Below are 243,793 nucleotides of genomic sequence, written 5' to 3'. Positions count from 1 at the left end.
AAACATATGGTAGGGTGAATGTTCCAGATTAAAGAAGTTGGAGAACCGAAAAATCATTAAAAAGATTGGCAAAAGTCCTGTTCTAAATGGTGTGTGCGTGTGTATATGTGCAAGGGGCCTAGTAGGCTCTTGTGAAAAATTCTTAGTTTGGAGATTCTGCTTCACGTGGTCCCTCGGATGGAATTTTCTCTTGAGAACAAGGAGGAGCCCGAGGCACCAGGACCCAGGATTGTGCAAATACACTCTTTACAAGGAATGCCACCGATTCAGTTTCTGCACATGATTTTAGAGCCTATGAAACATGCTGCTTTTCCCTAGTGTGGTGTCTTCACCTCATATAAAAAATAAATAACAAGGGCCAGAGAGGAGCCAAGAGCTGGCAGTAGGAGTGGGTACAAGTCACTCTACTTAATGATCTGCGGACAGTCGCTCCAGGCCTTGGCTTTCCTTTTGGCCAAAGCCAGCCAGGCTGGTTCTGTTGACACAGGGGCAGCATCCGGGGTTGAGAACCTCTTTGTGACTTCTTTCACCAGCGGCGCGGGGGGCGCTGCATCCGAGATCTCCACTGGGTCGCGTTTTGAAGGAAAAGGATAAGCGTAAGTCAGAGCCACGTTCGGAGGTGTTAGAAGTACAAGATTCAGAAAGGAAACCCCGTGAGACACTGGGCATCTTTAGTGAGAAGGACTAGGGAGAGAAAGCGATGTGACCAGAACCACTGCTTACAGAATTACAGTGCAGCTGCTTTTAATCTCCGAGTTTCTGGAAGCCTAATTTTTATGCACAGAAGCTATGCCTCCATGATAGGAAATAAAAGGTAAATGCTGTGATTCTAGTCATCTAGCCGGTCACTTCCGTGAAGAAAAATATCCAAGCAGCAGCCTGAATTTATCTAACTGGTGAGGTCAAAAGTTACCCTCTCCACCGAGCAGGCCTGGGCTGTCCCCCATCCCCGGTCCCCAAGGCCCCTGCTCCTGCCGGCTCTGATCACTTCCAGGCTTGTCTCCCAGTCCTTTCTTCACCTGACCTTAAAGGCTTCTTAAGGTGAGGGATCTGGGCTTATCTCTGAGTCCTATTTAGTGCCCGGGGCAATGGCCTACCCACGAACAGAACTCGGGAAATACTGATGGAAAAGACAAGTATGTCAGAACAAACGTTTGCTTCATTGAGCGGAGCCACTCTGAACCGCATTAACTCTCTGGCACCTCCACAGAAGTCACACAGAGTAAGGTGTGATCCCGGACTTTGGAATTTTATTTTGAAAGAATGATCCCTGTGACAACCCATGTGTAACCCTGTTACACCCTCAGGTCTTGGGTGTAACATCAAATGAAATTAGGTCCATGAAGTTTCTGAGAAATTACACAGTGCTCCAAAGTGCTTTTTAAATACAGCCGTGTTTTTCTCCTCACCAAAATAATACATAGAGCTTTAAGGGCAGGACCTCTTTACATCTCCAAACCTGAGCTAGCAGGTAACAGAGGCATAAAACAGCCCGGGTCTGCGGGTGGTTGCCCCGAAGGGAAAACAGGTGCTCTGCTAACCGCTGGGAGGAAGCCCATTCCAACTCCTGTCCATCCTTCAAGTGATTTGTGACAAGGAAATAGTTGGAAACATTACAGGATCACTTTAACAGAATAAGGATTTTTTTTTAAAATGTCTTTTAATGTGTCCTGACTATATTAACAGCGGTGTTTCATAAACAACTCAGCTGGAAAACCTTGCCCTCTAAAGTCATGCTGGGCAGAAACTTGCTTTTTGAAATCCCCTCAGTGAGTGGAGACCATCCAGCTTTTGCTTGGAAACAGGACCTGGGTCCGCTTTTCAGCTCAGGTTTGAAATCAGCCCCTTTATAGACAACTCTTGCTCTGTTCTGAACCCGTCAAAACCCCACTCCACTGAATTGTACCTAAACTTCACCCTTTCCCCCAAATCCTGTTATAACCTTGCCTCTTCCTTTCTTGAGACGATCTTATGGTCTCCAGGCTTCCCGGCAGGAGCAGGTTAGCGCAGCTCACGCCGCGGGGACTAAAGGCGGCGGGGCGCTGCGAGGGCCCGGTCACATTCAGGAATTCGGGGGACCAGCTGATACCACACTGGGAGCTAGAAACTGGCCGCAGTGGGAGGGTTTACCCCGTGAAAACTGTCAAATGCTACAAATCCGAGGCCTCCCCACTGCCCAAAGGGTGAGGGAACCGGTCACCGGCACACGCCCATGGTGGCGGCCCTGGTGGGATTTAGCAGACGAGCTCCTCCAAGAGGACTCGGGGGTGGGAGGCAGCCTGCGTCCTGCGGGGCCTCGCGGGCTGCGCTTGCGCTCGCTCTCACGGACACCGAGCAGCTCTGAGACGGCAAGCCTGTCATCACGGCGACACGGGCAGGGACCTGCTCTCCCTACCTGTCACAGATGTAGGAAGCGTGTTGGCCTTTTTCAGCTGCTCCCTGCGCTCAAGCCTGGACGCGGCCGTCTCGGGCTGCTTCTCCTCCGGTGGGGCGCGGGCCTTGTGCGGGGACCCGGCCCTGCCGCCGCCACCGCCTCCGGGCTGCAGGCCGACGCCGACCTGGGGGAGAGTCGGGCACGTGGGTTGTCAGCCTGGGACATGGGAAGACTGACCGTGCAAGGCCACGGGGCCTTCTGCCCGCCAGCCCGCAACCTCTGCCCGTCGCGGGGCAGCTGCACCGCACCTGGGAGCAGTGCGGGGCCGTGAAGCCCATCCGCTGAGCAGCTCAGCTCAAACGGAAGCCACTTTGCAGAGGCCCATCGAACAGCCCAGCAAATCAGGGTTGCAGACAAGACTCCTGATGTTCCTCCCAAGTCCCTGCTCAAACTCGATCCCGCTCCTAGTTCTCGTGGGACTGCGGCGCCTGGGTCCCTGCTCCACCCGGATCCTACCGAGTCCAGGTAACGTAAGAGCACAAGGAAACCACAGTCAACCCCGGAGCGCACCTCCCCGGTTGAACCGGGCTCGTTTCCTGCTCTGGCCACTGTCAGCCCGTTTGTTTCTGCTCTGGCTTTCCTCTTTCCCGTAAGCCCGGCAACCTGAAAGAGAGCCAGACTCAGGGAAGGCAAAGTTAAAGCTGAGGACGGACACTCACGTTCTCTCTGGAGAGCTTTTCTGCCTGTTTGGCCTCCCTGGCTTGCTTCTTCTCCTCTCGCGTTGCCTGCTGCTCCCGAAAGCCCTTCTGCTTCTGCAGCGCCAACGTTATCCACAGCGGCTGCGCGGTGTCCGCCTTCTCCGCGACTTTGGAGCCGTCCAAAGAGTGTCTGCTCTGAAGAACCGGCTTTTCTGCGGAAAAAGAGACAGATATTGTGATTTACTTTTTTAAAGATTTATTCACTTGAGAGCGAGCGAGAGAGCACGAGCAAGGCGAGAGACAGAAGCCAACTCCCTGCTGAGCCTGATGCGGGGCTTGACTCCAGGACCCTGAGATCATGACCTGAGCCCAAGGCAGACGCTTCACTGACCGAGCTACCCAGGTGCCCCAATACTGTGATTTAGAATATATACTTGGGGGCACCTGGCTGGCTCAGTTGGTACAGCATGTGGCTCTTAATCTCTGAATCATGAGTTCGAGCCCCACACTGGGTGTAGAGATTAAATAAACTTTAAAAAAATTTTTTTAAAAAAGAATATGTATTTGGCCTTTGTGCCCATTTCTAGAGCTCAGAGCTCCTAAAACCCTTGGAATTTCCTAAGCAATGAGAGCATAAGGTGTCTCTTATTCCATTAAAGAGAGGACTCTGGGACCAACACTAAGGATGGGGCTGGTTGCCAGAAGAGCCAACCACATGACTAGAGAGGCTGGATCTTTTGTTCCCCCCACCCACCCGATCTGCGGGCGGGGGAGAGGGACTAGAGACAGTTCAGTTGCCAATGGCTGATGATTTAATCAGTCATGCCCATGTAATGAAGGCTCCATAAAATTCCAATCTAGAAAGCAAAATGTTTCTCTGAGTTCTGTGAGCTACTCGAGAAAATTAACTGAACCCAAAGAGGGGGTCATGAGAATCTCTGATTTCAAAGTGAGTCGGAAGACCAGGTGATGGCCTGGCCTTGGGAATGGCACCTAAAGTGGGGACAGTCCTGTGGGACTGAGCCCTTAACCAGTGGGGCCTGATGCTATCTCTAGGTAGACAGTGTCGGACCTGAGCTGAAACGTGTCTGAGGATCGTCTGGTGGTTCGGAGACCTGCCCTCCCAGCACACCGCCCCCACCCCCCGGCCCCTACCACCCACCGAACTGTGATCAGAACCGGTTAAAGCGGAAAGCAGGTCTGCGGTGAGACTGCTCACTTATCTTGATCCCGCACCCCCTACAGCTTATGACATGAAATACTCAACGGCCTTTCCTGAAATGAACTCTGTGCTGATGCCTCAGAGACTTCTCTGCATGGGGAGGTAACATCTTTGATCAACAGAAACACAGTAGCATTTTCCTTCCCTCAAAATGGAAGTAAAAATAAGATCTCCAGTGTCAGGAAATCTCAGGCCTACAGGGGACCCAGGCTGTTATTTGATTTATTGTTCTTATTTATTGCTTTTCAACCCCTCTCCAAACATCCTATGTGGAACCTCAAAGGATGGGAGAGATACAAGGGAGGCTCTTCTACCTGGTGCGGCTGCTGGAGGAAACTGTGATTTTGGTCCGTGCTCTCCCCTGACAGACGGGAGTGTGAGCGTCCACAGCAAGCCAGGGTCATGCTCGAGGTTACCCCGATGTTAGCGCCCAGGCTGAAGTTTGAGCCTAGGACTTCTGATTTCCAGTCTGAGCTTTTCTTGTGGCTGACGGCCTCCCCCATGTGACCCGGGCAAACGCACTCCGCAGGAGATGGGCAGCAGAGGTTCAGTAATTAGACTTTTAAACTGAGCAGCCCTGGGTCTGACCTCATGTCAAACTAAAGTTACTTGAACTTCCCTAAGGTCTTCTAATCCCTAAGTAGAGATGATAATGGCGCACGCCTCCTCAGGCTGGCCAGAAGGTGAAGAGATCGTGGGCGTCCGAACATTCATAACAGGGCTTGGCATAGAGTAACCACTTTACAAGTGACCTGTTTGGTTTTTGAGAATCATCCCCTTCTTTTCCCTCAAGTAAAAATTATGCCTTTCTAGAGATAATCATTCTGTCACTGAATCCTTCACTATCTCAAAGGAAAAGGGCTCACTATAGTCCTGTTCTTTTGAATTTGACTAGAAGTTCATAGTTTGATGATCTAGAACCTTACCAAACAGGGCTCTCAGTCAACTCGACTTTATATTGAGAAGAACCAAAGAAAATCAAATTAAGAATTCAAGCACCAAAAAGGGGCAGATTCTGCTTTTCTATACCTTTTAGGTCTATAACACTGTACAAAGAGAATTCCTATTACAATGACTCTTGGTGGTTACACTATCCCTAATCATCAAATAAAGATTCAGGTATTATCTAACACAGTGAAGAAAACTGGCATACTCTGGAAGTATTTAAAAAACAAAATCTCTGAGGGGTGCCTAGGTGGCTCAGTGGGTTAGCCTCTGCTTTCGGCTCAGGTCATGATCCCAGGGTCCTGGGATCGAGCCCCACATGGGGTTCTTTGCTCAGCGGGGAGCCTGTTTCCCTTCCTCTGTCTCTGCCTGCTTCTCTGCCTACTTGTGATCTCTGTCAAATAAATAAATAAAATCTTAAAAAAAATAAAATAAAAAATAAAAATAAAAAACAATCTCTTAAATGTATTTTTAATTAATCTTTAGTTAACCAAAAAAATTAAATACAGTTGACCTTTGAACAACAGGGTTTGACCTGTGCAAGTCTACTACTACATGGATTTTTTATTTTTTATTTATTTTTTTTAAAGATTTTATTTATTTATTTGACAGACAGATCACAAGTAGGCAGAGAGGCAGGCAGAGAGAGAAGGTGGGGAAGCAGGCTCCCTGCTGAGCAGAGAGCCCAATGTGGGGCTCGATCCCAGGACGCCGGGATCATGACCTGAGCCGAAGGCAGCGGCTTTAACCCACTGAGCCACCCAGGCGCCCCCTACATGGATTTTTTAAATAAACACAGCACAGTACTGTAAATGTATTATCTTTCTTATGTTTTTCTTTTTTTTTTTAAAAGATTTTATTTATTTATTTAACAGACAGAGATCACGAGGAGGCAGAGGAGGCAGAGAGAGAGGAGGAAGCAGGCTCCCTGCTGAGCAGAGAGCCCGATGTGGGGCTTGATCCCAGGACCCTGAGATCGTGACCTGAGCCGAAGGCAGAGGCTTTAACCCACTGAGCCACCCAAGTGCCCCTATGTTTTTCTTAATAACATTTTCTTTTCTCCATCTTACTTTACTGTACAAGTACAGTATTTAATGTACAAAATATGAGTTAATGGACTGATTACATTATTAGCAAAGCTTCCAGTCAGCTATAGGCTATTAATAGTTAAGTTTTGGGGGAGTCAATGGTTATACACGATTTCGACTGTGCAGGAAGTTGGTGCCCCCTAACCCCCATGATGTTCAAGGGTCAAGTGCATCCACCACTTTAAGCATTATGCTTAACTGAGAAGCTCTAGATACATGGGGGCTAATTTAATAAATTTTGTTTTTTTTACTCAAGGGCTGTGTAACACCTGTTTGTAAAATGTCTGAAAACCAAACTGCCAAGATCCAAATGGTTTCTATTTAAAGCTATTATGTAAAGGGATTCCTACACTAAACATTCCATCTGAAGGTCATTAAAATCACTGGCCGGTTTCCTGACAACAGTTTTGACAGGTGTTTTATCACAAGGGTCAAAATACCTTTAAAGTATAATTGCCTTTTTTTTTTTTTTATTTGAAAAGGTAAATCACTAGCCAGATTTTTATTTCCTGAGAACTGTGGCTTGAATAGCACGTTCTGGAGTTATGACTGGACTTTAAAAAGGCTGTAATACAGTATGAGAAAGGGCCTAACAGGTCTGGATTATAGCTGGAGATCAATAAACAGAAAACATCTGAGGAAGTTAAAATGGGGCTGCTGTCTGAATTTCAGCCCGGGCTGCCCAAAGGCCTTCAAAAAAACAATGGCATCGACTCTCATATCCTGAAGTAAAGTTCTAGATCACCAACTTCGGACTTGTCTAGACAGCTACCACAAGGTCATGGAAAAATCAGAGTTGGGGGTATAAGAAGCCAGGGTAAAACATTTGTTTAAACCTATTCTTTCTCATTCTGAACTCAGTGGACGAGGGGAGCCACAGGCCATTCAGATTCCCTCCTTCGGGTTCTGGGGACACAAGCAAGTCCATCCTGGCCTTACAGGGTTGGAACGACAGCTCCCGAAGGCAGTAAGTTCTTGGAGAAAGAGCTACTTATTATCTGTTCCGCACACCATAAGGAGGTGGAAATTTCAGAATGAGATGACTCTAGAGGACAAAGGGGGGGGGGGAATTACCTTTGTTATTTTCATTCCCAAGGGGCAGATTCAGAGCCAGCCCTCCCAGTGACTCAGCCTATGGACTGGTTCTCACTGGCCTCAGCCTTGGGGATGGAAATCTCTTTTACACCAGTGGCCTACAAAATAAAGGGTGTGTGTGCTCTAGGGAATGTGTCAGGCCATTCACTGGGGCTAAGTTAGGAAGAAAAGGTTAGAATTTCTGAGTATTTTTAAATTAAAAAGAAAAATAAAATTAAGCTTTTCTAATATTTAATACTTAGACTAGCACAGACATCCTCACTCAGGCCATATACCAGAAGGCCACCTAGAACAAACAGTGTATTTACAGACCCCCCAGGGAAAGTAGAAGCACCAAGTGCAGGGAGGGGAGAGAATTAGTAATGTTGTCTGTTGTCGGCTCTCCTCACTCCTTTGCTTTTAGTATACTGTGAGGTTACTATTAATACAAACACAAGAACCTAGCAGAGCTGACAAGCTCTTTGCCTGCTGCTTTATGACGAAGCCAGAGCTGTCAAGCAGCTGGCCAAAGAAAATAAAAGGAAGCACCATGATTTGCAACAGATTTATGTCTGCGTTGTTTCAGTGAACTTCACCCTAAATGCACGCGGGCGCTCCAGGGGTTTTAGCTAATGACAGCACTACAGGCACACAATTAACAAAGGAAATTGGAGATCCAGGCTTTAACATTTTTATTCTGATGAGGGCGTTCAGTCCAACACACCCCTCAGCCTGGCCTAGTGTGGGGCAGGAAAACCCCAGTGGTCTTTAGATGGCACCCGCAGGGCACGAGGACCTTGCTTCTTTTCTAGCAAATAAAGAAAAATTCAGTTAGCAGAGCCTGACAGCCCAGAATCTGGCTCCTGGGAAAGAAAACAGGGGCAGCAATGGTTTTTGGTAGAAAATTATAATAAAGGGACTTCTCTATGAGAAAGAAGCACAACTGTTATTTCTCTGGGGAGAAGCTAAGGAGAGTGATAGAGTCCCCCAGTGAGAGGGACTTTGACTTTGAGAGGGAGATCGTAAGAGCTGACCACAAAAGCTAATGTCAAAACTGAAAATGGGGCTCCAGTTCAAGACGGCAACATAGAAGGATCCCGAACTCCTCTCCTCGCATGGACAAACCCAATATACAGCTACATATGCAACAATTTCCTTTAAAAGAAATCCAAAAACTCCTACACATTGGGTGAATGAGAAAAACCGCATGTGGAAGGAGGCTGGAGAAGCCGAGACACAACCTCACCATGAACCCACGACTGGGAGGGAACTCACAACTCCTAGCTTCTCCTTGGGGAGCAAAGGGTTTGGACTCCACATCTGGTACCCCAACTTTCCAGACTTCTACCTAAGAGCCAGGGCCCCCAAAACACCTAGCTCTGAAGGCCAAGGTGGGGGCTGCCAGCGCGAGTCCCGCGAGGCTATGAGGAACTAAGGGACAGCTCTTACCCGCTTGTGGGACTCACCATGGTGATCCCCTAGGGCCCAGCAGAGGGAAAAACAGAAACACAAAGAAAAAACTGAAAATGGGCTTCTCATCAGCAGGACAAACAGAAATTAGGGAGAAATGGTCTGGAGACTGCTGGGTCTACCTGCCGTCTAAGACTTGGTTAAAAAGGACAGTGAGACCAGACCTTCCTCCGTAAGGCAAGTCACCACACCAATACTGCTGGGCAAACAGCTCTTTTCTCTGCAAAAATCACCCTCCACCTAAACAGTCCAGCAAAAGAGAAGGCCTGCGGGTTTCCTAATAAACCTCGGGGGAGAATTTCTCTGAGAAATAGAACTTCTGGACTATTTTTCTGAACGTTACCTCCAACCGTACAAAACAGAAAAGAAAGTATTCCACGAAGTTCTCAGGGGCCCAAGGCCCCTCCGAGCGGCCCCGGCTACTCTGGAGAAACAGGAGGGAGGGCAGCTGCTCTGCAGGTTCTAGCAGGAGGCCTCAAGAGCCAGGCTGCGGGGCGGAGGGGGTCCCGCGGCAGCGCGTTTGGCCCAGACTGCCCGGGAGCGGCCCGTGCACCCAGAAGCGCCTCCCGCGACGCTGCGGCCGCAAGTCCGTCCCCTCCCGCCGCAGCCCGCCGCTGCCCAGAGAACACAGCCTCCTCCGGGGAACCTGTGGGGACCGCACGGGCCCCGCGGAGGGTTAAGGGCACGCGCTAATCAGGCGGGCTTCTCGTGTCCACGGCCGACCCCCAGCGTGTCGGTCCGGGCGGCAGCAGCGGCCCGCCCGTCGGTCACGTCGCCGGCCCTGGGCAGCGGAGGAAGCGACGCGCCGGGTCGGGACCGTGCGAGCGGCCGCCGGGGCTCCGGCTGGGCCCCACGCGTGGCGCCGGAGCGAGGCCGAGATGCCCCCGACCGCCACCTACCTCTCCTCCCGGCCTCGGGGGTCGGGCAGGGCTTCTCGGGCCGCGCGGCCGGCGGAGCCGGGGAAGCGGGTTTGCGCTCGGGCTCCACCGCCTCCTCCTCGTCCCTCGGCGGCGCCTTCCTCGGCTCTGGGGGCGGCGGAGGCGACGGCGATGGCGGCCGGGGCTCCCTGCTCTGCTGGGGCTCCCTGGCCGGCTCGCCGGGCTCCGGGTCCGGCCTCCCCGCCCGGCGGGCCAGCAGCTCCACCAGGTAGGGCCTGCTCAGCTTGGAGAGCGGCGACGGGGGCGGCGTCTGACCCGCAGGCTTGGGGGCCAGCGCGGGCTTCGGCGCCAGCGGCGTTTTGTGGGCCGCGCGGTCGTGCTCCGCGGCCGGTGGGGGCCCCGGAGCGGCGGCGGGAGAAGCGGGGGCCCTTTCGGCCGAGTCCTTCCAGGCGGACAGGCCGGGCTTCCTCTCGGGGGGCAGGGACGGGCCGGGCTTGGCGGGCGCGGCTTCCGGCTCCTTCTCTCCTCTGGTGCCCCCGGGGGCCGGGGGGCCGCCGTCCGCGCTGTCCCCCGTGCTGCTGTGCCTCTTCTTCTTCTTCTGTTCCGTCTGCTGGTCGCAGTGGAAGCGCAAGGAGTAGTTGGTCCTTCTCAGTTTTATTCCAAACGGTGAGGCTTTTTCCTCCTGGCCGGGCATCGAGGGGTCTGGCTTCCCTCTCCCGCTGCTGGTCTCAGTGTCCGAAGTGGCCCCGGGCTCCGCATGGGCCACTGCTTTCTGTGGCGGGTAAGCAGGGCTGGGGACAAGGAAAGACGGGAGGTCTTTGGCAAATTTGCACCCCTCCGTGGTGTCTGCTGGCTCCGGTTTCTCTGCACCCTTGGGGAGCTCGTTAGTAGCCAGGGGCTGGGGCACCCCGGGTCCCATTGAGGGCCTTTTTCTCATGCTCTCTGCTTCTGTGTTCTGTTTGGAGGTCTCGGTGCCACCGTCAGAGAATTTCTGCCAAGCGGGCATAATAGAGAACTTGGCATTTACTGGGGGGGTCCTCCGGAGGTTCCCGCGGGAATCACTGCGGGCTCGGGGAGGCTGCTCGTCACCGGGCCGAGGCTGCTCGCCCTCCGCGTTCTTCAGGATCCTGGACCGAATGGACGCCCATTCGGCTAGGGCGGCCGCACTGCTCGGAGACTCCTGGGCGGCCCTGACCTTGCTGCTGCCTGCCCGGGGGTCGACAGGCGCTCGGGGCGGGTTCTCCAGGGCAGGGACGTCAACGTGCTTCTTTTCTTCCGACAAGCCCAGGAGGGACTTGCATGCCGTGTCCTTGATCTGGCTCAGGTTGACCGCCGGGCCGCAGAGCTGCGCTCCCGTGACCAGAATGGCTGTGTGGGGGACACTCAGGGAGGAGGGCAGGGCGTGGGAGGCCGCGCCGGCTCGCGGGGTCTTCGGCGCGTGGGGAGCAGAGGCAAGTCCCGCATCTCTCACGGGTGTCACCGGGCTCAGATTGACTTTGGGGAAGAGAATCTGTTTCCCTCCCGATGACACCTGGAAAGTGTAGGGCCTTGGCATGCTCTGCCTCTCATCCACTTCTTGCCACCGGAGTTCCTCCCCCTTTCTGTCTTTTTCTGGGGCAGCGGCTTCCTTCTCCCCGGGAGTCTCTTCCACTTGCGCCTCTTGTTTCTGGGGAGGCTGCGCGCTAGTTTCTGGCCTCTCTTCCCAACGCGCACGACGGTCAGGCTCCGGACCGTCCCCGCGCTGTCCCTGCTGCTCTCTGGCTGGCGCGGCCTCCTGACTCTGCTTCTCGCCAATCTTAGATTCCTCGGAGCTTTCGCTTTGCTTCTCGGGCTGCAGGTGCTCTCGTTTCCCAGGTTTCTCTGCAAAGTCCATCTTTGGACTCCTCAAGCCCCTTTTTTCGTCCAGCTGCTGCCACTTCTCCTCGTGCACTCTCGGGGCTTCCCGACGCTCCCGTTCCGGCCTCCTCAGGGCCTCCACTTGCTCCCGCTTTCCCAGCTCTGCCCTCCTCCTGGCAGCTGCCTCTGCCTCCAGCCACCGCTTCTCCTCCCATTCTTGCTCCTCCTCCCGCCGCCGCTGTTCCTCTTCCAGCTGCCGCTGCTCCTCCTCCCGCCGCCGCTGTTCCTCTTCCAGCTGCCGCTGCTCCTCCTCCTGCCACCGCTGCTCCTCTTCCAAACGCAGCTGCTCCTCCTCCCGCCGCCGCTGCTCCTCTTCCAAACGCAGCTGCTCCTCCTCCCGCCGCCGCTGCTCCTCTTCCAAACGCAGCTGCTCCTCCTCCCGCCGCCGCTGCTCCTCTTCCAGCCGCCGCCGCTCCTCTTCCAGTCGCCGCTGCTCCTCCTCCCGCCGCCGCTGCTCCTCTTCCCGCAGCTGCTGCTCCTCCTCCCAACGCCGCTGCTCCTCCCTTTCCCGCTGCTCCTCCTCCCGTCGTCGCTGCTTCTCGGCTTCCAGCCTCTGCTGCTCCTCCAGCTCCTCCTGCCTCCTGAGCTCCATCAGCTGCGTCTCCTCCTGCAGCTGCCGCCGCGTCTCAGCCTCCCGGCCGCTCCACACCGCCTGCTCTTCCTGCTGAGCGCGGCGCTGGAGGCGCAGCTGCTCTGGGGCCTCCAGGTGCCTTCCGTCCACCTGCTCCCTCCGCCCTTGGCCTTGGCCACCTTGCGCTTCCAGTCTCTGCCTCTCCTCTTCGCGCTGCCTCTCTTCTGCCTCTAGCTGTAGCTCTGCCTCCTCTCCCTCGTCTTCTCCTTTCTCCTCCAAGAGTTCCTGCCTTCTGTTCTCCTCCCAAAGCCTCCTCTCCAGCGCCTGGAGTCTCTGCGCTTCCAGACGTCTCCTCTCTGCTGCCTCCGCCTTCTGCCGTTTGCACTTGGCCTCAAGTTCCAGCCAGTATTCCTCTTGGCCTCTCTTCTCTTCTTCAGAGTCCAGCAGCTCTGGTTCCTCTTCGTGCCAGACTGGCTTGTCTTCTCCCGAGTGTCCGTTCTGGCCCGGCGAGAGCTGATGCAGAAGGCCACCATGTTCATTTGGTCCATCCTAACATTGGTAAGGAAAGAAAGAATTAGCCTTTTCCTTTCAAACAGGCAACCATTACCCACCCTATTCGCAATGCCTGTGGCCCTCTTAGTCTCAGAAGAAGGGGCAGTTGTTCCTAAGCATAGAGCTCGGTAAACCCAGGCCAGCACGCTGGAAGTAAATTGCGGGGGTGGAGGAAAACACATCCCTTCATGTTGACTTCTGGCCCCTTTGTTGGTCATTCTCAAGTTCCTTTTGCTGAATACAAATGAATCACAGGAGAACCAATAGTCCAGCATGAGGAAGATGAGAAAAAATGAGCTTCGCACGTCGTGTGCCCTGAAACCTGTGACCTCAAAGGCCACCCTAGTCAAACCAAAGACCCTCTGGCTGAGCCATGGCGGGGGAGCTGGGTCACGTGGCCGGGGCAAAGCCAACACAGAGGGTCCGGGGGCCCTCTAATGACAGCTTCTCGTTCTGGGGCCCACCAGCCCCCAGGCAGCATGTTAGAAAGGGCGATGGAAAGTAAGCGGGCCTGCTTTGCCCTGGTTCACTGCAACTCACCAGGTCCCTGATGAGAGAGACCTAGTTCCTTCTACTGGCCCCTCATGGCACCGCCCTACTGGGTAGAATCAGCGGCCAGCAAGCACTGGCAGCTGCCTGGTCAGCTGGGATGGGCCCCTCATACCCTGGCAAGTCGCCGGTGCTTCTTGGACACCCTCTGGTTTTTTGGCTTTACGGACAGTTTGTGCTTGGCGGCACTGTTGTCCAGGCGAGCGATGGCTAGGGGGATGGCGTCTAGGTTGACACTTTCGATGGTTCCAGCAGAAGACAAGTGCCTTTTTGGCCGAGATGGTTTAACTGGAGCCACCTGTATAGAGATGAAACCACATGGTCCCCATCAGAGCCACAGCCCTTGCTGGAGCCTGCACCTGGCCCAGCCCGGCCCCAGGGATGGCTTCAAGCAGGTAGGGCTCACTGGGACAGTGAGGGGAGCATGGCTTTGGGAATTAAAAGAGGAAACTGATGATTTGTTCTGCCAGTGTTATTTGCATTAACTCATAAAGGTCATATAACCTTTCGCAGACTAATTTTCCTACTTTGAATAATATGGGGAGGGGGGAGGTTAGAGTAGATGGGGGGTAACAAAACATAGCCAGGGGACCCAATCCTGCCCATAGCTTAATTTGGCAAATAAAGTTTTGCGGGCACACAGCCACGCCCACTGCCCATTGTCTTCGGCCGTGTTTGGGCTGCAAAGGAAGAGCACAACAAGGCGGAGTGTCCTGGTTGGACCTCACGGCCACGGAGCCTGAAATAAGTCATAGTTTGCTGAGCCCTGGACCAGCTCAACTCTGTGCTAAGGATTCTGTCATTTAAGACATGACCTCAGACACCTGCAAATGTCCCTCAGCTTCTACCTTAGTCCCTCTCAGGCAGGGAATGTGTCTTTTTCCTCTTTTCAGTCCCCTTTATGACCACATCGCATATCTCATTTGGCAAGTGCTCAATAAATATTTTTAGGAGGAATAAAGGAACCACAACAAACTAGATTGTCCATGCTTAGGGCATGAAATTGGTACCCACAAAAATGTTCTAGCACAATCACTCCAAGGCCACAGAGCACTGAGTTGAGTGCACCAAGCCCATGGGAGGGCGAGGCCCTGGTGGAAAAAGGAAGGGCAGAAATGTACCACCTGGGGGTGAGGGCAGCCCCTCAGAGGGTGACCAGCAGCACCGGAGCACAGATGCGAGCACTCAGAAACCACCACCCAGACAAACTGTACGCATCTAGACAGATCAGAGAGACCCAGCTCGGCCTGCACTCGGAGGCCACACTGAATGGGAAAAGCCACACCTGCAACTCCTGAGAAAGTACAGGCCATACAGGCCGGCGGCAAGGGAGGGCTCCCGGCTGCACGGCGCCAGCGCGCAGCAGAGGGCGCTCTCGGCCCTCCCTGAGGGGCCGGCCGCTCCCAGGCACAGGCGGGGCAGCAGAGGCCAGGGCCGGTGGGCCGGCATTTCATGCTAGCAATGCAGAGCCCATGGGGCTTAGAGCACAGCTTCTCTTTTTGCGATTATCTTCCATATTTGTGCACAAAAGATAAAGGACCAAGCCAGCTCCAAAAGCAAAATGGATGCTCAGTAAATAATAACTTATGATAAGAAACACAGAAGTAAGGAAAAATAATTCCAGCCTTTGGGCTCCTAGCTATTCTTTCTTTATGGTTATCTTTAGAATAGGTATCACATTCTGAACTCTTGTTGAAGAGATGAATCAAACATTATTTCTATCCCCTAAGAGATGGATGAATAAAAAAAATTCCAGCCAAATGGGACAGACTGAAGGCACAGAGAAGCACCTGCAGCTGAGATTTAAATGCAAGGTTGCATTTCTAGATCATTCCAGCTGGGCTGCTTCATTGTCTGGGCGGTGGCAGTCTGCAGCCATCTCCCTTCAGAAGACTCGGACACACTCTGCTCACTGTACCGGCCCTGGGAGGAGGCCTGGAGCCTGTGCAGACGACTGCTCGGGCTAGTGGACTGGCCTCTAAGGGTCCCCGAGACTCCTGCGGGCTCGGTCCCAGGTTTCAACTGAACACAGAAAAGTTAAAAAACAAAAATACATACAAGTAGAGAAAAGCTGAGGTTTTTTGTTTTGTTTTTGCATCTCTAAATAGAAACTCTCTTCCTTACAGACCTACGTGCCTTCAGGTATTCTGGAATGCCTTTTCCAATGGCTTCACAGGGTCTTGAAGGACCTGGTACATTTAGGAAGCTGTGGAAACGGACGCTCTAACATCTACCACTGGTAACGTTCTGAAGGAACTGAAGGTAATGGGTGTAGGCGGCATTTATGAGTGGAAAAATGATACGGTGGATCGGAAAAAGGGTCCAAAATGGAAGCTGAAGTAAAGAAACTAAAAACTGAAGTTCAAATCATACTACCTTGTCTTCCATCTCACTTCTGGCTCCAGGCAGATTCAGAGGACTCTGAGAACTTGGAGGGTCACTGGGCTGGAACAGTAAAGAGAGCGCTCAAGTCAGACGCCGGAACAGGAAGTTCTGGGCAGATAACCAGACTCGGCTGTGCGGGGAAAAAGGCTGCAGCTGCCCGCAGAGAGCCGGCGGGAGTCGCAGTGGGGACTTCGCTAATGTTCAGACTCCGGCACAGAGTGTACACTTGCTTCTTTTCCTGAGTCCAGCATATCTCTATCTGGGCAGTCTCCAACCTCAGTCTCTGCTGTGGCTGAGAGAGACCAGGCGCCACCCTCAGCCACCCCACCTGGGAGGCAGGGCTGTGTCACACACCCGGCCTCCGACCTCAGAGCTTCTGGCTGTGCTCGCTGCCTTCACCCCCTTTACCCACTGGCCCTCTCCCCTCTATGCCAGACCTCTTCTCGGTGAGAAGGAAAGGCCCTACCAATGCTGCGTGGAAGGAGCTGGGCTGAGGAGATGGATGAGCAGAAGAGGCAAAAACCCTTAGGATGGAAGGAAGAAGAAAAAGGCTGAAGACCCCCAGCCCAGTTGCCTCCTCTGCCCTGGGAACACCCACACCACGTGGCCTGCACCTTTCTGATGGCCCTGCTGTACCTTCTGCCTTACGTGGCCCATAGTTAAAAACAGGTGTTATCGGTTATCGTCCGCTCCAGAGCAATAATGTCAGCACCACACTTAGAAGCATCTTTAGAAAATACAGATCGAGTGCATGGGTGGCTCTGTCGGTTGGATGTCTAACTCTTGGTTTCGGCTCAGGTCATGATCTCACAGTCCTGGGATCGAACCCTGCCTCAGACTCTGCTGAGCTGACCATGGAGCCTGCTTGGGATTCTCTCCTTCTCCTCCCTCTGCCTCTCCCCAACTGCTCATGCTCTCTTGTTCTCCCTCAAATAAAAATAAAATTTAAAGAAAAAAAAGAAGAAAACACAAATCAGATACTACTCCCAGAATGAGAAGCACCCTTTTCCTGTGGTTTGTACAATCTGGCCTCTATACCTTGCTCTACCCTCCCTTTGCCCCACTCCAGGGTCTGGCGAGCCACACGGACCTGCTTTCTTTTGGGACACCCCCAGCCCCATCTCTGGGCCTCTGTGCTTGTTCTCCCCTCTGCGGAGAACGTGGCCCCAGCCCCAGGTCTGCTCTGGTTGCTCTGACCTCCTTGTCTAGAGAGCAGCCCCTCACCCACCATGTTACTCACTTTTCCATCACTCTGGTTTACCTTCTGTGCAGTATTTTTTCTTGATCCAGAGTTATTACATTTATTACATAACTCACTGACTATATACATATCTGTTGACTTGCCATGTGACTCTCCTGTCATCAGAACGTAAGCTAATGGAGGCAGCCCCTGCAGAAGGACAGAGCCTTGTCCTTCCTCAGGCCACAGTCCCTGGCACTTAGATCCTCAGTAACAGTGAGGACATTTGCTTCAGTCCTTGGAAAAATCCCTGCATCAAGGCTGATGGCCATCGCTGCCACCTAGCACTGGACAGGTTGGACCTGGTCGGGGCGCTGCGCCCCGCCTACTTATCCACCGCAGCCCCCGCTGCCCACCTGTCTGGGAACCAGGAGTCAGGAGGGCCAGAGGCAGAAGTGGGCAACAGCGGGGGAATGGCCTGTTCTTTCCTTCCTTAAAACTTTGCCCTGCAAATCACTTCTCTTTCTTCCTGCCCTGAGATGTATTAGCTGATAAAAGGCATGACTGCGGGGGGACGTCCATTTTAATAAACAGCTGCGTAATTTCAGGCGCCTTGGTAGGCACAGAAAATGCTTTCTGTTGAAACTGGATGACTGGGTGGCTCAGCTCGAGAGCTCCCTGCTCCAGATGCTGGGCGCCTTCCCTCCTTCCCCACTGGAGGCCCGAGGATGTCCCTTCCGCTGCTGGAAGGACTCTGATTCTGGGTCACGGTGTTTCTTTCCAAGTGTCAAAAGACCAGATTCAGATCAGACAATATCAGACCAATATGACTTTCCTCCCTCGTTAAGTAGACGTCAAGATGGCCTGTTTGATACGTTCTGCCTCTTTAAGGACCTACTTCTTTCTTTTCTCATCTCCCCTTGAATCAGTCCAGTCTGACGAGTAATCACTCGGTGCTACTACGTAAGGACTAGCTGAGTCCTGGGGCGACAGAGATGTGGAGATTCCAGTCTGTCCTCGAGGAACTCCACATTTAGAGATGGAGAGAGCACAATTACACGGACACGGATGAGTACGGACATGTGAGAAGCACGAAGGACGCCCAGCAAAGCCACGGGGGAGACAGCACCGAGCGGGGGTAAGGCCGGCTAAAGCTTCTTGGAAAAGGTGGGCCCCGCGGAGTCTTAAAGAGTAAGTGGAAGATGCTGTGAGGAGCGCCCGCGAGGGGCACGTCTCCCCTTCGCCACCCCCAGCAGCCCCCACAAGTGCGCCTCGCTGCAGACCACGGCCTGCCCACGGGGTGCCCTCCAGCCCCGGGCCGCTCAGCAGAAAGGCTTCTCTCACACATTTCCTGCTCCGCAGAGCCCAGAGTCTCTGGATGCCCCTGGCCACTGCCCAGCGTCCTCCCCTCGCTTACCAGCAACCAGGTCACTCCCTGGAGGAGCCTTACTTTGTTCTCGGTGTCTGAGAGAGGGACGTCCTCGTGAGTCACAATCTCCATGGGACTGGTCAGGAGCAGATCCTCGTCTAAGCTGGCCTCACCACCGTCTGCCTTCTTCATGGGAATGGCACTGGGTGGTGGCCGCCCGAACTTGATGTTTTTGCTCAACTGTCGCTGGAGAAACACCAAAGAAAGACACTCTGAAGCAGGGAAGCGGGTCACGAGGAGTGCGAGCAGATGCCCCGGCATAGCTAGGGGGCCCTGGGGCGCATTCTGCGCACGTTTCTAGACTAAATACCATGCCAGTCAGCCACGATGCAGTTCTGGGATAAGGGGATTCGTTTTCCAGTTTCTTTTCCCTTCCCACCTTCCAGCCATGAGCTTTCTCACCCAGCCACCTCTTTCCCAGAGATGCCGACATTATCCAGCGGGCGGAGAGGCCGTATTTTCAAACCCAAAGTGGGAATACATGTTATGACAAAGAGTTTTTGGTTAGCCCTATAAAATATTTATTAAAAAGTCTCATTAAAATGGTATAGAAAATAGTTACATGAAATGCAGGAACCACTGGGGAGAATCTAGACCCTCGTGGTTGCTGTAACAGGGGAGCCCTCCAGCTTCTCTTGGGCACGTTCTCCCTGAATATTTGTTTTAACCACCTTCCTCACCAGCCCTCACTCGAACACCATGTTCTGCTCACATGGGCACCGAGGTGAAGGGGGCCCCAATGCTGGCAAGTCTTTCCATGATCAGTGCAGACATCATGGAAGACACAGAACGATCCTGTCCTGCCGCTAGGACTTCTTTTTGCCCTGCTGCAGTTGGACAGTGTGAACTGTGGGGCAGAAGGACCCCAGTGGGGAAGGGACAGAGAAGGAGGCAGAAGGAAAGGGCCAAAGAGGGATGCAGGATCCGTGGCAGGTAGCTAGAAGGGTGTGGGGGTGGGGAAGCGGGATAGAAATTAGGAAGATCAACAGTGTTTAGAACTAGAGAAAAGCCAGATCAGAAAAAGAAATATATTCTCTGAAGAAAAAAATATATAAATATAATATTGAGGGGGAAGTTTTTAATGGGTTGTGGCAGAGAAAATGAACAACATTCAGGAAGAAGGGTACACCGCGGCCGCCTGAAGGACTACTGAATTAAATATGCTGTGCAAACCCGTGCCGTCGTCTACAGCAGGTTCTCAAGCTCAGCACTCCGGACACATCCCATCACATGGCTCTCTGCTATAGGGACTGTCCTGTGCGCTGTAAGAGCTCAGCAGCTGCACCTGGGCCCCTGGGCACCAGATGCCAGCAGCAATTCCTTCCCTGTCCAGACAGTCAGCAGTGTCCCCGGCAGTTGCCAGATGTCCGCTGGGGGGATAAGAGTGCTGTGCCTGAGAGCTACTGCTCTTGACCTAGGGACTCCGGCTTCGTAGTCCTTTTGTGCCTCAAAAAAAAAAAAAAAAAAAAGAAAGAAAGAAAGAAGAGAAAAAGAATGGGAATGCATTATCTGATATTTACCTTTAATCTGGTTAATACTTAATCCCACAGAGCCACAGGGGGCTTTAGCAATCACATAGTCCAACCCCCTCATTTTATAAAAAATGTCAGAGGTCCAGTGGGGAGAGGTGACTGGCCAAGCTTATGGAAAGAATGGCCGCGAAGGGATTTGAATCCAGGTCTCCTAAAACCACAGTGTTATTTGCTCTGCATTCCACAGGTTCTCACGAATTTGACATTGCGCCACTTTCTTCCTCTAGGGGCAGACATAGAGAGATGCTGCTGCATTCATAACTCTGTGCCCAATTTCCTTGGCAGGAGACTCCCTTGAGGGAGATGCCCCTTCTGAACTCACGGGTACTCCATCCACCCAGCTCCCCCTCGGCCTTGCATGGTAGACAGTGAGACTGCAGAGACACGGAAGAGATGAGCCCAAGACTCCCCTCCCCGCACCCAGGGCACCCCAGCATGCCAAGTCAGGAGCACAGAAAGACAGAGGACTTGTATTTGATCTGCTGCTATTTCAGCCTGAGCCTGCCTCCCCTGGGAAGGAGCACACATCAAAAGCCCCGAGATCAGCCAGTGAAGTACAGCTTGAGCAGCCTGAAAGGGATTTGGGGAGGGGAAGGCTGAGAAAGGGTGCCTTCTCAAAACCATTTAGCAGGAAGCGGCAGTTAGTATCTACCCTAAGCAGATCAAGAAGCAGGCACGGTTAGAGCAGCCGATGGAGTTAGACAAGAGGACACGGTGTAACAAAGTCACGGGCCCGTCCAACTCTGCTGACCTGGGGGAGGGGGTCACACGGTTCCTGTGTCCTAGTGAAAGCCCTAGCCGGAATTCCCTCGGGGACTCCCAGCCCAGCCTTCGGTTTACCAGTTATCCCTGCTCTAGGAGTGTTGGCCGAACCCTGGAAAGTGTGCTAAACCCCCTCAGACTTAGACGTCCTGTTGTCAGGGTCTGCCATGTCTCCATGCTCCGGAACAACTAAGATGAGGGGATTTCCTCTAGTTACAATAGAAAGAATAGTTCTTTAACGAGCTTCCCAGGAGAACTTGGCCTAACAGTCAGTGCCATTCCGTTAGGGGGTTTTGCCACCATCACAAAAAGAGAATGAAAATGCTGAAATTCTTCTTCGTGAGGGCACCTTTTAAAATACTTATGTTGGTCCACCCTGATGCTTAAGACACAAACAAGCGTATGACACAATGTAATCGCAGTCTAGATGGACATAAGCTCCAAAGATGGGATGGCTGTCGTGGCGAGCAATGGAAGAGCTACGCGAGAATGGAAAGAGGAAGTCGATGGGATAAGAACAGGAGGAATAAGACACACGGGGCGAAGCTGGAAGTGGAGACGGTGGTTCTAAGAACTGAAATGGAGAATGAAATCAAAGAGGTGAGCTAAGAGGAGGGTGCAGGGGTTTGGGGTGTGGGGTGTGGGCCTGGCAGCAAGTACCTAGCTGGGGGTGGGGAGACAGGGGGCGGGGGAGGAAGAGGTGGGCGGGAATGAGAACGTGAATCGAAGGGATGACTGATGTCACAGAGACGTGCATCCTGACAAAAGCAACACAATGCTGTTGCCTTTGAGAATAACAACGTGCATTTCTGTGAAGCCACTGATTTAAAATCCCTCTAGAAAAAATAAATTCAGGCTGGTGGATGTGAGCTTAGGGGGATGGGGGAGGGGAGGCTCCCCGGTCATCAAAGAAATGCTGGCCGCTTTCAGGGATCGGGCTGCCGCCTCTCTGTCCAGACAAAGGACTGTCTTCCCAGACGCACACCTGCAGTTGTCAGGGAGGAGACCTCAGAACCAGGCCAGGGTGGGACTGAGGGTTCAGGGCCATCATGACTGACCCTCAGGTTCGCAAGGCAAGGCTCCTGCACCTGCACGTTTTCCCTCCCCCGGGGTTCCTGCTCCAAATGCTTCCTGCAGCCGACTCAAAGCAAATAGGGCTGTTGAGACACTGTGTGACTTACTGACAATTAGAATGTGGCTGCTGAAACCTATTTGGGAATCTCGGGTGTCATGTGACTTGAATGTAGGGCTCAGTGGGACTTTTTTGTGACTTTAGTTCTGTCCACTACTCAGGCATTGTCACGAGAGGAACTCTGATAGAAGCAGCCCCTGACAACCAGACTGTCGGGATGGAGCCTGCCCTGGTAAACTACGACCACTCCGTCCACCTTCTCTCCTACCCAGGGGCCCTTCATGTACACTGCAAGGACAGCCGGAGGTGGGGGAGGGCACTGCGCCTACACCGACAGGCCATGCGGCTGTGAATGGGGTTACTGTGAGGACTGGAATGTGAGCTAAAAGGGACTATATTTTATTCATTCAAACTGGGCCATTTTGTTGTAACATGGAATGCCAGAGAGTGATGTTATAGGAATGCACATGCATATTTATGAGGCTTTCTCCTATGGTGTGGGAATTCCAAGTACATGGTATTCGGCAGCTCTCGCACAGCCAGGATTTAGATTCCCCCAGACTGCTCGCGGCCATCCTTTACACTGTGTCTGCGAGAACAAAGCAGAAGAAAAATAAAGTTTCTGTCTTCTTGAGTGAACTACAGATGCACCCGTAGTGAAAATGAATTCTTAAAGAGAGGCAAAAGAAAAAGCATATAGATTTAAAGACATCTGCTCTACGCAGAAGTGGCTAAGAGTGGGTATCTATTCTTTGTGTCCATGACAGCTGCATGAAGTGTCAAAAACCTCCAACATATGACACTTGGGCATTTTTAAGTAAAATCCAGCTCCGCGGGAGTCAGTAGCTACTGAAGACGGAGGCTCTTCCTCCTGGGCTAAGTAGTCCGTGGTCTAATAGAGCTAGCATCTTCTGACAAAGGTGTGGTATAATTCTACAAATCACCTGCAGGCTTAGACTCCAATGTTCCTGCCTGAGTTTTATCGTCACTTGTTACCCACTTCATAGCCTGGGTCTGATCTGATCTAAGCAGGTACCTCCCTGGTCTGTGATCTGGGCAGGTGTAAGGAACATCAAGGTCACTGCAGTCCAGATGCAACCAAGTGCAAAGCTTCCCCAAACGCTCTGTGCTACAGCAGGTGAGCAGTGGTTCCGTACGGAGGGCAGACTTTGAGAACTAGAGGGCCCAGATCATCCATCATATTTACCCCCTTATTTTTCAGATGGGGACAGTGAGGATCAGAGAGGTTCAATGACTTCCCTGGAAGCCGCACAGCCAGGTGGTGGGGGAGGCCTGGCACAGAATTTTTATTTCACCCACTGGCCATGGAACAGCTGACTGTTATGTGTAGGATCTTCAAAAAGGTTATCACTACTGGTCTGACCCCTGTAACTGTCCTATATATTAGAATTTGTTCTCCCTACAAACATGTATTTTTATACTCGGGGAAAAAAAAGAGTCATTTTTCTTGTAAAGTTTCAATCATTTGTGACAGAAATTTTGGCAGGTGATAGATTCACTTGATTCAGAAAATGCAGGCTTACTGACGACGCTGCATTCAGTCATTCTGCCCTCAGAGCGGTTACAGACCACCCCAGCGCCCCGGCCAGCCAGCCGAGCTGGGATGACCACGTGTGGACACTAGAGGGCGACCTTTGCCAACACAGTCAGTACGTGCACCTTTCTGGGGGGTTCCAAGGACTGGGAAGTTTCTCAGGCCAGAGAAAAATGGCTCCCCACCCGCAGCCCCACCCCCAATGGTATTATGATAGAAATCTCATTTCAAAAGAATGTCTTAATAGTGACTAATCAGCCTGCCAGGACATCTACTGTCAAATAGGTATCCGTTACTTTTCTGTTTTTAATAAACATACGTACATACACAAACACGATTTCGGACATAAAAAACATACATGCCTCTGACATAACTAACACCCTCATTCCATGCTGGAGTCTACGAGGGGGCGGTCTTTTATGCTGCTTACTGAGCATCAATACCAGCATAACGTTGTCATGGAAAAATGCAAAGCATTCATGCAAGTATTAATAAAGTTAACTACTGTTTCTATGACTTACCAGGAACATACTGCTTAGTCGACTGAAAAATAAAGCACAGTCTTTTGGGGGTGATACAGTCATATCTTAATGTCACTCCAAAAATCACATTTTCTCTGATAATGGTCCCCATTTCCCTCCTCAAAGAGCAAAGCCTCTTTATTTTTAAAAAAGTAGAACTAGAGAGCGGTAAAGAAGCTTGTGAATCCATACTACAGCAGAAGCAAAGTCAGGCAGACCTCGGGTGAGTAGGTATTGCCCAAAGGAGGGCACTTTCCTCACATTTTCCTTTCTGTTGTTAATAGAACTGCTGCTTCAGGGAAGTTGGTTGTTTTACATTTTATTTATTTATTTATTAAAAAAAATTTTTTTTGGTTGTTTTACATTTTAACTGTAAGATCTGATCCTTTAAACTTGGGCCCCGCAGCGTGAACTGGAACAGGCACTCACGCATTCTTACTGAGTTTCAACAGTGCAGAGTTATATGTTTTTCCCAAGTCCAAATCCACTTCCTGGAGGGGCAGTGGCATGCGGTGTGACGTTAGCACAGACATCGTTTAAGACAACACACTATTATCTAATTTTTAAAGAACTCCTTGAAAGCCCTTATGAAATACAGCAGTTTCACAGACTTAACTCTGGAAGTCACTCCTCTTGGAAAGGGCATATTGTGAGCCCGGAGTTCAGAACTTAATAGTAATGGCCCAGGACCCAAAATACTGCACGAAGGAAAGGTGATGTGGGGAGGGGGTCCAGCATTTTCTTTGGCAGTCACCACCCTTCCTCTTCTCCAGCCTAGGAGAAGTGACAGCTTGCTTATTCTTCTGAGTCTGTACACATGTAGCAGCACAGCCAGCAAGAACTGAGAGCAGAACCTGGTCAGGACATGCTGGAACCTGACGGAAGGGCCTGCGTCGGCACTGAGGGCAGGACGGTGGCCCTGGGCCATGGCTGGCGGCAGGTATAAAGATCCAGGCAAGCTCAGGTGTGGTTCCGGGTGTTAGCTATTTCCCCTCCTGCCATATGCTATATTCAGCTGAGTGTGCGGACATGTAGCCAAACACAGACCCCAAAATGCATAGCTAATGTTCAGTAGAAACAAGAACATTTCAAGAAAATAGAAAATTTCCTTTGAGTATCGGCAGCTACTCAAGCCAGCTGTTCCCCCCGCCCTTTATTCATTTATACATTCGTTATTGTAGACTTACAGACAGATGGGAATCAGCAAACCAGAGTCCCCCGTTCATAATTTGGATCGCCTCCAAGCCTCCCCATCTCAGAGAAGTGCTTGCTTGGGCACTTCTGTCGGGTGAGTGAATCCTACCAGGCTATCGAGCAAACCTATGTGGTCGGATCCCAGGTGTCTCTGCTCCTCTTGCTTTCCCTGGATTTCCCATGATCTCAATCACATTTAGTGAATAATTATTTTATTAAATTTTCATTATGAAGGAGTTACCACCTGCGTCAGTTTTATAGAGGAAAACTGCCCAACTCTGCAGCATGAGCAGGAGGGAGGTTTAAGAGCTTCCTGGCATTCCTCCAAGATAGGGCGGCTCAGGGGAAGCCAGATTTACAAATACAGCAAATAATAAAGAGTCTCCCCCGTCACTGTCCAAGTAGGGGACGTGCTGTGCATGCCCCTCAGCTCACAGTCAATCCTGTGCTCAGGGATTATGGGCGACATTCAATGGTTACTTTTCCAACCCCCGCTCCCCGCCCCGCCAAGTCCTGAAGCTTCTCTTGGGTACCTGTCCTCATGACATGCAGTTAAAAATGAAGGAACAGCTCAACAGAACAGGAGTGGGGTTGTTAGGTAAGTAGGTACAATGGTGACGGTGTACCTCTCACAGGGCACAGAAGGCTTCCAGAGAACAGAGTCAGGGTTGAGAGAGCAGAAATTCTCACCAGGAGCTCCCCTGGCTCTCCCGATCCCTTACTCGAGGCCACTCTCAGGATTTTCCCACTTCCCACCATTGCCGGGCCCCCTTCTATGGATCTGACTTTCCAATCTCAAGCTGTCTTACCTGAAGAGTTTTGACTTTGCCCAGGATGTTGTCCTGTGACATTGCTTGAACTGTCTGCTCACTTTCTGCTCCCCCATCAGGGATAAAAATACTGTCATGGGAAAATGCCCGGGTTCCCATAGAATAGTTGAAGGACCTGGAATGCAAATCATGTGCTTCATTTTATTAGGATGATAATATTTCTTTTGGCAATTCAGTTTCCTGTTCCTCCTGATTTAGGGGACTCCCCCCACAACCCCTGTCTCCCTCAGAAAGCACTTCCAGCATTGTGTCCTTTTCTGCGAGGGGTCAGCCAAGTCGCTCGTAGGAGAAAGGGTCTCTCAGAAATACGGGAGCTTGTCCCCAACACAGGGTTTTAGAGCCGCTCCAGGACAGAACTCAAAGACAGCTTTTGACTTGTAGAGGATCCGGTACCCAAGGCCTGGCAGGAATTGTAAACGGAGGAGCCCACGTCCTGACAAGCCTTTCGAGCTGCCGCTATCCGTTTTCCCCCAGGAAGCCTGTCAACCAGCACTTTCGAAATCACATGCAGATCTACAGGTTAGACGCGAGAGATTTTCTCCTTCAGATGACAATCAGATTGTTAAAAAGATCCACGTATCAAAGACAGAGACTTGACAAGGCCGAGAATTGCTGAGAGGGCCTACAGGTATAGTCTCTGGGGCTGGACTCTTTAAGAGAAACACGTGTTGGAGCAATCCGGGTGGGCTTCGTGCACAGCGAGCAGCTCGGAAGTGGTAGGTACCCAACAGTAAACACGTTTCAGCTGAGCGGGTGCACTTCGTGGAGTCCAGGCTTCCACCTGGGGTGAGCGGCAGAAGCCACTGTTCCTCGCCCAGTCTCGGACATAACTGCACTCTGAGAAGGCTGCTCCCAGGCGTGGGCAGAACCACACACTCTCTGGAAGGCAGGGCAGGTGCATTTCCATGACGCTGGGCGCGGGGGCAGACTCCCGGGGTGAGAAGGGGCTTCCCCTGCTTCCCTCCTTAGAAGCGGGTCCCACCTGGGGCTTTTATCAGTGACCCAGTGTCAGCCCTCGGGGACGGGCGCCTGCAGCTGGGGCTTCTAAACTGAATTTCACACATGCAGCAGGCGGGGTCTAGACGGGGTTGGGAGGGCTGAGTACCAAATCCTGCCTTCGAGTCAGCCAAATTCGAGGCAGCAAGGTGACAAAGCCTATGAGGTTGGGAAACCAAAGGCTTGGATGCGAGCCTCCGGGCTGTGCGACCTTTGTCAATGACAGTAAGAGCCGCCACCAACCCCACCCTGATGAAAAGCTGTGCTGGAGTGTTACTTTTGTCATTTCAACCCCAACCCCTTGTTGCAGATGAAACTCGGGGAGTAAATACCCGTATCTAAAGTCATCTGAATAGAAGCAGTAGAGTGAGAAAATGAACTCAGAGCTGTGGACTACGATCCCTCTCCCAGCCAGCTGAAGTGTTTTAAAGCAGCAGAATAGGTTAGTCTTCCCTCGAGTGAGGGGAGGGGGACGCCAGTGGGAGAGGAAGGTGGGACGCAAATGCCACGTGGGCTGGACCTGGATTAGAGATACTGAACGGCTAGAACACCAGACCCTCTAGAGCAGCGACCCACTTTATGAAACAGGAGGCACCGTCTAGGGTATGAATATGAAAAGAATCAAAGATCTCACTATCTCGCTGTCTTCAGAGACTCTGGCCAGCCACATCGCCCTGGTGCTAGGCTAAATCCCATTCCAGTTTCTTAGGCAACCTTGACTGAACCATGAACTTTATCTCCCTGATCCCATTCTTCTTCCAGGTAGACTAAGAATCGACACCCTCCTATCCTACTCCTTCTCCTACTCTTTCTGTGTCGCCCCGAATGTTCCTTGCTGCCAACTGAATGTCCCATTCCCCACTTCCAGATAATCACATTGAAAAAACAAAAAATGAACGGTAACGATAGTGGTAGTGATAATTACAGTAATAGTGGCAGTCACAATGGCAATATTAGTACGGGCTAGATTTTATCAGACATGTGCTGTGTCCCTGTCATTTGTGTTAACCTCTTTAGTATAATATCTGAATCCTTCTGATATATAATATTTAAACTGTATGTGGTAGGCACTAGTATGAAGCCTACTTACAGAAGAGGAGACTAAGGCTTGAAGACAGTGGGTGACTCGCAATGAATGAAGTGATGTGAATCTGTTTCTGGCCTCGTTTTCATTGGTCTACTTGTCTATTTTTACAGCAATAATCCCACACTGTCTCAATTACTACAGCCTTTTTTTTTTTTTTAAGATTTTATTTATTTGACAGAGAGACACAGCGAGAGAGGGAACACAAGTAACGAGAGTAGGAGAGGGAGAAGCAGGCTTCCCACGAACACGGAACCCGATGCCAGCCTCGATCCCAGGACCCTGAGATCATGACCAGTGTCATGATCCCATGACCCTGAGCTGAAGGGAGACACTTAACAACTGAGACACCCAGGCGCCCCATCACTACAACTTTTTAATGTGCCTTTGTATCTAGTAGTTTAACTTCTCCAGCTTTGATTTTTTTTTTGTTTTGTCAAGATGGCTATTCTTATCTATGCATTTCTGCATAAACTCACGTACATACCCACACTTGAACACACTCCTAGAGTTACGTTTTTTTTTTTTTTTTAAGATTTTATTTATTTATTTGACAGAGAGAGAGATCACAAGTAGGCAGAGAGGCAGGCAGAGAGAGAGGAGGAAGCAGGCTCTCTTCGGAGCAGAGAGCACGATGTGGGGCTCAATTCCAGGACCCTGAGATCATGACCTGAGCCGAAAGCAGAGGCTTAACCCGCTGAGCCACCCAGGTGCCCCAAGAATTGCTTTTGTGATGGCATTAGATCTACAGATAAATTTTGGGATAACTAACATTGTCACAATTCTTTTTTTTTTTATTTATTTATTTATTTATTTATTTATTTATTTATTTATTTATTTGTCAGAGAGAGAGAGGAGCGAGAGTGAGCACAAGTAGACAGAGTGGCAGGCAGAGGCAGAGGGAGAAGCAGGCTCCCCGCCGAGCAAGGAGCCCGATGTGGGACTCGATCCCAGGACGCTGGGATCATGACCTGAGCCGAAGGCAGCTGCCCAACCAACTGAGCCACCCAGGCGTCCCAACATTGTCACAATTCTTGATTTAGTCCATGAGCATCAGATATCCTCATTTGTTCAGCTCCCACTTACTTTCTCTCAATGTTTTGTAGTGTTGTGCGTAGAGGCTTTGTACATATTTTGATAGACTTACTCCTACTTATTTGAGGTTTCTGAACTCATTGCAAATGGTATAGCCTAAAGTTTTTATTTCCTAATTATTAATTGGTGGAATATTAAATTATAATTGATCTTTGCATATTGTTCTTAAAACTAGGCTTAGCTAAATTTATTAACTATAATAATATGACTTGATTCTTTTGGACTCCCAATGTATACAAACAGGTTGCCTGTGACCAAAGGCAGTTTTGTTTATTTTAAATCCATCCTTCCTTCCTTCCTTTCTTCCCTCCCTTTCTCTCTTTTCTTTGTCATACTGCATTATCTAGGAACTTCACAAAGTTGAACAGAAGTCATGATGGTAGATTTGTTATGTTCTGGAACTAAGCAAAAATGCATTCAATATTTTACCATTAAGTTATGCTGTAACCTATAGATTTTTTTGTAGGTTATCTCATTGCTTCTTCAAAAAGACAGGCAATCTATCATCTTTTATTTATAGCTGATATTAAGATTTTTCTCTTTGCCTTGGTTTACAGCAGTTTTACTCTCTCATGGTCATTGTGAATTTCCTCTAATTTATCTATTTATAATACATACATAATACTTCCTAAACCTGTTACTTGTGGCTTTCATCAATTCTGGAAAATCCTCAGCCTTCAAATATTGCTTCTATCCCCTTTTTCCTTTATTCCCCCTCTGATTCTCCAATGTTTGAATGCCTTACGCTGTTTCCCATACCTGTCAATTCTTTTCACTCAATATGATTTAATATGGATTTTTTCTTTTTTTTTTTTAAGGTTTTATTTATTTCTTTGTCAGAGAGTGAGCGAGCAAGAGTGCACAACAGGAGGAATGGCAGGCAAAGGGAGAAGCAGGCTCCCCACTGAGCAAGGAGCCAGATGTGGGACTGGACCCTATGATCAGGACCTGAGCTGAAGGGAGATGCTTACTGACTGAGCCATCCAGGTGTCCCTTAGTATAGATTTTTCTACTGACCTAGATTTCAGCTCATTAATTCTCTCTTTAGTTATATCTAGTCTACTGTTAAAACTATCTATTGAGGGGTGCCTGGGTGGCTCAGTCAGTTAAGTGTCTGCCTTTGGCTCAGGTCATGATCCCAGGGTCCTGGGATTGAGTCCCAATTGGGCTCTCTGCTCAGCAGGAAGCCTGCTTATCCCTGTTGCCCTGCTTGTAGTCCCCCTCTTGCCATCTGTCAAATAAATAATTAAAATTAAAAAACTAAACTAAAAACAAACAACTATCCATTGAGCACTTAATTTCAGTACTGTTTTTCATATCTAGAATTTCCATTTGATTCTTTTTAATAGATTCCAGTTCTCTGGTGAAATTCTCTATCTTGTCAACTATTTTATTGAATGTATTAATCACAATTATTGAAATACTAAAACTCCAATATCTTTATATCATCTTTGGGTCTACTTCTATTTTTCTGTTTTTCTCATAGTTTGTTTCTCAACTGCCTGGTAATTTTTTGATTTAAGTCTAAGTATCAAGAATGAAACACGGTAGAGGCTGGGTTGTCTCCTTCCAGTGAGGACTCACCCAATCCTTCAGCCATCAGTGGCAGAGAGGATCACCTCAATTCAATTAGGGACTGAACTGACCATGGCTGGTTAGCAATCTTAGTAAGGCTCAGACTAGCTCTGCTTTGTCCTCATACCTAGGCTAAGGCCTCCTGTTGTCTCAACTGACAGCCTGGGTTGCTTCCTAAGGTCCCCCTCCTTGGTAGGCCCCAGACCCCAATTTTCATCTTTCTAACATCGCACACTGTCAAAAACTGTGTTGCCTGGGGCACCTGGGTGGCTCAGTGGGTTAAGCCTCTGCCTTCAGCTTGGGTTGTGATCCCAGGGTGCTGGGATCGAGCCCCACATGGGGATCTCGGCTCGGTGGGGAGCCTGCTTTTCTCTCTCTTTCTCTCTGCCTGCCTCTCTGCCTACTTGTGATCTCTGTCTGTCAAATGAATAAATAAACTCTTAAAAAAAAAAAAAAACCAAAAAAACGAAAACTGTCACCTAGATTTAGATTCATTCTTCTGAGTTTCTCTTCTCTTGGGGATTTCAGTCCTTCAAGTCCTGGCTACCTCGGCAGCCACAAACTCCAGTTTTTGTATTCCAGACTCCAGGAGATTGCCTCCAGTTCTGCTGCCTTCTCCTCCTCTTGGCAGCCACTCTCAGGCTTTTTGGTCTCTTGCTCTCCACGAGTCACTTAATGCCCACAGAGGAGAAACAGTGTGCAGAAAGTCACTTAATGCCCACAGAGGAGAAACAGTGTGCAGAAAGTTGGGCTCAACTCAGGGGGCTTCCGTTCTCTCCAGTATCTCATTGTTCAAGTCTGGTGCATGAGCAGCAATCAGACGCCTTCAAACAGATGTCTTTGTTTAAATATTCTCTCTGCATTTCTACTTGTTTGTAGTGGAAGCACTGATTTGCTTCAAGCTACTTCATCACAGCCGGAAGTAGAAGTGATTAAATAACTTTTTGATACTTATGAGGTTTCTACAATTGTCAGAACCTACTTATGTATAAGGCTATTACTCTTAAGAGGATTACTTTTCAAACCAAAAACATTTCTATCTTTTTCTTCTTAGATCTAGTTTTTGTCCTGTTTTAAAGCTCTGAGAAGGAACAATGGAGGAGAATGGTAACTGGTTTATTGGTTATATGAATGAACACTCTCTTCTAAATATTTCAGTTTACATCATGTAAGTTAACACTAAATCCTTGGCAATTTGAATAATCTTGAATATTTGGTGATCGTGGCTACCAGCTCCGGTTCCAAACAACTCTACAACGTAGATTATTTCCTTTTCTCTGAAGGGGAAGCCTTGACAAAGAGTAGGTGAAAACACTGCCCAGAGTTCCGGAATTTGAGACAGGGCTGGAATTCAACTGAATAGGCAGCGTGTGGAGATCTCAGCTTGAAATTCAGTTCTTAGGAACAACGAGTTTGGTGGAATCATTGTCCTTAACAGCTGGGAACTAGGAATTACATGATGGGAGGTGGAGGGGCCACCTAACACAAACTGTACCTTAGCAGAGTTCATCTGGACTTCTTTATTCTTGACATTTAAAGATTTTTCACAATTGATTGCGAATCAGGCCAATCCTCCCCCTTCCTTTTATTATGCGTGAATTTAGAGGCAAGGCCTCTGAGCCTCAAAGAGGCAACTTTCCCTCAGGCTTTATGTTCTCAAAAGGAAAAAAAAAAAAGCCACTTAGCTGTGTGGGAACCTTCTCTTCCCATGCCAAGAACACAGAGCAGCCTCTTGATCATGAGAAGAGATGTATAAGGACCTCTAAAATCCCCCAGATTTTGAACTTCTAAATGAAGCATTCTTAATACATTTAACAGTCCTTTAAATTTAAACATCATCATCTAAAGTCAAATGCAAAGCACCTGTAGTAAAAACAAACTCCAGAAGGAAAGAAAAAGAGGCCCACTTGGGAAATTTGTAACAACACTGGTCTCTGAGGAAAAGTCTTCATTAGTTTAGGGAAGAATCATAGCCATGCCTTGCAGAGGTCAGAAAAATGGTCCCTTTGGCCATGGAGGTCCAGGCAGCAGAAGCTCCTGGGGCCCTAGGGGCAGAAAGCATGGCTGAGATGTCATAACTCTCATTTCCCTATCTCTGTCCTGGCTTTGTTGCTGATGTTGCTGGTTATTGGTAGAGAGGCTCAGATTTCAAACACCTAATCAGAGGCCTCCAATCCTCCCACAGACCCCTGATTTGGTCTTTCCTTTCACTCTTCCCTGACTCCTACCATTATCTTTTCAAAGGTAAAGATGGTGATTAGGAGCCTGAGGCTCCTCCTCCGGTTTCAAGGATCGCCTTTTACAACGTCTGTGTGGCTCCAGTACTCTCCTCTCCTCTCCCCACACGTCCAGCTGCACAGTGGACCCTGCTACTTGGCTGTCCCACTGTCTGCGAACTCAACATCAATGAAATCAAGGTCATCAGTGTCTCCCACAAAACTCCCATTTTTTCCTGTTTCTTTGTTACTATCACCCCTCAGGCTCTGTGCAGTTATCATTTTATGTGAGGTCCGGTCCAGGTCAGGAGGAAGCCGTAGTGCGCTAGACCTTAATGAGTAACATCATCTGTCCTTTCCCATTCAGAAATCCTTCGAAAACAGTGCAGAAATCAACGGGTAGGACGAAAAATCCCGCGCTCCCAGACCGACTTCGGCCTGCACTCCATGCTGCCAGCCAAGGCTCCTCCACCCCGCTGCGTGGAGGTGGGGGCTGCCGCTCTGCGAGGCTCCAGTGGGTCTGTCTCTGCACGGAAACCAGCAGCTGGTGGGGGAGCCGCTAATCCAGGGCACCGTCCGCAATAACAGATGGCAGGCCTTGCCCAGCCCACGGTCACTGCTCACGGGGCCTTCTGTGACTACAGAGTCCACGACCTGCCGACAGTCACTGCTCACGGGGCGTTCTGTGACTACAGAGTCCACGACCGGATTCCTTTTGGACAACAGAAGCTAAGGTCCCAGGAGGTGAGCGAGAGACCTGACCAAGCCAGAACTGAAACCAGAACTCAGGCTCCTGAGTCACAGCTGACGGAGCTTTCTAGTTTGACTCAGTGTTTGTCATTAGAAATCCGATAGTTTGGATGTCTTTGGGAACAAAGATGCTATGTGAACAACAGCTGCTAGACTATGACAAGAAAGTAAGATTCCCAGTTCATCCAGGACTGCAAAGCTTTATTCAAAAGAAGGTGAACCGATTTTATTGCTTAAATACCAAAGCTGTGAACCAAATGAGATTCCAGCACCTGTGAATTTTTTTTTTCAAGAGTTTTTATTTAGGGCACCTGGGTGGCTCAGTGTCTGTCTTCGGCTCAGGTCCTGATCCCAGGGTCCTGGGATCAAGCCCCACATCAGGCTCCCTGCTCTGCGGGAAGCCTGCTTCTCTGTCTCCCACTCCTCTTGCTTGTGTTCCCTTTCTCCCTGTTATCTCTCTCTGTCAAATGAATAAATAAAATCTTTTAAAAAAAGGATTTTTTATTTATTCATTTGACACAGAGAGCACAAACAGGAGAGGATGGCAGATGGGGAGGGAGAAGCCAACTCCCTGTTGAGCAGGGAGCCCCTTACAGGCCTTGATTGCAGGACCCCAGGATCACGACCTAAGCAAAAAGCAGATGCTTAACTGACAGCCACCCGGGCACACCATCCGCGAATTTTTGTATATTTGTGTAATATCGACTGAGACTATTTTGTTATAATATATACTTAAAATGTTATTTTAGCCATTTTTAAATGTACAGTTCGGTGGCATTAAGTACATTCACAATTGTCACTGCATCTGTCTCTAGAACTTTTCATCATCCCAAACTGAAACTATCCCCATTCAACAATAACTATCCATCTCCCCTTCCCCTCGCCCCTGGTAACCACTAACTTCCTTCCTTTCTTTCTTTTCTTTGCCTTTTTTTTTCCTTTTCTTTCTTTCATTTTTAAAAAAGATTTATTTATTTATCTGAGAGGGAGAGAGAAAGAGAGAGAGGCGGGGGTGGGGACAGAGGGAGAGAGAGAATCCAAGCAGACTCCACGTCCAACATGCAGCCCAATGTGGGCTCGATCTCATGACCCCGAGATCATGACCTGAGTTGAAATCAAGAGCCGGACACTTAACCAACTGAGCCACCCTGGTGCCCCATCATTCTCCTTTCTATGTCTATGAATTTGACTATTCCAGGCACCTCATGCAAGTGGAATCATACATTTTGTCCTTTTTGTATCTGGTTTATTTCACTTAGCATAGGGTTCTCAAGGTTCACCCATGTAGCACGTGTCAGGATTTCATCTTTTAAGGCTGAATAATGTTCTCCAAGATGTATACCGTCCTGTTTTGTCTGCCCATTCATCTGTGGTTGAACATTTGTTCCTACCTTTTGGCCAGTGTGAATAAATGCGCTTAGACACTGGTATTAATCAAGATTTTTCAAAATGTAAAAATATAGCGTCATGACTTCTAACTATGTGTAGACATGACTGAAAGGTAAGTAGGTGTGCCCTGTATCTTCATTTCACACCAAAGATTTGACATCACTTTCATATCCTCTACTCAAATTAAACAGTCACTCTCTGTAAAGATGAGTGGAGACAAAAGATGAAAAAAAAAAAAAGAGGAGAAGGAGAAGAGGGAGAAAGAAGAGAGAATTTCTTGACATTTGCCTATAATCATGGGAAATCTGGAGGTGCAATGCTTCAGATGCTGATCATGCTGAGTCACAGAGCAGCAGCCCCTAGGGTTCCATCCTGACCCCAGACAGCCCAGGAGGCTTAAACACCATGAACAGGACTATTAGCTAGAGACCAGAGGCTTCTAATAGGTTGAGTCTATTCTAACAGAATTGACTATTGATTATTAGCACTTAAAACAGACTTTGAGTGGCTTAGGGGGTCCTGTTTTACCTACACCTTCTTACATTTAAGCCCTCTGATCTAAGTCATTATGGGTTTGGAAGGAGAGGAAGAAAGACTCATTGCTGTTCCTCCCCAACTCTACCTCCTTCCCTTTTATTTACCCAGAGTCAGCCGGACTGCCTTCATAATTCTACCCAGAAGCTCTAATAGGCTATTTCAGGATAAGTACTATAGTACTCTTGGGCGTGCTTTGGCAGCACACAGACCAATACCGGGCTGTTTTGAAGGGCCCATTTCTGGGCTTCAAGTTGTCAAAGATTTCAGAAAACTCAGCTGAGGCCTGAGTGGGTGGTCCCACCGTGCTGTAACACACAGAACTGGATGATTATGTTAGCAACCACGCCAAAAACAGTATCAAGTTCACACGTTTAATCTTCGCTCAGGAGAAGTTCTTATTTTTATTATTTTAAATTCTAAAATGACTTCAGAATTCTACAGTTGCTGCAAGTATGATATGAAGAGCTTTTGCTTTCCTGGGCCACTGGAGGAAAGCTGCTGGCATGGTGCTCCCCCACCCTGACCCCAAGGTGGACAGCGGCCGCTTGAGGATCCGTTCTTGAACACAGACAAGGACGTGTATGGGAGAGCTCCGAGGCAGGTGAAGATCCCTGAGGCACCTGAAGAGCCAATGAGCATGTGAATGTCACTGTGACCTGGTTTTACCTCCAGCCTGTGGGAATATGATTGGCATCTCCAAAGGATCTCCAACTGATGTCCTATCTAATCCCACTTTTTCTTTTTTAAGATTTTATATATTTATTTGTCAGAGCAGAAGCATGGAGAGCTGCAGGCCGAACCGGCAGAGCAGGCCGAGAGAGAAGCAGGCTCCCTGCTGAACAAGGAGCCCGATGTGGGACTCGATCCCAGGACCCTGGGATCATGACCTGAGCTGAAGGCAGACGCTTAACCAACTGAGCCACCCAGGTGTCCCTCCAATCCCACTTTCTCTCAAACTCCGCATCAGCCGTAGAGCCATTAATTTGCCAGCGTAGAAACTTCCAGCAGTTCCCTTTTGTTAAAATCTTCCCAGATGAAGCTGCAATGGCTGGTGGCACTTAAAGTCTGCATGGCAGGGTCCCCAACCACTCTGGATCCGTGTGCCTACTGCTTAAACCTCGTTCTCCCACTAATCTGCTGTGTGGCCCTGGGCAAGTCACTACATCTCTACATGTCTCAGTTTCCCCATCTGTAAGTAGAGGAGCTATTAAGGGCCTACCTCACGAATCTTCTGTCAGGATTAAACGAGTTAGGATATGTAAAGCACTGAGAATATTGCTAGTATGCACGTAAGCGTTACCCTACTTCAGGCAGCCTGAAAGACACACCACTCCACTCCCCAAATACCCTCTCTGGGCTCTTCCTCTCCATAGATTGCCCAGTGCCAACCTCTCAGTTCAGGCCCTACTCATCCTTCCAAGTCCAGCTCAAATCTTATCGCCCCCACCGGCCCCTCCTGCTTCCTGAAAGAAAGGAGTCTTGTCTTCCTCTGAAAGGCCGATGCACGTGTCTCCTGCTGTTTTATGGTATGGTTGCTATAATCACGCCTTAAATGAGATAGAAAACAAAAGGGCTGTGCATGTTGTAAAGTGCCACACAGACGCTGATTCCAACAATAATGGCGTCCTCTTATCTCCACCACAGTCCGGGAGCTGCATGAGCTCAGGGATCACATTTGTTACCTTTGTTTCTGCCATAGTGCTTCACACAGTAAGATAGTGAGTGAACTTTTTCAGTGCAGGAGTAAATGATTAATACCGTAGAAGAGTCAGTGTCCCAGATGGGTAGGTCACTGAGGGAATGGGAAGCTTGAGACAAACACCCTGAGGGGAGGAAGAGGAGTATTTTCAGACCATGGGTATTTTTCAGGTACAGTGGTCGTATGCATTGTGGTGGGCCTATGCCAGTGCGTGGGCAAGTGTGGAGGACAGTCAGCATCTTAAAAGGCTTCTTCTGGGCCTCCGTTTCGATTCAGATCAGGGAAGTGCTCCAGGCTCTGCTTCCTTCTTTCTGGGTCAAACTCTCTCTCTCCCACCTAGCTTTCCTGCTCTGTCAGTTTCACGCTCTGTCAGTTACAGTTCTTAGTTGCAAGCAAAAGAAACTAACTTTGTCCCACTCGACCAAAAGAAAATTTACTGACAGTCTGGTGGGTCTTGAAGAACCAAGAAAGCTAGAGTCAAAGATCGAAAAAGATAGGAGTAGAACTGCAGAGGTGCGGTTTGTGGGGACCTCAGCAGCCGCTGCACCACAGGAAAAGCCTTGTTACAGGCACAGCCGCAGCCGTGTTCCTCACATCCTTGAGCACCGACCACATCAAAGTCCAGGAGAGAAAGACCAGCTAGCCAGGTGGGTCCCATGTCATGCCACGCTGCACCGGGGGCGGGGGGGCGGGGGAGTAGAGGATCTGGCCCTTTGGCTTGTCAAGGGAAGCAAGCACCATGTCTTATAAGAGGTACACACAGAGAGGCAAACTTGATTACCTGGGGGGGGGGGGGGAAACTGGGGAAAAGAACTGTTGGGAAAGGAAATTGGATGCTGACTGCTAATTACCAAAAACTGCCACCATGCCATGCTTCTGAGGCTGTGTCTTGATTCTCCCTTCCAATTTTGCCCACCCAGATGGACAATGGCCCTGAAAAGCACTCTGATGTTTTGATTCTGCTTCTCTCGCGAGAGACTGACTTTCTTGGTGGCATGTGCCGCTGCCTGCGGTTCCCCATGCTACTGGGATGCCCAAGCCCAGGTCCTCCAGACTTTCAGGCATGGCAGATAATCTATTTCTTTACTGTTGAAGATACTCGTTGTGTTTTCTGCTGCTGCTGAAATCATCCTACCTGATACAGCCTTCCAGCCACTACTCTACACATGAGGCACACTCTGAGATGCCACTGCCATCATCCAACCTCGGAACGTGAGCCCAGAGGGAAACTCTCCCCACCCAAAAAAGGAGAAGGCTTTCTGCAGCTGCATGGTTCACACATGTCTCAGGCCAGCCCCCCTACTCCTTATCCTTTGTCTTTTTTGGATAAGCATCATGTAATTTGGGACCACAGATATTGAGTAATTACCACAGCAATGATTAGGGATTCACTTCAGGAATAAGGAAATATAATTATAGTCCCCTGGCAGCTTGTTTCCATGACAACAGGGGCAATTGCAATTGATCAGCAGTTTTCTAGTTCTAAACAGATCCGTGAGTCTCATTCAAATGAAATGCTAAAGAGCAATTAAGTGCCAGCGGCAGACAAACCGGAGTCGCTGGAAGGGACTGGAGTCCAATCCTGCTCCATGCCGCATCCTGGAGGCACACCCGGACTTTGGCATCCTGTGAAAATCTACAACGCTCCACAGCTCTGGAGCACCAATCCCCTACTAAGCACAAGAGAAACGGACAGGGCAAAAGAATTCCAGGAAGAGGAGGGAATTTTGGAATCTTGAAACACACTGTCTTGGAAGTCAAAGGATCATTTTCTCCAGCGCGTGAACTCGGTCCTGGGTCTCCCTCGCAGAGGACAGCTGTCTAACCTGCCATCAAGTTCTGTAAGGACTCCACCTGCGGTCTGTTCCATGCCTCAGCGGCTCCACCCAAAGAAAGACCTTTTCAGAAACCATTTCGGAATCAATTTAGTCTTGCTCTGGGCTCTGGAAATAGAAAACTAGTAGCTACTACCCCCTCCTTATCTCGGTCATAATATTACCCAGCATTTGTTAAGTGCTATTTAATAGCAGATAGTGGAATGTCACGTGTGGTTTTTGTGGTCCTCGTAATAAGCCGGGAAGAGAGCATATCCATTTCACAGCTGAAGGAGCCGGTTTGGTCAAGATCACACAGCGCAGGAATGAAAGCAACGTGTGCGCAAGAGACCCTGACTCCTGCCCTGCTGCTCTCCCACACGCTGTGTCTCCACGACTAGAGATCCATCACCTTCCATCCCCTCTAGACTTGCTCCGCCCAGCTCCATTTGTTCTCCAGCTTAGCCCCTAGATGTCATTCACGGAGTGGTCTTGTCCCTCTTTTCTAGTCCCTGTTCAATCAGCACATCCCAGGTTCCTAAAGGTACAGTATAACTGCTCAAGTCACTAAGTCTTTTATTTTTTTTTATTAACATATAATGTATTATTTGTTTCAGGGGTACAGGTCTGTGAATCCTCAGTCTTACACAATTCACAGTGCTCACCATAGCACATACCCTCCCCAATGTCCATCATCCAGCCACCCTATCCCTCCCACCTCCCTCCCCTCCAGCAACCCTCAGTTTGTTTCCTGAGATTAAGAGTCTCTTATGGTTTGTCTCCCTCTCAGGTTTCATCTTGTTTCATTTCCCCCCCTTCCCCTATGATCTTCTATCTTGCTTCTCAAATTCCTCATATCAGTGAGATCATATGATAATTGTCTTTCTCTGACTTATTTCACTTAGCATAATACCCTCTAGTTACATCCACGTCATTGCAAATGGCAAGATTTCGTTTTTTGATGGGTACATAATATTCCATTGTGTATATATACCACATCTTCTTTATCCATTCATCTGTTGATGGATCTAGGTTCTTTCCATAGTTTGGCTATTGTGGACATTGCTGCTATAAACATTGGGGTGCACATGCCCCTTCAGATCACCACATTTGTATCTTTAGGGTAAATACCCCGTAGTGCAATTGCGGGGTCATAGGGTAGCTCTATTTTCAACTCTCTGAGGACCCTCCGCACTGTTCTTCAGAGTGGCTGCACCAGCTTGCATTCCCACCAACAATGTAAGAGGGTTCCCCTTTGTCTGCCTCCTCACCAACACCTGTCATTTCCTGACTTGTTAATGTCAGCCATTCTGTCTCGGTGTGAGGTGGTGTCTCACTGATGTTTGGTTTATATTTCCCTGATGCCGAGTGACGTTGAGCAGTTTTTCATGTGTCTCTTGGCCATCTGGATGTCTTCTTTGCAGAATTGTCTGTTCATGTCTTCTGCCCATTTCTTGATTAGATTATTTGTTCTTTGGGTGTTGAGTTTGTTAAGTTCTTTATAGATTTTGGATATTAGCCCTTTATCTGATATATCATTTGCAAATATCTTCTCCCATTCTGTCTGTTGTCTTTTGGTTTTATTAATTGTTTCCTTTGCAAAAGCTTTTTATCTTGATGAAGTTTCAATAGTTCTTTTTTGCCCTTGCTTCCCTTGCCTTTGGTGATATTTCTAGGAAGAAGGTGTTGTGGCTGAGGTCGAAGAGGTTGCTGCCTCACTAAATCTTTTCTGACTTCACCTTCTGAAAAGCAGCAAGGCTGAATGATCTAAGGTACCACACGGGGACTGGAGAGCCTGAGCTCCATGGCAATCTCACTGACAACACGCTGTCTTACTACACTGTGTAATTCTCCTTTCCCAGTGGGCCAGGGAACAGTGAAACTCTACCATGGTGGGAAACTGAAGGATGAGGTAGATGAACACTGAACATACAGTGGGAGGAGTCAACATGGCACAAAAGAGCAGTATTTGTACATTCGGTTCATGAATAATGTGAATGGCTGCTATGTGCCAGGCACAGCTGCAGAGGCCGGAAATACAGTGAACAGCCATGTAGGCCTGCCCTTATGGAAAGGTAAACCACGAGAACAATGGCAAGGAGGCCTGATCCAGGCTGAGGGGGCCAGAGTAAGCTACTCACTGAGGAAGGCACATTTGTGCAGAAAAATAAGGATAGAGGTAATGAGCTGGGATCAAATGGAGATAGGGGATGGGGTTGTTCCCAACAAAAGGGCAGCCACACACACAATCAGCTGACTTGGATTCTCGTCACACTTCTAAGACTAACAGCACCCCCACTGTGATCTCTTCCATTGTCTGTGTCCCCATTTGTAAAGTGAAGGTATTGGATCAGGACTAAAAATTACCTTAGACTTTTAATGTGTGTGTGTGTGTGTGTGTGTGTGTGTGTGTGTGTGTGTGTGACTACTGAATAAGGGTATCAGTAGAGAGTAAGATTTATATTTCCGTGTGTGTGTGTGTGTGTGTGTGTGTGTGCGCGCGCGCGCGCACGCAGAGGGGCTGCATGGGGTCAATCACAGGCAATTTTTCTTTTTACAGTCCCAATGTCTTTTTTTTAAAGCATCTATACTGCCATGAATTCAAAGAAATGGATTTCAACAACTCAGGCCTCTTTCCATTTGGTCTAAAAAAGTGTGCTTTCCTAGATGGCGCAGGCTGGCACTTGAACCCAAGGAACTTTCTCTTTTGCTTCCTTCTTTTCCTGATCATTTTCCCTCACACGTTTCAGGAAGCTATCTTGGCTGTTAGAAGGCTTAACGTGCACACTATGTATACATGAATTCTCCTGGCAAGGATCTTGTCCAACAAGACCTACAGCATTCTGGGCAATGTTGTAGACTCTAACACTTTTGTCAGGGTAACGTGTGCGGCAGTCCTTTTTGACAGATCCCATACCCTTGATGTCTCTAATATCACCTGCCTATAGATTCACACATGTGTGGCCAAAGGAACAACTCTATGTTTCCTAAAAGGCACAGACAACCATTTCCAATAGGCAGTCTTAAGCATGACCCGTAGCTCCTCCCCGTCCTCTGTCCCTTCAAGACAACTGCTTCCCTTAATGGCGGGCCCTCAAGCAAACAGGCACCACTGCTCCTCCCAACCAGCCTGCCCTACTGGGCAATGATGTCCTGACACAAAATTATCATTTTCTGGTCTGCCCCACATTTCTACCTCCTATTTTGGGGATTTAGGAGAAGAGAATAAGCCCTGAATCTCCCCTGCCAATATGACCTTATCACTTCAGCCAGGTAGGACCTCATCAATGCCACATTCATTACTTTAAAACAAAGTCTTTTTTGAGATATAATTCCCATGTCATAAAAATTCAACCTTTTAAAGGATACATTTCAATGATTTTTAGTCTATTCAAAGAACTGGGCAATTACCACCACCCCCTAAGTTTAGTTTTTATCATCCCCCAAAGAAACTCCATACCCATTAAGAGTCACCCCCCGACCCACCCCATGCCTGGCAACCACTAATGTTTCTGTCTGCATGTATCTGCCTATTTGAGTCATTAATATAAATGGACTCATATATTAGGTGGTGTTTTCTAACTTCCTTCTTTCACATAGTGTGTTTTCAAAGTTTATCCATGTCATACCATGTATCAGTATTTCATTCTTTTTTATTCCCACATAATATTCCATTGTATGGATATACAACTCATTGTATTTATCCATTCATCTTTTTTTTTTTTTTTTAAGTTGGCATGGATGCCATCGTGGGGCTGGAATTCAAGACCCCAAGATCAAAAGTCACATGCTCTACCCATTGAGCCAGCCAGGCACCTCAATCCATTCATCTTTTGACGGACTTTTGGATTGTTTCAACACTTTGGCTATTATGAATAATGTTGCTATGAACATTCGTGTACAAGTTTTTGTGTAAACACGTGTTTTCATTTCTCTTGGGTGTATATGTAGGACTGGAATTGCTGCATCATATGGTAATTCTATGTTTAACATTCTGAGGAACCGTCAAACAATGGCTGTACCATTTTACATTACCATCAACAATGTATGGGGGTTCCAATTTCTCTACATTCTCAACAACACATGTTACTCCTGTCTTTATTATAGCCTTCCTAACGGCTGTGAAGTGATATCTCATTGTGGATTTGATTTGCATCTTCCAGATAACTAATGATGTTGAACACGTATATTTTCATATGTTAATGGACCTTTTAATATCTTCTTTGGAGACATGTGTATTCAAATAGTTTATCCATTTAAAATTGTTTTGGTCATCTTATTATTGAGTTACAAGAGTTCTTTACCTATTCTGAACATGTCTTTTATCAGATGTATGATTTGCAGAGCACCTAGGTGGCTCAGTCGGTTAAGTGTCTGCCTTTGGCTCAGGTCATGATCCCAGGGTCCTGGGATCAAGCCTGCATCAGGCTCCCTGCTCAGCAGGGGGCCTGCTTCTCCCTCTTCCCCTGCCTGCTGCTCCTCCTGCTTGTGTTCTCTCTCCAATAAATAAATAAAACTTTTTTTTAAAAAAAGATGTATGATTTGCAAGTGGTTCCTTCCATTCTGCGGATGGTCTTTTCATTTTCTTGATGGCATTATTTGCAGCACTAAAGTTAGTTTTAATGAAGTCCAATTTACCAATTTTTTTCTTTTGTCACCTGTGGTTTTGGAACCTAAGGAATCATTATCTAATCATGATGACTGACTCCTTTGTTTTTGTTTAAGAATTTTATAGTTTTAGCTTTTACATTTAGGTCTGTAATCGATTTTGGGTTCACTTTTGTGAATGGTTTAAGAAAGGAGTCCAACTTCATTCTGTGGCATGTGGCTATTCAACTGTCCTAGCACCATTTGTTGAAAAAGACTATTCTTTACCCATTGAATCACTTGGCACACGTGGTGACAATCCGTTGACCACAAATGTGAGCGTTTACATTTGTACTCTCATTTAAATTCCATTGATCTACATAACCTTATGCCGGTCCCACACTATATAGGCTACTATAGCTTTGTAGTAAGTTTTAAACTTAAGAAGTGTGAGCCCTCCAAGATTGTTTTGGTTATTCTGGGTCCCTTGTATTCCTATATGAATTTTAGAACTGCTAGCTAGTTTTTGTAAAAAAGGCAGTTGCAGGGGTGCCTGGGTGCCTCAGTGGTTTAAAGCCTCTGCTTTCAGCTCAGGTCATGATCCCGGGGTCCTGGGATCAAGCCCCGCATCGGGCTCTCTGTTCAGCAGGAGGCCTGCTTCTCTTCCTCTCTCTCTCTGCCTGCCTCTCTGCCTACTTGAGATCTCTGTCTGTCAAATAAATAAATAAAATCTTTAAAAAAAAAAAAAAAGTCAGTTGCAACTGTGATAAGAATTGCACTGAATCTGTACCTCAATGCGGGGTACTGCCATCTCAACAATATTAAGTTTTCCAGTCCATGAATGGGAATGTCTTTCCATCTACTTAGATCTTTTTAAATTCTCTCAATGGTATTTTGTCGTTTTCAGTGTACAAATCTTGTGTTTTATTTTTTTAAGTTTATTTATTTTCTTTTTAGTACTCTGTCACCCAACATGGGGCTCGAGCTAACAACCCTGAAATCAAGACTTGCATGCTCTTCTGACTGAGCCAGCCAGGTACCCCTTGTGTTTCTTTTATTTAATTTATTACTAAGTATTTTATTCCTTTTGATGCTATTGTAAATGGAACTGTTTTCCTAAGTTCATTTTCAGATTGTTCATTGCTAGTGTACTGAAATACAAGTGATACACAAAAAAACTCCAATCTTGTATTCTGCAACCTTGTTCAACCTTGTTTTTTAGCCTAGAAGGTTTCTTGTGGATTCCTTAGGATTTTCTATGTATAAGACCACAGTATCTGCAAATAGTTTAACAACTTCTTTTCTATTCTTTTTCTTTTTAAGATTTTCTCTTTATTTTGAGAGATAGTGTGTGTGTGAACAGGGGAAGGGGCTGAGGAAGAGAGAGAGTCTCAAGCAGACTCCACAATGAGCACAGAGCCTAATGAGGGACTTGAGCCCATGACACTGAGATCATGACCTGAGCTGAAATTATGAGCTGAACACTTAACCAACTGAGCAACCAAGGTGTTCCTGCTGTCTTTTATTTCCTTTTCTAGCCTAATTATCTTAGCTATAATCTACAGTACAATACTGAATGGACATCCTTTTCTTGTTCCTGATCTTAAGGGAACACATCCTTCTTTTACCATTGAGTATGATACCAGCTGTGAATTTTTTGTAGCTGTCCTTTCTTAAGTTAAAGAGGTTCCATGTTAGTCCGAGTTTTGAGAGTTTGATCATTTGTCAAATGCTTTTTCTGCATCTATTGAGATGATAATGTGGTCTATGCCCTTTATTTTATTAATATGGTCTATTACATTGAATTTGTATGTTAAACTAACCTTGCTCTCTGGGGGTAAATCCTGCTTGATCATGGTATAGAACCTTTTTGTGTGTTGCTGGATTCAGTTTGATAGGATTTTGTTGAGGATTTTTATGTCTATATTCATAAGGGATACTAGTCTGTAGTTTTCTTTTTCATGATCTTTTTACCTGGTTGTGGTATTAGGGTAACACTGGCCACATAGAGTGACTTGTAAAGTTACCTTCTTTTCTATTTGCCACATTCATCCTTACATGTAAAGTCTGCTCATGCCATTCCAGATCTGAAGTATTTATATCTTGCCCATCAGCCATTCCAAGTCCTGTCCATCACCTGGAGCCAGTCCAAGGCCTCTTCATTCCTGAACCCTTTCTTGACTGCTCCAGTCCCAGAGTGAACTTACCCTCCCCGAAGCCCCTTCAGTTCTGAATGTGCTTACAGGTGGCATTTACTATAAGAAGCTATAGCTGAAATGATGTAGTAAATACCGGGTGTGGGAAAGAAACCGTGGAGTCCTAGTGGAGTCCTAGTGAGTAGCAGAGCCTCGGGAAGGCAGCTAAGGCAGGAAGACACCTGAGTCTGGTGACCCCAGACCTGTAGAACAACTCAGGGCCATGTGACTAGCTTTCCAGTAAGGCCACAGCCCCTTGAGAGGCAGAATAGTGGGTGGTTAAGAATGAACTCTTTACTGCTTAAATACTTGCTCCAGCAGCTTACCAGCAAGTCACTCTCTAGTCTTAGTTTTCTTACCTTTGAAATGGCAACAGTGTCAGAAACAAGACAAGAATGCCCACTCTTATCACTTTTATTCAGCATGGTACTCAAAGTCTCAGCCACAGCAATTAGGCAGGAAAAAGAAATAAAAGGCATTCAAATTGGAAAGGAAGAAGTAAAACTATTTGTGGACATAATTTTACATATGGAAAACCCTAAAGATACCACCAAAAAAAACTGTTAGAACTAATAAATGAATTCAGTAAAGTTTCAAGATACAAAATCAATATATAAAAATCTGTTGCATAGGGGCGCCTGGGTAGCTCAGTGAGTTAAGCCTCTGCCTTCAGCTCAGGTCAAGATCTCAGGGTCCTGGGATCAAGCCCCGCATCAGGGGGCTCAGCGGGGAGCCTGCTTCCCCCCTCTCTCTGCCTACTTTTGATCTCTCTCTCTCTGTCAAATAAATAAATAAAGTCTTTAAAAAAATCTGTTGCCTTTTTATACACTAACAATGAACTATTGGAAAGAGAATTAAGAGAACAATTCCATTTACAATTACATAAAAAAAAGACACCCAGGAATACATTTTTTAAAAAGATTTATTTATCCATTTGAGATAGTCAGAGCACACAGAGGGAGAGGAAGAGGGAAAAGCAGACTCCCCATTGAGCAGAGAGCCTGATACAGGGCTTGATCCCAGGACCCCGAGATCATGACCTGAGCAGAAGGCAGATGCCCAATGACTGAGCCACCCATGCACGCACCTTCCCCCCAGGAATAAATTTAACCAAGGAGGTGAAAGATCTGTACACTGAAAACAATAAGGCATTGATAAAAGAAATTGAAGAGGACACAAACATAATGATATTCTGTGCTCATGGACTGGAAGAATTGTTAAAATGTCCATACTACCCAAACCTACAGATTCAATGCAGTCCCTATCAAAATTCCAATGGCATTTTTCAACGTAATAGAACAAACATTCCTAAATGTTAAATGGAACCACAAAAGATCCCAAATAGCCCAAACAATCTTGAGAAACAAGAACAAAGTTGGAGGTATCACCATCCCTGATTTCAAATTAGATTATAAAACTACAGTAATCAAAACAGTATGGCATCAGCATAAAAACAGAAATATGGATCAATGGTACAGCGCAGAAAGCCCAGAAATAAACACCTACATAAATGGTCAATTAATTTACAACAAAGGAGGCAAGAATATCAATGGGAGAAGGATGGTCTCTTCAATAAATGGTGTAGGGAAAACTGGACAGCCACCTCTGAAAGAATGAAATTAGACTACTCTCTTATACCATGTACAAAATAACTCAGAATGGTTTAAAGACTTTAATGTAAGACCTGAAACCATAAAACTAGAAGAAAACACAGGCACTAAGCTCACTGACAGCAGTCTTGGTGGTGATTTTTTAGTTCTGACTCCAAAGGTAAGCACAACAAAAGCAAAAAAACAAGACGTGGGACTATATCAAACTAAAAAGCTCCTGCACAGCAAAGGTAACCATCAACAGTATGAAAAAGCAGCCTACTAGCTGAGAGAAGATATTTATAAATCATATATCTGAAAAGGGGTTAACATCCAAAATATATAAAGAGCTCATACAACTCAATAACAAAAAAAAAAAAAACAGTCTGATTAAAAAATGGGCAGAGGATCTGAACATTTTTCTGAAGACGACATACAGGCATATAGGTGGCCATCAGGCACAGAAAAAGATGCTCACCAACACTAATCAGGGAAATGCAAATCAATACTACAATGAAGCATGAATGTTAGAATGGCCATCACCAAAAAGATAAGAAATAACAAGTGTTGGCAAGGATGTGGAGAAAGGGGAAACCCTCATGCACTGTTGGTCAAATACAAATTGGTGTAGCTACCACGGAAAACAGTATGGAGATTCCTCAAAAATTTAAAAATAGAACTAACATGTGGTCCAGCAATTCCACTACTGGCATTTATTTTTTTTTTTAATTTCTAAAAAAGATTTTATTTATTTGAGAGAGAGAGAGAAAGAGAAAGTGAGCATGAGTGGGGGGCAGAGGCAGAGGAAGAGGGGGAAGCAGACTCCCCACTGAGCGGAGAGCCCAATGTGGGGCTCCATCCCAGGACCCTAGGATCATGACCTGAGCCAAAGGCAGACAGATGCTTAACCAGTTGAACCACCCAGGCACCCCCACTACTGGTATTTAACTGAAGAAAACAAAAACACTAATTTGAAAACATATATGCACCCTTGTTCACTGCAGTGAAGTTCACAGCCAAGATACAGAAAAAACCTAAATGTTCATCAATGAATGAATGAATAAAGATGATGTTACACACACACACACACTAACACTATTCAGCCATAAGAATGAAATCTTGCCATTTGTGATAATGGACAGACCTTGAGGGTATTACGCTAAGTCAGAGAGAGACAAATACCATATGATCTCACTTACATGTGGCATCTAAAAACTACAAGAAACAAACACAAAAAACAAAACTAATAAATATGGAAACAGACTGATGGTTGCCAGAGGGGAGGGGCTGAAGGGTGGGTGAACTGGGTGAAGGGATACAAATTTCCAGCCATAAAATAGTCATGGGGATGTGACATACAGCATGGTGACTATAGTTAATAATACTATTATTTGTATTGTACTGGATATATCATTCTATGTATTGTACATATTATTTGTATTATAAAATTGAAAGATGCTAAGAGGATAAATCTTAAAATTTCTCATCACAAGACCTATTGTGGTGATTATCTTACAGTAGATATATACAATAGATACATCTTACAGTAGATATAAATACTGAATCATTACATTGTACACCTGAAACTAATAATGGCATATGTCCATTATATCTCAATTTTCTTAATCTCAATTTTTGAGAGAAATGGGGATGATAATGTCAATCTCAGGGCATGTGAACATTACGAGTCACCTATGCAAAACACATTGCATTAAGTTAAGTAATTGGTAGCTTTAATATGTGCCAATGGATATTCCCTGTGAAAAAAAGGTTTGTGGTTAAAGGAGTCTTGGAAATGTTCCGTACTACATCCCCCTTCTCAAGAGATTCCCAGGACACATCAGCATAGTAAAAGGAATGAAAAGTCCGATGTAAAAGACCCTATTTGTTTTGGCTAAGAATTTCCCAAACCTATTTGCCAAGCTGACCCTCTCCCTCCTTTTAAATTTAGCACATTTTGGGAAACACAATTTTCATTGTATTTAATAAATAAAGGAAGTCACATTAAATTGTTAAAAACTGAACATGTTTTACTATTTTGCTTTCCCCTCAGGGAGGTATAATTTAAAAGCAGCAGCCTAGGAGAAATCAAGACTTCTAACCTAGAGAAAGAACACTATGCTTTAAGAGCCTGAAGGAAATGAGAAATTTCAGGCAGAAGGAGCAGATCAATAATGAGCTATTTTTGGCCATGGAGACATTTCTAGAATTACAGATTCTTGGAGTTTGACAGCATGTTAAAGTTCAGCTCCTTTAAATTTTCACCCAGTGCAGAATTTCCCCTTCATCAGTCCAAACCCCTGCTGGCACATACCCAGCCTCCCCAGTTTTAGACAGTTCCAGAATTTAGGAAATTCTCCCTCACCCTGGGCTGAAATTTGCCTCCTTGGAACCTCCACCCAAGACCATGCTAGCAGAATTTCGAGTTTTGTGTTTTAGTGAGAGCTGTCCATTTTGGAGATAGCAAACAAAATGCACAGAAACTTTGTGAATCATTACACAATCTAAAATAACATGATTATTAATTGAGCTGTAAACTGAAAATAAAAATTGTTGAAAACATTTTAATTATACTTCAGTTAAAAAAAAGAAGTATTGGAAATAACATCTTTCATTTTCTCCATCTGTGAAGGGGACAAATAATCAGAAATTCAGCTATATGGTAAGCAAGATAAGCAATGATATAGTATTTACTTTGCAGGTGGAGTTATTTTGCAATTGTCAATTTCTGAGAAAAAAGGGGGAATGTATATTTAAATGACTCCTGTTTTCTTGTCTTTTTAATTAAAAAAATATTTAAAGAGACATTTTAAAAAACTCTTCACCCAAAGCTTATCCTTCCAGCTTCCTTTATTATAAAAAACAACTGTTAAATAGTTAAAATATAGTGTATGTCTCATAAACATAAGTTTATCAACAAAAGCCAGTAATAAGAATAGGGGACTTGACCTCTGTTTGAACCAATATGGAATTCCAAGGCTTTGTACAACTTAAAACCTAAGGAAAACTCCAAGGGGGTAGATGGAATAGAACTTAAATGGGAGGAGAACCCCCCAGGATCCAGGCTCTTCCAAAAAGTCCCAAATCACTCAGTAAGAAATCAGGGACTTGGCAAAACCATAAAAAGGGCAGGCTGTGTTTTCACAGAATAGTCCTTCTAAAGGAGAACTTTCTAGACTCAACCTCATTTTGCATTAAACTACTAGTTGGTTACACGTTAGCACTTACACCTCATTCTGACACTGTGAGGCAAAAAAGGTTCACATTCCTGTTTTACAGTTGAAGGAATGGAACTAAAATCAAAACATTCATACTAACAATACTCAAGCATATATCAGCACATGCTGGCTTTGTGACAAATGGATGAGTTCAGTGCTAGCTGTGTTCTCCTTTCAGTGAAATAATTTCCTTCAGTTAAATGTGATCGTGTTCCTACTAAAGAGAATAGAAAACAAATACAGGCCTGTCGAGGAAAAGAGTCAGTATTAGTTGGGACCTACAAATGCTGTCACTGAGCATTGCCCTGTTTGCCTAGGACTTTTCTAAGTTGTGCTCCACCGTAGTGTCTATCAGAATTTACTCACTGACATACAACCCAGAGGATGTTTTCGTTCTTGTCTGTCTTTGAGTCACAGTAGAAATATCACAGCCCACATCGTCCATTCCTTCCACATGTATTAGGGCAACTGGTGTGGAGTTCACTCACGGGAAACATTTTTTGAGCACCTAATGAGAGGCTGAATAAAACCTGGTCCCTGACTTCATAGAACGGGCAGTCAAATGAGAGAGACGGACAGGCAAATCAATAATTTCCATAGAAAGTGACAAGTCCTTTGCTGGAGCCAGGCATGTGATGCTCGGGGACTGCCAGCAAGGGTAAACGAAACAGACGAGGGAGTGGGAAAAGGCTTCTCAGAGGAGCTGACATCTAAGCTGCCCGGAGCAGAGTTTAACCATCTCTCACTCCGACTTCAATTCCCAGCACCCAGGTGAGAAAGGACCTGCTGACCCTGCTTTTCTAAGTTCCTGACGCTGTCACGGCCAGATTTCTGTGCCTGGGCCCTATGGAGGGAAGAGAGGGGGCAAGGGGAAGCTGAAGAAGGGAGGGAGGGAGAGAGGGAAAGAGAAACGGGAGGGGTGAGGAAGAAGGTGGGGGAGAGATGGAGAAACAGAGAAATCAAAGAGCAGGCGCGCCTGGGTGGCTCAGTTCACGAAGCATCCAGCTCTTGGTTTCGGCTCAGGGGGTGATTCCGGGGTCGGTCGTGGGACAGAGCCCCCAGTGGGTTTCACACACAGCTGGACGCTGCTTGCCATTCTGTGTCTCCCTCTCCCTCTGCCCCTCCCCCTGCTTGCGCCCCCATGCTCATGCTCTCTCTCTCTCTCAAATAAATCAATCTTTAAAGAAAAGAAAAAGAAAACAAAGAGCAGAAGTTAAAACTTCATGACAGGTTCCAGAAGTTGCTCGAGACTGCCAGAGGTACGAAGGGCGACCGCCCCGTGCCTGAGCAGTCTGCGTGCTCCACGTGCACGCACAGTCGAATCCCCGACCACCCTCTCGCTTTCCCGAGCAACAGGCCGCGGGGACGCAGTCTCCTTCTACCCATGTGAACTTCTGAGCCAAACCAGTGGGGTGCTGCCTCTCGCACGACTGAGGGCAGCAAAACAAAGGCGCAGATCCCTGTGCTCTCCCGGAAAACGAGGCCAGACTCGCGGCCATTCCCCCACGGGGGCCCCCTCCACAGAGAACGCGCGAAGAACCCCAAGTCTACCACCTGCCCAAAGACGTGGCACACCTGGGATTCCGCCCTTGTCTCCTCTGGATCCCGATTCCCGACCTGGGACTATGCCAAAGATCTGGGGCGGGGAGCGGGGGACGTATCCATTGTTACCTTAGGTTGTCTTCTAGGGTCTCCTCATCTGAAGAGAAGGTCCCATTGCTGACTCTCCGGGGAGAGTGACTCTTATCCCCTGCCCATGCCTCTTGGGACAACGAAGGGTCTTTCTTTTTCCTTCGGCCAAACAACTTCTTAAAAGGCTGGAATTTGCCTCCTTTCTTCTTGTCTGTGGATTACAAGACAAACACACGCTGCAGTTTGCCAGGGCTGTACCTCTGGGCCTGAGAGCAAATTACCACGGAGCCGCCTCCAGCCAAGGGAGCTGGGGCAAAGGGCGGCCATCGGAGTGAATGAGCGACCAAGCCCTGTGCCAGGAATGTCAGGGCCAGCCCCTGGCTGGGCACAGTCAGGCACAGACACACCAAGGGCACAGTAAGTCTCCTGCCACCGTGCTCCCGAGAAGCACCTGGGGGGGGGTGGACACACGATGGGGTCCCGAGGTTCACGGTGGCCGCACAGCAGCCCCCGCACGTGCTGCACAAGGGTGGCGTCTGCTTTAACAAAGCAGATGACCAGCGCCTTTCTCCACAGAAGCTGAGAAAATACGTAAGTCAGACAGGCACTTAAAAAAAATTTATATACCTTTATATATGTAACTTTCTATTTGTGTGTGTGTGTGTGTGTGTGTGTGTGTGTGTGTGTGTGTGTATTGTCCTGAGGATCACCCTGTTTTCGCTTCTGTAAGATTCAGAAGATAACTGCTGACTCTTGGCATAAGCTTTGCCCTCAGTTCCCTCCATCCCTATATATTTCCAGTTTCTTTCTCCTGCCTCCTTTCAAAATCTACTACGAAGAGCCCCCAGAGAGCTGCTATGAACGTCTTTCCGTATATTTCTTCACTCGTCGGGACCCAGGCTCAGGGCCAGCAATTCTGGCGGATATCTTAGGTTATACCGCTCGCTTCCGCTTCTTCAGTCACAGATGCATCCACATCACTCCGCTCCTACCTCAGGGAAGAAAGCGGGTATCATCCTGTACCGGAAGAAGCATCTTTTCAGATCCTCCCTTTTCTTTAAGAAGTCATTTACCCAGTGGTCAATCTTTCTTAATTAATTATAGATTTATTTATTCACTTATTTATTTGAGAGAGAGAGAGAGAGAGCACGCGCACGAGAGCATGAATGAGGAAGCAGGCTTCCCACGAACAGGGAGCCCGATGTAGGGCTCCATCCCAGGACCCTGGGATCATGACCTGAGCCCACGGCAGATGTTTAACCTGAGCCACTCGGGCACCAGCCCCACCTCCACTTTTTAAAAATCACTTAACCCTTACTATGCACCACTGCTTTAAAAACTTTCCAATTATTAATTCAGTTAATCCTCACAATGACCCTATGAGGTCGACATATTACCATTCCCGTATCACAGATGAGGAGCCTGAGGCACAGAGAGATGGACTGTCTTGTCTATGTTACGGAAAATGTATCTCTGAAGCTGGGGACAGAAGCTCTGAGGGAAAAGAAGAGAAGAAAGTTTGCGAAGTATATGGAAAAGTACCTGCACAAAACACACACGTATGGGTCCCCATCTGAGAATCAGAACTCCTGGACCTCTGCTGGCCAGAGTCTACAGAAAATTCTGGGTATAAAAATGCTGTTAAAGATGTGCAAGGTAACCATCTCATTCTTTATGGTGATCTTCAGTTCTGGCCTTTCTGAGTCAGAGTCTGAAGTGCAGAAGAAGTAGTTTAAACTACTTGGCCCTGGGCTGTGATGTAAGACACAAAGAAAGCAGAAAGAACAGCGACCAGTCACAAAAAGACAACAGCCTGCTGTGGGATCCTCACTCGCGATGCAAAGAGGCCTTCAAACTTCAGTGGTCCCTAAAACAACAATGGGCTCTATCACACTTCAGAGGCAAGGGCACTTGGTATATCAGATGCCTCCCATCCATAAGGCTTTGTGCTAAGGCATGCAGTCCTCAAACCAGACTTAAATTCTCTTCGCTGTGTTTATTTTTTAACAGACAGTACCATGCTGTCTTGAGGATCACAGCTTTGTAATATACCTTGAACTCAGGCATTGTGATGCCCCCAGCTTGGCTTTCTTTTACAACATTCCTCTGGTGATTCGGAGTCATTTCTGGTTCCATCCAAATTTGATTACTTGTTCCAGCTCTGTGAAAAACGTCGATGGTATTTTGGTAGGGATTGCACTGAATGTATAGACTGTTCTGGGTAGCACAGATATTTTAACAATATTTATTCTTCCAATCCACGAGCATGGGATGTTTTTCCATCCCTTTGGTGTCTTTCTCCATTTCTTTCATAAGTGTTCTGAAGTTTTCAGAGTATAGATCCTTCACCTCTTTGGTTAGGCTTATTCCTGGGTATCTTACAGTTTTTGGTGCAATTGTAAATGGGATTGATTCTTTGATTTCTTTCCTCAGTCACATTGCTAGTGTATAGAAATGCAACTGATTTCTGTGCATTGATTTTATATCCTGTCATGTTAGCCAAACTGTGGAAGGAACTGAGATGTCCTTCAACAGATGAATGGATAAAGAAGATGCAGTTGCTCTATACAATGCAATATTACTCAGCCATCAGAAAGGGTGAATACCTACCATTACATCGATGTGGACGGAACTGGAGGGGATTATGCTAATGAAAAAGGTCAATCAGAGAAAGACAATTATCATATGGTTTCACTCATATGAGGAAATAAGAAATAGTGCAGAGGATCATAGGGGAAGGGAGAGAAAACTGAATGGGAAGAAATCAGAGAGGGAGACAAACCATGAGAGACTCTTGACTCTGGGAAACAAGCTCAGGATTGTTGGAAGGGTGGTGGGTGGGCGGTGGGACAGCTGTGTGATGGGCATTAAGGAGGGCACGTGATGTGATGAGACTAGCTGTTACATGCAACTGACGAACTACTGAACACTACATCTGAAACTAATGATGTCCTATATGTTGGCAAATTGAATTTAAATAAAAAAATAAAAGATAGGAAGTGTGTGCAATACAACTGAAATCATAATACTTAAAAATGGTGAAAACAAACGAAACAAATTGGAGGGTTTGATTTCAGAATGCTTGTATGTTTCAGTAGTTACTTATTTGGGAATATAAGCCAGAGATTTTCATGACACCTATTTCTGGTTCCCATCAATGGATAACTTTAAAAAATTATAATCCGTAGTCTTTGAAGACCATCAAAGAACATCAGGGCAGTGTTAAAAGAGCTGACCTTGTAAAAAGGAATCAATTAAAAATTTTAAATTAAAAAAATTCTCTAAGATAGTACAGGTGTATCATTATATAACTGGTCTTTGGCACTAATGAAATAAATGAATATTTTCTCTATGACTGTCCAAAACTCAAAATATGTAACTGATACCTGATTTCTAGATTTGGCAGCATTATTATAAATGGTGAAACAGTAATTTGTGCTACATTTCACTTATTTAGGAGGTGAAACTCTTCCTTTTTCCTTTTATATTGATTGCCTTTTTCCCACTGCAGAAATATCTAATCCCTAATTCTCTAATCAGAGATATTCTAAAAGGCCATAGCAAAATTCTAGAAGTATCAGTTATGACATCATTATCCCCCGTCTGGGCCCACACATCTAGCTTTTAAGCTACGCAGAGAATTTTAGATTACATCAGAATTTATGGATAGGGAAAAAAATCATCACTTGCTCTGAAGTCAAGGGGATTTGGTGGTATTCAGTTGAGCTGGAACCAAGGGAGTTAACTCTGATTAAAGATAAATTATGGGGTGCTTGAGTGGCTCAGGCAGTTAAGCATCTGCCTTCGGCTCAGGTCATGATCCCAGGGTCCTGGGATCAAGCCTTCATCCACCTCCCTGCTCCTCAGGGAGCCTGCTTCTCCCTCTGCCGCTCCCCCTGCGTGTGCTCTCTCTCTCAAATAAGTAAAATCTTTTTTTAAAAAAATTTAAAAAATAAAGATAAATTACAGTTTTTTACACTAGCGATAAGTTACGTGTGTATTTAACTAATGGGTGGTCTGTATGGTCAGGAGGCTGATACGGTTCTTTGTATTGCTTCAGTGTCCAGAATGGTGGCAGCCACCATATAACATTGGTCTGCACTGGTCATATTGTTGCGGAAGACAGAAAGTGAATAGAACTTGGAAGGAGCTGAATATGAAGTTAAGGAAGGGATAAAGACAGCCTTGGGAGGACCCCAGGATATGGAAGACTTAGCTGAGAACTTGATAGGTTTTACACAAGCCCACAATGGCCTCCCTCGGGATCCATCCGTAGAGCTGGCCCCATTCCAGGGCTGCTAGTGAACCAGGCACTCTGGCACTCTGTCCCACACGCTTGGTGTGGAGGCAATCACTTGGCACGAGTACACATACATTATCTGGGAAGACATGTCAAAGTCCAAATGTCAACGTACTTTTCAAGAATTACTTGGAGGCCATTTCAGCAATGCCTTAGTTATTATGGGAAAGGTAGAAGAACAGTAAAACCTACCTGAACTATCCTCCAAAAAAACCAAACCTTCTTACCACGAGAAAAAGAGATTCTAGGTCGAAGAACACCAATTTCTCTTTGGAAGAGAAGTCAGAACGCAGAAGCTTACAGGTACACTCCAAAGTCTTAGTATTTGGTCATACCAGAGTTATAAAAAATAATTTTCCCCTCCTCATTTCCAAAATACATTTCCTGTCAGAAATATCTTTACATCTGAAATAAAATTTTAAAAGTTTGTTTTTATTATTATTTTATTATTGATTGGGACAATTAATTAATTTTCCAGGGTTAATCTTATGAAAAGGCTCAGTAATTACATTCAGGCCCACCTTACATTCCGACAGCAAACCATAAGGAAACGACATTAATAGGAAATGAAATTTTATAAATCAGAAAGGGAGTCAGATTTACTTGGTTCCACAGTTTTACTACTCTCAAAGTTTGGTATAAGATCTCTCACATCAAAAAAGCAAGTAGCTAAATTTTGTGAAACATTTCCAATTCTATGGCACAACTATCATATGAAAACCTGAGCATGAGTCTACAAATATCCATTAGATAAACTATTTTATGATCAGTTTTTGACTGGGGGGGGGTGCTCTGTCTCCACAGAATCAACTGGATTGAGTGCATGGTCATCACTGGCAGCTATCTTCTTCATAGGTGACACCAACCCTTACAGTGAATATTTCTGTATGGATGGGGCCTAAAAGACCAAAGCAGTTTTAACAACATGGTAAAGCAGAACACTTCTGCAATGCCAATGTGAACCATTCCAAGATACAACTGCCATACATTAGAAGTATATATAGTTTAGCAAAGTCTTCTCCAACATTAGTGTATTTAAGATGGCATTTTAGAGTTTTATAACACAAATCTACTTTTATTGGGTGGTTGGAACTTTGGGGCTGAAGGCAAGGGAGAAAGAAGAAAGGTTATTCCTACTGAATTTGTTTTTACTGGCTGCAGGTCTAGTTAGGGGTTAAGTGTGTGGGGCCCAGAGGTAGATTACTTGGTCTGAATCCAGATCCCATCTCTTACTAGCCATGAGACATCTGCCTACCAGCCTCTCTGGAAATTTACCATCTTAAGTTGCTGAAGCAGAACAGGCAGTGGGTGCTACATCTTCTTAATATTTCAGCAATTTTCTGTTGCAGTTTTTCACATGAAAGAAACCATATATGCACATAGACTGCTTCAGAGGTCCCGGTGATTTTCATTCTTTAAGTACTGAATTGAATTAATTTATTTTCATCATCTGATAATCACTTTAGGGATTTTTTTTCATTTAAAAGAGTGCACATTATCCATTATTTCATGGATATAATTACATGCCATTTGATGGCTGCATCATCATAATTGCTAGTTTATACAGAAGATCCCAAAAATTAGAAATCACTGCTTAAGTCAAGCAAATCTGATTCATTTTCCATTTGTCATAAGAATGCAATTCTTACATTTTCATTTCATTTCTAAACCTAACATAATAAACATGTACAATTTATCTGCATTGGATTCATATGGTGTGTTTCCAAATGAGAAACAGAATTTCCCTATCATAGTTCATTTTAAGCATCACAAATGTCTTGGGTCTGGGGTTTCTCAGAACGTGCTCTATGGTTGGTACCAAGTTCTTATTCAAAGGCCAGTACATTTGAGATTCCAGGTAAAATAAAGTTCAGTATGTTTCTTTACTATGAGACCTTTCAGAGTCTCAATATGCTGGTATCATTATCGCTTTCCAAAAGAGCGGAGAATATGCGGTGCTTCCCGGGGCTGACTTTCTGGTATCTGTCATGACTAGTATTCCTCTGAACAGACCCTGGGAATCTCTGGTCTTCATTACTTCTTTCAAAAATCTTTTTTAAATTTAATTTTATTTTTAAGTCACCCCCACACCCAACATGGCACTCGAACTTCCAATCTGAGATCAAGAGTTGCCTGCTCTACTGACGGAGCCAGCCAGGCACCCCTCTTTCAGAAATCTTTTATTTTCTTTAGGTACCATATATTTCGTATACACACCTCCCCTACAATCCAGAGCACAGTGCTCAGTAAACTCGAGTGAGTTGACTGAAGCATTTTGGTTAAATAAACCTAATGTTTACATCAAGCTCTGATTTCAAGCATGTATGTGAATAGCATTTATTAGGACACGGTATACAGCAACTGTCTGAATCATGTAATTAAATTTCAAGGTAATTTCACAACATTTTTCTTAGGTCTGGAACATCAGAACACTTTTGAGAAGAAACTGTTCGGTTTAAAAAGATTACTAGAGGGGCACCTGGGCGGTTCACTCAGTAAAGCATCTGATCCTTGATTTTGGCTCGGGTCACAATCTTAGGGTTGTGAGATTGTGCCCTGCATTGGGCTCCCGTGCAGGGCGTGGAGACTGCTTAAGATTCTCTGTCTCTTCCACCCTTAGAGAAAAAAAAAAAATTACTAGAAGTATGGTGATCCACAGGCACTTGGTGGCTATCACATTTTTTGTTATTTTTATTATATTATAATATATATATTATATATATTATATATTATATATTTTTATCATTTTATTGTTTATTATTTTTATTTATTTATTATTTATTATATATAAATATATATTATATATAAATATATTATTATTTATTTATTATTATTTTATTATTATTATTATTATTATTATTTTAAAAGGTTTATTTTTTTAATTATTTTTAAAAGGTTTTATTTATTTATTTGACAAGGAGAGAGAGAGATCACAAGTAGGCAGAGAGGCAGGTGGAGAGAGATGGGGAGGCAGGCTCCCTGCTGAGCAGAGAGCCCGATGCGGGGCTCGATCCCAGGACCCTGAGATCATGACCTGAGCTGAAGACAGAGGCTTAACCCACTGAGCCACCCAGGCGCTCCGGCTATCACATTTTTACTGCATCCAGTAATCCCAATACATTTTACCGAAGGAGTTGGCATCGTGTCAGGGAGGCCGCACGTCCTGTGCCATGTCATAGAAAGACTAAAGACTGAGATTCCGCTTCCAGAGAGGCGGGAAGGGGTATTACAGTGGCTGTCAAGTTATGTGAGGGAGGAAGGAAGTGTTGTCTCCTTTTCTGGGGAAGCACAGAGGGAGGTAGCTATTTGCCTTTTGTTGATTCAGAAAATGAAGAGACAGGATCAATAATACTCTTTTAGAAGAGGGCTGGGGTCCCTGGAACAAATGGTAAGAGGCCCAGGGCTGGTGGTGACTGGCGTTCACAAGTCAGGGGCAGGGAGTGCAGTGACCAACCCAAACCAGGGAACACCAGGCCCGGCACACACTCATGTGGATGGGCTAGGGCATATGTTTGATACCTCTGAGGCAGGCCTAAAGTTTGGATTTGCTGTTTCCTCAGACAGAAATATCATCTTCTTCCTTCTCAACCTGATGAACTTCTATTCATTCTTTAAGACCTATGTCCTTGAAGATTTTCCCAAGTCACCAAGCCCAACAATACAATAACTGACCACACCTGCCTCTGGCTTCCGTGTGCTTTGCTCACACTTCTGTGCCACACCATCTGTTATGAACTGAACTGCTGAACTGTGTCCACTCAAAATTCATATGTTAAATAAAGTCCTAACCCCCAGGTACCTCAGAATATGACTGTATTTGGAGACAGTCTTTAAAGAGGTAATTGAGGTACAATGAGGTCATTACATGGGCCGTGTTCCAATATGACGGGTGTCCTAATAAAAAGAGATTCGGACAGACACACATAAAAACAGGACCATGGGAGGACACAAGGAGAAGATGGCTATTTACAAGCCAAGGAAAGAAAGCTCAACACCAACAAAACCTTGATCTTAGGCTGCTAGCCCCCAGAATCATGAGCCAATAAAGCATGTAGTTTAAGTCCCCCATTCTGTAGTGCTTTGTTGTGTAGTCTCAGCAAACTAAGAGACCACATTACAGTGTGATAGTAAAGCGGTCACTTTGGATCTTCTGTGTCTCTGTGGTTTCACACCTTTACTCATGTACTCCTACCTGGAATACCTTTCTGCATTTACCCAGAGAACTCCTAACTGTTCCCCCTAAATACATTCCAGGTGTCAAGATCCCTGGAAAGATGTCCTTAAACACTCTGGCCTGAGAGAATGACTCCATCCTCTGTTCATCTGTGTAGACGTCTACTCCAATACCACAGAGCACGCTACGGCTCCCAGACTGTAAGGTCCCTGGGTACAGGCGCTGCGCCTTCTTCCTCCTACCTCTATGGAACCCGCCATGATGTCTGCACTCAGTAATACACATCCACTGGTCCCTATCCCTTCAGGGCAGGTGTGTCTTAGAGATCAGAACTTTTCAGATTATACATATAAAGGTGTATTTAAACCCCAGTGGGGTCTGTGACAGCATTTTATCATCAAATGCAGGATTTCTGAAAAAACATCTATATTCACCTTAAGTTTTGCTAATAAATAAACTTGTGCCAAGCTTCCAAAAGTTTTTGAGATTTTGAAAATACAGATAAACAATGGTGATCTCTTTACGTAGTACAGTCGCTCCTGTAATCACACTTGTTTTGACAATGCAAGCGTGTCCCAGTGTGATGGATCTACACTATCTCATCCATGAGAAACACGAGGCGAATGCAGAATAGTGTACCCAGTCGAAGTGAGGTTATGTAGCAAACTGCACACAGGCACATACCTCAAATATCTACTAGTTACCCCAGACCGCCACCTGTGTTCAAAGATACACTCGCTCATTAACACAGGTGGTACTGCAGCCTTCTGTCCAATTTCGGATAACCTGCCATCCCCTACCTCCCGAGAACTCACAAGTCGCAGCCCTTCCAATGGACCAGTCCGCAAGCAAACTTCAGGTCTTTTTCAAGGCTTTGTCATATTTACTGTAGTACTTATGTATTTCATTACCACTTAATAGGTGGAAACCTGCTACTATTTTTTATTAAGGTCCTATTCTTTTAAAATATGTCATTGATCATTTTCTCGTGTGTTAATACGCCATTTTTCCCATTAGACTTGGTTTTTGTCTTATGATTTTGTACAGCATGTTGATTTGGGGCAATGTATAGGTCACATTAAAGCAGCCCTGAATGTAAATACCTACATGAAACCTACTGAGTTATGTCTGTACTTAACCCAGGACTAAGCAGGGACCTATCGATTAAAATCACAATGACTTGGCAGGTTTCTTGGGCCTGCTATTTTCTCAAAACCACATCAGTTTTTCAATTTTCTGTTTTTCCCATTGATTCATCTCAGAACCTCCTTTGACATGTTTTACAACAATTCACAAGCAACACCAAATAATATTTAGAAATAGTAACAGAGGCAGACATGATTGCTTATGTGAAGCCTCAGTGTCTGGCCACATTTCTCCCACATGCTAGAAGATGTGTGGGTGCTGGTTCTTTTGACTGCCAGATTATGCCACTTGAGTTTCAGAGCGTGCTGTGAGTAAAAAAATCAGGCTGACTTTGAGTGGGAAATATTGGCAGGGAGAGCCGCCTGCTACCTTACCCTGCAGATTTAGTGCAGTAGGACAAAAGCTTTAGGGACATCAGAGGCTGTATCGATCAGGATTTAATTAGAGAAACAGAATCAGTAGGAGATAGAGGCAGAAATGTGTGTGTGTGTGTGTGTAAGATATAGTAAAGGATTTACTGTAAGGAATTGGCCTACACCAAGCAGTGGCTGGCTAAGTAAGTCTGAAATGCACAGAGCAAGTCCTCAGGAAGGGCAGGCGAGAATTCATGAGCACGGATTGAAGGTGCTGTTCACAGATGGAATTTCTTCTCTCAGGGAAGCCTTAGTCCATTTTTAAGGGGCCTGTCTTTCTGTTTGTCTATCTATCTGTTGAGAGGGATAGAGAGAATCCCAAGCAGACTCCACGTCCAGTGCAGAGCCCAATGCGGGGTTCAATTTCACAACCTAAGATCACAACCTGAGCCAAAATCAAGAGTCAGACACGTAACTGACTGAGCCACCCAGGTACCCCAAGTCCTTTTAATTTATTGATTCAAGCCCACTCAGATTATCTTGAATAATCTCCCCTACTTAAAGTCAATGAATTATGGGCTTTTATTACATCTACAAAGTACCTTCACAGCAACAGTTCAATTAAGCAGTATTTTTGTTTGATTAAATAGCTAGGGATTATAGCCTAGCCAAGCCGACACATCAAAATGATCATCACACCCCTGGCCACTTGGGTGGCTCAGCTGGTTAAGTGTCTGACTCTTGATTTCAGCTCAGGTCATGATCTCAGCGTCGTGAGATGGACCCCGCATCAGGCTCCGCACTCTGAGGGAGTCTGCTTAAGATTTTCTCTTCCTCTCCCTCTGCCACTCCCCCTGCTCATGTATGTACTCTCTAAACAAACAAATAAAATTTTAAAAAAAATTATCATCACACTCCACCCTATGTCAACCTGGCACCCATATACATCTCCTTTAACCACATTTAATCTCCAAATAAAGTCAGTAACAAAGTCATCCTTCCACTAACGTGATACAGATAGCCCACAAACATTTGAAAACACACACACCCGCTCCCCAGAAAAGGATGCAAAGTCCTTGAGTAATAGTTACACTTCTCCTATAACTTGCGTACTGAGGTCTAATGCTATTATTAATACATCTTCCATTAAAGGATAAGGAGAGGAGAGGGAAGAAAACAAAAATATTTGGTTGGCATATATACAACCATATTCATAACAAAACAAGAAAGAAATACCCATAACTATGAGTCCTTGTTTTAGCAACTGGCCATGTGGTCATAGCTTTCGTTATATGTAGATGTATATTTACACGAACTCGTGCATGTAATCTTCCTATGTAATCTTTGTAGCCATCTTGTGCCACTACCCATTCCACATCCTTTTGTCCTTGGCAAGGAACTCAGTTGGCTACGGTTCTTTGCCTGGGAAGGTGACACAAACCTACATTCCCTCAAACCTGGGCCATTAGCTGTCCTGAACTGGGTTGCTGAAGTTTTCAATTACTTCACAGGACCCAGAGGTACTAGGAAATGCCATGAAAGACCTCCTATCTTCCAGACGTAATCTTCCTTACCTCTATTGTACGGTAGCAGCCCAATTTTCCCTTGGTAGTCAGGATCAATCACTCTGGCCAGTACAGTTACCCTCTTCTTCATCAAGTCACAGAGAGGCATGAGGGAGTTCTAGAGGCTGGGTGACAGTCTCAGTTACTGGTTCAATGGAATCACTGTTGTGTTCCCCTGTGGAAGCACTCCTCCTCCCACTGCAACTAAGAACTCGAGAAAAGCAGAACCTAAGGTCAAGGGGATGGCAAGTGAAAATTCTCCTAGGGGGTTACTAGGAGTAATAGTGCACCATTTCTATTTCTAGCCCTTTACTCCTAGACCCATGGAGCCAGGCTGTGAGAGAAACAGTCCCGGCCCTAGTGCTGCCCCTAGCTGACACCGCAGCTGAGACTTCTAAAGGCCATCCCACCATTCCATCAAGCCAGCCGCTTCAGAATGATGGGAACATGGTGAGACCAGTGAATTCCATGAACATAGGCCTATAAAGTTCCTTCCTCAGAAGGGATGTTTGGGTCAAGCAGATAAGTCCACAGATGACAGTTTTGGCAGAAGCACTGTGTGCAAAAAAGGAAAATCTGTGTCCAGAGTTAAGTGTCTGTTCTAGTAAGAACAAAGCGCTGCTCCTTCCATGATAGAAGTGGTCCAATGTAATGAATCTGTAGGTAGGTAACTGTTCATCCCAGGGCATGGTGCCGTACTGGGGGCTCAGTGTAGGTCTCTGTTGGCCTTGGCTGGTGGAAGTCAGTGTTGCTGGGCTCACGTATAACTTCCATCCCTGCCACTATTGCATTCACAGGCTCAGTGCAAGTAGATGGGGAAAGGGGTTGACAGGTACCCATAAAATGTGTCATCCTATGCACTTGGTTATCAAAATCCTCCTGAAGTCATCCTTTAGTTAGCATTTACATGGGACATGACTATCCTGCAATCCTTTGCCCATTCAGAGAGGTCTACCCACCTCTTTGTCACCGATTTTCCAATCAAAACCCTTCCAAGTCTCTGACCATCTAAACCACTGGCTACTTATTACCTACGGACTTTAATAGACTTGTACCTCTGGCCATTCTTCCTTATAAGCAAAACAAACAATCACAAGTGCTGATTGAAGTTCTGTCCACTGGGAGGAGTCCCCTTCACCACTGTCCTTTGGGGCTGTCTCGGAATGGGGCTGCAGTAGGACAGCTTTTGAGTGGTGCCTTAATATCATGCAAAACTATCCATAATCCAGAACTAAGTTTTCTCTTCCTCAGTTAGCTAGTCGTAGGGATCGCCCCATGAGGCTGTAGGAAAGGGATGGGAGAGAGAAGGCAGTTTAGCAGGAATGGGGACCATGGGTAATCAGGCCACTTCTTCCTATAACTTTGTGCTTTATGGGCCTGCTTGAACCTGATCTTGCATATACTACTTCCTTTTGATAATGGAATATTGTGCACACCCAGCCTTATGGCTTGGTGGGTCAGACAACACCCAGTTCATGAGAGGCAGCTCAGGTCACATGGTAACTTGGTGGTGGATGGTGAAGTGTTCAGCGGCTACTAAGCCAAACACTGCCTAGCCTTAGCAAGCCAAAAGCTGTTTCTCAAAAGACACGGAGTCATCTGCAGAGGATAGTAGGGTTTTGCCCCAGATCCTGAGTGTTTGCTGTGATTCCTAGAGAGCCTGCCAAAGGCTCTACACAGTCTCCCTCTCTGTCGACGACACTCAGGCACCACCGGACCTGCTGGACCAAATGACCAAATGGCAGAGCAGCTGGCATGGCAGCCCAGGCCCGTTACAGAACCTTCTCTTGTTCTGGGCATTACTCAGAATTAGCAGAGTTTTGGTCACTCAGTAAATGGCCACACACAGAAAAGGAACACACTGCCTCTCAAAACCAGAGACCTCCTAGGTGTTGTACCTCTTGCTGGTGGCAGGACGGGCCAGATGCAATGACTTACCTTTCACCTTAGGAGAGATATCACAACATGCTCCAGACCACTAGACCTCAAGAAACTTTGCTCGTGTGAAAGGCCCCCGAACTTCAGTGCAATTTATTTCCCATTCTCCGGCATGAAAGTGGCTTACCACTATGCCTAGAGTAACCAGACTATTCTAGTACTCTAGGAGCTCCCTCCTGCTCACCAGATCCCAGCACCATGCTTACACGTCTTCAGCCTCTCTGACATTCTTACGTGTCCAGTGATTTCTTTGAAAAACAAGCTGATTTTTAAAAGATTCAGTATCTTGGTTTGGTACTTTTGTACTAGTAACGATTTCAAAGTCTGTGTGTCTTTACATCAATACCTTCATTAAACTGAGAGCTGGGTGGTGCTGATAAACCAGAAATAAGCCCTAAAGAATGTAATGTTTATTGAGGACTATTGAGTAGAGGACATTTAGGAACTTGGGTGGTTGTGACTGGCTTAACCGTGAATGAGTTCAGTGGTTAGATAGCTGGAAATCGTGACAAAAACTATAGTAATTACTGATACAACACAGACTCAATAAAGGTTAGTGAAATAATTATTTAGTTACAGATGACAGAATGATTTGATTCACTAATATTTTTTTTTTTAAACCTAGGGGCAGGTACAATCTCAGTTCCTGCTGGATAGAGTTTGGGGTTGAAATCTCAAACCATGCCTGAATATGTAAAAGTTCTTAGAAATAAAGGACAGAAGTCACTAGTTCTACTATGTGAGCAACAGTTCTTAATAACTTAGCCAAAATTCCTGAGGTGGCACCAGCGGCAAGTGGACCAAGGTCAAAGTGACACTAACCTGTCGTAGACCCACCAGGCAAAGTGCTTATTGCTTGCGTGGATGACCTATGAAAAACAGACCTCAGGGACAGCAGAATGAAACCATGAGTGTTCAGATGGTCTAAGAAACGAATAAGAACCCACCTGGTCCTCTGTGCCTATTTGTAGATAGAGCTCCCTTGTTATCATTTCTGAAAACAGAAAAAAAAATTGTTGTAAAAGAAAAAAAAAATCTAGTCATCTCAGTGTTCCAGTCTGTGTCAGCAGTCCTGTCGGGCTATTCTTCCTTGATCTGAAACCCATTCTCTTCTGCTAATATTAAGTTTATTTTGCTCCTTGTTCTGTTCTTATTGGCAGCACGAGGCAGGGACAACACGGTTCTTTGAGAATCACTGTCCTCCCCCCAGATTTCTCATTCTTAGACTAACTCTTGGACAACAACTCAGACAGGTAACAGACTCACTCTGGCATTGCCCTATTCTAGGGAGGGAGGAAAACAACAACAACAACAACAAAACCCACTACGAGTTTTGTAGAACCTTTCCATTAATTCATATGCCAGACATTGGTGAAATAAATAGTGATCTAATTTTGAGATGGCAAGGGTCCATGATTTAAATTTTCACTCTTGGATGTGATGTCTCTGACTAGTAACCACTGGGTCTGTGTGATGTGGGAGTAGGGGAGAAAACCAAAGCTGTCCTTTGTCCTTTCCTGGTTGGGAATCACTTTTGTGAGGTAATCTACATTCTGTAGTGACGGTGTCTTAGAAATGCTAATGTTTGCCATACAACTCACTGCGCGAAATGAGATGCTTCAAGGAGTCACAGGAGCTCCACAACTAACATCAGGAAACCTTGCAGATGTTGCTCCCAAACCACAAAGGTTGTGGCCTGAATTTTGTTATCTAAATGCGGCCCCTCTGGGCAAATATTGCTGCTTGTTTGCCCATTTTAGCATCACCAAGTCCGACTAGTGGCTAACACTATGACATTTTTGTTCACTGTTTCTTACCAGAGGACAAACGTTCTTCACTTCAAGAGGTTGTGTGAATATGGCGAAGCGAGCCTCAGAGTCTTGAAGATGTGGCCTTATTTAGTCACCTCTGCTATATACTAGCTTCCTGAAACCGCAGCGTCCACATCTATAAAATGAGGTGACTAAACCATATGCTATCTCAGGTCCCCTCCCCCACCCACAACCATTCTAAAATTCTATGAACTCTTTCCTTAAAAAGCAAGGCAAGCTCATAAAATTCGTAACTCTTTTCATAAGCTACCTATTAATTATGTTTTCTCTAATTCTGGTTTGTCCCTAAATGATGCTAGTTTTGTTAACACCATGTCTATTTAGCAAAATTAAGGATGTCTAGGGCTTGGGAGAGGCAATAACGTATTTTGCAAGTTGGTAAAAGAGGACCAAATCATTCCTTCTGTTTGTGTCAGGATCCAGGTCCCTATTGCTAGGAATGACAATGGTGATGCAGAAGAAACCAAGAACTTGAATTTCCAACCTCCATCATGCCATTGCCATCCTGAGGTCTGACTCAGTCACGTTTTCTAAGAAAAGTGACCCATGTGTGAGCCTCAGATCGGAGCAGAATGCCTGTCTGATTTTCTTGGTGTCTTATATATTCAGGAATGTATGCCCTCCCTGGACTCTTACCTCACCTAATAACCCTACAACTTTATATGCTGTCTATTCAACTCCGCCCATCTATGGAGAAGCCGTACTATCGTGTCCATCACAAGTCAGTGCTGTCTCTGTGAGGGTCCGTTTCCACTGTGTTCAGTGCAGAGCCCAGACCATGACTGATGAGCAAATAGTTGCCGTAGTCCTCCTGTGTACAGAGCACTGAACCAGCCCTGGCACAGCACAGGAACTCTTGGGTTCCTGACACCTGCTAGTACTCAAAATTTAGGAGAGTAAGTTGCTTTTCAAAATTCACAAAGTTTTCAAGATTCTGGCTCCTATGAGAAAAAGCTGGAGTCTGACTAGGAGAAACCCCCCAGGGAGCAGCTAATGAGGCTCTCTCTACCCGAAAGTCAAAAGGGTCTAGTCGTAGTGTCGGGGTCACGAAGGTGGTATGTGTCTTCCCTTGAGGGCATGGGAAGCCCAATGAGGTCTGGACTAAGGGGAATCCTCAGGCTAGTGTCTTTCAAATAATGGGTGACAGCCTATTCAGCAGACCCTCCAATCAATGCAGTGGGCCATGACAAGAGTCCTTTAAGACTAAGCAGAAAAGAAGAGAATAATGTGGAATACAAAATAGAGTGAGCTCGAGTTCATGAAACTTGTTTCTAGTTTACATGTGTGTGTGTTTAGGTGTGTTTTTAGACACAAATTTATATACACATATGTTCTGACATGAAATAGTTCTTTCTCCAGGTCAAGTCAAAAATATCTCAGAAATGCTCATCAAGAGAAACTGCCACACTTCCCAGTGAGTTAGACGTTCAGATGCAAGAGTCAGCAACTGTTCATCAACACAAGCCAGTGCATACGTGGCAGTCACTCTGGCTAAAGGAAGCCAGGAAAGCCGTGCTGTCACAAGCAAGCAGAGAGCGGCTGGAGCCGTCAGTCACTCGGTGTCGCCAAAGCCAGAGCTGCTGTGCCCCGTTGTCACAATCTCTCCTTGGGCTTGGATCAGTCTGTTTCTCAAGCACTGAAACTATCTCAGAGTTGAACAAAACCTCCCACTTTTTTTTTCTTTTAAAAGATTGTATTTATTTATTTGACAGACAAAGATCATGAGTAGGCAGGCAGAGAGGCAGGCAGAGAGAGAGAGGAGGAAGCAGGCTCCCTGCCAAGCAGAGAGCCCAATGCGGGGCTCAATCCCAGGACCCTGGGATCATGACCTGAGCCGAAGGCAGAGGCTTTAACCCACTGAGCCACCCAGATGCCCCCAAAGCTCCCACTTCTTAATTAAAGAAGGAAGCTTTATTAAACCTGAGATTCTGTGCCTGCTGATCTTGGTTTGGGGGATAACTTAAAAACTCATAACGGGGGGCATAACTTTGAAAAAGTACTCCACTTTACCTTTGACAGACTATTCCTGCAATATAAAACTTTAGGCAGGAAATCAAATCTGTGTACCGGATTCATTTCTGCTGAATCATGTTACTTAATGCTTTTCAAGTGCCTTTCATACAACAATTTCAAGGAGTTGGGAGTGGTAGTGAAGTCGCTACCATTTCCATATCATATTGGAGAAGCTAAGCTAGCTGAACAAGGTCAGATGCCAAGAGTAAAGAAAACCGGTCTCCGTATGTTGAGCCTGATCTCCAGCCTGCTAGACAGGCACTCAGGTCAGAAGGCGGCAGACTGTTGCAGAATATTCTATGCTTCTCCATCAGGTTTTCATGGATTTCTTTCCTAGATCAGTATCCAAAGTCCTGACGAAGCACCAGGGTATTAGGCAGAAGACTGAAGATCATTCTGGAACCATAAATTGGAAGTACTGTATTATGCTCCCTTAGACAATGTGTGGGAAATTTTAGAGCTTGTTACTAACCTCCAAAACCTCACAAGATGTTCAAAGGGATTCACGCACCCAGGTTAATGGCAGCATTGTTTATAATAGCCAAATTACGGAGGCAGCCTAAGTGTCCCTCCATCGACAAATGGATAAAGATTGTGATACGTGCGCGCACACACACACACACACACACAGGAATATTATTCAGCCATAAAGAAGAATGAAATCTTGCCATTAGCAACAACATGGATAGAGCTAGAATCTTATGCTATTATGCTAAGCAAAGTCAGTCAGTCAGAGAAAGACACACCATGTGGTTTCCCTCAGACGTGGAATTTGAGAAACAAAACAAATGAGCAAAGGGGATAAAAAAGAGAGAGATAGGGAAACCAAGAAACAGACTCTTAACTCTAGAGAACAAACTGCTGGCTGCCAGGGGGAGCAGGATGAGAGGATGGGCGAAGGAGGTGAGGAGGATTAAGGAAGGCACTTGTGGTGAGCACCAGGTGGTGGACGATGTGTTAAATCACGGTGCTATACACCTGAGACTCACATCACACTGTGTGGTAACTAACTGGGATTAAAATAAAAACTTTAAAAAAAAGAACTGCACAGGATGAGGCCAAGAACAGATTCAAGAAATACTTAAGACACATTCATTAATGGTAAATTCCCTATGGTTACTGAGAACAATGAAAAATATTGCAAGCATATTTGTAATTAAATGAAATTAATAGCAGAAGGGACACATGCTATTTTAATCCATAAATAAGAATTCTAGCAAACGTTATTAAACTTTGGCTACGTGCTGGGTTTGAAGTTTTACATGTAATATTTCCCAACCACTTGGTAAGACATTTGTAGGTGAGGAAGCCAAGGCTTGGAGAATTATCCAGCCACTGTTAATATGGCTAATATATGGCTATGCTGAGTCAAACCAAGTCTGTCTAATTCCAAACACCATGCTCTTAATTCTTCTGCTGCATTCCAGAAGTGTGTACTGCAGACACTACGTGACCGAGACCTCACTCTACATGAAGCATATGACCTCTGAAGGGTTTGAGCCTCAGTTTACTTACTTACTAGTTATGAGACTTTGGACAAGTTCCCTAATGTCTTAAGTTTCTGTTCTCTTGTCTATAAAATAGGGATAATAATAATACGTAGCTTACTGATTATATACTGCATATAAAACATTTTGCAGAATATCTGGCACCTAGTAAGGATTCAAAAAAGATTAGCTAGTACAGTGCTGTTAGTATTAAGAAATTCATTGAATTAATGAATGGGTATGTATTGACCTTTACATGGCATTTCTTAGATATTATGAAAAAGAGGGGCACCTGGTTGGCTTTGTCAGTTAAGCATCTGCCTTTCACTTAGGTCATGATTCCAGGGTCCTGGGATCGAGCCCTGCATTGGGCTCCCTACTCAGCGGGGAGTCTGCTTCTCCCTCTCCAAGATCTGCTTGCTTCTCCCTCTGCTTGTGTGTGTGCTCTCTCTCTCTCTCTGACAAATACATAAAATCTTAAAAAAGAAAAGAAAAGAAAAAAAGATGAAGAAGAGAGGGGAGAGAAGAATGGCAATAAGGAAGCAAAATGGGAAAAAGGAGAATGAAGAGGGAAAAAAATGTAAGGAAGTATATAATGAGAAAGAAGAGCTTTAGATATTTTATTTAGATATTTTAATATTTAGATATTTTTATATTATATATAAATATATATATTTAAATATAAATTAAATATAAATATAAATTATTTATATTTAAATTAATTTATATTTAAATTTAAATATAAATTAAATTAAATATAAATATATATATAAATATTTTATATTTAGATATTTTTCCGAGTAATTCAGGTTTACTCAGAAGATGTAAATAAAATTTCTTTATTCTGTTTTACCGCAATCCCAGAACAAGTAAGTCCCACTGGCACACAGTAGTATTCTAGAGAGCAGGAAAATAATGTTAACCCTCTTTCGAGTTGCCTACAGTTCTAGACAAACACATAAATAAGTAGTATTTGTGATACACCAGATACGTAGTCAGTAATACACACATACACAATTTAAAATTAGGGGCGCCTGGGTGGCTCAGTGGGTTAAAGCCTCTGCCTTCGGCTCGGGTCATGATCTCAGGGTCCTGGGATCGAGCCCCGCATTGGGCTCTCTGCTCAGCAGGGAGCCTGCTTCCCCTCTCTCTCTGCCTGCCTCTCTGCCTACTTGTGATCTCCGGTTGTCAAATAAATAAATAAAATCTTAAAAAAAAAAAAAATTAGAGTTCAAAGAACCATGAGGTGAGTCTCCTTTTTTCTGGGTGGGCTAGAAACCAACCTATGTCCTGATAATGTCACTGGACTCCGTAAATATGCTGCAAGGCTCTGGGGTCAAGAACAGACAGACACGTTTCAGGAGGAATCTTTCTTCCTCTGACATGATCCAAGAGGACCTTGTGGAGGGAGAGCAGGCCCTGAAAGACAACTATGGAGGTAGGGGCCTGGTATTTTAGTGAAATTCAGTGTGTCTCAGTAATGCATTGAGCCTTGCTTACATCTCAATTTGTTTAAATCCATGCTTATGCTATCTTGGCAAGCAGATGGTAAGCTCCAGGAGGGCAGTGTCTTCTGCTTCCTTGCAACCCTTAAGTGACCTGCCTAATGGTGGTGGGAGCAAAGGGACCTAATAAATACTTCTGACTGAGCTGTAGTTCCAGCTCAAAGCGAGCACATTAATTGCCAGAAGGTTAAAACACAGTCTTTCATGTGTGAGCAAAACCACGTCCCTCAAATGTGTATTTTTCCTAGTTAAATGCCAGCTCTGACTCAGGACAAGTTATTTCAAGAAATATCTTCTAGGGCGCCTGGTGGCTCAGTGGGTTAAAGCCTCTGCCTTCAGCTCAGGTCATGATCCTAGGGTCCTGGGATCGAGCCCCGCATTGGGCTCTCTGCTCAGTGGGAAGCCTGCTCCCACACCCGCTCTCTGCCTGCCTCTGTCTACTTGCGATCTCTCCCTCTGTCAAATAAATAAATAAGATCTTTAAAAAAAAAAAAAGAAATATTCTCTAATAACTTGAACGGCGGAAGTTCTGAAAACAAATTGCTCAGTGCCCGCCTCCCTGATGCCCCCACCTTTTCAGTGGGAAGCAAATCACGCTCCTGGTCTGCCCAGAGCCTGCACGAGGACAATGTGCTGAGTATTCTCCAACAGGCCTCCACAGCCCCTCCACTTGAAAGATTAATTCCCCATTTTGGTGCTGCTGTGATGGTTTATTCATTTACTTATTTACTGGGGGGAAGGGTGTACCATTTCGAATTATCCTCTGCCTTGCAGAATTCACTCTTTCATACAGTTTCTCTTGATAAAACACCGTGGAGTGCTGCAAGTATGAAGCATCCCATGCAAAATCCTCTCCCAAGCATCACAATACAACTTTCCAGTGAGGGTTCCCCTCCCAGTTACTAACTGAAGACTTCCAGCTATGGGGAAAGAGGAAAGGACCTGAGGTCCCTCATGTAACTGTGAAAATGGGCTTTTCTTCAGATTCCCAAGTTACTGTCAGTGGCCACTCAATGACGGCCAAGTCACACAGCTGGAAAAGTGGCCGCTCTGTTATTAATTGCTCACAACACAGAAATAAGCCAGCTGAGAAAAGGCTATCAGGAGAATAGTGCTTCAGAGACTAAGACTGATCTAGCAAGAGAGAATAAAGAGCTTCAACAGATACTGACTCTATCTGGGCCCCAGCTCTTATGAGGAAGAAGGAGAAGACAGAGTTTGCAAAGGGGCTCATGCCACAGTGGTTTTTAGCCTCACTTTCCCCACAACCTTCACGACGGATGATGGTTGCAGAGCACAAAGCTTAGCTTATGGGTAAGTCCTCTGCCCCAGCTCTAATGCACCCTTTCGTCCCCCATTCAACAGAGCCTGGTAAAATGTAGGTGAGTGGGAATCATCTACAGAGTGCTGACTCTGAATGCACTCTTAATATTTTGGAGAACTTAGGTACTTCACTAATAACAGTGCTTGGGAAATACACCGTTGTATAAAGTTGCTGCCACAGAGGTAAAAAGCTGGAGGTTACACTCCAACGGCATTAAAGTTAATGTTGGCAGCCTTTCCCTCCCGTTTCCCAGTTCAGGACAAGTCCAGAGCCTTTCCTTCACATTCCACATACTCACCTTCTGGGCTGATTACTGAAGTCCAAAGTTTCCTGATCAAACCTATGAGATTCTTCTACCTGGTAAGTTAACCCAGTCAGAGATCCTGCAATCTGTGGGACGCACGACCCAGTAGGGCACTCCCTAAGTCATGAGAGAAACTTCTTCAGCAGGACTCAGGTTAGGTATGGGTACTATTGAGTTGGCATTTGACATGATTCTGCTTCCAGTAAGGAGAAAACGGCCAGTGGAGTATTCCCCTCAGGATTCTGCCCGTGAAGTTGCTCTGAGAAACCTGAGTGAAACAGTGGAGTGCCCACCATGCTATTGCGCACGCTTTCCCTCCTGACCCTGATGTCATCTCTAGGTCTGCTCATTTCATCCAGTCGCCTCTCACGTGTGGCCCCAGGGGAAGGTATGCAATCTTCTCATTAGAAGATATCAGTGAAAAAATAAGGGATATGAGAGAGATTAGCTGCTTTAGTTCTATTCAGCCTTTTCTAGGTTCAGAGGAGAGGAAAATGGCATCTCAAGGAAGTTCCATTTCCCCTATATCTGATAAAAATAAAGATTCACCAAGGAGCGCACTGCAGATGTGAGACCCGGCTGGGTGGTCTGGCCAGCAGGATGGGACTGGCAAGCGCAGGTCCTGGCGAGTGCCTCCTGCCCGTCCTCCTCTCCATCTATCTACCTAGGGCACATGCAGACACCACTCCCGGGAACGACAGACCGAGGAACCACATGAGAAACACAACACGGCCTGTATCTTGCCTGAATCTTATTTATTTATTTATTTATTTTAAAAAAGATTTTATTTATTTATTTGACAGACAGAGATCACAAGTAGGCGGAGAGGGAGGCAGAGAGAGAGAGGAGGAAGCAGGCTTCCTGCCAAGCAGAGAGCCCGATGCGGGGCTCGATCCCAGGACCCCGGGATCAGGACCTGAGCTGAAGGCAGAGCTTTAACCCACTGAGCCACCCAGGCGCCCGGCCTGAATCTTATTTAAAAGAAGAAAGAAAGAAATGAATTAGTTGAATACCAGGAAAATATATTTGCCTGTATACAATGATCAGAAGCGCAAATGATCTGCTACCTTAACTAAGCACGGTTAGTTTGACTTTTACTTGACTTCTGTGAAGGGCAGCAGGAGAGTGAGCGCTGGAGAGAGATGATAGGTGTCTGACTTCAGGAAACACTCTGTCCCATCCAAAGCAATGACTCAGCCTCCACGGCCAGTGTCACAATAGGAACTTGATTTGCTGCAGCAAACACTGCAACACTCCTTAGAAAAGCTCTGCTCTAGCATTTCTGAAAGATTAATTAAATTAAGTGCAGAAAATAGAAAATTACTGTCACCATTTTACATTAAAAAGAGATGACTGAAACACAACGTGAATGTACTAAAAACTTCAGTTCAGAAAACCGGCAAACATTTCTGCATTTGTTTGTTTCTGATTGTTGTTGATTTCATTTCGTTTTTTGACGTGTAACCAAATACTGTATTCTAGCAAACAGACCTCAGATTTGGGGAGGAGTGTGAGACTATCCACACAGACATTTTAAAGAGATGGTGAAACTGCCAGCAGTACACACCAGTGACAACTGGCAGAGCATTCTTCAATACAGACTTACACTCTCCTTCACTCAACAATTATTGCTGCCCTGCCATGATAAAAAAAAGACTTCATAGAAAGTACTAAGATACCTGTAATATAAAAGAGGAAGTGGTATGTTCCATGGGAAATGGATGGATATTTTGAGGAGAAAATCCTCATTTCTAAATGAGGAAGTCTTGCTGGTAGAAGGGAAAGATGGCCTGGGAGTGAAGGATGAATACAACAATCAGAGAAAAGTGTTTTTCGCAGCAGTGAGCACAAAGAAACAAAGGTGAGAAAATGCAGGGAGTCAGGGAGCAATAAGGAGTTCAGACTGCCAGGAGTGAGGAGACTTGGAAGTGCTCCCAGATGTGGGGATCAGATCTGTAGAAGGTCACGACACACACTAAGCATGTTGATATGTGGGAAATGCGTTCAGCCTTCGTGAGCTGTGAGGAGGAGTTAAATTTAAAACTTCCACAATTAGAGCAGACAGGACAGCTGCAGGGCTGGAAAAGAAGTGACCATTCACCAATGAGTATACAGTATTTCAAAATTTTAGCAACCAATACAGCCACACCAATGTATACTAGCTGAATTTCAGTTCTAAACTAATTTTTTTTTAAAGTAAAAGCTAATTAAAAGCTTTTGTTTTTCAGATCTGTAGAGTGGACCTCTAGTTGGATGCCCCAAAGCTACCTCAAACTCAGTATGTCTAAAACGAAAACCATCATATTCTTTCCTAATCATGTAACATCTTATGATTACCTCAGGAAAGGCCACCGTAAGCTGATGGTACTCAGGTTCTCAAGTCAGAAGTCTGGCAATCACTCTTAGGCCTATAATGTCATGGTCAGCAAAGGAAGCCCCTCCTAATTCTGGGAAAACATGACTGGGTGAATTCTGACAGGAACCAGGGCAATCTCTCTCTTTCACACTCTATGTTTTTGCCCTCAGAACCTTCTAAAGTTTCCAGAACATATCAAATATAAGGTGATCCTGAATCACAGGCACTCTCCCATTTTCCCAGTAAGACTGCCTTCTTGTCCCCAGCCAGAAAGTCTTGTAAGACTTCCTGGCCAATTTACATGTATAATATTTTAGGGATACAGTTGAAATATACAGTTGAAATATAGTCAAATGTGTTCTTAAAATATTATATCAGTTGAATTATACAATTACTTAACTATATTAATCTGAAAATACTATATTACTCAACTTGGACATTTTATAAATCAGTGATACACAAATTTGTTTTCGATAATTTCTTTGAAAGTCCTCTTCACTATTTTCTTTTTTTTTTTTTAAAGATTTTATTTATTTATTTGACAGACAGATCACAAGTAGGCAGAGAGGCAGGCAGAGACAGAAGGGAGGAAGCAGGCTCCCCACTGAGCAGAGAGCCCGATGCGGGGCTTGATCCCAGGACGCTGGGATCATGACCTGAGCCAAAGGCAGCGGCTTTAACCCACTGAGCCACCCAGGCGCCCCCCTCTTCACTCTTTTCTCTTTCCAGTCTTTCTGAAATATTTTAGTAAAATTATGGACGTAATAATCTTCATTTTTCTTATTTTTTTCTCACCATTGCCCATCTTGTTTTTTTTTTAAATTTTACTTCCCAGGAAACCTCTGTAATTTCACCTTCCAACAGTTTAATTGAACTGTCTGCTTCTTAAATGATTAATTTCCGAGAGTTCATTCTTATTCTCTGAATGAACAGCATCCTACTCTTTTTTCATGTAGACAGTTTCTTTCTCTTATCTCCCTGAGGATTTAACTGTTTTCTTTGAAGTTTTCTTCAGCTTCTTGCATTACTTCTGATTCCTTTGAGTTCCCCTTTCCTGTTTCTTCACTCTGGTTTCAGCCTTTAATGCTGGTCGCTATAAACAAATGTCAAGTGATTCTTAGCTGTCCATTCATATTTAATAATGAAGCACTAAGAAGTTGTTTTGAAGCTGGCGCATGATATGAACTGGTCAGCTTCACTGTAGAGTATTTGGGCAAAAAGATAGGTTGGTCTTTTTTGTTGTTTTTAACATACATAATAATGTATTAGTTAGGTTATGAGCTAAGTTGCTACAACAAAGAGGTCCCCAAGTACAGTGGCTCAAACAAGTCAGAAGTTCATGTCTTTCTTTTTTTTTTTTTTTTTAAGATTTTATTTATTTATTTGACAGAGAGAGATCACAAGTAGGCAGAGAGGCAGGTAGAGAGAGGGGGGAAGCAGGCTCCCTGCTGAGCAGAGAGCCCGATGTGGGGCTCAATCCCAGGACCCTGAGATCATGACCTGAGCCGAAGGCAGAGGCTTTAACCCACTGAGCCACCCAGGCGCCCCATGTCTTTCTAACATTCCACAGTTGATGGTTAGTGCTGGACAAGCTGGTGCGCTTTCTGTTCTTTCTGTCTTGCTGCTCCATCATCCCCCAGAGTCTTTCCCTTGTCTGCGTGGCTGGGTCTGCCCCACCAGCACATTCACATCCTACCCTTGGAAGGAGTGAAGGAAAGGGGAGTACAAGCAACCTTCTTTTAAGAGAGCTGAAGAAGCTGCTCACATGGCTGATAAGAATATAGGTAGTGATTGGAACACCTGGGTGGCTCAGTCAGTTAAGCATCTGCCTTAGGCTCAGGTTATGATCCCAGGTTGCGATAGAGTCCCACATCAGGCTCCCTGCTCCCGGGGGAACCTGCTTCTCCCTCTGCCCCTCCCCCTGCTTGTGTGCTCTCTGTCTCAGTCTCTCTCTCTCTCTCTCCAACAAATAAATAAAATCCTCACTGGGGGGCACCTGGGTGGCTCATTGGGTTAAGCCTCTGCCTTCAGCTCAGGTCATGATCTCAGGGTCCTGAGATCGAGCCCCACATCGGGCTCTCTGCTCAGCGGGGAGCCTGCTTCCCCCTACCTCTCTCTGTCTGCCTCTCTGCCTACTTGTGATCTCTCTCTGTCCAATAAATAAATCTTTAAAAAAAAAAAATTCCTCACTGGATCTTAGCCAAAAGGCTGAGAAGCGATCAAATAAATAAAATCTTAAAAAGAAAAAAAATTAAACATGAAAAAATAATTTAGTTAGTGGTCATACCTCCCCACGAGGGAGCCAGGAAATATGAGAGCAGCCATGTTCCTTGCCAAAACTTGGGAGGGGTCTGTTAGTAAAAGGGGACTCTCAAATGTCAGTATCTCCAGGTTTTTCTCCAGGATAGTCCATTTTCTCTAGGAGTGAATCCATCAACCCCTTACCTGGCATATGCAGGCTACTGGTAATCACTGTCAAGTACACAAATTAGGGCTTCTCACTCCTACCTCCTGTGTCTGATATCTCAGAGTCTGGTGGTCCTCTGGTCTACCCTGGGGGTAGCAGAGGCCTGGTTACCTGTCTGTATGGAATGGGAGTGGGGAACAACTGCTCCTTGGACAGACTTTCTCCCAAAAGCCCTCCTCTGTATCCACCAGGCCTCTGTATCCTGTGGTCTCTGATGCCTTTATTTCTGAGCTTTTCAGGGATTCTTTGAATGCCTGCATGGTGAAAACTTAAATTTGAACTTGCTGTTTTCTTGCCATTCTTCTGCCACTTTTCGGTCTTCATAAATTCTAGTTTAGGGTTAAACATATCTCCTAGCATCATCAAAGATGAAGTCTGAATTTCTGTTTCTTGTTCTCTTTATTATTTAGGGGATTTGAAAAAGGAGAACTGAAGTGAAAATAGCTTTCCTATCTTGAAAATGGAAATATTTTTTTTATCTGTACATGATGTTATCACTGGAAATTTTATCTCAAGCCACAAATGTCCATTTGCTTAAAATAAAAAGTTTTATTTTTCCATTCATCCTGTGGATGTATATTCATGATCTCCACAAAGTAACCACTAATTGCATTTCATTTTAAAGTGATCTTTAAAAGGCTTATTTGCAATGATATCTAAGACTTGCAATTGTGAAGTCATTTCCCACTGCCCCCTATACTTACACTAAATCTATATTGAATTTCTCTGCTTCTTTTGTCAAATGACTTTGATAAGTATACAAGCCAGCAGTGACAGAGGTAATTCCAAGCTATTGTGTCTTTCTTAAACAACTGTTTGTGGTTCAAAATAATATAAGTGAGAAGGGTGCTTTATAATATAAAAGGGTTTTAAAGACCTGAATATAAGGCAACTCACTCTATTCTGAAAGATAATTTTGGGGAATAGAACTTAATATAAAAAACTTTGTAATCTGGCGTGGAAGAATTAGACTGGTTTTTTTTTGTTTGTTTGTTTTTAAGATTTCTTACTTGTTTACTTGAGAGCAAGTGAGGGAAGGGAGCACAGAGGGAAAGGGCGCAGGGAGCCCAGACATGGGCTCAATCCTAGGACACCGAGATCATGACCTGAGCCAAAGGCAGATGCTTAACCAACAGCCACCTGGGCGCCCCAAAACTATCTTTTCTTAGCCCATTTGTGCTCATGTTGCACCATGTACACAATATGCCCTCGTCAGCCTCTTTCTCTGGCTAACTCACACCGACCCTTCAAGACTCATTTCAGTTGTCTGCTCCTACAAGAAGCTTTCCTTGACTGGCTCCCAGGCTCTCCCCAAAGGCTGATCAGGTGTTGTACCTGTGTGTTTCCACAGTCCCCACTGTTCCCCCTAAATAGCATTTATTATATTATAATCACTGGTTTATTTGTCAGTCTCTCCCACTAAACTGTGAGCTCCTGAAGGACAAAGTTCATGGCTTATTTATCTTCACATTCCTAGCATCTATAAACCATGCCCAGAATATAGCAGTTGCTAGTTACATATTCACTTATTGAATGAATGGGAGAAATGCTAATTTCCAGTTGGAAATAAAAGTTCTTCAGTGAAATCAAGGGCAGAGGAATCCAGAGAGATCATTTACCTTGGTTACTTTTATTCACTCTTTCCCTTAGTGACTCAAATATTAACAGAGCCAAGCACAGAAAATGTTTTCTATATGCCTCAATTAAACAAAACTTCAGAAATAAAAATTTACCTTGGAGAATTGAGCCACTGGATTGCTGGTTAGATAAAAATATGCATAAATTTGTGCTTTGAGTATTTGTTTTAGTCAAGGCTCTTCAGTTCTATGGATGGAAATACTCCCAGGTTAAAAATGGGGGTTAAGGGACCAAGAAAACACAAAAGCCCTATGATGAATGGTCACATTGGAGAGAAGAGCCATAGAGGGTAGGAAAACTTTGTGAGCACTTTAGGCTACAACCTGCCCTTTTCCATATGTCAACGAGATCCACCGCAGAAAACTGCAACTACTCCAACACTTTGACTTGTAGGCTGAACAGGCGACTGGAAGATCTGAGCTCTTTTACCGTTTTCATCCACCATGGCTGCCATGATGCAGGCCCATCCATCATGCTGACAGCGTAGCAGGATGTCTCCCAAGCCAGGCCAGAGGCACAGATGGACTTCATCACAGCTGCACTAATGGAAGTCTTGGGGGGCAACATATGACTAAGTTTCCGAGATGTAGAGGAATGGGCTGATGGAGCAGAAGACACAGTGTTAAGAGTCTTCTTCTTATTTTTTTTTAAAAAAGATTTAATTTATTTATTTGACTGAGAGAGAGAGAGAGAAAGAGAGCACAAGCAGTCGGGGTTGGGGGGAGAACAGGCTACCCGCTGAGCAGAGAGCCTGATGCAGGGCTCTATCCCAGGACCCTGAGATCATGATGCGAGACGAAGGCAGAGGCTTTAACCCATTGAGCCACCCACACACCCCCAAGAGTCTTCTTTTTATTATTTATTTACTTATTTTTAAAGATTTTATTTATTCATTTGACAGAGATCACAAATAGGCAGAGAGGCAGGCAGAGAGAGAGGAGGAAACAGGCTCCCTGCGAGCAGAGAGCCTGATTTGGGCTCGATCCTAGGACCCTGGGATCATGACCTGAGCCAAAGGCAGAGGTTTTAACCCACTGAGCCACCCAGGCACCCCAAGAGTCTTCTTTTTAAAGACCAGGCATGCAGCTGGCTAAAAGGAAGAGAACACTGTGACTGAGCCCAGCCACCTACACCCTGCTTAAATTAGGGATGGTCTCCAACCATATGTCAATTTAATTATGAGACCATAATTAAGTTGACATATGGAAAGAGGCAAACAGAGCAAAACATAAAACACACATACTAAACAAAACCGTAGTGATGGTTTTTGTGTAGTTGATTTATTCCTCCAGGGAATCTCTCTTTGGGGTGCCCTACTTCCCCAGCCCAGTCTGTGTTAGGTCCTCCCCTCCTCGGCCATCAAGCACTATGGTAGATCTTTGGTGTATCTCAACCAGGTGATTTACTTCCACAGCCTTGTCAATCTTCTCTGCTTCTTAAGGTTGGGAATGATGTCATTCATACACCTTTTGGTATGAAAAAGGGTCAATACATTTAACAAATGAATATAATGCTGTATAGCTCCATATTCTTAGAACTTAGTTTGTGCCTGGGTCATGTTACATGGATGAATAATAAAAAATCAATGAAATTAAAATATCTAGGATTTAGGGGTGCCTGGGTGGCTCAGTGGGTTAAAGCCTCTGCCTTTGGCTTAGGTCATGATCCCAGGGTTCTGGGATCGAGCCCACATCGGGCTCTCTGCTCGCAGGGAGCCTCCCTCCCCCTCTCTCTGCCTGCCTCTCTGCCTATTTGTGATCTCTGTCTGTCAAATAAATAAATAAAATCTTAAAAAAAAATCTAGGATTTAATTGCTTTAAAAAAGTTCTATAGTAAGAGTTGAAGGGGATTAAAAGATGCCACTTTGGCATATTGATTATTTTGAGTTAAAGTTACTTAAGAAACAGCCAGTATAAGAATGATATACCAACCATCTCGTCTTCCTGAAAGCAGGAACTAAATCTCCATGTGAAATGTACACTCCCTGTAACGGGTGGGCAGAAGGCATCCTTATCACCGGAGGCAGTGTATTCAAGGCTAAGAAGACTACATAAACCTTGTTACTTCCTCACTAATTTATTACCCCCAAGCCCAAACTTTTCATTTCTTCACAGATGTATTGTTTCCTTGTCTAAAAGGTATAAAAGCGGGGCGCCTGGGTGGCTCAGTGGGTTAAAGCCTCTGCCTTCGGCTCAGGTCATGATCCCAGGGTCCTGGGATGGAGCCCCGCATCGGGCTCTCTGCTCAGCAGGGAGCTTGTTTCCCTTCCTCTCTCTCTGCCGGCCTCTCTGCTTACTTGTGATCTCTGCCTGTCAAATAAATAAATAAAATCTTTTAAAAAATAAATAAATAAATAAAAGGTATAAAAGCTGCATGCTTTGGTCACTTCTTTGAATCTCCTACAATTCATATAGGCTCTCAGAGGTACAAAATTAAATTTGTTTTTCTCTTGTTAATTTGCTTATGTCAATTAAATTATAAGACCAGCCAAAGAGCATAGAAGGAAAGAAGGAAAAACTTCTCCTTCCCTACAGAGTTGTAGGTTTAAAAATTTCTCACAACTTTCATCTGATTTATTTCACACATAAACATTAGCACAGCTGATGTCCATCTGCCCTTTAAGAAGTGTTTGTATTCCAGAAGTCTATAAGTTTCGAGGTAATTATAACATAAAACCTTTTATTTGGGTCTGGTGTTCTTAACACATTAGGAATGTGGGGCAGGGAGTGGGGGTGAGGTCCAAGATATCCTGAAGCTGAATGTTAACTGACTCTGATGGTGACTGACTTTTTCTGCAATAGTTTATTTAACCTGACAACATCCATCCTATTGCTACATTTCATTTTTTAGCTGCTCAGATGACCTGAATTTGTTCCAGGATCAGTTTTGGTTAAATGCACTTAGATGGCATTTGGGCCATTGCTCATTTTGGCTAAACTTGGTGGAAAGGGATGTGTTGATGGCTTTCTCTATCATCCTTTGATGAAAACAGGAAGCCGATAATGACTTTTTACATTAAAGGTCAATTTCCAGGGGCGTCTGGGGGGCTCAGTGGGTTAAGCCTCTGCCTTCAGCTCAGGTCATGATCCCAGGGTCCTGGGATCAAGCCCCGCATTGGGTTCTCTGCTCGGCAGGGAGCCTGCTTCACTGCCCCCCACCCCCGCATGCCTCTCTGCCTACTTGTGATCTCTGTCTGTCAAATAAATAAATTAAAAAAAAATCTTTAAATTAAATAAATGAATAAATAAAGGTCAATTTCCACATCTGTAAATGGAGCATGATCATATCTACCTCACAAGGCCGTGGAGAGGAGTAAATGGGATAATGTCAGTTCACCACAGTGCCTGATACACAGTGGGTTTTCCATAGGTGTTTGTGGATCTGAATCAATTTAATTAAATAAGGGTGCTAGTCCAAAGATGTGTGGAAATCAACTTCTCTAACAAAGAATTTCTTTCTCAGGGGACTACAGCAGATAAAAAAAGGAAGTTTTGATACAGCCATGGGGAATGTAAGTCTGAAAAACAGAGGACTTAGAAATCATCCCCATTTCCCTCTAAACTGCTCCAACATCACTCATTCTATTCCACTGAGGAACCCCTAGGTCTTCATCATGCGGTTTCTCCCCTGCTTCAGAAAGTGAAGCCAAAGAGGAGCCAGAAAATATGTTAGAAGGTGTCTTTTCCTTCCTTGCCTACTGGAGCATGAGATCAGAAAACCACATTTCACTCTGGACAGCTGCGTGATGATACTGGAGTCACTTTGACATGGTAGGGATGAAATGAGAAAAGGACACTTAGACAAGGGCTGAACACGCCATCATCGCGTGAAACATAATCAAGGACGGTACTAAAATGTGCAATAGAAGTCCAACAAATATATGTCAAATTTCTGCCTATCCACATCAGCACACCTGATCAAGACAGTCTCATTTTTGGCTAGATGACTGTAGTCCATTTACACATTTACCTTCCTCCAGTCCTCTTTCTGCAGAGTAGCCAAGAGATTTTTTGATAAGATAACTCAGATAAGGCCCAGAGTCTTTATTATTGGCTCACTTGCTCTGGCCTGGCTGCTTCTCCAAGCTCATCTTTGCTCACTCTCCTGGGGTCACATTCGATCCCTTTTGGTTCCTCAAACACACATTTCCTCCTTTCTTTGGGTCTTTGCTTCCTCAGTGAAAATCCTACCCCTAATCTTCACCTAGATATCTCCTACTCATTTTTCAGGTTTCAGCTGAACTGTCACTTCCTGAAGGGTATTTAACCAGATCCCCTACTTTGTGCTCTCATGCAAACAACACTTCTTATTTACAACACTCATTGCAACTTGCAGTTTTATATTTATTTGACTGTTGTTTAATGTCCATTACTACCAGGACAGAAAAGGCTCCAAGAAGGCAGAGAATCTGTTTTGTGCACCACTGTATATACAGGTTCTAATACAGCACATGACTCATTGCTGAGCAAGTGGAAGCAAAAAGGCATTTGCTAATCATATACAATTTTTGGTGGGGGGGGTATACTCTGGAGTACTCCTAAAAACTTCTCTAAGGGATATTATATGATTAGGCTTCTCATTATAGAGACAGGCTTCCTTATTATAAGACTTGTATTAAAATGTTATTTCAATCCACTACAGTTCCCAATGACAAATTATTTTTAATCACTGCCACATCTATCTAAAGTGTTTAGTATCTATTCAAAGTGCTGAATTATCTGACATAAGTTTTGCTTGAGTTTACAGAACTTTGAACTTGGGGTTCTTTGTGACTCAGTTTCCCTATCAGTAAAAGGAGGTGTATTGTTCTCAAAGACTCTAATTTCAGATACTAGGCTATATTATTATTTCTGCAAAAGATGTGAACCCAGAGCGCACACGCACGCGCAACACACACACACACACACACACACACACACACAAATGGCCAACAAACTTCAGTAGTAACCAGAAGAGTAAATTAGAAACATGAGACACTATCTTTGCAGATCAGCAAAGATGGAAAAAACATACATAACCTTGTTTATAACATATATAAACCTTGTTTAGTAGTTGCAAGAAAAAATTATTTTTCACTGTACACTATTTGGAGTAGCTACTTAGCAATAAATATCTAAAGTCTTAAAAAGTATGATCCAGATTATATTTTTCAAAGACAGCCACACCGATATAATCCATCCGCTCTTCCTTGTGATGTTGATACTCCTCCATTTAGAGTGGGAGTCTATGTGCCGTGGGCAGGCCTGTACAGAAGTGATGGTGCATGGCTTCCAAGGCTAAGACAGAAAAGGTGACACTGCTTCCAATGGGTGCTCTACTGGAACACCCTAAGCTGCGTGAAAGAAGTCTAGCTACCCCCAAATCAACATGCTAGAGAGATGGAAAATGGCATCTGGGGAGTCCAAGCTATGCCAGCTCCCAACTAGTTGAATCTTCAAGCCCTAGCACCACCCTAGAATGAGTAAAAGAGATTCCAGCCTCCCATCATCAAGCCAATCCAGCCCATCTCAAGTGGAACAGAAATCAGCTATCCTAAGTGAGACAAGCTTAGTCTGAAGACTCATGGGTGAAATAAATGTTGTTAGAAATATTAAGTTTTAATCATGATGTTAAACTTCCATTGATGGGCAGGAAGGACACATAAGGGTGAATTCTGAATTGTTGAAGAAAAATGAGAAGGAGGGGGAGAAGGGAGAGGGGGAAGGGGAGGAGGAGGTCCAAAGCAGCCAAAGCACCTGCTTTGGCTTAGGTCATGATCCAGGGGTCCTGGGATCAAGTCCCATGTCAGGCTCCCTGTTCCCTGCTTCTCCCTCTGTCTCCACCCTTCCTCTTGCTTAAAATCTCTCTCTATATAACATTATATATGTGTGTGTGTGTGTGTGTGTGTGTGTGTGTGTGTGTGTGTATAAAAATATATATAAAACATTATATATACTGTTGGGTTAAAAGATATCTATATCTATACATATCTATACATATATGTATACATACATATATCTATACCTATCTATACATATATCTATACATATCTATACATATATGTATACATATATGATAGAATGTATAAATATGTAGAGATAGGTATAGATGTTTAAAGACAGATGTCTTTTAACCTAGCAGTTTCAGTTCTAGAAATAGGTTGCTAAGAAAATGTTTAGAAAATATACAAAAATAGCTACAGAGCATTATTAATAAAACCAAACATTTTGAAACCATCTAAAAATGTTCAGCAACTGGCAACTGATTAAATATTTTATATTCATACAATCACTAGGCAGCAATACAAAAAAGTGATGCATTTACTAATAAGTAAATGAATCATTAAGTCATGAATCAAAAATTATAATTAATCTAATTCTTTGTACTTATGGTCCATTTTTCTTATAATCTTTTATAGAAACTTATGTGCAAATAAATGGACCTTAGGTGTAAAAACTAGATTAGTATTCATATTCATTAGTTCATGAATATTCATCATTGGTTCATACCCAGCTCTCCTTATATTATTTATTTATATAAAGATATTAAAGCATGTTGGTTGTTTTTAACAAAAATTATACTCTACAAATTACTCTGCAATTTGTTTTTCATCTCATAATTGTCACAGATTTATAAAGTTATAGCATATCATATCTCCCCAGGTCACAGATTTGGATTTAACTCATTCCTTCTAATAGCTTGCCATAATTTATTCAAACTTTTCTCCTATTGATGGATATTCAGGTTGTTCTAGATTTTTCTTTCATATCACTACAAGCAATGCTAAAATAAATGTTTCGGTTCATACATCTTTAGGCACTGATGGTCCTATTTCTGTTACATAAATTCTAAAGAGTGGGTTTGCTGGTTCAGTAAATTTTAATATACATTGTTGGATTATTTTCCAAAAGGAATACAGCAGTTCATATTCTCATCAGCAACTTCCCTGCAGACTTACCAGCAACACGTTCTCTTTCCCTCTCTCTCTCCCACCCTCTCAAGGGTGGAAAACTTTCTCAATGTTATATACTTTTCATGTATTTAGGATATAAACCACTTGTCACATGCTGCAAGTATTTTTTCCATTTCCCATTAAACTTTTCTCGTGGCATATTTTGCAGCACAAAAGTCTTAAATTTTTTATGTCAGATCTATCAATCTTTTCCTTTATGGCTGCTGAGACCTTTGTCTTAAAAGCTCCGTACACTGTCAATGATTAGCCTTTGTGGGTATGGGCGTGGCTGAAGAGACTCACCTGGACAGGACTGTCCTTTCTCCACTGAGCACTTGAAGCATAAACATGAACTACTACTCTGCTGCCACTGTCCAGAGACTGTGTATCTGTGCGACTGTGAGCTCTAGACAAGTGGTCTGTCTGACACCTTTCTTCAAAAAAGGCAATTGCATTCCTCGAGCCAGCTTTACTGATGGAGATGTGAGCCAGCATATCATCAATCTGTAGCCCTATAAAACAGGCTAATCTATTTCTTGTTCCTTCAAGGAAATAAAAGTAACCTTCAAAATAATCTTTCTATAGCTATCTCACAAAATGCAAGTTTCTAAGTTCTATAATATTTCATTGTTACTAAACAGAAACGTGGTTTATGCAAACCCAGGCGGCTCCTGCTTTAGATATCTCATCTGTCTTTGATGAACGCCTTGACTTGACGAATACCCCAAGATTTATTGCTTTATGGCATCTGGTCAGCTATGAATTAATAAGAGCTTTTACATTTTCTTCCTCTATTCGTACTGTATTTTTTTCAAGCACATAATCTTGCATTTTTCTCTATCAAGTGAAAGTAGGGAGAGGTATTTTAATTATTTTAAAACCTACAGTTTGCAGACACCTTAAAAAGTCAATTTTATCATAAGTCCACAAATGTCAATGAATTGTTGAAGACATGCCCTTAAACAGAATAGGACTCTACCCTATGAATAAGATCAGAGGGCAGAGCAGAGGGTATTACATGCTTCATTCCCTGTGTAGCGCTTCAGAGGAAATCAGAGGGCTCCCTTCACGTCAATACTACCTCTATGATAATTTCTACATCTGTATTTTCAGCCTTTATCTTCCACCTAATTCTAATTGTCTACCGATCTTTTTTACTTCAGTCATATATATTTATGATACATATACTATATATGACATGTACAATTATGCCATGAAAGCAAATCAATCAAAATCCCTACCATTTCCCAATTTGTGCTGATGGCACCATTAGGACTTTAAATCTTATAGTCACCTTTGCCCCCACCTTGTCTTCACCCTATCAAATCCCTTGATTTTTAAGCCATTTATTCTTTCAGAAAACATTTATTGCACATCTACTATGTGTTTTTCATTATGGTAAAATACATGTAACATAAAAATTTACCATTTGAACCATACCTACGTGTACAGTCCGGTGGCATTAAGCACATTCACACTGTTGTACGACCATTACCACCATCCACCTCCAGAACCTTTTCATCATCTCAAACTGAAATTCTGTACCCATTAAAGAGTAATTTCCCATTCCCACCTCCCCTGCAGACCCTGGCATCACCAGTCTATTTTCTATGAATCTGACTACTCTAGGTATAATAAATACCATTACTTACTAATTTTTTTTGTGTATCCTTAGGTATTTCTCTATGAGATATGGTGCTTAGTCAGTAAATGTTCTTTAGTGAATTAATCACTGAAACATCAATTTTACAGCTGTTTGAATATAAAGTATGAAAAACTAAATTTCTGGGTCAAAGAACAGCCAGACTTTAATACGTTTTTATATCCTGGCAAATTTTACTTCAGAAAGATGCCAACTGTTAAAGAGAGACTGTATTTATCTATACGATATCATTATTTATGCACACAAACCAGCTGCTGATTTGTAGGTGAAAATGTTCGCCCTTGTTCCAATTTGCTAATATTTATCTATAAGTGAGTTTGAAAAAAATGAGTTTGATTACTATGCTTATTAGCCATTTCATTCCTTCTTTTAGCTCTTTTTGTACCAGATTTGCATAGCACACAATTAGTAATCCACGATACATTTTTATTTGTACTGAACAATGTGGCACTTTATCATCTTAATGTCTGATGTGGTTATGTATATTGCTGTTTGTGTTATTGTATAGCTATTTGTGTAGCTTCTGTGGAGGCTTGGCTGGGCCTCTGATGAGATCCCGCTGTTTGTTTTATAATCCCTACATATTATATTATTTACTAATTTTTTCCCCAGATATATATGGAAGATATTTTTCTTTTTTTCCATTTTCTCCCTTATTTTCCTGTATATTTTTAAGTTGAATTTAAGTTAATTGATATGGGGACCATACTGATTATATATTACTAATGTAAAGGCAGATGATATAATCCAGTTACATATAATTAGTGGATGATCTGATTCAAGAAATAAAAGACGATCAAAGGGTAAGGTAGATTGCTGCTCTGATAGGATTCCAACTGTAGTTCTTACACTGTTATTTTTAATGTGGTTTAGAAAATATTTCTTTTTTATTTTTTAAAAGATTTTATTTATTTATTTGACAGACAGAGATCACAAGTAGGCAGAGAGGCAGGCAGAGAAAGGGGGAAGCAGGATCCCCGCTGAGCAGAGAGCCTGATGCGAGGCTTGATCCCAGGACCCTGGGTCATGACCTGAGCCAAAGGCAGAGGTTTTAAACCCACTGAGCTACCCAGGCGTCCCTAGAGGATATTTCTTTAGCTATACTTATTCCCTGCATAAAATATATGTAAACTCAGAAGGAGGGTATCAACTTGGCAGAACATAAATAAAATAGTAGAATGTCTACCAGGAGCCCAGGACAGTGACCCTATTCATGGATTTTCCTCCTAAGGACTATTCATTCTATGCATTCAACAAGTATTGAGTACCCACTAGGTGCTAAGGATATAAGAAAGACAGTGTTCCAGAAACTGGGCCCAAGATGGCAGTATAGGAACATCCTGAACTCATCTCTTCTCATGGACACACTGAATCTCTGCCTACATATACGGCAATGCCTCCTGAAGAAGAACTTTAGGGCTGATTAAACAGTTTCTGCACAACATAGAGGGACCACAAAGAAAGGGCAAAAGAAATAGAGACATGGTAATGGCAGGAATACCACCCCCCACTCTACAACCCACAATAGGGAAAGATATCACTAAGGGGCCAAGCACAGATTCACCTCACCTGAGACACAGAAAACAAAACAAAACAATCCCCCCAAACCAACAGTGGTTTAAAGGGAAGTGGTAAGTAAAGGAAATTCCAACAGCAAACCCTAGAGCATCTACCAAACAGTGGGAAAACTGTGGGAACTTTCACTTTCTCCAGGGTCAAAGGAACTGGTGAACACCATGTTGATGTACCCACTCCTCCCTTAAAACACAGAGGGGAGCAGAATTAGGCTCTCTAGTCAGCCTGATAGGGCTACCACAGTGAGCCCTGGGCCCCTAAGCCCATACCAGATCCAGCTGTCCCCACCAGGCAGCCCCCTGCATATACCCACCCTAGCTGTCCTCTGGGGGCACCTACCCTAGCTGTCCCTCCCTGCACAGATTGCTTCAGCTCATACTGACTCCAGCTCCAGCTCCAGCTGTCTTATTAGGGTGGCCAAGATATGGGGCATGCCAAGATCTCTCAGCCTTGCCTACTCCAGCTCTAACTGGCCAACCAAAGTTGCCAGGCACATGCAATTGACACAGAACACATTTCCATACAAGGCCACTGATTTGAGACTGGGAGCAGCAGCTGTTCCACCTAATTCATAGGAACAAAAACAGAATGTAAAAAATGAAGACAGAGGAGTTCCAATGTTCCAATGAACACTGGAGTATGTTCCAATGAAGGAACAAGATAAATTTCAGGGGGGATAAAACCTAAACAAAACAGAGATAAGCAATCTACCTGATAAAGAGTTCAAAGTCATCGTAATAAAGATGCTCATGAAACTTGAGAGAGGAGTGGATGAACTCAGTGAGAACTTGCAAAAAGACAGAAAATATTAAAAAGAACTAATCGGGACACCTGGCTGGCTCAGTCAGAAGAGTATGTGACTCTTGATCCTGGGGTCACGAGTTTGAGCCCCATATTAGATGCAGAGATTAGTTAAATAAGAACTTTAAAAAAAAAAAAAAGAACTAATCAGAACTCAACAGTACAATAGTTGAAATGAAAAATACACTAGAGTAAATCAATAGCAGATCAGAAGATGCAGAAGAAAGGATTAGCAAGCTAGAAGATAGGGTAGTGGGAAGTACCCAAGCTGAAGAGTAAAAAGGCAAAACAAAATTTAATGAGAATGGGTTAATGAATCTCTGGGACAATATCAAATGTATGAACATTCATATTATCAGGGTCCCAGAAGGAGAAGAGAGAAAAAAGATGCAGAAAACTTACTTGAAGAAATAATAGCTGAAAAATTCCTTCACCTGGGGAAAGAAGCATACATCTGAGTCCAAGCACAGAGAGCACCAAACAAGATGAACCCAAGGAGGTCCACACCAAGACAAATAATAATTAAAATGTCAAAAATTAAAGATGAAGAAAGAATCTTAAAAGCAGTGAGAGAGAAGCAAGTAGGTACATAAGAAAGAAACCCCACAATGTTATCAGCTGATTTTTGCAGAAGAAACATTCCAGGCTAAAACAGAGTGGCACTATATAGTCAAAATGTTGAAAGGGAAAAAAAAATCTACAACCAAAAATACTTAGCAAGGTTATCAATAAGCTTTGAAGGAAAGGGATGTCTGAGGGGCTGTTGGTTTAGTGTCTGGCTCTTGATCTCAGCTCTGCCCTTGATCTCAGGGTTGTGAGTTCAAGACCTACATTGCACTCCACATTGGGTGACTACATTAAAAAAAAAAAAAAAAAAAAGAAGGGACGCCTGGGTGGCTCAGTTGGTTAAGTGGCTGCCTTCGGCTCAGGTCATGATCCCAGCGTTCTGGGATTGAGTCCCACATAGGGCTCCTTGCTCAGCAGGGAGCCTGCTTCTCCCTCTGCCTCTGCCTGCCACTCTGCTTGTGCTCACTCTCGCTCCTCTCTCTCTCTCTGACAAATAAATAAATAAAATCTTTAAAAAGAAGAAGAAGGAAGAAGAAGAAGAAAGGAGGAAGGAGGAGGAGGAAGAAGAAGAAAAAGAAGAAGAAGAAGAAGAAGAAGAAGAAGAAGAAGAAGAAGAAGAAGAAGAATTATTGAAGGAGAAATAGAGTTTCCAGGAGGAAAAAAAGAAAAAAGAAAAGTTAAAGGAGTTAATTACCAGTAAACCAGTCTTACAAAAAATGTTAAAAGGGCTTCTTTTTTTCTTCTTCAAGATTTTATTTATTTATTTGACAGACAGAGATCACAAGTAGGCAGAGAGGCAGGCAGAGAGAGAGGAGGAAGCAGACTCCCTGCTGAGCAGAGAGCCCGATGCGGGGCTCGATCCCAGGACCATGGGATTATGACCCGAGCCGAAGGCAGAGGCTTTAACCCAATGAGCCACCCAGGTGCCCCAAAAGGGCTTCTTTAAGCAAAAAAGAAAAGGCTATAGCTAGAAGTAAGAAAATTATGAATTTATGAAAATTATGAAAGAAAAATTTCACTGCTAAAAGCAAACATACATAGTAAAGGTAGTAGATCAATCATTTATAAAGCTAGTATGAAGGTTAGAAACAGACGTAGTAACATCAATTATATCTACAAAAATTAGTTAAGAGATACACAAAATTTAAAAATATAAAATATTATGTCATACACATAAAACATTAAGGGGGGAGTAAGAATGTGGTGCTTTTAGAATGTGTTCAAATTTAAGTGACCATCAGCTTAATACAGACTGCTATCCACAGAGGATGCTATATATGAACCCCATGGTAACCAAAAGCCAAAAACCTGTAATAGGATACAAAAAATGTAAAGAGAAAGGAATTCAAAATAACACTAGAAGTCATCAAAGCACAGGGGAGGAGAAGAAGAAAGGAAAAGAGAATAACTATAAAAAAAAACCCAGAAAATAATTAATGAATGGCAATCAGTCAATACTTTAAATGTAAATGAACTAAACGACCCAATCAAAAGACACAGAGTGACTGAATGGATTAAAAAAACGAGACTTATCTATTCACTGCCTACAAGAGATTCAATTCAGACATAAGACACACAGACATTGAAAATGAAGGGAGGTAAAAAGATTGCACATGCAAGTGGAAGCTAAATAAAAAAAGCTAAGGTAGCAATACCTGTTTATCAGACAAAATAGATATGAAAAGAAAGACTGTAGCAAGAGACAAAGAATAGCTTTATGGAATGATAAAGAGATCAGTCCAACAAGAGGATGTAACAATTTTATGTATCTATGTACTCAACATGCGATCACCTAAATATATGAAGAAATATTAACAGACATAAAGAGAGACATTGACAGTAACACAGTACCAGTAAGGGGACTTTACCACCCCACTGTATCAATGCATAGATCAACCAGACAGAAAATCAACAAAGAAACTGGCTTTTGAACAACACATTAGACCAGATGGATTTAACAGACATATACAGAACATTCCATCCAAAAACAGAATACAGATTCAAGTACACATGGAATATTCTTCAAGATCACAAGTTATGCCATAAAGCAAGTCTCAATAAATTTAAGAAGATTAAAATCACATCAAGCAACTTTTCCAAATAAAGTTATGAAACTAGAATGAATTAAAAAAAAAACCCTGGAAAAATGTAAACATGTGGAGGCTAAATAACATTCTACTAAACAACCAGGGGTCAATGAAGACATCAAAGAGGACATAAAAAAATACATGGAGACAAATGAAGGTGAAAACATAGCAGTTCAAAATCTTTGGGATGCAGCGAAAGCTGTTCTAAGAGTGAAATTTATGGTGTTACATGTCTACCTCAAGAAACAAACAAAAGGGGCGCCTGGGTGGCTCAGTGGCTTAAAGCCTCTGCCTTTGGCTCGGGTCATGATCCTGGGGTCCTGGGATCAAGCCCCACATCGGGCTCTCTGCTCAGCAGTGAGCCTGCCTCCCCCCTCTCACTCTGCCTGCCTCTCTGCCTACTTGTGATCTCTCTCTGTCAAATAAATAAATAAAATCTTAAAAAAAAGAAACAAACAAAAATCTCAAACAATCCAACCTCGTGCCTAAAGGAACTAGAAAAAGACAAACAAAACCCAAAAAGAGTAAAAAGAAAGGAATCATACAGATCACAGAGGAAATAAATGAAATAGAGACTGAAAAAAACAAACAACCAATAGAATGGATCGATGAAATCAGGAGCTGGTTCTCTGAAAAGATCAACAAAATTTATAAACCTTTAGCCAGACTCTTCAAAAGAAAAAAAAAAAAAGAGAGAGGATGCAAATAAAAATCACAAATGAAAGAGAAGTTACAACTGACACCACAGAAACAGAAAAAAGTAAAGAGACTACAATAAAAAATTACATGCCACCAAAACGAACTTAGAAGAAATGGATAAACTCTTAGAAACATACAGTTTTCCAAAACTGTATCAGGAAGAATTACAAAATATAGTAGAGACCAATTACTAGAAATGAAATTGTATCAGTAATCAAAAAACTCCCATCAAAAAAAGTCCAGGACTAGATGATTTCACAAGTGAATTATACCAAATATTTGAAGAAGACTTAATACCCATTCTTCTCAAACTATTCAAAAAAATTGTACAAAAAGAAGTAACTTCCAAATTCATTCTTTGAGGCCTATTCTACCTGACACCAAAACCAAGGGACTATTAAAAAAAAAAAAATCATAGCCTAATTTCCCTAGATAAACATGGATGCTTATGTTCAAGGTATTAGCAATACATTACAATGATCATTCATGACAATAAGGTGGTATCTATTCCAAGAATGCAAGGATGACTTACTATCCATAAATCCATCAATGTGATACACCACATTAACAAAATAAAGGATAAAAATTGTATAATTAACTCAATACAGAATAAGCATGTGACAAACTTCAATATCTATTCATAATAAAAACTCTCAACAAAGTGGGCTTAGAGAGAACATATCTCAACAAAAGAAAGGCCTTATATGAAAAATCTACAGGTACTCCATGGTAAAAAGCTAAAAGCTTTCCCTCTAAGATCAGGAACAAGACAAAGATGTCCATTACTGCCACTATTATTCAACAAGGTACTAGAAATCTTAGCAACAGCAATTAGACAAGAAAAAAAAAAGCATCCAAACTAGTAAAGAAGAAGCAAAACTGTCACTATTTACAATGACATGATGCTATATATAGTATATATATACATATATATATGATAATGACTCCATCAAAAAACTGTTAAAACTAATAAATTCAGTAAACATGGCATAAAATCAATATACAGAAATCTATTTCATGCCTATGCAAGAAAATATAATAGAATAAAAAACACCAGAAAGGGAAATTAAGAAAACAATCTCATGGGGCGCCTGGGTGGCTCAGTCGTTAAGTATCTGCCTTCAGCTCAGGTCATGATCCCAGGTCCTGGGACTGAGTCCAGCATCAGGCTCCCTACTTGGCAGGAATCCTGCTTCTCTCTCTCCTACTCCCCCTGCTTGTGTTCCCTCTCTCACTGTGTCTCTCTCTGTCAAATAAATAAATAAAATCTTTTTTTTTAAAAAAGAAAACAATCTCATTTATAATTGCATCAAAAAGAATAAAATGCCTAGGGGGCGCCTGGGTGGCTCAGTGGGTCAAAGCCTCTGCCTTCGGCTCAGGTCATGATCCCAGGGTCCTGGGATTGAGTCCCGAATTGGGCTCTCTGCTCAGCGGGGAGCCTGCTTCCTCCTCTCTCCGCCTGCCTCTCTGTCTACTTGTGATCTCTGTCAAATAAATAAATAAATAAATCTTAAGGAAAAAATAAAAGAATAAAATGCCTAGTAATACATTTAACTAAGGAAGTGAAAAACCTGTATTCTGAAAACTATAAGACATTAATAAAAGAAATTAAAGACAACAAAAATAAATGGGAAGATATACCATGTTCTGAACTGTAAGGATTAATACTGTTAAAATGTCCATACTACCGAAAGCAATCTATAGACTCACAATAGTCATTATTAAAATTCCGGTATATTTTTTATAGAACTAGGACAAATAATCACAGATTTGTATGGAACCACAAAAGACCCCAAATAGCCAAAGCAATCTTGAGAAAGAAGAACAAACCAGAAGGTATCACAATCCCAGATTTCAAAATATACTACAAAGTTATAGTAATGAAAGCAGTTACTGGCATAACAACAGACACATCAGTGCAGTGAAACAGAGAGCCCAGAAATAAACCCACATTTATATGGTCGATTAATCTGTTACAAAGAAGGCAAAAATATACAATGGAGAAAAGACTGTCTCTTCAATAAATGATGTTGGGAAAACTGGAAAGCTACATACAAAAAATGAAACTGGACCACACTTACACATTTCACAAAAATAAACCAAAGTTGATGAAAGAACTAAATGTGAAGCCTGAAACCATAAAATTCCTAAAGGAAAACATAGGTAATAATTTCTTAGAGATCAGTTTTAGCATTGTTTGTCTGTGTGTGTCTCCTTTGGCAAGGGAAACAAAAACAAAAATAAAACTATTGGGACTACATCAAACTGAAAACTTTCGCACAGCAAAGGAAACCATCAACAAAACGAAAAGGCAACCTACTGAATAGGAGAAGATATATGCAAATGACATATCTGATAAGGGGTTAATATCCAAAATATATAAAGAACTTACACAACTTGACACCAAAACCCACAAATAATCCAATTTAAAACATGGGCAGATGCCCTGACTAGACATATTCCAAAAAGAACATATATAGAGGGCCAAGAAACACAGCAGAAGATGCTCAACATCACTCACATTCAGGGAAATACAAATCAAAACCACAGTGAGATGTCACTGCCCACTAGTCAGAATGACCAGTATCCAAAAGACAAGAAATAATAGATTTTGGCAAGAATATAGAGGAAAAAAGGAACCCTTGTGCACTGTAGGTGGAAAAATAAATTGTTGCAGCCACTATGGAAAAACAGTATGGAAGTTCCTCAGAAAATTAGAAATAAAAATACCATACAATCTAATAATTCCACAGCTAGGTACTTACCTAAAGAAAACAAAACCAGTAATTCAGAAAGATATATGCACCAAATGCTTACTGTAGCTTTATTTACAATAGTCAAGATATAGAAGCATCAAGAGATGAGTGTCCATCAACACATGAATTAATAAAGAAGATGTGAGATATATATATATATATATATATATATATATATATATATAACAGAATATTATGCAGCAATAAAAAATAATGAAACTTGGCCATTTGCAACAACATGGATGGACCTAAAGAAAATTATGATAAGTGAATAAGTCAAAAAGAGAAAGACAAATGTATGTAATTTCACTTACATGTGGAATCTAAAAAATAAAACAAAACAGAAACAGACTCATAAATACAGAGAACGAACTGGTAGCTGCCAGAGGGGATGGGGGTGGAATGGACGAAATAGATGAAGGGGATTATATTATATTTGTATATAAGGGAATTAGAGGTACAAAATAAATAATTCACAGGGATGAAAAGTACGGCATAAGGAATTCAGGAAATAATATTGTTTGGTGACAATAACTTCGTATGGTGACAGACAATATACTTATCATGGTAAGCACTGCATAATGTGTATAATTGTCAAATCACTCTGTTGTACATCTAACTAATATAATATTGCATGTCAACTATACTTCAATTAAAAATAAAATTAAGGGGTGCTTGGGTGGCTCAGTCAGTTAGACATCCAACTCTTGATTTCAGCTCCAGTCATGATCTTGGGGTTGTGAGACTGAGTCCCGCATGGAGCCTGCTTAAGTTTCTCCCTCTCCCTCTGCCACTGTCCCTCACTGTGCTATAACTAAATAACTAACTAACTAAATAATTTTTAAAAATATTCTCTCCCAGGAAACTTTTGGTCCAGAGAAGTAGAAAGTTATAACAGAGTGCAGTAAGTGCTACCATGGGGAGGTACAGAGTGACACTGATGTATACCCACGGGCTAGCTTAATAAGTGAGTTCATACGAGATTCAATTCTGCTTTTATGAGTGATATATGATCAAATCCTTAAAGTGTTCAACAGTACTCTACCATTACACTGAATCACATATAATTTAGAAAACTATAGGAGTTCTTTCTTTTTTCCTTTTAGATTTTATTTATTTATTTGAGAGAGGGGGAGAAAGAAATCTGGAGCAGACTCTGCAGTGACTGCAAAGCTGGACACAGGGCTCGATCCCATGACCCTGAGTTGAAACCAAGTCAGATGCTTAACTGCCTAAGCCAGCCAGGTGCCCCCATAGGAGTTCTTTCAAAAACTTTAAAATATAATATATATACAGAAAGTGAACGTATCTTAAACGTACAGCTTGATGAGTTTTTACAAGCTGACACAACTGTATAACCAGCACCTAGATCAAAAATCAAACAGGACCATCATCTAGAAGTCTTTCTCATGCTCCCTTATCCTGATTTACAACAGCACAGACTGGTTTTCCCTATACTTCTTTTTTAAAGTAGGCTCCCCACCCAGCGTGGAGCCCAATGCTGGGCTTAAACTCACGACTCTGAGATCAGGACCTGAGCTGACATCAAGAGTTGGACGCTTAAGTGACTGAGGCGCCCCAGTCACGCTTAAGTGACCCAGGCGTCCCAGTTTTTCCTATACTCTTTAATAGAATCATGGAGCATGCACTCTTCTGTGTCTGGCTTTGTGTTTGGTTGTGGATTGTTAATTATTACTGCTGTTTTGCATTGTTTGTGTGAATCCACATATTTATTTCAACATACAGGCATCTTGGTGGTTTCTGGTTTGAGGCCACTATTAATATTACTCCTATAACACTTCTGGCCATGTGTTTCAGTGAATATATGCATGCATTTCTGTTAGATACTCAGGTAGGAGTGGAGCTGCTGGATCCTAGGGTGTGTGTATATTCAGCTTTAGAAGACAGACAATAGGAGTTTTAATATCATACAAGAAATGCAGAAATAGCACTTGAGAAAACATCTACACTCTAAGATTAAATAAAAAGTCAGGATATAAAACTATATATATTCAAAACTATGTGGATTTTTTGGTTGTTTTTTTTTAATCTTAATTTTTTTAAAGTAAACTCTATTCCCAACGTGGAGCTCGAACTCATGACCCTGAGATCAAGAGTCAAATGCCTAACTGACTAGGACAGCCGGGAGCTCCCGAACTATGAACTATCACAGCACACGGGAAATAACCTGGAAGGAAAATAAATCAGCAATGTAAGAGTGACTATCTTTAAGTGGATGATCTGTTAGCAATTTCTTTTCAACCTTTCTACATTTCCAGGACTATCGAGCATATTAAATCCCATATATATTTTGATCTAAATCCACAGAAAACCAAAGTGAAGATAGTTATGATGTTCAGAAGCTATGACATTCTCCAATCTGTAAGGAATTTTGTGAAGGTTTGTTGAATGACTCATATAGAATTCTATGTCACACACTTCGCCCATGTTTATGTATGTTCTTTTTTTAAATTTAAATTCAATTAGCCAACACATAGTACATCATTAGTTTCAATGTAGTGTTCAACGATTCATCAGTTGTGTATCACTCCCAGAGCTCATCATGTCGTGTGCCCTCCTTATATTTTTTGTGGCAAAGTCTTAGACTCGCAGAAAATCAGAATTGGGAAAAATGGTAGGGCTCATCTGGTCCTCTAGCTTTCAAATATTTTTAGCTCTGGAAGCCTTTACTTGAAATTTTATATGAAAACCTAATACCTACAAGCAAGAGACCAGGAACATTTTGAAGAGGCTTTGGGAGTCACAGCCCTGCCGGTTTAGCCCTCTAAGGTAAACAGGTCCAAAATGTCAAGAATCTTTTTTTTTTTTTTTTAATTTATTTGACAGAGAGAGAGAGAGATCACAAGTAGGCAGAGCAGTAGGCAGCGAGAGAGGGGGAAGAACGCTCCCTCCTGAACAGAAAGCCCAATGCGGGGCTCTATCCCAGGACCCTAAGATCATGACCTGAGCTAAAGGCAGAGGCTTAACCCACTGAACCACCCAGGCACCCCAAATGTCAAGAATCTTTAAGAGATACTCTTTGGAAACCATTGATCAAATTTAATCCATTCTGGGGGGAAAAAAAAAAAAAAGCTGAAGCAAGGCCATAAAGCAAGTTTGCTATAAAACCAGATTTTATGACTTGGAATCGAATGTTTTCCAACACATCACTGCTTTTCAATGGGACCTGATGCTCTCCAATCACAGGAACAATGCCTATGCCCTATGTCTCCCACCCAGGCTAGCACAGACAGCAGTGCCAAGAACATTTCTTTTTTTTTTTTTTTTTAAATCAAACAACTGATATATACCTGGCTACTCAATTAGAAAAGGGCCGATTACCACCCAAGGTTAATTATATACAGAAAAAGCTATGCTTGTTTTTTATAAAAGGAGGTAAGGATCACCTCAGTCTCCATACCTAACCTCCTCAGTGGCACCAAGGACATGTCCCAGAACCAGTAAGGGGTAGGTTAAGAACTTCAACAATAAAGCAGCTTGGTATGTAATGGACTTAAAACCAAAAGCAGGAAAAAGACCTACATGGAAGAAATTTCTTCCTGCCCAGAGCAATTAATGTGGTGAACAGATGGGAAGGGAAGTGGACTATTTTCAGGCTTTAAAGGGAAGGTAAGAGAGATGAAGAAATAATAAGCAGTAAACCCCCAGTGCAGGGGCAAACACAAGGGCTTGTTTTTCTTTTTCCAAAAGATATTTTTAGTGCTGGCAGCAACTGCTCAGAGTGCTACCCTGTAGTTGTTTCTCCATCATTATAAAGGAACTGAGTACTAGAGAGACAGAATAAAAAATTCAGAATGAAGTCACAGAGCAGAGGCATCAATGGAAGCAAGAGGGAGGAAAACGAGCTCCCAAATTCTGGTACATGTCTTACCCCAAGCTCAGTTTATACAAAGGCAAGCTTCTCTTTATTCATACGGTGGCGTGCAATACTTCTAGAATTGGCGGTTATAATGAGGATCATGAGGTGGCATTTGTATTAGCAAGGAAGGATCAAGGTATATGTTAAATGATGTTTTATTGGGGTTTTTTATTGTGTTGGAGTTACTGCTCTGTTGGTAATCCACACACAGCACAGCCCAGGCCCTCCTCTGTTGATTCACCTGCTACTGAACAGGCTTGTCCCTTGTGCAGTGTCTCCCATGATAATTCATCTTGCTCACACCTGCAAGCGAACTCTTCCCGTGTCACCACTGTCATAATGTCATGGTAATTTCTGATATTTGTAGAAAACTTTATGACTTTCAGAGCATTTTTCATATCTGTTTTCTCACTTCACTCTTATGACATCTTTGTGATGTTTAACTGCCATTGGACAGATAAAGAAACTTATGCTCCGCCAAACTACGGGAACAGCCCAAATGTTCATTGACTGATGAATGGATAAAGAAGGTGTGGTATAGATAGAGAATGGAATATTACTCAGCCACCAAAATGAATGAAATCTTGGGGCGCCTGGGTGACTCAGTGGGTTAAAGCCTCTGCCTTTGGCTCAGGTCACGATCCCAGGGTCCTGGGATCGAGTCCCGCATTGGGCTCTCTGCTCAGCAGGGAGCCCGCTTCCCCCTCTCTCTCTGCCTGCCTCTCTGCCTACTTGTCATCTCTTTGTCAAATAAAATCTTAAAAAAAAAAAAAGAATGAAATCTTGCCATTTGTAACAACATGGATGGAGCTACAGTGTTTTATGCTAAGTGAAATAAGTCAGTCAAAGAAAGACAAATAAATGCCATATGATCTCACTCATATGTGGAATTTAAGAAACAAAACAGATGAACATATGGGAAGGGGGAAAGAAAAAAATGAGAGAGGGAAACAAACCATAAGAGACTAATTTTTGGTGTTTTTTTTTTTTAATGTGGTAGGCTCCATGCTAAGCATGGAGCCAAGTGCAAGGCCTGAATTCATGACCCTCAGATCAAGACCTCAGCTGAAATCAAAAGTCAGCCACTTAATCAACTGAGTCACCCAGGCACCACCTCCCCCAAACCATAAAAGACTCTTAACAATACAGAACAAACTGAGGGGTGATGGAGGGAGGTGAGTGGAGGACAGGTTACATGGATGATGGGTATTAAAGACAGCACTTGTGGGTCACCTGGGTAGCTCAGTCAGTTGAGGGTCCGACTCTTGATTTCGGCTCAGATCATGATCTCAGGGTCCTGAGATCAAGCCCCTCATCGAGTCCTACACTCACTGCGGAGTCTGCTTGAGATTCTCTTCCTCTCCCCTAACTCTTTTGATCACTCTCTCTTGCAGGAGCTCGCTCTCTCTCTCTCTCTCTCTCTCAAATAAATAAATCTTAAAAAAATAAATGATGAGCACTGGGTATTGTATATCAGTGATGAATCACTGAATTCTACTCCAAAACCAATATTGCACTGTACGTTCACTAAAATTTAAATTAAAAAAAAAAAAAAGAAAGAAAAAAAAGAAAGAAACTAATGCTCTAAGACTGTGAGTGAGAACTCCAGGGTCTCATGGTTGATAAGCGGCCAGGTGGAAACAAGAATCTTGATCTTCAAGATTTTAGTCCATCATTCTTCTATTACAACTTACTTTCTACTAAAACAATATAACACCATCAGATGTTACCTAACGTCCTTCTGAAGAACTTCACCATAGTCTCCGTGTGGCTTTCCAAGTCTTCCATACCTGGTGACTTCTCCTGTTTAACCTTCTCTCACACTTCTGTCCAATATGCACTGGCTGCTTGCTCAAAACAATACCCTCACCTGCAACGTCCTCCTTTTTTTTCATTTCACCAAACATTATAAAGCCTTCAAAGCTTGGCACAGTGTCTGACAGATCAAATCTTCCACCAAAAGCAATTCACATTTTGACATTTCATTATATTCAATATAATTTGTAGTAAACCATAATTGTTAAATTATTTGTTACACCACAACAGTTATTTTATAGTTGCTCAAAGTTTTGTTTCTGTTAAACACCAAATCCTTCAGTGTAAAAGGTGGTAAAATAGGGGTGCCTGGGTGACTCAGTGGGTTAAAGCCTCTGCCATCAGCTCGGGTCATGATCCCAGGGTCCTGGGATTGAGCCCCGCATTGGGCTCTCTGCTCGGCTGGGAGCCTGCTCCCCACCCCTTCTCTGCCTGCCTCTCTGCCTACTTGTGATCTGTCCATCAAATAAATAAATAAAATCTTTAAAAAAAAAAAAAGGTGGTAAAATATACTTCTTTCATGAACATGTACTAGTGTCCAGCACAGAGGAGACACTCAATAACAAAAGTAGATGCTTTTTGTTTTTGACTCAATACAGTACCTAGTATTCTATGAGGATATGGTCATCAAAACAACTGGGGTGAGGAAGATAGGGCAGAATTTCAGTCTTGAAGGAACTGGGGTACCAGGAAGGCTCCAAGGTAGGGAGCCACCTCCTGAAACTAGGTACATAATGAAAGCAGAACAAGCAATAATTTGATTTGATGTTCCTTATATACATGTCTTGCTTAAGAAAGAAGACTAACGGGGCAGCTGGGTGGTTCAGTTGGTTAAGCGTCTGCCTTCGGCTTAGGTCATGATCTCCGGGTCCTGGGATCCAGCCCCACACTGGCTTCCTGCTCAGCAGGGAGTCGGCTTCTCCCTCTTCCTCCGCCCCTCCACCCCACTTGTGCACTTGTGCTCTCTCTCACTCTCCCTTTCAAATACACAAATAAAGCCTTAAAAAAAAGAAAGAAAGAAGACTAGCTTCAATAGTGGACTCTAGGTATACATTAAGTAGCTCCTAAGAGACAGAGAGAAGGAAAGGGAGAAAGAAAAAGAAAATAAGTGTGTAAGTTGTCTCCTAAAAAATAGTTACCTTCTGTAGGACAGTTGGTATGTATTATATCTAATGCACCTGTTGCTGATCATGGGCAGCAGCACTCATTTTAAAAATCCAGGTAGTTCTCTAAGACAATGCCTATCCCACACTTGTTTTTGTAAATGAAGTTTGATTGCAACACAGCCAATAAAATCCTTTTTTAAAATTCCTTCCTATGCTTACTTTTGTACTACAAGGATAGAGTCAAGTAGTTGCTGCAAAGTCTTTACAAAATATGTACTATCTTGCCTTTTAAAGAAGTTTGCCCACCTCTGCTGTAAAATCTGGTTCTGCTTTTTATAGAGATCACAAAGAAATCCCTGGTAGGGGAGATTCAGAAGCTGTCTACGGATTTGGAAAGGCCAGAAGATTTCCGCTAATTCCATTGCTTTGTTCCATCACCCCATCATTTGACCATTCTGTCTTAGTGTATCTACCGTGAAGCTGAGATTATTCTACCTACTCTTGTCTCCTGAGACTGAAATGTTCTAGCACCTGTGTACCATGTCCAGCTATGATTATTTCCTAATGCTCATGGGTCAGAAAAAGAGTGAATTGTCGGTGTACAACAGTCAGTCAAAGTAGTTACAGCAACAACTTGTTTATCTGAGCATAGGAAGGAGTAGATTTTCTGAGTTAGCGAAAGTATATCCTTCACATTATGTTTATTGCTTTTAGTGGAATCTTTTCTTGAATGCATCTCATAAATTTTTTCGTAGCAACAGAGTATATAATAAACACACTTAAACACTTTTTTGCTGACTCAGAACCATCATAATGAAATTTGTTACATTATAGCCCTCTGGGGCCACTACAGAATGGAGGTTAACTGAGCTAACACAAAAGAGCTAAGAAAACAGATTCGGTAGTTCTTGTATCTGCTTTTCTCCTTCCCTCATTCTCAGCAGCCATCCTGCAGTGGAATGCTAGGACTGGAAGGTGATCTAAATCAACTAACAATCTCATGCTGAAATTCCTAAGTTAAAAAAAAAAAAAAAAAGTATCAATCTAATGGGATGGTCTGTCTTAATCCTCTTAGGCTGTTATGACAAAATACCACAGACTGGGCGGCTTATAAACAACAAAAATTTATTTCTCACAGTTCTGGAGAATCAAAGTCAGTGATCAGGTGCCAGCAAGGGCCAGTGAGGGCCTCCTCTGGACTACAGACTTCCTGTTCTGTCCTCACATGGTGGAGGGGGCCAGAGAGCTCTCTGGAGTCTCTTCTATAAAAGCACTAACCCCATTCAGGGAAGCTCTGCCATCATGACCTTGTCACGTCCCAAAGGCCCTACCTCCTAACACCATCACCTTAGGCATTAGGATTTCGACATACAAATTCTGGGGAAACACAAACATTGAAACCACAGCAGTTGGTCTAGTTTAGTTCACCAAATCATCAAATACACAGACACAGACACACACACAGACACACACACACACACACACATTTGGAAAGAGAGAGTGCGCGGAGGGAGAGAATCTTTCAAGCAGACTCCCCCTGAGCAAGGAGGAGCCCAACGCAGGGCGTGATCCGCACAACCCATGAGATTCTGACTGGAACCGAAACCAAGAGTCGGACACTTAACCAACTGAGCCACCCAGGTGCCCCAAATCATCAAATATTTACAATATGCTTCCTCTGGGTCAATTTACAGTCTTAAATTCAAAGCTGATTAAGACAGTTTCTGCTCTTATGAAACATAAGATTTCAACTTTGGTAGAAAGCCAAATGTTCTCCTCTAAGATTGTGTGTGAATAAGAAAACCACACTTAGAATGCAAGCTGGTGCAACCACTCTGGAAAACAGTGTGGAGGTTCCTCAAAAAGTTGAAAATAGAGCTACCCTATGACCCAGCAATAGCACTACTGGGTATTTACCCTAAAGATACAAATGTAGTGATCTGAAGGGGCACATGCACCCAAATGTTTACAGCAGCAATGTCCACAATAGCCAAACTATGGAAAGAACCTAGATGTCCATCAACAGATGAATGGATAAGGAAGATGTGGTATATATATACAATGGGATACTATGCGCCATCAAAAGACATGAAATCTTGCCATTTGCAATGACATGGATGGAACTACAGGGTACTATGCTGAGTGAAATACATCAATCAGAGAAAGACAATTATCATATGATTTCACTGATATGAGGAATTTGAGAGGCAGGGTGGGGGGCCATGGGGGTTAGGGAAGGAAAAAATGAAACAAGATGGGATCAGGAGGGAGACAAACGATACGAGACTCTTAATATCACGAAACAAACTGAGGGTTGCTGGGGGATGAGGGGAGGGTGGCGGGGTTATGGACATTGGGGAGGGTATGTGCTATGGTGAGTACTGTGAAATGTGTAAGCCTGATGATTTACAGACCTGTACCCCTGGGACAAATAATACATTACATGTTAATAAAAATAATTTTTAAAAGAAACCTCAAAATTGCAAAAAAAACCCACCAAAAACAAAAACACAAAACCCCGCTAACAGATTCACATATATCTATTTTGCTACTTCAGTGTTATCTATTTTGTTTTCAGGGCTCCAATCACACATTCATTTTTCTGATGACAATAAACAATACCTAAATGGATAAGAAAAAAGTTCTTAGCAGTCAGAACACACTTGCTTTCCACAGTCACAATCTGGCCTTACAACAACATCCCTTAAGGTGAGGTTGCCAAGCATAAATTCTATCTAAAAATGGAGACTTCTTTGTATTAAAAAGTAATATGTCAAAGAATCATTTTACAGTAACCAATGTTCTGCCCTCAAATTACACTTTAAAGGTCCAAGGGGACATTAGGTATATTTCAACATGTTTCTCCCATTGCACTGACCCAAACTTCCTGTCTCCATTTAACAGTGATGAACTAAAGGAAAGTCCTAAATATTCCTACTTGATCATGGGTAAATCTAGCGGTAAGATTTTTCCTTTATAAAGAGACTTTAACCACCTCAAGACTCAAAATCAAACATAATACAAAATATAAAGGATACTTGAGGTAAGAGAAAGACAGAAGAGAGAGAAGAGAGAAAAGGGAAGAAAGGAGAGATCTGAGGAAGGTGGAGAGAAATGGAAGCAAGAGAAAAGGAGATCAAGAAGAAAATGACAAAGACTAATACCCAATCAAGATGTCTTTATTCACAAAATTACATCGCTGAGAGAAGATCACAAATGAAGAGCTATTACCTTACAAGAATAAGAATGTGAAGAGCATAACGTGAGGACCGAGGGACATGGCTTAAGGTCTGTATCCTCTGACACCTAACCTTTTCTAGATCTGATACCAACTGATGACACCTGGCTCCCAGCTCCAGGGCAAAGGAAGCGTGTATGTCACCTGCTTTTCGGGTAGAGATGGAAAAGCTCGGTTTAAGACAAAAGCAAAATGTGGTAAAATAGTACTAGCAACTGAGGGAAAAAACCAGGTTTGAACCAGGATTAAGTAAGTGGAAGGTTTAGTCAACACAATAGAAAGGAATGATGAATAAAAGACTCGGGTAGAATAGGTTAAACCATCACTATTTACAGATGATATGAGGAAAAACCCAAGAAAGTCACCTAAAAACTACAAAAATAGAACAGAATTCAATAAACCTGATGGAGTATGAATCAACAGCTTCATAAATAATAAACAAAAGATATAATGGATGAAAAGACCTCAATTATAATAACAGCCAAGACAACAAAATCCCAAGGAATAAACTTACTAGGAATATGAAGGAATATGGGAAGAAAACTTCAAGCCACTTTTAAAGGACAGGCAAGTGACCAAATGGAAAGGCACACCATGGTATTGACAGGAAATTGTGACATCATGAAGATATCATTCTCTTGAACTTTACCTAGAAGTCAAGTGCAATTTCAATAGAAAAGAACAGTGGGAAAAGCTCTGAGATAAGACAGTAATAAGGCAAAGTCAGTCCTACCAGATATTAAGATGTTTTATAGCCTCTCAATAATTAAAACTGTATGAAACTACTGCATGAATACACAAATCCATATGAGAATAGAAAAGCCCAGAAAATAGATCCAAATACATTTTGAAATTTAATATGCTACAAAAATGGCATCTTAAATCAGTGGGGAAAGACCATTCAATATATGTTGTTTGCAGAGTTGGAGAGCCAACTGGAAAAAGATAAATTTGGAACCAATATTCACACCATACACCAAGATAAACTCCAAGCTGAGCAAAGATTAAAATGCTGAAAATTTAACCATAAAAATACCACCAACCACACACAAAAAAATGAGAACCTGACATTATCTGCCCCCTGGTGGAAGGACACCTATGAAATAGTCTTCAGGTAAAAAAAATCCAACTTAAGTCTGATCACTCCTTGATCCAATTACCAATTTACAGAAACAGAAGAACAAAGAAACTACACTGCAGGGATGCCGTCAGTGAAACCCATGTTATGGGAGACTCGACACTCAGGACACTCAGGGTACAATACTCCAGAGAAAATGCAAGAACAGTATGACTGCGTATATATTTGTCATAAGGAAGGAAAGAATACAGATTCATATTTTCTTACATATACATCAAAAATCTCTAAAGAGATTCACATAAAACTAAAAACAGTGGTATCTTGAGGAGGGAAAACTGGGCATTAGGGACGGGGTGGAAGGAAGAGTTTGCTTTATACCTTCTAAACCTGAATTTTTGACCTTTGGAAATTCATTATTTATTTAAGAATTAAAGAAAGAAAGCAAAATTAAAGTACCAATGAACTTCTTAAAAAAGGACAGTAGCTCTTAACCTTGAAATGACCATGATAAAAGCTCCTGAGTAGAAGCTCCTGAAGAAGTTAACACCAGGAAGAGATAACGAGCACCTAGATTAAGGTAATGTGTCTTGCTTTTTTCACTGGAGTATTACAATAGTTTCCAAATGCATTTTTCTGACTGCAGTCTTGCACGTTCCAATCTATACTCCATGGGGCTGTTGCGATATCTTCTTAATGTTGCAGTGATCTTCCTAAAATGCAGATCTAATCATGTTTAAAGACTTTTGGAGGTTTCCTTAAAAATTAAAAATAGAACTACCAAAAAAACAAACAAACAACAACAATGAAAAAAAGCAGAACCACCGTATGATTCAGCGATTCATGGGTATTTATCCGAAGATAATGAAAACACTAATTCAAAAAGCTATCTGCACCTCCAAGTTCACTGCAGCGTTACTCTAACACCCAAGACATGAAAACCACCTATGTGTCCACTGATTGATGAATAGATAAAGAAAACACATATATATGTTTACAATAGTATGTTATTCAGCCATTAAAAAGAATGAATTCTTGCCATCGGGAATGAAATGGATGGACCTTGAGGGCATTTTGCTAAGTGAAATAAAAATCCAAAAAACTGAGGTCTTACAGAGAACAGATGGGTGATTGCCAGAGGTGGGGGTGGGGTGCAAAGGAAGATATGAATGAAGGGGATTAAAAGGCAACTTCCAGTTATAAAATATATAAGCTATGGGGACATAACATACACAGCACAGTGACTATAGTTAATAATACTGTGTTGCATATTTGAAAGTTGCTAAGAGGGATCTTCAAAGGTGTGGTGTTTTTTTTTTAAAGATTTTATTTGTTTATGTGACAGAGAGAGATCACAAGTAGGCAGAGAGGCAGGCAGAGAGAGAGAGAGAGAGAGAGAGAAAAGGAAGCAAGCTGTCCGCTGAGCAGAGAACCCGATGCAGGGCTCCATCCCAGGACCCTGAGATCACGACCTGAGCTGAAGGCAGAGGCTTTAACCCATTGAGCCACCCAGGTGCCCCAAAGTTTTTATCATAAGAAAATAACTAGAACTAGGGACGCCTGGGTGGCTCAGTCGGTTAAGCAGCTGCCTTCGGCTCGGGTCGTGATCCCAGCGTCCTGGGATCGAGTCCCACATAGGGCTCCTTGCTCCGCAGGGAGCCTGCTTCTCCCTCTGCCACTCTGTCTGCCTGTGCTCGCTCTCTCTCTCTCTCTGACAAATAAATAAATAAAATCTTTAAAAAAAAATAAAAATAAATAAAAATAAAAAAAAAAGAAAATAACTAGAACTATATATGGTGACAAATGTTAACTAGACTTACTGTAGTAATCATTTTCCAATATATACAAATATGGAATCATGTTGTACACCTGAAACTAATACAATGTTAGATGTCAATTATACCTCAATTAAACAAAAAACTTTCAGTGTCTCTGAAACCTACAGAATCCTGTTCAACTCCCTAGCATGGCACATCATTCAACATCTTTCATAGTCTAGCTTTAACTTCTCCCTTTCCCCAGGGTTTGCCTTATCACTTCTCAGTACAAATCCTAAACCCCAAATACACTGAATTACCTGCTGGATTCTGATACATCAAGCACTTTATTCTCTGTCCCTGGTAATCTCCCTGCCTCGAACTTGTGTCTTCTCTTCTCCAGCTAAGACCCACCTAAAATGTTCCAACTTTATGAGGCCTGCCCTCACTTCCCCCAAGTAGAACTTACTGGGACCATGCTCCTCTAGTAGAACTGATTCCCCCCTTCCATCAGGCTCAGAGTCCTCTGTTCAAAGGTATAATACAGCGCTTGTCACAGCATGCCATAACTATTATTTGCTCTAGTCAGTATTTAATAAATGAATTATCATGCCTTACAGCCAACCCAACTCCTTCTCCAAAGATCCTAAATTCAAAGAATGGGATTCCAAAAAGAGAATCAAAAGCCAGGGTTGTAAACAAAAATTACTGGTTCACTGAAATGAATTTATTGGCTTGTCTTCATTCCAGATGGTCCTTGAAATCAACATCCTGCATTACTCACACAGCACATCGAGAGCAGCAGCGAGGCTTGTGCCCTTCTTCCAACAGGCTCCAGCAGGCTATCAGACTCCTTTGGAACAACAATAGGAACAACTTTCCCCCAGGCATATACCAACTAAAACCCCACTGTCTAATTTCTTAGGCAGGTGAGCAAAGCTGAAGAGCTTGTTCATGGAGAGCCAAGAGTTGGTCATTAAGAGCAGAGACCAGAAATCACACATATTCCTAATTAGATCCCAGTGCTAATCTCCTAGAAAGCAAAGGAAGCCTTCAATCTCACTACTTTTTTTTCTTGCACATACAGGATATTTGAGTTGGTGAGCAAGTGTGGGAGTGTGCGCGCAGAAATCCTCCCCAGCCCAGACAAAGCCACTGGGCATGGCTGCTGACCAAAGTGGGGGAGTGGAGGAGGCCCTCCGGACCAGCGGCTGCCTGCCCCACCTGTAGGTAGGTCGCCGAGAGTTTTGACTTCCTTTTTTTTCTTTTACTCAAGTGTAATCTTTTGCATCTTTCTCATATTTCTTACAACCAAACTGCCCTAATTTTACTTCCCTCCTCTTCATTTTACTTCCCCGCAGCGTTATCACACTGCAAGCTTCAGTGCCCCGAAGAGTCACTTATGTTTTTCCAGATGATGCTGAATCTCTGACCCAACACCATTCACGATTTCACCAACACAACATTCGAGCACTGACCTAAATCATGACTCTCTGACCACCTCTTCTTCCGCTGGGGCAACCCCAGAACCACAGGACTTTAAGCTGGAAGCTATCTGAGAGATGGAGAGGTGAATGTATTTGTTCAAGATCATGCTACTTAACTGCAGAACCTTGATCAGAGTCTGTTTTCCTCATGTCCAGTTCACTGCCATTTCTATCACATCAAACTATCTCCATCCCTGTCACTCCTTCCTTTTATTTTAGATACTGTTTTGAATTTCTGTTTCATAATAAACTGTGATCTTGCCCACTAGAATCCTCAAATGAAGGAATTTTCTGACACCAGGAACATTTTCTTGAATTATACTCAAATTCCCTCTTGCAACAAGGAGTCAAAGTGGTGGGGGAGGGGCCAGAGAACTGGAGTTGCGGGGACACTCACGTTATTAGTCTTCAATTCATCCACCAGTTAGAGAGTTCTGAAGTGACCTGGTATTACATCTATTTCATATTACGAGTAAGTTGTATTCGGGGCAGTGAAGGTCAAAAGGCAGACCAGGCTCCACTGCAACTACTTGGCCAAATATCAAGAAAGACAATAGATTTAATTGCTCTGTGTTACAGCCCAAAATAAATGAAAGGAACAATATCATTATAAAATAAATAATTCCAGTGAGAATCTCCCTGCAATCACCCAAAAGCCTTCTGGGGAACAAATTATTAGTAGCCAATATAAGAAGAAAATTCCTGCATATTCAAGTAGACATCTGTTATGAATTGAACTTTGTCCCTCCCAGAATACCTTGGAGTCCTCAGCCCCAGTACCTCAGAATGTGACCTTGTTCTGAGAGAGGGTCTTTACAGAAGTAATCAAGTTAAAATGAGGTCATAAGGGTGGGCCCTAATCCATGTCCTTGTAGAAAGGGGAAATTTGGACAAAGACATGTAGAGAGGGAGGACAGTCTGAAGACACAGGGAGCACATCTATCTAGCCAGAGAACACCCGAGGCTACCAGAACCTGGGAGAGAGGAATGAAGCAGAGTCTCTCTTACAGCCCTCAGAAGGATTCAACACCGCCAACACCTTGATTTGGAGTTCTAGGCTCCAGAACTGTGAGAAAATGAGTTTCTGGTTTTCGTTTCATTTTGTTTTTGTTTTCACTTTCTATAGTGTAAGCCGCCCAGTACACCGTACTCTCCCATGGCAGCCCTCACAAACTAGCACAACAGCTGGTGACCAATGGGATTCTCATAACCCCAGCCAGTACCGCCGGCAGGAATTAAGCTCAGGTGAACAGCGGGACTGCCTCTTAATGTTAGTAGGTGGTATAGAGCTTAGCTCACCACAGAAAACAAATCCAAATGTTTTACTACTTCAGAATAATTTACGTCTCTATGCAAAGGCCAATTTTAAATGATGCTTCTCTCTAAATACCACACTCACTTTTTGTCAAACCAGGGTACAGAGAGTGGCCGCGCATACATACACACATGCGTGTGCACGCACGCACACACACACACACACAACGTGCACACGCACACACAGAGTAAATCCCTATATTGGGCTTTGAATAGATCGGAAGTTCCCACAGTTGTTGAGACTCTGATTGCAACAATTCCTGTCAGTTTAGCAGATGAGATTGGAACAGCTGCATCTTCAATACACATCATTGTCTTAAAAAGATGTTCAGAGTGAATTGCAATTAAATTACAGAGCTGTCAAAAAGGGTTATAATAATAGCATTTATTCACCACATTTACAAGGCCAGACATACACAAAAGGAAATAAAAGCTGAAGGAAAAAAAAAAAAACCCTCTCCACATTACTTACCTCAGCAGGAAATTTGGTCGAGGGGAGAAGAAAAGCTGAATTAGTTATCAGGCAACAAGCAGAGCAACAACAATGCTCTGTGTTTCCGAGGGTCCTCCATTCCAGAAGTCAGAGGCGCTTTAAGTCATCATCTGGTGGAGACTCATCTCTCTTTTACAATTGGAAAAAGGAGGGCCAGCAAGGTTGCCATGACTCACCCACAGTTACAGACAAGCAAGGAGGAGCTGGGATCTGAACCAAGAGCAAGGGTGACTCCCACCAGTGGCCTGAACAAGGAAAGCAAAATCAGGACAGCCAGATCTGGCCCCTTGTTTTGCTCTCATCTAGAAGAGGATGTTAATTTATCCAGCGATTGTTTGTAATGCGGTTCTTGGAGAAGCTTGAATACTGTTCTTCGCTTCTGCCAAGATGACACAAGTAAAAGAGGGGGAGAAAATCCTCCACTGCCATTTATGCTAGTCAGTTCTGTTACTGATCAATAATGCATTCAGAACCAACGGAAGAATGGTACAGTTCACTTAGTCACCTTCAACTCGGTGTCCGAAAGATAAATTGAGGATAGTAAAGCTTATGCAGTGAGAAAACTCCTTGAATAAAAACAAAAAACAAAAACCAACAAAAAAACAACCCAGCTAACTAGATCACCATGTAATCCCGCAATCAACAAATATCGACTGCGTTCCCTCTTTGTGTACGATGTGCTAGAAACTGTCAGGGACACAGAGGGGTGTCACGTTTAGACTTGTTTCTCAAGAGCTCATAATCTAGTGAAAGAGAAAAGATACACAGAAAGATAAAGCGAAACAAGGCACCATATATACTGCATTCTAAACTACTAACTGTGCCACATAAACAAGTTCAGAACAAGAAGAAAACTAATTGGTTCTTACCAGTCTCTCTTTCACTCTTTCTTCCCTGCATATGATCACATGATGGCGGCTTTCTTGTCACCCTCAGGTTTACCTGAGTGTTCTAAAAATCTACTTCAATTGGTCTTTCAATTAAACCTTCCTTTCCACTAGTAAGTGGTATTTCCATTATACATAAAGTCCCAGCCCAACCCCCATTTTACACCCTTGCTTGGTGGCAGTGGAATGAATCACTGGGGAAAAATAAGACAGCTGTAACAGTGCTACACAGGATAAAATCTGTGACTTAATAGGAGCTGTTCTCTGAATTCAGACTAAGGATAAATAACACGTGACATTATTCTTCTATCCTGTGCCAAGGGCAGGTATCACTTATTGATCATGTAATTATTTTTCTTCTCAGTGCAAATACAGCTCTATAATCTTTCTTAACACAGTACCACTGAAAGCCACTGGTAAATGGTTAAAATTGACTTGGATAACAGAAGCCACTGGCAATTAAAGTCAGACGTTTGTGTCTAACTTTTCTTTTTTATTTTTTGAAGGTTTAATTTATTTATTTGACAGAGAGACAGAAAGCACAAGCAGGCAGAGCGGCAGGCAGAGGGAGAGGGACAAGCAGGCTGCCTGCTGAGCAGGGAGCCCGATGTGGGGCTCGATCTCAGGACTCTGGGATCATGCCTGAGCTGAAGGCAGCGCTTAACTGACTGAGCCACCCAGGCGCCCCTGTGTCTAACTTCTTAATAAGCGAATTAATGTCATACAACATTTACTGGGCTGGGTTGAAAATGTGATGAGCAGAGCATGATTCAAAGACAAGTGTGGCAGGGACGGACATCTACGTCCCAGTATCCGTTCTCCATTTCCTCAATGAAATGGTAAACTCCAGTTTTAGCGGGCTACCTGGCTCTCTGCTAAAAAGTCTATAGCTAAATTCTAGATAATGAGATATAATCAACTTCCAGGATGTGCGCTTAAATGGGTGGAGAACACACACTAGGCCTGGCCAAGGAACAAAGAGAAGGAACTTAGGTCCCACATGTCCTCATGGAGAAAGCCTCTATTCTGTCCTGAACTTAAGCTGTTACAAGACAGAAACAAATTTCCATTGTATTTAAGTTAATGTTATTTTCAGTACTGTTCTTTATGGTCAAGTTTATATTCTGATCGGTTTAAAAAAATTATTCACACTATTATTCACACTATTATTATTAATTCACACTAACCTAGAGAACCAATTCTTTTATTAGGAACAAAACAATATGGAAGAGTAAAAGGAAGTTTTTCTTTCAAGTAAAAATCAAGGAAAATATTCTTCCAATCTGCTTTTCACGGTTGAGTATCTCATATGCTTATAAAATCTGCATTTATGTAGGGAAAAGCTGAGCAAGAACAGATCTCATATGCCTTTGCATATAAATCTGATCAGAGGGAATATCTCAGATGGAAGTTCACGGGTACAATACTGAGCCGCGGGAGTACTGGAATGTTTCAAAACGACAGACCCTGACTTTTTGCCATCAGAAAGGGAAAACAAATCTGAAACAAATCTGAGGATCTATGCCAGTAAATAAAATAAAGTATGTTTTTCTTTAATAAACACTGGACTTTTAACTTCTTTTTTTTTTTTTTTAAAGATTTTATTTATTTATTTGACAGACAGATCACAAGTAGGCAGAGAGGCAGGCAGAGAGAGAAGGGAGGAAGCAGGCTCCCTGCTGAGCAGAGAGCCCGATGCGGGGCTCGATCCCAGGACGCTGGGATCATGACCTGAGCCGAAGGCAGCGACTTTAACCACTGAGCCACCCAGGCGCCCCTGGACTTTTAACTTCTAGCCCTTTTCCCAACATGCACACATCCATGCACACACACACACATGCACACTCAAACACACCCATGCTTATACTCACACACAGACATGCATACAAACAAAACATTTACACGGGTACAAAAGAGTTTACAACAATACATGGGGGCTTGGTCATCGGTCCTGGATGATTTTGGCTCTTATAAAGTACCTCCCCCCAGTCTCTGCCCCACTTCAAACTACTCTGTGGTGCTACCGTAGTCTGGACAGCAAGCGAGACAGGTGTGTGGATGTTCAGCCGGCCCTTCTGCAACCCGGCTAGAACTTCACGGTGGGAACAAATGCAGGGTTTCCGAAGGCCAATATGAACGGATTCCATCTCCCATAACTCTTGGTGTGTGCATTATTTATTTTTGGTGGGTGTGGGAAAGGAAGGGAATCTAATGTCCTTTTAATTTTTAATGTCAGCACCCAACTTTAAAAAAAACCCTCTGAAGACCTGATTTACCTCAGTCCTCACCTTTCCCTGGCTTACTCTCCGGCAAAGCTAGGCAATAATTACAAAAAACCAAAAGGATTATGATGATTCATTTTTCTCTTTTTAATTTCACTGAAATTTTTCCTTTTTTAAACATGTATTATCTCATTTAGAAGTGAGACCTAAAAAAATCACCAAATTAGAACAGAATGAGAGAGGAGTCGAGTGGATCTGTCTGCCTACTACTAAAGCAGCTCATTCAGTGACGCTAGGGAGAAGCATTGCCAGATCCCAATAACAGACCATGTTAATCATAAGAGAAGGAATTTTAAATATGTATGAGCAAAAACAACCCAAAAAAGTGCAAAGAGCTACAGCCTCGAGTATAAACCAGAGAAGCTGCGGTACTCAAGGAACCCAAATGAAGGGATCTGGATTATCATATTAAGAAAAAAGGACAAGGGTGCCAGGGTGGAGCAGTCCGTTAAGTATCCAACTCTTGGTTTTAGCTCAGATTGTGATCTCAGGGTCATGGGATCAAGCCCCGCTCGGGCTCCATGCTCAGTGCAAAGTCTGCTTGAGATGCTCTCTCCCTCTGCTCCTCCACCCCAAGGACACAATTTCTCTCTCTCTCTCTCATATAAATACATCTTTAAAAAAAAATAAGAAAGGACATTCTAGCTTATTGATCTTGCCACTCCGTGTCAAGGAACCCGCCAGGTTGTTCTGTAGGCCAGGTAAACGTGGAGGGTTATGCAGGCGTTTCCCTCCATGAGGGCACCCAGCCAAGCATGCCAGAGGTGAACGAAGGCACTCGTCCTGTCCCAGGCCAGGGGCTCCAGCACAGGGCGGTGTCTGCCTGAAGGAGGGGCAATTTTTTGGACTATGTACAAGGTTTTGAATCATGGGCCCCTGGGGCCGCATCTGCCTGGAGAGGACACTGTAGGATACCAGATTATGCCAACTCCAGAATATGCCATATTAGCACAAGGATTATTTTGAGCTGAAAGCAACTGAGAAGGAGATACAAGAAAAGCTCTCGGCCCTTCCCTTCTTTGCCTAGAAGCAAGACAAACATTTACAAAGGTATCCTCCCTCCCTTTTCTACCAGGAAGGACAAAAGTTAAGGACTGGAGACAATTTAAACCGTTACCAGCCTAGACATGGCACCAAAAGAATCTATGTAACAAACCTTACTAACTAGCTTTTATCTTTCATTAGTTCCTCTCTATATTTGCCTTCCCACAATTTGCCACCCCTAGAATTCAAAGTCCTTTTCTTTTGTCTTGTCATGTCTCTAAATATCCGTTGTTCTGGTGCTAGATGGTATAGAAAATAAAATTCTAACCATCCCTAAAGTTATTGCCTCTGAGTACTCCCATTCTAAATGTGATACACACATTAAATAACTTTTTTTCAGGGGCACCTGGGTGGCTCAGTCAGTTAAGCATCTGACTCTTGATTTCAGCTCAGGTCATGACCTCAGGATCCTGGGATTGAGCCCTGTGTTGGGCTCCACACTCTGTGGGGAGCCTGCCTCTCTCTCTGTCCCTCCCACCGCTCATGTTCTCTCACTCTCTCTCTCAAATAAACAAATAAAACCTTTTAAAGAAAACAAAAACAAAAACAGGGGGGAAAAAAACCATTTTTTTTTTTTCAGGGCACTTGGGTGTCTCAGTCAGTTAAGCATCCGACTCTTGATTTTGGCTCAGGTCATCATCTCAGGGGTTGTGAGATCGAGCCCCCTGATGGACTTGTGTTCAATGTGGGGTTTGCTTGTCCCTTTCCCTCCCCTCTGCTCTTTCCCTGGCTTGCATGATTGCTCTCCCTCTCATTCAAATACATAAATAAAATCTTAAAAAAAAACCTTTTTCGAAAACCCCATTAATCTGGTTTTTTGTCAGTCTAATTTAGAGAGCCCCAGGTAGAGAACCAAGGAGGATAGTGAGAAAAACAATTTTTTCCTGCCTTACAACACCTGTCCCTCATTCTCAAAAAGCATTTTGTTTCAAGGATTAGAAGATCTATAGCCCTGTATGGAGTTAAGTACTAGGTGATTTCAAAAAATGGAAGGAGGAGGATTGGAGATACTAAGCATGCACACTCTTTCCGTATCAGGGTACCCCTGGGTTAGGAGGTGAGGCTAAGGTAAGCAGAGCCAGTGTAACCTGGAGAGTCCCAAAGAGCCCCGTGCTTGCTCTAGCGTTTTGCTTGTACTGTTTTAAACTTCGTGGTTTTTGAACAAGGTGCCCCACATTTTCATTTTGCACTGGACCCCACAGATTAGGTGGCCATTCCTTAAGGTAAAGGTGGCACCGTAAAGGGCTGAGGATTTAGAAACCGCTCAACACTGCAGCCTCTGGGAGCACAGTTCAATATGCAACTCTTGACTTGGGGGAGGAGGGACAAAGGGACCTCAAGAAGCTACTGAGCAGGCCCGCCTATAATCCGTGGGCTGGTAACGACAGAGCACCCAGGGCCTGCTACCAGGAGTGAGCAGCTCAGGGTGGTTAATTCTGTAACCCAGTTGCTCCTCCTGCAAGTATGAAAAGACTATGAGGACTTGGGGCCCTCAGAGGATTACTCGCAGGTACCAAATAACACAAGTACTCCAGCTCAGTGATGGTCCCTTCCATCCTATGCAGGGATGCTTGACTACTAGCCCGAGACAGCAGGACGGAGAAACAAAGAGAAATTCCTTCATTGACTAGTTTGATCACAGACACTTCTTTTAAGAATGGGAAAATTTGATTATCAGACTCACCTGCCCTCCTCCTTTATTACCCTTCAGCATTTTTATCCTTCTCTTTTAACTTTTTAAACTATTTTTCTAAAGATTTTATTTATTTATTTGAGAGAGACAGTGAGAAAGAGCATGAGAGGGGAGAAGTAGTCTCCCTGTGGATCTGGGAGCCTGATGCAGGACTTGATCCAGGGACTCCGGGATCATGACCTGAGCTAAAGGCAGTTGCTTAACCAACTGAGCCACCCAGGCACCCAACTTTTTAAGCTTTTATTACAATGTGCAATATTACCAAGGCTAATTTTTTGATAGGAAATATTCAGGGAACTTCATTAAGATGATAAGTATCCCCCCACTAATTTAGCAGTGAGACAAGTGATTAGAGTGAAAATTCTTTTGAAATTTCAAAATGATAGCACAAGTGAGGTTTTAAGACTTAGCCTACTATCATCTCCAAGTGATAGAATTATAAAGAATTTTTTAAAAGATTTTATTTATTTATTTGAATCTTAAAAGGGGGGATACACCTGGGTGGTACAGTGGTTAAGGATCTGACTCTTGATTTCAGCTCAGGTCATGATCTCAGGGTTGTGGGATCCAGTCCCCCGGATGGGCTCTGAGCTCAGTGGGGAGTCTACTTGAGATTCTCTCTCTCCCTCTGCACCCCGTCTGCTTGCAGGGAGTGAGAGAGCACGCACATGGGCCCACAAGTGCAAGCAGAGGGAGGGACAGAGGGAAAGGGAGAAGCAGGCTACTCACTGAGCAGGGAGATAGATGAAGGGCTCGATCCCAGGACCCTGGGATCATGACCTGAGCCGAAGGCAGATGTTTAACTGACTGAGCCATCCAGGTGCCCAGAATAGAAAGGATTTTTTATCTTCTTTAGATTCTTACTTATCTTCAAAATGTTTCATAATATTTTATGATTAGAAAAAACAAAAATTTCAAAAGGTTTCACCTGAATAAAAACTATTTCCACATATTTTAGAAAGATCTTTTTCCATATAAACTTCTGATACACTATGTTTTTTTTTAAGATTTACTTTTTAAGTATTCTCTACACCCAACATGGGGCTTGAACTCCTGACCCTGAGATCAGGAGTGACATATTCTACTGACTGAGCCAGCCAGGGGTCCCTAAACTGCTGGTATACTAATTAGAAATCAAATTTACCTATTCATTAAAGCTGGTTTCTTAAGAACTTCTACTTGGTACTACTTCGAGAGCTTAGCTCAAATTGCTCCATTTTTTCATCTTTGAAAGCCTTAAGAAAGTCACATAATTTTTCAAATGTGGGGGTTGAAAAACACAGAAAAAGAAAAGTAAAAATCATTCATAATCCAGTTGGTAGAAAAAAATAAAATAAAAGCAAAATATCCCTCAACCCATTCTTATACATGAACAGACTTATCTACAATACACGTTTTTAAATAAAAGGGAGATACACAATTTTCACCTTTTCACATGAAAGTATATCATGCACAGCTACATTGGACATCACATATACACACAAATACACATGAACCTTGTTCTTCTTAACGGCTATCTGAACCGTGATTTATTTAGCCAATTCTCCTATTGGCTGAGCAATAGATTGTTTCTTACCATTGAAAATATGGCTTCAATGAATACGTCTGTATATGCATTTTTTATACAATGCTATTACTTCTGAAAAATTCTTTTTTATTTTTTAAGTAGGCTCCATGCCCAGCATGGAGTCCACTGTGGGGCTGGAACCCATGACCCTGAGATCAAGACTTGAGCTGAGATCAAGTCGGACCCTTAATCAACTAAGCCACCCAGGTGCCCCTACTTCTGCACAATTCTTAAGAGTGTTATTCTTCAATTAAAGAGAACAGACATTTTAAATTTTAATAAATGCCATCAAATTAGCCTCTTCTAAGGTTGATCAATTATACTCTCATAACATAGGAGTACCCTATTTCTCACATCCTTAATTGCATATAACATTATCAGTATTTTCCAAATGCTCTTAATCTGATGCTAAAAAAAGTGTTTTCACTCACATCCCAGAATATCTTTTCTTATAATTTTTGGTCACTTGTGAAACTTTTGTAAATGTGCTCATATCCATGCCTATGCTTTCACTGTCTCTCTTACTGTTTGCTTTTATACAATTCATGGCTCAGCGCCCCCCAGTGATGTCAGTCGAGTCCCTGGGCTGAGGCTGCCCTTACACTGAAGGGACAGTAGCATCTAAGAACACAACAGCCTCATTAGTTAATTTAATCTTTCATTGCTCTCACATCCTAGCAAGAAAGAATAAAAGATGCCATATTGCATGGAGCACTGGGTGTGGTGCATAAACAATGGAATCTTGGAACACTGGGGGGAAAAAAAAAGATGTCACCTACTACGAATGACCCAAAGTATAAAGCTTTGACAGTGCTTTGCAGTGTTAAAATACCAAGAGACAGCTTAGTGGAAAGCAACACACCACAGCATACACAACCATGAAGTTATTTTCTTCGTTTGAATAATTTCATGTGTCCACACAGCAGTAAGAATCACGGCACTCCGCATCACACTGTGAGCAGCCTTAAAGAGACAGAGCCATCTACTCTCACCAGAAAACTTTTAAATAACTGCACAGAACACTCCTATCATCCTTTGTAAAAATATCTGGATGTGTACAAAAAAACTAGAATAAAATTTATCAAAAAATGACAAATGTTTGGTTAGAATGGTGAGCTTGGGAGATTATTTTTTCTCTTCTTTAAATTCTCTAAATTGTATTTTAGTTTCATCATTTAGAAGTAAGTCTTAATTCTAAAATTAGAGTGGTCATGATTGCACAACTCCATGAATGTACTAAAAGCACAGAACTGTACACCTTAAAAAGGTAAATTTCATGATATGTGTATTATTTCTCAATAAAGTTGTGATCTTTATAAAAGTTAAATTCTAAAGTTAAAAATACTGCATTGCTGGGGCAGGCAATATATGGGAACTCTGCTTTCTGTTCAATTTTGCTAATAAAACTAAAACTGCTCTAAGAAAATAAAGTATATTTTAAGAAAATACTATGATGCAGTTTTTAATTTCCCACTAATTTTATGTTAAGAATTCTTGAAGGCAGTAGAATACATAAAAGTTATAGCACAGACAAACCTCTTTGCAACCCCTTGCTCTTGGCCACAGTATCTGATAAGCAGTTGAATCTGGCTTCTTAAAGTATCAGTAAATTTGTGTCAGCATATTCAAAAAATTCTGTGTGACTTTGATCCTAAGGCAACTTCTTGAGCCTGTGTAGTAGAGTGATCTATGCTTCCACTACGCTTAGTAGAATTAACAATATTAAGATTGAGAGGGACAGTATCTTGGAGATATTCATTCTTTCTCTTTCTACTCTGGCTCAGGTTCTGGAGTCCCAGCTGAAAATTTAATTGCATTGAACTATTTCATATAAAAAAATTAAGTTCTAGGTTAATTAAAAAGTCACTAAGAATAAATTGATTCCATTTATCACCAGTGTACTCTAATGGACAAGAACTCTCTGGGGACTAGCTATTCTTTAGAACTTTCTATTTGAAGGCTAAGCTAAAAAAGGGAGAACTTACAAATATTGCATCTAAAGTGCTAAACAAGAAGCCATAATAATCAATAAGATATAAGTGAACTGTTCTACTATTAAAAAATTTGATAAAATAGACTTCTGAATGTTTCTTTAATTTTTCTGTTCTTCAAGAAGATACATAAAAATAAGATCCATTTTTATTCCCAAATGATGAATGGAAACAAAAGAATATTTCTGTGTTATGGCAGTCTGGTGTATGGGATCTTAGAAGTTTAAGTTAACTCCAAGTGTTATAAAATCTGTTCTTGAAAGCTCAGGTAGGAAAATGCCTCATCCTGAAAGGAAACTTGAGAAATCCTCAGGAAGAAATTCTTAAATACTGGTTAGATTTCAAACTAAGGGCATAAGGAAATGTTAGGTTCTTTCTAGCCAAGCCTATTTCTCACACCTAAATTAAGGTACCGCTAAAAACATGACAGTGTAACTTAGAAGGGACATCTGTGACTGGAAATAACTTTCGTTAAGGATTTCTTTTGCCGGCTATGCATCAAGCTGTGGGAACTGACCTCCCCAAACTGTCACTCTGTTCTGAAAGAGGTGAGAAGGAGCCCCGAAAAAATGCAAACAAATAATAACCCAGAAGCTGAAAAAATACAAAGGAATCCACCTGATGAATGAAAAAGGCAGGAAACTTTTGACTGAACTTAGGTGATCTATGGCTGCTCAGGTTTTATTAAATTTGAATCACTACCCATCAAAAAAACCAAAAAAACAAAAAACGAGTAACCTAAGGTTAATACTTTGGTCTCACTTTAAAGTATATTATTTTCTCTACGCCTTTTATTTTCCCCTTCAACTTCAAGGGTACCAATCCTCTATTCAGATTTGTCTTGTCTTCTTTTTTTTTTTTGTCATCATGGGGAAGGGACACATTTTCTTGTTCTATTTTATGGGCACTAAAAGGACATGGCCATGGCTCTAAGAAAAGTGTTACTTGTGAAGTCATATAGAGCACAATGCCTGGCACAATTAGATAATAAACTCTCATTAAGTAGAGAATAAGCATTCTGCTTTTGAAGGTTCTGTGATCTACTTCATCACAGGTGCAAACTGTTCAGCGCAAACTGTTTTTTCCTATTTCCATATTAACTACTACCTCCTACCCCATCTAAGGGACATTTAGACAAATATCTTGCTGTATTACAGGAGAGTAGGAATGAGACAGATCATTATGTGTCTGTGTCTTCCCTGATTAAATGCCAGAGTCAACTTCTAATGTCAAAGACCTACAATAACACAAATTCGCTCTGGGGAAGGTGCCTTGTCCTACCTTCTGTTCGAGGCTCGTGGTCAATGGACTACATAATTTCTCATGATCTGAAGAAATAACAGCTTCTAATGAAGCCTTGTTTACTCAGGGTTTGGTTAAGAAATACTTGAGAAATCAACTTTATAATCACAGAACTGCGAAGATGAGCCACATGGCAAAATAAAGCTGTGGTTTCTAATGAGGAAAGATAATGCTGTCAAGGGAGCCACATAATCAAGAAAAAAAGAAAAACATTCTCCCCCGGCCCCCCCAAAAAACTTACCCTAAACAGTAAGGAACTAGGAAGGTCTAATAGATTTCTTTGTAACCTCCCTTAGGGATACAGTGAAAGCTTTATAACATGAGTCCCAGAATATTACTTTGGGGCCACGCTCTCACACACTGGCAAGTCATACTGGCCAGAGGGTCTGTGTTATTGAGTGGGGGCAAAAAGGGAAAAAGAGGAGTTCAGCGCAGGCATAATGCAGAATGTCTTCCAAAGCTCTCATTTGCCCTAATTTTGATTTCTACTTTCCCAAAGAGGAAAGTTTATAACATCCAAATAAGCTATTTTAAACCTATTTTTCTTAAAGGAGAGAAACTGCTCCAGATAAAACGAAACAAAAAGACGTAACACCTCAGAAATCCACCAGCAAGAATGAATTAGTATACACAGATCCTTTATATCTCTGCCAAGAAAGGTGGGATAAATCCAATCACTATTGGTTTCCATGTACATCATTGGAAGGAATTTTGGGAGAAAAAAATGAAATGAGAATTTAAAGTCAAAATATTCTGATCACTAGTAGTAAAAACAGATGTATTTTAGGGATCATTCAATGCAATATATTGTGACAATTCCTATTTATATGGTATTATTGAAGGATGAGGTTAACTAAATGTTATTCCTTTCAGTATCACCAAAAATACAAGCATTTTGAACAGAAATTTTTCTATAATACATTGTACACGAATAGAACGTAAACTGTTCCGGGGGTCTCAGGGCCAATGCTATTAGTTTCAAGGCAATAAAGTGATGTCTTAAGGGAGGCATTCAAGATGGACTGTTCCTGTCAGTGCCCTGGTGCCTTAAACCATTTCTGTGCCCATTTAAAAGTAAGTATTCTGCCTCCTTCTTTCGTGTGTTTAACTGTCACTTCTTATTAGTTGGTGAGTCTGATTCTCATAATTCCTTCTCCTTTTAAATCTGTGCTTCGTGTGCCTGTGAAAGAGGAGATTAAATGATCTAGCAGGACAGAATTATATGTATAGAGAGAATCACTAGGTGTCAGGCGAAAGTCTAAGAAGCTCCCCCCGGAGTTTGGAGGATGAATGGCATCTGTTTTAGCTGCCTTTGCTTTGCTGTGTCCCAGACAGTTGAGGTTACTGTACAAGTAATTTATGGTTAAATCCAAGTAGTTCTGTACACTAGAAGCAGTAAGGAGAAGATGGCTTTTGTCTCTTTAATTTGCCACTCAGAGTAGCCACTCAGTACCGTACCTGAAGCAACAGCACCCAGAGTCTGATTATGGACATTCTGTGTGAGTTTAATTTCCTCCATGGCCATGAGTTTGTTAAATGTTACTGAAATTAAAAGTACAGCATGCAATCTGTGAGAGCAAACTTATGAAATTGTAAAAAACAAACAAACAAAACCCCCCACAATTATATCGTCAATTCTGTCCTATATCTTCCACTTCAACGAAAGAAAACACATCACCCTTTGTCACACGGATACATATAATTTGTAAAAAAATGGAACAGAGGGGGGGAAACAAACCGACACCTGTAATAAAACACTGGAATTATTATTGCATTTCACAGTCTATAAAAACGGCACATTCACAGAATTACAGTCTCCGTTAAACTGCTGACCCCTGCCAAGGGGGAGAAATTTACTGCACTCCTCACACCTGAAAGGGAAAGGTAGGATTAGTTCATGGAGGCTTTCCCTTTCGGTATTAATGGAGTCAGTGTTTACACTAGAAGAAACTACATAACTCCCAAACTATGAAAAAGAAAACTCTACCTTGCCAAATATACACCTTCCCACATCTTATCTCTTCTGTATCAAAATGCTCTCTGATATCCAAAAATCTGTATTATTATTATAGCCTAATTTCTTGTAATGTTTTTAAGCTAAGAGAATAGTAGGTTTATAAAATGTAACAATAATCATGATAATGTTTTCTTTTGTTCCCATATTATTTTCCAAGTAGTTCAACATATTTTGCAAATATTCGTTTTCACAGAGGTTGTTTATTAGGAAAAAAATGATCTTGGATTGACAAACTAAGGCAAAAATGATTTTTGAAACATTTAAATTTATATAAAGGTTGAGTGTTACCCTCCTGCTTTGCCAGGTATAACAAGTTTCCATTTTAAGTTCTATTTCTTTATAAAAATCAAATTCCATCTGCTTTTCTAGCTATGCCCATAGGTTCTTTTGGCACCTGTCTTCCTACCTGGTGAAAGTAATCACCTAAACTGTCCTAATACCATAATGTCTTTTTTTTTTTTTTAACTTTCTTCTACTTTTTCAAATACCAACCACATTTTTTATTAAGTATTACTTTCTCTGCATTTCTATAAACTTTAAACTTATATAAATTTAAAATTTAAAACATATAAATTTAAACTTAAACTTATATAAATTTAAAATTAAAAAAATAATTTTACTTTTTTAAAGTAGATTTCATGCCCAGCATAGAGCTCAACGCAGGGCTTGAACTCACGACCCTGAGATCAAGAACTGAGCTGAGATCAAGAGTCGGACATTTAACTGACTAAGCCATACAGGCACCCCTAAACTTCTGATCTCTGTAATTTGTACAGCTTTTATCATTTGTTTCTTTTTTTTTTTTTTTAAGATCTTATTTATTTGAGAAAGAGAGAAAGTAGAGGGAGCAAGAGAGAGCATGAGCAGGCTTGAGAGACAGAGGGAGAAAGAAAAGTAGACTCCCCACTTAGCAGGGAGCCTGATGTGGGGTTTGATCCCACGACCCTGGGATCATGACCTGAGCGGAAAGCAAGTAGTTGACTGATTGAACCACCCCAAGATGGCCACTTTCTAATCCCCAGAACCTGTAAACATGTTATCTTACATAGCAAAGGGGCTTTGCAGACATGATTAAGCCAAGGATGCTGAGGTGAGAAGATTATTCTGGATTTCTCAGGCAGGCCCACTGCAATCACGAGTACCCTTACAAGAGAGGCAAGAGTGTCAGGAGTCATAGGAAGAGGGACGCTGACAGAAGCAGGGGTCAGAGAAAGACTGGAAGATGCTAGTGAAGGGGAGACTATGGCACTTCGAATTTTGGCCATTTTGGCATATGGATTATTTTGAACTTAAGTTACTTGGGGGATAGTCAGTGCAAGAAGGACACTCTTAACTCTCCTGTGTGTCCCCCCTGAAAGCAGGAAATAAATCTCTCATGTGAAGGGTACCCTCCAAATGCCAGGAACGTAGAAGATTCGAAACTTACTACCTCAAGACTTCCCCAAGTTAGCCAGGGAGGCAAGTTAGGGCCAAGAAGCTGTATAAACAACCTTGGTTACTTTTTCACTATTTGGTACCCCAAACCCAGACCTTTTTGTTCTGTCAATTCTTCACAAATTTATTGTTTGTCTAAGAGGTGCAGAAGCTTCCTGCTCTGGTTACTTCTCTGAGTCTCATGTTCTCAGGGGGCTCCGGGACATATGAAACCAAATTTGTTTTCTTTCCTGTTTATCTATCTTATGTCCGTTTCATTATTAAACCAGGCAAAGAACTTAGAAGGAAACATTTTTCCACCCCTACACTACATTGCTGGCCTTGAGGATGGGAGGAAGAAGTCTGAGGTCAAGGAAGTAGGCAGTCTCTAGAAGCCAGAAAACACAAGGCAAGGGATTCTCCCCTTGAGCATCCAAAAGGAACACTGCCCTACTGCCTCATTTTAGACTTCTGACCTCCAGAACTTGCATTGCTTTCAGCCACTAACTTCAAGGGAATTTGTTACAACAGTGAGAGGAAACTAATATACATCTTTAGATAATTATCAAGGTTTTTCTGGTCAAATAATTTTGGGAAACATCATTCACTCTATCTCCCTCTCAGTGCCTACAATCTAGGAAGTCCTACAGTAAAGAATCCTGTTTAACTTTGTTTAACTAGAATTTTCCATAAGTTCTGACCGTAGACATTTGTATGGGCTATTTAACTGGAACTTACTTTGGGAAACAATGGTTTAAGGATTTATGCTATGGACGATGGCATCCAGAAGGATGCCAACATTCACTAATCTAGACTGACATTCCATCCACTGATGCCATTTCAGTGAATTATTATTGAGTGTCCATTACAGCTCTTCATGTAACAGGTACTGGAAGAGGGAAGAAGGGATGAGATATAAAGACAAAAGAAAATATTACTGATTCCAAGGAAATTATCATTTCATATGGGATATAACATATTTACCCAAAAGTATAAACCGGGTAGAAAATGTTATGTTCTGTGTGCATATATGGGGGCAAGATGAGCTGTTATGGAAGTCTGGAGGCAAGAAAATGAGTAATTTCTGGGAAACAAGGGGTGTCAGAGAATGAATTATAGAAGAGCTGGCATCTGATTTTGTCTTTTAAGGCCAGGGAGGCTGAGGGGAAGAGAGAGAAGAGAAGGAGGGCATTTTGGAGTGGTGGCACCAGGGTGACCACAGGCACTATCTATCCCAGAACTAAGTGGTTCCCTACTGGGATAGGTAAGACAAACCTTGGTAAGCCACATCTTTGTCTGTGTAATCATCAGAAGTATAAATTGGTGTACCAGTTCCAGAAAATTCTGAAGTCCTTACAAAACCACCAAAATTTATGGCAAATAAATGAACATCAAATGACATGTTTTTAAAATACACAAGTATTAGGGCACCTGGATTTCAGCTGTTTGGGTACCTTACTCTTGATCTCAGCTCTGGTCTTAATCTTGGGGTCATGGGTTTGGACCCCATGTTGGGCTCCTTGCTAGACATGCAACCTCCTTAGAAAAATAAATAAAGTAAAATACAGTAGGGGTGGCTAGGCGGCTCAGTCAGTCATGCCTTTGGCTCAGGTCATGATCTCCAGGTTCTGGGATCAAGCTCGGTGTTGGGCTCCCCATTTGGCGGGGAGTCTACTTTTCCTTCTCCCTTTGCTCATACCCTGTCTCTGTCTCTCTCTCAAATAAATAAATGAAATCTTTCAAGAAAATAAGATATAGAAGTACATATAACCAAACACTTAATATAAAACTTTATCTTATATGCTCCTTTTGGGGTATCTTTCTGCATGGAGTGGACTTTCTGAGGTTCCTTAAAATACATACCCAGTAAACTTTAGACTAAAGATGTTTTTTTGCTTTTCCTGGCAAATCTTCCTAGTGGTAAGCCTGGCTTTCTTGATTGTCCCTTGGACCCCTAAACTTCAGTTCAGAATTGGAGTTGCCTATTCCGAAAAGTTTCAACACCAACTCTGTGCATGAAGACTACGCGTTAATAGTAAATGCTAAAGGAGAACCATTCCTGTGCTACTTTAGCTTCCTGTTTGGTGTCAGTTTTAGTCTCCTTGGGAGCAGAAACTATCTCACTGTTCATTCTTTGTAAGCCGAGACTCCAGAGCAGGGGAGGTATTCAACACACGTTTGTTGAAATGGTGAAAGGATTATCAGAGTGAAATCTTGGCTCCACTCAAACCGATTTAGAAAAAGAACTTTTTTAAACGTTTATTTCAACATGAAAAAGGAAGATTAAAACGCATGGCAGTTTAGAGATAAGGAATTCAACAGAATTTTTTGGTGGGGAGTGGCCTTTAGGCCCTAGAAGAAACAGGCTTATCTCTTTCTAGAAGAGATGCCTACACTGTCCATGGGCTTGATCCAGAGATAGTGGCGAACCAAGGAGTTATTTTCTGAAGTTTCATTAAAGAAAGAAAGGGCAGGATTTAGAGGATCACAGCCTCCTCCCAAGAAACATATTCACATAGGTGTGACCTCTGGAGATTGTGTGCCCCCACCCTGAGCCCCATTTGTCTGGCAAACACCTTCTCATCTTTCAAGCCGGCTCAGATGACACCCCTGGGAGGCCCTGCGGCTGCCTTTGGCAGTTGTTCACCCTGACCTTCGTGTTGCCCAGCACTCTGTGCAGAACTCTCTCAAATATCACTAATCACATTTTACACGGTTATCTGCTTACATATCTGAATTCAATTCCATAAAGTTCTGCTAGGGCAATGTTGGATTCAGAGGCTCCAGGGCAAGGACTCTGGCCTTTAGAAGCTACCTCCTTCTCTGGAAGACAGACAAGCATACAACTACTTCTAATTCTCGGCAACTGCAGGAGAACATGCGTGGAGAAGAGACCAGGGGAGGGAGGGCAGGGTCAGAGTTCATACCCTTGGCCCTCAGCACAGTGCCGGCACAGAACGAGCTCCATCCATGTCAGTGGAGGGAGGGAGACGGAAAGAGATGAAAGAAGAGGGGAGGAAGAGAGATCAACAAAGTGCCCCAGCCCATCCCTGTCACTGCTGTGTGTTGTCAACTCACTGGTTACTCTCCAGGTGGTATTCTCAGATCCCTGGAAGATATTTAGGAGCAGACAGCTGGTGCCTCAGCCACACCTGGCACAGAACACATTCACGATAATCACCATCTGAGGGTAGCGAGTCATAATTTGTCCTCCATTTAACTGTCCTCCCATTCCCAGGGGATCTGCAGGAAAGAGACTTCCAGAGGTTGCATTTGCTGAAAGCACTAGCTCTATGCCAATTTAATTCTCAAGTTCTGCATCACTAGACCAGCAGGATCTTTTGCTCCTGCAAAAGGATTGAACTAGAATTTGGGTCCCCTCACAACCTTGTTTGCCATCCAGCTGCCCCTTTCTCTGCCAGCTTCATCTGTGCAGCCTACCTTGGGTTACTCTGGCAGAGAGAGAGAGAGGAATCTCACGTCAGTCAGGCCTCTGCTGTCTGCATCCCGCAGCCCTCCCTGAGCAGCCTCTGTTTCACGGGGGAGAGAAGGGAGGCGGCAGGATGGTCAGCCTCCTCTACAGATGAGAGTGTAAAGTATTTCTCAAATTTTCATCTTCAACGGCTGGTATCATTCAACTCCCCGGGGGGGGGAGACTACGCCTTGTTGCTTAGCTAGCAATATAATCTCTAGCTATCCTGATGCCAAAGTATCAGTTACAGGTTCATCTGGATGATGGGATAAATTGGGGTTCAGACCACTAGACAATGACACAAACTGGAGGTGGGGGGAAGGATGCCAGAGGGGACCGACCGCCATCCTGAAGTAAAGTTGAATTCTTCATATCCTTCCAAATTAAGTAACATTAAGTAACTTAAATCTAAACTGCGAGTTATCTCATGGAGAGAAACCCACCCGCAGCAGAAGTGAAGCAGGTATTCCTGAAGAGGGTTTTTTTTTCCTTCGAGGCCTAATTAGAGAGATGTTAACACTCCTGCAGCACCCAAGCTCTCCCACTGTTATGACAAGAGGAGATTGATATAAAAATGACTTGTGTTTAAAAATAAAATGTTTTACCAGACACAAAAAGTCACATCCTGTATGATTCCATTTATATTAAATAGCTAGAATAGGTAAATCCCAAGAGACAGAGAGCAGATCGGTGGTTGTCAGTGGTTGAGGGGAAGGAGAAATGGGGAATAACTGTTTAACATGTACGGGGTTTTTTAATTTGGGTAGTGGTGAAAATGTTCTGGGATAGTTGCTCAACACTGTGAATGTACTAACGGCCACTAAATCATTCACTTTAAAATGGCTAATCTGGGGGCACCTGGGTGGCTCAGTGGGTTAAAGCCTCTGCTTTCGGCTCGAGTCACGATCCCAGGGTCCTGGGATCGAGCCCCACATCAGGCTCTCTGCTTAGCAGGGAGCCTGCTTCCTCCTCTCTCTCTACCTGCCTCTCTGCCTGCCAACTTGTGATCTCTCTGTCAAATAAATAAATAAAAAATTTAAAAAAATAAGAAATAAAATGGCTAATTTGGGGGCACTGTTGGCACAGGCAGTTAAGTGTCCTACTCTTGGTTTCGCCTCAGATCATGATCTCAGGGTTGTGGGATCAAGCCCCCTGAGCAGCTCCACGTCAGGCTCTGCACTGAGGGGGCAGAGTCTGCCTCAGATTCTCTCTCCCTTGCCCCTCCTGCCCATGAGCACACGCGCTCACTCTCCCAAATAATAAATAAATCAATCTTTAAAATGGCTATTATTATGCTATGTGAATTTCACCCGAATAAAAAAAAAGTGTTTTATAATTAAATGTTTTCTAACTGAAGGCCTCAGTATTTCTCATTTCTCAACCATTTACCACTACTGGGAAATAAGGAGGATTTTATTCCCATTCTGCAGTGATAAGAGGGATTAAGTAGGCCACTAAGTTCTAATACTTGTCACCTTTAGGCCTTTCTTGTGAAAAGCCTCGTATTTTCCCAGAATGTCTGCAGCAGGGAAGTAATTCAAACCAGTGACCCCTGACTCGCTCGGCCCTTGACAATTAGCAGCAGCCGCCGCAGCAAGAGCAGCAACTGTCTCTGCCTTACAGGGTGCCAGCCAGGTCATCAAAAGTCGGTGGGGCGCACCTGTGTTCACTGACCTCTGAGCCCGCCCCCCACGCCAGACCCAGGGGACCTTGCTGCATTCCGGGCAGCGGCCGGCTGTGGTGGGGACGGCAGATAACGACTGTGGGTCATTTTCATTCAGGAGGACCATATGAGGACCTTGCTCTTGCCACACTCTTTCAGGATCACAGAAAATCGATTTTAACAGAGTAGAATCATCTTCGGAAGAGAGGCAGTTTTTCCCTTTTCTGATTCTAAGAAGAATATATGCTTCAACACACAGATCCAAGCCAGTCAGCTGTTAAGTGAAAAGAGAAGCCCAAGAACTTGGGAGGAATAAATACATATTGAGAAAAGAGGTAAAAAGAAGGGCCCTTGAAATGAAACTACAAGACTGTCACAACAAACAATGGGTAGCAAGTCTCTAAAAGCAGGAAGGGGCCTGCTTTTAGTATGCCTGTTGTCCTTCTAAGCGTCACATAAGACACTTCCCCCTCTCACCCCATACCATGAAGTCAGGGCCACGGACAAGGAAGCCTCCTAAGCCCTCAGCCAAGCAACTTTCTGAACCACTGAATATGTCTCACATTCTACTTCTTGACATAGCTCTAATTTTTCTGGTTTTGACCTTCTGACCTTTTTTCCAACCACCCTTTGTCTCACCACCCAGACTTAACACTTAGCTTGGGGATTTGTTTTTCCTTGAGCAGGATCTAGAGATTCCTCTGGGAACACTGCCTTTGGTGGCTTTGTGCACATTTAACCTGACCCAGGGATGTCACTCTCATGACGTCATGGAAAAGCGTTCAGTCCTGTTTTGGCGTACCCTTCCTTTTCTCAGGTGCATCCAAGAGTAAGACTAAAAATAAAGCTCTAATGCTGATTTCAGGCTCACAAATGGCCAGACAAGCTCCATATTAAGAAAGAATTTTTTAAATATAATGAGAAAGGGAAATACATTAAATGCTCTCAAAATCCCCTAATTCTACTGCAATATGCCAACTGACTCAGTCATATATTTTCCTGTGTTGTGTAAGAAAAACCCATGTGTTCTTGTCACAAAATGTTCTACATACCACAGAAATTACAGTATTAATTTTCTGGAAAAATTCTGAAAACAGAGAAATAGCATCTGTTTCCTGTGTCTGTAATGCTATGGAATGAAATGCAAAATGGGGAGTGGGTTACGGAGGAGGCATCTATCTTCCCTTTGATAGGAATGCTGAGATAGAGCATCAATTTTGAGCTATCTTGAGGTTAAGCAGTATGGACAGGGACTGCAACGCTGTAGTGCGCTGTTCCTGTCCTTAGCCAGAACTGTCCCTGTCACCTCCATCCTCACATCCCTGCCACAGGCGTGCACTGACCTGGCTCTTCTGCTTACTGACTGATTCTGGGCAAGTCACTTATGCTTTCTGAACCTGCTTCTCTGCTAGTATGATGGGCAGAATAACACCTATTGTTAATTATTATTATGGGTTATTAATTTTTATTATGAGTTAAAATGTGCCCCCCAAAAGGTATACTTAAGTGCTAACCCTCAGTACCTCAGAATGTGAGCTTATTTGGAAAGAAGGTATTAGTTAAGCTGAGATCATACTACAGTAGGATCCTGAATCCAGTATGTCTGTCATCCTTCTAAGAAAAGGAAAGACAGCCCTGTGAAGACACAAACACACAGGGAGAATGACATGGGAGGACAGAGGCAGAGACTGATGTGATGTGGTACCAGACCTAGGAAAGCCAAGGATTGCTGGCCACCACCGGCAGCTACGAAGGGGAAAGGAAGGATTCTCCCCTTTATGTCTCAGAGGGAGCATTGCCCTCTCTCCTTTTTTTTTTAAATTACGTTCAGTTAGCCAGCGTATAGTACATCATTAGTTTTTAATGTAGTGTTAAACGATTCATTAGTTGCATAGAACACCCAGTGTGTCTCTCTTGATTTCAGACTCCTAGGCTCCAGATCTGTGAGACAATACATTTCTGCTACTTCAAGCCACCCACTTTGTGGTACTATGTTACAGTTGTCCTAAGAACTAACACAGTGGCGGAGCGATAACTTATTTGGTGTGTTTGTGGGTCTGTGTGTACGTGTATGTATTTTAAATGCAGAAGAGGGGGCGCCTGCGTGACTCAGTGGGTTAAAGCCTCTGCCTTCAGCTCAGGTCATGATCCCAGGGTCCTGAGATCGAGCCCCGAGTCGGGCTCTCTGCTCAGCAGGGAGCCTGCTTCCTCCTCTCTCTCTGCCTGCCTCTCTGCCTACTTGTGATCTATCTGTCAAATAAATAAATAAAATCTTTAAAAAAATAATAAAAAATGAAAAATAAAAAATTAAAAACATAATAAATGTAGAAGAAACACACACAGAAAAAACCAAGTAGGCAGGAAGAAAACAAGGTAACTTTTCTTAGGGATTTGAACTAAGGAAGTGACATTTTCTCTGGAGCTGACGCTGCATCTCTAAACTCGCCTCCCACTACCATCCCGTCCAATCTCGGCTCCAGCTCATCGGCCTCCTGGCTATGACCGAAATAGCCCACCTTGTTCACTCCTTAGGGTTTTTGCTTCAGCTGCTTCCTTTGCCTAGAACATGCCCACGGGGAACTCAGAGTTCCTGTCTTTCCTCAATGAAGCTGACCCTGGATGTTCCATTTAACACTACAATGTGTACTCCTGGCTCACCCAGCACTCCCAAGTCCCCTTAGTTCTTCTTTTTCTTGTTTCCATATTCTTACTGGCTTCTAATAGCCTAGTACTTTATTTATTTCTCTATTACATGCATTATTTATTATCTGTTTCCCACGATGCTAGAACATAAGCTCCACGAGGGCCTAGATCTTCATGTTTTGCTCACTGATGTGAACAAACACCTAAAACAGTACCTGGTTCATAATGGGTACTTGACAAAGATTCTTTAAAATCCATTATTTATTTTTAATTAACCACTTTATGAAGCTGTACGTGGGTACTGTAAAACATTAGAAAAAATTAAAAACTTCAAGTTCCCACCATCCAATAATATCTTCCAAGTTATGATAAATCAAGATGGTTTTCATCTTCTTTTAAGTGACTGCCTAAGGAATTCTGTCTCTTAAGGCAAAACGGAATGGATAACATCCATCTTAGGACTTGGTACATGGATTACATGAAATAATGTATCCAAATACTTAATATAATGCTTGCCATAACAACTCATACAGGTATTTTCTTTCCTTTGATCTTGTCTTTAACTTTCATCCTTTGCCCCGTCTTCTAAAAAGTAGCAGATACTTGTAGACAAGAGAACAGTACAATGTTGTTCTTACGGGGGGAGGAGGGGGAGGTCTCCTACACCTGGCACTCAAGATGGAGTCCCCAAATTCACAGTACCAAGTTCTATGGCCCAAATGCACCATGAGACACAAGGCCACTAACTATTCCACAGAATTTTATAACAGCAACAAAAGAATAAACAGTGATAATTACATTTTATATTACATCCTCCCATTTGCAAAAGCTTTTCATATTAATTTTTTTTATACAGATGAAAGAAAGGGGCTCAGAGAACTTAAGTGATGTGGCCAAGTTTATACAGCTGCTAAGAGCTGAGAATTAAATCTAGAATTAGAAGGTCCTCAGCAACAAGGATCTTTTAACTTGACAGTGAAACGCATACTATCAATTTCTAGCATCCCACTCACAATAAATAAAATGTTCTTTAGTACTTTCTCCATAAGCTACTTCCTTCCCCATCCTCTATACAAATGACTTACCTATCTTAACAGCCACACGTCCTTTCCTTGCTGGGTAACTCTCCACCAAAATTTTCTTCTTGTAAGAAGGAGATCAGTGGTTAAGTGTGCCAGGAAATGGAGTACATTGCTGAGAAAACCTGGGAATCACTGCTCTTGTGAACTGTTGAGAAAAAAACAAAACATCAAGAGCTTTTTATCTTCAGTTCTCTTGGGAAGCCTTCAAAATGAATCTCTTTTCCATTCCAGCAGAACTCGGTACAAAGGAGTGTTTTTATTTTTTTCCTGAGGTTTTAAATTAGGTTTCATAAAATTAAAGTTCCTTAGCCTAAATTTATTCTAGTGCCTTAAAAGCATTTATTATAAATTGTTTCTACATTTGAAGGGACTGAAAGTATCCTCTCCATGAATACCAAAGCGCCCAATCCTTCTTACATACAGAATTATCATATTTATCTTTTTAAATTTTATTTTTTTCAGTGTTCCAAAATTCATTGTTTATGCACCACACCCAGTGCTCCATGGTAGTTTACCCAAAATTCAAGGAGCTAGAAGATACTAATTCAACCTAGCAGAGAATTAAAAGCAGTAATCATTAGATTGTTCCCTCCCCCAGAGGTAGCAAAGGCACCTTTTTATTCAAATACCAATCACAGAGTTAATTAGGTTAATGGGCTCCCTGTGGGTAGGGCATGCACAATCTCTTAAAAACATGCCAGAATGAAAACCGTCACCCGGTGACCATAGATTTTAACTGAAATGGATGTGGGAAACGTCCAGGAGACCCCCTGATTCAGATATGCTTTTTATATAGCTAGGAAAAGAAGACAAAGTTCTGGGGCAATGATTCAGAAAGAAAGCTCTTCAAATCTCAGGATGACAATGGCTGGCTGGGCCTGAGGAGGAGGTCACTGTATGGGCTTAGAGAAGGATTCCCAGCTCTGGCTACAAGGGGCTAGCTTGTATCAGACCAACTTCCCATCAAACACAACTAGAAAACCTGGATAAGTATTTAATAACCTGTTTAAAGGCATTAGAGTGTTCCCAAGGTAGCCAGGACACAAGACGCCAAGATCTTAGAAGAAAAACAAAACTGACACAAATCATTATATTGCTTTTCCTTTCAAGCCACCTACTGATCTTGGGGCACCTGGGTGGCTCAGTTGGTTAAGTGTCCCCAACTCTTGATTTCGGCTCAGGTCATCTCAGGGTTGTGAGATCAAGCCGCACTGGGCTCCATGCAAAGCGTGGAGCCTGCTTAAGATTCTCTTTCTCCCTCTGCACTTTCCTTCCCCTCTCTCACTCAAAAAAAAAAAAAAAAAAAAAAAAGACATCTATTGATGTTTAAGAGGCACAGGGCAAAACTGCTGAGAAGCCAAAGCAGAAAGCAGAAGCTTAGAGGCACATGAAGTGAGGAGACCAAAAAATACCAGAGCTGATTATCAAATCAGTTTGGTACCTCATTGGATTAAGAAGGTCTGCCCTACTATAACTGCCTATCAGAAGCATAAGCAAGCTCCATGGAGGAAGATACATCTACAGTATCTGTGATTCTTTGTACGTAATGTCTTGCATTCAATCAACAATACCAGGCATGCCAGGGCATCTATTCAAGAAACAGACAATGAAAATAGGACCCAGAGGTGACAAGTCATACAATATGGTCTTTAAAATAATTGCAATGTGTATGTTTGAAATTATAAAGATTACAAAATATTTTAACACATACCTCTCAGTAAGTCACAGAACAAGCAAAAGCAAAAGAAGAAGAAGAAGAAGAAGATGACAAAGAAAAAGGATACATAAGATTTGAGTAACACAATTAACAAACTCAGCCTTAGTAACCTATGTGGAAAAGGTTGTAACCAACTACTGTGACTACATATTCTTTTAAGATACACATGAAACATTTACAGAAATTAACCACATGTAGGTCATAAAGTAAGTTTCAAGAAATTTCACCAAATAAAACCATGGAGTACGTTTTTGAACTTACTATTCTGAAACAATGTAGATTAGCAGGAAATAGCAAAAAGTAACTTTCTTAAAGCAAAATGTAATTTATATACAGTAAAATAAACTACTTTTAAGTGTACAATTTGATACATTTTGATAAAGGAATCCAATTGTGTAACCACCAACAAAATAAAAATATAGAGCATCTCCATCACTCCAGGAAGTTCCCCCATGCCCATTTTTGTGAAGTGCCACAACCCAAAGGCAATCACTGTTCTCATTTTTACATTTCTATTACCACGGATTAGTTCTGAACTTCATACAAATGGGCTTATATAGAATGTAATCTTTTGTATGAAAACACCACAACTTATAATATATTCTCCTGATGAATGGACATTTGGTTTCCACTTGAGAGCTATTATGAATAACACTGCTATAAACGTTCTTGTACAAACCTTTCTATGAACATATATTTCCATTTCTCTTGGATAAGCACCTAGGAGTGGAACTGCTAGGTTACAGAGTTGATGAATGTTTAACTTTATAAGAAACTGACAAACATTTTTCCAAAATAGCTGTATCATTCTATACTCCCATCAGTAACACATAGGAGCTCCAGTTTACACAGCCTCATCGACATTTGGTGTTGGCAGACTTTCAATTTGAGCCATTCTAGTGTGAGGTTTTGATTTGCAACTCCCTGGTGACTAATAGTTGTAGCTTTTTAAACATCTTCTTTTATGCAGGATCTGTTGTAGGACTTTGGTCTATTTTTTAAATTGTAGTTCTTACATTATTGATTTATAGGAGTTCTTTTTATATTCTGATACCAGTCCTTTGTCAGATACACGTATTACATATATTTTCTCCCAGCCTGTGGTTTTCCTTTACAATTTCTGTCTTTTTGATGAATGGAAATTTGTAATGTTGATGAACTCCAATTTATCATTTTTTTATGTTTAGTGCTTTCAGTGTCCTTCAACAATCTTTGCTTAAAGTCTATTTAAAAGCCTAAAAAACATTCTCCAGGAGTTCTGCAGTTTTAGCTTTATGATCTACCTCAAACTGATTTTTATTTGTGGCATAAGGCAAAGGCAAGAGGTTTATTTTCCTCCCACTTACTCTAGTAACATTTGTTGAAATGACCTTCCCTCCCTAATTGAATTGTCATAGCCCCTCATCAATTAATTGACATACAGTACAGTATGTTCTCAGTTAAGCTAGAAATCAATATATAAGTGATAACCAGAGTCCTCAAGTTTTTGACAATTAAGCAGTACACATCTAAACAACCAATGGGTCAGAGAAGAAAGCACAGTGGTAATTAGAAAAAATTTTTGACCTAAGTAATACTGAAATGATAAATAAAAAATGGTGAAATGTAGCTATAGTTATATTTTAAAAGTTTAGAAAGCAATTGTTTATATATCTATCTCAAGGAATTCAAGAAAGATCATAGAGGGGTGCCTGGGTGGCTCAGTAGGTTAAAACCTCTGCCTTCGGCCGGGGTCATCATCCCACCATCTTGGGATGGAGCCCCACATCGGGCTCTCTGCTCCGCAGGGAGCCCGCTTCCTCCTCTCCCTCTGCCTGCCTCTCTGCCTACTTGTGATCTCTGTCAAATAAATAAATAAATCTTAAAAAAAAAAAAAAAGAACCTAGATAAATCCAAAGACAGAAAGAGGAAGTAAATAATAAAAAATAAGAGCAGAAATCAATGAACTTTAGAATAAAAAAGGTCATCAAATGCAAAAAGTTGGTTTTTTGAAAAGATTAGTAACACTAATAAATCCTTCAGCAAGCTCAAGGGCCAAAGCTGCTCATTCTCCACTCCATTACCTAAGAGTCTTCTTCCGACAATGTTCAGACAGACTGTCTCCTCAGTTCCTCTGTTGTTGTTCCCAAAGACAAGCACAGGGTCTATTTTGCTCACGAGAGTTTTGCTTTTATTTTTTACAGAGAAGTGACCACAAAATAACAGAAATAAACAGGGGGACACTGCAAAGTTCCCAGAATCTCAAATATGAGCTCTCTGCCAGCACCACTATGAGGTCAAAACAATATTGACCTGATATCTAACAAGACAGCTGTCCCCAAGATCTGAAACTATCAATAAAACTATTTAAAATACTGATTTACATCCACTATTATCAGGAGTGAACTACATTCTTAGTGCATAGTCTGCCTTAAAAAGGCAATTAACAATAATAAAAAATAAATAAATTTTTAAAAATGGCAATTAACAACACAACAAAGCCAGTGTGATTAGCAAGACATTTTTTTTTTAAGATTTTGTTTTTTTATTTGACAGACAGAGATCACAAGTAGGCGGAGAGGCTGGCAGAGAGAGAGGGAAGCAGGCTCCCCGCTGAGCAGAGAGCCCTGGGATCACGACCTGAGCTGAAGGCAGAGGCTTTAACCTACTGAGCCACCCGGGCGCCCCTAGCAAGACATTTTAAAATTAAGTCTCCAGCCTTATGACCCAACAATTGCATTACTGGGTATTTACCCAAAAGATAACAGAAACACTGATTCAAAGAGGCACATGCACCCCAGTGCTTACAGAGGCATTATTAACAATAGACAAATTATGGAAAAAGCCCAAATGTCCATCGACTGATGAATGCACAAAGAGATGGTGTGTACACACACACACACACACACACACACACACAAGAATATTACTCAACCACCAAAAAGAATGAAATCCTGCCATTTGCAATGACATGGTTGGAGCTAGTGATAGTATGCTAAGTGAAATGACTCATCAGAGAAAGACACATATACGATTTCACTCATAAGTGCAATTTAAGAAACAAAACAGATGAACAAAAACGAAGGGGAAAAGAAAGAGGGAAGCAAACCATAAGAGACTCTTAACAATAGAGAAAAAGATGAGGGTTGTTGTTGTTGGAGGGAGGTGGGCGGGGGACGGGCTAAATGCCTGATGGGGATTAAGGAGGGTACTTGAGACGAGCCCTGGGTGATGTACGGAAGTGATAAATCACGAAATTCCATACCTGCAGTCAGTATTACTCTCCATGTTATCCAACTAGAATTTAAATAAAAACTTGAAATAAGAAAAATAAAATAATATTAATTTTAGTCTCCAGAATGTGAATATAAGTCTCTACATGTTTTTCACTGATGTTGACCCTGATGATGCTGATACTCAATACATAGTAATAGTATTTTCTTTTTTTTTTTTTTTTAAGATCTTATTTATTTATTTGGCAGAGAGAGACACAGCAAGAGAGGGAACACAAGCAGGGGGAGTGGGAGAGGAAGAAGCAGGCTTCCTGCTGAGCAGGGAGCCCGATGTGGGACTTGATCCCAGGACCCTGGGATCATGACCCTGAGCCTAAGACAGACACTTAATGACTAAGCCACCTAGGCAACCCCATAATAAGTATTTTCAAAAAAAGATAAAAGCCACACACCATTTGTAAAATACTCTGCCACTGTGAAAAATGATTTAAATAATATACCAACATCAGTCACTTGTATTAGTAATTTATTGGCAATTACATCATGCACAGATAAAATATGGCAATCAAATTCATTCCTTAGTCAACAGTTAAAGAAAATGTTGGTAGAGATCTGAGGAAATAAATATTTAAAAATTACTCACCATGCAAAATTTTCATATTATTCAATGAAAGTACACATGTTTCTGTCTAAAGAACTACTTTTTTAGTGAGCCACTAAAGAAAGGAGTACCATGGAAGAAATATATGTTCCAATAATAAATGACTTGTTTAATGAAAACAATGTTTTATGGAGCACATATACACACTGAGTGAAAAAAAGGAGTCCTAGAAAATTTAATACCACACATGAAACTCACTCACAGGCAAGCTATTACTGAAAAGAAGTTGAATCTAGAAGAGCACCCAGAATGTCACCGATATCATTAATTTCGTAGAGTCATTATAAAACCTTGTAATAACATGAGGAGTGATCATGACAATTTTTTACACTGGAGGCACAGTGGTTGCTTGGTTATTGTCATACCACTGCACCAAGAAGAGTTGTCAAATTTTAAGTTGCCTCACATTTTTTCTTTTACAAATAGACAAGTGTTCTAAAATACCATGACTGCTTCGGTGATGCCAACTATCAGCTATAAACTTCAGGAGAGATATTTTTGATGTAAAAACATAAGCATGTTTAATATTTTCTCAAAAATAATTTCTTAATAACAATTCTGCTCATAGCCAGTTGTTATTTACTTTTCTGATAAAGTTGATGCTTTAAAAATAAGTGATAATTACTTGTCAAGGAAATTCATTCTATGGCAACAATATTTTGAAAATGGGTGCTCGGAGAGGTTTTTATCAGGTGATTTTATGGTTGAAAATGACGAAAGTATAACCTAAAGGAGTCATCCTTGAATTCTCTCTTTCTCACATTTCCCTCAACGAATGTTAGCAAATCTTGCTTGATCTACCTTCCAAATACGTCAAGAACACAATCACTTCTCACTGTCTACAATGCTACCATGCTAGTCCAACCAAAATCATCTCATCCCAGATTAACACTACAGTTTCCCAGATGAGTCCTGGCAAAGACTCTTTGTCCAACTCCTGCACCACACCACTGCCCTCAGCAGCCAGTCACCTTATTAACACCTAAGTCAAATCATACCACTCATTTGCCCCAAGCCATCTAATGATTTCCTATATGTCTCAGCATAAAGCCAAATTCCTTATAATGGCCTACGAGTCATTACGTGATTTCATCATTACCTCACTGACATTACTTCCTAGGACCCTTGTCTTAACTGATTCCACTCAAACCCCAATGGTCCCTCAAAGGCCAGGCACGTTGCCTCAGGGCTTTCCACTGGCTATTTCCTTTGCCTGCAATATGTCTCCAGATATCTTCCCTCACTGCCTTCAAGTCTTAAAGAACACTTTTCCACAAGGTCTGCCCCCGCCTCCCTACCTAAAATAGTAACGACTCCCACCATTCCCCATTCCCCTTCCTTGCTTTGTTTTTCTCTTTAATGCTTCTCACCATCTAACATATTTTAACTCTACTTGTTTATCAGCTTATTGCCTATCTCCCTCTCCCACTGAATGAAGGCAGGAATTTTTGGTCTGTTGTGTGGTTACTGTTCTAGTCTAGTATGATGCCTAGCATTAATACTTGAATATGTGAACGCTGAAAGAACAAGTAGTCAGGAAAAACCTGCATATCTGCACACTTTAAAAAGCTCGGAAACAGAATTTTTCTAAATCTTCCAAATGAATTTTAATGAGTTTTGAATTCTTTGCTAGAAATATAAAAATTCAATACCTTAATAATAATCAGCAAAAATAACTAACATGGGAAAATAAAAGTTATTACTGAATCAAAACAAAAATTTTGGCATAGCTAATAGATATGACTGAAAAACATGTATTATTATTTACCAAGTGCAAGCAACAATGTCTTTCTTCTACTTGGTTCAACATCTCTTTATGAATTATCTTTTTTAGCTACTTAAATTATGAAAATAAAATGAACGTATAACCATACCACCAATGTCTGTATCACACAGTGTTAAACCAAGAGAAAACAAAGAAAAAATAATGACATATTCAATGAATATGTTCTCATAGAGCAAAGGGAATTTTTTGTACTACTAATCAATAAAGTAAAATTTTAAACATGTTATCCTTATCTCACCCTTTAAAAATGTCAATTTTGTAAATGTTTTATGGTACTCAAAATATTCTTACGTTCAACATTTATAAATAAGCAAACAACCACGGAGGGGGGCGACGAAGTCTTCTTTTACAGCATGGAACCCACTATGCTAAAGACTTGGGAAGAGGGAAGAGGCACATCTTGTCCCAGTTGATAGAAACATAAAAACCACCCAATAATTACCACAGTGTGGTAAGTACTATGATGCCATCCTCTGCAGCTCTGTCCCTCATGACTCCTTAAATGACTCAAACTTTACAAAGTTCATGCTCCAGCAACAGCTAACTTCTGGTAATTTCTCATGCACAATTCTTGATTCTGGACACCTTCTCTTCAATCTAGGGTTGCCAGGTAGAATACAGATTGCCATTTTCTGGGTGGCTAGGAACAAAAATAATTATCAACATGGATTTCCCTAAGAAAATAGTAAAGGCAGAAAGCAACAAAAGAGCAAGAAAGGGAAAAAAAGATACTCCTCAAAAAAATTTTCTTTCTCTCAACTCTTTATCCTCCTTTTAGTGGCAAGTGAGAACTAAGTTTAAAGTTTTAAGTTTTCCAGGGGACCTCCCACAGCCTACCAACAACTGAAATGAGCTCATCCTTTCTCCTATAGAAGTTCCCTTCTTTCACAGGGCTCCAGGATCTGGGCGTCGACCAGAGATGCCAATACCTGTGCTGCTTAGGCTTCGGGAGCCCAGCTCAAATCTCACGATGTTTATAATTCTCATTAGTCAACTGGGATGGCGTTTGATATTCACCATTAACCCAAATTATTAGTGAAATATACCTCATTCTAAAGGAAGCATTCGCTTTATGAACAGTCAATTCTCGTTACATACAGTGGGCATGCTCTGTTAGATTGCCATGGATACTGAATCAGCAACCGTGGAACCACTGCTCCTAGGAGAAGTATAGGGTTAGGCTCCTGAGAGCCTCTGGCCACATTCTGATCAAGCAATCAATATATCCACATAATGTCATTTCATGTGGGCTCCTACTGAAAGACATCTTTTTAAATACATATTGTTGATCTGTTAAGACTGAACTCCTGGCCAACGGCTCTATAACTCATGCCTGAATGAACCTTATCTAACACACATATTTCTCTGTAAAGTCCACCACAGCCTCCTTACACTTAGAGAACACTAAAGAGCAGGCCAACACTATGCGGGGAGGTGGGAGGGGCATTTTAAAAAAGAGCACAATCACCATCAACAACAACAAAAAAACTCCACAAAAATGCAAAACTACATGGTACTGAATTGACCACGAAACGGATACTTATTTACAGTATGAGAGCTGAAACAAGGGCAGAACATTGCCTTGTTTGACCTCAGATGGGAACATGCACACCAGGTAACTAAAATTTTTCGCTGATCTGTGCATGTCCGCAAATGACCACTAAAATGCCCCAAATACAGATTTTAAGGTTACAAATAAATTTTAGTTAGCAGGCAAATTGGCAAATACAGAATCCATGAATAGTGAGTACTGACTGCATTGTATGTGTGGTACCAGGTCCAAAATCTGGTGTACCTCTCTTATATATCTTCCCACTTAGATAAAAGAAGCCAGTGGAACTCCAGTAAATCTTGTGACTCCCAGCTCAACTACACTAGCTCCATGGAAGCCCACTTACTGTTCAGGTAGCAAGCTACAACTTGCCCTACGTTGAACACTCAGGTTTGGAACCCTAGTCCCATCGCTATTCATTTCCTTTCTCATTTCTTCAGGGGGAACTTTGCAGAAGACTTCAACTGTTAATAGTTTGTGAATCAAGAATAATTATATCTGGGTCTCTTTTTCAGATACAACAACAAAATCAGCAATAATGAGGCAATATATGCCTGGTATCACACCCTGGGGCCTGATAGGGAAGAGGGAGAGGGAAGAACAGTGGGATCCTTCAGTGGGCTCAGGAAAATTCCTCAGAACAAGTTGACAAATCGACTTTTTCCTTTTGTCATGGCCATAAATAGGATGTTCCACAGCCCCTGCTATCTGTGGAGGTCCGCCCTAAAAAACAAGTGCTAAGAGTCAGATGCTTGTAGTTCCAGCTATCAGTCTAGCAGTGAGGAGGATGCGGGGGTCAGGACAATATCTCCAGGATTCATTTACTTCCGCAAGGCATGATGCCTATGACCTGCCACTTGAGAACAGACTGTAACAGAGAAACTACAGCTGAATTACTCAGAAAGTTTCTGCCTGGGAGCAGTAACTGTGCTGCTGGTTTGGGCCAGGTGGAATTGGGTTTCTCCTTGGGAAGCGTCCACTCTACACACGGACACAACCCAGTCACTCTGAACGGCGTGTTCTCCAGCCTTTCTCAACAACGATTGGCAAGAGAAGCTATGACTCCAGTTTGGGTGGCTCAGAGTGGACAGCAGGACCCATCCTGGGATACGGTTCTCCTGTTCCTTCTCCAAGGCCTCCAACCTGACAGCACAGTGTGGCAGGAATAGCTGGACTTCGGGTCAAGAACCCCAAATTCCAGTGTGGGCTGGGTATGAAATTACATGGTAAGGCTGGGGGGAAGTGATATAAACTAGCTCCTTCCCTTACCTCTCTACATGCATGAACTAGCAAGAGAACAGAAACTCTGCTCCTTCACCTCCTGCCTTCGTCTGCCTCTAATGTTCCAACAGAACCTCCAGGAATGTGCAGGTGCAAAAGACCTGCCCAACACTGTGTGGCTGGAGCTAGAGGAGAGGGAAATCTAAAGCCATGAGTGCATGGCCACATCTGCACAGATGTTTTATCCACAGAGTCAGGCCGAAGGGTTCAAATCTAGCCCCTCCCACATCTTACAATTTTCTACTATTCTCTGTGCAGAAAATACCTCCTAGCCAAACTGCAAGCTTTGGTAATCTGAAAGGTTGCTGCTAGTATTAATTTTCATTTCTCATTTTCTTTTCACTATTAAATTTCAGAGGCAAGTGGTCTATGCCTTTTATCTCCATCATCTCAGCAATTTTCTCTCCTTAGCCCCCTGAATCATTCCTAATCCTGCTAAACTAACTGCACTTCTGAAAATCAACAATGACCTGTGACTCCCAAAAAAAGCCTTTGCTTAATATATTTCTTGACACTCAACACTCTCTCGGCTGCAGCCCCCTATTACGTGATGCTAACTGGACACCACCATTTAAAATTTTCTGCTTCTTTAGTTTCCTTTATAACTGTATGTTCCTCGTTGCTTCTAACTCTACATATTTTTCTCCTTCTCTCTGATAAATGTTGAAAGCAAAGCAAATATCTATTTCTTACCAGCTGTAATGACAGCATGCTTTTCTAAGACTAACATTTCCTTACTCATTCTCTGTTATTCTCCAGGCCTGGTTAGTTTTTTAAAAAATCTTGTTTCCCTCCTTGAATGTCTCTTTAATCTGTTCTCTCTATCCCCATCCTAAATTCAGGCTCTCATCTAGTCATGCCTGACTTGCTACAACATCGTGCTATTTAGTTAGTCAGCCTCTGCTATGTGCTAAACAGTTTTGCCAGATCACTCTGGGAAACTCTTCTTGCATTAAGTTATTCCCTTCCTACAAAACATGCACTGACTCCCTGTTATTCACAGAATAAATTTCTAAACTGAGCCTGTCATTCAAGACTTCCCCACTAAACCTGGCCCTACTTAGCCCATTTAACCCCTTCCTATTACCTACACCTACCACCCGCTATCACAAATTGTATACTCTGGGCAAATCAACGTCCTTGTATCCCACAAGTATCCATGATGACTCTCAAATCTAAGCTTCCTTACTTTCAATGACCAGCATAGGAAAAAAACGTGATCTTTCCTGAGCCTTCCAGTTAACATTCCCACTAACACCGTGATTCACGATCACCACTCCCAACAGAGCAACAGCATATCCATAAGCCCCACAGAGAGCCACACTCTTCGTGGCTAATTGGATTTCACCAGGAACCACCATTCCACTCAAACCAGAAACCATATGAGAGACAGAGAGTCACAAGCCGAGAAATGAAGGGTCCTCTATGTTTGTAAAGATGGTATCAGGTTATTCCATTATGGAGGGGGGGAGGAGGAAGAACACGGGAAAGGGAGGGTTTTTTGTTCTGCTGCTCAGTGAAAGTACAAACAGAACCTGATTATGAGACTGGACGCATTCAATTCTTGGCAGTAAAGTAGCTCACCAGATGTATACTTCTGTTGGTTGTCCTAATTACAGATGAGTAAACTAATCTATTGCTTTCTTTTCAACTCCCCAAAGGTAAATGTTTATAAGCACATCTTAGGAAATAAACTGCAACCTCCAAATGGCTATTAATTTCCTATATTTTTAGAGAAAAATCTAGGGTTCAAGCATGAAAGGATGAGCCTGGTAGGGGGTCATGAACCTGTACATCTGTTCACCAACTCTGGAAGTTGCAGCTTTGAGACAGATGGCCAATGCTTCTTTCCTTTCGAGAGCACAGGCTTATCCTGTTTCGCTGCCTTTTGCTTTACTGAGCTGCACAGAGACTGCAGTTTTTACAAACCAAAGGTTTGTGGCAACCCCGTGTCGAGCAAGATGATCGGTGCCACTTATCCAACATTTCGTGTCAGTCACATTTTGGTCATTCTCACAATTCAGACTTTTTCATTATCATTATATTTGTTATGGTGATCTGGGATCTTAGTACTGTAATTGTTTTAGGGAGTCATGAACTGTGCCCATCAAAGACGGGGAACTTAATAGATAAATGTTGTGTGTGTTCTGATTGCTCCGCCAACTGTTTGTTACCCCAACTCATTCCTTCTCCTGGGGCCTCCCTACTCCCTGAGAAAAAATATTGAAATGAGGCCATTTAATAAGCCTACAATGGCCTCTAAGTGTTCAAGTTAAAAGAAGAGTCACACGTCTCTCAATTTAAAGCAAAAGCCACAAATGATGAAGGTTAGGAGGAGGGCATGTCAAAAGCCAACAGGCTGAAACATAAGGCCTCTTGCACCAAACAGTTGGCCAAGATGTGAATGCACCGGAAAGTTCTTGAAGGAAATTAAAAGTGCTACTCCACTGGACACCCGAACGGTAAGAAAGCAAGACAGCCTTCTTGCTGACATGGAGAAAGTTTTAGTGGTCAGGACAAAAGATCAAACTAGCCACAACATTCCCTTAAACCAAAGCCTAATCCAGACCAAGGCCCTGACTCCTGTAGTCTGTGAAGGCTGAGAGAGGTGAGGAAGGGGCAGAAAAAAAAGTGTGAAGCCATCAGAGGATGGTGCATGAGGTCTGAGGAAAGAAGCCATCTCCAGGACGCAAAGTGCAGGGTGAAGCAGCACGTGCTGATGGAGAAGCGGCAGCAAGTTCCCCAGAACATCCCGCCGAGAGAGAGAATTCATAAAGGTGGTCACAATAAACAGCAGATTTTCATGGAGACAAAACAGCCTTCTGTTAGAAGGAGATGCCAATTAGGACTCTCCTAGCTGGAGAGGAGAAGTCAGTGTCTGGCTTCAAAGCTTCAAAGGATAGGCTGACTCTTGTCAGAGGCTAATGCAGCTGGTCACATCAGGTTGAAGCCAATGCTCATTTACCATTCCGAAAACCCTAAGGCCCTAAATTTACTGTCTGTGCTCTAGAAATGATACAACAATGCCTAGATAACAGCACATCTGTTTACAACATGGTTTACTATTTTTTTTAAAAGATTATTTATTTATTTATTTGACAGACAGAGATCACAAGTAGGCAGAGAGGCAAGCAGAGAGAGAGAGGGAAGTAGGCTCCCTGCTGAGCAGAGAGCCCGATGTGGGGCTCGATCCCAGGACCCTGGGATCATGACCTGAGCCGAAGGCAGAGGCTTTAACCCACTAAGCCACCCAGGCACCCCCATGGTTTACTATTTTAACCCCACTGTTAAGACTACTACTCAGGGGGAAAAAAAAATAGCCTTTTAATATGACTGCTCATTGACAATGCACCTGGGGCTCTGATGGAGATGGACAATGAAATTAATATTGTTTTTATTGTTGTTTTAATGTTGTTTCAACACAACGTCCACTCATCCATTCTGCAGTCCATGGATCAAAGAGTCATTTCTATTTTCAAATCTTATTATTTAAGAAATACACTTCAATTAAAAGAAGAGAGATACATTTCATAAAGCTACAGTGGTCATAGACAGTGATGCATCTGGGCAAAGTAAATGAAAAACCTTCTGGAAAGGATTCACCATTCTGAATGCCATTAAGAACATCTGTGATTGGGGCACCTGGGTGGCTCAGCGGGTTAAGCATCTGTCTTCGGCTCAGGTCATGATCTCAGGGTCCTGGGATAGAGCCCCACATCAGGCTCTCTGCTCAGCAGGGAGCCTGCTTCCCCTTGTCTCTCTGCCTGCCTCTCTGCCTACTTGTGATCTCTCTCTCTGTGTTAAATAAATAAATAAATAAATATTAAAAAAAAAAAAAGAACATCTGTGATTCACAGGTCAAAATATCAACATGAACAGAAGTTTGGAAGAAGCTGATTCCAACTCTCACAGAGGAATTTGAGGGATTCAAGACTTCAGTGGAGGAAGTAACTGCAGATGTGGCGGAAATTAGAATTAGAAGTGGAGCCTGAAGATGTAACTGAATTGCTGTCATCTCATGATAAAAAATTTTTTTAAACTATGTGATTTGTTGGACACCTTGGCTCAGTCGGTTAAGTGTCTGTCTTCGGCTCAGGTCATGATCTCAGGGTCTGGAACTGAGTCCCACATCGGGCTCTCTGCTCGGGAGTCTTCCCTGTTCCTATTTCTCCCTCTACCCCTCCCCCCAACTTCTGCGCACTCTCTCTCTCTCAAATAAATAAAATCTTTAAAAAAAGGGTGTGATTTGTCTTATGTGCTGGTTTACAAGATCAATTGTTGAAATACTGATGGTCTTTTCCTAGAAACTGGTTGACAAATGATCGTTAGGTTTTCAGGCTAGCTCTCACATCTAATTATCCACATTTGTGAGGGATCCAAAGTTTTTCTGTGTTCCCGAATCCCCTTGATCTAACAGAAGGCTGGGAAGGGATGGTTCCAGTTTCCTCTGTGTCTTTCCAGGGATCCTTTGCATATATAACCATGTATGTATACTTTCTCCTCTCCTCTTTCTTTCTCCTCTCCTTTTTCTTAACATAAAAATTGGATATACAACACACTGTCCTTCGCATTTGTTTTCCCTTAACAAGACTTGTTAGTGATCACTGCATATCAGTGCAATACATCAGCCATGTTCTTTTTAATAGCTCTGTGGAGATAACATGGGTTACTTTTATTTAAAAATTAAAATAGTTTATAAATTTATTCATAATTTAATAGTCTAAGGTAAATTTAAAATTTCCTTTTTTCATCATAAAAGCAGTTAGTAACAACAATCACCACAAAAGGCAAATCAAGAAGTGAAAAAAATTATCCACAGTGTCACTAAAACTATGTTGGTATAGTTCTTGTAAGAGAGTATTCTTAAAAAGTCTGGTGCATGGAGTGTCTACACCACAATCACCAAACATGCTGTCGACTAGGCAGAGTCTAGGGCACCATCACACACTTATTAAATCAGAAATTCTCAGTTGGTCAAGCGTCTGCCTTCTGCTCAGGTCATGATCTCCAGGTCCTGGAACTGAGTCCCATGTTGGGCTCCCTTCTCAGTGGGGAGTCTGTTTCTCCCTCTGCCCATCACCCTCCTTGCTCATGGTCTCTCTCTTTCTCAAATAAATAAAAAAATCTTAGGAAAAAAAAAAGGAAGAAAGAAAAGAAAGAAATTCTAAATGCAGTCTTAGCCTTACAAGAGTTATAGTTGAAGTTGGAGAACCATTACTTGAAGGCCCTTTTCTCTACCTTAAAAAAAAAAGTTTTACAAAGAAAACAAACAAATAAAAAACCAAATTCTTAAGAACAGAGAACAAACTGGCCGTCCCAAGAAAGGAGGTGGGTGGGGGGATAGGTGAAGAAGATTAAGAGTACATATATCATGAATCAGCACTGATAATGTACAGCATTGCTGAATTAGTGTACTGTACACCTGAAACTAACATAACACTGAATATTAACTATACTGGGATTAAATTCTTTTAAAATTTAAAAATTAAGAAAAGTTGTAATTATAGTTTACATGCATTATTGTGTTATTTTTTTAAGGGTTTTTGAGAGAGAGGGAGAGAAAGCGTGACAGAGTGCACACGCATGGGGGGAGTGGCAGAGGGCGAGACAGAAAATCATCTAGCAGACTCTGTGCAGAGCGCAGATCCCCACATGGAACTCAATCTCATGACCCTGAGATCATGATCTGAGCTGAAACCAAGAGTCAGACATCTAACCGACTGAGCCACAAAGGCAGCCCCCCCCACTTTTTCAATTTGTAAAGCTAACGTTTTATAATAAGCATCTTCCCATGTTACTAAATTGTCTTCACTACCGTCATTTTAATGGCCTGCATACATACTCCCCTGAAAGAGCATTTCTTAATTTACTTATCTTTTTGTCTTTTGTTAGACATTTAGGATCATTCAAATTTCACCTTCACAATTCTTCTGTCCTCAGAAACAAGTAAGTAGTTAAGAGCTACGGCTGATACTTAAGAGATAAATTTCACTTAGTGCCCATCTAATAGTACTTTACTTTCATTTAAGCCACGTTTATCAAAGCTCACCATGTCCAAGTCTTACTACGGACAACTAAGATGAGGAATTCAAGACTCTACACCTGTTGAGTTTAAAATCTAGTATTGACAGTTTACAACCTAGAAATAATCAGCCAAAGTTCTATTTAATTTGATGGCCTTTGTAGGGGGTTGAGTTTTAACACCTCGAAGACGGCTACTCTTATGATTTCTATTTTATAGATCAAGAAACTGAAATTTAGAGTAATCAAGGAGCTTGCCCAGCATCACAAAGTGGAAGAACAGAGATTTGTACCTGAACAGTGTGATTCTAAGGCGGAGATCTGCAAAGTTTTTCTGCAAAGTCCCAGACAGTAGGTATTTTAGTTTGTGGGATCAAATGGTCACTGATGCAAGTACTCGACTCTTCTATTGCAGAGTGAAAGTATCTGACAATAGTCTAATGAATGGGCATGACTATCTTCAATAAAATTTACTTGCAAAAACAGGCTCTTTCTCCAAGCATATATACTCTTTACTTCCATGCTATTATGCTGTTTCATCCAGCCAGTCTGATATATTGAGCCTGCTAGGTAGATACAAGGCTACAAAAGGAATCAAAGGGGCCTGCCCTCAAGAAGTTTGAGGATGAGAAAAAGACAATGTAACTCTGAGTAAGGCATTCAACCTCTGTCAATGACTCAATTTTAAAGCTACAAATATTGTTAAATAATATTTTTCCTTATACAATATGGATGTTGTGAAAACTAATGAGACAGTTTATATATTATCATTTACTCAGCTGATGTCATTTTTTTTAAAGATTTTATTTATTTATTTGAGATCACAAGAAGGCAGAGAGGCAGGTAGAGGGGGGGGGGAAGCAGGCTCCCTGCCGAGCAGAGAGCCTGATGCGGGGCTTGATCCCAGGACCCTGAGATCATGACCTGAGTCAAAGGCAGAGGCTTAACCCACTGAGCCACCTAGGCACCCCTGAATGTCATTTCTTTTTAATGTTAAATTGGTGCTTGGTCTTTATTGGTCCCAAAGGAGATGAGTAAATAAATCAATCTTTTCTTTGCTCACATAGGAAACCCTTTATGTTAATAACTAGAAATTTTTATCTGATTTGATTGCCACATACTTTATTTTTATGAAGCACTATTAAAATTTAGGTGACTCAGTCGGTTGGGTGTCTGCTTCAGCTCAGGTCATGGTCTTGGGGTCCTGGGATCGAGCCCCTCATCAGGCTCCCTGCTCAGTGGGGAGTCTGCTTCTCCCTCTCCCTCTGCCCTTCCTGCCCCCCGTCGTGCTCTCTCTCTCAAATAAATAAATAAAAATAAAATAAAGTTTATGTTACATTATATTTTCCCTTGGGACCAAAGAACTTTTACATTTTCATTTTTTTAACATGATGGGAAATTTAAAAATCTATATAATTCAGAAACATTGTACTATGTCCTCAGCAAGTTACATGTTGAGTATCTTCCTGTTATTTAGGTTTTCTGAGTTATAAAAGTTCTTTGAGTGTATCTCATGAGCAGTTTGACACTCATGGAGGTTCTAAGAAAAAACAGGCAGGAAGAGGCAGACATTTATTTTTAGGGAGTGAAGAAGATAATTTTTAAATTGCTCAAACAATTGCACACTCAAAAATAAAAAGGAATGAACTCCTGTTACATGGAACAACAGGGACAAATCTCAAAAGCATTACGCTGAGGGAAAGAAGTACAAAAGGCCAGGACCTGTGTGATTCCATTTCTACGACGTTTCGGAAAGGGCAAAACTACGGGGCCGTACCTTTGATCAGTGGTTGCCAGGGGCTGGGACCAGGAGGAAGGGATGTGAGGGAACTCTTTGATCCCTCACTCGGAATGATGGAAATGTCCTATACTTCAACTGTGGTAGGCCAACATGACTATACACAGGCCCAAACTGTACCTCCAAAAGGGTAATGTTTACTGTATGTAAATTAGATCTCAATAAGCTTGTCCAAAACTGCTAATGGCAGTTTCTAGCCATTCTTCACAGACTCCTGAAAGGCTCTTGTTTTACTGTGTGAAGGAAATTTCGGTAAATTAGATCACTCTGTGCTACGATCAGTCTCACTCATATCTTTGCCTCAAACTGCCTGGGAAAATAGAAATTGCCAACCGCCGACACTTTAACTTGGGTTATGTATTACTGCATTCAGAACTGTTTCTAGAGCCAGTATTTCAAGAACATCCCCTGGGAGTCTACTGACTGCTGGGCAGTGACAGAGCAGCAAACATGACCCAGATCCCTGCTCTCTTGGAGCTCACATTCCAAAGGATGGCTAATAGCTCACACTTATTGAGGGCTTACAATATGCCAGGTGCTATGTGGACCGACATTTAATTCATTCAGCTACTAAGTGCGCAAACGCTATTATTATCATTTTCATTTTCAGGTGAGGAAACTTGAAGCCCTGAGAGTTAAGAAGCACACATCGGTCCAAGGACACATGGCTAGTAAGCAGCCGGAGCCCAGGCCAACTGCTCCCTAGTCCATGCTCTTAGCCACTCTGTCTCCGTGCACTGTAGGGTACAGGTCTGCACAAAGGCTGTACTTACATAGTCCCAGAATATCAGTACTAGAGGCCTAGGAAACGACTTTAACATTAAAGAAATCTATCCTATTTTCATAGAAACAGTGTTACCTCATGATATAAGGTTAAGCAACATTAAGAGATCATTTTTTTCAGAAGGAAATGTGAATTAACATAAATATGTTTACCTTATAATCAAAGAAATAAAGCAAAATGAGATTTAATATTTTGCTTATTAAATTAGTGAGCAAAGAATTCAGACTGCAAAGACTAATGCACTGTAAATGGAAATGGAAATTACTATAGTTTGAAAGGCAGTTTACATTCTGAGTCATAAAATACTTACTTCTTTTAACTTACTTCTTTTAACCTAGTTTTTCCATTTATATGACTTTATCTTGGGACACCTGGGTGGCTCAGTCAGTTAGGCACTGCCCTTGGCTCAGGCCATGATCAGGGCTCTGGGATTGAGCCCCACGCTGTCAGGCTCCCTGCTCGGCAAGGTGTCTGCTTTTCTCCCCCTCTCGCCCCCCAAACACATGCGCGCTTTCTCACATAAATATATAAAATCTTTTTTTTAAAAGGCAGTCTAATTTTCTTTTTTACTTAAGCTTTTATTTATTTATTTGACAGAGAGAGAGCATATGCACAAGTAGGCAGAGTGGCAGGCAGAGGGAGAAAGAGAAGCAGGCTCCCCGATGAGCAGAGAGCCCAATGTGGGGCTGGATCCCAGAACCCTGGGATCATGACCTGAGCTGAAGGCAGATACTTAGCCAACTGAGCCACCCAGGTGCCCCAATAAATAAAATCTTTAAAAATATATATGACTTTAGGAAATAATCTAACAGATGGAAAAAAGTTATGTGCATAAAAATCTTTGCTGTAGCAAGTGATACAGATTTATAACAATATTTATTATATAATTCAGTATATAAACAATTTAAAAATCCAAGCTTAAAAATTAAAATTAAAATAAAACCTACACAGCTCTGATCAAAATTTGTCCTTTTCAACAAAGTAGGTATTTGTAGTCTCACCTGCTCTGGTTTGGCTGTAGTTAACATCGCTTAAAAGAATGATAAGCAGAAGTGTGCCAAACCAAAAAATAGGTATCAAGATTTTAAAAAGGAAGAGATTTCATTTGCCAGAAGTATGAAGAGTCTGGTGGACATGTGTAACAGTATCAGGCCCCAAATTAAATCAATCTGTGTGACTTTGTTTTTTCTCATTTCCAAATGCCAGAAGAGAATAGAGTTTTTTCTTTCCACAGTTCCTCCTAATTTTACACATTGGCAAAACATGTAAATTTATGCAAAAGCAAAGTGCTATTTTAGTCCTTCCTGACGGAATCACTTTTATTGTTATCTTCCTATAAAAACAAACATCTCACGCTGAGTTACCCCTACAAATCCAAAGGCTGAGAACTAATTATTACAATTACCAGGGATAATGAACATTTTTCAGCTAATTATTTTCCTTACAGACACTAATGGTTTTGGGGTTTTTTTTTTAACTACAGATCTTACCCAGGATGAAGAGTACCTCTGTGGTTTTCTTACCCTATCCAGACTCGATAAAGCTTTTGTCTGGAGTCCTGTCTGTCTCCCTCCTGCTCTAGGGCACATCTTCAGGATAAAAGGCAATGAGGATATATTCACTTGTATTCTGGTCTACCTTACAAACTGGAGGAGGTTCAAAGGGCAGAAGCACGTGGGGCAGAGAGTATTGAGAGTAAAGCAGGACAGGTAGGCAAAGGTGAACACGCTAAAACCATCCTGCATGTATGCACATCAAATCATTTTATTTTTACAAAACAATTTATGCCTGCTTGGGAAAGGCAGGCATAACTGTCCTCATTTTACTGGTGAAGAAATTGAGGTTTCTGAGGTTTAAGCAGCTTGCCCAAAGTCACTTAGCTGCCAAGGGGCAAAAGGAGTATTCAAACCTAGGTTCAGTGCAGTCACTTTAACCGTGTGTCCTTAATTACCTGTCATGCAGCACCTGTCTTCTGCCAAAGAAGGATATGTCTTGTGCAGAATCTGTTCATATGAACATGAACTTTATAAGTAGCTTGCTTTAAAAATCAGGTAGCAATTTAGTAAGAAATCTTACCTTATTTAAAATCTGGGATGGGGGCGCCTGGGTGGCTCAGTGGGTTAAAGCCTCTGCCTTCAGCTCAGGTCATGATCCCAGGGTCCTGGGATCAAGCCCCACATCGGGCTCTCTGCTCATTGGGGAGCCTGCTTCCCCCTCTCTCTCTCTGCCTGCCTCTCTGCCTAATTGTGATCTCTCTCTGTCAAATAAATAAATAAAATCTTTTAAAAAAATAAAATAAAATCTGGGATGGTTAAAATATCAAAATACGGGAGTGACTTAGCTACGAATTCTCTGGTATGGCTGCTTTTGCTAGGTTTTCTGTAATAAATAGGCATCAATTTTTACAGAAAGCATAATTCCAATTAAAGTTATTTTTAAGATTTTAATATTTTTAAAAATCAAGGTTAAGAGGCCAGATACCATGTACCCAGCAGGCTGGAGAAGAGGCTACTGGGACTAGTTAGCCCTGGTGATGATGGCATTTGCATAGTGTGACCATGGCTAGAAAGATTTTACCTGGCTTTCCTAAACAGACCCTCCCTCAAGAAATAGGAGAAAACTGTGATACAGAAGTAAATGCTAGGACTTTTTTCACCTCTATGGATACTAATCTTTAAACCAGGGCCTTTTTTTTTTTTTAAGATTTATTTATTTATTTTGGAGAGAGTGTGAGTGGGGGGAGGGGCAGAGGGAAAGAGAATCTCAAGCGGACCTCCCGCTGAGTGAGGAGGATGGGCTCCATCTCACACCCCTCCATCATGACTGGAGCTGAAACTGAGAGTCAGATGCCCACCGACTGGACTACCCAGGTGCCCCCCTCCGCCCATGCCAGGACTTTAAGAGTGATCACCTTCCCCAGGGGCATGAGCTACTGTAACCCTATGAGCAGTAACTGCTCTCCCATCACATGCAGCATGTAACTATTTCCGCATAAGTAGGTGGGAAACGTTACACCGAGAAAATGACTTTGGAGTGGATATGAAGAAAGAGATTTTTGCCAGCTGGGGAAGCAAGAGCAGAGCAAAGGGATTTAAAGGTTCAGGGGAGTGAGAGTGCAAGCCCGTGTTTTTCTGGAGTTCATATAACAATGCTGAAAAGAGGTTGTGCGCTGGGACCTGTCCTGGATAAGTTCTCCAGCTTCCATCAATATGTGAAATTAGAATTCAGACAGAATCTTTAAAGAGTTGATTGATTGTGGTGTCAGCTCAGTGACATCACCCTGATGGATGTGGCAGTTTGCTGTCACCTTGTGATACACAGTCTTCACTCTCTATGTTGACATATCACACAGGTGATAGCCAGCCATAAAGATAAGGTATTATTTTCCCCTAAAACAAATATCAGGTAGACAAGTTGTGGGTCTTAAGCAGGGATTTATCAACTTCTACGAAATACTAATAAAATAGTTGCCAACTGAGCTGAAATGATTACAGCTCCCCAAAATGTCCTTTCCTGAGAGGAACAGGCAGAATACGAACAAGGTCTACCTTTACCCAAGAAGGCAAGAGCTGGATGACCTTTGTTCTCGCCTCGAAGGAGTTATGAAAGACATCAATTTATTCACAGGATTTTCTGTAAGGACCAAGAGACTTTCAGGCAAAAGCGCTATTTTCACAAATTGAAAGAACGCAAAAACAGGCCACTCATTTTCAGAAGGCTGTACTTGCATAATCCAAATATTTTAAAGAACATATTTATCCCATAGGAACAACAGGGAAACAGCATTTGGTATTTCTACTTGATCTGTGGAAAAGAGAGTATTTGGAGGAGCTCAGCTGGGTAAGGGTCTGCCTTCAGCTCAGGTCATAATCCCGGGATCCTGGGATCGAGCCCCACTTTGGGCTTCCTGCTCAGTGGGGAGCCTGCTTCTCCCTCTGCCTGTTGCTCCCCCTGCTTGTGCTCTCTCTGACAAATAAATAAATAAAATCTTTAAAGAAAGAGAGAGAGTATCTGTAGTAAGTGTCAATAACCACCTTTAGAGGCCTTTCTAGTTGTTGTTTTAGGACTGTAGGAATGCATGTATGCATGTGTATTTTTTTTTACAATTGGCCTCATCCCACTGAGATTTGGGGTGGTTTTTGGCAAGTACGTGTTATAACCAAATAACTGTAAAATATTAACAGAAATTTTAAAGTCCAGACAGGGAAAACATAAGTGAGAGTAGAAATTCAAGACCACTGAAATAAATGAAAGACACAAATATGCATGCCATAATTAAACTTCAAGTTAGACTTTGGGGCCCTAAGAAGTCAAAATAAAGAGAGAGGCACAATGAGTCCCATCATTCTCATTAGTAGAAAGGAAAAGGCTTAGAACTCCTCAGGAAAGCAAAGTTTTCTCGGCCTTGAATTTTAAAAGGAAATTCTCAGATGAAGCATTCTTTGGGGGGCACTGAATCGAGACAGTAGACACTGCCCTCAAAACTTCTTGGTAAATGCAATAACTGATTTCTTTTTTTCCACCTGATCATCCTTTGATTAAAAAAAAAAATACACACACAAACACAAGAACAACAACAACACGATAGGCATTAAAACCGGGCTTCATGAAGGACACCTTTAAGCGACTGAGGTTATTTTATTCAGCAATTTTATTTGTCAGCAGACTGACTGATAGGACTCAGGAATTCAAAAATGAGTGGTTGGGGGACATTCCTTTCAGGCAGTCTTCCAGAGAAGATACTCACTCATTCAGTCATTCATTTCTTAAGCTTCTCCTAGATGCTAAGAATCAAGTTGTGTAATAAGGATTTGAAGGTATGATAAGACATACTCCCAATTCTTAAAGAACTCATGATTTTAATAAAGTCTGATTTTCAAAGATATATTTTTAAATCAGGGACCTTTTCTCCACAAATTTTTTATAGTAACTCTTCATGGCAACTTAGAAGGGATGAGATAAAGAACAATATTTTCAATACTTCATTAAAAGTGCTGATTACATGATCTCACAGCTTGTCTTTTGTTTCCTGCATGGCCTGAGTTTTTTTTTTTTTTTAAGATTTTATTTATTTGACAGACAGAGATCACAAGTAGGCAGAGAGGCAGGCCGAGAGAGAAGGGAGGAAGCAGGCTCCCTGCTGAGCAGAGAGCCCGATGCGGGGCTCGATCCCAGGACGCTGGGATCATGACCCGAGCCGAAGGCAGCAGCTTTAACCCACTGAGCAACCCAGGCGCCCCTCCTGCATGGCCTAAGTTTAAAACCCAGCTCTGCTACTTACTAACGATGTGAACTTGAGCATCAGTTTCCTCATCTGTAAAAGAGAATTAATAATACTTATCTGATAGGATAATTGTTAGGGATGCAATGAGTTAATAAATGTAAAGCACCTAAAACAGTATGTGGCAAATAATATTCAGCCAATGTTTGCCAGTGTAGGACACAGTACTAATGTTCCCAAATACTCAGTCCCCTTCCTGGTTCCTCAGGTATCTCCATGATATCCTCTGGTACCTTCACTGGTTACAAGTCATTTGCAGGATCCTGTAGGAGGATTATTTATCCCCAATCCACTGGACATTAGCACCTAAGCAGACATGACTAGATATGATATATACACTGAGTGGAAGTTTTAATAGCCAATGCATGCTTCTCCGGGCTCTCTCTTTTCCCTCCACTATGAGTACACTATGTCCCAAATAGGGACTGTTCCTTCAACCTGGATTATGGGACAAAAAGACACAAGGAGGGGTACCTGGGTGGCTCAGTTAGTTGAGCACCTGACTTATGGTTTCTGGTCAAGTTGTGATCACGGGTATTGGGATCAAGCCACACATTGGACTTCAGGCTCTGCATGGAGTCTACTTGGGATTCTCTCTCTCCCTCTGCCCTTCCCCCCACTCATGCATGCACTCTCTCTAAAATAAACAAATAAATAAATCTTAAAAAGAAAAAAAAAAGGGGCACAGGGAGCAGTAACAGATCTAACGCCAATCTGCCAAAGATGTGTAATGTAGACAAGACACAAACCTCTGTTCTTGCAAGCCACTGAAATTTCAGGGCAATCTGTTACCACAGACCAGCTGACTAAAACAGCTATTATCATTTCAATTTTAACAAAAAATAGTTTCCAAAAACTTTTAAAAATCAATAGATAGATTCATATCTCACATTATCACAGCAGATTCTCAAAACATATCTGAATATGTCTAATTGCCTCAGTCAGTTAAGCTTCCGACTCTTGATTAAGTCATGGCTTATGTCATGGTCTCAGTGGTGTGAGATCGGGCCCAGTGGTGGCTCTGCACTCAGTGTGGATTCTGTTTAAGATTCTCTCTCCCTTTCCCACTGCCCTCCCCTTCCATGTGTGCTCACTCTAAAAAAAAAAAAAAAGAAAAAAAAAAGAGTAGCTTACTTCCTATTCTTTACTACTGCTTCTTTTTTTTCCTTTATCAAGGAACTGCATCCCCTGACAAACCTTAGAGATAATAATGAACATCTCCCTGAGCTCATTTTTCCACTCTATGTATATATCCTCTGTGGGAGCCAGTGATTTACAAAATGGAAGTCAGGAGACCGGCTTTCCATGACCTCCCCTACAAGAACGATGGCCTTGTATGACAAGCTAATTTTCATTTTAAAGAGAATTTATTAATGCAGATTTCATAAAGGTTTATTAATAGATTCTCATTGATTCTGTTTTCCTGTCTCAGTCTTTTGTAGTTTTTAGAAAAAGGAGCTTCTGAAAATCATTTTATTCTCTTACCTCAACAATAGCATTTAATCTTCTCTGTACCTCAGAAAGGATGCATTTCCTCTTGTAGGCAACTGCACTGTGCTCATTTTTGGCAAAATAAGTGCTGAAGAGAGAAGTTCCTCTCTTCTAATATTAGTATCTTGGACATGAGCTGCTATTCTTATGGGCTTGGAATCTAATGGGGAAAATAAGGCAATCAGTAAATAACCAAATGCCTTCAAATCACGTTAAGCACTACGAAGAAAAGAGAGTATTTTAATGGAGAATAATGAGGTATGGAGTGAGATGAACTTAACTGGTAAGAGGCAGTTATCCTTTCTTACCTGAGTAGGATAAGGAAAGCACAGCTGGGTAAAGGGCAAGAGGACACTGTTCAGGTGAGGCCCTGAGGTAGTAAAGAGCCTAGAATGCTCAGGAACTGAAAGAAGGGAATGTTTCCCTTGCTCTCCCCCTTCAGGAAGACAATGAGGAACATGAAATGGAGTTGATGAGCAAGGCCAAAGTTAGAGCACGGAGGGGAGCTTCACTGGTTTGGATTTTATTCTGCGAAGAATGGAAAAAGATGTTGAGGGTTTTCTCTTACACTGTTGGTGGGAATGCAAACTGGTGCAGCCACTTTGGAGAACAGTGTGGAGATTCCTCAGGAAATTAAAAATAGAGCTTCCCTATGACCCTGCAATTGCACTGCTGGGTATTTACCCCAAAGATACAGATGTAGTGAAAAGAAGGGCCATCTGTACCCCAATGTTTATAGCAGCAATGGCCACGGTCGCCAAACTGTGGAAAGAACCAAGATGCCCTTCAACGGATGAATGGATAAGGAAGATGTGGTCCATATACACTATGGAGTATTATGCCTCCATCAGAAAGGACGAATACCCCACTTTTGTAGCAACATGGACAGGACTGGAAGAGATTATGCTGAGTGAAATAAGTCAAACAGAGAAAGTCAAGTATCATATGGTTTCACTTATTGGTGGAGCATAACAAATAATATAGAGGACAAGGGTAGATGGAGAGGAGAAGGGAGTTGAGGGAAATTGGAAGGGGAGGTGAACCATGAGAGACTATGGACTCTGAAAAACAACCTGAGGGTTTTGAAGGGGCGGGGGTGGGAGGGTGGGGGAACCAGGTGGTGGGTATTAGGGAGGGCACAGATTGCATGGAGCACTGGGTGTGGTGAAAAAACAATGAATACTGTTACGCTGAAAATAAATTAAAAAAAAAAAAAAAAAGATGTTGAGGGTTTTAAGCAAGCAAGGATTGTGATCTGATTTGTATCAATATAAGATGTGTGGAAACGAACTAGAGAGAAGTAGGAGTGAAAGTGGAGACATCAATGAAGAGGAAGAAGAGAGCAAGCCAAGAGGAACTGGAGAAAAGTGGAAAGACATGCAGTATATTTTGGAGGTGAAATGTATAAATTCTGCTCACAGACTACAATTGGGCTTTGGTGGGGAAGAGAGCAAAGGCTAAAGGCTGAAGGTAGGTTTCCAGCCTGAGGAAGGAGGAATTTGGCAGTACACCTGAACGAGATGAAGATGACTAAGGGAGGAATCCAATTAATGCCTGAAGTCAGGAATTTTATTTTCAACAGGTACAATTCAAGATGCCTGTGAGATATCCAACTGAAATGTCAGGAAAGAGGGTTGGAGAGCTACAGATGGAATTCAGAGGAGAGATCTGAGCAAGCAATAAACTTGGAAATGATCACACATAGGTGAGAGGGCATTCCCACTGGAGGACAACTCAGCATGGGGAGTTGATGTCAGAAAGCTGGGAAATAGTGATGTGTCAAAAACACAGAAGTCCCTTTGAAGTGGCTCTCACTGGCCAGAAATACTTACTTCTTACAAAAAGAAAAAAAGTAATTATACAGTGGAGAAGCCCAGTAGTCACCACCTTAAACAAATTTTCCAAACTAACAGCATCAGTAACAGGATCAATCAAAAATCATCTGTCACTGAACAGAATGCAATGAGAAGAACACAGAAAATCACCTGTGATGTTCCCAGAACGATACTCAACAACCATTATTGAGAAAGACTCAACAAAATAAGTATCTATGGAAGAGTTAGATCTATAAAAGTGTTAGAGTCATGAGAATCAAGGAAAGACTGAGGAATGGTTCCAGGTTAGACACCAAAAGACACAGCAACCAAACACAACATGCAATCTGAACTGGAATCCACTATCATAAAGGACATGATTCAGACAATTGGCAAAACTTGTATAGGATCTGTAGGTTAGATGGTAACAATATAATCATGTAAACTTCCTGATTTTGTTATCTTACAGATACCAAGGAGAATGTCCTCATTTGTAAAAAACACAAACTGAAGTATTCTGGAATGTTAGGGTACCACGTTAGTAACTTATTTACAAACAGTTCAAGAAAGGAAAGGTTATTGGTACTGCTCCTGCAATTATTCTCTAAGTTCGAGGATTTTTTTTTAAAGAGCAACGAACTGCAATAATATACCTACATATCAGATTGTAAACATTAAAAGACTGACTAATACCAAGTATTTGTGAAGACATGAAGTATCAAAAACCACCATAAAGCACTGGAGAGGGTTAAGACTGGAACAATCATTTTCGGAAAAAATCACATCCCCTATGACTCAGAGACAGCATTCTTACAGAATCTCCTATATGTGAGTACCAAGATGTTTAATGTGGTGCTGTTTGTGAGAATCAAAAACTGGAAATAGCTTACATATTCACCATAATAGAAGAAACCAGTAAATTGTTTATGGTATTTATATAGTGAAATATCACATAACAAAAATGAATTAGAGTAACACTCATCAACAAAGATGGACTCATACATAATACTGAATGAAAGAAGCAAATACAGTCACTTAACAAGGTTCAAAATTACTAAAGTACGTTGTTTAGATGATAAAAACTGAAGAAATGTAAGAAAATAACTGTCACAAAATTCAAGGCAGGGAAGATGAGAGGGAATGGGTTATGAGGGGGGAAGACACATAGAGAGTAGGGGTGGTTTCTGGATGCTGGCAGTGTTCCATTCTTTGCCATCAGATTGGTGCTCATTGTATCATTATTTAGCAAAGTGTATATAATGATTTGTGTACTTTCTGAATATATATAACATTTCCTAATTTTAAAGTTATTAAAAACAACTATCTACATTTACTGAAAGATTACGGTTTGCCAACTACTATATTGAACACACATACATGTTTTATCCCATTTAAACTTTCCCAGCCTATGCAGCAGATACCATTACTGTATTCTCCATTTTACATATGTAAAATACATACTGAAGCTTCATAAATTATTTAACTTCCACACTAATAAATGGGGACATGACTTCATTTGGGTTCACCTGAAACTTACAAATATAGCCATTCAGCTGGGCTTTCAAGAATTGATTTGATTTTCTCTATTTTTCAATACATGTCATTAGAATTTGGGCTTCTTGGGGCTCCTGGGTGGCTCAGGGGTTAAGCTTCTGCCTTCGGCTCAGGTCATGATGTCAGGGTCCTGGGATTGAGCCCCACATTGGCCTCTCTACTCAGCAGGGAGCCTGCTCTCTCTGCTTGCCTCTCTGCCTACCTCTCTGCTTGCTTACTCTCTCTCTGTGTCAAATAAATAAAATCATTTAAATCTTTTAAAAAAAGAATTTGGGCTTCTTATGAGATTTCTCTATGAATTCCCTTATTATTTAGTATGGTGCTTTAAAATTAGGGCTTATTAAGTATTGCTGACTAGCTCAACAATCTGTTATTTCCAATGGAACCATAAACTGTTATGTAATCTCCTGAGATATGTTTTAGTCTATCAATAAGAGCCAAGAGCTTGAGTTTTCAATTATAAGGCAAAAGACCTTAAAGACATTTGAACTAGGAAACATTTACAATGAAACCAAAGCCAAGAGGTATGCATGACTTTGACAACAAGAATGAGTATAAACATGTTACAGCAATCTCAAGGAGACCAATGGACTTGAGATAGTGTCCCATGTCCAGCTGAAATGAAAAAAGCTATTAAAGAGTTACAATAAAAAAATGGAGGCTCTTTATTAAAATAAAAAAATAAAAAATAAATTAAAAAAATAAAAATAAATTAAAAAAATAAATATAAAAAAACAAAAAACAAAAAAATGGAGGCTCTAATTAATAAATAAATAATAAATAAATAAATAAAATACAGGCTTTTACTGCTAGGATAAATGAGGCAGAAGAGAAGATTAGTGATATAGAAGACCAAATGATGGAGAATAAAGAAGTTGAGAAAAAGAGAGGTTAACAACTACTGGATCACAAGGGGAGAATTCAAGACATAAGTGATACCGTAAGATGAAACAATATTAGAATAATTGGGATCCCAGAAGAAGAAAGAGAGAGAGGGGCAGAAGGTATACTGGAGTAACTTATAGCATAGAATTTCCCTAATTTGGGGAAAGAAACAAGCATGAAAATCAGGAAGGCACAGAGAACCCCCCTCAAATCAATAAACATAGGTCAACACCATAGGTCATCTAATAGTAAAACTCACTAGTCTCAGTGACAAAGAGAAAATCTTGAAAGCAGCTTGGGACAAGAGGTCTGTAAAATATAATGGTAAAAATATTAGATTGGCAGCAGACCTATCCACAGAGACCTGGCAGGCCACAAAGGATGAGCATGATATATTCAGACCACTAACCAACAAAAATATGCACCCAAGAATACTATACCCAGCTAGTCTGTCACTGAAAATAGAGAAATAAAAAGCTTCCAGGACAAACAAAAACTAAAAGAATTTGCAAACACCAAACCAGCCCTGCAGGAAATATTGAAAGGGGTCCTCTAAGCAAAGACAGAGCCTAGAAGTAACAGACCAGAAAGGAACACAGACAATATACAGTAATAGTCACCAAACATGTAATATAATGGCACTAAATTCATATCCTTCAATAGTTACTCTAAATGTAAATGGGCTAAATGCCCAGTCAAAAGACACAGGGTATCAGAATGGATAAAAAAACAAGACCCATTGATATGCTGTCTACAAGAAACTCATTTTAGACCCAAAAACACCTCCAGATTTAAAGTGAGGGGGTGGAAAACAATTTACCATTCTAATGGACATCAAAAGAAAGCTAGGGTGGCAATCCTTATATCAGACAAATTAGATTTTAAGCCAAAGACTATAATAAGAGATGAGGAAGGACACTCTATCACACTTAAAGGGTCTGTGCAACAAGAAGATCTAACAATTTTAAATACCTATGCCCCTAACATGGGAGCAGTCAATTATATAACCCAATTAATAAAATCAAAGAAACACATGGACAATAATACAATAATAGTAGGGGATTTTAACACCCTCCTCACTGAAATGGACGGATCATCTAAGCAGAAGATCAACAAGGAAATAAAGGCTTTAAATGACACACTGGACCAGATGGACATCACAGATATATTCAGAACATTCTGTCCCAAAACAATAGAATACACATTCTTCTCTAGTGCACATGGAACATTCTTCAGAACTTATCACACATTGGATTACAAATCAGGTCTCAACTGATATCAAAACACTGGGATCATTCCCTGCATATTTTCAGCTCGCAATGCTTTGAAACTAGAGCTCAACCACAAGAGGAAAGTTGGAAAGAACTCAAATACATGGAGGCTAAAGAACATCTTACTAAAGAATGAATGGGTCAATCAAGAAATTAAAGAGGAATTTTTAAAAATTCATGGAAACAAATGAAAAAAAACAAACAAACAAACACACAACTGTTCAAAATCTCTGGGATGCAGCAAAGGCAGTCCTGAGAGGAAAGTATATAGCTATACAAGCCTTTCTCAAGAAACAAGAAAGGTCTCAAATACACAACCTAACCCTACACCTAAAGGAGTCAGAGAAAGAACAGCAAATAAAGCCTAAACCCAACAGGAGAAGAGAAATAATAAAGATGAGAGCAGAAATCAATGAAATACAAACCAAAAGAACAGCAGGATAGATCAATAAAACTAGGAGCTATTTCTTTGAAAGAATTAATAAGATTGATAAACCCCTGGCCAGACTTAACAAAAAGAAAAGAGAAAGGATCCAAATAAATAAAATCATGAATGAAAGAGGACAGATCACAACCAGCACCAAAGAAATACAAACAATTATAAGGATATATTATGAGCAACTATACTCCAGCAAATTTGACAATCTGGAAGCAACAGATGTATTCCTAGAGACACAGAAATACCAAAACTGAACCAGGAAGAAATAGAAAACCTGAACAGACTCAAAACCAGTAAGGAAATTGAAGCAGTAATCAAAAATCTCCCAACAAACAAGAGCCCTGCATCAAACAGCTTCCCAGGTGAATTCCACAAAACATTTAAAGAAGAATTAATACCTATTCTCTTGAAACTGTTCCAAAAACATAGAAATGGAAGGAAAACTTCCAACCCATTTTATGAGGCCAGCATTACCTAGATGCCAAAACCAGAAAAAGACCCCATCAAAAAGGAAAATAACACATCAATATCCCTGATGAACATGGATGCAAAAATTCTCACCAAAATACTAGCCAATAGGATCCAGCAGTACATTAAAAGGATTATTCACCATGACCAAGTGGGATTTATTCCAGGGCTGCAACAATGGTTCAACATCCACAAAAATAAATCTTGTCATACATTAAAGTAATCAAAAAGAAAGAACAAGAGCCATATGATACTCTTGGGGCACCTGAGTGGCTCAGTTGTTACGTGTGTGCTTTTTGCTCAGGTCATGATCCCGGAGTCTTGGGACTGAGTTCCTCTTTGGGCTCCCTGCTCAGCAGAAGGCCTGCTTCTTTCTCGCCCACTCCCTCTGTTTGTGTTCCCTTTCTCATTATATTTCTCTCTATCAAATAAACAAATAAATACAAATGTTTAAAAAAAAAAGAGAGAACCGTATGATATTTTCAATACATGCAGAAAAAGCATTTGACAAAGTACACCATCCTTTCTTGATCAAAACCCTTCAGTGTAGGGATAGTGGGTGGACACCTCGATATCATAAAAGCCATCTATAAAAAAAAAACCACAGCAAACAGCATTCTCAATGGGGAAAAATGAAGATGTCCACTATCACTACTGCTATTTAACACAGTACTAGAAGTCCTAGCCTCAGCAATCAGACAACAAAAATAAATAAAAAGCATCTGAACCGGCAAAGAAGTCAAACTCTCACTCTTTGCAGATGATATGATACTTTATGTGGAAAACCCAAAAGGCTCCACTCCAAAACTGCTAGAACTCATACAGGAATTCAGTAGAGTGGCAGGATATAAAATCAACGCACAGAAATTAGTTCCATTTCTATACACCAACAACAAGACAGAAGAAAGAAAAATTAAGGAGTCGATCCCATTTATAATTGTAAGATACCTAGGAATATATCTAACCAAAGAGGCAAAGAATCTGTACTCAGAAAACTACAGAGTACTCATAAAAGAAATTGAGGAAGACACAAAGAAATGGAGAAACATTCCATGCTCATGGATTAGAAGAACAAATATTGTGAAAATGTCTATGCTAACTAGAGCAATCTACACATTTGATGCAATCCCTATCAAAATAATATCAACTTTATTCAAAGAAATGGAACAAAAACATCCTAAAATTCATATGGAACCAGAAAAGACCCCAAATAGCCAGAGGAATGTTGAAAAAGAAATCCAGAGTTGGAGGCATCACAATTTCAGACTTCACGTTCTATTACAAAGCTGTCATCATCAAGACAGTATGGTACTGGCACAAAAACAGACACATAGATTAATGGAACAGAATAGAGAGCCGAGAAATGGACCCTCAACTTTATGGTCAGCTAATCTTCGACAAAGCAGGAAAGAATGTCCAATGGAAAAAAGACAGTCTCTTCAACAAATGGTGTTGGGAAAGTTGGACAGCCACATCCAGAAGAATGAAACTTGCATACAGAAGAATGAAACTTACACCACACACAAAAATAGACTCAAAATGGATGAAAAACCTCAATGTGAGACAGAAATCCATCAAAACCCTTGAAAAGAACACACACAGCAACCTTTTCGACCTCAGCCACAGCAATTTCTTCAGATACATCACCAAAGGCAACAGAAGCAAGGACAAAAATGAACTACTGGGACTTCATCTGGATAAAAAGCTTTCACACAACAAAGGAAACAGTCAACAAAACCAAAAGGCAAACTGACAGAATGGAAAAAGATATTTGCAAATGACATATCAGATAAAGGGTTAGTATCCAAAATCTATAAACAACTTATCAAATGCAACACCCAAGGAACAAATAATCCAATCAAGAAAAGGGCAGAAGACATGAACAGACATTTCTGCAAAGAAGACATCCCAATGGCCAACAGAAACACGAAAAAGTGCTTAACATCACTTGGCAACAGAGAAATACAAATCAAAACCACAGTGAGATACCACCTCACACCAGTCAGAATGGCTAAAATTAATCAGTGAGGAAACAACAGGTGTTGGCTAGGATGCAAAGAAAGGGGAACCCTCCTACATTGTTGATGAGAATGCAAGCTGGTGCAGCCACTCTGGAGAAGAGTGTGGAGGTTCCTCAAAAAGTTGAAAATAGGGCACCTGGGTGGCTCAGTGGATTAGAGCCTCCGCCTTCAGCTCAGGTCATGATCCCAGGGTCCTGGGATCGAGCCCTGCGTCAGGCTCTCTGCTCGGCGGGGAGCCTGCTTCCCTTCCTCTCTCTCTGCCTGCCTCTCTGCCTACTTGTGATCTCTGTCTGTCAAATAAGTAAATAAAATCTTAAAAAAAAAAAAAAAAAAGCAGCAGCAGCAGCTGTGGTATATTTAAATACAATGGAATATTATGCACCCATCCAAAACCCCCGAAATCTTGCCATTTGTAACGACGTGGATGTAACTAGAAGGTATTATGCTAAGTGAAATAAACCAATCAGAGAAAGACAAGTATCGTATGATCTCACTGATATGAGGAATTTGAGAAACAAGATAGAGGATCATAGTGGAAGGGAGGGAAAAATGAAACAAGAGGAAACCAGAGAGGGAGACAAATCATAAGAGACTCTTAATCTCAGGAAACAAACTGAGGGTTGCTAGAGGGGAGGAGTGGGAGGGAGAGATGAGGTGGCTGGGTGATGGACATTGGGGAGCATATGTGCTATGGTGAGTACTGTGAATTGTGTAAGACTGATGAATCACAGACTTGTACCCCTGAAACAAATGATACATTATATGTTAATAAAAAATTCATGGGGCGCCTGGGTGGCTCAGTGGGTTAAAGCCTCTGCCTTCGGCTCAGGTCATGGTCCCAGGGTTCTGGGATCGAGCCCCGCATCGGGCTCTCTGCTCGGCGGGGAGCTTGCTTCCTCCTCTCTCTCTCTGCCTGCATCTCTGCCTACTTGTGATCTCTGTCAAATAAATAAATAAAATCTTTAAAAAAAATTCATAATGCACATTAACTAATTAAAGACTGAAAAGTCCTGGGGCAACTGGGTGGCTCAGTCGATTGAGCAGCCCACTGTTGATTTCGGCTCAGGATATGGTCTCAGGGTCCTAAAGCCTATAAACTGTTTTAAGTAGTATCACCCAGTCTCACAAACTTATTTAGGCATGAACACTTTTACTTATGAGCATTCTTTGTAATAGTGTTCCATGGAATACCACTTGGGAAATGCTGACACAGGTATATCTCTGGTGTGTATAACCAAAAATAAATGAGAAAATATGAATATGAAACATCTGGAATGAGAAATGAGATATAACACACATGGATGAGGTTAAAATGGTAAGAGAACTGTATAGAAGCTTTGTATTTAAATTTTTGAAAATATACACAAAATGGATGATTTTTTTAAAAAAATATGCATTAACAAAATTTATTCAGAAAGAAGTAGAAAAAGGAATAATTTTTTTAAAAGATTTTATTTATTCGACAGAGAGAACAAGAGAGGGGACACAAGTAAGGGAGTGGGAAGGAGAGAAGCAGGCTTCCTGCCAAGCAGGGAGCCCGAAGTGGGGCTTGATCCCAGGACCTTGGGATCATGACTTGAGCCAAAGGCAGATGCTTAACCAAATGAGCCACACAGTTACCCCAAAAAAGGAATAATCTAATAATCATGAAAGAAATTTAAAAATGTATGATCCAACACTCCATTTAATAGGCTGTAGCCCAAGTACAGTCAAAATCTATTAGATCTTAGAACAGAAGAGCTTTCTACTCTCTGGCATCCAGTTACTCTGGTTCTCACCACTGTTATCCCTTTCTAGGATTACCACAATGACCTTCCAACTAGTCTGGCTCCATTCTTTCTTCCCTCCTTAGCCAACAAGTGAGATTCCTCTAATAAAGGAATTTGATCATGTCACTTCTCTGACTAAAATCTTTTAATGGGTCCCTGTTAATCTCAGGAGGAAAGTCCGTACCTCTGGACATGTTCTACAAGGCTCTGAGAGTTCTGGTCTCTGGGAAGCACTGTAGTCTCATCTCTCAACTCTCACTTCTCCCACTCTTGCTCTAGTCCTACTGAACATTTTTCCTTTTCTCAGAAGCTCTGTGTTCTCCCTCACTTTCAAATCTTCCCACAGGATCTTCCATCTCTCAGGATACTCTCCTCTCCACCCCCCACTACCTCTTTTGAGTGTACATTCCTACTTAGGTGTCAGTTTAAGTACTACTTCTTCTGGAAAGCATTTTCTGATTTCCCCAAACCTGAGACAGAGGATCTTCCTATTTTTTTCTCCATAGGCCACGTACTTTCCTTATTGTAGCACTTAATAACACTGACTTTTAATTTCCTGGTCCCTTAACTCCATCCCTCAACAGACTACAAGCTCCAAGATGGCAGAGATTTTATCATCTTGTTCACCATTTAATCCCCAGTACCTAATAACATTCCAGGCACATAACAGAAGTTCAATATAAATTTATTAAAAGAATAAATGAAGTTTAACATTGACACCAAAGATACAAAAGATAGCACCCACAATAAAACTGCAGGTTAATCTCATCTATGAGTATAGATGTAAAATCTGAATTAGAATGTTAGTGAATCAAACGCAGCAGTCTAATAAAAGATTAATACATCGTGATCAAGGTAGGTTTACTCTAAAATTCCAAGGATGACTCAGCATTAGGAAACCTGAAAAGAAAAATTGTATAATCGTTTTGATAAATGATAAAGAATATTTGATACACTTCAAAATTCATCATGATGAACTGACTCAGTATACTTAAAATAGAAAGATATTTAACTTTATATAAAGAATTTATTATACAAGAATAGAAAATTCAACCTTAATGGTAAATCAACAGAAACAAAAACAAATGAGACAGGAGGCCTGTGAAAATGACTATTACTGTTTTGTATATTTTAGCTGAAAGGCAGTAAGACAAAAGGGAAGCCACAGTAAAAACATTGGGAAAAGAAACAAAAATTATAATCATTTCAGCTTATGGTTATCTGCCTTGATACTACTTAGGACTAAATGCAAATTCTAATAAGTTTTCCAGTTACATAAACTAGTTAGAAAGTATAATAGAAGAAAAAAAGGGTGCCATTAATGAAAAAAAAATATATATATAAAACTCCTGAAAATGATCTTAACAAATAAAATACAGAACTTAATGAAAACTTCCCCAAAGTAACCTCTAACTCAAGTCCAACCAAGTCAATGAAATTTCTGCCTGGAACTGGATTTTAAAATCTGATATTCTTCTTCTTTTTTAAGGCTTTTATTTATTTATTTGTGAGAGAGAGAGAGAGACGGTGCGCGCACGAGTCAGCATGAACGCGGGGGTGGGGGGGTGCGGGGAGCAGAGGGAGAGGGAGAAAAAGATTTTCTACTGAGCAGGTGGGGGGCTCGATCCCAAGACTCTGAGATCATGAACACAGCTGAAGGCAGACGCTTAACTGACTGAGGAACCCAGGTGCTCCCTGATATTCTTCTAATCAAATAAGCAATTGATAATATGTAAAAAAAAAAAAAAAGAGATTGTGAAAATCAATGAAAAGTGGCTTGCCTTACCTGATGGTAGATGGAATATAACACTGAAATTTCAGTAATGTGTTACCGTAAAAGGAATATCCAGAAATAATCATGGGGATAGACTAGAAAATACATGAATAGATCTGAATTTACTAGAATTTAGTATAGATAACATTTGGACTTTGAAGCTAACATGGAAAGAATGTATGGTTGAATAAATTTCCTTCTGACAACCAAGTAAACATTTGGGGAAAACTACGATAGGTGAAAACTTTATGAGTTCTATATACAAGTAGATTAAAAGAATAATTAATAATTAAATTTAAATTTAATTAAATTTAAATAATTAAATTTAAATTAAATAATTAATAATTAAAATAATTAATATTTATATTAATTATAATATAATAATTTATATAATTATAATTATAATTATAATATGGCTCAGTGGGTTACAGCCTCTGTAATTATAATATGGCTCAGTGGCTCAGTGGGTTACAGCCTCTGCCTTCAGATAGGGTCGTGATTCCAGGGTCCTGGGATCAAGCCTCGCATCGGGCTCTCTGCTCAGCGGGGAGCCTGCTTCCCTTCTTCTCTCTCTTTGCCTGCCTCTCTGCCTACTTGTGATCTCTGTCTGTCAAATAAATAAATAAAATCTTTAAAAATAATAATAATAAATATTTTAAACACTCATCAGAATACTAAAAAAAATGTTATAGTGCTGAAAGAAGCAGGCTTTTACAAGCATGAAAACAAAGCCAAAATCATGAGAGAAAAGACTAGTAGAGAGAATTACAGAAAAATTCCAATTCCAATTAACATAAAATACCTAGTATAAAAGTTTTGTTTTTTAAAAAAAGGTAAATTGGGAAAATATTTGATAATCCCCAGATTTCTGACGGATATAGGGAAATGGATCTTTTTCTTACAAGATCAATAGTACAAAATGGTGTTTTCAGAAGGGCATTCTGGAAATATTTTCACAAAAAAATAAAGATGAAGAAATAAAATCAACCACAAATGCTATAACTAGAGAAGTGATTAAATTATGGCATAACCATGTAATAAAATACTATCTAGCCTTTAAATATCATAATATAGATCTATATTTTTGATATGGAAGAACACTAATGATATTTCAAAAAGAAAAAAGGTTTAAGAAATAATCTGTGTAGCATAATCCCTTTGTTATAAAAATTTTACATAGACAATAGAATATTAACAATGGCTATTTCTGGGTATAGGAAACTGGGTGTTTTTTTTTATTCTTAAAAATTTTTCCTAGACTCTGATTTTTTTCAGTGAATATGTATAACTTTAAGTAGTAAGTGAAGGGAATTAAGGCAAACTTGTTCAATATAATAGAAGCTGAAACCTGTAACATATCTTAAGTAAATATCAAAAGTGTCAAAGAATTATCTTTAAGGGACTCTTTAACTTTTTTTAAGACTTTATTTATTTACTTGACAAAGAGAGAGAGAGCTCGGCAGAGGGAGACGGAAAAGCAGGCTCCCCACTGAGCAGGGAACCTGAAGCAGGACTTGATCCCAGGACCCTGGATCATGACCTGAGCCAAAGGCAGATGTTTAACCAATTGAGCCACCCAGGTGCCCCTTTTAAAAATTTGTTAAAGATTTTATTTATTTATTTGACAGAAAGAGGAGAGAGCACAAGTAGGGGCAGTGGCATTCAGAGGGACAGGGAGAAGCAGACGCCCCGCAGAGGGGGAGGCCCCATGAGGAGCTCAATCCCAGGATCCCAGGATCATGACCCAAGCCCAAGGCAGATGCTTAACTGAGTGAGCCAGCGAGGCTCACTGGAGTAACTTCTTGAAAGATTTAGTGACAGGCAAGTCACTGCTGGATGGCAGGTAACTATAAGGGAATTATTTCCAGTATGTATTAAATCTCTCTGTAGTATTATTTAGTATTAATGTAGTAGTATTTCAAGATCTTCCTTTCCATCAACCAGCCCAAATTTATCTTCCAGTCTCTACTTACTCCCAATGCAAAGCTCCTATCAAGTCAGTCTTTTGTTTCTTTGGTAGAAAACAAAAAACCTGGTGTTTATCTCTGGTATGTAAGTTTTAACCAATTTTAATTTTGTCACTAAATGCCTGGGTTTCATAAAATTCCACTTGGTAGCAGCTACCAGAAGTAATAGCAGAAAACTGAAGGAAAGTTAAACCTCATCCCTTCTCTGATTGTCCCAAACCACAATGAATTCCTCTTTCTCTGACTTCTAGAACAATTATTCTGTGTCACCATAACTTTTTATATTCCAGTGAACAGTACTTTTCTCTCATTCATTCATTCATGCTTGGTTGTATGACTTTTTTATTTTCCAGATGAATTCAGCAGCCGAGGAACAAGTCTGAAGAAAGCAAAAGCTAAAATTTGTCCAGGGTTTAGTTTTTAACTGGGTGTGCATTACAGAAGAGCAAGGATAGTACCAAGACAGTGGCTGTTAGAAGGGACTATGAGCTCTTAGTGCGGATGGGATAAAAATGAAGATGAGAGAGAGCTGACAGATAGGAAATGGGATGTTTCAGAGCTCTAACCCTTTGAAATGCTAACTAGGCTGTTTAAGATTGTTTTTCATTTATCTTTCATTATCTGGGACTATAAATACACATTTTCAGAGAATAGGAATGTTTGTATGCCCAGCAGTTATATAATGTGGGAATATTTATGTCTAATAAAATACTATTAGGAATAAGAAATATAGAAATTCAATAGAAGAGAGAAGTTCCATCAATCATACTTACTAAGGAAAGATTTCTCTCTCTTTTTTTAGTGATGTATATATGCATACTTTAGAGACAGATTCTCAAAAAATACAAAGAGCAAAGGGAAACTACAGTAGATGGTGCATGGGACACCAAAAAGAGCGTGCTAATAACGAAGCAGTATGTATTAGCCAACACAGATTCCCAAATTCACACAGAATCATTTGCAGTCTCAGCAATAATCCTGAGCAAAGGCTAAGGAACAAGGTAAATTTGATGCATAGTGAAAGTGCCTGAGAGATTTCTAGCCCTTCTAGATGTCAGTTAAAATGAACTTTGGAGAGTATCTATGGACAGAAGGGATAAAGGGCAAGAGGGCTGAGGCTTAAAATGCTAAAAGGAGTTAAAACACACATTTCCTCCCAAAAGAGAAGAAAACTAATTCTGGCTTTTGGTAATGATACTTTTATAAATACACAAAGTGAGGCAAAACAAAACAAGTGTATAGTAATCAAAAAAAAATTCTTTAAAGCATGCAAAATCTATAATATGTAAAGCAGACTTAAAAACTCAAATACCAAGTTTTATTTATGTTACGAATTTTATTTCAAATTCATTATGCAGGTGGGCAAATATTGAAAGGGAACAAGAAAATAAAATAATAAAAAAGAAAGGGAAAAGTTAAAATTGTAGGGATGGTTATGAACTCTTCTCCTTTTTAATATATAACTTAATTATATTTGTGCAAAAAAAGAAAAACACAAAAGACCTCAGTTTTTTCCTCTTCCACTGAATTTTCACATTCACTGTATTCCCAGGGATGTAAGCCATGTTCAGATACATGTCAATCATCTTGGTAGGCTGAAGCACTTTTCCTCCTCCTATAGTCAATGCCATGTGCAGATGTTCCTTCTGAGGGAGGTTGGACATGTGGGGCTGTGATATACGAGGAAAGCTGAGCAAACGAGACCTCAGCCTTCCTTTCAGAACCTCATCTTTCTTTATCTATTAAAAAACAAAGGAAGCGCTGTAAGCTTTCTAGTTACAAGATTTTTTAAAAGATTTTATTTATTTATTTGACACAGAGAGAGAGATCACAAGTAGGCAGAGAGGCAGGCAGAGAGAGGGGAGGAAGCAGGCTCCGTGCTGAGCAGAGAGCCCGATGTGGGGCTCGATCCCAGGACCCTGGAATCATGACCCGAGCCGAAGGCAGAGGCTTTAACCCACTGAGCCACCCAGACACCCCAGTCACAAGATTTAAAGAGGATCACTTTTCTTCTCTACATCATTGCCTCTAGGGATGTGGTGAAATGAACAAGACTCTTTCCCAGGTGGTCATGAAAAAGAGACTGAAGGACGGAGGCAGAAAGACAGAGAGGACTCTTATTTTCAGACTCGAAAAGAAGAAAGGTAAAGCAAGGGTTTTTTTCTTGCTCCTAATAAAGCTTCAGTGGCATGATGGTAATATTATGACAAATGAAAATGATTAAATATTGGAGCAATTTCACAAGTCCAGTACCATGAGGAAAAGAGATTTTATCACTTAAAGATACTTGTAATTGAGTACATGGGAGCACCTTTTGGTGAAAACAAACTTGAGAATGGCTTTTCCAACTTCATTTGGACCAAATGATTTATAGATTCCATAACAACTTCACTAACACTTTTCTTCATGCCATTAGCAGCCCTTTCCTTAGAAGAACTATTATATACATTGGCCTAATTCTGAAACCTACTGAAGTTATACTTATTACGGAGGCTCAAATAATGAGAGCTTTTTGAAAGCTGCTGGAAAAATAAGAAGACATCTTCAGGAAAGGATGGGAAACTGGGATCATCAAATGTATTTTCTTTGTTGATTAAAAGAGGGGCAAGTTATTATCAGTTTTCTAGGTGAAAACATTTGAAAGTAGAACAGGCATCTCTTCTAATATTAAGCAGGGTCAAACCTTTTCAAATATCATGCTTCAGACTATTCTGATAGAGGGATGATAAACTGTCCTTTTACTCACAGAGAGTTCGAGTGCAGTCACTGGTCTGGGTTAATAGAAACATTCTGAATTTAAAATCAGAGAACTGAAGTGTAAAGGATTTCATATCATTCCTTCATCATGCTATCTATCTCCTAAATCAATGATTTAAACCTCAAGATCATAATCTCAGAGAAAGTCACCAAGTCCAATATAGGACAACTGGGGATCACTGTCACCTAAACCTAGACTAGAATGTCTAATCCTTTGAGAGATATATTCAAAGGAAAGGCTTCATCAGCTAAAGTAGGCTTGATGCAAAAGTATTCCCTTGATGTTCAGTGGAGAAAGCAGCCTATCCAATTGGTTACCCTCACCATGAAATCAAAAAGAATACCTGAAAATACAAACTCTTTAAATAGAGCTATTTCCATTTTTTCATTCTTCAAAATGTTGCCTGAATTGTGGCCATGTGGGACCAGATTTTCCTTCTTAGCTTAAGACAACTAAAAAAGTTTTGGACAAAATATATGAAGCAATGCTTTTCATACATTAGATAACAGTCAGTGCAGGACAGGGGTCCCTAACAGAAGGGAAATAAGAGGTGAGCCCAGTTTACTGACTGCAGAGAATTTATAGCCAACAATGCAAGTAGAAGGAAGTCAGGAGCAGCCCAGTGATCTGAGCTGATGAGAGTTGAAAGTTAGGGAAACCAAGGGAGCCGGAATTCAGGGACAGGATAGTAATAAGGAGAGGGCTACACAGAGAGGGAGGTGTGGAGATCTGCAGAGAATTATCATTCAGTCTTTAGCTGAGTACTGATTGGCACATGCATGTGAAAAAACTACCTAAAGCATGGATTAGAGGGCATAGGAAGTGGCATTCTTACATGACCATGATTAGTTCATGTTCCCACCATCCAGAATGGAAAGACTTCCTAACATAAGGGAAAAGAGTACAACTCTCACAAGGGTATTGCCTGAGTAGTGGAGACAAGGGAACACTGGGTTAAAGGCTGTAAATCAGTTTGCTTAACAAGATCAAGAGAAAAGCTTGAATGCATCAACTTTCCCATAAGCTCAACCTGTTCTCCAGGTACTACATCTTAGTACAAAATCCAAAACTGTTTCGAGGAATTAAAAAAAGAAAAATCCAGCATCATATAACATAAAACTCACAATGTCCAGCATCCAATAAAAATTTCTAGATATATAAATAAGCAAAAACCATGACCAATAATGAGAAGAAAAAGCAATCAATAGAAATAGACCCACAAATTATGGATAAAAGACTTAGTAGACAGAAGTGTTAAAACAGCTAACAACCTGAGACTCTGATAATTTGAACCTGAGCAGATACAAAATATGCTCCATATGTTTCAAAAGGTAAAGGAAAACATGAACATAATAAGGAAAGAAAGAGAAGATACAAAGAAGACCAAATCAACCTTCTAAAGATAAAAAACACTCTTGGTGGGATTAACAGCAGATGAGAGAGTACAGAAGAAAAAATGAATAAAGTGAAGGCACTGTAATAAAAAGTCTCCAAAACGAAAGACGCAAAATTACTGAAATGAAGGAAATGAACTGACTAAGCTGTGGGACAATATCAAGTGCCCTAACATAAGTATAACTGGAGTTTCAGAGGGAGAATATAAAGGTGAGAAGAGAGAAAAATTATTTGAAGAAATAATGGCAAAAAAAAGAGAGAGAGAGAGAGAAATAATGGTTGAAATTTTTCCCAATTTTGCTAAACAAATCCTCAGGCATGAGAAATACAAAGAAAACCATACCAAGGTGTAACAAAATCAAAGTATTGAAAACAAGTGGAAAAGAAGAAAATCTTTAAAGAGACAGAGAAAAAAGATACAATATATGCAGAAGAATAAAGATAAGAATGACAGATTTCAATTGAGGCCGGAAAACAGCAGTATATTTGTAAAACCTGAAAGAAGAAAAAAAAAAAAACCCTTAACTTAGAATTTGCTTTCAAAAACAAAGGTGAAATGAAATTCATCACCAGCAATAAAACACTACAAGAAATTCTAAAAGAAGTTCTTTAGGTAGAAGAAAAGTGATGCCAGAGAGGAATCTGGATCTATACAAAAGCATGAAGATGACCAAAAATGGCAAACATGGGACCAACTATGAAATACTTGTTAAAATTTAAAATGTCAAAAAAAAAAACCAAATAAAATAAAATTTAAGATGTCTTTAAAAGATAGTTATTGAAACTAACAATAATAGTAAATTATAGGATTTATGACCTAAAATCATGTAGAAGTAAAATATAGGAAAACAATATATAAAGGTTAGTAAGGAAACATGGAAATATACTAATGTAAGATTCATATAGCATAAGTAAAGTGGTATAAGATTATTTGGATGTGAGGTATGACAAGTTAAAGATGTACACCGTAAATTCTAGACAACCACAAAGAATATAATGTGCCAATATTGGAAATAACTGGAACCATAAAAAATACTCCGTTCTGCCCACGCACCCAAAAAAACTCAATTATGTTCCAAAAAGTCAGGAAAAAAAGAAAAGGAGGACAAAGAACAAATGTGACAAATAAAAAAAATAAAAAAACAGATAGATGGTAGCTTTAAACCATATCAGTAATCAAATGAATTCTAAATAAAAAAGAAGAGGTGGTTGGGTTACACAAAAAATAATAAAAACTCATTTCAAATACAAAGACAAATACAGACTAAAAGTAAAAAAATGGGGAAAGATGTACCACAATAACACATTTTTAAAAGCTGGAATGGTTATACTAGTATTAGACAAAGTAGAATTCAGAGCAATAACTATTAGCAAAGATAAAGAGGATCATTTCATAATGATAATTATGTACCTAAAAACAGAGCTTCAAAATACAAGAAGAAAAACTAATAAAAGTGAAAGGAGAAACAGACAAATTTATAATTAGAATCAGAGACTTCAATACCTCTTCCAATAATTAATGGACCAAGTAGACAGAAAATCAATAAGACAACAGAAAACACACAACATTATCAACAAACTAACCTTGTTTATTGGGCCTAGTAGGGTCTATGGACTCAATGATAGAAAAATGTATTACTCTCAAGTGACCACAAAAACCAGGTCAAATAAATTTAAAAGCATTGAAATCATACAAAGCGTGTTTTCTAACCACAGTAAAATTAATTAGGTATTAATAGGAAAAATATATTTGGAATATCCAAATAACTGAAAACTAAAAAATACGTTTTTAAATAACCTCTAGACAAAGAAGACATCAACCAGGAAGTCAGAAAATGTTTTGAACTGAATAAAAATGAATACATGACATATCAACATTTGAGAGATGGTAAGGCAGTGTGTAAAGGGAAATTTCAGGTGTATTCATCTGACAAATCTCATCAAATTTCATCAATTTTATTTCAATAAAAATGTTTAGAAGCACCTTGAGCATTCAACTGTTCACTGTCCCTTCAACCTGTAATTTTCTATTTCCTCATTCCCAACCCACTCAATAATACCTTTTTAAAGGATGACAGGAGCCCTGGCTTCATGTTGACATCTATCCATGAAATACTATATTATTTTATTTTGAGAGAGAGAGAGCAAGTGAGCAGGGGGGAGAGAGGACAGGAGGGGCAGAAGGAGAGAGAGAATCTCAAGCAGGCTCCATGCCCAGTGTGAAGCCCAAGGTGGGGCTCGATCTCACAACCTGAGGTGAAACCAAGAGCTGGACACTTAACCCACTGAGCCACTCAGGCAGTCCCATGAAACACTATTTAAAATACTATTTTATACTATTTTATTATTTTTTATAAAATATAATATTTTATAATTTTATAATAGTAATCTTTTCCTCTACCAAAAAATACAGGTAGAGGTGAAAGGGTCAGGAATTAAAGCAGATATTTGGTCAACACTAACGGGGGGGGGGGTTGGGGGGGTGGAGAGAGCACTGAAGATGGACATTTGGCATTTCCTTGTTGCTTTTTATGCTACCTGGGTACCCTCCTATGAGGATATGCTTTGCAACTCCCAAAGTCAATCTGTCTGTCTTTGGCAAATAATGCACTGTTCCAAGAAACTGCCTGAGTTGCCCCACGGCTTTAAGCAAAAAAACATGTAATTCAGCTTGTTTTCTACTGACATACTTACATTCTATTCAGAAAAGAAAAACCATTGTGACTCTGTTCTTTCCGTCTGAATCACAGAAATAGCTCAGGTTCTACCCTCTCCAGGCAATCGGCCTTCCCTGACCACTCTAGGACCTGCTGACATCCTTCCTCCTCCCATGATCTTTGATCTCTGAAGAATTTTCAGTTTGTATCATGCAATTTATCATTACAATTGCCCATTTTCTTTACTTATATTTCCTCCCCCCAAGAGATAAACAATATGACTGGGGAGAAGTTCAGTGCTCTGGCCTGAGCCAGCTTCTGACTAGCTTCTCTGGACAGAGCTGCTTGCCCATCAGCAGAGCACATCCTCCTCTTGAAGGCAGCATGCAGTTTTCCAGCTGTTATGCCTCCAACAAAGTAGACGCTTGCAACCAAGGAGAAGGGAGAAAGGCTGTAGCCCCCATTTTGGCCGTGGTCCTAGCCACACTCCTCAATCCAGCTTGATCAGCAATATAGTTGATAATATATTTTAATCTCCATCATCAACAGGATTAGATGATGGGCATGACTAACTACTAGCACCAACATCCAGAATGCCTTACCTTCCTTTTTGCGACTGTCAAAATGTCTACCTTTCCAGGGTGCCTTCCTATTCATGGAGTCTTCCATAATTCTCTGGGCCCCAATTTATCATTTTCTAGCATTTGCCCCAAAGTACTATTACTTCTACAATATTTATTCTGCTTGTCATTCTAGAATGTTGTATATATCTCTTTTGACACTTAAATTACAAGCTCTTTAAAAGAAGGGGCTATGTCAAATATTTCTTGTGTATCAATTCAGTTTAATTTTTATGTGCCTTTAACCTGGATCACCTTCAAAATTGTTTACTGCTTGTTTTTAGGCAGATTGTAAATTCCAGGAGACAGGGAGTCCGCTGGGCTCTTAGTAACACTGTATCTCTTCCACTGGCAGGGAACTTGACACAAAATAAATTCTCCACGAACATTTGTTGAATTGAATTACATTTTCTCTTACAAATTTATATCTACACCTAATCAATGTCTGTTTGCTGACTGATTGACTGACAGGAAGAGGGTGAGATGTGGAAGATGAACTTAAAGTATCATCTTATTTAGTTTCAGAATAACTAAAATCAAAACATCAACAACAAATATGTACTTGTTTTTGAAGATAACAGTAAAATGATGAAAATTTCTCCTTTACCCACACTTTGTCGTTTGTAGTTTTCACACCTACAAATTACTAATCTTTTTCGTATACTCAATACATAGGGTAAAATCTAATTTGCATCATCACTGATTGCTCTTGTTTCTAAATGATCGCTTTCTAATGTAAAATAGGCTTTCACATTGCAGATATAAGGAAGTCTTGGAAATAGAATCCAGTCAAGCTAACAGAGTTCTGAAACAGTGACTCAGCAAGAGTGCAAGCTACAAGGGCAATCAGACCTCCAGTAGCTTTCTGCTGTGTTTGCTATTGCAAAATGGGTCAGATATTCGAGCTCTCTGCTATCCAGAGCCAATGCCAACTGGTGCATCCTGGCCTCGTAGAGGTCCCTTGACTTTCCTTCAGTAGTTCAGTATCACTACAGCATACATTTATTTTAGATGCTCAGATTTAGACTTATTAGCTAATTGATTAGAAAGGGAAGGAAGAAAAATAAAGTAGAGTGAGTGCCTAATAAATATGTATTTAGTAAGTGACTACTGATTGTCCAGTCTTAGACCAGGTTCTTTGGGTAAAAAATTTCTGTTCTCTAGAAGCCCGATAGTGGGAGTGGTTAATACTGAAATAATACAATCTGTAGTAAGTATGACTGAGTGATAGAGAAGCCATTAGAGAACAAGAGAAAGTGGAACGTGAGGAAGTCTGAGAGTCTGTGGTATAGCCAGTCAGAACAGAGAAGGGTAAGAGGGATGTTTCATGGATGAGCTGAGTCTTGAAGAAAAGAAAATAGGACTTAAAGTGGTAGATAAATGGGGATGCTCAGGAAAGAGCAAATCCCTAAAGTTACAATCTATTTGAAATACTTTCAAACGTCCATGTTGAATCTGATCTCCCTCAGAATAGGACAACCCATAGACAGATCAGGGTTGCAAAATCAAACCTGTTAAGACTATCCTGAGTGGCTTTTGAGTATGTCCCAGTTTTTTAAAAGAGCCCCTAAAATTGCTGTCATCGCTAAAGGCCAGGAAAAGGGCATCCCACAGTTGTTACACATCTAACAGAACATTTATTACAACCACTTTACTGAAGCTTCTGGAAGGTGTTAATTACCACAAACTGCATACCCTTGGGTGACAGGTCTGTCTAGAAAGTCCATAGTTAAGCTAGTTCCCTAGGGCAGTAGTTCCACATTTGTGGGAAACAGAGTTATTCCAAGGATTCCAGTAAGATCGTATAAGCACCAAACTTTGTCTGAACACCATACTGCATTTCACGTAAAGATACTGTCATGTTCCAAATATATATGATTACTACTGTTTTAATTTTTAAATTAAATTCATAGACACGTTCTTCATTACTATCATCTAGAACTCCTCAAGGAGCTTAAAGACAGTTACCCAACAAATGATAAGTCCTAAGGAAAACAGCCAGAAAAGAGGTTCATCACACAGGAGGGCCGGGGGAGGGGGATGCACAAAGATGCCAGAAAAGACTTTCCAGGGAAAGGCTTGAATTAGTGTTTTATTTATTTTATTTTTTTATTTATTTTATTTTATTTATTTATTTGAGAGAGAGAGCAGGGGAAGGAGCAAAAAGAGAGAGAGAAGGAGATAATCTCCAGCAGACTTCACGCCAAGTGCAGAGCACAAAATGGGGCTTTATCCCATGACCCTGAGACCATGACCTGAGCTGAAACCAAGTCAGACACTTAACTGACTGAACCGACCCGGGCACCCCTTGAATTAGTGTTTCTTAAAGACGAAAGGTGCCTCAAAAGTTGGAACAGTCTTTAAGAATTTTCGTATTTTTATTTTAGTAACGTTCCTTAGAAATTATATAAGCACATTGTGGATCACCTGGATGCCCACTTTATAACTGAGTGTGGTAGACAAGAATGAGAGTGGGATTTGCAACTGCAAAGTGGTCAAATGCCTGACCACCTGAGCTGAATCATACGCTAAGCCACTGAAGGGTTTAAACAAAAGCAACACAATCTGATTTATATTTTTAAGATCTCATACTTGTGACTGTGTGGGGAATGGATTATGCAGAGAGGCAAGAGTAAGAAACAGCAGTTGGGGGGTTTCAGAGTAGTCCTGACATATAAGAATGACTGTTTAGACAAGAGGTACTAAAAATTAGATTGAAGGAAGTGGATGGATTTTCTAGGCTTGATTGGGGTTTTGTTTCTTTAAAAAGAAAACACAGGTCTCAGGTCAGGCCTAAAGGCTGAATAAGCTTGGCCAGCAGAGGGGTAGAGGAAGAAACACTTAGGGACAGCAGTTCCCAGAGGCGAGAGAAAGCATCATGGTTCATTCAAAGAACTAAAAGAAAATCAATTATTTGGGATGTTGACAGCAGTGGAGAAATACAGTAAAAGACAAGGCTGGAGGCAACAACGGGGTCAAATGTGGCCATTTACAGAGTCTAAACTTCATCCTAAAAGCAGTAAGAAAATGGAATGGTTTTAAGCAGAGAAGTGACATAATCTTTTCAAGCTGTGGACTCTGAGGTATTTGAGGCATCCCCTGGATTTAGGAACAAGGAGATAGTGCCCTGGCAAAAGCAGCTTCAGGGGGTAAAATGAAAGTGGAGCTGACAGAAAGCCAGTTTTGTCTCAGGCACAGGAAGACAAAACAACTATGCAATTATTGTCCATTATGCACTAACCAGTTAGCAGGTGAGAAATTAAACAGAATGAAGTCTTTTTTTTTTTTTTTTTTCCCTGAGCTCCCTGGAAGTCTTTAATTCTGACAGATAATAAGATACACATAAGTAGACAAATAGACAAAAAGAGGTGGGGAAGGGAGGATCCATTGGATTTTGATTTTTTTTTTTTTTAAGATTTTACTTATTTATTTGACAGAGAAAGACACAGCAAGAGAGGGAACAAAGCAGGGGGAATGGGTGAAGGAGAAGCAGGCTCCGGCTCAGCAGGGAGCCTGATGCGGGGGCTCAATCCCAGGACCCTGGGATCATGATCTGAGCCGAAGGCAAATGCTTAACAACTGAGCCACCCAGGGGCCGCTGGATTTTTATTTTAAAGATTTACAGTAATTTTAAGGTGGTTTAAAACAAAATTAGGTTAAGAATTGGTTGTTAACAGTAAGAAATTAAACAGAAGATAATTAAATATACTAAAACATTTATATTCTTTTAAATCTTGCTCCAAATAATATTCCTATATGTTCTATATTAAATATTATTTTTAGTAATAAGGATTTATGGCTTCTTTATTTGAATTTATGATTGCAGTTTTACAGACAAATGTAACTTGTATTAGTTACATATTATTTATGTACGTTATGTTCTCTTAGAATCACTTCTCGGCAAGACTATCCTTACTTTAACCAAAGTCCTAATCATCCCTCAAGGTACATAGTTCACAGAGTTCCTTTCAGGACATCTTCCATCAAATAAGGTTAGCTTTGTTTTTGTCCTTCTGTAGAACTGGATGCCTAACTTTATCACTTTACTGGTTTTGTGCCTTATTCATCTTTGTATCCCCAGCGCATAGCACAGTGCCTGATGCATACTAAGTTGAATAAGTTCTCGAACTAATGAATCACTGAGATGCCTTCCAGTTTGGACCATGCAGCCATTCCTAGGCACCAACATCCCCTGGTGGCAGCAGCCCCGTGGTGCAACACACCAGGTAGGAAGGAGTTTGTGCAGTTTGTCTTACAAGCCTAAAAAGCTGTAAAGTAGCAGTAAATCCTCACAGACTCCAGCCCCCGCACATTTTCCCTCCACCTCAATATCTAAATCCATACAACAAAAAGCCAGCCCAGACACAGTTCTAATGCTTGACCTTTTGTTTCCTCAGAATCAAGCCAATAACACTTGTAATGAACATTACAAGAAGTTTTATAAACAGAACAATTAGTATTGTTAGTTTTTTAAACAGATTCCTAAAAAAACTATGTTTGACATATTTTCTTGGCTATTGAATAAATACCAGGTAAAAAATTTTACCTCACAAATATTTTTTCTTGTTGACTCAAACAATGATAGTCACTACAGCCAAATCTATTATTTATTTTAATGTGTATTTAACTCCTCTCCAGTGATCACAGAGTAGAGCCTTTCATTTTTTTTTTTAAATGTAGAAGAGAACATTTTATGTGGAGGTACAGAAACTTAAGGAATACTTTTATACCTTTTTGAACTATTATTTATCCATCTATTTCACAATAATAAATACTGAAACACATTCCTAATTGCCTTTTTAGTTTGGGTGCATCTCGAAACAACAGAAAATGACCTGATCACCCTTGTTAAGAAGCATATACTGATGGCATGAAGGATCTGCCCAGCAAACAAATTAATTAAGCACCAGACTAAAGAATTCCAGAATCAGCAGTGACTATGGATTCCTTTACACACAAAGAGAAACAGGAACCCTGTTTCATCCTGATAAAAGCTCTGCAATCATGTTCTCAGTGGTCTGTAGGTCATGCTTTGCAGACTACTTTATACGCCACGAAAAGCAATAAATTTAAAGTCATCTATTATTTTATAGACCCTCAGTCTAGCGAATTTGGATTAAAATTATTCCCTCGTTTGCCTACAGTTTAAGCAGCCTGTATTTTTCCTGCATCGTTTAACTTCCAGCCCCTCTGTACCATACCACACCACCCCCATACACTCACTAGGAAAAACTGATAAGATGGGACACAGTGACAACTCCCATTTTATTTTGCTCAAATTCTAGTGCCTGCCTATGTCTCAATCAGTCTCTTCAGCTACAAGAAAATACTGGAGAAAAGGCAGTAACATTCCCCTCTTCCATCCATTGTGATACCAAGGACAGTATAATAGAAGTGTCCCACTGTGCAAACAAAGCCTACAGACAGCTTCAATATGTGCTGCCTTGGAGCTAGCTTTGGCTCTCTGGAGCAAAGCCGAGATTTAATGAGGCTTACCAGATTGAAGGTCACAATTGGTATACCGAATAAGAGGGTTTTTACAGAGAACTCTACATTAATAAAACTAAAGAGCTACATATGGCTAATGGACAACAGAGACATACTAATAAAAGACAATCCATGACCAATAACAGTATTTCATAAAGCCAGCCAGATACACCCAGAACCTATCTTAACAGACTATAAGGTAACATATGCTCTACAACAGGGAAAGCTCTGGTTCATAGGTAGAAAAGTACCACAGTTCATTCATTTCCCAAAATGCCATGTGTAGCCTCTGCCTCCAAAAGTATCAGTCACTTTTCATGTTAAATATAGGGGGTGGAAGAAGCGAGACAAGGGAATTTGAGAAAAAAGATTTCAATAACAGAATTCTATTCTTTTTAAACTGGAAAATTCAGGTGCCCTGCTTCTAATTAATGTTTATTCTTAAAATAAAAATTTATTCCTCCTCTTTTCACTCCATAAGACCATTCTTTTTATTTGAAGGTCCTTTTCTCACTACATTCCAGAACTTACGCTGAGATAAAAAATGGGGGTAGTTATTTATCATGAGAATAAAAAACAAACCAAAAACTCTAGGCTCTTGTCTTGTTTCTGTTAGTGTGTAACCTTAAGGAAGTCACCTAAACCTTCATTGATCCAAGCTCCCTTACGATAGGGAGCAGAACTGGAACACAACTGGGATCTTTAGTGGGGTTTCATCGTGACAACTGAACTTTAGAAGTACAAGAACCCCATAAAATTCTATGTAAAAATATCCTGTGGAAGAGTATTTTTCTAGGGCTAGAATTCAGATTTTTCAAACTTGGTAAAGAAGCACTGGTTAAGATAATTTCTAAGTACAAAGTTGTAGAGAGTCTATAATTCTATGATTCCTCCGTAACAACAGAGTAAGTAAAATTTTAAGTCAACTGGAGTAGAAAACAGCTACAAATTTTCATCCTCAGAGAATGGAAAAACTAGAAATACTGTTCACTACTGTTAACAATTCTAAGGACCTGGGAGAGACTAAGGGATTCTCTTAGCAGGGTTTGAAGGCCGGATATCCTCCCTCAACACTCAGCTGAAGAATCAGGGCCATGTCCAAAAGGGCATGGAAGAAAGCATTTGCATACACTTAGTGCCCAAATCTTGATCGTTAAAATACCATTCCCCACAACAGCAATGGGAATTAAATAAATGGCTCAGTTTTAGTCTGGGGCAGGGATAGGGATAGTAAAGTGACCCTGGGGCATCTTGTTGGGCTAGTAAACAAGGAACTACCAAAGACTAAAGGATCATGTTAAACGTCAACAGGAACAGGTTTGAAAGGTCTCCACTGGTCGAATTTGTGCAATATGAACCTCAAAAAGAAATATGAGAGTAATATATCATAAACTCTAAAAATTTAAAGTCCATGAGAACAAAGCAATAAGAGAAAAAGAGGTATATAATGAGAGAGCAAATAAAAGACAAGAGAGAAAAACGAGAAGCTTTTCTTTACAGAAGAATGCCAACTAATAATGTATAAGATGCAATAAAATTAGAAGAATCACCATTTTGCTACCCCCATTTAACAGGTGATTTAGGATCATCAATGAATGTAAAAACAAACAAACAACAACAAAAAACCACTGGGAGTCAGATACTCCCATGGTCTCAAAGTTATCACCCAACATATTCCTCACTACCACAGTTTTCATTCCCTGAACCACATTTTAAGAAGGAACGTAGCACTGGATATTCTAATTAAATGATATCGTGGATGGGGCACCTGGGTGGCTCAGTGGGTTAAAGCCTTTGCCTTTGGCTCAGGTCACAATCCCAGGGTCCTGGGATCAAGCCCCACATTGGGTTCTTTACTCAGCAGGGAACCTGCTCCCCCATCTCTTTCTTCCTGCCTCTCTGCCTACTTGTGATCTCTGTCTGTCAAATAAATAAATAAAATCCTTAAAAAATAAAAAATAAATAATATCGTGGTTAATGGGAATTAACTTTTTCAAACATATGTGAACTTAACAGTTTTCAAAGAAGTAGAACATATCACTTAATATACATTCAGCATCATTTGATAATTATTTGAGGATTCAGAAGGCACTCCTCTGATTTATATGACTATTTATTATCAGATGAACATAAAAGATGAAAGGATCACCACACAAAAGTAGGTCCCCACACAGCACACTAGGACTGTCAAGCTGGCTCTTGTCCTCTTCTGCTCCCCCGTGGCCAATGGTTCCACTTAGGGATATCTCAGTCCACAATTGTTCTACTGTCCCTTCCTAGGCTTTAGAGAAATGAAAAGCAACTCTTCCTCACACAAAGGTAGGGTGAGATGATGCAGAAAATTCTACAGGACAAATAACCATGTTTCCTCAACAAATGGTAAGAGGAAAGGGGGAAGAAAAGGAATGTTCACAGATTAAGAGACTTAAGAAACATATCAACCAAATGCAATGTAATAACCTTAGTCAGATTCAGATTCAAACAAACCAACCATAAAAATACATTAAGTAGGAAAATTTAAACACTCAATAGATATTAGAGGTTATTTTTAATTTTGAGGTGTGACATGATTGAGATTATATTTTTTAAAGAGTCCTTTTTAATAAGATACACACTGAAGAATTTATAAATAAAATAGTATGATGTCTGGAGTTTGCTTTCAAGTATTACAACTGTGTAGTGGGGCAAGGGAATACAGAGCAAACAAGACCGGTTATGTGTTGACAAACTGTCCAGTCTGGGTGATGAATTTGCAAGTGTTTATTATACTACCCTCTCTACTGCTATATATGTTTGGAAATTTCCATAATTAAAGAATTTTTTTTAAAGATTTTATTTATTCATCTGACAGACAGAGATCACAAGTAGACAGAGAGGCAGGCAGAGAGAGAGGAAGGGAAGCAGGCTCCCCACTGAGCAGAGAGTCCGATGTGGGGCTCGATTCCAGGACCCTGGGATCATGACCCGAGCTGAAGGCAGAGGCTTTAACCCACTGAGCCACCCAGGCGCCCCAAGAATTTCTTTTTTTTAAGTAAGGAGGCCCTATTAATAATAGGTATGGAGAAACTGTGGTCGGTTAAGGTGTATGGTTGCCCAGCTTCTGGATCTATGAATAACTGATTTTGTTTCGGTAATCATTTACTGAATACCTGCTAGTTTCTGGTGTCTCTAGAATTCGGTGATACCCAAGGGTACTTTTAAGTATCACCAAGAATGTAGTGATTAACAATGTGGTCTCTGGAATCAGATCACCCACACTGGAGTCCCTAGCTCTGCCACCTATTGGCTGTGCGATACAGAGAAAACTGCCTGACCTCTCAGTTTCCTCATCTATAAAATGGAAATATAATAAGAGCACCTGCCTCAGAGTACCTATGAAGGACTTAGAGCAGTGCCTCACGCTTGGCCATGGATATTGAGGGCATGTACGTATTGCATGGAGCACCGGGTATTAAAAAAATTTTTTAATTAAAAAAAAGAACAGTGCCTCACATATAGTAAGCGTTCAACAAATGTCAGCCATTAATATCAGTATTCATCTGTCGATCATATTAAAAGGAAATTTGACTCCCATTCCACTGTCACTGAAAATCTCATGTAAACACTGTCTTACTTACAGCTAATTAAATACTTTAATACCATTCCAGATTTCCTAAAATTTAATGGTTGTGGCATTTGTTTGTGACAAATCTATGCTTATAACAGTTTGAGGAGACATTACGTTCCTTCAGGATGAATTGACAAAAAAAGATACCAAGATGCCAAACAACAAGATGTCACCCCAGCTGTCCTTTAGTGAACCAATTTATCTGGCAGTATATTTTGTCCTCTGGCAGTACATCCCTGATACTCATCTGTGAATATAAGGTCACATCATCATAAGCAGGGCTGGAAAATACCAACGAAGTTGATTCACTAGTAACTGTTGAGATTTTGAAATATAATAAAGCTGGGACATAACAAAGAGGGCCAACCTCCTGCCTCTTTCTCTGACAGTAAGGATCTGGTGAGATCTTTCTCTGACAGCGATGCTGCGGGGGATGGGAGCGAAAGCTGGAAGGGAAGGCGATGCAAGACACCGGAGGCGCTGGGACACGACCGGATCCTAGACAGGGTTCAGGTTCCACCTCCGCAGACGGTACAAGGCATGTTTTCAGGGTAGGTTAGCATCGGTAGGAAATCAAAACAATAACTCAAGACTGGTCAGTAGATCTCAAGAGCAGGGCCGTGGGAGTAGTCTGCTCCAGGCATAGAAAATAAGGGGATGTGATATCTGAAGAATATACAAAATATGGATGGACCGACTAAAACTCAGTCCGCTATTTATTATCATCACGCACTGGCAATTCAAAACAACGTCACTGATCGAATATTCCCCTCCACAAAAATCTTTTGTTCGTCTAAATTCCAAACGATTACTGTGGTCACTGCTGAATTTTAATAATATACATATAAGCTTCAAATTAGTCCATTTTAAAATCTGTGTCTCTACTAACCACTTACCCCACATGGAATGAGTTGGAGAACACCCACCGATATCTGTGGGGAAGCAGATTTGGCCACACAGATTCATTCCTCAGAGGAAGTCTGTAATGGTTCAAAACTGCTCGTGCCTTCACAGTTGGTGGAGCCCACCATTCTACACATTCCTGCCCTTAAGGGCACATTCAAATAAACAAGGATAGTCTGATGATTGTAAAGTGAGGAAGCCGAATTTTAGTTGCTTCCTTTCTGTCATGTATGTGACCATTTGGAGTTTTTAACTTGCACATGGGAGAACTACCAGGTGAGGTATTTTTGTTTGGTAAATGCAGATTTTATCTTACACAGAAAATATTTTAATGGATATGAACAATATCTTTTAAATCAGAATCTATTATTGTTCATAACTTTTTTCAAGACTAGATATATATCAGTAAACTAAATATATGTCAATAAATATATATCAATCTAGTAATTGTTCAGTGAAAGAGTGACTTACTGATATTATAATTACTATGTAGAAAATAATGATTGTTACTGATATTAAATACTTATTAGCAAAAAATAATTATGTTGCATAGAGGAGGGGGTGTTAAAAAGTGATGAATCCCAGGTTAAATGCACCAGATATACCACTGTCTTTGACAGTCTTCTGTTCTGCGATTAACTCCACTTAGCAGTTAGCATTAGCACTTAGCATTAAAAAATCCAAGACCCTGAGAATAAGTATCAGTGTCAGTAGTGCTGACTGGTGCTGGGTTCTAGCTATCAAACGCAGGAACAAACAAATCTCTATTATTTTGTGATATTCACATGTTTTAGAAATCAAACATGTTTTAGAAAGGACAGGACGGGCACCTGGGTGGCTCAGTGGGTTAAGCCTCTGACTTCGGCTCGGGTCCTGGGATGGAGCCCCGCATCAGGCTTTCTGCTCGGCAGGGGGCCTGCCTCTCCCCCTCCCCCTGCCTGCTGCTCTGGCTACTTGTGATGTCTCTCTCTCTCTCTGTCAAATAAATAAATAAAATCTTAAAAAAAAAAAAAAAAGAAAGAAAGAAAGGACAGGACAACACTAATCAAACAGATAATGGTCATTCACAAAAGAAATAGGAAAAGAGACCAAACTGTGAATTTCTGGCATTAATGCTACTGAACCATGGCTCATTTATAACCATTCCCCTAGTTACAATGACATATTATCTATCTTGTTTTTTACATCAGATTTCAGAATCTCTCAGAGTGAAATCCTAAACAGAGCTTTCTCATCAGATTCGAAAGGATACTTGGTTAATAGGTAACACAGCCACTCAAGATTTTTAAGAAATTATATTGAGATTTAACAACTCATATTGTGTGAATTCACGTGAAAAAGGCTAACATTTTCTAAAACTATTTGATCGACTGTTTACTAATAGAGAATAATTTGATAACTCCTTAGAAAATAAATTATGTTGTCCTAACCTATTTGTGGTTAACTTTCAATTTTAATATTATGTGACTCATTCCTTGAATGGCAAACACTGGTAAATGTTTGCTGTGTGTCTAGCAGTGTGCTTGGTGGTGGTGGCTGGGCCTCAAAGACCAAACCAAAGGAGCAAAGTCTCTGCTATTTAATGGATTGATAAATATAAACAAATACACGTGAAATGTGACCAGTGAGATCACAGAGAAACATACAAAGTGCTACAGAAACAAAAAGCAATAGCTTGAAATAAGCTCCAAACCTCAGCTACCCTGGATGCTTGTACCTCAAAGAAGGGCCTCCATGGCGAGCCATTAATGAATTTTGGAACAGGGTGAGCAGACACAGATGAGCAGCAACTAAGTTTCTCTTTAGACACCCTGTGCATGAAATGTCTATAGGACAACTGTATGCATACATCCGACAGAGGTGGAAAAGCAGTTTGGAGTCATAAGAAAGGTGGGGCTCGCTGATAGAGTTTTAGGCGTCACCATCTGAGAGATGGGGATTAGAATCAGGGGACTGCATGAGATCGGCTTAGGGAGAGGATGTCATGTGGAAGAAAAAGACTGAGAGTGGAATTGGAGTATATACAGTTTCACATCACTGCTTAAAATTTTACCATGTGATTAAAATGCATAAGCTTTCCTAAAGTATAGATCCCCATCTTTCACTTCTTTTATCCAGAAAAGTTGTTAAGAACACAGTGTTAGAAGGTAGAGGAGGGTCAGTAAAGTATCTTCCGGACTGAGAAAGCACTTTGGGACAGAAAACCAAAGCGAGCCACTCCATGCTGTTTACAGTTCCATTCAGGGTAACTGACTGCCAGAGGACTCAAGGGGCTGGATGATCCGGGCACTACGCAGCCATTCTCTGCCCCAGGCTCTGCCCAGGCTGCTCCTTAACCCATAGCTATAATGGAGCAAGGGGCATGGTGGTGAGGTCACGGGGTATTTCTCTAAAGTGGTCCATTAGGTGGGCCAGCCATCTCTACTAGTTACCTAAAGTGGAGCCTTCTGTGCACAATCAAAACAAGCCTTTCTGCATTCCGGTCAGAGCATTCGTTAACTTCCACCGGGCCTGGAACATGAAGCCCCAGGGGTGGTCACATGAAGGCACAAACAAAATGGAGGGCCAAAGAGTCAGTGTTGTCAGCTCTTCTACACATGGGCTCTGAGAGAGTCCTAACTCTGCCACTCAGGAGCTGGGGGGTCATGTCACAGGCCAGTTACACAACCTTATCTGTACAATGAGGATATCATCGCGACCACCACACCATGTACAGTTTTTGTGAGAATTAGATGAGATGAAGCATGTGAGGTGCCTCCTACAGTGAATGGCCCAGAGAACGCTCTCAATAAATGTTAGCTACCATAACGGTGACAGTGACGAATCTTAACACACTTCTGGCCATATGGCAGGAACTTAATAAATCCTGGCTATGTTCCCCCATGTTTTGAAAATCTATTTTCATCTCTCAATGAATGGCCCATATAGAGAGTATTTTGTGGAGCTGAATAAAAAATAATTCACTGCACAATACAGATTGACCTCATTCTCTGATTATGGACATACAACTGTCACTATACAAAAGAACTTGATTGAGAAATGACTGCACTCTTATATTACTTCCCTGTTGATATTAAGTAACCTGCTGCTTCTGATCTTTTTCTGCTTTAAACATTCTAAGTATCTGTGAATAAAAACAAAAATAAACCCCAAGATTCCTAATCACCCCTGAAATGGATGAAAATGCTTAGTCAGAATGAACTAATGAGTCCTCAAAGCTCCCATAACTATGGCTCCATTATTCCACTTTTTAAATTGTATCACAGTTAGCAACATGTGAGTCTATTTCTCCCCACAGATTTATAGGCACACAGAAATCAAAAAATGTATTCATCACTGTATCCTCAAGAACCAAACTAGTGCATAGCATGTGATATATACTCAGTAAGCATTCTGGATAAAGGAAGGAAAGAAGGAATGAACAAAGGAATGAAGTAAAGAATGAGCAAATGAAAAGAACTCAGGAGCATGCAGGATAGGAAAAGGGATAGTCTGGACTGTACAAAATAAAGAGGGTGGGCTGGATGATCTCTGCAGTTCCTTATGATTCAGCTGAAGACTAGTCTATGATTGATGTATCTTATCATAATTGCTGTCATTAATGATGACAATGTGTCAGCTGGATAGAAATAAATGATACAGTTTCAATATTCATAAAGTATTGCTACTTTTATGGAAAAGCAATTTTAAAAATTAAAAATCCAGTCCGTTGGAAAGAGCCAAAGATGTACTATGGCACTTAAAAAAATTTTTTTTAACCCTGTACTCACCAGGCAAATAAACCAATCCCACTTGGTATAGGGGTAGAGATGACGGACAACCAAAGAGGAAGAAAGAAGCTCAAAGTGTCATTCTGCAACACTGTCTGTGACTGGAAATCATGAGCATTAAACTGGTGGGCAAATGCAGAGATGGCATATGTCACAGACCATATGACTCTGGGTGCAATCAAACATAATAATTTAATACTTTGTGGAACTCTTAGGGGTAAAGACATCATTCCAGGTTAAAGAGGTTTCTAAATAACTGATCTCTTTGCCCATTTTTAAAAAAAGATTTATTTTTATTGATTTATTTGAGAGAGAGAGAGCACACATGTGCATGGGCTAGACAAGTCAGAGAGGGGCAGAGGGAGAGGATCTTCAAGCAGACTCCTTGCTGAGAGTGGAGCCCACCACGGGGCTCGATCCCACAGCCCATGACATCATGACCTGAACTGAAACCAAGAGTTGGACGCTTTACAGACTGAGTCACTCAGGCACGCTAGATCCTTTGCCCATAGTAAAAATAACATCTTTTAAAATGTTACATTCTGGGGATGGACATCTCTCTGAGAGGTATCATTACAAAAAAGAAGCCATATTATTTAAGATGCTCTGGGCTACAGGTAAAAGAATACTCAACTAACAGAGGATTAAACAATAAACGCATTTCATTTCCTACATAACAAAAAGTCTTTGGTTTTCAGAATTGGTTTAGAGTTCAGCAATGTCATGGAGGACTCGGACTCTTTCTGTGCCTCCTTGCCCCCATCCCCAGCATATTGGGGAAGAAGCCTTGTCACAAAATGGCTGCCACAACTCCAAGCATCTCATCCTTCCTCACAAACGTATCTCCCAAACAGGAAGGAAGGTGTGGTGGTAAAAAGGATCTTCTAGTGTTAAGGCTCATCGCCTTATCATAGAGGAAAATCTCTCCCAGAAGCTCCCATGCTGACTTGACCTTACATCTTTTTTCCCCCAGTGAAGCAATTTTTAAAAATATTTTTTATTCAATATATTTAAACAACAAAAACCCAGTTCAGCCATTTCTCCCACCCCTTGCCTCTGACAACCACCATTCTGTTCTCTTTATCTATGAGCTTGCCTTTTTTTTTTTTTTAAAGATTCCATATATAAGGGAGATCATATAGTATTATGGTACTTGTCTTTCCCTGTCTAACTTATTGCACTTAGTGTAATACTCTTGAGGCCCACCCATGTTGTTGTAAATGGCAAGATTTTATTTTCTTTTACAATTCATTAATATTCCATAGTGTATGTAAACCACAATTTCTTTATCTGCTTATCCATCAAGGGAAATTTACGTTATTTCTTTACCCTGGTTATATAAATGGTGTTGTGATGAACATGGGGTGCATATTTCTTTTCACGTTAGTGTTTCTGTTTGCCACATATTTTTAAATTGCATACATTTATTTATAATAAGGAGTTTAAAAAGATAGAGGGCAGAGATTTGACAGACTTGATGAGAACTGAAACTGCTGCACCAAAGCCTGTGAATATTCAGTGCTTTTAAGAAACCTACTATTAAGCACAGATCCCTTTCTAATCCTATACGATCACCATGGTGCCATACAAAGTAGAACGAGAAGGATATGGGATTGAATTACAGCTCCGTTATTTATTTCTTGTAAAATGAAGACAAGAATGTCTACCCCCATAGAAATGAAGACAATAATATGCATGTTGATTGTGTAAAGGGTCTAATTTGCCGTGTCTAGACTCAAGATAAAATTTTAATTTTTTTCTTATAGAAGTTCATTTCCCCCTATGCTATTATGAAACCAGAATTTAACTGCTCTATTTCTGAGTCAAAGAACAGGAGTCCTATGACTCAAGGAACTAGACAAGATCTATATATGCACATGAGAAAGGAAATTTATTATTATTTCTCACTGGATAGGACTGGTATAACTTCTTATCACCTTCTGCACCACACAGAGAAGATGACTAAGCTTGCTGATCGAAGCAATTATTCAAGAGCAGAGGCAGAAGAAAACAAGGAGCAGCAAACACCTAACACTGACTGGCAAGGAGACAGATGAGCTGATCTTTTTGATTCCGAAAATGGGTCACTGTATCCTCGGCAGTAACCTCAGAATTCTAATGACTGTGGAACCCAGAGAATGCTGACCAGGGGAACAGAACAGTGGGATAAAAACAATTAACTCTGGTAGCTCTGATGACATTATTACCAAATCATTTTCAAGGTGTGAAATCATCTTGTGTCTAGCAAGAACAGAGAGGACTGGAATCGCATTCTCCTTGCCTCTTACCTTCTCATCCTTCTTAACATTACTAGCTAGAGGTAATAAAAACAGCAATGGCCTGAGACGCCAATGATCCAGGCTGCGTTCCTGGCTTAGGCTTCATTTCTTTGTGTTTGAATATCCATTTCTTCAGTAGAAATTAGGTGAGGCTGGGCCCCATATCTCTGAAGCATCTTCCAACACTTCAGATGCTATGACTCCAGGAGCACTTTGATTTTTTGAACAAGTTTTGCTTTATTTTATTAGCAATACCAATCTTCTATTTCCATAATAGCAAACCTATTACTGGAAAAATAAAGGAGCACATATATGATCATATTTTTCCAGTAAGATAAGAACGGCCAAGTATTACCTGAGACCTGTAAGTAAGGATGACTTGTCCAAAAGTCACCCTGATATTCGGGGATTTAGAAAAGGCAGTTATTTTTGAAAAAGGCAAAATTAGGGCAGCTGTGCGGCTCAGTTGGTTAGCTGGCAGTTGGCGACTGCCTTCGGCTCAGGTCATGATCCTGGAGTCCCAGGATCAAGTCCAGCATCGGGCTCTCTGCTCAATTGGTGTCCGCTTCTCCCTCTGACCCTCCCCCACTCTCGTGCTCTCTCTCTCTCTCAAATAAATAAAATCTAAAAAAAAAGAAAAAGAAAAAGGCAAAATTAATAGTTCCAGAGTGAAATAAACATATTCTTAAAATTTTCATAACTCTAAAATATGTGGTTGTGTGGAAGTACAGGTTCTAAAATGAGCAAAATCAGCTCTGACGAAGGTAGGACCAAAGCCCAGTGCATTACAGGGGCAGACAAAAAAGACTCAAGTCTCAGTTCAAAGACCACTCCCTTCATTCAAAGATCTTTCTGAACCTCTACTCACATCCCCTACCCCTGTTCGAATTATTATAAACTGAATTTCACTGACCTTCCACGGCACTTTATTGGTACCTTCTATAGCACAGACAGCTTTCTTCCTGTCTTAGGAGTACTTAAGCACACATTTCCTCATATACTCCCCAACTGCTTACAATAATAATAAATAAACACTGTGAAATCAACGATTCTCCAGAACAACAGTTTTCCAGGTTTTTTTATTGGAATGTACAGGTAAGAAATACCTTACATAGTGACCCGGTGTTTCATAAAATACTTGCCGCAACCAAGTAAGACACACCCTGATATTTTCTATTCTTTTCTATTTCACTGTTTCATTCTTTTTTAAGTATGGTAGCCACTGACTAGACTGATGTTTACGAAACTCGAGTCTCGCCCTACAGTTTAACAGTGCTCCAGAAGAGTTATTTTAAAAGAAGCAAACATTTAAGGGAAGACCTAGTTTCTGGAATTCATTTCTGAAAATGATCCACAATCTACTTATTCTTTGCCTTCCTATAGTTGCTGAGAAGCTAAATACTGACCTGACCAGGCTCCCTTGCAGCTTTTTCTGGCAAATGAAATGTAAGTAAAAGTCACTCGGAAGTCCTCTAGGAAAGAGTTTTAAAGGAGCCAGAGTCTCCTGGCATGTCCCATCAGCCCTCTACCACTCTTCCCTTTCTTCTTGCCTAAAATGTAGGGACAATGCCAGGAGCCGCAACATGTACCTCCTGAAAGCCCGGGTACAAGACCTACAAGGACGAATGGAAGAACAGAATGCGCCTAAGTCTATGGTGACATCACTGAGCCAGTAGGTCAGCCGTGGGATGCCTACCCCAGACTTTCTACTATGTGAGACAAATAAAGTCCTTACTGCTTAAGCTGCTGTTAGGTTTCTGGTTATTTATAGTTGAACATATTCCAAATTGATCCTACACTCAATACCCATTTTTGTATTCAATGACCCTCCATGGGAGATAAATTTTTAAAAAGGGAAGAGTGTCTTTTCTGAAATTTATTATGGAGGGTCTCTAATGCTTTTATTTATACAAGAACAGCTTTGGAGATCTCCAATAGGCAAATGCCTCCAGTGATCAGTTCGTAGAAAAAAATGCGTTTTGTAAACATTTTAGTCATGTATTAATTTAATTTTATCCCCAGGCACAAAGCTAGTCAATGAGGATACTATAAGAACAGAATCCAACTCCAATCTCCAAGAGGCTTATAGTTTGGTGTGAGAAGCAAACATACCCCTGAGATAAACACTGGGCTAGGATGCTGTCAGGGTACTGGGACATAACAGAGATGAGGCAGAAAGGAGTCACATGCCTTTCAAAGTGTCAAAGGCAATGAAATACAGCAAATTTTATTTAACCATCTTAGCAACTTCATTTCTCCTTTAAAAGGAGGCAAAAAAAAAAAAGGATTATTTTTTAAATGGGATAACATGGAGAAACATGTTCTCATGGCTTCCAATAAAACTCTTCTATGATCATGAGAAATGTCCCATGGAAATGTCCCACAGAAAAGAACTTTTTTTTTTTCAGTTAAACCTCCAAATAGCTTCTTACAAACTACGAAAAAAACCTTAATGCCTGTCATCTCACATCACGTTTATTTTGCATTTGTCAGTTAAACTGGTGCAGTTGTAGGTGTTAATTCACTTAGGACTTTGAAAAGATCAGCAACCAAAGATAACTGATACTTTTACTCATCAACACACACTAGAATAGACAGCAGATTAGAACAACAAGACAGTAAATTTTGTCAAATAAAAACAGAAAGACCAAAATTTTAAATAACACATAGTAGAAAACAGTAGAAACAAGAATTTGTTTCAATGCTTCCCTGCTTTTTGGGTAAGATCAAGTTTAGAAACAAGAATTTTTATTAATCCAGAGAGACTAAGTTAATCGACTCAAGCTATTAGAACAAAGTCCCATTAGGATCCCACTGACCTCCACACGGTAGTTTCACATGACAACTAGACTGAACAGATATACAGGCCAACTATTTGGGATTTTCTTTCTTTCTTTTTTGTTTTTGTCTTAGATGCAACACCTTTACTTACAGTGACCATATTTCAAACCAAAAATTAATGGAGCCTAACTGTTGAAATCGAAACTAATCTAAAAAGCCAATAACCCGATATAAATAATCACCATACCTGATCCCCAGCAAGCCAGAAGAAATGGGGGTGAGGGAGAGTAAAGGACTCTTAAACACAGAATTTAAGCAACATGGTCTAGGTACTTTGGGTCATGAGTATCTTTTTTCTCAAAAAAAACAAAAGGTTTTTGAGAAGGTTTAGATAACCAGGACAAATGGCAAATTGTCATGTACACGAAGTCAGTGCTTCCTCTAACAATAACTCCTTCAGTTACTTTTTATCTCTTTCTCTCCTTTTAAAGTCACCGTCCAGGGGCCATAAAAACTATGTTCTCCTCAGGTAAATTAAACATTTTAAACTTTTCAAATAACTTACATTTTTGGAGTTAGTTTTTACTTTTATTTTTACTTACTTTGTTTTTTTACATTTATGTTTCCTTTAGTAGCGAAGTTACGTATAAAAGTAGTTTTAAAAACCGAAGCGTTCTACATGGCTCATTACACAAAACAGCAGTGCCTTCCCCATCCCATTTTTCCCACTTCCCAGAGGCAAACACATTAAAACCTTTTAATTGTTTATTTTGCCATTGACTCCATATCTCCAAAAGCAATGTTATGTTGCTGCTTTTGATTTTTTTTAGTTATAATAGTCTACTATCTCTTAAACTTCCACTCCCCATCCCCCCACTAGAGTTATTATCATTTTGTATGGCTCTATATTCAATGTCTACATTATTACTAAATAAATAATTCCAGCTGACCACATGCTACACTAATGATTATATTTTCCCAAAGAACTCCTGTTCCTATCTTAAACCCAAACTCAGTGACAGTTTTGTTTTTAATTTTTTCAATGTAACTAACTACAATTATTATGAAAATTCTCCACAAATTGTTTACATCTTCTCTTAATAAGTTAAATATAAAATTCTTTCAATTTCATCTTCTTGGCAACGTGGTCCCTGAAGACTTTGGGCCTATTCAAATTTGGACGATTTTGTTCTCAAGGCTAACCACTAAGTTGTCATCTTTGAGATTTTCCTTCACCAATACCCTGTGCACTCCCTTTGCCTCACTTAGGTGTTAAAGCCACTATTTCCTGCTTTTCAGGTTTCTCTCTCTCTCTCTCTCTCTGACATCTTTACTTTGATGAAGATACTCTTCTAGTAATCTGCTAGAAGTAAAAATTTTGAGACCTCAAATGTATGAAAATGTACTTATTTCACCCTCATATACTGAAGGTGATTTTTTTGTTTGTTTGTTTTTGGTATTGGATTTCACTTTATTTTTTTTGTTTTTTTTTGTTTTTTATGTTTTGACAGAGAAAATAGTATCACCAAAAGGAAGCAGCCAGAAAGAAAGGAGCAGGTGAGCTGAACTGTAGGTATGGGAGGGGGACGGGCGGGGCAGGGGTGGAGTTGATGGAGAGGCTCTATGTTCAGGAGTTCTGCTTCTGCTACCCTGATTGAGAGTTTCAGGGAGAAGGACAGGCACAGGAGATGGCTAGAAATACTTCCCTCAGAATTCTGAAGGCATCACTTCATTTTCTTCCTCTATTCTTTGTACTGCTTTACTGTGCCCATGTGTTTCAACAGTGCTGCTGAGACCCTTAATGCCAGTTTGATTCTTAACAGTATGTAACCTATTCTCTCCATTTTCTTGGAAATTTTTTCAGATACTCTCCTTCCTCCCATGTATTTTGCAACGTCACCCCTAAGCTTCAGTGTGGATTCACTTCCATCTGTTGTGCTGAGTTCTCAATGGGCTTGATTTCAATATGGAAACTGACATCCTCCAGTTCTGTGAAATTTTTTTGACTTATATCTTTGATGACTTTCTCCCTTCCATTTCTCCTTCTTGGTGGGTTTCCTGTGATTGGGATATTGGGTCTCTACTACTGATACTCTAATTTTCTTATATTTTCTCTCCTTTTTCTCTATTTTCTGGGAGTTTTCCTTAACTTATTTTCCAAATCTTATTATATTTTTAAAATTTACTTGTTATTTAAATCTTTTTTATATTTAACATTGAAATAACTTCAAATTTACATAAAAGCAGCAAACTTTTTTTTTTAAGATTTTATCTATTTATTTGAGAGAGAGGACATGAGCAGTGGGGAAGGGTAGAGGGAGAGGGAGAAGCAGACTCCCCATTGAACAAGGAGCCCAAGGCAGGTCTTGATCCCAGGACCCTGGGATCATGATCTGAGCTGAAGGCAGATGCTTAACTGACTGAGCCACCCAGGATCAAAAGTGGCAAACATCTTAAAGTTCATATAAGCCTTTCATTCACCATTTCTTAATGTTAACAACCTATATAACTACAGTACAATGATTAAAACCAGAAAATTAGCATTGGTATAACAATATCAACTAAATTTACATATTTTATTCAAATTCCACTAATTGTTCCCCTAATGAACCTGTTTCTGTTTCAGGATCCAATTCAGGGTCCCACATTGCATTTAGTTGTTATAGCTACTTGATCTCTTCTAATCTGTGACAGGTCCTCCTCAGTCTTTCTTTATCCTTCATGATCTTGACACTTTGGAGGAGTACTGGTGAGTTATTTGTATATTCTCTCAATTTGAATCTGATGTTTTCTCAAGACTGGATTGAGGCTACGCATGTTAGGCAAAAATACCAAAGAAGTAATGTTGTGTCCTTCACATGCATCATATTGGGGGTACTGATATATTATATTATTGGCAGTGATAATCTTGATCACTTGGTTAGGTGGTGTCTGCCATATTTCTCAACTATAAATATATTTTTCCTTTTGTAATTGAAAAATGGAAGCAGGCAGGCAACTAAGCTAACTAGCCCATTTTGGGCAAAAGTAAGTGATCTGGATTACAGTTACCTGTTTTTTATATACTCCATCTAAAACAAACAGAAAAGAGCTCTTTTCCCTCTGAAAACTTCAAAAATAAGTACCTTTCCAGAGAAACAGGAGCCTCAGGATCTTTAGATCTAAGATAGTCTGGGGGTCTACAGACACAGTGTTCATAGTCCCTTTTATCAAATAAGACTACAAATTTGGCAAGCAACTCAACTGCATATTGTTTGAATCCTAACTTGGACTAAAATGTAGGTACCTTCCTGAGGAGGAAAGTATTTATACAAATGTGTGAGACCCAAGTCCTAAAATAACTTGTTTGTTGGAGTCAACACATTCTCTTCTAGCCTCCCAGCAGTAAATACCTATCTCAGCTAGCACAACCAATTGGGTTCACCTTCCCTAAGGCAGAATGAACATCTCCTTCAATAATCTAAAGAGGAAACTCTAACTTAGAAACTCACTAAACAGAAAGACACCTCATTTCTACAAGAGGTGATATCCCTGAACAGACCAAAGGGACTGACAGGGCTGATGGGCCCTGCCAGGTCCAAAAGCTAAGGAAACAACAAGATGGAAAACTGAAAAGAAGGAAAGAAAGGATGAAAAGAGTGTCAGGTAGAAATAAGAAAAGAGAAGAAAAGTAATCAGAGTAGCTAAAATTTACTAAGTACATATGTGCCAGACACTGTTCTAAATGCATTGTAAACACAACAACCCTTGAAGGAACGAATGTTCTTAAAACATTATGTACACTGCTTCCATTAGAAGTTCATGTGCAAGGCTGGAAAGTGTCACCAATTATCTCTGGTGCCACCTAAGTCACATTCTGGGCTGCATGGCCTTAGGAGGAATGCCGGGAGCTTGGCCTTGAATAGGCCTTGTGCTTTGCTAGTAAATATATATTACTGCTCTTCCACCAGGACAACCATCACAGCTCAACAGTGCTCATTAAGTATTCTCATGTTCTTGTACAACCCAAATGAGATCCAATTATTAAAGACCAAGTTATTACAGAGGAACCAAGAAAAAAGGAAAAAAGAATAAAGACTTCCCTCACCATGTTCAGATAAGCCGGCCTGCTATTTGCTTTAGGGAACTATATGACCTGCGCTGACTATAAAACAGCTTTCTTATGGCTGATGAGAAAATTTCCACACAGCTAATACTGAAAAGGTATGCAGATTGGAATAAATCAATCTTGCCAGCTTTGGGACTTTCCAAATACACTATTCAGATTGACAGTGTCAGAAGGTCAAGAAACGTACAAATCTCCTTCAGTAAGGAGGAGTGCTTTTAAACACTGGCTGTCTCCAGAGTTTAGTCTTATAATTCTTTATAGAGTAGGATCCACTCTTGGGACATGAACTTCATATCTCCACTATCATATCTCCTGTGCTCTGTCAGCTATTTCTGGTTTATAATTCTAAGGACCCCTAGGGCCCTTCCGAACTCCAGCAGAAGTCTAAAGGACGGGGAGGATTTAGCTTGAGGAAGTGTGGCCTGGGAACAAATGGGTTTTTATGAAGAGCTTTAAAAAGACAAGAAGCCCAAACTTGAAGGGACAGTTCTGTCTCTGCATCAAGGGATATCAGAAAGGACACTGCCCCAGGAAAATGCCCTATGCACCATTCTACCTGGGCCTGAAAGTCCTTCAATAAGAGACCAAGCTCTAACACAGTAACTTTAATACCTACCCAACAACTTTTCAGAAAATAGGTTTTAATAAGGACAAGAGCTTGGGGTTGGAAGAATCCTCAAGGTAGAGGTCAGAGAAAGGATTACTAAGGGTTCTAGCCCAAAGCTCTGGAAGAAGGAATTAGATTTTCCAGGGATGGGATTGTAGAGTATCAAGAACGGAAAGATGGGAGTAAGATTAGCTATAATAAATCTTTTTTAAAAAATCATAGATATTCCACATTTAGAATCATATTCTAGCTAATCTCTAGACTCAATAAATTTTGACAAAAAACAAAGGTATTACAGGTTGGTATTACAGGATGCTGTCTCTTCACTGAAAAAGACAACCTAAGTTTGCAATATTGAAAGGCATCAGATAATAGTATTAACAATAAATAAATAATAGCCAACACCTGACATAGGACTTTTTATGTAGGAAGCAATCTCCAAACTATAAACTCACATTTATTTCATCTTACCCTCATACAACCGTATGAAATAGGTCCTTTTAATTGCAACTAAGTCCTATCATAAAAATGGGAACAGATTTATTTGCACTTTGCTCCTACCATATTAAACAACTCAAGCTCGGAGTTTCAGTTACTTTTACTTTGTCAAAAATAAAAATAACTGGATGCTCATAGCTATCTTAAAGAGTCATTTGAAAGATCAATAACATACTCCAGGCAAATATCTTCTGTTATATATAAAAAATGTTACCCTCTTTTGGGCACAGATAGTTCTGTTTATTAGCTTCAATGTTCCTATTTGGCATACTTACAACATCATAGTTGTTCTTTGCTTTTAGTGAAAGCATAGAGCTCATGCCACTGAGAACCCTGAGTTCCCATGGCTGGGAAGGAAGTGAAGACTTACAAAGGAAGTTCTTAACTCCCTGGCTAAGAAAGAGATAACAAAACTAAACAGAAAATGTGACAGTTTGTTATCATCCATCCTGAAAACATGTGCTTGCTACCTATTGCTAAGAGAACAATCGAGAAATAACTTACTTCTTTTGATAGTGAATTAAGAGTAACATTGAAGTGGGGTGCCTGCGTGGCTCAGTCAGTTAAGCATCCAACTCTTGATCTTAGCTCAGGTCAGATCTTGGGGTTGTGAGATAGAGTCCCATGTTGGGGCTCCATGCTCAGTGGGGAATTTGCTCAGGATTCTCTCTCTCCCTCTCCCTCCCCCTGCTCATGCTCTCTCTCTAAAATAATAAACAAATCTTAAAAAAAAAAAAAAAGAACAACTTTGAAGAATTATGGCAATGTAATGTTTTAAGAATTATGGACATACTCATGAAAAGATAAAGATATCTCCTCTTTCCCTCTACCCAAGGCAATGCTGAGATGTACAAAAGACACAGAATAAGAAAAATCTAATAATAAAAGCAAGATATCTACCTGGACACAGACTCTCACAGGACTATGCTAGGAGTTCTATTACTCGTTAAGGATTCTTTAAGGATTAAGGTAACAAAAAATGACCCATCTTTGTCTTATGCAGGTAAAAGTAATAATTTGAGGGAGGGAACAAAACTGCTTTTTATTCTTACAGAGTACCCTCGTTTTGAGTTCTGCAAACCAGAATCATAGAAGGAAAGGTCTAGCGAAGATCTGTTCAGAAGGTTTCCCCTCTAAGTTAGTAAGTGGCCCATCAAACCACCACCCAGACTCTCTTAGATCTGGAGTTCACCCAGCCAGGTAGCTGCATCAGGAATGCTCAGAAAGTTCAAATAGCCCATTCTGCAGGCTCCCTGATCAGGCAGTTACTGATCTAGCATTTCTCCTTCTAATGTCTAATCCTCTTTTACCTTTTTCTCTCCTCTACCTCTCCCTTGCCATATCCTTTGAGTCATGAATATAAATCTTAATACAGGGGCGCCTGGGGGGCTCAAGTCGGTTAAGTGCCTGCCTTCAGATCAGGTCATGATCTGATCTGGGGGCATGGGGCATGGGATGGAGTCCTGCATCAGGCTCCCTGCTCAGTAGGGACTCTGCTATTTCCTCTGCCCCTCCCCCCATCCTGTGCATGCACAAGCACGGACAAGCGCACTCTCTCTCTCTCAAAAATAAATAAACAAAAATCTTAAAATAACAGTACACTTATATGTAAACCTGCAACTGTGATGAGTGCTATGGAAGGTATGAGGCCTCGTGAGCACAGAGTAGGGACAGGAGGAGTGCTCAGGAAGGCTGCCACAAGAAAGAGACAAGAGCCCAGCCCTAAGAATGAGGGAGGGAGGGAGGGGGAGAGAGCTGCAGGCAGAGAGAGAAATGCATGGCCCTCCTAAGGAAGGGAGATGGCAAGTGTGAAGCCAAAAGAAAGTCAGCGTGGCTGGAGGGCAGACAAGGAGGGATCCTTCGAACCTGAAGAGGGAGGAGTGGACCAATCCAGCAAAAAGAGCTAAGCAGTTTTGACTTTCCAAGGAGCAGTGAGAAACCCAGAAGGGTTTTAAACAAGGAGATGATGGCTTGGGTTTTCAGAAAGTTCAGATAAGACAATGTCACATATGTCATTCACACACTCACTAATGAAAGTCCTCTGATCAATCAGTTTAGCCCCAGATCCTGTTATTAACAATACCAAAAAGTTAATTCACCCAAATGCATGATTTGACTATTTGGTAAAATAAAACGAGGACTGGGAGGCATAGCCCCTGAGTTTTTGTCTGTTTGGGGACCTTAAATTAGTCACTACATTTCTCTAGCCCCCTGATTCCTTATTTGTAAAATGAGGAGATGGACACTAGGACCACTCAGTCCATTCTGTCTCTAGAACTGTGATTAGAAAAAGAAAAAAAAAAATACACTTTGAAAAACCCAAGTGGCCAATAAACATGAAAGAGATGCTGATATTCATTCATAATGAGAGAAATTAAAATGCATTAGATTGGCACAAAATCATGGCTGGCAAGGCTGTGGAACAACAGGAACCCATACTACTAAGCAGGAATGGAAACTGGTGCAACCACTTTGCAGAACAATTTGGCAGTATCTGGAAAGACTGAAAATGTACACAACCTATGACTTCACAATCCCACCCACAGAGGCATACCGTAAATAAACTTTCACACATACGTACAGGAAATATATTTAAGAACATTCATACCAGCATCATTTTTTTAAGATTTTTTTAAAGATTTTGTTTATTTATTTGACACAGAGAGAGAGATCACAAGTAGGCAGAGAGGCAGGCAGAGAGAGAGAGAGGAGGAAGCAGGCTCCCCACTGAGCAGAGAGCCCGATGCGGGGCTCGATCCCAGGACCTTGAGATCATGACCTGAGTCGAAGGCAGAGGCTTAACCCACTGAGCCACCCAGGCACCCAGCAGCATCATTTTTGAACAAACTATAAGAACAGCCTAAATATCAGCAAAAGAATACAGAAATATAGTATATTCATACAATGGAAAACTACATAGCAGTGGAAATGACTGAAATGGGGGGATATATACAACAAGGTTGACTCTCATAAACAAGACTGAACAGAATAGAAACAAACTGAGAAGTATACATTTGACATACCTTGTATATGATGTCTAATTTTTGCACAATGATACTATATACTGTTTAGTAATACCCTCATTTTTAATAAGAGCACAGAGATATATATATAGGAAAACTAAATGACAAATTCAAGACAATAGTCACCTCTAGGGGATAACGAGGGAAATATGACCAGGGAAGGGGCTTTGACTCAATGTGTAATATTGTAATAGCTTAAAGTGACTGCTGGAAGGACAGGTAATTATTATGCTATTCTTTATACCTTTTTGATGTGGAAAATATTCTTAACAACAACAACAAAGCATAGAAGGAATAGAAGAAAAACAGATTGCTTCTCAAATCAAATTTGCCAAAACAGCAGAACCTGATGACATATAGGTAGGTATAGCCTTGAGGAGAAAAGGGGTCAGGCCTTGAACCAGAAAGTAAGAGACCTGGGTCCCTGGCGTGGATGTGTCAATAAGGAACCACGAGCTTCTGGATGAATCTTCTGGTGCTCCAGGTGTTAGTTTCCTCCTCTGTAACTAAGGAGGTTGCAACAGATGATGCCTAAGGTCCTTTCTCCCCATGGTGCTCCCCAATTGTCATCTCAGAGGGGGCTCCGGCACTGAACAAGAGAGGGATCCCCCCCCAAGATCCTTTGTAATCCAAACAAAGGTTTGAAAATTTGTATTTATTTACTTATAAAATCTTATGTTTTTATTCTTTTGCTCACACCTGATACGTTTGCCAGGGCTGCTGTAACAGAGTACCAGCAGACTGGGTGGCTTAAACAACAGAACTTTATATTCTCACAGTTGTGGAGGCTAGAAGTCCAAGATCAAGGTATCAGGGCTGGTTTCTTCTGAAACCCTCTGTCCACGGCTCACCTTTCTCCTGTGTCCTCACTTTGTTTTTCACCTGGGTATGTCTATGCCCAGATTTCCTCTTCTTACAAAGATACCAGTCACGATGGATTAGGGGCCACCAAAAATCCTTGTTTTAACTTAATTATCTCTGTAAAGATCTTATCTCCAAACAGTCGCATGCTGAGGTACTAGGATAAGATTTCAACATATGAACATTGCTGGGGACACAGCTGAACCCATAACAACAGGAAAGCCTTAAATCTTTATAGTGACAGGTTTGTGGGAAGAGATAGCAAAATTACTAACTTAAACTAATTTACATTTGTTAACCACTCTAATTCTATAACTGTCTGCTTCTAGTTACTAAAATGTCACACTTTTTCAAATGGACAATTTGCATCTAGGGCTGCTTAAAATTGGGTAAATTAATTATTACATTTATCAAGGTATGCTATTCAAGCAAGGTTAATTCTTTCTGACGTTAATAACGAGTAATTATGTCTTCTAACAATAAATCATTGTCTAGAAATAATCTGATTGGAAAAACACCACACAACTGGTTTCCACGGACTGACATCTGGTGCCAGAAATGACATACGTGTGATTTCCACAGTATATGTTTCAATAGGCTCTGCTCATCAACACACATCACCATTCCATAGTCTATAGCAACACATACGGCATTGTGTGATGCACAGTTGGCCAGTCTGTCCCACTTCCAACATGCTGCTCACTTAATTTAGCCCAGTGAGTGACAAATTGAACTCTGCTGGCTTGGCCTGCCAAAGTCTCAATGTCTGCTAATCCACACAGAGCCTCCTTTCTTGAGCCTGTAAGTCACAGGAAAGAGAGCCAGGTCTCATTAGGGCAAAACCATCAAAGGACACTGAGGATCATGGAAACCAGCCATTTCGGAACAGTTAATATGCCAAAACCTAAAATGCCCAATGCGGGCAGCAGAAGGACACTGTTCTGAAGCCACAGACACATCTTATTTTAAACTTGGGTAAAATGTGGTTTTGACCAAAGTCATACCAAAGGCAGGTGAATACAGCATCAAAACATGTTCCAAAGAACAGGTATTTATAAGGTCTAAATTCATTCAAGAAAATAAAGGAGCAGGATGAAACAGAGAATATCAAATACTAATGTCAGACCCTGGCCCTAAAAAATGGTACTTGAACAAGGTAGCCATTAGCAGATGGGAAAAAATCCAGACTACCCAAAGTCTTCCATGTGACTCTAAAGGTACCTACAATACTCTTGAAGGATGAAGATCCAAGTTCTCAAAACAGACTTTGATAATTCAGACAGAGGTCCACAATTACGTATACCTTCAAGTGAAAGTAAACAGCCACCTGCTTCTCGATCAATGCTCACCAAGTCAACACAAGTGCTGTTTTGAGGGGCGCCTGGTGGCTCAGTCAGTTAAGCAACTAACTCTTGGGTTTCAGCTCGGGGTGGTGATCTCAGGGTCCTGGGATGCAGCCCCACATCAGGTCCATGCTTAGCATGGAGTCAACTGCTTGTCTCTCTCCCTCTGCTCTTCCTCTCATGCTTTCTCTCACATATATAAAATCTTTTTTAAAAATGCTGTTTTTAATGTAATTAACAGAGTAGAAATTCATCAGAGAGTTCATATTGTTTACCTTGGTGAAGAACAGGTATTGGTGATGGGATCAAGAGTCAATATAGAGGTCTCCTGGGAAACTAGCTCTTGACTTCTGGGAATTATCCTGTTGACATCTTAAGTTCTTGTTATTATTAAGTGGAAGAAGTGTTAATTATATCAGTTATTAAAAATGAAGCAATAGTGCTCTACATCTGTGACAATTAGAATTATTCTTAAGGAGTAGGTCAGAATAAGCCTCAGTAATTAATATTCTTTTTTGAGGTTGATCACACTTTATAGAATTTCTCAAGACCATAATAATACTTTCATTTTTACCAAAACAGTGTAAGTATATGCATATATAAAGAGTTAACATTAAACTTATGTCATCATATATAAAAATTAAAAACTTCAAATTTTTTTCAAAATTTCATTTATGAAAATATGAAAAATCAACATAGATGTTACAACCTGTCCATAGCAGAATCTATTGTGCCGTTCCACCAGAAAACATTATGTCTTTCATGGTTCTCATATTTTTTTCACATAGGTGCCAGCTAATTCCACTTCAATTTCAAAGTAACTTTACCAGGCACTCTATGTGTGCTACAGTAAAATACTGGTCAAGTCAATGTGCAAAGTCAGCTTAAAGTACCAGAACTTCAAACCGGAAGTTCACCAGACTTGTCAAAGAACGTTTAAAAAATATTTTGGGCGCCTGGGTGCCTCAGTCATTAAGCATCCAACTCTAGGTTTTGGTTCAGGTCACGATCTCAAGGTCATAAGATCAAGCCCTGCATCAGGCTCCGTGTTCAGCACACAATCTGTCTGAGATTCTCTGCCTCTGCTCCTCCCCCCAACTCATGTGTGAATATGTCATGCATGTGCTCAAGGACCAGCAAAGTCCAGCAAAGCGTTCATTGTCTAAAAACTAAACAACCATACAATTTTATTTTAGGGTTCCTTTGGAGAAATTTAAGTGTTGATGTACAGAATAGTAACAAGAGGGAAGAATAGGTCAAAGATCATTCCTTGAAATAATTACCAACTAAAAATCAAATCAAAAATGAAAATGCCACTTCTCTAAAATTATCAACAACAGCAACCCTTCAATCCAATTCTGTCACTTCCTTTTCTCCCTTCAAATATCTCTAACAATTCCTTGACCCCCCTCTCCCTGTACCACTGATTTCATACCATTTTTACCATCATTCGCTATTCTCTTGTCCTTTCATTTCTTCTTGGCCAGCTTAGATCCATGGCGCATCGTAATCATCACTTCCTTGCATACACTTTCACCTCCCTAACACCTCTTCTCGTTTCATCCCATTCACCTGTCAAAATACTTAAACTAGCTAAACCCAGTCCTTCCCTCTCCCACAACCGTACCAGTGTGTCTGAACATGGCCAGAGAAACACACTCCACTAGATGTGTCCTGTTTTCAATTCATGACCACAAAACTCAAGCAACAGAGTCCCTGGCGGAGTCAGACAATCCTAATATACTACCATGCTACCCATTCTTCCGCTCTCCTAGACATCTATTCCACACCTTACTCTCTTTCCTCAAACCTCCAACAGGGCCTCCCCTGAACCTTCCCTCTCAGCCATGGAACAGAGGCAGTCAGACGAGAACTTGTACAAGCTCTCACCACTGCATGCACTCACCTCTCTAGCTGGGCCCATGCACGGTATTCTCTCTTCCCTCTTACCACGGCGAATGATGTCTCCACTTTCCTGAGGCCAATCACCCCACTTTGTACATGAGACTTCATCCACTCTTGGCCACTCAAGAGGAAGGCTCCAGCAATTCTCCCTCCTGTTCCTACATCATTAATTGACGTAATCCCACTCACCCATCCAGTAGCAGATGTTGGAAGACAGAAGCATGCTATATTTCCCATCTTAAAGAAAAGAAAAAGAAAAACTCTCTTGTTTCCGTTTATAGCTTCTGTTCCATTTCTCTGCTCTACATTACAGCAAAACTCAAAAAAGCTGTCTCTATATGCTGTCTCCAACTCAACCCCTTCTAGTGTCCCGTAAACTCATTCCACTAAGTCTGTCTCTACCACCATTCCACTGAACTGCTCTTGTCTGTGTCACCGATGACGTTCATATGGCTAAATCCAATGGTCAACTCTCAGTCCTCCTCATCCTTTTCCTGTCAGCAGCATCACACACAATGCACTGCTCCTTCCTTTCTTGAAACACTGTCTTCTCTTGGCTCCAGAACTTCATCATCACTATCTCATTGGAGACTTTCTCAGGCTCTGCTAAGTCCTCCTCATATCCCAAGCCTTTAAACATTTAAAGTAGTCCAGGGCTCAGTCCTAGTCTCTCCCTCTCATAATTTATACTCATCCCCCCGGTAACTTCATCCAGTCTCAGAGCTTGAAATACCAGCTATATGTTGAGACATCCGGAATGTGTACTTCCAACTTGGCTCTCTTCCCTGAACCCCAGCCTCATATATTCCTCTGGATCCTCTACCAACGCTACTTGAATATCTAATAGGCATCTCAAACGTAATGTCCAAAGATGAAACTCTGACCTTCCCCTCCAAACTTGGCCCCTTCCAAAATCTTTCCCATCTCAATAAATAGCAACCCCAACGTTCCAATAGCTCAGACAGAAAACTTTAGCATCATCCTTCACTCTTCTCTTTCTCTTACCTTCCTCATCTAATCCACCATCAAATTTTGCTGGTTCTACCTTTGAAAAAAATGAAACATATAAAAATCTGGCAGGGCGCCTGGGTGGCTCGGTGAGTTAAGCTTCTGCCTTCGGCTCAGTTCATGATCTCAAGGTCCTGGGATCGAGCCCCACGTCGGGCTCTCTGCTCCGCGGAGAGCCTGCTTCTTCCTCTCTCTCTGCCTGCCTCTCTGCCTACTTGTGATCTCTGTCAAATAAATAAATAAATAAATCTTAAAAAAAAAAATCTGGCTACTTCTCACTACTCCATAACACCACTATAATTTCAACTGTCTAAGCAAGAGTCTCCTACCTGGTCTCTGTCTCTTCACTATTATTCTCCATGCAGACATCAAAGTGACCATTGTAAATTAGATTACTTTTATTTTACGCATTTTAACCTCTTGTTTAAAATATTCTCAACACACATATAGCTTTATGCCATTTCTTTAAAAAGAAACAAAAAGTACCAGTCACAAAGGAAGAAACTGTTAAGCTTTCTTACTTCCTCCTCGCTGAAGACAATATGAACAAAGCTAAAAGATGAAGAACTGACAGAAGATCCACAGTATATAAAGACTTCCTTGAAATTGGAGAGAAAAAAACAAAACCCAAACACAACAACTTGAAAGTGAACAATAGTCATGATGAGCAATTCACAGAGGGGGATATTCAACAGGTCAATAATCCTAAGAAATATAATTTCTCAAGTGTCCACCTTCAGCTCAGGTCATGATCCCAGGGTCCTGGGACTGAGCCCCACATCGGGCTTCCTGTTCTACGGGAGCCTGCTTTCTCCCTCTCCCTGCCACTCCCCCTTCTTGTACTCTCTCTCTCTCTCTGTGTCAAATAAATAAATAAAATCTCTAAAAAAAAGAAGAAGAAAGAAAGAAATATTTTATAGTCATGAAATGGGCAAGAATCAAGCTGTCAATAATGAGTGGTGGTAAGGATATAGATAAATTGTACCTCTTCCTTTACTGGTGGATATATAAATTGGTACACAAAATACATTACATTTCTTTGCTTTTATTATAAGAACTGTAAATTTTAAGATTTCAGATTATTCTGTTAAATGTATATAGAATTCTGGAATACATATAAATGAATATATATACGTAGATCATTATACAAATTTCTTCTATATTTTTCTATGCCTACAATTCCAACCAAAAGGTGCAGTAGCCAATAGAGTGGAGTTGCAAACAATATTATGACTCGTTAGGGAAGATGATATAAGCAACTTGAGACACAAGGATTCAAAAGAAACAAGTAATTAGTAGAAGAAAACATGTCTCTATAAACCAACACAGTTTTCAATGCATTTAGAATAGTTATCTTCCAAATACAATTTTCAAATCCCTCAGATAATCTAATAAGATAGCAACCCACTGGGGCACCTGGGTGGCTCAGTCGGTAAAGCAGCTGACTTGATTGCAGCTCGAGTCATGATCTCAGGGTTGTGAAATGAAGCCCTGTGTGGGGCTCCGTATCCAGTAGGGAGTCTGCTTGAGATTCTCTCTCTCCCTCTGCCCCTCCCCTATGCAGTGCTTGCGCGCTCTCTCAAATAAATAAATCTTTAAAAAAAAAAAAAAAGATTGCAAACCATTTTTCTAACATTAGGCTCAATAAATAATAACCGAACTAAAATTTAAGCAAACCTTTCCACGCTATGCAACTGACTTCTGATCTTAACAAGGAGCCAAATTCCGGCTTCCAAATGATGTAATTTAAAAGTTTCCTTATTGGAACCAAGTCATCTTCATTGCCAGTGTCCCAGACCTGAAGCCCAGGGCCTGCCAGCCACAGTGCATACATTACCGACAGACAGAGAGACCACCTAGAAAGTAAAGGCTTCTGTGTTTCTGCCAAAAGAAAAGGCATCAGCATTTTCTTCCAACCAATCACTATTGTACATGGCCTTGAGCCAGAAGGGCTTCTAGTTACCTAATCTCTTGAGGCATAAACAAGGTCTTCAGAACTCTGGTATTGTCACTTTTGTAGAACAAGAATATCAGAAACATTCGGAAGACAAGGCATCACTTTGGCATGGAATCTGGCACCAAAATTCCTACTCAGGGGCTTCCAATGGAAGAACTCACCTACCTTGTGGAGAAAAATGACAGCCATCTAAAGGAAGGATAGTTAGCAGGGAGGCAGGAAACATGAGGCCCGGTTCTACGTGCTGACAGAAATCTACAAGGCCAAACTGGCTATAATATAATCTCTTTGTAAGACAAGAATAATTATAAGACAAAAATGCAAATTAATATAGTGTCATAAACTTGCACAGCAATTTCTTAACACAGTCACTCCTTAGCTCCAAACACGTTCAAGTACCCACAGGCAGGCGTGACTAACTTATATCACACCAGAGGGGGAAGGAACTAACATTTCTTTTTTTTTTTTTTTTTTTTAAAGATTTTATTTATTTATTTGTCAGAGAGAGAGAGCGAGCGAGCACAGGCAGACACAGTGGCAGAGGGAGAAGCAGGCTCCCTGCGGAGCAAGGAGCCCGATGCGGGACTCGATCCCAGGATGCTGGGATCATGACCTGAGCTGAAGGCAGCCGCTTAACCAACTGAGCCACCCAGGCGTCCCGGAACTAACATTTCTAAATTAGAGGCCAGCATGATTTCCCAGTGTCTGGCATACAGAAGGCACTCTACCAAATCTGATTTAATCCTCAAAACAACTCTACAAAACAGTACAATTAGCTCCACTGAATAGATGAAAACCAACTAAGGAAAATCAAGTAAACTGTCCACAGTTAAAATAAACAAATACAGAAACACACTACAACCCTAGTAAGTACTCAGACCCCCATCAGTCTAAGTACAAAGCACTGGCTAATTCATCTATACCAGTGCTGTCCCACAGAAAAACAATACAAGTTACAGATGTAATTCTGAATTTTCTAGCAGTCACATTAAAAAATAAAAGTACAAAATTTAATTACATGTTTTATATAAGAATTATGTCAAATTATTAATTCACTGTGTAATCAACATTAGTCAATATTAATATTAAAAGGATACACTTTTTCATAGTAAGTCTTCAGAATCCAGTGTCATTTTACCCTTACTGAACATTTTGAATTGGACAAGTCACATTCAGTGCTCAATGGCCACCTGTAGCTACTAGCCAGTCCAGGCCTATTCCAAAGAGACTGTTCTTCAGGGCCCAAGACTAACCAAAACTCCTCATGTCACAGCTGGTGGTATGGAGAGGCACATTTCTAGAAGCACCCTATTTCCTCCTTTCCCTGAGTCAGGCGCATCTCACCCAGAGCAGAGCCTGACTCAGGGCTTGATCTCACGACCCTGAGATCATGACCTCAGTTGAAACCAAGAATCAGACACTTGGTCAGCTGCCCTGTCCAGGAGCCCTTGTTTTATTTTTCTTCAGGGCACATATATTGTTTTTCTGTTCACTTATTTGTTTAGTTTATTGCCCACCTCCTGAAACTAAAATTTAAGCTCCATGACAGGAATGCCTCTTCTTTTTTTTTTTTTTTAAAGATTTTTATTTATTTATTTGACAGACAGAGATCCCAAGGAGGCAGAGAGGCAGGCAGAGAGAGAGGAGGAAGCAGGCTCCCCATTGAGCAGAGTCCAATGTGGGGCTCGATCCCAGGACCCTGGGATCATGACCTGAGCCGAAGGCAGAGGCTTTTAACTCACTGAGCCATCCAGGTGCCCAGCAAAGTCTCTTCTTCATCACTGTCTCCAGAGCGTGGAACAGTGTCTGACACATAAAAGGTATTCAAAAATATTCACTGCGTTAACGAACTGCAATAGCCAAAGGGCACGAATTCTCCCCACTAACTAGGAAATGCATTTACCACAGACATAACGTCATATAGAAGTTAGTCCCACAGACTAGCCCGTGTCTACATATGATACATGAGGATATGACGACATCAGTTAAGAGGTTTAGCAGAGAGCAAATGCTCCTCAGAGGCCCAGTGTATTATAAATATTTTCACTTCCCAGTGCCTAGTATAACCCCTAGAACATAGTAGGTCTTCAATATGAATGAATCCATCCATTTTAAGGAGAAACAAAAACCAATTCTAGTTACACTAGGGGTTAAACAATCATTTGCGGGCAACTCAGGAATCTAACCAAAAATAAAACACAGTGTAAACATATGTTGCAAGTGGCTTTCCCTGATTCCTTAATTTGGTTTAGGTTCCCATGCCATACATGTCCGTATCAGAGAAAAACTGCTCCAGTGTCATATAAAATTCAACAAACAAAAATTCAACCCAAACTACCTTAAGCAAAAAAAGGGAAATTCATTGTAAAAATTCTGGGTACCCAGGTTGGATCTCACAAAGAACTCACCAAAAACCCAAATGCTGCCAGAACTTTCTGTCTGTCTCTGGTTTCCACACCTCTGAGTTTCAGATTCATTTCCTCCCATTCTCTTATTGGAGCTTCTTCCCCTCCGCCAAGCCTTAGGGTGACCCTAAGAGCTCCCATGCTTTCCCATTACTGTTTAGACATCCAGAAACTCCTTGGCTTTCCTGCCTCTGTTATATTTCAAAAACTCCTAGAGAAGTTATTGGCCTGGCTTAACAGGGGCTCACCTTTGAACCAATCAACCATGACCCCATCATTGGGTCAGCCTTAACAATAAGTAGGTGGACAACTGGGTATTAAGTGGAAATCCTAGAAAAGGGGTGCCAGATAGATGACCCCACAACAGTCCATTACTGCTTTCCAGAACCCTGCATCTCCCTTGTCACTAGAGGCATCACATGTGACTACAAGCACCCACTTAAAGTATACCTTCCAGACTAAGCCATAAACTCAAGGAAGTGGCATATGTGTCTCTACTCGATCCCCTCACTAGAGTAGTTTTTGGCACATTGATGCTGTTCAAAATATTTGTTAAATAAATGAAATTATGTTCATTTTTTTTAAAGATTTTATTTATTGGGGCTCCTGGGTGGCTCAGTGGGTTAAAGCCTCTGCCTTCCGCTCAGGTCATGATCCCAGGGTCCTGGGATCGAGCCCCACATCGGGCTCTCTGCTCAGCGGGGAGCCTGCTTCCCTTCCTCTCTCTCTGCCTGCCTCTCTGCCTACTTGTGATCTCTCTCTGTCAAGTAAACAAAATCTTAAAAAAAAAAAAAAACATTTTATTTATTTACTTGAGTGAGACAGAGAGCGAGAGTGCGAGCACAAGCAGGGGGAGGGGCAGAGGGAGAAGCAGACTCCCCACTGACCAGGAAGACCAAGGCGGCTCAATCCCTGGGATCACGACCTGAGCCAAAGGCAGACACTTCACCAGTGTAGCCACCCAGGTGCCCCAAATGAAACAACATTTAAACAAAATTTTTAGGTGAAGACATACAGTAAATATAAAACTTCTCATTAAGAACTTTTTATACAAATGAGGAGTAACTCGAAACTCTATCAGCGCATGAAATAAAAACTCTTCCTTTACAGGTAGGCACTTGGAGCAATTCCACTGGGAATCCAGCAGTGCAGACCAGAAAATCCTGCAATACCCTCACCAAAATGACTTTGAACAAGTCTTGTACACACACCAGCCAGGTTCCCTACAGGAAATGATGCACATACGTGGTAACTTAACAGCAGACATCCTATCAAGAAAGGTGATAGGACTCAGAAAAAAAAAAAAAATCTGCAAAGTGAACCCTCCGGTAACAAAAGCAGCAACAGAGCTGAGCGGGAGAGGGAAGCATCATGTTTACTGCACACAAAAGGCAGGATAAGACTCTCCGTGGCTGGAGCAACACAAGCTCCGTGTGCTTACAGACTGACCCAATTTATCTGGCACAGCACGTCCGCCTTCCAGCGAAGGCAGGAGCTTTCCAAGGCATGTACATTTGTACTCCCAAACCTGTATGGCGCATCCTAAGAGCTGCGCTCTCCTGGCGATCCTAAACATGAATTCATTTGCTCCTCAAAACTAAAGGAAAATATACAATGCCATGAAAAAAACAAAAGTAACTTGGCCAAAATCTGTTCTCTGAGGCATACCCAAATTTGTAAACTCAAGTGGAAAGCTAAGTAAGCAGCCATATTTGTACCCATTTGTACAGTCCTTACTGAGCACTTCCACACTTAGGATTGTTCGATTATTATCCCGCCCACTTTAAAGAGGAGGCCGAGCTCAGGGGAGGTAACCTGGCATCGCTCAGTTTGGCTAGAAATGGCTGCAACAATACTGTATAACCTAGGTCTTTGATACTAAATCTGTTGTTCTTTCCATTGTCCCCAAAATCACAAGATAATGTTGGTAAAAGTATTTCTTAAATTTACAATCAGTGCAAGGTACTGTTTCATTCCGAATAAGTAACTCGTCTGTGTAAATACTGACAGAACCCCCACACTCCTGCTATGTTAGCTATGGGATGTGGAGCAAGATATTTATTTAGCTTCTTTTGCTCTTTACTTTCCTTCCCCCATAGAACAGGTACAATAATGACAACTGCACAGGGTTGTTGTAAAGGGTTAAATCAGAGGAAGGCTTTGGGATTCAAAGAGGGACAAACAGGATTTCTTTGTCTTGGAGGAGCACCAGTCCACGGAGACCTAGACATCAACAAGTAACTTCCAATAAACATGGTAAGAGAAAGTGATGCCTAACACGTGGGCACGAATCTTAGCCGAGTGCTGAAGCACACACAGAACGAGCCAGGACAGGGGCGCCTGGGTGGCTCAGTCAGTAAAGCAGCTGCCTTCAGTTCAGGTCATGATCCCAGGGTCCTGGGATTGAGTCCCACATCAGGCTCCCTGCTCAGCGGAGAGCCTGGTTCTCCCTCTCCCTCTGCCTCTGCCTGCCCCTCTGCCTACCTGTGCTCTCTCTCTCTCAAATAAATAAATAACATCTTAAAAGAAAAAAAAAATGAGCCAGGACAAAAGGAGCAGTCCAAGAAAAAATACGGAAATATGAAAGTGCATGCACTGCTCCAGGGCTCCAGGAAAGTGGCATCCCTGGAAGAGAAAGTAGACAAAGACTCAGGAAACGGGTCTGGAGAGGCAGAAGAGCCAGGTCATAAAGTCCTGTAGGCATGCTAAGGAGTCTGGGTTTCATTCTGTTAGCCTCTGAAGAATATGAAGGAGTGTGACATGGCAAGAGATTTGAATATCAGATATGGCAACCCAGGGAAGGACGGATTTAAGAAAAATAAAACTGAATAAAAACTGAAAGGGGTGATGAGAGCCTGCATTAGTAACGGGATAGCAGAGAGGAGGGATGCAGAGGAGAAGCAGTTAAGAGATAAAATCAGCAGAATTCGCCAAATGATTAGGTGGGGAAGGAAGCAAACAAAAGAGATACAAGTAGGGGTGCCTGGGTGACTCAGTCGTTTAGGTGGCCAACTCTTGATTTTGGCTCAAGTCATGATCTCAGGGTCCTGGGATCAAGCCCACGTAGGGCTCCACGCCCAGCAGGGAGTCTGCTGGGGATTTTCTCCCTCCCCCTCTGCCGCTCCCCTTGTGCATATACACATGCTCTCACGTTCTCTCTCTAACAAATAAATAAATCTTTAGTAAATAAATACATACTTTTTTAGAAAGCTCTTTTCAAAAAAGAGAAACATGTAGGTCAAGGAAGATGTTCACACTTCTGGCTTAGTGACTTGCGTAACTAAGATGGGGAACAAAAGAGGAGCTTTAGGTTTTAAGAGAAGGGACTGGGGTAAGTTTGATGTGAACTGAATTCTGTGATGTCTGTCAAGCATCTGGATATAGGAGGGTGAAGTTAGGGGGAAAGGCACGTCTGACAGCTGCAAGCATGGAGGTGACAGTTAACACCTTAAATATAACTGAAACCATCTCAAGGGAGCACGTAGGAGAAGAGGGCTTTAGAAAGAAGCCAGGGCAACATGTAAAGCGCAGCATTACAGGGGGTGAAATAGGGGTGCCGCTGTAAGAGAAGGAGCAGCAAGAAGCACGAAAAGGAGCCAAGAAACCTGGTAATAAAGCATTTCAACGTGTGCCAGTGGCCAACAGTGTCCCTGCAACAAAGATGTTCAGTTAGGAAAGGGCTGAAAAAGTGTCCTTTCCATGTATCAGTGCCAAAATCACTAGTGAGCCTTCCAAAGGAAAAAAGAGACAGAGAGAGCATTTTTGTGGAGTGGAGGGAGCCATTACCAAATTACTGCGGTGGAGAAGGAAACAGAAGGGGAAAAAGTAGAGCTTGGCGTAGACTTTCTCGTCCAATGTGCCTGCCTGAGGATAGAAGGAAAATGTTCAAAGTGGTTCTGGAATCAAAGTGCCGAAGTCAGTAACTGGACCACAGGCAAGTCAGTGAGTGCACCTGCCAAAGGCATCAGCGGAGGGACTCACCGCACCATGCTGGGAAGGGGAGGTAGGTCAGCTCCTGACTTCGGGGGAAATCACGTGGGAGAGGCAGAGAAGAGGAGAGACAGAGGTGGAGGCACAGGACACGGGGGTGTTGGCAGGGGAGAAGGTAGAGGGCAAGCGGAGAGTCTGGGGTGTGGAGTCCATAGCGCCCTCTTTGGGGTCTTGTCTTTCAGGAAACCAAAATGTTATCACATTCCAAAATGGGCTAAGGGGACTCTAAACAGAGCTTTGGACGGTTGGTTAAATGTGAGTAACAATATTCAACATTATCAGAAAGGAAGAACTGGAGTATTTCTTAACATTCACTCTCTGCCTCCCCTGGCCATTCCCAGGTCGCTCCCAGAATTCACAGTTGCTGGGGCCTACCTGTTTCATGCTCATTTCTTTGCTCGGGCTTCCAGGAACAATACAATGGCTGCTTCCCTTTCTGTAAGCAGAAAGGTCACACCTCCATCTGCAAAAAAAGCCATTCCTCTAACCTGTTTCCTTCTCCCAACAATCTGTATCCAATAAGAACTTTGGGGAAGGGGTGCCTGGGGGGCTCAGTCAGTTAAGCATCTGCCTTCAGCTCAGGTCATGATCCCAGGGTCCTGGGATAGAGTCCTGCATGGGGCTCTCTGCTCAGCGCTAACCTTGCTTCTGCCTCTGCCTGCCACTCCCCCTACTTGTCCTCTCTCTCTCTCTGTCTCTCTGAAAAATATATAAAATCTTTAATAAGAAAGAAATTTGGGGAATCCTACAGAATGGTAAGTAACAATATGTTTGGAATCCTGAAGAAGAACAGGAGATAAGAATGGAATTAGATTTAAAACCAAGGAAATAATCAGAGAAATTACATCATGAAAATGCATATTTAAAACAAAACCAGCAAACAAAAACCCTCGCCCCAGAATCTACTCTTTAGCCAGCTGTTGCTCACAGTCCTACATCTAAAAACAGCCAGCTCAAATTCTTCCTTTTTACTTTTCTCCCACTTCCCTTCTATTACATAGATGAGGCATCAAGCAAATTAAGGCAAGGGAACCAAATCCAGCCCACAACCTGCTTTCGTATGGCTTAGGAGCTAAGAATGGCTTTTATGTTTTTGTAAGGGTTATAACAAACAAGTAAAACCAAAGTAGAGTATCAACAGAGACCACAGGTGGCCTGGGAAGCCTAAAACATTTACTTTCTGGTCTATTATAGAGAAGGGCTGTCAACCCCTGTTACACATGAAGACTCTGGTGCCAGCAAGGCAGAGACTTTCCTGAGGGCACACAGCTGATTAGCAGGAGAGCTTACACAACAATCGTTTCCTTGGCTCTGGGTCCAGGGAGCTCCCCAACCATCACGCTTGGAGCTCATATGACTGTCAGCCAAACACAGACTGGAAGTAATTCCCACTTGAAGGTAAAAAAGGGAGTTGTTAAGGTATTCATGAGAGAGCCACATAAATAAACTTTAAAATAACAATACTACTACTATTTTAAGAACTCCTGGTTGAGTAATATCAAACGGAAGGCAAATATTTAGTGATGGGCAACACATCTTTCAGATTCTCCCTCTCTACTCTCACCTTTCCCCCCCCCCTTTTTTTAAATTTACTTATTTATTTATTAGAGAGAGAGAGAGAGAGAGAGCAAGAAAGCACAAGCAGGGGGAAATGCAGAGGCAGAGGAAGAGGAAGAAGCAGGCTCTCTGCTAAGCAGGGAGCCCAATGCGGGGCTCGATCCCAGGACCGAGATCATGACCTGAGCGGAAGGCAGACGCCTAACCGAATGAGCCACTCAGGCATCCCTCGTCTTCTCTTAAGGTGCCTCCTAAAATCTATTCTACTCTCTGTCACCTGGGTAAGAGTGTTTGCAGACAAGGTATGTCAGGAAGCATGCCTTGTTCTTGGCCAAGAAAGCGCCAGCACTCCACTCTACCCACCCACATTCTTGCATAAACCCAAAGTGCACAGCTATGTGGCAACCCATTGGCACCATCTGCTGTGTGTTAAACAGTACTTAAGTCAAAATGTCTATCTTTCAATACTTAAAATAGTTGCCTCATATATAATCCATTCACCTAACCTTTCAAGTTATATATAATAATCAAAACTCACCTTGAAACTGCCAAGGCAAACTCCAACAGTAATACTTCCTGCATAAAACTTTCCATACTAACAAACTAGACTCTGGTCTGTTTTAGCTTTCTGTCCTGAATGACCATTCACACAGAACTCCTCTGTGGCAGACATTTAATTTCATTCATGAGCAACAGGTAGTGACAATTTCTCTGTCTTTATAAATCATAACACGTCCCCAGTCATCTCATCAGCATTTCTCAGTGCCCATGGCTTCATTCTGTCCTGAAGCCAACAGAGCTGACCCTGACACTAATAATATTAATATCATCATAAATATCCTAAAAGGCAAGAAGCCAGGAAAAGAGGATAAATGAAAGTTTCACAGTATTATTTTAGAACGTTAAAATAGATTTTAGAAATCTAGTCCAGTTTTTTCACAAAAATACTAGGACATATTCATGAATAACAGAACCATGTGTAATGTTTTAATTATGGTTCTCTACATGTCCTTTTGAGGAAATAAAAGAAATTTTAAAAAGATGAGAAAAAAGAGAACGAGGGAGGGACAGAGAAAAGGAGGAAAGGGGAGAGATAAAAAGAAAAATCCTCGGGCACCTGGTTGGCTCAGTCTGTGGAGCAGGAGACTTATGATCTCGGGGCTGTAAGTTGGAGACCCACACTGGGTGTAGAGATTACTTTAAAAAAGTAATAAAATCTTAAAAAAAAAATTTAAAAAGGAAATAAAGAAAAATCCCCCACCATACATAGTTCCTGACTGTTCAGCCCAATTTAGTTCCATAGAGTAAAATCTCCTGTTATTTTCATTATTTGTGATAGAATTTTGCTGGACTTTTGGAGGGAAGGAGAGGGGAGGGCCTGGTGATATACCCCTATCTTACAGTACACGTAAAATTCTATCTTCTTGGCCTTCTAAAAATACACTTATCTAAAATCTTGTTACTCATATCTCCCGCTGAACTGATTCATTTGTAGGTTCATGTGGAATTCTAGCAAACACATTTTTAACCAATAACCAATTTTAAAGAAAATAAACATTGGGTCTAGGATGAATGCAGATCATATTTACAATAATCAAAAAAAAATCTCAAAGTGTTTTTCTATTCTAAATGGAGACTATTTATTACACCAAGAAATTTAGGTGGGCTTAGGGTATGGTATGGTGTAGAATATATGTTCATATTCACTGAGTACTTGTCTATGTGTTTCTTCTCATAGCTCAACTTTACCCATTAACTGAAAGTTAATTTGTAACTTTTTCCATTAAGGAGAAAGAATCCCTTTGGGTGTCTTTCTTTAAAAGTGAATAACTGTGCTTTGCTACTGATCATTATTCAACCTGTCACTTGGCTAAAACCAAATTGTAAAAACCATTTTCATCCTGGACAAATTTTAGGGTACAAGATCCTCTCTAAATAACAAACAAACAAAAAAGGAACAAAGGCCATTTTTCTACTTCTGAAAATGTTTTCGTCTCATTTGCTTTTAGCCAGTATCTTGGTATCACTTCTATAGTAAATTACAATAAAGAAAAATGTTCCAACTTCCTTTCCAACCGCCTCCGTTATCTCTCTTTAGCTCTAAGTGTGGAACACAGGAGAATGCAGAATCTCTGTAGATATGCATGTCCTTTGTGTCTCTAACTCAGAGTGCCTGTCTTGTTTTGTCTGTAATTTTTCTTCTGTACATCTCCGTCTCGGTGTCATTTCTGACCTGCTTATTCCTCTTGCTTCTATTTACCACTCTATTTTCCCACACTTCCTGTCCTACTTCTCCAGACAACTCACAATGGAGGAAAAAAACTACATATTTATAACAGTTTTTAATTTATCAAGGAGAATGTGATGTCCTCTGTTCTTGGAAGCACAGAGTAAAAACTGTTTTCACCCAATCTAAAACGCCTACTCCATAAGCCATGTCTATTGCTACCTCCATAACCGAAATTCCTAGCTCCTTCCCTCTAAATCCAAGCCTTTCTTTAAAGTTCACCACCATTTACCCAGTTGCTTAGTCAGAAACCTAGAAGTCATCCCTAATTTCTATTTCCCCTATGTCCCATTTCAAAGCCATTAGCAGGTCCTGTAGACTCTATACCAAAACACGTCCCAAGTTTATCCACTTTACTTCATCCCCCTTACCATCCTCCTCGTAAAAGACAGTGAAGTTTCTTGCTTAGACTTCTACAGTCACCCCTCATTAGTAGCCCTGTTTCTCCTCTTGCCTTCCTTAAATCCATTCTTTACACAGCATCCAGAATGAAATTTTAAAAAATTAACCAGCTCAAGGCCCTCCTTTACTCAAAGCCTTCCCATGGCTTACCATTGCAGTAAACATTTAATCCAAACTCACCAAAAAAAAAAAAAGTCCTACATTGATCTGGCTCCTACCAACCTTTCTGATCACATCTTTTTGTCCCTCCAACAGATCAAACTCTTTCTGGCCAAAGGGTCTGGGCAGCGGCTGCCCCACTGCCTGTAATGTCCAGATCACAGGATGGCTGGTTCCTTCTTGTCATTCAGGTCTCAGCTTAAATGTCACCCCTTTAAAGCAGCCTATATTGGCTAATAATCTAAAGTATCTTCTCAAGGCACTCTATCATAACACCCTGCAGTAAAGTTCTGCAGGGCCTTTTTCATTTTTTTTTTTTTAAGATTTTATTTATTTATTTGAGAGAGAGAGAGACAGATATAGTAAGAGCACTAGCAGGGAGGAGAGGGAGAAGCAGACTCCCCACTGAGCAGGAAAGGGGGCTGGATCACAGGACCCCAGGATCATGACCCCAGCGGAAGGCAGACGCTTAACCAACTGAGCCACTCAGGTGCCCCCTGTACGGCCATTTTCAGACATTTCTTGTTAAATTCATTTTTTTCTCTTTGTGTCTTGTTCTCCCACCAGAATGTAAATGCTTCCAGAGCAGAGAACCGCTGAATCCTGTCCACTGTCCCAACATACAGAAAGGTTCCAAGAAATAACTTAGTAAGCTCTCAATAAACATGTGATGAATGGAAAGATGAACAAAAAAAAAAATCCCACAGTCCTCCCAAAGCTCTCCCTTACCATCTAGCCAACAATATTTTTCCTTTATGACTTCATAGAATTAATTTGACTCTTACTGTCTTGTTAAATCTATTACACTGATGCTTTAAATTAACATATTATTTAACTTTTCATGAGGTCATTATTATACCACAAACATTAAATATGTACCTACTAGAGCTCAATGAATAAAGGCAGGGGGAAAAATGCATTTATCAGAAAACCAGTTAGGCCTTTTACCTGAGCATTCTATTTCAATGAGATCTTTGTATTTCTAGCTGTCACGCTGAACAGGTACCTGAATCATTAAAAATAAAACTATATGTGATACACTCTCCATAGTTCATCCAGGTGAGTCTTAGGCAGAGTAGTGCTAAGCACAAAATGTTACTGTTATTAAAGAAGTTAAACAGAAGACATCGTGCAGGAGTTTAATTTGATCTAAGGAAATTAAATAACTGGGATAAGAGAGAAAATGCCGTAAAGATCTAATGTAGCTTGAGAAATGATATATTTTAGAATTTTTTTTTTTATTAAGAAAAGGGCATCTCTAAATATATCATTATCTTTGTTTAAAAAGATGTGGTGTGGGGCGCCTGGGTGGCTCAGCGGGTTAAGCCTCTGCCTTCGGCTCAGGTCATGATCCCGGGGTCCTGGGATCGAGCCCCACATTGGGCTCTCTGCTCAGCGGGGAGCCTGCTTCCTCCCCTCTCTCTGCCTGCCTCTCTGCTTACTCGTGATCTCTGTCTCTCAAATAAATAAATAAATTCTTTAAAAAAAAAAAAAGGTATGGTGTGCTGGTTGCTGGTCATTAAAGGATGGGTGCTTTATTTCTTATTTTTTAGAGAAAGGAAGGGGCGCAGATGAAGAGGAAGAGAGAGAATCTTAAGCAGGCTCCATGCCCAGGGCAGAGCCTAATGCAGGGCTTGATCTCACAACCCTGAGATTATCCCCTGAGCCAAAACAAGAGTCAGATGCCTTACCAACTGAGGCACCTAGGTGCCCCATGGATGGGTGCTTTTAAAAGTAATAAATGTTGGGGTGTCTGGATGGTTCAGTTCGTTGGGCATCCAACTGTTGATCTCAACTCAGGTCTTAATCTCAGGGTCGTGAGTTCAAGCTCCATGTTGGACTCCACTCTGGGCATGGAGCCTACTTAAAAATAAAAAAAAGTAATAAATATTTTAAGTCTTATCACTTTGACTTTGCTACTGAAACTATTTGCTGATAAGAGAAGGGCTTGTATTTTATAACTATAGTATTCAGAAAACTGACCTTATTAATGAGTTGGCAAACTACCACCATTTACCACAGCATGTACCATACTCAAGTTCAAAGGAGGCTCTCTGAGAGTGGAAACTACTCTTCCGTTTATAATCAGAGAGTATCTGACAGACAAGAATCTCTAGTTGCCCACACAGTAACATGTGTGCATTGTAACACCACTGTAGAAAAACTAAAATTATGTGGGACTTCTCAGGCAGAGGTGACATCTGATCTTTGGACTTATGCCATAGCAGGCTCTTAAGACAGAAGAAAACCTGCTGCAGTTTAATATCGGACCCAATGTACTTGGTTGCCTACAAATAATTTAAGATGATTTAGAATTTTTAAGCCATCTCTGAAAAAAATTGTATCTTATGGGCCAGACGAATGATCATATGTCCAGGAAATGTTACCATTTTGAGGTAATTCCTTCCTGTTTTTTACTGCCATTTCTTTTAATGTAGTTCTGAAAGGTATTTTAATATATTAAATACTTATCTAACAACACCAATTATAAGCCATTATAAAACAGTGTTTCAAGGTTGCAATTGTCCTTATCCTGCCTCTCCTGTCCTACCCATGACACACTCCTAGTACACATGTTCTGATCATTCAAATTATTAAACTATTCAAGTAGTAAACCTATGCCTGCCTTCAGTTGCTGGGAAAAAGAAAACTCATCTATTGCATAGTTGAAGTTAAAGTTTTACATTTTTAAAAAAGAGAAGATTAAAAGAAAAAATTATTAAAAGGACATTAGAGGGACACCTGGCTGGCTCAGTCCATAGAGCATGTGACTCTTGAGTTTGAGTCCCATGTTGGGTGCAGAGCTTACTTAAAAAAAAAAAAAATGCAAAAAAAAAAAGAAAAAGAAAAAGAAGAAGACATTAGAAATTAGTTTGGTTTTGACCCAGATGAAATAAACAATTATTAGGCAAAAGGAACAGAGAAAAATAATCTCTGAAGGGAAAAAAAAGTGTGATGATTCAAAAATGAATTAAAAATATTTTTAAAAAATCCTCCTTCCACAAATAAAACAAAAAAACAGGTGTGTGTGCGCATATATATTTGCGCACACACATATATATACCCTTCAAGTCTGTTGTAATCGTCAATAAACTGAAGAGCGGTCTCCCCATCCTCACTCTAAAGTTGCTTTGGGAAAACGTCCAGAGCCTGGTGTTAGATCCGGCGCGGTGCCTGTGAACAGCTTCCCTTGCCCTGGCAAGACTTGCTGGACTGCACATAAAAGAACCTTCTACCTCCAGCCAAGTTGTCTGCAGAGTCGCTTCCTGTACAGCCCGACTTCACCTGCTCAGTGTTTCTCACTCCACTCTCTGGACCTGCCATGCCTCTGAAAGTTCCCTCTGTGGATTGTTTTCTTGTAACTAAAATTACCTGCTCTCTCCCAGATCCCTCCCAGCCAGACCTCTCTGTCTCACCTTCTAGGTTGAACGCATTCAGTATACTAATTGCATCCAGGGTAAACACTCTGCTCAACAAGGCTACAGACACCTTTTCTTCACAAACTTCTATAAATGGTAACCCTGCCCCCTCCCCCCACCAGGCCTATCCTGGCCTCCCAGATGAGACCCAGTCAATGGAAACTCAAGGGAAAAGGAAACTTGGGGTCTGTTTATCAAAAAAGGAAACAAACGGTATCCTGTTCTGCACCCTCTCCTAAAAACCTAAAAACAATGTAGTCAGTTGGGTATTACTAGTTTTTTAATCTGGATATTAAAAATTAAGTACAAATACAAGTAATAGGAAATAAACTAATTCACTCTAATACTCTGCTACAATAGTCGTAGGCTTCTATTTCATTTTATTTTGTTATAAAAACAACAGAGCAACAACATTAAAGTTAATTCTAAAAAAGAAAGAGAGAAACCTCTTAATTTCAAACCATAAAACACCAACTGCTGATTTGGTGATATTCCTTCAACTCTTTACCATTCACAAATTCATTTTTAGACCAGATCTTCCCATAGCTTAATGGCTTTGTATATTTCTTTCCCTCTTTTCATCTGACAAATTCCTACTCTCCTTTCAAAACCCAGCTCATACATGATGACTTCCCAAAATATCCCCAGGGAGAGTAGCATTCTGTCCCGATCTCTGCTACAGCACTACCCCACTGGGGTAGATCTCATCTGTTGTCGTAACTAGCCTTCAATAAATTGTATGCTCCATGTGAGTGGAGGCCTTTCCTTATTCATCCTTGTATTCCAGGACCTAACACCATCGAAGTCTAAGTGACAAAAAGAAATGAAACAATGAAGATCCAGGTATACAATACAATAATATGGGTTCCATGTCCAATACCCATCACTACCAAGTCCTGGAAGGAGGAAGGAATCTGTTTGCATCATAATCTCTAGTAAGAGGTTACTGAAAAACTATAAAACAACTTCCAAAAGGCTTTCTCACTGCGGTATGAAACAAGTCATGGGGTACTTAACTCCCATTACACACACACACACACACACACACACACACACAGAGTACTGTGAGAGTGTGAAAGAGGCCTCTAGCATAGTGCAGAGGGCAGAACCCACCGACATTCTTCTGTATTCAGAGAGAAAACCACACCCGTTGTGACAAATAACTCAGATGAATTATTAGGGCAGCAGCATGATACAATTGAGAAAAAACTGAATTTAGACGCCAAACAAAGTTCATGTTATTAGCTCTATGATCTGATTTATCAATCAACAAAATATCATGGCATTCTGCTGGATGCTGGAAATACAGTGATGAAAGACAGGGTCCCCACTCACGGGACTGCCAGTCTGGCAGAGGAAAGAGATAATAATCAGGCAATCACAGCACAGTATGGTTGGCACCATAGGAGGAAATACTTAGTGCTAAGAAAACACATTGGAAGGTCAAGGAAAGACTCCTGGAGGAAGCTAGGTCCCGGAAGATTCTAACAGAGAAAAGGGGTGGGTGAAAGGAAGTATCTTTCTAGGCAGAGGGAACGCCAGGATAAAGGCCCAGAGGCATCTATATTATAGGAACCTTAATACCTAATCACTGTATAGAGCAATTTTGAAGTTCAAATTTGATATTGATGCAGAAGGATAAATGACTTTGTGAATGATACTTATTAGTAAGAATATAAAACTGAACGGTGAGTAAGAAAGCCTTAGCTCACGTGGAGCATACAACTTACTGAAGACTAGTGCCTTTGCACGGTCTTCCCTTTTGTTTTGGTTCTCATTTCTTCTTCTAATAAAGACACCAGTCTCTTGAATTAGGAACCCTCCTAAGAACCTCATTTTTGCTTTAATTACCTCTATAAGGCTCTATCTCCAAAGGCGGTAACGTTCTGAGGTTTTAGAGGTTAGGACTTCCACATATGAATTTGAGGAGGAACCACTCCCGCACCAGCCAATGAGCCTTTTTAGACATTTTCTCCTAATGATACTTCCCTCATAGAATTTAAATACCTGTTTATATACTGCGGCCCTTTAGAGGGCCACAAACCATTGTTATATCTAAGATTTTAGTCCCCAGCTCCAAAGAAAACAACTTTTTTGTCCCCCTGGAGGCAACATCACCCATGTTTTATTTTTTTGTTAACACTTTTCTGAATTTCATATATTTTTTTTTACAAGGATTAGGTTATACTCATTTAATCAGGAAAATAAGCAAAGTATTTTTTTTAGATTTTATTTAAATTCAAGTTAGTTAACCTATAGTATTATTAGTTTGGGGGTTAAAATTTAGTGATTGATCAGCTGCATATAACACCCAGGGCTCATTATATCAAGCTTCCTCCTTAATGCCCTTCACCCAATTACCCATCCCCCCACCCCATATCCCTCCAAAAACCCTAGTTTGTTCCCTATAGTTAGGAGCCTCTTATGATTTACCTCTTTCTCTGGTTTTATCTTATTTTTCTTTCCCTTCCCCTATGTTTACCTGTTTTGTTTCTTAAATTCCACACGAGTGAAATCATATGGCATTTGACTTTCTCTGACTGACTAGCATGAAACTCTCTAGCTGCATCCACATCCACATCCTTGCAAATGGCAAGATTTCATTCTTTCTGATGTTAAGAAATATTCCACTGTATATAGAAACCACATCTTCTTTATCCATTCATCTGTCAATGGACATCTGGGCTCTTTCCATAATTTGGTCATTGTGGAGATTGTCACTATAAACACTGGGGTGCAGGTGACCCCTCAAATCACTATGCTTGTATCCTTTTGATAAACACTTAGTAGTGCAATTGCTGGGTCATAGGGTAGTCCTATTTTTAACTTTTTGAGGAAACTCCATACTGTTTTATTATTATTATTATTTATCATCTATTTGTTCTTCCTTCTCCCACTGGCCAGTGATCTTCTTGAAGATCTTGGTAATCTGATGCTGACACAATAAATGCTGACAGAATGGAACTAAACTCTAGAAAAATGTTAAAGTATGGAAAACTGCTTAATAGTTGTTCCTAAGGGCTGCACTGAGAGGTCACACTGTGCACTCTTCTGTCCCCACCATACACCTCTCAAAAGAGCCTCATCTCGGTGAAATCAAGATAAATGAACAAGGTCATTCACTGGGAAAGAAGTCACCAAAAGGCAGACCAAGAGAAGTCTGTGGGAGAAGGGTGAGCAATCCCAACAAACTGGCTAATTGTGTGTATACAAGTCTTAGGGTTTATCTCTTCAAAAGTACTAGATAGTTGGGGCACCTGGCTGGCTCAGTAGGTAGGCTCTTCGTCTCGGGGTTGTGAGCTCAAGAACCATGTTGGGTGCAGAGATTATTAAAATAAAATCTTTTTTAAAAAAAGGAGTACTAGATGGTTAAAACATCACTTCCACTGCCCAGCCACCAGCGGTGGAACCCTCAAAAGTATTTACTAGGGCTTAAAGTTTGACTACTTGCCAAAGAGTTACTTTAACTGCCAAAATCAAAACTGTAAGACGGAAAGTTGGCTCATTTTGTATACATTTTGATTTGGGGTTATAACAGTCACATCACAGCTACATGAAGATTCAGAAATTCAGCAAAGTGGCCTCGGGGGGAAAAGGGGGTCAGAAAGAAATAAAGGAGAAGAAGGAAAGAGAAAGAAGGAGGGGGAAGAGAAGGAAGTAGAGAGAGGCAGAAGGCAAAGAGCAAGTAGAAGAGATGGGAGAAGAAAACAACTGAAATGAGTCATGTCATCAGGTCAGCTGCCATCCAGTCCATGAGTGTGTACGTACAGTGAGGGCTTGCAAAAGGAGAGGGGCCTCTGCCTTGGACCCAACTTCAATGTGTACTGAAACTCTAGTGCTTAAAGGTAAGCATTTTTCTTTCTTTCTTTCTTTTTTAAGATGTATTTATTTATTTGAGAGACAGAGCCTGACTGAGCGGTGGGGAGTGGCAAAGGTAGGGAGAGAGAAAGAATCTCCAGCAGGCTCCTTGCTGAGCTAGGAGCCCAAGGGCTTGATCTCCCAACCCTGAGACAATGATCTGAGCTGAAATCATGAGTCAGACGCTTAAATGATTGAGCCGCCACACAGGTGTCCCTGAAGGTAAGTGTTTTTCAAATAGCAGAGCCCCTAAATGGAAGCCAATTCCTTCAGCTGGTGCTCAACAAAGGAAACAGGTAAAAAACTGCCTGCTTTGAACCAATGAAAAATGGCGCTTGATCTCCAACATTGCACCTTCCTAAGTATTTGCAGGTAATAGCACCTGTGTTTGTTTAGCATCTTTCCCACAAACTTTATTACCTAATCCAGTAAGTGACAACACCACCATATGCAATATAAATGTCCGCTTTTGTAATGTATTAAAAAGAGAGAAGTAAAGCCACATTAATCAAGACAGGGTGGTACTGACATAAGAATAAACATACAGAACAATGGCATGGGATTGACAGTCCCGAAATAAACCCTCCCATTTACGGTCAATTGATTTTCAACCAGGGTGTCAAGACAATTCACTGAGGGAAAGAATAGTCTTTTCAACAAATGGTGCCAGACAACTGCACATCCACATGCAAAAGAACGAAGTCGAAGTCCTTCATTATATCACATGCAAAAGTTAATGGGAGTGGCTCGAAGACCTAAAGGTAAAAGCTAAAATTATATAGTTCTTAGAAGAAAACCAGGAACAAATCTTTCTGACCACAGTCAGGCAATGCTTTCATAACTGTGACATCAAAAACACAAATGACAAAATAAAAAGTAGATACATTGAAATATACCACAATTTAAAACTTTTGTGCTTCAAAGAACAAGATCAGGAAAATGAGAAGACAACCTACAGCATGGAAGAAAATATTTCCAAATCATGCCAAAGGACTTATTTCTAGAATAAAGAACTCTTAAATAATTTTTGAAAAACTAAACATAAAATTGCTAAATAATCTCAAGAGATATTTCTCCAAAGAAGATATACAAGTTATCAAGAGATGCTCAGCATCATTAACCATCAGGGAAACACAAATGTAAAGCACTGAGACATCACTTCATAGCCACTAGGATAGTCATAATTAAAAAGACCAATACGAATCAGCATTAACAAGAATGTAGGGAAATCAGAACCTTCATACACCACCAGCAAGAATGTAAAATGGTACAGCCACGATGGAAGGAAGTCAGGTAGTTCTTCAAGACATTAAACATAATTATCATATGATAATTCATCATATGATCCAGGAACTGACTCTCAGGAATAGCCCCAAGAGACAGAAAATATGCGCCACACAAACACTTGTGCGCAACTGTTCACTGCATCATTATCTGTAATATCTAGAAAGTGGAAACAACCCAAATACCCGTCAACTGGTAAACGGATAAATACAATGTGGTAACCCCCCCCATGATGGAATAGTATTCAGCAATAAAACAGAATGGAGCACGGACTGTTGCTACAATATGGATAAACCTCGAAAATATTAGGCTAAGTGAAAGAAACCAGTAGTCACAAAAGACCACACACTGTATGATTCCACTTGTATAAAATGTCCAGAATAGGCAAATCCACAGAGACAGACAGTAAACTGGTGGCTGCCAGGGGCTGCAGGGACAGAGTAATGAGGAGTGACTGCCAAAGGTTTCTTTTTGGTGATGAGGATATTCTGGAATTAGTGGTAATAGCTGCACAAGTCTGCACACACACTGAAAACCACTGAATTGTGCTCTTTAAAAGGATGAGTGTTGGGGCGCCTGGGTGGCTCAGTCAGTTAAGTGTCTGACTCTTGGTTTTGACTCAAGTCATGATCTCAGGGTCATGAGATTGAACTCCTTGTTGGGCCCCAAGCTGGACGTGGAGCCCACTTAAGATTCTCCCTCCCTCTGCCCTTCTACCATCCTCATGCACTCTCTCTTTCTCTCCCCTCTCCCCCAAAATTAAAAAAAATAACATGGTGAATGTTATGGTATGTGAATTAAATCTTTAAAAGCTAGTTTGTTTGTTCTTTTAAAGGGATAAAAGTAGAAATTACATGATGGAACATAAGCTAATTTTCTTTTCTGCTCTTGCCTGTTCCCAGACATGAAGCAACACTGACATTAAAGCAAAAAGACTTGATTTCCATAAACCATCTTTCATTACTGTCAACAGCTTCAAACGAATTACCTTCAGGTTAAAAACTATGAGGGAATACAACTGTGCTATGCTATCAAATATAATGTATCCACTCATTTATTCAGTTTAGATGAACACCTTTAAAGTACACAAGACAGAAAGCCTTAAATAAAAATAATTTATGAGAGTGAAAGTACAAACAGAAGCATAATTTAGGGCGCCTGGGTGGCTCAGTGGGTTAAAGCCCCTGCCTTCAGCTCAGGTTATGATCTCAGGATCCTGGAATCGAGCCCCACATCGGGCTCTCTGCTCCGCGGGAGCCTACTTCCCCCCACCCCCCGCCTGCCTCTAGGCCTACTTGTGATCTCTGACTGTCAAATAAATCAATAAAATCTTTGAAAAAAAAAAAGGAAGCATAATTTATATTTCTTATACTACGTTCCTTCGTCAGAGTTCATACTTTCTTTTTTTTTAAGATTTTATTTATTTATTTGAGAGAGAGAGAGAACAAACAGGGGAAGGAGCAGAGGCAGGGGGAGAAGTAGACTCCCTGCTGAGCACAGACACCCCCCCCCCCACCGCCTCCCGCAAAATGGGACTTGATCCCAGGACTCCACGATCATGACCCAGGCCAAAGGCACCCAGGAGCTCCCAAAGTACATACTTAATCTGGATCTAATATATCTTAATTCTGAAACTTTTTTTTAAAGATTTTATTGATTTATTTGACAGAGAGAGACACAGCAAGAGAGGGAACACAAGCAGGGGGAGTGGAAGAGGGAGAAGCAGGCTTCCCACTGAGCAGGCAGCCTGATGTGGGGCCCCGATCTCAGTTCCCTGGGATCATGACCTGAGCCGAAGGCAGACGCTTAAAGACTGAGCCACCCAGGCACCCCCTAATTCTAAAACTTTTTTGAGAATTAAAGAAATAGGGGCGCCTGGGTGGCTCAGTGGGTTAAAGCCTCTGCTTTCGGCCCAGGTCATGATCTCAGGGTCCTGGGATCGAGCCCCGCGTCGGGCTCTCTGCTCAGCGGGGAGCCTGCTTCCTCCTCTCTCTCTGTCTGCCTCTCTGTCTACTTGTGATCTCTGTCTGTCAAATAAGTAAATAAAAAATCTTAAAAAAAAAAGAATTAAAGAAATAATACAACCTGTACTAAGAGTAATTGTTTCAGTCTCAACATATTAAGGTAGAGGAGAAAATAACTTAGATCATCTATTGACAAGGTAAATACAATTTTAGGCAGAGAAGCAAAGGTAAATACAAGAAGAGTGATCTGTCATTATTGTTACCAAGAAGCTCTGGTATTAGTCTGCTCATGAAGCAAGAAAGGGTCCATCTGAAAAGACACTGGTTACTGTGGGCACACAGCACAGTTAGCAGTACCTTCCTGCAAGGAATCAAGTTTTTCTTTTTCTGGGTTACCCTAAGTTTACCCTAGTGCAAAAATTTTAGGAGAATACGAGTCTTACCAAAAGAAGTAACCTATTTGATTCTTAGAAGCTGTCTGTTCAAACAAGGTTATTACACTAGCAATCTGAATTCAGATAATATTATGAAAGGACCCAACTTTAAAGCCTTACAAGGTCTTTTTACAAGGTAATAACTGTCACATAGGCCGTGCCAGACACAGCACACCGCTTCTGTTAGCAGGGCATCTGCAGAGCAGCTAGCAAGCAAAAAAGACAGCTCTCTTCTTTTCCTCAAGTACCCAAAGGTACACAAACACAAACGTGTTCACACACACACACACACACACACACACACACACACTGGGCTGCTTCCCTCGGGATCTACCCAGCAAGCTCTGCTCTGCAACACAGGCTGGAAATGTCTGCAGGAGAGGTATGAGGACCAGCAGGTAAGCAGCACCAGACAGTGCCCCGGAAGTCCTGTTAGAGACCCACCGAGAGGAAGACAGTAGGGTGGCTAGGCAGTTCCGGACAGAATTCACGGGTGTTGTTAGAGCTGCGAATATGGGCAAGGAACTGGAGAGGGAGCAAGGAAGCGGAAGGGACTGCAGGCGAAGCGGAAAGGGTTGAAGGCATGAAATCAAGAGGGAAGGACATGTGCACAGAGGGGAGGGAAGTGCCTGAACGCACAGAGTCAGGGTGAGGAGAGAGTGGTGGCTGCCGAGTTGGGACAGAAATGGAGCTGTACCCAGAAAGCAGAGGGCCTTAGAGGCCAAACCAAGAACTCTTTGCTAAGTTTTGCTTTCTGTGTAGATTAAGGGAGTCACTGTCAGTTCCTGAACATCTGAATCTCAATGTCCTTATCTGCAAAATGAAAGTTTAGGATTAAAAATAGCTATTAACTAATAATAGTTTCATAAGTTGCTTTCCCCAAGCCGTATGCTGAGCTCATACACACATGACCATGTTAATTAAGCCCCTTTGAGTCTCAACCTGCTATGACTACTTGAAAGAATCTACGACTCTTTTTTTTTTTTAAGACTTTTTAAAAATTTATTCATTTGACAGAGATCACAAGTAGGCAAAGAGAGAGAGGAAGAAGCAGGCCCCCCGCTGAGCAGAGAGCCCGATGCGGGGCTCGATCCCAGGACCCTGAGATCATGACCTGAGCCGAAGGCAGAGGCTTAACCCACTGAGCCACCCAGGCACCCCAAAAGAGTCTACGATTCTAAGCAATCCTAATTCGTCCTTTGATCCGGTCCATTCTTTTGGAGTAGGAGTAGAGAAGGACCAGAGACACAGCTGCCCTGCTGCTCCAGCGGTGTTCTGGCAGCTCCCTACTCAAGCTCCTTCCTGAGCAGGATAAAGGGTCCTCCCTCTCCTTTCTTCCTCCCATAATATAAAATTTCCCTGGTGGAAGATATCTGAGGTTAGTATAGCACAAAAGCTTATGAGCACCTTAAAAGTAGGAGGTCTCTAATGCAATACATCATTTTCCCCCTTGGTACTAAGAAAGGGAGAAAGAGTCAGAGCTTCCCCCCACACTTCTGCCTGAATGACCTCATCAACTAGCCTTCCTAAAGGATCTTCACCTTCCCAACCTCTAAACATAAATGTGCCCTGGGGCTCAGTCCATGGACCTACTCTCTCAAAACACTTTCTCCCTGGGGGTCTCATCTATTCTCATTTATATATATATATAAATTTTTAAAGATTTTATTTTTAAGTCATCTCTGTACCTAACGTGGGTCTCGAACTCACAATCCCAAGATCAAGAGTCGTATGATCCACCAACTGCGGCAACCAGGCACCCCTACTCTCATCACTTTAAACATCAGCTCTATACTAAAGACTAGCAATTTTGTATCTCCAGCCCAGATCTTCTTCCTGAAATTCAAACTCGTTTGTCCCATCAACATCGCCACACTGATATCTAACAGGCACCTGTCTTAGTTTCCTAAGGCTGCCCTAACAAATTTCCATAAACTTGGTGGTTTAAAACAACAGGAACTTATTCTCTCACAGCTCTGGAGGTCGGAAGTGTGAAATTGACATGTCAGCTGCACCATGCTTCCTCCAAAGGCTCTAGGGGAGGATCCTTCTTGGCCTCTTCCAGCTTCTCACCACAGCATTCCTTGGCATGTGGCGGCACAACTCTAATCTCTACCTGCATCTTCATATGGCCTTTTCCCTTGTGTCTCTCTGCGTCCTCTCCCTCCAAAACATACCAGGAACCTAACACTTCACTATCCCTCCAGCCCAAGCTATGAATAACCTTCTAAATGGATTTGTGAGGACACCCTTACTCCCCTAAAGTCATGTCACTCTGGTGTAAGTTATTATTATGCAGCATCTACCAAATGTCAACACAGCAGGCACTGAAAACAATGTCTGTTAAAAGAACTGAGATCTTAAGGGAGCTGAGATACCTGAGAAAGGGTTGAAAGGCAAGAAGACTATGGTCAGAGAGGGGAGCTCCGGTCCGTAGGATTTAGAGCAAGAAGACCATAGCATGCTGGTAGGTAGAGAGAGGTGTCCTACGAGTTCATAGCTCAATCCTGAATCCTGACTGCCTAAATATATTGTCTCTACCCTGTACATAGTGCAGAGATATTTCAAGATATTCATGAACTAGATCTGCTAAAGTCAGAGTCTGGAAGTTTCAATCTAGTAGGAATGGGAAAGTCCTTATTTATTTCCTCTCTTGTTGCAATATGGTGGGTGGTATGGAATTTATATTAAACTATTCTTAGCTCTAAGACAGATGCTAACATATTTGTTGTGGCTGAAGGAAGGAGTCCAAAAAACACTGCAAGACTCAATAACCTGAGGCTAGGTACAGAAATGGCTCACTGTCATATAATGAGACATTACTCAGCGCAATAAAACTCTGAAATATCCTCTGAAGAAATACTTGTTTCCTTATTACCTTGAAGATACTGGCTCTCTAACCAATCAAATACAAATACTAAATTTTGAGAAACTATTTATAAATAAGATTGCTAAAAACAAAGTCAGGGGTGCCTGGGTGGCTCTGTCAGTTAAGAGACATTCTTGGTTTCCACTCATGTCGCTATCTCAGGGTCTTGAGACAGAGCCCCATGTCTGGCTCTGTGCTTAGCGGGGAGTCTTTTCTCTCCCTCTCCCTGTGCCCCTCCCCCGCTTCTGTTTGCTCAAACGCTCTCTCTAAAATAAATACATAATTTTTAAAAAGATTTTATTTATTTATTTGACAGAGAGAGACACAGTGAGAGAGGGAACACAGGCAGGGGAATGGGACAGGGAGAAGCAGGCTTCCCGTGAGCAGGGAGCCTGATGTGGGGCTCAATCCCAGGACTCTGGGATCATGACCTGAGCAGAAAACAGATGCTTAACAACTGAGCCACTCAGGCACCCCTAAATACCTACATCTTAAAAAAAATTTTAATCATATGTATATGTATACATACACATTTATACATATAAATTTTGATATAAAGTTATCCCAGCAAAGCAGCTTTATGATATCATTATTTCACTAACTAAAAATGAAGATTTGACTGCATCTAAGAACAATTCTTGTTCTCTTATAAAAAGTCAAAACTGCCCCAAAAAATATCTGTGCTTGTTGAATCTATTTTTGTAATAGTGGTATCATGAAATTTATGCATTCTTTTTTTTTAACATTTTATTTATTTATTTGACAGAGAGACAGATCACAAGTCGGCAGAGAGGCAGGCAGAGAGAGAGGGGGAAGCAGGCTCCCCGCCAGAGCAGAGAGACCGATGTAGGGCTCGATCCCAGGACTCTGAGATCATGACCTGAGCCGAAGGCAGAGGCTTTAACCCACTGAGCCACCCAGGCGCCCCGAAATTTATGCATTCTTAAGAACTAAGATGGAACTCTGGGAGTGAAAAGAAGATGTGATTAATAGCTCCTGCTTTGATGTCAACCTATTTGCCAATGCTAACTGTACAGGAGACCGCACTTGCAGTTGATCAGGTGCACAAAAAGTGGGCTCTTGTATGCACCCATCTTTTCAATTAAAAAAAGAACCACAGAGGCTAGGTTTCCACCT

The 243,793-nt window shown here is 41.6% G+C and overlaps 1 protein-coding gene across 1 annotated transcript; it reads right to left on the bottom strand.

Moving 5' to 3' along the window:
* Window positions 1–404: 404 nt before the first annotated feature.
* Window positions 405–126,150, bottom strand: CRACD (capping protein inhibiting regulator of actin dynamics; the record flags this gene model as incomplete). The annotated part of the gene is made up of 11 exons (XM_080796367.1): window positions 405–565; window positions 2,396–2,558; window positions 3,094–3,284; window positions 9,771–12,123; window positions 12,190–12,765; window positions 13,433–13,615; window positions 15,694–15,762; window positions 18,333–18,497; window positions 25,817–25,952; window positions 52,253–52,424; window positions 126,084–126,150. The coding sequence occupies 11 exons, from the start codon at window positions 126,148–126,150 to the stop codon at window positions 405–407; spliced, it is 4,236 nt and encodes a 1,411-aa protein (XP_080652493.1).
* Window positions 126,151–243,793: the final 117,643 nt, after the last annotated feature.

Source organism: Martes martes, assembly GCF_963455335.1.
Source record: "Martes martes genome assembly, chromosome: 2".
Classification (NCBI taxonomy): Eukaryota; Metazoa; Chordata; class Mammalia; order Carnivora; family Mustelidae; genus Martes; species Martes martes.
The sequence above is the reverse complement of the archived record's forward strand: the minus strand, read 5'-3'. Positions and strand labels throughout refer to the sequence as shown.